This window comes from Hypanus sabinus, chromosome 29 (genome assembly GCF_030144855.1).
Source record: "Hypanus sabinus isolate sHypSab1 chromosome 29, sHypSab1.hap1, whole genome shotgun sequence".
In the NCBI taxonomy this organism is placed as follows: domain Eukaryota; kingdom Metazoa; phylum Chordata; class Chondrichthyes; order Myliobatiformes; family Dasyatidae; genus Hypanus; species Hypanus sabinus.
In genome coordinates, this window is record NC_082734.1 from 27,324,689 (window position 1) to 27,581,951 (window position 257,263).

At 43.1% G+C, this 257,263-nt stretch overlaps 2 protein-coding genes and 1 non-coding gene across 10 annotated transcripts; 2 read left to right on the forward strand and 1 right to left on the reverse strand.

Moving 5' to 3' along the window:
- Nucleotides 1-38,776: 38,776 nt before the first annotated feature.
- Nucleotides 38,777-161,764, forward strand: LOC132383157 (transcription intermediary factor 1-beta-like). 8 transcript variants are annotated; one of them, XM_059954025.1, is made up of 21 exons: nt 48,273-48,951; nt 92,486-92,579; nt 99,877-99,992; nt 121,813-121,960; nt 123,846-123,978; nt 127,734-127,850; nt 129,377-129,491; nt 132,634-132,780; nt 133,364-133,481; nt 133,924-134,447; nt 139,021-139,365; nt 143,012-143,179; nt 145,050-145,241; nt 146,218-146,290; nt 150,685-150,733; nt 151,769-151,955; nt 153,557-153,888; nt 156,838-156,961; nt 158,382-158,459; nt 159,012-159,146; nt 161,203-161,764. In XM_059954025.1, exons 1-21 carry the CDS (start codon nt 48,853-48,855, stop codon nt 161,431-161,433), a joined length of 3,525 nt encoding a protein of 1,174 aa, XP_059810008.1. In that variant the 5' UTR covers nt 48,273-48,852; the 3' UTR covers nt 161,434-161,764. The 8 variants fall into 8 exon arrangements, with proteins under 8 accessions (XP_059810006.1, XP_059810007.1, XP_059810008.1 ...); XM_059954026.1 differs by having other exon boundaries at nt 99,877-99,983; XM_059954023.1 differs by lacking the exons at nt 48,273-48,951; nt 92,486-92,579 and adding an exon at nt 38,777-39,175.
- A 10,281-nt stretch (nt 161,765-172,045) lies between these two features.
- Nucleotides 172,046-247,841, forward strand: ube2m (ubiquitin conjugating enzyme E2 M). The gene is made up of 6 exons (XM_059954027.1): nt 172,046-172,250; nt 211,915-212,009; nt 215,434-215,472; nt 229,342-229,445; nt 238,385-238,448; nt 245,258-247,841. The coding sequence occupies exons 1-6, from the start codon at nt 172,076-172,078 to the stop codon at nt 245,396-245,398; spliced, it is 618 nt and encodes a 205-aa protein (XP_059810010.1). The 5' UTR covers nt 172,046-172,075; the 3' UTR covers nt 245,399-247,841.
- On the reverse strand, nt 244,761-244,868 carry LOC132383299 (U6 spliceosomal RNA). The gene has a single exon (XR_009508616.1). It is a non-coding gene; the product is annotated as a U6 spliceosomal RNA (small nuclear RNA).
- Nucleotides 247,842-257,263: the final 9,422 nt, after the last annotated feature.

The following is a 257,263-nucleotide window of genomic DNA, read 5'->3' on the forward strand; positions in this document are numbered from 1 at the left end:
ATCAGTGAAGAAGCCATAATACTAAATGATGTGTGTCTCTCTCTCTTATCTGTAGCAGATGCCTCTACCTCTGTTCTTCATTCCTCTCTCTCTCTCTCTCTCTCTCTCCCTCTCTCTCTCTCTCCCTCTCTCCCTCTCTCCCTCTCTCCCTCTCTCCCTCTCTCCCTCCCTCCCTCCCTCCCTCCCTCCCTCCCTCTCCATAGTTCCCGGGGGGTCAGCCCTGGACCCCTTTTCCATCTGGTTTGTTCAGCACACATAACAGAAGTCAAAGGTAGTTTTTTTTACACAGTGTGGTAAGTGTCTAGAATGCATTGTAGAGACAGGTATATTTAAGACACACTTAGAGGCACTTGGATGTAGGAAAAATGGAAGTCTGGGCTGTGGAGGAGGCAATGGTTAGATTGATTTTGGAGGAGTTTTATATAGCTCAGCATAACTATCTGGGCTAAAGAGGCTGTACTGTGCTGTACTATGTTCTGAGTTCAATCATTAGTGGTATTTAGTTTTCTAGAATCCTACTGAAAATGAAGATATTGGAAGAACTTTTGGAAGGATTTGGGAATGGTTGAGGATACAATTGAGGATGCAGGAAAGTAGAAGCTGAAGGAGGCCATTCAGCCTCTCATGTTGGTCTGTTGGGTGTGGGTGAAGGGAGGAATGGTTACATTCAACCTGACACCCAAAAAAAAGCAGCACAGTATCAACAAACCATGCATTTGTATCTATAAAGATCATCCAAATATGAGAGCATCACTGAGCAAAGACTGATGTGACCCAGAGTTAGTAGCAGTGTTAGCTGTTGAAGTGGATTCTTAAGAGGTTTAATGTCATTTCTTTCTCCTCAGTAACTGCCCTTTGCATGTTGATGTAGAGACAGCAATGGACCTACTGCAGCCATACCTGGAGCTGATCATCTTCTTTTATCTGCCAATGATAATCTTTGACAAGGAGATCACTGACGCTTTACATTGGATGACTGGGATCTTCTCCTGTGGAATCAGGCAGCTCTACACCATGACAAACAAAAGAACTGAAATTCCCCAACGACGAGTCCATGAATCAACTGCCTGCAGGTTCAAAGGTGAAGGGTCAGCATTTTCCCAGAGACTGATGTTTGTAGCGCTTTCTACAGGAACCGTGGCGGGCCTGCCTTCAGTGCAGGGCTGGGCAGTGTGGATACTCTACCCATTCACTAAAAAGCATAGGTTCCCATCATACATTGAGAGAACTAATCTTCTAGAAGGTTCTGAATGATGCTGTGGGCTGTCCTGTTGAATGACAATAAGGATACAAGAGGCCTGGCTACCTGGGGCATTTGTATAATCCCAAGAACAAGCCTTTGTAATTGAGTAGCACAGGGACACCATTTATAGAACCACTGCCTCATAGATCCAGAGACCGGGTTCAATCCTACCTTCAGGTGCTGCCTGTGTGGAGTTTGCATGCTTTCCCTGTATGGGTTCCACGCAGGTGCACATCCATGTGGATTGGTAGAAAGTATGTTGCTCTAAATCACCTCCGGTCACAAATTCATGGAATCAAATTCCCTTCAGCCCTCCCCCACCATCTATACTCATTTCATTCACTAGCCCTTCATCTGTTCCCTTCTATCCATTGGGAGGTTGAGTACTTGCCCAGATATTTTTGAACTCCTGTGGAAGTCGCTTCCCTCCAGAGTTCCCTCCTTGCCATCCCTCCAGAGTTTGCTTCACATATCAGCATGAGGTGCCTCACCAGCACCACATATCAGCATGAGGTGCCCATTCCACACAGGAGTTGGTCATGTGAGAAATAATTAAGTAGCAAGGCTACAGGGGAAGAAGCGGGGCGCACGGTTGAATCTTATTGGGAGAAGGCAAGGACCCAGTCGGCTGAATGGCCTTCCTCTATAGTGGCAGTAATTAATTTCTTTTCCAAACAGATGTAAAGATAAAATCCCAAAGGACCTTAATGAAGCTCATTGAGTCTCCAACCCAAATCCCTTACTTCACGCTTATCCTTGTCTACTGGTTCCTCCTGGTCATCTCTAATTTCGTGCCCAAGTGGTTGTACATTCCCTGGGTCCTGCATTGCTCACTGGACCAGCTGGTGGTGCTCTTTCGCTGGTGGAGGTGCTACAGGAACTTCCATCAAGAGGGTCTACAAGATGTCGACACCTTCCAACAGACTGGCAACTACCTGGTGAGTGAAGACTTTGAGTTACCATTGTTTACACACTGTGTTGCTGCTGACAAGGACAGAATGTAATACCCAGGGTGTGATGGTGATGGTATCCCTCTTCTCTGTGAGGCCTGAAATGGAAATGCTTATTACCTCAGTCTTTTGAATGTTATCATTAACCAGGAGTGAATCCAGTTAGTAATCTTCTTGTGGTAGTTGGCAATCATTGTTAGTAATAGGTAGATATTTTATTGATCACAAAGGAAATTACAGTGTGACAGTAGCATTACAAGTGCACAGATATAAATATTAGAAGTAGAAAGAATAAAAAATAAGTTGCCTCAAACAGTTGAACTGGAGGAGGTCACCACTTCCCTGGCTATTATAGAGCCTAATGGCCGAAGTTAAGAATGACCTCATATAGTGCTCTTTGGTGCAACGTAGTTGTCTTAGTCTGTTACTAAAAGTGCTCCTCTGTTCAGCCAAGGTGGCATGCAGAGGGTGAGAAACATTGTCCAGAATTGCTAGGATTTTCCGTCGGGTCCTTTGTTCTACCGCAGCCTCCAGTGAGTCCAGTTTGACTCCTGTAACAGAGCCAGCCTTTCGAATCACATGGCAGTCACAGCCAATGGGAGATGGAATCACCTACTGTAGCTCTGATGCACTTGGATCTTTTCCAGCATCTGGTCAGTTTAATTTTTCAAAAAATAAACTTCATTGATATGTACAGGAAATGTACAGTATGTACAGGAAATCCAAAACAATTGATGTGTTCTATTGTTACATTCACAGTGCCATGTTCTATGCACAAAACACCATTGCCACTTGCGGCCCCTTTGAACAGTGCACTCACCCAGTGTCAGTGCCCAATGACAGCCAGGTCTTGGCTCGCAATCCATTTGAGCATATCACTTTTCGATTTCTGGTGTACTGGTGGTCTCGTCCACAGTGAAGACCGACACAAAATACTTATTAAGTTTGTCTGCCATTTCTTTGTCCCCCCATTACTACCTCTCCTGCCTCATTTTCCAGAAGTCCAATATCCACTTTTGCCTCTGCTGTCCTTGTTATGTATCTGAAAAAAATTTTGGGATCTTTTTTAATATTATTGGCTAGCTTACCATATTTATTTTTTTCTCTCTCCTTATTGCTTTTTTTAGTTGCCTTCTGTTGGTTCATGGGGCTGTCAAACACACTAGTTATCCAACCACAGCTGCGTCTGGGCTCACAGACGGCCCCCTCAGTCTTTAAAGTGTCTGCACCAAGTTTCAGTTCACCCCTCATTTGGCAGCATTCCCTGACGGACACCTTGCTGTACTGGAACACCAAGTTTGGGTCAGACCAATGTGTGTTTTTCCTCAAGCTGAGGATCTTAGAGCTGCTCTTGTTTGTGTTTGGTGAGTATCGCTGGGAACAGCCCGTAGATCACGGAGTCCTGCGTTGCACGGCTGTTTGAAATGAACAGGGCCTTTGCATCATTTTCTATGACTCGAGGGCATTGAGGGTGTGATTCCAACTCAGCTGGAGGAATTTGACAGGCATGCCCAGTCTCACCGTCAGCCAAGCGAGGTCTTGGTGCTTGATAGTGAGATCCTATCAGTTAATGAAGTCATCACTTACCCGGTGCCCATTTCTGTCTGTTTCAACATGAAGTACAGCCAAAAGCTCCACTTCACAGTCTGGTGGAACAGTCTCATCTGTGGACCATGACAGGAAGAGTACAGTGCCAACTTATCACTTCTCATCTTGGCTGAGAAGTGAGAAACTGATGTCAGGGACTTGACTGGACAGATTCAAGACTAACTGCACGTGACTGAAGCCTGCAAAGCCTACAAGATGACCTCAAATACTGATGCAGCCGGCGTGAGAGAGGTGAAACCAGGCTTTGAGTTCTATTACTACAAGCATCAGTGTGCCTGTAGCTGATGATTCAGGGTCAGTCAGGTCTGAGGGTAACTAGTGGAAGCCAGGCACATCAGTAAGGAACCTACTTCCCTCCCACCTGTAGCCAAATTGACCACTTCTGCAGTTATTCATTTGGATTTTTTTTTTTCATTTGCACAGTCTGACCCCCTGGGCATATCCCACAGCTTGCTTTTAGCAGCACAACACAATGCGTCATCATCCCCAAGTGACCCTATTTGACTCATCTTCATCCAGTCAAAGATGGTTGACCCGTCACTCTCCTCCCCACACGGGGTATGATCTCTGGATTCTCTCTGTGGGCTGTGCAAGCTCGATCGCTGGGGTGTTGGACAGTTCAGGGAGTTCAGCACTGTGGGCTGTGCAAGCTCGATCGCTGGGGTGTTGGACAGTTCAGGGAGTTCAGCACTGTGGGCTGTGGAAGCTCGATCGCTGGGGTGTTGGACAGTTCAGGGAGTTCAGCACTGTGGGCTGTGGAAGCTCGATCGCTGGGGTGTTGGACAGTTCAGGGAGTTCAGCACTGTGGGCTGTGCAAGCTCGATCGCTGGGGTGTTGGACAGTTCAGGGAGTTCAGCACTGTGGGCTGTGCAAGCTCGATCGCTGGGGTGTTGGACAGTTCAGGGAGTTCAGCACTGTGGGCTGTGCAAGCTCGATCGCTGGGGTGTTGGACAGTTCAGGGAGTTTAGCACTGTGGGCTGTGGAAGCTCGATCGCTGGGGTGTTGGACAGTTCAGGGAGTTTAGTACTGTGGGCTGTGGAAGCTCGATCGCTGGGGTGTTGGACAGTTCAGGGAGTTTAGCACTGTGGGCTGTGGAAGCTCGATCGCTGGGGTGTTGGACAGTTCAGGGAGTTCAGCACTGTGGGCTGTGGAAGCTCGATCGCTGGGGTGTTGGACAGTTCAGGGAGTTCAGCACTGTGGGCTGTGGAAGCTCGATCGCTGGGGTGTTGGACAGTTCAGGGAGTTCAGCACTGTGGGCTGTGGAAGCTCGATCGCTGGGGTGTTGGACAGTTCAGGGAGTTCAGCACTGTGGGCTGTGCAAGCTCGATCGCTGGGGTGTTGGACAGTTCAGGGAGTTCAGCACTGTGGGCTGTGCAAGCTCGATCGCTGGGGTGTTGGACAGTTCAGGGAGTTCAGCACTGTGGGCTGTGGAAGCTCGATCGCTGGGGTGTTGGACAGTTAAAGGGAAGATTCTAGTATGGATAGAAAATGGCAGACTACCGGGGGCAAAGGGTAGGAATAAAGGGGGTCTTTTCTAGTTGGCTGCCAGTGATGCGGTGTTCTGCAGGGGGTCGGTGTTGGGACCGTTTCTTTTCATGTTATATCTCAATGATTTGCATGACAGAATTGATGGCTTTGTGGTTACATTTGCACCTGATACAAAGATAGGTGGAGGGGCAGGTAGTGTTGAACAAACAGGACAGATTAGGAGAATGGGCAAAGAGTGGTAGATGAAATATAGTGTTGGGAAGTGTATGGTACTGCACTTTTGCAGGAGGAATAAGGGCCCGTTTTCTCAACGGGGAGAAAATTCAAAAATCAGAGGTGCAAGGGACTTTGGAGTCCTCATGCAGGATTCCCTGAAGGTTAACTTGTGATTTGAGCCGGTGTGAGGAACGTACCTGCAATGTTAACATTCATTTCGAGGGGACGAGAATATGAAAGCAAGGATGTAATGCTGAGGCTTTATAAGGTCTTTGTCAGATCGCCCTTGGTGTATTGAGAGCGGTTTTGGGCCCCGTGTTTAAGGAAATAGTCCAGATAGGTTCATAGGAATTATTCTGGGAGTGAAAGGGTTAACGTGCGAGGGGCATTTGATGGATCTGGGCCTGTACTCACAGGAATTTAGAAGCATGAGGGGAGGATCTTCTTGAAGCCTATTGAAATTTGAAAGACCTAGATAGGGTGGATGTGGAGAGGATGTTTCCTAGAATGGGGGAATCTAAAAGCAAAGGGCGCAGGCTCAGATAGAGGTCCATTTAGAAAAGAGAGAAGGAGGAGTTTTTTTAGCCACAGCATGATGAATCTGTGCAATTCATTACTACAGATGGCTGTGGAGGCCAAGTCATTGGGTATATTTAAAGCAGAGGATGATCAGTTCTTGATTCATAAGAGGGTCAAAGGTTACAGGGAGGAGCAGGAGAACAACGTTGAGAAGGATAATAAATGAGCCATGATGGAGCAGACTCCATGGCCTAACGCTGCTCCTATGTCTGACGAGTCGTAAAGACACAGTAGAGAGAGTGAGCATGTATGACATTGGCGTGGGGGCAGCTCATTGCTGACGTGCTGTGCCTTTGCTTTGTTTCCAGTTGGCTGAAGATTTTCAGTGGAAGCAGCACCTTGAGAATGACTGCCTCAGCATCAAGAAGATAATAGAAAAGGAACAAATGGTATGGATGAATGGAGCTGCTGAGGGGGGGGGGGGAATGTTTGGAAGACTGAAGCTGCTGAGGGAGGGATGTTTGGAGGACTGGAGCTGCTGAGGGAGGGATGTTTGGAGGACTGGAGCTGCTGAGGGAGGGATGTTTGGATGACTGGGGATGCTGAGGGAGGGATGTTTGGAGGACTGGGGCTGCTGAGGGAGGGATGTTTGGATGACTGGGGCTGCTGAGGGAGGGATGTTTGGAGGACTGAGGCTGCTGAGGGAGGGATGTTTGGGTGACTGGGGCTGATGAGGGAGGATGTTTGGGTGACTGACGTTGCTGAGGGAGGGATGTTTGGAGGACTGAGGCTGCTGAGGGAGGAATGTTTGGGTGACTGGGGCTGATGAGGGAGGATGTTTGGGTGACTGGGGCTGCTGAGGGAGGGATGTTTGGATGACTGGGGATGCTGAGGGAGGGATGTTTGGATGACTGGGGCTGCAGAGGGAGGGATGTTTGGGTGACTGGGGCTGATGAGGGAGGGATGTTTGGATGACTGGGGATGCTGAGGGAGGGATGTTTGGAGGACTGGGGCTGCTGAGGGAGGGATGTTTGGAGGACGGGCTGCTGAGGGAGGGATGTTTGGAGGACTGGGGCTGCTGAGGGAGGGATGTTTGGATGACTGGGGATGCTGAGGGAGGGATGTTTGAATGACTGGGGATGCTGAGAGAGGGATGTTTGGATGACTGGGGCTGCTGAGGAAGGGATGTTTGGATGACTGCAGCTGCTGAGGGAGGGATGTTTGGATGACTGGAGCTGCTGAGGGAGGGATGTTTGGAGGACTGGGGCTGTTGAGGGAGGGATGTTTGGATGACTGGGGCTGCTGAGGGAGGGATGTTTGGAGGACTGAGGCTGCTGAGGGAGGGATGTTTGGGTGACTGGGGCTGATGAGGGAGGATGTTTGGGTGACTGGGGCTGCTGAGGGAGGGATGTTTGGATGACTGGAGCTGCTGAGGGAGGGATGTTTGGATGACTGGGACTGATGAGGGAGGAATGTTTGGAGGACTGAGGCTGCTGAGGGAGGGATGTTTGGAGGACTGGGGCTGCTGAGGGAGGGATGTTTGGATGACTGGGGCTGCTGAGGGAGGGATGTTTGGAGGACTGAGGCTGCTGAGGGAGGGATGTTTGGAGGACTGGGGCTGCTGAGGGAGGGATGTTTGGATGACTGGGGCTGCTGAGGGAGGGATGTTTGGAGGACTGGGGCTGCTGAGGGAGGGATGTTTGGATGACTGGGGCTGCTGAGGGAGGGATGTTTGGAGGACAGGCTGCTGAGGGAGGGATGTTTGGGTGACGGGGGCTGATGAGGGAGGATGTTTGGGTGACTGGGGCTGCTGAGGGAGGGATGTTTGGATGACTGGAGCTGCTGAGGGAGGGATGTTTGGAGGACTGAGGCTGCTGAGGGAGGGATGTTTGGAGGACTGGGGCTGCTGAGGGAGGGATGTTTGGATGACTGGGGCTGCTGAGGGAGGGATGTTTGGAGGACTGAGGCTGCTGAGGGAGGGATGTTTGGAGGACTGGGGCTGCTGAGGGAGGGATGTTTGGATGACTGGGGCTGCTGAGGGAGGGATGTTTGGAGGACTGAGGCTGCTGAGGGAGGGATGTTTGGGTGACTGGGGCTGATGAGGGAGGATGTTTGGGTGACTGGGGCTGCTGAGGGAGGGATGTTTGGATGACTGGGGCTGCAGAGGGAGGGATGTTTGGGTGACTGGGGCTGATGAGGGAGGGATGTTTGGATGACTGGAGCTGCTGAGGGAGGGATGTTTGGAGGACTGGGACTGATGAGGGAGGGATGTTTGGAGGACTGGGGATGCTGAGGGAGGGATGTTTGGATGACTGACGTTGCTGAGGGAGGGATGTTTGGATGACTGACGTTGCTGAGGGAGGGATGTTTGGATGGTTGGGGCTGCTGAGGGAGGGATGTTTGGATGACTGACGTTGCTGAGGGAGGGATGTTTGGATGGTTGGGGCTGCTGAGGGAGGGATGTTTGGATGGTTGGGGATGCTGAGGGAGGGATGTTTGGATGACTGGGACTGATGAGGGAGGATGCTTGGAGGACTGGGGCTGCTGAGGGAGGGATGTTTGGAGGACTGGGGCTGCTGAGGGAGGGATGTTTGGAGGACTGGGGCTGCTGAGGGAGGGATGTTTGGATGACTGACGTTGCTGAGGGAGGGATGTTTGGATGACTGACGTTGCTGAGGGAGGGATGTTTGGATGGTTGGGGCTGCTGAGGGAGGGATGTTTGGATGACTGACGTTGCTGAGGGAGGGATGTTTGGATGGTTGGGGCTGCTGAGGGAGGGATGTTTGGATGGTTGGGGATGCTGAGGGAGGGATGTTTGGATGACTGGGACTGATGAGGGAGGATGCTTGGAGGACTGGGGCTGCTGAGGGAGGGATGTTTGGAGGACTGGGGCTGCTGAGGGAGGGATGTTTGGAGGACTGGGGCTGCTGAGGGAGGGATGTTTGGAGGACTGGGGCTGCTGAGGGATGGATGTTTGGAGGACTGGGGCTGCTGAGGGAGGGATGTTTGGGTGACTGGGGCTACTGAGGGAGGGATGTTTGGATGACTGGGGCTGCTGAGGGAGGGATAATTGGATGAATGAAGCTGCTGAAGGAGGGATGTTTGGAGGACTGGGGCTGCTGAAGGAAGGATGTTGGAATGACTGACGTTGCTGAGGGAGGGGTGTTTGGATTGTTGGGGCTGCTGAGGGAGGGATGTTTGGAGGACTGGGGCTGCTGAAGGAGGGATGTGCTACACACCCAATCACAGCTGAATGTGACTTAACACACATTCCTGTGCCAATACAGCTGTTCCCTACTGTGGTTTGCCAGTAGTGCTGTGGTGGATTATCTGCAATGTTTTAATATAAATCTGAATACCAGAGCTGGGATTGTGAGTGGGTTTGGAATGGGGGGTGGGGGTGGGGGGGGGAACTGAAGCGATGGTATGTGGACGTTCGTAATTTCAAAGGTTCATTATTAAAGTATGTATGCAGGAGACAACTCTGAGATTCTTCTTCTCCAAGAATTCAGTTCAAAGAGAAACTGCAAGCACACCCCCCTGCACAATAATAGAACAGCAATAAGATCATCAACCCCCCCCCTCCCCCACACAAAACACAACAAGAATGGCGGCCCCCAAACCTCCCCCAAACATGAGACGCAGCAGGAACATTGGCCTCCTAATACCCCCTCTTCGCACAAAAACTAACAGAAACGCAACGAGAACATCAGTCCCCAGTCCGCACCTCCCACACACAGAACGCCACAAGGTCATTGGCCCTCCCCTGCACAAAAAAACAACAAGAAAGGACGAGCAAAAACACAAACTATAAAAACAATTAAAAAATCCATAAACCAAATCCATAAATACAGAAATCTCAGTAACATCCTCCAAGATCATTGAAAGAGAGAGACACAGCGATAGGCCACAAAGGTTCTGTCTCCAACAGAGATCCCACCAGCAATCAGAAGGCAGGCAGTTGGCTCTGCATTCACCTCAATGCTTCAATCTTCCTCGTCACTTTAATCAGCAAATGATTGGAGCTTTAATCAGTGAAATGGAGTCAAACATCGGCTCATGCACAGAAGACAGAGGAAGTAGAGGTGACCTCTAGAGTTTGAGAGGTATATGTATATATGTCAAGTATCATCTCGTAATTTCTCCACCTCGAGGCTCACGCTCACTGTTTTCTGGAATCCTCCCTCAGACAGCAAAGTGGTGGATCACTCAATTGTAAATCTCCAAACTGTAAATCGCAGGCTCTAACAGTTCCAGAAACACATTCAAGATGAAAAGCAGACGTAAATGAAATAAAGTAAATAGTTTTGTGGTCTCTCCAGAAGATGGCAACTGAGGGAGTGTTGTACGCAGGTTCATGGAGTCACGGAGAGATATAACGCGAAATAGGCTCTTTGGGCCACTGTGTGCACCGCTCTCCGAGCATCCACTTACAATTGTCCCATCTTTTCTTCTTGCCATGTTCTCATTAACTTCCCCAGACTGTACCCCTCGGCACACATGGTGTCAGGGGGTGGGTTTGGGAGGGAGAGATAATTTACAGAGGCCAATTGACTCACCAACCTGCATGTCTTTGGGATGTGGGAAGAAATCAGAACCCCTGGGGCTCTGTATGCCTGTACACCCAGGCGGACTCCGCATAGTCAGCACTTGAGGTCAGCACTGAAGTTGGGTCACTGGTGCTGTGAGGCAATGGCTCTACAAATGTGCCACTCCACTGTCCCAGTGCTGTGTAAAAGAAATCAATATCATCATGATGGAACGCAAGTCCTTTCTCCATGGTGATCTGCAAGTCAAGTCAATTCATTATATTTTTCCCTGTTGTTGGGTGGCAGTTTTACAGCATCGAATCCCCACTCGTCATGCAGAGTTACATGGGCGTTGAGGAAGACGCCAGGAGTTTAATCAGAATCCGCAAGGCAACTATTCTACAGGAACTGAAGAAGAAGTTGACCCAACAGATGGCCAAGATACAGGCAAGCATATAGCTCATACTAAAACATAGATTTGCATCTCCGCAGTGCCTTTTACATCCCCTTTGGGATGTTCAAAATGCCTTACACCCACAGACTTGTGTGGAGATACATTCACTGTTGTGATATGGGAATTTGCACAGCTCGTTCCCACAGACAATATGATGTCATCATTGTTAGTGATACTCAGTGACTGATAAGCATCAAGCAGGTCATGCCTTGTCATGTGAAACAGAGGAATCGTTTCCCTTCAACTGGGCAAACATGAGTAGTTTTAATTTAACCTCTTCGGCCATGTAACATTCCCTCCAATGCCCTGTGGTCTTAATCCAGCGTTTTCTGTAGTCAGAAAAATATCTGATAATTTAGCACACTCACCTTTGATGACAGATCGGCAGATATTCTGGATTATTGATAAATGGCCCAACACACGGATTTTTTTTTGTTAGTCTATTAAGAAGTATTATCATAAATTTGTCAGTGAACCTGCCAGATTTAAAGGGAACATGGGAATGGGAGCTCTGCTGTGTGAAAAGGGAAGCCAACTTTTACCTGGTGATCGGATGCTGAAACTTGGGATTTCATAGAACATAGAACATAGAATAGTAAGGCACATTACAGGCCCTTCGGCCCACATTGTTGTGCCAACCCTCAAACCCTGCCTCCCATATAACCCCCCACCTTAAATTCCTCCATACACCCACCTAGTAGTCTCTTAAACTTCACTGGTGTATCTGCCTCCACCACTGACTCAGGCAGTGCATTCCACGCACCAACCACTCTCTGAGTGAAAAACCTTCCTCTAATATCCCCCTTGAACTTCCCTCCCCTTACCTTAAAGCCATGTCCTCTTGTACTGAGCAGTGGTACCCTGGGGAAGAGGCGATGGCTGTCCACTCTTAATATCTTGTACACCTCTATCATGTCTCCTCTCATCCTCACAGCCAGTTGTCCAAACAGCCGGTTAGCAGATTCGTAGAATTTAACTGGGATTATCATATAACCTGAAGAGACAAAATTACTTTTCTGTACAGATTAAAAAGTCTAGATTTGGACAAGCTCATCGTCCCCCGATCAGAGATTTCCATGCCTATGAGGACCCAGTAGAATCCAGCATCACATTGCCTCTTTATCTGTTTCAGCACTAATGCTATCATTCTAGAAATCCTGCTCCAAACCCTTCTCAGAACTTATTCAGGAATCTCTGCTAAGCACAATCCTAGAATCTTTTATCTCCAAAGTCCTGACAACGAATCTGAGAGGTTCACAGAAATGGACCCAGGAATGAAAGGGTTAACATTTGAGAAGCATTTGATTGCTCTAGGCTTGTACTCACTGGAGTTTAGAAGAATGAGGGGAGGAATCTCATTAGAACCTTTCGAATGTTGAAAGGTCTGAATAAAGTGGATATGGAGAGGACATGTCCCATAATGAGGGAGTCTAGGCCCAGAGGGCACAGCCTCATAATTGAGGGATGTCCGTCTAGAACAGAGATGAGGAGAAATTTCTTTAGCCAGAGGGTGGTGAATCGTTAGGATTCATTGCCACAGACGGCTGTGCAGGCCAAGTCATTGGGTAGATTTAAAGCAGATTAATCAGCTTTTAATCAGTTCTTGATTAATCAGAGAGTCAAAAGTTGCAGGGAAAAGGCAGGAGAATGGGGTTGAGAGGGGTAATAATGAAGCAGACTTGATGGGCTGAATGGCCTAATTTAGCTCCTATGCCTAATGGTCTAAGACGGGAAACAATATGGCCAATATGATTTTTCAGCACTCACTATTCCTCCCAACAGCTCCAACTTTGTGGTCCTTTGAGATCTGCTTGGGTATCAGATTAAAACCCAAACCCATCATGTCCAAAACCAAACTGACCAGGACTTAGGACTTCCAATTTCCACATGTTCCCAAGAATATAGCAATCTCAGACATGCTCTTCATCTGCTTGAGGTCAAAACACCAAATAACAGAGTAACTGTGCCGTTAGACCACAACTCTGCAAGGCCAGGTCTATTTGCCTGACTCTTCTCTCGGGATGTACACCCTACTGAACCCATTTCACGCATTCAGGGCCCTAGAGGCCTGGGTCAGATCAATTATATTTTTTGGACGTTAACAGCATAAAGTGAACCCGAGGTGATGTGGGTCAAGCAAACGTAATACTTTGGTTTTGGTTGCAGGAACTAATGAAACAATGTGAACAAGCTGAAGGTCAGAAACACCAATCAAGCCTTAACAGATGTTGATATTGTCAATAAAGACAAGATTATCTTGATGTCTGTGGCTGCCTCAATCCATCTTCCACCCTTTTCCCTCTCAAGCTTTCTGGCCCCCTCTCTTCCACGCTCCCTCACTCAGAGGTATTTAAATAATTGCCCTGAGTTGCATAAGGCAAATGAGCAAAAAGTTGCCCTAGTTTTTAGGAGGGAGGATGATCAGAGGGTTTAGGGAATTAATTCCAAACCACTGTCCAGGCTGCTGAAGATATACCTTAACTTGTACTCTCTGTACAGCGACAGGAAATATCAGGTGATCATATAGCTCCGGGCAAAAGTCTTAGCTAGGGAATTTAAGACTTTTGCACAGCACTGTATTTATCAAAGTGGAGCAGAGAGTGTGTTTATAAATCTGGCGGGAGCAAAGGATGGTGGGAATAGTGAGGGCGGAACGCTGCAGGAGGGCTGCAGGACAGATAGAAGAGAAGGAATGCCAGGGGCGACTGGTGGCATAGGTGCAGACATACCCAGCCCTGAGACTCCAAGCAGGGTTATTTGTTTCCAAACAACTAGTTTATTGATCATTACAGTATGCCTTTCTGGTGTTTCCCTCTCTCTTCTCCTTTTCCCAACCATTATTCCCCTCTTCCTGCCCCCTTCCCACTCTCAGTCCACAATATAGACCCATATCAGAATCAGGTTTATCAGCACTTACAGATGTCATGAAATTTGTTTCCTGCAGCAGCAGCAGCAGCAACAGCAGTGCAATAAATAAAATTACTACAGTACTGTGCAAAAAACTCTTACCCTATCTGTGCCTAAGAGTTTTGCACAGTACTGCAGTGAAGGGATGTGGGGAACTCAGGAAGACTATTGGTTTCAAAACCAATGTGAAAAGAACATGAGTGTCAATATGGTCAAGTCAAAAGAGATGACTGTGGCCATCAGGAAGGCACAGGTCAACCACTCTCCATTGCACATCAATGGCTCTGCTATGGAGAGTGTGAAGAACACAAAGTTCTTTGGTGTGCACATAATGGACAATCTAACATGGACCCACCGCACCTGTATTGAGAAGAGATGGCAATATCGATATTTTCTGAGGTGATTGGGGTGTGCAAGGCTCCATGCCCCCATTCTAACAACTTTCTACAGGAGATCTATCAACAGTGTCCTGTCTGGCTCTACTATTGTGTGGTAAGGAACTTGCATGGCATTGGATTGCAAGACCCTACAGAGGATAGTAAAAACCTTCAAGAGGATCACCAAGGTCTCTTTTGCCCCTATTTTGTGACATTTACTGGGGGTATTGTATAAAAAGGGCCCAAAGTATTGCTGAAGATCCCTACCACCCATCCTGCAATCTCTTTGGACCCACCACCATCAGGAAGAAGGTCATCAGGACCAGAACTGCCAGAGTGGGTAACAGCTTCTTCTCTCAGGCTGTGAAGACTAATGAATATCCTGGCACCACTGAGGTCTCATCACTAGGACAGCGAGCTATTTACTATTTAGGGTATTGCTTACTGTTCACCTGTGCTGTACAGTTACATGCATTTTGAATTACATTTTATTAACTTATTGGTGGTACATTTTGTTTTATATGCTGCGCATGATATAAGTTTTGTAGCCACACCATGGTCCAGAGGAATGTTGTTTTATTTTGTTGTATATGATGTACAGTCAGATGACAATAAACTGGAAGTTGACCTTGGAGGAGCTAGGAGGGATTCAGAAAGAAGGCCGTGAAATTGAAAAGTGAGCTTTGTTAATCAGGGACTTAATAAAGACTCGGGGAGATGGATGAATGGAAGAATGTTGATTTAGGATTTATGATGGGAGGCCAAACATGAGAATAGACTCATTCTAAATATATTTTTTCCTTTTATTGGTGAACCTACACTGCCATCTCACTATATCCTAGCCCAGATGATGTGACCTACTAATTCATAATGTTGGAGACAAAGACTGCCCAAGTTATTGCGAAAACAGCTAATGGGAACAAGGATATCCATAGTCTGTTGATTCGACACAATGGACTGTTACAGTGCCTGGTGTTGTTATTGTTTGATCCCAGGACAGTGGGGTGACGTAATGGTCTTGTGACAGTGGGGTGATGCGTTGTCACATCATATGGTATAAAAGAAAAGCCCGTGACTGTGACACAGTTCTTACTTGTATTTTACATTGCAACCCTGTTGATGCTGGTAGGCTGATTTGATGAGATGCCACCGGCTTTGTTTGGTGCACAAACTGTATTTTCCCATACAGTTTAGTATCAGAGAGTGAAGACATTACCAGCATTATCCAAACCCAAAGGATTGGCTAAAGTTAACGGTGTTTGGTGTTTTGGAAGTGATCTGACCTTTTTTAAATCTTCGTTTAGGAAATTGTGGCATGCACATTTGAGTTAAACCCCTGAAAGGTCAGGAAGGTTTGTGCAGTGACCACCCTCCAGCCAAAAGGTCAGTTATTTCTTTGTGATTTCTTCAGACAAGGCATCTCTCAGCTGTGATTGGCAGATTCATTATTTCTTCAAAGGAATCATTGTTTCAGGAAAGACTCTCCTTAATAACTGTATAAATCATATGGACTTTTGAATTTACCGCTTTAAGTGTGTGCTTGAATGGGAACTCATTAAGAACTATTTCTGAGTGTGAGTGTTTGTTAAATACAGCTGCATAACTGTTTACCTCTGGTTAAGTTAGTTGTTTGTTTACTTTTCTATGTTTTTGAGCAGAGGTTAATAAATTTTGTTGTTTGTTTATGAATCTGGACTCAATTTCATATCTATTGCTGCTGGTTCATAACATTCTTCTACATGAGATATTATGTCTGTGAAAATAGGAAGTGGGATTTTGGGTAAAGAATGTCTCAGCTGATGACTCCTTATAGTTACCCAGAATGTGGGTTGATTTCTGTTGATCTTAGATCTCTTGGGTTCCTGTGATCAATTGGTAAGATGGAAACTAAGATTTACAAATTAATAAATTTGGATAATAAATTTTGTTGTTTGTTTATAAATCTGGACTCGATTTCATATCTATTGCTTCTGGTTCATAACAAAAAATGGGGGCTCGTCCGGGATTTTGAACAAACAGAGCTTATTGATTGTTTACTTAGCAATCTGATTGAGAAAAGGGAAATACCAGATTCTTTTGTTTGATTGGTTTGTGTGTGGTAATCAGCAGCAATGAATGTTGGGAATTTTCTGGAATCACCAACCCCGGTGGCATTAGTGAAAGCGAGAAAGGGTGAAGTGATGGAAATTGCTAAAGCACTGAAGCTTACAGGGATATTGATGGCTGCAACATAGTCAATGATTCAGAGAAAAGTAGCTGAGCACTATGTTGTTGAAAAGTTGTGTAACCCCCTGGGTCACCTCAGGCTCGCTCAGCTCGTTCTCGTCTAGGGGGAGCAGCCTTCGGCCCCGCCAAACTGGGTAATCAGCTGGTGTGGATGCTGTGTGATGTCCCCACCTCGCCCAAAAACAGACAGTACACCATAAGCGATTAAATGAGTCCAATTTATAAAGGTTACTAAAACTAAGTGATTAATAACAATACAGTATATATGAAGAGAAAAAATAAAGACAAGGTGCCAAACTTATCAAAGTCCAAACCACTTCATGCACAACCATTGGAGCTCAATTACTGAAGTCTTCTGGCCACCATTCGATCCCCTCCGAATTCCTCGACTCGCAGCTCAGGACCCTCTGAGTGGTCAACCAAGCACATCTAGCTTCATCCCCCTTCCTCGGAGTACCTCCTGGCCTCGGACCCCTGCTTGGGGTCCGTTCCTCACCCAGCTTACAGCATTGCGTCCTCTCTCTCAACCCCCTTGCGCCGATCTGCCCAAAAGTCTGTCAACATAAGCTTACAGACTCAGAAGAAAGAACATTAATCCCCATTTGGTTTACAAAGGAATACAATTCTCGTTATCAGTAAATTAGCATTCCTGCTAGTTAACAAAACAAAGAAGCCCTTTTGATTACATACACAGTAACAAAGAAAAAAGAAGAAACCCCCTTTACAGTTGTTTGATGTAGAGGTATTAGATAAGTTTCCAGTAAGTAAACTTGAGATGCAGCTACAAATGGAACAAATAAAGTTAGAGAAACTTAAAGTGGGGGTGAAGCTAGAGAAGCAGATAAACAGAGGGAATTTGAGCTAGCAATAGTGAAGTTAAGGTCCGAGATCAGTCTAGAAAACTGTTTGTTGTTAGTCAGGAAATTAAATTGGTTCCTCCATTTAATGAGATGGAGGTTGATAAATACTTCCAGCATGTCGAGACAGTTGCTCTGATTTCAGAGTTGCCAAAAGAGAAATGGCCAATCCTTATACATTGTGTAATTAAAGGAAAACCACAACAAGTTTATATAGCTTTAACTGCTGATCAGGCACTTGATTATGATACTGTGAAGCAGTGTATACTTAAGGCTATGAACTGGTTCCAGAAGCTTTTAGAGAAAGAGTTAGAAATTTGAAGAAATCTGTGAACCAGACTTATGTGGAATTTGCCTATGATAAATCTGTGTGTTTTGAGCGATGGGTCAACTCTAAAAATGTGAATGAAGAGTATGACAACTTGAAAGTTAGTTTTAATTGAGGAATTGAAAAGGTGCATCCCTATTGACATAAGGATATACTTAAATGAGAGGGACACTGCTACATTACAGGTGTCTGCTAAATTAGTGGATGAGTATGCTTTAATCCATAAGAGTAAGTTTCCTCCAGGTAGAACCTTTAAAAAAAGGTAGCATGGTAAAGCAAAAATTAAATCAGAAGTTAGTGAGAAAGGTAAGGATGAATGGAAACAAGTGAAGGAAAGACATTTTAGTCCTATTTGTAATTATTGCAGGAAATCTGGTCATGTAATAGCTAACTGTTTCCAACTGAAGAAGGAGAAGGAGGCAGTCCCAGATGCCTGAGTACACCATATTGAAACACCTGTAAACCAGCAGGATTTGGGAAATTCAAAAGAAGATTTGTCAGGGTCTGACCAAGTTAAGAGGGGGTATGATCATTTTAGGACCGAGGGATTTGTATCCTTGAAAGAGAGGTCCACTCAAGTGCCAATAAAAATTCTTAGGGATATGGGGGCTTCTCAGTCACTTATGTTAGACAGTGTTTTAGAGTTTAGTGATGAGTCTGACACTGATGAGGTAAACTATATACGAGGTGTTGGGTGTGCTCTTATGCCTGTACATCTGCATAGAGTAATTTTAAGGTCAGGGTTAGTTTCAGGACCTGTTAAAGTAGGACTACAACCCAGCTTACCCATGAGTGATGTTTGTTTATTGTTAGGAAATGACCTAGCAGATAGACAAGTTTTTCCTGACAACTAAGCCCATCCCTGATGATCCAAAGATGGATTCTAACATGTATTCCTCCTGTGTAGTAACCCAAGCCATGGCCAAGAAGACTGCTGATGTGGATGGTCTGTGCAGGATGGGTCTGCTACCCATAACCATTCAACTTGGGATTCAAATTTTGATGATTTGTCAGTAATTTTCCTACCTTCGTTGTTTGATCAAGATCCTTGTAGTAGGTCTGATCATGAAGATTTGTCTATGTCTTGAAAGGAGATTATAGCAGAGCAAAGTAGAGACCCTGAGATTGTCAAATTAAAAGAACAAGCGCCCCCAGATAGTTAAATTGAGAAGGTGCCTGTTGTTGCAGAAACAGAACTAACAATCAGACACGGAGGGAGATTGCTTCAGAACGCCTTTATTGTAGTATGATATCATGGAGAGCTCATCCCCCTAAAAGTGGACTTCCGAGACTCTGCCTGACAATGGCTCATGCTTTTATTTATATCCCAAGCATATGAGAGAAAAACACATAAATCAGGAGGAGGAACTTCAATGGCAGTTCTGCTGAGTAGAACAAAGAAGTGCATGGTTATTTTAATCATCCTGACTGAAAGGCACATTTTCAGCAACACAGAGTACATTAGTCACAGTAGACTTTAATTTTACATTTGAAGAGCATTAACCCTTCTTTGCTCAATACAATGTCAACTCTGGATATTTTCTTCCCCTGTGCCAGTAGAGTATTATTTTAAGAGTGGAATGTTATTGAGGAAGTGGAGTGCACCTACAATTCCTGCAAGTGAGAAATAGGCAGTTGTTCACCAGGTAGTAGTTCCTAAAGTCTATAGGAATGAGATTTTAACTTTGGCTAATAGTATGCCCTTGGGTGGCCATCTAGGTGTGAATAAAACTGCGAACAAGGTTTTAAAACACTTTTACGGACCTGGTTTAAGAAAAGATGTGGGGACATTTTGCCGAACTTGTCACACTTGTTAGGTCATGGGTAAACCTAATCAAGTTACCCCAGTGGCCCCACTGCAACCTATTCCTGCACTTGATGAACCATTTTCCAAACTTATTGTGGATTGTGTAGGCCCATTGTCAAAAATTAAAACTGGCCATGAATATTTGCTGACCATAATGTGCACAGCATCCAGGTTTCCAGAGGCAATACTTCTCAGGGATATAACAGCTAAAAATGTAATAAAGGCTCTTGTAAAATTCTTTACCTATTTTGGGTTGCCTAAGGAGATCGTTGTATGGGAAATGAAAAGGATTGGGATGAGGGTGTATATTTGCTTTTATTTGCAGCACGGGTTCGGTGCAGAAACCCTTAGGTTTTAGGCCTCTTGAAGTTGTGTTTGGGCATAGAGTTCGAGGACCTCTGGCACTGGTAAAAGAACAGTGGATTAATAAAGAGGTGCATACTAATTTTCTGGATTATGTTTTAAAATTTAAGGAAAGATTACAAAAAGCTTGTAGCTTAGCAAGGGAAAAGTTAAAATCTGCTCAGGAGAGAATGAAAACTTGGTATGATAAGGAAGCTGAAATGAGGTCATTTAAGCCAGGAGATAAGGTGTTCATTCTTTTCCCAGTGCAAACAAACCCTTTACAAATGAAATTTCATGGTCCTTATGAGATTATATCTAAAATTAATGATGTAGATTATGTGGTAAAAACACCAGTTTGAAGAAGGCAAATACAGCTTTGTTATGTAAATATGATAAAACCATATTATGAGAAACAGTCTGCTACGATGACTGTTGTGGTCAATAATAATGAGTCTGATCCTTCTGGGAACCTGATGGATGATCATTTTAAACTGAACATTATTTCTGCCTGACTAACAATTTCGACAATTCTGGAGAACATTGATGAGAAATTACCTCATTTACAGCCACAGCAGAGGCAGCAGATGAAGCAATTAGTTTTGAAATGTAGGGATTTATTTCCAGATGTTCCTAAAAGAACCACAGTAGCTTCACATGATATAGATGTTAGAGATGCCAAACCCATAAAACAACATCCATATTGGATGAACATGGGAAAATGTGAACTTGCCAATCATGAAATTAAATATATGTTAGAAAGTAATATTATTAGATCTTCTATTTCGTATTGGAATTCACCTTGTGCCATGGTGCCTAAACCAGATGGTAGCAAAGTATTCGGTTTTGTACTGGTTACAGAAAGGTGAATGCCTTAACAAAAACAGATGAGAATCCAATCCCTAGAGTAGATGATTGTGTGGACAAAGTTGGAAAAGCAAAGTACCTTATAAAGATTGATTTATTAAAAGGGTATTGGTGTGTTCCACTGATGTATAGAAGTAAAGAGATTTCTGCATCTGTAACACCATCTGGGTTATATGAATATAATGTTCTACTGTTTGGAATGAAGAATGCACCAGGAATTTTCCAGATAATGATTAATTCTGTGATTCATAGGTTAAAATATAAAGATACCTATATTGATGATTTAGTTACAGGAAATGACACTTGGGAAGCACATATCACTGCAGTGGAGAAACTATTTGAAAGTCTTTCAAAGGCTACCCTAACTATTAACTTAGCTAAAAGTGAATTTGGCCATGCCACTGTGACCTACCTTGGTTATGTTGTGGGTCAAGGTAGGTTGGCTCCTGTTCAGGTAAAAGTTCAGGCAACTTTGGAGGTTCCCACTCCAACTGGTAAGAAGGCTCTCAGAAGATTCTTGGGAATGGCAGGATATTACTGCACATTCTGTAAGAATTTTGCTGACATTGCCTTTCCATTAACTAACCTCTAGAAGAAAGGTGAAAGATTTGTTTGGACAGTATTTTGTCAGGAGGCATTTGATAAATTGAAAATTGTCCTATGTCATCAAACTGTGCTGGTCACCTGACTTTGAAAAATAATTTTCATTAGCTGTGGATGCCAGTGATGAGGTTGCAGGAGCAGTGTTACTCCAAAGAGATGATGGGGATGAGGCTGATCATTCGGTAGCTTATTTTTCCAAGAAATTTAATGAGCATCAAATAAATTATTCAGCCACAGAAAAAGAATCATTATCCCTTGTTTTGGCTCTACAACATTTTCATGTGTATGTTGGTGCACCTCAGACACCACTTGTGGTTTACTCCAATCATAATCTATTAGTGTTTTTGAGTAAGATGAGAAACAAAAATAGGTTGTTAAATTGGAGTTTGATTTTACAAGATTATGATATTTTGATAACTCATATTAAAGATAATATGATAATTGTCTGTCCAGATGTTGAATTTACAATGTAATTTTTTATGGAGTGATATTTTAATATTTGTAACACTCCTACTGTATATTAGTTTGTAAGGTGCTGTATAATAATTCTATGTATATTGTGTATGTTGTATATTTTATACATTTGTATATTTTTTTTGTAAATAGTAGTTAAAATCATGATAGACCAAAATTTTCCCTTTTTGGTGGGAGGACGTGTTACATGTCCATAGTTTGTTCCCAGGACAGTGGGATGATGTAATGGTCTTGTGACAGTGGGGTGATGTGATGTCACATAATGGTATGGTATAAAAGAAAAGCCCGAGACTATGACGCAGTTCTTACTTGTATTTTACGTTGCAACCCTGTTGATGCCAGTAGGCTGTTTTGGTAAGATGCCACTGGTTTTGTTTGTTGCACGTTTGTTTTTCCCATACAGTTTAGTATCGAAGAGTGAAGATATTACCAGCATTATCCAAACCCAAAGGATTGGGTAAAGTTAACAATGATTGGTGCTTTGGAAGTGATCTGACCCTTTTGAATCTTCGTTCAGGAAATTGCGGCAAGCACATTTGAGTTAAACCTCTGTAAGGTCATGAAGGTTTGTGCAGCGACCACTCTCCAGCCAAAAGGTCAGTTACGTTAAGACATTTCACTTCTTCATGATTTCTTCGGACAAGGCATCTCTCAGCTGTGATCGGCAGATTCATCATTTCTTCAAAGGAATTGTTGTTTCGGGAAAGACTCTCCTTAATAACTGTATAAATCATGTGGACTTCTGAATTTACAACTTTAAGTGTGTGCTTGAATGGGAACTCATTAAGAACTATTTCTGAGTGTGAGTGTTTGTTAGATACAGCCGCATAACTGTTTACCTCCGGTTAAGTTAGTTGTTTGTTTACTTCTCCGTATTTTTGAGCAGAGGTTAATAGATTTTGTTGTTTGTAAATCCGGACTCAATTTCATATCTATTGCTGTTGGTTCATAACATTATTCCAAGCAAGATATTATGTCTGTGGAAATAGGAAGTGGGATTTTGGGCATTGCAAACCAGATTTATGTAGGGTGATCCTCACTGCAGATTATACCGTTCCCTTTAGCAGGACATTCTCTCCACTGAATCGTGTTGCAAATCTGAGATCAAAGCTGCAGTTGCTGGAAAAATAGTCAGCAGTTCAGGCAGCATATATGTAGAGAGAGACAAAAAGAATGTCTCAGGCTGATGACTCCTTATAGTTACCCAGAATGTGTGGGTTGATTTCTGTTGGCCTTAGATCTCCTGGGTTCCTGTGATCAATTGGTAAGATGGAAACTAAGATTTCCAAATACTATCCCTGGTCAAGAACGTCCTTCACCATTTCAACCAGCTCCAATGTAACCCACCACCAGTCATAAGCTTTCTGCTTTCAGGGGAGGATTGCTTTTCACAATAACTCAGTTAACCCCAACCGCCCCTGTCTGCTAGCATTTTTCCCTGTTACTGAAGGAGATGTAACACCAGTCCCTTCACTCCTTCCATCACCGTCCATGCAGGGACCTGAATGAGTGAGGCAGAGATTCCCTTGCCCCTTTTCTCACCTGGTTTACTGCATTCAGTGTTCACAAGAAGGCTTTCTCTCCATTGGGCAAACCAGATGTAGAGTAACCAACTGTTTTGCAGATCATCTGTGCTCTGTCACAGTGAGCATCTCAGCTTCCAGTTGCATATTTCCCACTCCCACTGTGAGCTATCTGACTTCTCCACTGCATCCAAGAGGCCAAAAGCAAATTGGGTTAACAACATCTCATATTCTGCTTGGGCAGCTGACAAACCACAAGCTTGTCAATTTACACATTTCAGGTCATCTATGTCCCTGGTGCTCTCCCCTGCACACTCACTTAATTACATGGTTTTCTTCGTTCAGTTGTCCCATCCCCATTCCATTTCTCCACCTGGATTCGCCTGTCCATTCTCCCCTTCTCACCTGGTTCAGCTATCACATGCCAGCCTCTATCCCGCCACCCCTTCGATATGCTATATACTGGCACTTTCCTCATTCCTCTCAGTCCCGATGCAGGATCCAAAACACTGACAATTCCTTCCTCCTCCACAGATGCTGCTCGGTCCAATGCATTCCTCCAGCAGATGAATTTTTGCTACATATTACATCTTCTTTTGTCATTTTCAGGGATCAATGGACTTGCACCTCAAGATCCCTCTTTATAGCAATGGTCCCAAGGATTCTGTCATTTACTGTATGCATTTCCTTTACATTTGACCTCCTAAAACACAGCACCTCACACTTAGGAAGATTAAACTCTTGTTGGTTATTTCCTGCATTTTCTGTTTTTTTTTAAATTTCAGATTTCTAGCATCTTCAGCTTTTGAAACACAGCTGGGAGCTGTTGAGGTTTGGGGTGGGCTTACCTCCTGACTCCTCACGGATCTGGCCGCAAACATGTTTGTCCTGCACTGTTCCAGGGGGGAGGCTGTAACTCTGAAACCCAAAGGGGGATGGCACACCCCAGCCAAGGTCATACACCTAGCCCACACTCTGCACCCTGGTTCCAGTACTACCTGTGCACTGGTAGTAGTCTGCAGTACCTGTGCTGTGTTGGTGGATGAATTGTGGAAGTATCCTCAGATTGCCCAGATCGCATTGCGATATCCAACCTCAGAGCCCAGATGCACAAGTATGGCGTCTCGTCCCAGTCATCCATAGAAAACTAAGTGTAATGCCCTGGTTAAGATTTCGACTGTGATGACGTAAATATTTCATTTTAACAGTTCTCTGCAAAAGCAGTGTGTCCTGCTGGTGCAATGTTTTGGTTTTGGCTAAAGAAGCCCTGCTGTTCAGATTAGGAATATTGTGTCAGCCAATCAGGATGGTGGGGTCTAGAGAAAGTTCTAGAGAGAGCAGGGAGGAGAGAGATTCATGACAGAGTAGTCTGGTTTGTGGTATTTTTGATGGGAACTGCAGAGCGGGACAGAAGGGAAGCTGTTGCATAATGCCATGCGGAGGAGAATCCCCATTGCAAGAAGTGATTTGTGCAGATTAATGGGTCCAAGGAAGAGGGCCAATATACCTGAGAGAGAGAGCCAGTTTGTTTGAGATGGACCTTGAGGGAAGTTCGGACTGTGGCGGGTGCTTTCACGCAGACTGTGTGTTCAGCACCACGAGTAAAGTTTATGTCCTGCTTTGGAAGAGACAAGCTCCAGTGGTTACGTGCACAGTTAGACTGGCTTAACTGTAATGGACCCGTTTATTTCTTTCTTTTTCTCTTTCTTTTAATAACTGTTTGGTAATGCTGAAATTGGTTAATATACTTTAGTTTTATGCTGGTGTTTGATCTGTCATTTCTGGGCTATCAACAATCGTGTATGGGCAGTATTTAAGCAGCATTCACTCAAATAGAGGTTCCTTTAATCAGAACTTTACAAAATTCCTGTTTGGTTGAACCCCAAATTATACAGAACCTCAATGTATATTGTTTATGAAAGGTGGCCTTCTCACCGCTGAGTCAGGTGGCTGTTACCAGAGCTGGCTAACTAACTGAGTTTGCGTACCATCCCTGTGAGAGGGTTACTTAAGTAAAGCTTTTAAGTAGAGCTTTGAGTAAAGCTCAAGCGGGTTCAGTCATATTCAGCAGGGATGAGCTCCTGAACACCAGGCAGCTCATGAACAACTACCTTCCAACTTTCCACTCTGACCCGAATAGTTTTTCTGAGATCTTGGTCGGCGGAGCAGCGGCTCTGTATGGATTATGGAAGAGTCGAAAACGAGGGAAGAGGGCCGGTGCGCTTGTTAAACTGAGACTGCGGGGATTCCGCACCGCGCTCCCGGCGACACACCTCGCCAACGTTCACTCTCTTCCTAATAAGTTGGACCAGCTGCTTCTTCTGACCAGAACCAGTAGAGACTTTGCGAATTCTGCGGCTCTTTGTTTCACTGAAACGTGGCTCAATGATTCCGTTCCGGATGGAGGTCTGCACGTCCCCGGCTTCCAGCTGCTGCGAGCGGACCGCGTCACGGAGTTATCGGGGAAATCAAGGGGTGGTGGAATCTGTTTTTACATCCATGAAGGCTGGTGCACTGACGTTAAGGTTCTTCACAGACACTGCGACCCGAACCTGGAGTTTCTCGTTCTGAACTGTAAGCCTTTCTATTCACTGCGAGAGTTTTCCTCATTTACCCTTGTCGGTGTTTATGTTCCACCTCAGGCCAACGTGAGCGAGGCCATTCGGCGGCTGGCTGATCATATTATGCGTTTAGAACGGGAACACACAGATTCGCTGTTGATTGTCCTAGAAGATTTCAACAGAGCTAAACTGAATCACGAACTCCCGAAATACAGACATGTTGACTGCCCCACCAGGGATAGTAACACTCTGGACCACTGTTATACTATCCTAAATAATGCTTACCATTCTATTCCCCATGCAGCCTTAGGACTCTCTGACCACTGTCTGATCTACCTCATCCCAGTCTATAGGCAGAGACTTAAATCTGCTAAGCCTGTGGTGAGGACAGTGAAGAAGTGGACCAGTGAGGTGAAACAGCAACTTCAGGACTGTTTTGACACCACTGACTGGGGTGTCTTTGAAGCTGCAGCCACCAATATACATGAACTGACAGACGCTGTGACATCCTACATCAGTTTTTGTGAGGATGCATGTGTACCCACAAAAACTTTCCGGACCTTCGCCAACAATAAGCCATGGTTTACCCCCAAACTCAGACACCTTTGCCAAGCTAAGGAGGGCGCCACAGGAGTGGGAATAGGGCTCTGTACAGGCTGGCCAGAAATGCACTGACCAGAGAAATCAGAGTGGCCAAGAGGCTTTACTCTGAAAAGTTGAGGAATAATTTCTCAGCTAACGACTCATTGTCGGTGTGGAGAGGCCTGCAGGAGGTCACTGGCTACAGGAGACGCACTGCCCCCCCTCCCCCCCCGCTGAGGTTAACAAAGCTTTGGCTGACGACCTTAATACCTTTTACTGTAGATTTGAGAGGGCCCATCTTACACCTGTCCCTCCCCCCTCTTCGGTCTCTCTTCCTGCCTTCCCTCGACCATCACTCACTGGCACTCATCCCCCAATCACCTCCCCACCATCTCTGCCCAGCCCCCCCAGATCACAGCTTAGAATCAGCGAAGGAGAAGTATGTCAACTGTTCCAGCGACTTCAGACCCGAAAATCTCCAGGCCCAGATGGGGTCTCCCCCTCCTGTCTACGAGCCTGTGCTGATCAGCTGGCTCCCATCTTCACTCAGCTCTTTAATAGATCTCTGGAGCTGAGTGAGGTTCCGACTTGCTTCAAGCGCTCTACCATCATCCCAGTCCCCAAGAAACCCACCATCACAGGACTGAATGGCTACAGACCTGTCGCACTGACATCTGTGGTCATGAAATCCTTTGAACGCTTGGTGTTGAACCACCTGAAGACCCTCACCAGCAGCCTGCTGGATCCCCTGCAGTTTGCCTACCGGGCAAATAGGTCAGTAGACGATGCAGTCAACCTGGGACTGCACTATATCCTGCAACATCTGGATCGTCCTGGGACCTATGCTCAGATGCTGTTTGTGGATTTCAGTTCGGCGTTTAACACCATCGTCCCTCATACCCTCTGCTCCAAATTGTCTCACCTCACTGTGCCACCTGACCTCTGCGATTGGATTTACAGCTTCCTGACCACCAGAAGTCAGCAGGTAAGGATGGGACAGGTCACCTCGGATACTCGAATCACCAACACCGGCGCCCCCCAGGGGTGTGTCCTCTCTCCACTGCTGTTCTCCCTCTACACCAATGACTGCACCTCCTCCAACCCCTATGTGAAGCTTTTGAAGTTTGCAGACGACACCACCGTCATCGGACTCATCCAGAACAGTGATGAGTCTGCATATCGACAGCAGGTGGACCAACTGCCGCTCTGGTGCGGTCGGAACAATCTGGAGCTGAACACGCTCAAGACAAAGGAGATGATAGTGGATTTCAGGAGACATCCCCCCGTTATGTCCCCCCTCACAGTCCTCGGCAGGCCTGTGTCCACCGTGGAGAACTTCAGGTTCCTGGGAACCACCATCTCTCAGGATCTGAAGTGGGAGCAGAACATCAGCTCCATCCTGAAGAAGGCCCAGCAGCGGATTTACTTCCTGCGGCTCTTGAGGAAATATGGTCTGCCTCAGGAATTGCTGCTGCAGTTCTACACTGCAGTCATTGAGTCTGTCCTGTGCACCTCCATCACTGTGTGGTTTGGAGCCACCACCAAGCAGGATAGAACCAGACTACAGCGCACAGTGAGGACTGCCGAGTGCATCATTGGAGCCTCCCTGCCCTCTATTGTGGACCTGTACTCTTCCAGGTTGAAGAAGAGGGCGGGGAATATCATAAAGGACTCCTCCCATCCTGCGCACAGACTGTTTGAACTGCTTCCGTCTGGTATGTGCTTCAGATCCCTCCAGACTAAGACTAATAGGCACTGGAGAAGTTTTTTCCCTACTGCGGTCACTTTGCTGAACAGTTAACTGCCGGTTAACTGTCGGCTAACTATTACTTGGATTGCACTACTTGTATGTATAATCTATATTTTCATTTATATTTATCATTATTATTGTTATGAGCAGAGAGACAACATCTGCCGGAAGTAAATTCCTTGTATGTTTACAGGTACTTGGCGATTAAAGTCTGATTCTGATTCTTTTGATTTGTTAGTTATATTTACTCTCTCTGCTCTCTCATGGCTCTGTGGCTAGACACAGCTTGTACACCATCTATATATGGTCACTGACACCAATGTGGTTGAGAATCTCAGATGGTGACAAGGGGGCATACAGAAGTGAAATAGATCAGCTGGTTGAGTGGTGTCACTCAATGTCAGCAAGACCAAGGAACAGATTGTGGATGACTTCAGGAAAGTGATATTGGGAGAACATACTCCTGTCGCTGAGGGGTCAATGTGGAAAGGGTGAGTTGCTTCAAATTCCTAGGTGCCAATATCTCTGAGGATCTCTCCTAGATCCAACACATTGGCTTGGACGTTTTTACTGTAATTGCAAGACTGTAATGTAGAATACTGCAAGTATAGTTCACTGGGTCATTGGTGAGGCCAATAGCTGGGGATTTGTTTGCCTCAGTCGTTGCATGGACAAAACCTTCATGTTGTGGTGTTGCCTGTTGCAGCCGACCAGGAGAGACTATTCCGGGGCAGTGTGGGAGGGAGCAAAGGCCTCTATAGGCATGCTAGAATATGTATTGGGTTGGGATTTGGCCCTTCCCATTGGTGCTGCCCTCTAGTGTTCACTCTGTGGAAGTCAAGCCAGACCAGGACAACATCCCATGCGCTGTCAATCTACAGGCCAAGCCATTCAAAGACTTGGGCTATGATTTTTTTGTGTATGCTTTTTTTCTGCTATTGTAACCATATATGAAATGTACTGGTGCTGTGTGCTGTTGGTTATGTGTTTTGCACCTTGGCCCTGAAGGAACCTGTTTCATTTGGCTGTATTCATGTATGGTTGAATAATAATTGAGGTGAGTATGACTCCCTGCCCCCTCCTATTTTAATGAATTTTTACTGGAGAACCATCGGGATTGTCCTGAGCAGCTGCATCACCATCTGATATGGGAATTGCAAGGCATCTGACTGCAGTCCTTGCAAAGAGTTGTGAGGACGACTGAGAGGATCACTCATCGGAGATAGTTATCAGGAGTGTTGTGTGTGCAGGACCCTTAACATTGTCAACGGTCCCTTCCATTTGGCCAACAATCTCTAATCCCTGGCCATCAGGCAGGAGATACTGTAGCATTAGGACAAGGACTGCTAGGATAGGGAAACAGTTTCTTCCCCCAGGCTATGAGATGACTGAACTTGTTGACACCAGATATGAATCTCATCATAAGACCATAAGATATAGGAACAGAATCAGGCCATTTGGCCCATCAGGTCAGCTCCACAATTACATCATGGCTGATACAATTTTCCTCTCAGCCCCAATGTCCTGCATCTTCCCGTATCCCTTCATTTCCTCACCAGTCAACAATCTATTAACCTGTGCCTTAAATACGTTTGTATACATAAAGACTTGGCCTCCACAGCTGCCTGTGGCAGAGAATTCCACAGATTCACTCCTCTCTGGCTAAAGCAATTCCTCCTCATCTCCTATCTAAAATGATGCTCCTCTATTCTGAGGCTGTGTCCTCTGGTCTTAGACTCTCCCACCATAGGAAACATCCTCTCCACATCTACTCTATCAAGGCCTTTCATCATTTGATAGGTTTCAATGAAGGCACCCCACATTCTTCTGAATTCCAATGAATACAGCCCAGAGCTATTAAATGCTCTTTACCTGACAAGCCATTCAATTCTGGAATTGTTTTCAGGAACCTCCTTTGAACCCTCCCCAGTTTCAGCACGTCCTTTCTCAGATAAGGGGCCCAAAACTGCTCACAATGCTCCAAGAGGGACCTCACCAGTGATTTATAAAGTCTCAACATGACATCCTTACTTTTATAGTCTAGTCCTCTTGAAGTGAATGCTGTTATGATACAGCAACAATGAATATAGAATTGAGACAGTTTTTTTAATAAACGAATAAACGTTTATTTAAATTCTGCTCAATAAAAATGGGAAGTAAACAAACGACTAACTTATCTGGAAGTTAACTGCTACATGGCAACTCGAACTGTTCTTAAAGCGATAAATGCGAACACAGTTCTTAAAGTGATAAATGGGAAAGTCCAAATGATTTATACAGTAAATTAGGAGAGACTTTCCTGAAGTAACAAATTCCTCAATGACATGTTACTGCTGATCCCAGTTGAAATATGCCTTGCCCGAAGGATTCACGATGAAGGAAATAAAAACGGCTTGAAGGAACTGACCTTTTCCTTTGTGAATAACACTGCACCCAACCCTTTCTGCTCTTAAAATGCAGGGGCTATCTCAGATGCAGGTTACTATTTCTGGAACGAAGATCCAATAAGGTCTATCCTGTATTAAACCGCCGACGACACCAATTTTACTTAATCCTCCGGGTTTCCGTACTTCGGTAAATCTTCACTCTCCAATACTTAGACTTTAAAATTAAATTGAAGATACATCAAACATAACTGGCAGTGATTTTCAAAACTGCCAGCACAACAATTTACCTTACAGCAAGATTTAAAACTCCACTTTAAAACAAAACTACGTCATGAAACCAAATATGCAGCATAATGGAGTAACAGATGACTTTAACGACGTCCCAACAAAAACTCCTGCATGACAGCAGGCTTTCCCCATTTCATACCCATTGGAACAGGCCATCATATGACCTCACACTGGCTGGAAAATGACTTCATGTGACCTCACACTGGCGGGAAAATACATCACTCCACCATCACAAGACCAGTACATCACACTCACCAGATACTCAATTACATCATGGTCATAAGACAATCACAAGATACCCAAGAGATATGTAACAATGCTAACATCACATTTGCCTTCTGCACCACAGATTCAACCTGCAAATTAATTGTTAGGGAATCCTGCACAAGGGTTCCCAAGATGCTTTGCACCTCAGTTTTTTGTATCTTATCTCCATTTAGAAAATAGTCAACTCTTTCATTTCTTCTACCAAAGTGCACGACCAGACACTTCCCCACACTGTATTCCATCTGTCACTTTATTGCCTATTCTTCTAATCTGTCTAAATCCTTCTGGAGCCTCTCTACTTCCTCAAAACTACCTGCCCCTCCACCTATCTTCATATCATCCACAAACTTTGCAAGAAAGCCATCAATTTCATCATTCAAATCGTTTGCATATAATGTAAAAAAAATCAGTTCCAACACAGCCCCCTTTGGAACACCACCAGTCACCGGCAGTCAACCAGAAAAGGCTCCCTTTATTCCCACTTGCTTCCTGCCACGGTCTCATCATGTATGAAGTGCCAATAGCATTGTGCTGTTTACTTTTTAACTTGTATCATATATGCAGCTTATCGTTTGTTAATTTATTTGTGGTAATATTAAGTTATGTGTTATGTGTGTACACCTTGGTCCAGAGGAAAGTTTTGTTTGGTGATATACATGTGTACAGTTGAATAACAATAAACTGAACTTGAACGTGAACTTGAATTACACTTCAACTTCAACTTGATGCAACCATGACAAAGGCACTCAGCAGCTGTACTTCATTAGGAATTTGAGGTAATTTGGTATGTCACCAAAGACTTTTGCAAATTTCTGCAGATATACATTGGAGAGCACTTTGGCAGGATGCGTAACTGCTTGGTAAGGAGCCTCCACTGGAAAGAGACCTCAGAGGGTTTTAGACTCAACCAGCTCCATCATGTTTGCAAGAACATTTTGAAGAGGCAGTGCTCCAAGACAGCAGCATCCATCATTAAGGACACTTACTAAGTGGGACATGCCCTCTTGGTTTTGCTACCGTCAGGGAGGAGACACAGGAGCTTGAAGACCCACACTCAATGCTCCTTCCTCTCCATTATCAGATCTCTGAACGGTTCATTAATCCATGATCACTAACTACCTAATTAAGCCTGATTCTGTTCTGTCCAGCTGTTTCTGATTGTTTTAGGTGTGTGTGCCTTCATGATCTTTTAGCTCTATTCTAATAAACAAATTTTAGCAATGTTGTTATTTTAACAGATCTTGCTAGGTTTCTGAAGTTTTAAAATGTCAAACTTGCTATCAAAATTAAAGCTTTGGCACCTGATTTTCGAGGATGGTGTCCCTCTGCCTCTCAAACCCATTCTGTTATTGTAGCCAGCTGACTGTCCTGAGCCGGGCTCCTGGCAGCAGATTGGACTCGGGACCGCACTGTAGTTTTTGCTGACCTTACAGGCCACCGGACCGCACATATTTAGTATTGGTCGGTAACAGATTAACATGCAGTTCTGATGGGTTTCTACCCTCCTCCCATCTTTTCTCCTCATCTCCCTCACTTGATTCCATGCTCCACCTGCCTTTCCAATCAGTTTCCATCATCTACAGACCTTTGTTGCCTCCACCTACCACTTCCAGCCACTTTTCTCCCCCTTCGCTCATCTGCCTGTCAACTCTGTCATCATCAATTAACTGGACTCTGAAGACTTGCACTAGTTCCTCAAGCAGTGTATTTCCAAGAGCAACCTGACCCCTGTCACAAAACTGTTCTAAAGTTTGAACAAAGTGGTATCAGTTTTATACAGAAATGGACTAATTGCATACAGATATTGACCAATCAATTGATCCAATCATGGATCTTCCAATTCCTTATTTGCATAATCAATCACCAATCACACAAGAATTAATAGACAACATAATCTACATGTTAAAGCCCCAGAATTTGTAAAGTAGCTGACCATTTGTAATGGATACCCTAGAATCCGTAGCTTGCATCGTTATCTTGTCTTGGTATGCCAAATGGCTCTGGGCCCCTGCTATGCAAAGGGGAGATATGCTCTTCAAAGGCCTTTCTTGTCTGTGCTGTCTGTATGCCACCTGTAAAATATCCTCTCCCATACATTATCTTAACTATTCCTTGTCACAATTTTCACACCCCTCCTCACCTGCATTCACCTATTGCTTGCTAACTCTGGTACTAACCTTTCCTCATATCTTTACACTGGCTATGCCCCCCTTCAACCTTCAGAACCCACTTGAAAGAGGTACAGGAGCCTTAGGACTCACACCTCAAGTTGAGGAACAGTCATTACCCCTCGTACATCAGGCTCATGAACCAAAGGAGCTAACTTCACTTGCCCCTTCATTGAACTGTTCCCACAACCGATGGTCTCACTTTCAAGGACTCTTCATCTCATGCTCTCAATATTTATTGCTTATTTATTATTATTTCTTCTTTTGTATTTGCAAAGTTTGCTGTATTCTACAATCTGGTTGAATGCCCCAGTTGAACAGTCTTTCATTGGTTCTGTTATGGCTATTAGTCTATTGATCTATTGAGCATGCCCACAAGAAAATGAATCTCAAGGTTGTATATATGTACTTTGACAATAAATTAATTTTGAATATTGATATAGAATCGTGATCCAAAATGTTGATTGTTCATTTTTCTCCACAGATGTTGTTTACATTTCCTCCAGGGATTTCCTTAAGTTCGGAAAAGCTCTTCAAAACTTTTGCGTGTCCATTCTTGATGTAACTCATGGATGTCATGCACATTTTCTTCCATTAGCTTTTCCCATCACTGCAAGATGTTCGAGCTTCTCTTTCAGCTGGTCCCAGAAATTCCAGCTGCCGTGTTCTGATTGATGATATTATCTCTCTTCTTATTCCAGCTTTTAAAAGACATTTGGACAAATACGTGGATAGGACAGGTTTAGAGAAATATGGGCCAAATGTAAGCAAATTGAACTAGCTTAGATCTAGTGTTTTCCTGGCATGGATGATGAATATATTCTTCTTGGCCTTTCAGCTGGTTAGAGATATCAACTTTAACTGATGTTTCGGTGACAAGCTCTGCCACCTTCATCAGGGATGATATTTGGGTACGTATATTCCAATGGTATTTATACCCCCATTGTCAATCCCTCCTGATTGGTTAATCCTCATCCAAGATGGGACAACGGAACCCTGAATGGATGATGACTAATCAATCAGGAGGATAAGACGAGGGAGGTATAAATTCAACTGGGCTAGACTAGCTCAGACATCATCCCTGATGAAGATGGCAGAGTCTGTCATTGAAACATAGGTTAACATCAATACCTGTACCTGGCTGGAAGTCTAAGAAGAGCATATTGGACTTACTTGGGTAGACAACATGGTTAGAATGAACAAGTAAAGCCAAAGGTCCTTTTTTCCCATGTTGTATAACTCAGTGAATCTATTGAAAATGTGACAAACTGCACTAGATTCCAATAAATAGTGATGCAATATTGACTAACCATGAAAAATTAAGATTGGCAAGGTGAACAGTTATTGTGCTCCACTCCAAGTTAATGCAGTGGGATTCCCTGCACTCACAAAGAGATGTGGAAATGTACTTTTCTTGTAGTAACAAAATAGAACCTGTATTGTACCAGAGTGCTTAGTTAACAGAGTTTTTGCAACATTATGCCAATGGACCTTCAGTACATGACAAACTGCAGAAAGACAAGCAGATATGTTATTAGAAGAACGCAAAGGACTCTGATTAAACAGGTGAACAGAATGAAAGAGCTGATTGTGGACTTTAGGAAGGGCAAGATGAAGGAACATATACCAATCCTCATAGAAGGATTAGAAGTGGAGAGAGTGAGCAGTTTCAAGTTCCTGGGTGTGAAGATCTCTGAGGACCTAACCTGGTCCCAACACATCAATGCAGTTATAGAGGAGGCAAGCCAGTCACTGTACTTCATTAGGAGTATGAAGAGATTTGGCAAGTCAACAAATACACTCAAAAACTGTAGGTTTAGTACTTGACCCAATGGATTGTGCACAAATGTCAAACAGAAATGGGTTCAAGCCCGACTCTGTAAACTGGGAAAATAATGTCATACTGAGGGATTGCTGGACATCAAAGATATTGCTTTCAACAGAGGCTGCTCTCTGTCACCCATCTTTTCATTACATCTTAAAACAAACAACAATTAGAGTGGATCAATTATTTTACTCGCAGCAAGGGAAGATAAGTACCACACGAGAGCTGGTGATAGTTTCAAAAAGGAAAAAAAAAACAGCATAGTCACTCCTTTGTGCACAAGTGGTAGCTACTGCATGCCAGTTCAAGGTACATTCTGTTCATCTTACTGACATTGATTGCCAGGTTGTTGCTGCGGCACCACTCCGTTAGTTAGCAAATCTCATTCCTACACGCCCTCTCGTCACCACCTGAGATCCTACCAACAATGGTTGTATCATCAGCAAGTTTATAGATGGTATTTGAGCTATGCCTAGCCACACAGTCATGGGTATAGAGAGAGTAGAGCAGTGGGCTAAGCACACACCTCTGAGGTGCACCAGTGTTGATCATCAGCGAGGAGGAGATATTATCACCAATTTGCACAGATTGTGGTCTTCCGGTTAGGAAGCGGATGATCCAATTGCAGAGGGAGGTACAGAGGCCCAGGTTCTGTAACTTCTCATTCAGGATTGTGGGAATGATGGTGTTGAATGCTGAGCTATAGTTAATGAGCAGCAGCCTGACATAGGTGTTTGTATTGTTTAGCAGTCTAAGAGCCATTTAGATTGTATCTGCCATTGACATTGTGGTGATAGGCAAATTGCAATGGGTCCAGGTCCGGGCTGAGGCAGGAGTTCAGTCTGCCAATGATGACCAATAATCTCTCAAAGCATTTCATCACTATAGATATGAGTGCTACCGGGCAATAGTCATTAAGGCAGCTGACATTCGACTGGGAGAATTCCTTACAGATGACACTGGAATTGAACTCTGATGCCCCAAGATGTAATAGCATTGCACTAATCCATACACTACCATGGTACCCAGTTAGTGTCTTTCCTGCTCCCTCCTGAAGTAGATGACAGTGACTGAAGTCACTTTCTCCTCTGTTGACTTGTGGTTTGTTGTTTCTGTAGTGTTCTCGCTCGGGTGTAATGGAACGCCAAACTAAACACCCAGTTAAACCTTTGTCAATGATGACAGGATCACAGTAAGATTAATCATTTACTGTTCACTCTTCCACATTAACGTATGGTGAAAACTGTTGATAAAACAATACAAGATTTGTACAGCATTTGTTTCTTCTTGATATTACATTTACATCGTAAATACTTGCAAGAGTAAAACTACAACAACTACATTACATTAAAGTGCAGCATACAGTCAGAATCTACCTACGCCATTGACTGCTTTAAATGCACTTCAACACAAACTATCTGCAACTCTTTAACTAATGAAAACATAAACCTTATCGACCGTCGTTACTTTTAACAGGATCGGCGTTAACATTTTAATTCAACATATCGATTATCTCATGACTTACAGCGTTGCCTTCACTATGTTCCTAGTGTGTAGAGAGAAAACTTTGCTGGCGCTTGCGCTCGCACATGTCTCGACCCCCACCTTCCCATTTCCCCAAATCGGTATTTTCCCACAGGACGCGGCGAAACCGGATGTGACGTCATCGCATGCCGTGATATCTCACAGACGATGAATTTACTTTAAACAATCCTAACTTTAACTAGAATGCTAACAAACGAATTACTAAGCGAAAATATTATAAACTAAATAACTGCCATAAAGGCAACACAGTTTCACCACAGTGTTGTATTGCGGCAGCTGCTGGTTTACACCTGAAACACCAAACCTAAGCCCAGCTACAAACATGATGGCTCCTGGAGTGTAGTTTCCAAAGTCTTACTCAATCAGCCAACCCTGACTGAAGAAGGCCCGCGTGCTAACAGCCTTCTTCACCATGTTGTCTGTCTGTGATGCCACTTTCAAGAACCATGAACCTGAACTCCAAGGTCCCTCTGTTCCACAACACTCTCCAGTGCCCTACCGTCTGAGGATTTATTGGATGTTTTTCCTGGATCACTTCCATCAATATGCTGGCAAATTTCCCATACATGGTGAAAGATCCCGCAACACACTGAAAGAATGTGAAATGCTCTACATAAATGCAATGCTCTCCCTCCAGCTTCTGACAGGCCTTGTGCCAAGCACAAAGTGCTGGAGGAACTCATCATTGGAAGTGAAGCTTCAGGCTGACACCTCAACGGCTATCACCCAGTAGCATTTACATCCAGGGTGATGAAGTGTTTTGAGAGCTTGGTGATGAAACAGACCAACTCCTGCCTGAGAAGCGACTTAGATCTGCTTCAATTTGCCTACTGGAGCAACAGGTCCACAGCACAGCTCTTTAATCAACTCTGGAACATCTGGTCAGCAAAGATGCATACATCAGGATGCTCTTTATCGACTACAGCTCAGAATTCAATAACCTTATCTCCTCAAGACTACTCAATAAGCTTCAAGACCTTGGCCTCAATACTTGCTTGTTCAATTGGATCCTGGATTTCCTCACTTGCAGACTTCAGTCAACATGAACCCCATCAGCGCAGGTGCTGCACAAGGCTGTGTGCTTAGCCCCCGCTCTACTTGCTTTATGCTTATGACTGCGTGGCTAAGCATAGCTCCAATGCCATAAACAAGTCTGCTGATGACACCACTGTTCAGGCCGATTCAAAAGTGGTGATAAATTAGCATACAGGAGGGAGATTGAAAATCTGGCTGAGTGGCGTCATAGCAACAACCTCTTACTCAATTGTCAGCAAGACCAAGGAGCTGATGATAGAACTCGGGAGAAGGAAACTGGAGGTCCATGAGCCAGTCCATGAAAGATCAGAGGTGGAGAGGATCAGCAGCTTTAAATTCTTAGGTGTTAGTATTTCGGAGGACTTGTCCTAGGCCTGGCATGTAAGTGGAATTACAAAGAAAGCACAACAACGGCTCTACTTTCTTTGGAGTTTACGGAGCATTGGCACGACATCCAACACGTTGACAAACTTCTATGGATGTGTAGTGGAGAATATATTGATTGGCTGGTACGGAACGAAAAAAACCTACAAAAAATAGTGGAAACGACGTTGACGTTTCATCTTTAGGGAAATCCGCTATTGAACATCAAAAAACTAAACACAAAGCGCGATAAAAGTCCTGTACGTAATTGCGTCATCACGTTAGATCCCCTCTTAAAGACAAACCCCAACCCAATGTCGGTGGCTGTGAATTATATTACCCAATAACCTCATTGAAACGTTCCCTCAACCAAAGGACTCACTTTCAAAGACTCGATCATATTCTCGATACTTAATGCTTATTTATTTATTATTATTGTTTCTTCGTTTTGTATTTTCATTCTGGTTAAACGTCGTAGTTTTGCGGTTTTTTTATTGATTCTATTTTGGGTATTATTCAATAGATTTATTGAGTATGCCCACAGAAAATGAATCTCAGGGTTGTATATGTACTTTGATAACTTACTTTGAACTTTGAGACCCTTCATCAGGGAGCCTGACGTAGTCTTATGTAAGATGTCACGAGTGAGGTAATGGGGGCCCCGCCTCTCGGAGTCGCCGAGCTCTCGCGAGAGTGGGCTGCGCTGCTGAGCGGAGGTGATGGCTGTCGAGTACAATGGAGCGGAGCGCTGCTGAGCGGCCGAGGGCCGGAGCGCGGGGACTGAGCAGCGGGGGAGCCGCGCCATGGACGCTGTAGCCGCGCCTGCTGACCTGCTGGCGTGCGGGGGCAGCGGGGAGTCGAGCCCCGGGAGGGGGGCGGACTGGCCGCCGCCGCCGCCGCCGGGCCCCGATGCCGATCCTGACGCAGTGAGGCTGGTAGAGCCGAGCCCGAGCCTGCTGGAGCGCTGCGGCGTGTGCAAAGGCTGGCTGCGGGAGCGCCAGCCCCGCCTGCTCCCCTGCCTGCACTCGGTGTGCAAGGGATGCCTGCATGGCGCGGTCAATGCGGGCTCTAGCCCGCAGGCTGAAGGTAAGGCCTGGGCTGGAGAGAGGAGAGCAGGGACCCGGGGAGAGTGCGATCAGATCGGGGCAGTGGACGACGTGATTTGGAGGGGGGCGCAAATGTGCTGAAGGAGAATGGTACATCTGGCCGGACGAGGACTGGGTTGATGGAATTTGAGTGGCCGTGTATGAGTGAGGAGGGTATTGCCGGAGAGTCGGGTGCGTAAGGGGAGCAGGGGTTGTGATGTGGGCTTGTTGATAGGGAGAGCGATTGCGGGGTGAGGAAGAGAAGACAGGGGCGTGGGACAGCAAGCGAGTTTGAGGGATGCCGCAAATTGTGTGGGGAGGATAAGAGGGAATGCCATGGATCTGTGAGGCAGTACTGATGGAGGAATGTTGGAAATAGGCATGAGCGACTGGATTTTTATGGTGGTAGTTAGAATAATGCGCACGTTGGAATGAGTTGACGAGAGAATAAATGGTCAGTCTGGTCCGATGGTGTGGCATTCGTACAAATGATGGAGTGAAAAGGTTGCTAGAGTTCACTGTGAGGAGGTTCTGAAGTTTGAGAGCGGGATGTTCAGCAAATTTCTGTAGTAGAAGAATGTAGATGGGTGGTCTGAAATCGAGCCCAGTATCCCATGTTACCTGCATGGGTGGAAGGGGAAATATGCGTCAGCAGCCTTGCTTTAATTTCGTGGAATACTGCAAGTTTGTATTGGGTGGACGACATGTTGAGGAGGAGTGATGATTAGAAAATAGGGTAAGTCTAAAATTGAGTATCTGTGGAAAAAGGGAATTTTTAGGATTAGGGTTCAAGAAGCAGCGTTCAGACTAGGAAGTAAGAATGAAGTTGCCGCTTTGAGGCTGCGCTGGATGCTTTGGTTATATGTTCACATGTTGGGTTCTGTAGGGAAATTTTTTGTTTGCTCACTGAATGAATTGTAGAGGGTCTTGTTTCATCATGAACAGTAACACAATTACTTTCCAAATGTGTTGTCAGAGTTAGTTGCAGTAAACTGCATGGGAAGGATCTGATTCTGTTTCTAATTCAAGTGCAGGGTAACATCCATTCAGTAACATCATCACTATTTTGGCAGATTCGGAACAGACTTGATGTACTGATTCGCCTAGTTTTGCTCTTGTGTTCTATGTTCTTACAGATTGCTGATTTGTTCTGAAAACTTGCTGTTCATTCTTGTTTGCGTTAATCCCAAATGAAATGAGTAAAATATTTCCCAGTGGTATGCTGGATATATCCTATTTCTTTATTCATTTTCTGGGATCTGGGCATTTTGGCGAAGCAAGCAGTTATTGAACGTCCTGCAGGTGGTGGTGAGCTGCTGCCTCTATCTGCAACAGTCCTTCTGGTGCCGCTATCATGTTGGGCCTGGAAATCTAGGATTCTGTTCAACTTGTTGGATGGAGCAGTTGTTTTTTGCCATCGAAATGTAAACTGCTAGGGATGGAGTGCGATAGTTTGTAAGGACCGGATGAATATGTATTATTAGATAGTTTTTGGAAAGCTCAATCAGCTTTAATTGAGCTACTTGTCGGCGGAGAATTGAAAGAATGATTTCTGTGTTTTAATTCTCTTTCCTGTCAAAAAGTGCTTTACAGCCTCTCACAGTACTTATGAAATCTTGTCAATGTTGTTATGTTGTGTGATGTAGGCAGCCAATTTATGCAGATCAACCTCTCTCAAAGAACTAAGTGATTTTGGGTAGACAACCAGAATCAGGGATAAGTGACGGTTGCTTTTCAAAATGGTGATGAGATGCCTTGCATCTACCTGAGAGGGATGACTGCCTTTCTCTGAAAGGTGGCACTTAAAGACGGCAATGCTTTTCCTCTGTTGTGTACAAGCTAAATGTCTTAGAGTAGGTCTTGACCGTACTATTTTGCCTCCAAATGTTGCCAGCCAGGCCACACTGAGAGCTTGCAGGATTGCAAATTTACTGACGGCATCATTCATTTGAAAGCTACCCTTGCTCAGTCACATTCAATGGATTGAATAGTAGGTGGCTGGGGGGAGGGAGGGAAGAACAGGCATGCAGGAACAATGCAAGCTTCTGACGCCTGGCTTTAAAGGCACTAGGAGCCGCTTCGTCCACAGTGGCTCTTGCACTGCAAAAATGCAAGTAATTTTAATACAAACTTTTCATCATGCTTCAACTTTTAGAGGAAATTTCTTTGGATGCTTACATTTTTCATTGTCCTTTCATCACATTCTCATGCTTCGTTGTACTCTGCTTGCATGAGTGATATTGATTGTACAGAGCTTTCAGTAAGTGAGTGATTGCTAACACCAGCTATTTCTGAGAGATCTGTGGATACAATGATCATCTCAAAGGACGTGAAAGTGCATTGGCACCAGTATAACTTGTGGAGATTTAGAGAACTGAGGTAATTCCAGTCAGTGGAACATGCAAGAGATATGTGGATAAAAGATATCATGTTAAGGTACCTCTGTAAGTACAAGACAGGGTTCTTATTGCTTATCACAGCAGACTTCTCGGTGAAAACAGGAGTGATTTCTGGCCAGCAGAGAAGTAGGAACTACACAAAGCAGTTTTCTGTAGGATATTTACTGAGGATGGTGAAAGCAGTTTCAGTTTCTCAGAAAGTACATCTCAAAGCATTAAAGGTTGTCGGTTGAAGTAGGATTTCTTGCCTGTTTTAATGCTTAATACAGCAAAACATCTAACTGTTGCTTACTGTCTTGTACAGTTCTTATGCATTCTCATTATAGCAGGTTGGACAAACTTGAGTGGTCTTCACTGGAGTGGCAGAGGCTGCGGGGAGATAAATAAGATTATGAGAGGCATAGATAGACAGTATATGTGAACTGTACACATTACTCCAAGTGTGATCTTACCAAAAACTTTTACAGATGTAACATGATGTCCCAGCTGTCTTCTCAATACCCTGAATACACCCTGTCTCTGTCTCCACTTTGAGGAAACTATTCACCTGAATAGTATCTCCATTCTACAACACTTTTCAGGGCCCTGCCATTTATTGTACAAGTCCTGCTGTGCTTAACTTACCGATTACAATATCTTACACATGTCTGAATTAAAATCCATCTGCTGTTCCTTGGCACTTCCCCAGATGACGTAGTTCTTGTTGTAATCGTAGTATACCCTCTTGTCTATCTACTGCACCAGCACTAATTGTGTATTTGCAAGCCTACTAATAATGTCACTTACATTCTCATCCAGATCATTAATGCTGGTGACAAGCAATAGTGGATCCCAGTCCCTACGGGACACCACTGGTCACAAGTTTTCAATTTGATAAGCAACCCTCTACTACCACGTTCTGACTTGTTTCATGTAGCCAGTTTTTTTAATCCACTTTGCTAGCTCAACCTGGATCCTGTGATCTAATCTTCTGAACTAATGCATGGAGCCATGTCAGAGTTCTTGCTAAAGTCCATGTAGACAATGTCACTGTACTGCCCTTGCATTCCTTTTCATTATTTCATCTGATTTCTCAGGAAGTCATGTTGACTAACCTGTATCAGTCCTTGCCCTTACAAGTCAAGTCACTTTTTAACGTCATTTCGACCATAACTGCTGGTACAGTACACAGTAAAAACGAGACAAAGTTTTTCAGGACCATGGTGCTACATGAAACAATACAAAAACTACACTGAACTACATAACCAACACCAAAAAAAAGCTGCACTAGACTACAGATCTACCCAGGACTGCATAAAGTGAACAAAACAGTGCAGGCATTGCAATAAATAATAAACAAGACAATAGGCATTGTAGAGGGCAGTAAGTTGGTGTCAGTCCAGACTCTAGGTATTGAGGAGTCTGATAGCTTGGGGAAGGAAACTGTTACATAGTCTGGTCGTGAGAGCCCAAATGCTTTGGTGCCTTTTCCCGGATGGCAGGAGGGAGAAGAGTTTTTATGAGGGGTGCATGGGGTCCTTCATAATGCTGTTTGCTTTGCAGATGCACTGTGTGGTGTAAAATTACTGTGATGGTGGGAAGAGAGACCCCAATGATCTTCTCAGCTGACCTCACTATCTGCTGTAGTGCCAGTAACTCCTGTTCCCTCAAATCTCCTGGAATTTACCACTGATCCTAGGTTCACTGGCCTGCAGTTTCCCATTATTTTTCAACCTTTAAATACAGGTACAACATCAGCTATCTCCGGGTTGTAAACACTGATGAAGAATAAGTAAACACGAGGAAATTTGTAGATGTTGGAATTTCAGGCAACACACAAAATGCTGGTGGAACGCAGTAGGCCAGGCAGCATCTATAGGAAGAAGTACAGTAAACGTTTCGGGTTGATACCCTTCGTCAGGGCTAACGGAAAAAAGAGGTAGTAAGAGACTTGAAAGGGGGAGGGGGGGGGACCTGAAATGATAGGCGAAGACAGGAGTGGGAGGGATAAAGCTAAGAGTTGGGAAGTTGATTGGCAAATGGCCTTCAGTATATTGGTGAGACCCGACGCAGACTGGGAGACAGTTTCGCTGAACACCTGTGCTCTGTCCGCTAGAGGAAGCAGGATCTCCTAGTGGCCGCACATTTTAATTCCATGTCCCATTCCCATGCCGATTTGTCAATCCATGGCCTCCTCTACTGTCGAGATGAAGCCACACTCGGGTTGGAGGAACAGCACTTTATATTCCATCTGGGTAGTCTCCAACCTGATGGCATGAACATTGGTTTCTCTAACTTCCGTTAATGCCCCTCTTCCCCTTCTTATCCCATCCCTATTTTTTATTTAATTCTCTCTCTTACCTTTTCACAATAACTCCTTGTCTGTTCTCCATCTTCCTCTGGTGCTCCTCTATCACTTTCTTTCTTCCAAGGCCTTCCGTCCTATGATACTCCCCCTTCTTCAGCCTCGTATACACTTTGCTAATCAACTTCAGAGCTCTTAGCTTCTTCCCTTCCCCTCCTGTCTTCTCCTGTCATTTCAGGTCTCCCCCTCCCTTTTCCACTTTCAAATCTCTTACTATCTCTTTTATCCATTAGTCCTGACTGATGAGAAATACTCAGTTCAGACCTGATGGTGAGATGCTCCTCCATTTGCAGGACACCTGGGGATATTGGTTGATTTGTGCTGAGTGTCGCAATGTTTATGTGTAATCTCAATAAATTAAAGATCAGCTTTATTTATCACATGTACATTGAAATGCCTCCATTGCATCAAGACTCAACACAGTACAAAGTTTTGCTAATTCAGCAAATACTTTTTAAATAGATGCTTCTTGGCACTATCTTTATAGATAGTGTTAGCTTTAATAACAGCTGCATTAAAGTAAGAAACAGCTCAGGTCAATTTAAAGTAAATAATTTGCAGTTAATAGCTTTGCTTTTTTAAAACAACTTATTTTTGGGTCCTTTTGAACTTCTATTTATACTATTTGCTTTCCTGTTAATACCATAAAGTATCTAAGGTCTAGTTAACCCCTCATAAAGGCTTAGTTAATCGAACTGATTTTCAGATATTTCTGATCTGGAACCAGATATGTATACTGGAACCAATTTGAAGAAGAGTACAAACACACAGGGTAAATGGTCTCCTGTGATGCATGAAAATGTGGCCAAAATGATAAGGTTAGTAGACCTTGGTAGAAATAGAGGGAATGTTAAAATGAACAGATGCATGACCATTAATTTCATACGAAGTCAAAATGAAAGTAAAGTTTGTTGACATATGCACAGTTGCATATAGGCACAGGTGCAATGAAAAAATTACTTGAAGCAGCATTCAAAGAGAAAGCAGGCAAGAACAAGGTGACAATTTTTAGAAGAAAGATCGCAGAAGTGGGAGAAATAAAAGGTCTGATCTGCGTTGCATCTCTAATTACATACATGCATATATGTGTGTGGTACATGCATACAAATTGTACAATGTTTAAAAAGATTCAAAATGGTCATCTGTGCATGGAGCCAAAAGAGTTGGGGGAGATTTTAAATGGAGTTTTTGCATCTGTATTTACTTGGGAGATGGACAGAGAAGTGAGGCAAAATAGCAGTGAAATCATGGACTATTTATAGATTATAGAGCAGGTGATGTTTGCTGTCTTGAGGCAAATTAGGGTGGATAAATCCCCAGGTTTTGACAAGATGTTCCCCTGGACCTTGTGGGAGGCTAGTGCAGAAATTTCAGGGGCCTTAGCTGATATATTAAAAAAAATATCCGTAGCTGCAAGTGAGGTGCCAGAGGATTGGAAGATAGTTAATGTTCCATGGTTTAAGAAAGGTTCTATGAGTAACCTGGGAAATTGTAGGCTGGTGAGCCTGACATCAGTAGTGGGAAAATTATTGGAAGGAATTCGAAGGATATCCTGGATATACAGGGTTTGATTAGGAATAATCATTGTGGCTAGGATTGGAAAGTTGTCTAACTGTTGTTGAGTTTTTTGAGGAAATTCTAAGGAAAGTTGATGATGACAAGATAGTGGATGTTATCTATGTGGAATTTAGCAAGGTCCATCATGGAAGGTTGGTCAAGAAGGTTCGTCACTTGGCATTCAGGATGAGGTTGGAAGTTGGAATATTCATTTTCTTCGTGGGAGAAGTCAATAGTGAATAGTTGATTCTCCTGACTTGGTGGCTTGTGATTAGTGGTGTGCCACAGGGCTCCTTTTTGGGTCCATTGCTTTTTGTCATCCATATCAACAGTCTGGATGGTAATGTGGTAAGCTGGATCAGGAAATTTGTGGATTACATCAAGATCAGGGTGCAGTGGACAACGAGGAAGGCTATCAAAGCTTACAGCAGTATCTGGGCTAGCTGGAAAAATGGCAGATGGAATTTAAAGCAGACAAGTATGAGGTGTTGCAGTTTTGGAGGGCAAACCAGGATAGGTCTTACATGGTGAAGAACTGAGGAGTCTAAGAAAACAGATCAGCAATTCCTTAAAAATGGCATCACAGGTAGGTAGGATCATCAAGAGAGAGCATTGCATGAAGTTCAAAACGGAATGTTTTTAAAAAAAAATCGCAATCTCTCACGGAATCCCGGTTGAGAAACCCAGTTCTTTACTGACTGGTATTCCATTGCCCTGATATCCCTCTCTACTAGTTGGTGTCCCGTTGTGCTGATACCTCATCATACTGCTGAATGTCAAATGGTCCTGATGTACTAGAGACTATCCTATTGCCATGAAGTCTCGCTATAATGGGAGAATTCAATTTTCCTGATGTCTCTCTTTCCTGGTAGGTGACCTGCTCTGTGTCTATACTGATGAGTATTCCACTGCCCTTGTATCTCTTTACATTGGAGAGTCTCTCATTACCCTGATATGGCTTTGTACAGGTGGGTGTCCTGTTGTCGCTCTATGCTGTGGGGTGTACCTTTGCCTTGATATCCCATTATCCTGTTGTCCTGACCTCTCTCTCTTTGGTTCGTGTCTCATTGCCCTTGTACTTCTAAACATGTGGATATCCCAGTTTGCTGATTTCTCTTATAGTGGAGAATCTTCAATTACCCTAATATCCCTCTCTACTGGACAGTATCACTGTATGGCCACTATAATTGAGTGTGGACATTGACATGATATCCCGCAATTCTGGAGAGTGTTATGTTGCTCTGTTATCTCTTTGTACTGGAGAATGCACATTGTCATGATATCCTTCTTGACTGGAAAGTGTCCCTTTGCCCTATTATCTGCCTATATAGGTGAGTGTCCCATTGCGCTGTTTGTTCTCCATGCTGGGGGTTGTCCCACAGCCCTGACATCTCTCTATACTGGTGGGTATTCCATTGCCATGATATCTCTTTCTGCTGGAGGTTGCCCCACTGCCCTTGTAATTCTGGTGGAGCATTCTGGCGAGGGCCTCTTTGTATTGATCTCTCAATTTCCCTGTTATCTCTTTATAGTGGAATGTGTCCTATTGCCATGATATGTCTCAATACTGGTGGAAAATCCACTGACTCCTGCTATCGTATTATACTAGAGAGTGTCCCATTGCTCTGATATCTCCTTAATGAAGAGTGTACTTTGCCCTGATGTGTGTCTGTACTGGTGCATTTCCCATTGCCCTGCGATATCTCTGTACTGTCCCATTGCTCAGATATCTCACTATACTGGCGGGTCTTCCATTGCTCTGTTATCTCTCTATACTGCAGATTGTACTGCTGCCCTTGCATCCCTGCTGGGGCATTATCTCTATACTGATGGGTGTACCTTTGCACTTACATCTCTCTGGAATAGACCGCACCCCATTTCCCTCTAGCTCCAAGTAGTGAATAGTGTCCTATGTCATAACATCTCACTATAATGGAGGGTGTCCCATTGCCCAGATATCCCTCCATACTGGACAGTGCCTTATTGTCTTGATATCCCTTTTTAATGTAAAGTTCCCACTACCCTGATATCTTCTATTCTGTTTGGTGTTCCATTGCCTAGATATCTATCCATAATGCATTATTCGACTGACTTGCCCTAGATCTTGAGGGGGGATTTGATAGAAGTATACAAACTTGTGAGGAATATAGTTGTGAATGCAAGCAGTTTTTTTCTGCTGATGTTGGGTGAGACTAGAATGGAATGGGCTAAGAGTTAGAGGCAAAATGTTTAATGGGAACATGAGGTGGAATTCTTCACTCAGAAGATGGTGAGGTTGTGAAACAAGCTGCCACTGAAAGTGATGGATGTGGGTTCAATTTCAAGATTTAAGAGAGGTTTGGGAGGGGTATGGAGGGCTATGGTCCGTGTGCAGGTCAGTGGACCTAGGCAGATTAATAGTTCGGCATGGACTAGTTGGGCTGAAGGCCTGTTTTTGTGCTGTAGTGTTCTATGACTAGGGGCTAACAGAGATGGGAGGCTTTGATGTACACCCTGTCCTCGTTATATACGTCTTCTGACAATGCGGACTCACAGTTATGCGAGGAACCTATTTCTGGCAACGTCTCCTTATATGCGTCCAAAACTCACAGATATGTGAGGAGCACTGTTTTCCCGCCAGTACAAGTCACGTGCGCGTGCCTCACAATCTCACTCTCGCCAGTCTCGCATTGGTTTTGGCAAGGTGTGGATGTGCGATGTTGCGCTCTTAAACTTTTGTTGGTTTTACCTATGGTGCAGTGATTTGTGCTTGAAATATTTACCTATGCCTCCTAAGTGTCCAATGTCATGTCCTGGGCCATCAGTCGAGTGGCAGAGAACCGATTTAACACTTGAAAAAACGTTGGAAATTATAAACAGCGCTGCAACAGGTGAAGGTAACACAGCTCTGGGATGCTACTGCTGGGAACAGAATCTTGCCTTTAATGTTGCTCTGTTGCTTGACAATGTGCCAGCCCATCCTAAACATTTGGACAGCATACATCCTAACAGTGCGTTTCCTGCTGCTTAACATAACGTCGCTGATTCAACCACTTGACCAAGGTGTGATCCACATTCAACACGTATTTTTTTATGGCGAACTGTCTCTCAGATGCTGCAAGCAACAGCCGATTTTGAAAATCCCGGGAGTTTACCAAGGGTGAGAGAATGGTGGAAATCAGAACACTTGACTCAAATGGCAATGGACGCAGACCCAAGTTTAGAATGGAGTCAGCATTTCAGTCGTTCCCTGCCATCAACCCTTCTTCCCTACAAGCAAATTTATGCTGAAAAAACAAAATGTTGCCAAGCAACAACCCTCACCACTTTCTTCAAACCAGTGACATCTCCTGCTGCCGGCAGTTCTAAAGAGTTCTGTGACTTCCTTCACCCCTTGATATGATCCTAACAGCCACGACCATCCACCTTGTCCATGTCAAGCTGCCCGACACCACAACAATCATTCATCTCTCTGAGCGAACACACCTGCCACTGTTGGTGAGTACTGTACACCCTAGTATGTTAACATTCTATGATTTATTACATTAAATATTACCTTAAATTGATTAAATATAATACGGATGTTGCCTTGTGGTACTGCTTTTGTGTCGTATTGGTATGAAAATGTGAAAAAATTACAGATAAAACATATTTAGGAAGCCCTCTGGAATGTATCCCTGTTTTCTCCATTTAAATAATTATTCACATTATGTGTTTTCACATTATGCATCGACTGCAAGGAACAGTCCCCGCATATAATGAGGATAGGGTGTATGTACAGTTGCAAGAAAAAGTTTGTGTTACCTTGGCAGTTACCTGGTTTTCAGAATTAATTACACATAAAATGTGGTTTAATCTTCATCTAAGTCACAATACACAAACACAATCTGCCTAAACTAATAACACATAAACAATTATACTTTTCACATCTTTATTGAATACGTTGTTTAATCATTCACAGTCCAGGCTGGGAAAAATTATGTGAACCCTCATATTTAATAACTGGTAAAACTTCCTTTAGCAGCAGTAACCTCCACCAAACATTGAGGACATGATTTGAGAGTTAGGGGGCAAAAGTTTAAGGGAAACACAAAGGGGTATTTCTTTACTCAGAGAGTGATAGCTGTGTGGAATGAGCTTCCTGTAGAAGTAGCAGAGGCCAGTTCAGTTGTGTCATTTAAGGTAAAATTGGATAGGTATATGGACAGGAAAGGAGTGGAGGGTTATGGGCTGAGTGCGGGTAGGTGGGACTAGGTGAGATTAAGAGTTCGGCACGGACTAGGAGGACCGAGATGGCCAGTTTTTGTGCTGTGATTGTTATATGGTTATATGTTATGGTAAACGTTTCCTGTAGCTGTTGACCAGACTTGCACGATGGCAAGGAGGAATTTTAGACCATTCCTCCAAAGAAAATTGTTTCAGTTTATCAATATTTCTGGGATACCCTGCATGAACAGCCTTCTTCAGGTCGTGAGGCAGCAAAGCAGCCCCAAACTACAATACTCCCTCTGCCATGCTTCACAGATGGGACAAGGTTTTGATGTTGGTGTGCAGTGCCCTATTTCTTTCAAAGTTAGCAGTGTGCATTTCTGCCAAAAAGTTTAACCTGTTTCATTTGTCCACAGAACATTGTCCCAGAAGTGTGGGACATCTAGCTGGTCCTTTGCAGACCTGAGACGCAATGTTTTCTTTTGGAGATCAGTGGTTTCCTCCATGGTGTCCATCCATGAACACCATTCTTGTTCAGTGTTTTTCTTTGAGTGGACACATGAACAGAGACTTCTAAGTTCTGGAGATTTCTGCAGTTATTTTGCTGTTACCCTTTGGTTCTTTTTCAATTCCTTCAGTATTCAATGATTAGAACATCTGACTCCAAGTAACTTTTGTAGAAGGAATTACCCCAGAGGTTCACATACTTTTTAGAACCTAGACTATGATTGTTTAAATGGTGTACTCAGTCCTAATGAAAAGATTAAGTTCCTAGCTATAATGTCCAATGATGCACATTGTATCGAACGGACTGGCAGGAAGGCAGAGGAGGCGGTGTGGCTTTGTTGGTTTAAAAAAAATGAAATCAAATCATTAGAAAGTGGTGTCATAGAATTGGAAGGTGTTGAATCGTTGTGGATGGAGCTGAGGAACTGCAAGGGTAAAAAGACCTTGGGAGTTGTATACAGACCCCCAAGCAGCAATAAGAATGTGGTTTACAAATTACAACAGGAGAGAGAAAGTGTATGCCAAAAGGGCAATGTTATAATAGTCATGGGGGATTTCAATATGCAGGTATATATGGGAAAATCAGGTTGGTGCTGGACTCACTAGGGCAGGGGTCGGCAACCTTTACCACTGAAAGAGCCAATATGGACCCGTTTCCCACAGAAAAGAAAACACTGGGAGCCGCAAAACCTGTTTGACATTTAAAATGAAATAACATTGCATACAACGTTTTTTTTTGCCTTTATGCTATGTATAAACAAACTATAATGTATTGCATTTATGAAATCGATGAATTCCTGCAGAGAAAACGAAATTACATTTCTGCATGCAACAAAAACATTTTGAACTCCGAAAAAAAGACGTTGGGTTGAAGGTTACTCCATAGTTAGCCTACCTTGGATCGAAAAATTAAAAGAAATCGTGCACTGGCAGGTGTCAGGCATTGGCAGTGGTGACGTATATTAATAGCGATATAAAAAAAACATGTAGCGATGTGCTACACGTAGCGCTAAAATAACGACACGGAGTCGGTAAACTGCAGTCAAAGATAACTTTATTCAAACTAAACAGCCTTGCTTTTAAGCCTCCCTCAACCCCCCCCCCCCGTGGGCGCGGATGCTCCAGAAGACACATACTCACAAACCCCCGTAGGCTATCTCCCTTAGCCGGAACGCTGGCTAATTGTGAGCCGGTTCGGATGTGCCAGGAAATGGGTCGCCACAACGTTTTATTTAGATTGTACAAGATCACCATAATCTTCAAATTTCGAATTACATTTCAAAAACTAACAAACTAACATAAAATACATTTTAATTAAATCATTTATTTTCCAAAGCCACAGGGAGCCGCAGCACAGAGATGAAAGAGCCGTGGGTTGCCGACCCCTGCACTAGGGGATCAGCTATTCTGAATTGAGTGTTGTGCAATAAACCAGAATTGATTAGAGAGCTTAAGGTAAAAGAACCCCGAGGGGAAAGTGATCATAATATGATCAAATTCTCCCTGAAGTTTGAGAAGGAGAAACTAAACTCAGATGTATCAGTATTACAGTGGAGAAAAGGGAATTACAGAGGCATGAGAGAGAAGTTGGCCAGAATTGATTGGAAAAGAACACCAGCAGGGATGACGGCAGAGCAGCAATGTCTGGAATTTCTGGATATATACATCCCAAAGAAGAATAAGTATTCTGAAGGAAAGATGACACAGCCATGGTGAACAAGTGAAGTCAAAGCCAATATAAAAGCCAACGAGCGACAATATAATAGACTAAAAATAGTGGGAAGTTAGAAGATTGGGAAGCTTTTAAAAACCAACAGAAAGCAACTAAAAAAATCATCAAGAAGGTAAAGATGTGATACAAATGTAAGCTAGCCAGTAATGTTAAAGAAGATACTAAAAGTTTCTTCAAATACATAAAGTGCAAAGGAGAGCTGAGTGTGTATATCAGATCACTGCAAAACAATGCTGGAGAGGTAGTAATTGGGGCAGTGAAACGGTGAATGAAGTATTTTGTATTAGTCTTCGTTGTGGAAGGTTATGAAGTGTGTGTTTACCATTAAAGGTTCTTGGGAAATTTAAAGGTCTGAAGGTAGATAAGTCACCTGGACCAGATGATTTATACCCCAGGGTTCTGAAAGAGGTGGCTGAAGAGATTGTGGAGGCATTTGTAATGAACTTTCTAGAATCACTAGATTGTGGAATGGTTCCTCGATACTGGAAAGTTGCAAGTGTCACTCCGCTCTTCAAGAACGGAGAGGAGTAGAAGAAAGGAAACTATAGGTCAGTTAGTCTGATCTCAGTTGTTGGGAGGAGTTGGAGTCGATTATTAAGGATGAGGTCTCGGGGTACTTGGAGGCACATGATAAAATAGACTATAGTCGGCATGGTTTCCTCAAGGGAAAATCTTGCTGACAAATCTATTGGAACTTTTTGAAGAAATAGCAAGCAGGATAGACAAAGGAGAGTTGTATTTGTACTTTTAGAAGGCCTTTGACAAGGTGTCGCATGTGAGGCTGCTTAACAAGTTATGTGTATTACAGGAAAGATCCTTGAATGGATAAAGCAGTGGCTTATTGGTAGGAGGCAAAGAGTGGGAATAAAGGGAACCTTTTCTGGTTGGCTGCTGGAGACTTGTGGTGTTCCACAGGGTCTGTGTTGGGACGGATTCTTTTTACATTACATGTTAATGATTTGGTTGAGGGAATTGATGGCTCTGTTATGAAGTTTGCAGATGATATGAAGAATGGTGGAAGGGCAGGTAGTTCTGAGGAACTAGAGAGGCTACAGAAGGTCGGACAGATTAGGATAATGGGCAAAGAAATGGCAGATGGAATACTTTGTCAAGAAGTGTGCAGTCATACACTTTGGTAGAAGAAGTGAAAGGATGGACTTTTTTCTAAATGGAGGGGAAAAAAACAAAAAACAGACGCAAACCGATTTGGGAGTCCTTGTGCAGAATTCCCAAAAGGTTAACTTGCATATTGAGTCTGGTACAGAAGGCACATGCAATGTTAACATTTATTTTAAGAGGGCTAGAATATAAAAGCACGGATGTAATTTTTAAAACATTGATGAGACCTCACTTGGAGTATTGTGAGCAGTTGTGGGCCCATTATCTTAGAAAAGATGTGCTGAATTCGGAGAGGTTCACGAAAATGATTCGTGTGGATCACACCTTGTCGTATGAAGAGCGCTTGTTGGCTCTGGTCCTGTATTCACTAGAGTTCAGAAGAAAGAGGGGTGACCTTATCGAAACATTGAATGATAAAAGGCCTTGATAGAGTGGATATGGAGAGGATGTTTCCTGTGATGTCAGTGTCTTGGTTGGATTGCTCTTTGTTTAGGACCTCTCTTGAATTTACTGTCATGGGTGACCCTACCAGGAGTTAAGCTGCAGGCAGCATCATTCTTGGAACTAAGGAACTCACAAGCCTCTCTACCATGACAAGGTGATGATCCTCAAGATTGTCCATGCATAAGTTAGGGAAGTGTATTTAGATTGGTCATCATTGTGGTAGTTGCAGAGATTACGGCCAGGCTGTGTTTGTTTTAAAAAAAAACACATTTAAATGTTTATTAGATAAATAAGCAGATGTTTAAGAAATAATTGGTGAGAAACGTTTGTTGCCATTGTGGTCATTGAGTAATGAGCATAGACTTCATACTATAGTACCCAATGCAAGTCTATGGAAACATTCAGTGACTGTTCAAAGTGAAGGGCTTTTTAGAGAAGTATAAAAATAAATGCAATTCATTCTCGTTAATAGTATCTCAGGAATTCTGCAATCTTAGAGAAAGTCAGCAGTAATTAGTGAATGACATATTGTGTCTCAGTGGTGACGAAGTTTTTGATAGTGAAATAGAGAATTGGAGGGACTGCCAGAAATGATCCAGACAGTGGATTCAGGTTCATTGACCCATTGGTTAATCGGGACAGTCAGATGCTTATTTGGGATAGGACACTTATGTGGTCATAAGACACTGCATCATGGTTAAATTGAACTGATATTTGTCACTGGTTGGTGAGAAATAAGCAGTAGGACAATTTAGAACTGTTTTGCTTACAGCAGTTTCAGGCATTCAGACTTGGAGATGTCAGAAATGATTTCACTGTTTCAACAAGTTAGGAACCTACAAAGGGTTTAAAGGTATTGACAGCATTTTGAATGTTACAGTGAAAACATGGATACAGTCGTTGAAAATATTGTATAAAGGCAGTCCATTATCTGCATGAGGTGTCTGCACTGAATTTGTTCATTTGCAGTCAATCAAAACAACACAGCAGCATACAGATACACTGGATGAATTCCTCCGTTGATAACAATTAGGACCGAATTTGTAGTCTGATAATAGTATCTATAGTCTTCTAACTTGTTCTGAATTAGATTTAAATCGGCCACTTACTTTTGTGCCTAAATGCACTGGTCCTAATGTGTCCCAATTAACCGGAATCCATTGTATAAGGATCTTTAGAGAGCAGTTGATGTAATTTGCTTGCTGTCAAGATTGAGGACTTTAGAATTAAATATGGTGTTCAGTCCTAGTTTCTGCATTATGGGAATGATGTGAAAGCTTCAGAGAGGGTGCAAAGGAGATTTCCCAAGGGGCTGCCTAGATTAGAGAGCATGTTTTATGAGGAAAACTGAGTGAGCTAGAGCTTTTGTCTTTTGGACCAAAGGAGAATGAGAGATGACTTGATAGAGGTGTATAAGATGATATGTAACATTGATAGAGTGGACAGCCAGGACCTTTTTTCAAAATGGAAATGGCTAATGTGAAAGGGCTTAATTTTAAGGTGATTGGAAGCAAGTATAGGGCGGATATCAAAGGTGTGTTCTTTTACGTGGAGATTGGTGGTTGTATGAAATGTGCTTCCAGCAAAGGCGGTAAAGACATGCATTAGAGACACTCATAGTCACATGAATGAAAGAGAAATGGAGGGTTATGTGGGAGGGAAGCATTAGATTGATCTTGGAGTAGGTTAAATAGTTGGCCAACGTTGTGGGCCAGATGGCCTGTACTGTGCTATACACTTAAACATCTGTTAAAAGTGGTGCAAAGGGGAAAAGAGGAAGATGCATTTGAAACGTTTGTTAATGAGCTAGGTGAGTAAAAGGAAAACATTTGTACAGATCTGGGGAGAGGGTGGAAGAATGGAATGAGCTAGAATGTTATTTTTATAACAGTCGTGGATCATGATTCAAGCATTCTGTGAATCAGTATTTTATTGAACAGTGTATTGTAAATCCAAAGAACTGCTTCACTATTGTATGAAACAGGAAATAATGCTAGATAGCGGTAAGATTACACTGTGTAATCAGTATTTACTGCAGTGAGAGAGAAAACATATCCAGTATTTAGGGAATTGAGCAAGAGTGATAATGCATACAAAGTTGCTGCATTTTATTGATTAGATTTAAACATTCAACTTCAAACAACAGATTATAGAGAAGTACTAAACAGGTGTAACCAGAAATGAGCAGTGAAATTTCAAACTTCTGGTGCTGGGCAGGAAATTATTTTTTTTGCTGAAAAGATTTATGAGGATGTTGCCAGAACCGGAGGGCTTGAGTTATATGGAGAGGTTAGCCAGGCTCTGTCTTCATTCTGTGGGCGGGATTTGAGCCCATGTCACCTGTACTGTAAAGCATTGTGCTAATCACTATGCTACCGTGCCACCCCAAAATTATGAGAGATTTCGATCAGGTGGGTGGTAATTCCCCAGGTAAGAGGACAGAGATTTTGGCTGAGGAGAGAGGTATTTAAGAGGGATCTGAGGGACAAATAAATCATGCAGAGGATGGTGTGTATTTTGAATGAGCTGCCAGAGGAAATGGTTGGGGCAATTTCAACAATATCATTTAATATTAGTGATATTGCCCATCACTTAGATAGGTACATGGCTTAGAGGGATATGGGTGCAAGGCATATACAAGGGGTGATTGATAAGTTTGTAGCCCAAGGTAGACTGAGTCAATTTCAGAAAACCTAGCCCATTTATTTTTCAACATAGTCCCCTCCTACATTTATACACTTAATCCAGCGGTCGTGGAGCATACGGATCTTGGACCTCTAGAAAGCGTCCACATCAGGGGTGATTGATAAGTTCATGGCCTAAGGTAGAAGGAAATGAGTTATTAATAAGTTCCTTGGGCACTTCTCTTTTACCAACACAGGTATATCTTTGGGATGCATCTGGTGAGTTTCAACCTGTTTTTTGACTTGCGCTGGAATTCTGCATTCCTGCAGGTGACCTTAAGTGAGGGCAGCTCTGACAAAATGCTCAACTCTCCCTCTGGGGGTGAAGGGCTTATGGATGCTTGTAATCAAGGTCAAGAGCTTGTTCAAGTCATGAGAAGTCTTGACCTGTCGTTATTTGACCTCAATAGGTGACATCCTGACAGACATATCTGAGTAGAACCTCTCCCTGAAATATCTGCACAATAATTCCCACACTACAGCATCATTTAAAGCGCACACGCTTAAAACTTCAGAGTATGTCCTTCGCAGTCTGCTGCTTGTGTGCGTCTAAACTCATGATGCCTGGTATATTCATTTGCATCTGTTACACTAAGGGACACACACTTGCAAAGCATGTATGCTAAAAATACCATTCTTGGAACCACCACATGCCTCCACTGGCATCCCGAACCTTCAGTAACCACCCTTTGCAACTGGTGGCCCCATCTCACCAAAATAACACAAAGTTTAGTCTCGAACATAAATGTATGTAATGCACACACTCACAACTTTTACATCTACCAGTCAGTTCTCCGCAGTGTTTGTGATACCTAACAATCCCATAGCTGCTGACCCTAACAGGTCCAAGTGTGAGTGTTAATTTTAAAAATACTCACTTACTTAGACTGCTGAGATCACTGGCCAGACAATGGGTTGCAAAGGCATCCTGAACAAGCCCCCAGATGTTATTGCAAAGTCACTGGAGAGAAGTACTGGTAGAAATGAAGTAGTCTCTTTAAAGGTTCAAAGGTCCAATTTAATGTCAGAGAAATGTATGCAATATACATCCTGAAATGCTTTTTCTTCACAAAACATCCATGAAGACAGAGGTGCCCCGAAGAATGGATAACAGTTAAACATGAGAACCCCGAAGTCCCCCCCCGCACGTAAGCATCAGCAAGACAATACCCCCTCCCCCCCCAGCAAAAAAAGCACTCACAGACATCTAATTGAATTTTAACCACCATTGGCTGGTCTGTGATTCAGGGCATTGTTCAGAGCTGCATTTTAAATTTAATCTACAATATCTGTTCAGATTTTAAGATTGGTGGCTGAAGATATTTGTTATAGGTGCTAAAATGCCTTAACAGGGCAACCAGAATTGAATGAATTATTGCAGATATGCCCAAACCAGAGTTTTATAAAGCTGCAATGTAGCATCCAGACTATTGAACTCAATGCCTTGACTAATAAAGGCAAGCATCTTTACCACTCTTCAATCCATGTAGCCACCTTCATATAGCTATGGTTTGGACCCCAATGTTGTTCAACATTGCTAAGGTCCTGCCATTGACTGTATATTTTCTAATGTTAATTATTTACCTTTCCAATTGACCCCAAACCTATATGCTGTAATTTTCTTTAATATGGCATATGACTCTGTATACTCAGGTTCTCAATATCCACTGATTTCCACTATTGAAATCTCAGAAAAAAATTAAGATTTGTCAAACAAGAATTCCACTCCATTAATGCATGTTGGGCATTTTTCCTGCCTCTCACATGGGCTAACTGATCTGTAATTTCTTGTTTTCCCTCTCCCTTGGTTAATTAGTAGTTTTATATTTACCGTTAATATAAATGGAAATGTTCCAGAATCTGAAATTTCGGGTGATAACAATTACAATTTCTATAGCTACAGGACATCATTATCAGAATCAGTTTAATATCACTGACATGTAGTGAAATTTGTTAACTTAGTGGCAGCACTGCAATGCAATGCATGATAAGTGTAGAAAATAAGTAAATGGATTACAGTAAGTGTGTGTATAGTTAATTTAAAAGTAGTATTTCAAAAGCTGAAATAATGAATAGCATTTATGGGTTCAATCTCCATTTAGGAATTGTGTGGCAGAGGGGAAGTAACTGTTCCTGAATTGCTGAATGTGTGCCTTCAGGCTTCTGTACTTCTTTCCTGGTGGTAACAATGCACGAGCTTTCAGTGGCATTATTTTCTCCAGTGTTATTATTTTACCGAAGCTACTTTTTTTTTTGCATCCTAAAACACTTCTGTCTTGTAGTTCTCTACTAGTGTCTGTTCCATGAAAATGGACAAGAAGGTATTTGTTTAATTTCTCTCTCACTTCTTTATTCCCCAGAATAATTTCACCTGCCACTATGTGCTAGGTACTGTTAACTTTTGCTATCAAACCCCCCCCCCCCCCCCTATCTTTGGAAGGTTACACTTTAGTTTCTTAAAAGGGTACTCTGATTTTCTGTTATTATTCCTTTCCTGATCCATTCTTTTGTTGAAATTTTCCCAGGTTTATTCCTTTTTGCTAGCACTTTTCTTCTACTATTATCATAACTAATCTTAACCACAGTAAGACCACTTTTCCTTTTTTTTATTTTGATCATGTGACATGGGCATATTTTGGCCATTCAGTTGCTCTGATATTCAATCATGGCTAATTTATATTCTCTCTCAATCTGTTTTCCTGCCATCTCCCATTAACCTTTGCCCTTATTAATCAAGAACCCAACAACCAAAAATATCCAATGATTTGGCCTCCACAGTGGCAATGAATTCCACAGATTCACCACTTTTTGGTGAAAGAAATTTCTGTTTATCTTTGTCCTTGTATTCTGTGGCTATCCCCTCTGGTCCTATAACCATATAACAATTACAGCACGGAAACAGGCCATCTCGGCCCTTCTAGTTGAACGCTTACTCTCACCTCGTCCCACCGACCTGCACTCAGCTCATAACTCTCCATTCCTTTCCTGTCCATATACCTATCCAGTTTTACTTTAAATGACAATATTGAACCTGCCTCTACCACTTTAACATTACGTCCCAATTCCTATACACAAAGCTCTGATTTATGAAGGCCAGCATACCAAAAGCTTTCTTCAACACCCTATCCATATGAGGTTCCACCTTCAGGGAACTACACACCATTATTCCTAGATCACTCTGTTCTTCTGCATTCTTCAATGCCCTACCATTTACCCTGTATGTCCTATTTGGATTAGTCCTACCAAAATGTAGCACCTCACACTTATCAGCATTAAACTCAATCTGCCATCTTTCAGCCCACTCTTCTAACTGGCCTAAATCTCTCTGCAAGCTTTGAAAACCTACTTCATTATCCACAACGCCACCTACCTTAGTATCATCTGCATATTTACTAATCCAATTTACCACCCCATCATCCAGATCATTAATGTATATGACAAACAGCATTGGACCCAGTACAGATCCCTGAGGCACACCACTAGTCACCGGCCTCCAACCTGACAGTTATCCACCACTACTCTCTGGCATCTCCCATCCAGCCACTGTTGAATCCATTTTACTACTTCAATATTAATACCTAACGATTGAACCTTCTGTATGGAACCTTGTCAAAGGCTTTACTGAAGTCCAGATAGACAACATCCACTGCTTTACCCTTGTCAACTTTCCTAGTTACCTCTTCAAAAGATTCAATAAGATTTGTCAAGCATGACCTTCCACGCACAAATCCATGTTGACTGTTCCTAATCAGACCCTGTCTATCCAAATAATTATTATACCATCTCTAAGAATGCTTTCCATTAATTTACCCACCACTGACATCAAACTGACAGGCCGATAATTGCTAGGTTTACTTTTAGAACCCTTTTTAAACAATGGAACAACATGAGCAATACACCAAGCCTCTGGCACCATCTCTGTTTCTAATGACATTTGAAATATTTCTGTCAGAGCCCCTGCTATTTCTACACTAACTTCCTAGACTCTGTCATTATTGGAAACATCCTCTCTACATCCACTCTGGCTGGGCATTTGAATATTAGGTAGGTTTCAATTAGATCCCCCTCATTCTTCTAAACTCTAGTGAATTTCAGGCCCAAAGCCATTAAAGACTAACCCTAATGATACATTAACCTTTTATTCTCAGGATCATTCATGTAAACTTCCTTTGGATCTTCTCTGATGCCAACACATCTTTTCTGAGATGAGTCCAGAACTGCTCATAAATGCAGTCTGACTAATGCCTCAGCATTACATCCCTGTTTTTACATTCCAGATGGCTCGAAATTAATACTACATTGCATTTGCCAACAACAGCAACAAAATCAAAACAGCAAAACAAGTCCCTTTCCTCTTTCACACACACAGGCAGTCCTCCAACCTCAGCACAGGTTGCCTTCGGGCCTTGAGTTCCAGACTCGCTGACTTTGGTCTTTGATCTTTGGGCTCTGATCTTTGTTATTGGCCCCAGGACTCATCTATGATGGGTCCCTGAGCTCCAGAATTGGGTAGACCTCCAACTGTGGGACTCGTGGACCTGGGGGTGTCACTGGCCCTTGATCTTCCTGCCTGCATGGACTTTCAAACTGAGGACTCACTGGCCTGATGAGTCACCAGCCCCCATTGGTGGAACCTGCTAACCTCGGTCACTGTCCACGGGGATGGCAGCCTTTAGACATGAGTATTCTGATCTGGACTTCGGCCTGACCTTTCACTCCCTCCATCCTAGAACCTAATCCCTATAATTCATCCTCCCTCCCCCCTTCAACTAACAATCCTGTTGCAGACAGGAGCATGTATAACTCTTACCACCCCCTCCACCCCAAAGTCAATGACTAGCTCTTTTGTTTTAGTTGACATTGAGGGAAAGGTTGTTGCCATGACAGCATGTCACTAACCAATCTATCTCCTTCCTGTATTCTGACTCATCGTTATTTGAGATGATCTGCAAACTTAGAGCAGAATCTAGCCACAGTCATGTGTACAGGGGGTAGATGAGAGGGCTGAGGACAAGACCTTGTGGAGCACCAGTGTTCAGAATAATTTTGGTGGAGATGTTGCTGCCTATCCTTACTGACTGCATTGTTGGTTAGGAAGTTGAAGATTCATTTGCAGAGGGAAATGATGTCTCCCAGGTCTCATGTTCAATGAATTTGCTTGGAATTCTAGTACTGAAGGTGGAGGTGGAACGTTTACTGTTCATGTCAAGTCACTTTTATCGTCATTTCGACCATAATTGCTGGTACAGTGCATAGTAAAAATGAGACAATGTTTTTCAGGACCATGGTGTTACATGACACAGTACAAAAAAACTAGACTGAACTACATAATAAAAAAACAACACAGAACTCCAGAGATGAGGTTAGGACCAGGAAGATGACATCTGCTGTACACCTGTTTTGACATTGGGTGAATTGCAATGTGTCGAGGTTGTCTACTAGCCTGGAATTTATGCATGCCATGACCACCCTCTCGAAGCACTTCATTAGGGTGGAAAGCAAGTGGCACTGGTTGGTGGTTGTTAAGGCACGTTACCTTTTTTCTGAGGTACAAGTTTGATAGTGGTCTTAAAGAAGGTGGGAACACAAATTGAACACCTCACAGGGAGAAGTTAGAAATGTATGCAAATACCCCCACCAGCTGATTTGCACAGAATCTAGGACACAGCGAAGGACACTTACTGTGTGCGTACTCTTCAGAGACTGACCTTGCACCCACAGTGGTGACTGCGCATTCGGGTGTATTGTTGGGGTGGGTGAGCACACATTTCCCTTCTGTTCCGAGATGTGCAAAGAATGTGTTAAGCTCAGCGAGAAGGAAGGTTGGCAGTGCTGCCTGGCTCAGTTTTATAGCCTGTTATAACATGGTAAGACACCTGGGACCTGATTTTGGACTGGTACTGTCTCTTGATTTCAGATTGGGTTATGGAGGATGTATCTCAGTCTCTTGCAAAGGTCAGGATTTCTTCAATCCTGCAGATCTGGACTTCAGTTGGGAGTGGAACTTCCTGTTCATCCACGATTACCAGTTTGGGAATATCCAGTTTGTCCTCTTTGGTAGACAGAGTCCTCAACACAACTTGCTATTAAAGTCCATGTTGGCAGTGACATACTCGCCTAAGCTGGCAGCTGAGTCTTTGAACACAAATCAGTGTACCAGCTCAAAGCAATCATGTAGAAGCTCATCTGCATCCTTAGGTTTCAGCTTCTTTTTGTATGCAGAGAGTAGGAGTATAGTCTGGTAGTCTGATTTACCAAAATGAAGGGGGCGGCTGGGAAGTCATCTTTGGTTAATATAGCATTGGTTGAAAAGCCACAAGGTAAAATTCTTCAAATTCACTGGAAGGTTGAGTAAGCCAACATTTTTTTTTGAAGTTTTTTAAAAACTCCAATCCTGCCACACTGGACACTCACCAATAATTTTACTATTAGATGCCATAGCATTTGTCATGTACCTGACCCTGACACACCTAGAAAAGGACACTTGTATCAGAATACTGTTTCTGTATTTCAGTTCGACATTCAACGTTATTGTCTCATAGACCTTGGCAAACAAACTCCTACTCTTCGGTCTAAATGCACCACTGTGGAGTTGGTTGTTGGAATTCCTACGGACCTCAGATGGTCAGAATGCACAACCACTCCTCCCTCCCCAACACTCTTGACACAGGCGTCCCCCCAGGGCTGTGTGCTGAGCCCATTGCTGCATACTGTGCTCACCACGGACTGCACGGCCATTAACACTCGAGTAATCACATTGTCAAGTTCACTGATGGCACAACAGTAATGGGGCTCATCAACAATGAGATGACCTACAGAGAAGAGGTGGAAGAGCTCAAGACCTGGCATGAGACAAATAACCTCTTCAATTTCATCAAGAAAAAGAAGATGGTTATTAACTTAAGAAGTACCCTCACCGCTCACAACTTTCTTTACATTGGCGGCATAGGAGTTTCAAACTCCTGGGAGGGCACATCTTGCACGTCCTCCCACGGTCCCAGAACACATCCTATACAATCAGGTATACTTTTTGAGGATGCTGAAGAGCGCTGGACTAGGCACATCTATAACCAAATTATAAGCCCAAGCTACCATTTATTGCAATGCTTCATACTCGCGTCCATCTACAGATGCACTTTAGAGAACATTTTAACATGCTGTACCACTGCGTGGTACAGAAACTGTACTATGGCACACAGAAAGGCTAGTCAAAACGGATCAACATGTCACCGGCCCAGGTGCCAGAAGAGGGCCAGTAACATAATGAAAAGTCCCACCAGACTCAAAAACTTGCTTTTCCCAAGCAGTAAGGCTAATCAACACTTCCACCCACTAACCCACCCCTCCACACTCTCCACCGCCACTACTTTATCATTTCTTGTCAGTCACCTTGTGTATCGATATGTTCAGTGTCACTTAATTGGACATACAATCAATGTATGTACTGTATATAAGATGCCTAATATATGTATTAGTTTTCTTTTAAGTCATTATGTTCCTTGTGTTTTTGTGCTGCATCAGATGTGAAGGAACAATTACTTTTTTCCTTTAAACTTGCTTAATGTCATTTCCAGTACACAATCTTGAATTCTCTCCCGTTACTCAGTTGGTTACATTGGCATTGCATCACATCATTTGCATGCCAGAAGTGGAGATATTGTCAAAGGAAGAGATTATCAGGCTGCATGCAATTAAGCTAAAATGCTCCTTAGAATCTGACGTATGGCTGCTCAAGTTGGGGAATAAACACTTAGAATGGTGTACGGAAACTTTTGTGGAAGTGGCAGAAGGAGCAGGCTACCCAATCAACCTTCCCCTCAGCCTCCACCCACTCAGTTGGAGAGTGGATTCATTGCAGTTTTAGCATGAAATTTGAAATGCTGGCCATAACTGAGAAAATATTTTCCTGAAAGTTTTAATTGTTTCAAGTGCATTTAACTTGTTGCAGAAGTGCCAAAGTTATTTCCAAAATAAGGTCCATTTTTTTGTGAGCTTTCTGGGTGTCCTGATATGAGTGAAACACAAAAGAGTAGAAAAATTTCATTTAAGTGTCTAATGAGAACTCTAGCAAAACAACCAGTTCACACTCAACCAGAATATAATAACCGAATTGGTTTCAAGTAATGGCGTAATCATCGTGCAACTGTTGGGCTGGCTGGAACATAGTACGTGTAATGTAAAAACATGTTTACCAGATTTTCTGTCTGCTCATTTGAACAACAATTAATCATTCACCTTTCCAAATAGTTACAGTAATCGTGTGTCTAGGTAAGAGTATATTGGCAAGCAATTCTGTTGTGAGTGAAGCATAATCCTCTCCATTTGATAGTGAGATGGAATTTCCAGGAGAAGCTAAACACAGGGGCCCTGAAAGATTTTTTTTTGATGCCTTGTACAGTATGTTTATTCCTGAAGTACCCAGAGGTTCCCTTCAGCCATTTGAAAGTACCAATTTTAACATAATTTGAGCATCTGCATTGACCGTTTTCACACATTTAGGCCAGTAAGTGAATATTGGTGCATACCATCCTAGGTAATTATCTGTTGGGAGAGCAGGTACAATCCAACAAAAATACCTGAAATAGAAAGATAACAGAAGACAGTAGGCACTTTCAGTGGATCCAGCAGTATCTGTAGTAAGATGAACGATTAAACTTTTGTGTCACAAATCCCGTGACTAGTTGAAAAGGACCAGCAGAAATGGAACACACCTGGAGTCTGGTTTACTATAAATTAAGACTATATTTATTACTACTACGACTTAATATCTTTAAAACCTGATAATACGATACAGGTTATAAACTATTATATACAAACGCCATTTCCAGAAAAGTTGGGATATTTTCCAAAATGCAATAAAAACAAAAATCTGTGATGTTAATTCACGTGAACCCTTATTTAACTGACAAAAGTACAAGGAAAAGATTTTAAATAGTTTTACTGACCAATTTAATTGTATTTTGTAAATATAGACTAATTTAGAATTTGATGGCTGCAACACAACAAAAGTTGGGACAGAGTTAAAATAAGATTGAAAAGTGCACAGAATATTCAAATAACACCGGTTTGGAAGACTCCGCATTAAGCAGGCTCATTGGTAGCAGGTGAGGTATCGTGACTGGGTATAAAAGTAGCGTCCATCAAAGGCTGAGTCTTGGCAAGCAAGAATGGGTTGTGGCTCACCCCTTTGTGCCAAAATTCATGAGAGAATTGTTAGTCAGTTCAAAAAGAACATTTCCCAACGCAAGATTGCAGAGAATTTAGGTCTTTCAACATCTACAGTACATAATATTGTGAAAAGATTCAGAGAATTCAGAAGCATCTCAGTGCGTAAAGGGCAAGGTCGGAAACCACTGTTGAATGCGCATGATCTTTGAGCCCTCAGGTGGCACTGTCTAAGAAACCGTCATGCTACTATGACAATTATAGCCACCTGGGCTCGGGAGTACTTCGGAAAACCATTGTCACTTAACACAGTCTGTCGCTGCATCCAGAAATGCAACTTGAAACTGTATTACGCAAGGAGATAGCCATACATCAACGCTATGCAGAAACACTGACAAGTTCTCTGGGCCCGAGCTCATCTCAGATGGACCGAAAGTCTGTGGAACCATGTGCTGTGGTCAGATGAGTCCACATTTCAGCTAGTTTTTGAAAAAAATGGGCGTCGGGTTCTCCGTGCCAAAGATGAAAACAGCTATCCTGATTGTTATCAGCAAAAGGTGCGAAAGCCACCATCTGTGATGGTATGGGGGTGCATCAGTGCCCACAGCATGGGTGAGTTGCATGTATGTGAAGGTACCATTGACTCTGAGGCATATATTAGGATTTTAAAGAGACATATGTTACCATCAAGGCGATGTCTCTTCCCGGGGTGTCTATGCTTATTTCAGCAGGACAATGCCAGACCACATTCTGCATGGGCTACAACAGTGTGGCTTTGTAGACACAGAGTGCGTGTGCTTGACTGGCCTGCTGCCAGTCCAGATCTATCTCCTATTGAAAATGTATGGCACATCATGAAGAGGAGAATCAGTCAACGGAGACCACGGACTGTTGAGCAGCTGAAGTCTTATATCAAGCAAGAATGGACAAAATTTCCAATTGCAAATCTACTACAATTAGTATCCTCAGTTCCAAAACGATTAAAAGGTGTTATTAAAAGGAAAGCTGATGTAACACAATGGTAAACATGCCTCTGTCCCAACTTTTGTTGAGTGTGTTGCAGCCATCAAATTCTAAATTTGTCTATATTTACAAAATACAATTAAGTTGGTCAGTAAAACCATTGAAAATCTTTTCTTTGTACTTTTGTCAGTTAAATAAGGGTTCGTGTGAATTAACATATCACAGATTTTTGTTTTTATTGCATTTTTGAAAATATCTCAACTTTTCTGGAAATGGGGTTTGTATATACTTCTCCGTAAATGTGTGTGTGTGTGGATACAAAGTCCCAGAGGTAGATATCAGTCTTACGGTGTCAGGTAAGTTTAAGCAGTTCAGTTCACTTTGTGTTGCGTCGAGTTGAATTGATGGAGAGAGAGAGAGAGAGAGTTAATTGAGTTGATGTTTACGTTGGCAGCTTCAGTTATTCTTGCTTCTGAAGTCTTTAGAGTCACTTCTTGTGAACCCCACACAGACACAGATGGACAGAGCTCCTTCTAGGGAACGGTCTACTAACCCAGGGCACGGGTTATTGGAGTATAAAAGTTGCATTGTTTGCTGTGTAACCAAAACTATGTAGTCATCTTTGAACTTGCTATTTGCTATGCATGTATCCAATTTAGTAGGAGAATGAAATCTTAAGAATGTAGAAGACAATGGTGTGGTAATGAGAGGTAGCTAAGAGATGTAGATCAGAACATGATTAAGTCAATTTGTAGAAACAATAGTGGCAGATGTACTTGTGATACGCAACTATAGACCGATTGGATATGCTAATACAACTAAACCAGGAGATTGCTATAAAAAATGCTATGTACAAGGATCGGTGGGCAATCAGCGACTAGCTCAATGACTGTCTCAGCTTTGATTTGCAAATTAAAGTTTAATACTTCTTGAAGAATCTTCTGCGTCTCCTGGTCCTGGAGAAACCACGAAAAAATTGGCAACCGCGGCAGGACCGGAAAGAGACCCGCGGAAAGGAAACGACAGATTGGGGATGCTTCCCAGTCCTCTAGGGACCTCCACAAGGCTAACAGAATTAAGGGTGCACCCAAACAAAAGGTAAGCACTTTTTGCGACAATTTGGACTAAGAATTCTGTTGGTTTTGGGGAGGTCTTGGAGTCCCAGAAGTGTGGAACCACTGCTGAAGGGTCTCTCCGGTCCAAAGAATCTGGCAGAACTGGGAGTTAACAGGAGGCTCAGAAGATTGATCAAGAGCACTGCAGTGAGGGTAAGTACAAATAAGTTAATAAGAAGTTAAGTGAAGAAAAATTCCACGTGGTGTTGGTAAGTCCCTGTGGATACCGCTTCATATGAACGGTGTGAAGGTCTGAATGGGCAGGGAAAGGGAAAATAGAGAAAATCCTCGTGGATACTGCCTTAAGAGATAAGGGTCTGAATAGACGAGGTGCAAAGAGAAAGTTCTGTGGATACCGCTCTGAATAGAGGTCCGTACGGGCAGAACAGAATAGGAAACAAGGACAGTCCAATATATAGTTTAAAGCGCTGGTAGGTAGACGATAGACTAGGCATAGAATTAGAGTAAATAATATTATCCAGTAAACGAACTGTGAATCTCTGAAATACCTTAAAAAGAGAGAACAACATGACAGGTAAATGAACGGCAGTAGAGATTCTGAGATAAAAAATCCCGGTAAATAAATATGAGATCACAAAAACTTCAGAAAAATGGGAAAAGAGAACCAAGAAACTTGGTCACAAAATTGCCAAGAGAAGGAACGTTTGATGTAAGCTTGTGCGAAGAAATGGAGGCACTAATTAAAAATCACAAACCAAAAGATAAATCTAAGAAAAGAGGGCAAAAAAGAGAACGAGAAATGGAAGTGCTAAAGCTCTTCAGAACGGAGGAAGAAAGGCTGAGTAGTACAGGTAGAATATTGATTACAAGTGAGGAAGACACTAAGGTGCTGGAGAAACAGCCTGTTAGAGAGAGAGGAAGGTACGGTGAGAAACTGGCTTTGGCTCCGTATCTGGATGTGAAAGAAACAGAAAGGCCCCCTCCCTATAATGAGGAAGGAACCCCTAAGCAGTGCCCCCTGCTGATGGGTGCAGTAAACATGCAGGGAGAAGTACTAGTTTGGGATAATGAGGAAAAAAGACAATATGAGAAGGAAAAAGCGGCGATATGGAAGGAGATACAGGCAGAAAGGATAAAGGTGGAACAGGCAAAGAGAGAAACGAAAGAAGAGATTGAAGGGATGAAATACTTGAGAGAGGAAAAGAAGTATGAGGAGTATCGGTTATATCATAGAAATGAACAGAATAGAAAAGAAAATGGCTCATCAGGGCAGGAAGAGATGAGGCATTCAAGAGGAAGTGGAAAAAAGATAGGAGATGAGAGTCTTGGAGAAACACAAGAGAGAAGGGAATCAAGCATGAGTAAGGATCATGAGGAGTCCCTGCCACAGGTGTACAGACACGGACAGGAAGGAAGAGAAGGTGACTCATTGGAGGAGCACGAGTTAAGTGGAGAGAGAGAGAGGATGCCAGAATTTGTGGGAAAGAGGTAGGAGGCAGAAGCCTAGAAGAGCAGAAGGAGGCGGTGGGGAAGTGACTTGCGGAAGTAGAGAGAGAGCTGGATAAGTTACTGAGAGGGGATTGCCAGAGGAGATGTGGAAAATACTCCAGGGGCCAACCAAGTATTGAATCAAGACAGAAAGGAAGGACTCCACAGGGAGTCCGAGGGAAGAAGAGGACCCCAGAGAAATTTGTGTGGAAGGCAGTAAAGACATACCCTGAGACAGATGGGGAGTCAGGCAAGGAGGAGAGCCAGGGCAGGTGGGAAGGAGGAGGAAGAATGATGCCTTTGTTAGTTAAAGGATCAGGACAAGTGCAATACATCCCTTGGGGATCCCAGGACCTAGAAGGGCTGAAAAACACTCTGCCCAATCTACATGAAGGAGCAGGGAAATGGATTGGAGCCTTTGAAGAAGAAATGGCGGGACGATCATTGGCTATGGGAGATTTGAAGGCACGATTGATAAAGTTGATGGGAACCAACAAAAATTTAACGAACTAATGGAAATGGCTGGCATAGTAAACTCGAACGACCAGAGAACTGATGGAGACAGGTTTGACAAAGTGAGGCAGAGGGTATGGCAGGCCCTCAGGAAGCTTTATCCACCCAAAGTGGACCCCAAAGCCTTAAAGGGGGAACCACTGGGAGCCACTGAAAACCCAGCAGCCTATGTAGAAAACCAGTTGAAAAGGTGGAGACTAGAAAGAGGTGGAAAATAGCTTATTTATCACCACACTGTTCCAACATAGCATTTTGGATGCAATCCCTCCGCAAGTAAAATCGAAACTGGAGGAAGTGGTTGTCTGACGTCAATGTCCCCAGAAGAATTTAGAGACCACGTAGTCCATGCGGTTGAGAAATACTGGAAAGACAAACTAAGGTTGGCTGAGCAGCAGGAAGAGGTGCAAAGAAAGTTAATACAAATGCAGCTCGAAGAACTCAAAAAGAAGGAAAAAGAGAAAAGCAAAAAGATGCTGCCAACAACCACCGGTCCGAGTACAGCCATTGAACTGGATGAAGCACCGCTATATGGAGGAACCGATCATACTGTAAGACAAGGGCCAGAAAACCCCATGCCAATAATCAATGTCTTTGGAGGAGCATTCCCACAAATGCCCTATCAGGAACAGACTAAATTCAAACAGCCCAGACAGGACTGGAAGTCCCAAGGAGGGGGACAGAGGAGCTATGGGCAGAGGGGACCAGTGAGGAAACGGGGAAAGAGAGGTAGAGAGATTGTGCTGGGGATGTATCAGCCAGGTCACATGAGAAGAGATTGTCCGTTTACACCATGGCCTGTCACACACCAGCAGGAACCGATAAGAAGGGAACTAAAGTTTAGCCAAGGACCAGCCCCCACAGGCCCAAGCGGACCTGTGAACTCCTATGCGAGGTATTAGGGGTGCCCCGAGAACTCGAGTGGGAAGGGACATTACCCAATGATAACAAGGGAGGCAGACGAGGAACCCATTGTTCAGGTTATGTTAGAAGGGCAACTGACACCAATGATGATAGATACTGGAGCCTCGTACACTTGTGTACAGCCACAGTATGCCCTTCACCTTCCCATGTCAGGAAAGTTTATTAAGACGGTAGGGTTCTCGGGGAATTCACAGTTGACACAGTGCACGGCAGTTGAGAATGGGAAATAAAGGAATTGTTTTGCCGGTGCTAGTGTTTAAAGGAACTATGATTAATTTGTTAGGCAGAGATGCCTTATTGAAACTGGAATTAAAATTAGAATGCACCAGAAATGAGCTGAGTGTGGAAAGAGCAGGGGCTCAATTGATAGTGCGAGAAGACAAGAAGGCTAATGTCTTTTGGACAGGAGACATCGCAGATCAGATTCAGGAAACCTGGGAAAAATGGAAAAAGGGCGTGCAGGCTATATTACCCAGGGCTGTAATGTCCAAATCTGAGCTACATTGTACAGTGATTTTTGACGAGACTCAGAACAGGGAGTTGAGGAGAGATGGCACCTGGAGGCATGTACCCAACAGCACCTGGAAGGGGAGGCTGTGATAATTGGAAAGCAAGGGACAGCTTTACAAGTTAAGTGGAACACCATTTTAGAAAAATGGGTACAGGATACCGGAGGCTGCGCCCCACGTAATGTTGTTGGTAAACAGGGGATTTCAGTCTAAAGACTTAGGACCCTTAGTTAAGAGTGCTGAAACCGTAACAGTGTGGAGGAAAATCAAGCCAGAGGTGTGGATATCAGAAGACAACAATTGCATTAAAATAATGGTAAGTGTAGATATGGTAGGGACAGTGAGAGAGGTCGAAATAACTTCCCAACCACACATGCTATTGCTGGGAAAGGAAAGAGGCCAGCAGAAAGATAGGTTAGATGAGTTGCCATCTGTTCTGTGGTCACAGCATACACGGACGTAGGGAAAATAAAAACAGCTAGTCCGGTGGAAATAAGGCTGAAAAGGGGAGCAATTCCACCCAGGAGACCATAATACCCTCTTAAGAGCAGAAGAGGGAATAGCATCGACAGTGCAGGGGTTGCTTGAAATAGGAGTGCTTAAGAAAACAAACAGTCCATGTAATACCCTGTTGCTGCTGGTCTTAAAAGCAGATAAATCTAAGTGGAGATTGGTGCATGATTTGCAAGCGGTAAATGATGTGGTAGAGGACTGGCCAGCGGTAGTTCCCAACCCACACACGCTTTTGACTAATGTTCCACCAGAAGCAAGTTACTTTTCAGTGATTGATTTGTGTTCGGCTTTCTTCAGCATTCCTCTAGCTGACCAGTGTCAGTATCTGTTTGCATTTACTTACAGAGGTGCTCAGTATACCAGAATGCCGCAAGGATTTAAACATTAACCACGTTTTTAATCAGGTGTTGAAGGCAGACCTAGAGGGCATACCATTGGAAAGTGCATTGTTACAGTATGTGGATGACCTGTTGATTTGCTTCCACAGTAAGAAACAGTGTGAGCAGGACACTATAACTCTGTTAGAGAAGCTGGCGCACGGAGGACATAAAGTATCTAAAAAGAAACTGCAATTTTGCACGCAGCAAGTGGAATACTTAGGCAGGGTAATATCCAAGGGTATGAAGGCGATAGCACCAGATCAGATTGAGGCAATAACTAAGGCCCCAAAACCCCAGACTGTAGGGCAGATGATGATGTTTTTGGGAATGGCAGGGTACAGCTCAGATTGGATAGGAGAATATGCTGAGATTGTGGCACCTTGGAGAAAGATAATGAAAGAAGCAGGACATACAAATTTGAAGAACGGCTTACAGTGGAAGGGAGAGGCGGAGATAGCTTTCAATACTATTAAGCAGGAATTGCAGTCAGCACCAGCATTAGCTTTGCCTGATTACGAGAAGGTTTTTTATTTGTATGTATCCAACCGACAGGAGGGTTATGTCACAGCGGTTCTAACACAAGAGACAGGCACAGGAAAAGCAAAGCAGCCGATTGCATACTACAGTACAAGACTAGATGAGGTGGCTCAGGGGTATCCACCCTGTTATCAGGGATTGGCGGCGCTGTACTATGCATATGAAAAGGCATCATCTGTAACCCTGGGCTATCCTGTGACTCACTACACACAACACAAAGTAGCAGAATTGCTGGAAAGAGGGAAATTTGTGCTGATGCTGTCGTGGTTTCTCGTGTCCCACAAACGACCAGGAGACGCAGAAGATTCTTCAAGAAGGGTTAAACTTTAATTTGCAAATCAAAGCTGAGATAGTCATTGAGCTAGTCGCTGATTGCCGACTGATCCTTGGACATAGCATGTTTTATAGCAATCTCCTGGTTTAGTTGTATTAGCATATGCATATGCATATAGTTGCTATATAGGTCTATAGTTGTGCACCACACATACATCCGCCACTATAATTATGTTCTAATCTACATCTCTTAGCTACCTCTCATTAACCCACCATTGTCTTCTACATTCTCTTAGCTACCTCTCATTAACATACCATTGTCTACTACATTCTTAAGATTTCTTTCTCCTACTAAATTGGGTACATGCATATCAAGTAGCAAGTTTCAAAGCTGACTACATAGTTTTGGTTACACAGCAAGCAATCTCAACTTTTATACTCCAATAACGCCAGCCAGGATAGCAGCGTATCAGATGCTATTGACATTTCCAGACATAACTATACAGAGATGCACTACCAGTAATATAGACGATTTTGTCCCTTTGGGCTATGAAGGAGAACCCCATGATTGTGTAGGGAAGATGATGGCATTTGCCAAATTGAGTGCAGATTTACGGTCAGAACCACTAGAGGATGCAGATAAAAAGGTTCTGTTCGTAGATGGCTCTTGTTATAGGGATTATGATGGAAATCTTGCAGGGTTCTCAGTAGTGCAGCAGGATCAGTCGAACTATAAGATTATTAGGATGGAGTCCTGTCCCCAACCGCGTTCCGCCCAACTAGTGGAAATCAAAGCCCTGACATCTGCGTGTGAAATGATGGAAGGTGAGAAAGTAGACATCTATACTGATTCGGCATATGCTCATGGAGTATGTCATTTGTTCGGGGCAGTGTGGAAACAGAGAGGTTTTAAAAAAAGTAGTGGAGATCCCATACCACATTGTCAGTGAATTCCAGACTTAATAAAAGCCATGATGAAACTTAAAGCATTGGCTGCAGTAAAATGCCAGGCCCATAAAAAGGGAAATGATGTAATAACAAAGGGAAATCAAGCTGCGGACGGGGCAGCCAGAAAAGCGTCTGGATGTACATCAGCTGTCATTGCCCCCCAGGTAAGCCTAACTCCAGAATCAGTGGTAGAGGACCTAATATGAAATACAAGGTAAGGCAACTTTGGCAGAATAGACAATGTGGAGACGAAGGGGGACCAAGCAGAATCTGGAAGGCTTGTGGAGCATGGCAGACGGTTTGTTGGTAGTGCCCACCCCTCTACTGACGATTCTGATTTCAGAAGCGCATGGGATTGACCATTGTGCAAGGGGGGAAGTGATAAAGAAAATAAAGGATGGTTTTTGGTCACCTTATTTACAGGCTTCAGTGGACTTTGTCTTGTCACAATGCGAGGTATGCGCACAGAATGCAGGGTTCGGACATCAGTTATTTGACTGGTTAGAAAGTAGACTCGGAGGATGGGGAGCATGGCTGACTAAAATGGCAATAACTGTCAGTATTGTATTTTTGAGCTGTGCGCTTGTGCTGTGCTGTTTTCTTCCTTGTCTCAAGTCTCTTGCAGTGTGTGCTACAACCAAACAATTTCCAATGCTCGTGGCAATTACTGAAGCAAGCTTAGTGGAGAAAGAAACACCGAAACTGTATCGTTACAGCCTACAACACCTGCAGGATGAACAAGAGCAGAACGACAGCGTGGGAGTAGATTGTAAGGGCTTCTGAGTTTTTTTTCCCTGTCTCAGGTACAAAAGGACAGGTTTTTGGCTCAGCGGCCAAGGGTAACAGGGAGAGAATACTTTGAGGTTTTGGCGCAGAAAATTATAGTTTAACCCGAGATTTGGGAATAAGTGCTTGAGTTTATTGGGGCTTTTGTGCGCGGACTCTTAGTCTTCTTTCTCTGTGTGAGCCCCTATGGGTCTCAAAGGGAGGATATATTGGAGTATAAAAGTTGCGTTGTTTGCTGTGTAACCAAAACTATGTAGTCAGCTTTGAACTTGCTATTTGCTATGCATGTATCCAATTTAGTAGGATATTGACATTTAGAATGAAATCTTAAGAATGTAGAAGACAATGGTGTGTTAATGAGAGGTAGCTAAGAGATGTAGATTAGAACATGATTAAGTCAATGGGTAGAAACAATAGTGGCAGATGTACTTGTGATACGCAACTATAGACCGATTGGATATGCTAATGCAACTAAACCAGGGAGATTGCTATAATAAATGCTATGTACAAGGATCGGTGGGCAATCAGCAACTAGCTCAATTACTGTCTCAGCTTTGATTTGCAAATTAAAGTTTAATACTTCTTGAAGAATCTTCTGCATCTCCTGGTCGTTTGTGGGGTACGAGAAACCATGACAGGGTTCACCACCAGCAAGCTCTTACCCGCACTGGTAATCACGGGTTGAAGTTAATCGGTCGGTGGCCTTCACCCTAGTGGTGGTCTTAAACTCCACCAGTGGTTTCTCGGGTAGCTTCCGCTCTTCTCCCGTGTCGTGTCTCCTCTGCCGTTAACAGACCAAAAACCTCAACTTTTTATAATCCGTTCATAATTCCAACCGTTCGTTAGCTCAACCGCTCTGAGCTATTACCATGGTGACTTCCGAGCTCGTGTCTCAGCTGGCGCCGTTCGTTCTCTCTCGCGCTCTCTCTCTCTCTCCCCTTCTCTCTCTTTCCCTTGTTCTTTACAGAACTGCTCAAACTTGTCAGATTGCATGCAGATCATGAGTAAACAGACCTCTTCAAGATCACTCAAATTCTCAATTGGATTGAGGCCACTCCAGGATTAACTTGCATATTTTTAAGCCATTCTTGTATAGTTTTGGCTATATGATTGGGGTCATTGTCTTGCTGGAAACAAGTCTTCTCCCAAGTCACATTCCTCTTAGAGACTGCATCAGGTTTTCCTCTAGGAATTCTCAGTATTTTGCTGCATTCATTTTACCCTGTACCTTCTCGAGCCTTCTAGGACCCGCTGCAGTGAAGCATCTGGCAGCATGATGCAACCACCACCATGCTTCACGGTACGGATGGTGTGTTTTTGATAATGTGCCAAATTATAGTTTATGCCAAATATAGCGTTTAGTCTAATGGCCAAAAAGCTCAGTTTTGGTTTCTCCAGACCATAGAACCTTGCAGCTGACTTCAGAGTCTCTTACATGCCTTCTGGCCATCTCTAGCCGAGACTTCATGTGGATTTTTTTCAACAATAACTTTCTCTTTGCCACTCTCCTATAAAGGAGATCTTGTGTCATGCAACCTGCAGGGCTGATCAATGACTTAGCAAAGATTTTTGGCAACAGAAGCCAAGCAGACTCGATCATACTCGACTTCAGCAAGGCATTTGACACTGTCCCCCACCAGAGATTGCTACATAAGCTTGAACATGTGGGCATTAACAATAGCCTTCTACATTGATTAAACATGTTCCTTAACAGACAGCAACATGTGCTTCTCGAGGGGGCAAAGTCCCCTGAATCTCCACTATCATCCAGAGTGCCCCAGGGGACCGTGTTGGGATCCTTACTTTTTCTCATTTACATCAACGACTTGCCAAATATAGTCTGGTCCAAGGTCAGACTCTGCAGATGACTGCGTTTTGAGAGATAAAAAATGACCAAAATGCTCAGCTACTGCAAAACGATATTGATTCACTATGTCAATGGGAGTCTCAATGGCAAATTGTCCTTCAATTCATCTAAATGTTATGCTAAGCATGTCAGTCACAAAATTAAACCAATCAACACGACATATAACATGAAAGGAAAGATTCTTGAACCAGTCACCCACCACCCATTTCTTGGTGTTGAAATTAGCAAGGATCTTAACTGGGCATGCCACATCAATCAGATTACAGCCAACGCAAACAAAATTCTGGGTATCCTGCGAAGAAACCTCCACTCATGTAGTAAATCCTCAAGATCAAGGCATACAAGGCACTCGTCCGTCTAAAGCTTGAGTATCGCATGGCCATATGGGATTTCCATCAAGCTAACAATAAGAAGTCCATCAAAAAAATCCAACGCCGTGCTGCTCACTTTGTGCTAAACTATTACAGCAGGAAATCCAGTGTCACCAACATGCTCTCTAACCTTCATTGGGAACCACTTGAAAACCGACATACGGTTAATCTCCGTTTTTAAAGAAGTTCACAACATCACTCCATCAATCATATGAATTCGTCACAGGGGTCGGTTCAACTCGACAGCAAACTGGACTTTACATACTGGAAACCCCCTCATTCAACAAGATTTGCTCCCAGTACTCCCTCCACCCAAGATCAACAAGAGAGTGGAATCTTCTGCCGCCCGACCTGCGCAGTATTTCTGACATTAATATTTTTAAAGATAGACTCAATCAAATCAATTTAAGGGATCTAGTCACTTTACAATTTAACTCACACTGTTCACACTGACTGCATGCTATAACAGCTGTCCGGCAGTGCTTGCGCAGTGCCAAGCAGAAGCTGTGACTGGTGAAGCACCTGGGCAACAGTACGCGCAGTCTCTCCCACCTCAGCCACTGAAGCTTGTAACTCTTCCAGAGTTGACATAGGTCTTGATGGCCTCCCTCACTAATCCCCTTGCATGGTCACTCAGTTTTTGAGGACGGCTTCAGCTATGCCATACTCTTTCCGTGTCTTGATGATTGACTTGTCTGTACTCCAAGGGATATTCTTTTGTATCCATCTCCTGACTTGTGCTTTTCAATGATCTTTTCATGGAGTTGCTTGTCTTCATTGTATAGTTTTTGTCAGGATACTGACTCACCAGCAGTAGGACCTTCCAGATACAGATACACAATCAGTTGAAACACCTTGACTACACACAGGTCTCCAAAAACAGATGACCATTTAACTAATTATGTGACTTATAAAACCACTTGTCTGCTCCAGCGATGATTTGTTGTGTCATATTAAAGTGAGTGAATACTTATGCAATCAATTATTTTGTGTTTTATACTTGTAATTAATTTAGATCTCTTTGTAGAGATCTGTTTTCACTTTGACACAAAAAAGTCTTTTTCTGTTGATCAGTCTTTAAAAAAAAGCCAAATTAAATCCACTGCAATTCAATGTTGTAAAAACAATAAAATAAGGAAACTTCCAAGGAGGGTGAATACTTTTCATAAGCGCTCCAAATTGGGGACACCAAGACTTAAATCCTTGTGTAAGTTTTAATACTTGAGCTTTGTAGAATAAGGCTGTTTAGGTTACAACTTCAAGTTTGAATTCTTGATATTGAATTGGTATTTTAAGCTGCTGTCTCCCATAAATAAAGACTGAGAATGAAATAAAAGTGCTTTTTCCTCATTGCCAGTTTTGCTTAGTCTCAGAATGGTATGACACGTTTTTTCCTGTGGAACAAAGTTTCAATTTCTGTTTTCTTTCCACCTTAATTCAATTGCTGTGTGATTGTACTTAGATTACCATATTTCTTTTTGTCAGGATCAAAGCATTTCACAATCAAGTCTGATACCACGAGCATATGTTGTGAAATTTCTCTTGCGGCAGCAGTACAGTGCAATCTGCCATAATAAAAAATACTACAAATTACAATAAGTCTCCTCAGACTCCTAATGAAATATAGATGCTGCCAGGCCTCCTTTGTAATTACATCAATATGTTGGATCCGGGATAGATCTTCAAAGATGTTGACATCCAGGAACTTGAAACTGCTCACCCTTTCCGTTGCTGATCCTTGACTTCCCCTTCCTGAAGTTTGCAAATCAGTTCCTTGGTATTACTGATGTTGAGTGAAAAGTTTTTGCGACACCATTCAACCAGCTAAATAGTAAGTTATTGAATGACTAAAGATACCAGGCTGCCACAGACATGCCACAATTGCTGGTTGTTGTCACTGCTTTAATGTGCTCAGCTCCAACAAGAGTTGCTATCAGTTTGTCATGGGAACTTGTCCTGAAAGTGAGAATTGGCTGTGAGGAGTGTTACTGCACATTAATGAGTTTTTGATGAAAGTCTTGAGCAATGTAAGTATCTGTTTTGTGTAATAGCCTGTTAGTATTCAAAACAACAGACTGTAAAGTCCAAAAGTCATTCATTTTGGTTTCCAGTTGAATTAAGTAAACTGTCATCATTATTTCACACTGCTGAGTCTGGCAATAAATCTTTACTTTGTTCTAAGCAGAACCATGGTTGCTGCTCAAAGGGAAAAGGAAGGATTTGGGAGAGATTCAGTAAAGAATATGGTGAGTGTTGGGTGAGGAATGGTGAAAAAGAAGAGGTCATTCTCAACTGAGAACTACCAATTTCACTTGTACTTTTGTGTCTTCTGTATTGTAATACATAGCAACATCACGATTAAGCTGAAAATCAACACAACTGCAGATGCTGGAAATGTGAAATAAAACCGAAAGTGCCAGAAACACTCAGCCGGTTTGTCAGCACCTGTGAAAGGTAAAATAGTCAGCGTTTCTTGTAGGCGACCATTTATCAGAACTGGAAAAGTGAGGAGAAACAAGTTTGCAATATTATGTTTGAACGAGATTGGGAGGAAGGAACAGGATAAAATGAATTGAAGATAACTTTTCTTAAACAGTGTTGGCATTCAGCTTGTCTCTATAATTGCGAGTTGTTTTAGTATTAAAGCAATCTAATACAAATACCAGTACACTTCAAGGATGTGTGCTTAGAAACTGCTCTCCTCTCTCCACACCCATGACTGTGTAGCTAGGCACAGCTCAAATGCCATCTATAAATTTGCTGATGACAGAACTATTGTTAGCAGAATTTCAGATGCTGATGAAAAGGGTATACAGGAGTGAGATATATCAGCTTGTGTGGTGTTGCAGCAACAGCCTTGCACTCAATGTTAGTAAGAACAAAGAACTGATTGTGGACTTCAGAAGAGGTAAACATAACTAATATACAGTTGCAAGAATACATTTGTGAACCCTTTGCACTTAGCTGGATTTCTGCATTAATTACTCATAAAATGTGGTCTGATCTCCTAAGTCACAATAATGGACACAATCTACCTAAACAAATAACACACAAACAATTGTCTTTATTATACACATTGATTAATAATCATTCACAGTCTAGGCTGGAAAAAGTATGTGAGCCCTTGTATTTAATAACTGGTCGAACCTCCCTTAGCAGCAATAACCTCCACCAAACATTTCCTGTTGCTGCTGATAAAACTTGCACAACAGCAAGGAGGAATTTTAGACTGCTCCTCCATACAAAACTGTTTAAGTTCATCAATGTTTCTGTGATACCTTACATGAACAGCTCTCTTCAGGTCATGCTACAGCATCTCAATTGAGTTAATGTCTGGGCTCTGACTTGACCATTCCAAAACACTAATGCTCTTCTTTTTAAACTATTCTGTTGTTGATTTACTCTTGTATTTTGGATCATTGTCTTTCTCCTTTAAAATATCTTGATACAATTTTGAATTTATTGTTCCTTCAACATTTGCAATCTGTCCAGCCCCTGAGGCAACAAAGCAGCCCTCCAAGCAATGATGCTCCTTCTGCCATGCTTACTGTTGGGATGAGGTTTTGGTGTTGGTGTACAGTGCCATTTTTCCTCCAAATATAGTGATGTGCATTTCTGCCAAGAAGTTCAACTTTTGTCTCATCTGTCTCATAGAATGTTGTCTCAGAAGTGTAGTGGAACATCCAGGTGGTCTTTTGTAACCTTGAGAGGTGCAGCAATGTGTCTTTTTGTTTTTGGAGAGCAGTGGTTTCCTCTGTGGTGTTCTTCCATGAATACCATTATTATTCAGTGTTTTTCTTACAGTGGACACATGAACAGAGACTTTAGCAAGTTCTTGAGATTTCTGCAGGTCTTTTGTTGTTACCCTTGGGCTCTTTTTTGCTATGTTGTGCTATTGGTGTGATCTTTGCAGGACACCCACTCCTAGGGAGAGTAGCAACAGTTCTGAATTTCCTCCATTTGTAGACATTTTCTCTTACTGTGGACTGATGAACACCCAGATGTTTAAAAATGTTTTTGTTGCCTTTTCCAGAAAACTAGGAAATTGCAAAGGGTTCAAGTTTCTTGCAACTGTATATGTACTTTAATTCACGTTTTTTCTCTACTATGTATTGCATTGTACTGCTGCTGCAAAGACAGGAAATTTGACAACATATGCCAATGAAAATAAACCTGACTCTGATTCTATTAAATCATTCAAATATCTTTCACATTTCTCCCCTAGAGGTTTCCCCCGCTAACCGAAGGTAGAGCGTTCCCATGAAGCTATTTGTAAGCTGAAATGTCATAAAGTGAAGAAGCAATTACCATTAATTTATATGGGGAAATTTTCTGAGTGTTCCCAGACCCAAAAAATAACCTACCAAATCATACCAAATAACAAACAAAACCTAAAATAACATAAACATATAGTAAAAACAGGAATGATATGATAAATATACAGCCTATATAAAGTAGAAATATTTTATGTATGGTGTAGTTTCACTTATTAGCAAATTTGCTGATGACACAAAGGTTGGAGGTGTTATGGATAGTATGGAGGGCTGTTAGAGGTTACAGTGGGACATTGATAGGATGCAAAAACTGGGCTGAGAAGTGGCAGATGGAGTTCAACCCAGATAACTTCATTTTGGTAGGTCAAATATGTTGACACAATATAGTATTAATGGTAAGACTTCTGGCAGTGTGGAGGATTCAGAGGGATCTTGGGATCCGAGTCCATAGGACACTCAAAGCTGCTGCGCAGGTTGACTCTGTGGTTAAGAAGGCTTACAGTGCATTGGGCTTTATCCATCGTGGGATTGAGATTAGGAGCCGAGAGATAATGTTGCAGCTATATGGGACCCTGGTCAGACCCCACCTGAGGTACTGTGCTCAGTTCTGGTCACCTTACTATAGGAAGGATGTGGAAATCATAGAAAGGCTGCAGAGGAGATTTACAAGGATGTTGCCTGGATTGGGGAGCATGCCTTATGAGAATAGGCTGAGTGAACTCTGCCTTTTTGCCTTGGAGTGACAGAAGATAAGAGGTGACCTGAGAGAGGTTAGTTTCCCCTGCTATTCAAAGGTATTACCTATGAAATGGTTCGTAAGCTGGAATGTCGTAAAGTAAAGAAGCAATTACCATTTATTTATATGGGAAAAATTTGTGAGCGTTCGCAGACCCAAAGCATAACCTACCAAATCATGCCAAATAACACATAAAACCTAAAATAACAGTAATGTAGAGTAAAAACAGGAAAGATCTGATAAATACACAGCCTGTATAATGGAATACTTTTCTACAATTATTGCAGCACTGTCCACGGCAGTGAAAATTTCACGCAAACGCTCTCAGCAGCACTTGTGGCAAAAACACACGGTGCAAGCGCTCCCGGCAGAAACACATGGCGCACGTGCTCCCGGCAGAAATACTTTTTCCAGTAACCTTTAAGCTATGAAGTTACCGAATAACACATAAAAATACACAGCCTATATAAAGTAGAAATAATATACGCCCAATGTAGTTTCACTTACTGGAATCGGGAAGACAGTTAGCACACTGATGATGGTGTGTTAGGCTCAGTCATCAGAGGTTGGGGTGGTGGGACACTGGGGTGTCATCTCATCGTTGTCTGTTTCCATCAGGGCAGGCAGGTCACCTTCTTCTACGTCTGCCTGCCTCATTGTTGAAGGTTGAGTTTTGTCGTCTGCTGTGGCTGATGTGGAAGGCTTGAAAAACGACAGTATGCTTGACTGCTTAGCCTCGCGCATTTTTCTATCATGCAGTTCTTTGTAAGCACTCAAACCATCCTGCAAACCTGCCCTAAACCTATGTACCCTTTCAAAATTGAAGTCATATTTTTCTGCAATCGTTGTCAATCGCAGTGAAAATCTCACACAATTGCTTCATGTTCAGTTCCTGGACGTCTTTCCACTTCATCAGCTCTTCGTCTGTCAGTTTTCGGTCATGGAATGCCAAAACCTCTTCAACATCATCTTCGTCAACTTCCACAAACCCTTAGCCAAACTCGCTATATCCTTACTTTGTTCACTACGATCGAAACTCTTAATTATGTCTAGTTTTACACTAAGTGTAATACCCTTGCGCGATCTTTTAGGCTTTTCTGATACCTTAGAACTCGTCTTGCTAATGGATGCACAAAATAAATCGACATAAAGCACAGGTGCTCACAGGCAGGTGTTTAAGCAATGCCGTCTAGAATGCAGTTCCGAGGGAGGAGCTAGTCTGCCCGGCGCGCGCTGCCTTTCTTCACACGCTGCCTTTTTTGTGTGCTGCTTTTTTTCGTAACAGTGAAAACACCTTCTGTTAGTGAAAACAGGTAACTAATGTAGGTCTTTCGTAACAGCGAATTGACGTAAAGCGAACGTTCGAAAAATGGGGGACACCTGTATAAGATGATGAGAGGCATTGATCATGTGGATAGCCAGAGGCTTTTTCCCAGGGCTGAAATGGCTATCACAAGAGGTCACAGTTTTTAAGGTGCTTAGAAGTAGGTACAGAGGAGATGTCGGAGTAAATTTTTTTTACACAGGGTGGTGAGTGCGTGGAATGGACTGCTGGCGACAGTGGTGGAGGTGGATATGATAAGGTCTTTTAAGAGACTTTTGGACAGGTACATAGAGCTCAGAAAAATAGAGGGCTATAGGTAACCCTAGGTAATTTCTAAGGTAAGGACATGTTCGGAGCAGCTTTGTGGGCCAAAGGGCCTCTATTGTGCTGTAGGTTCTCTGTTTCTGTCACAATCTGGAGGGTTGTCAGAGGTTACAGCGGGACATCAATAGGGTGCAGAATTGAGCAGAGAAGTGGCAGATGGACTTCAACCCAGATAAGTGTGAAGTGGTTCATTTTGATAGGTCAAATTTGAAGACAAAATTTAGTATTAATGGTAAGACCCTTGGCAGTGTGGAGGATCAGAGAGATCTTAGGATCCGTGTCCATAGGACACTCAAAGCTGCTGCGCCATTTGACGGTATTGTTAAGAAGGAGTATGGTGTGTTGGCCTTCATCAACCATGAGATTGAGCTGAGGAGCTGTGAGGTAATGTTACAGCTGTATAAGACCTTGGTCAGACCCAACTTGGAGTGCTATGCTCAGTTCTGGTCACCTAACGACAAGAAGGATGTGGATACTATAAGAGATAGTGCAGAGGAGATTTACAAGGATGTGGCCTGGATTGGAGAGCATGCCTTATGAATATAGATTGAGTGAACTTGGCCTTTTCTCCTTTGAGCAACGGAGGATGAGAGATGACCAGATAGAGGCATACAAGATGATGAGAGTCATTGATTATGTGACTAGCCAGAGGCTTTTTTCCCAAGGTTGAAATGGTTAACATAAGGGGGCATAGTTTTAAGGTGCTTAGAAGTAGATACAGAGGGGATGTTTCTCACACAGAGAGTGGTGGGTGTGTGAAATGCACTGCTGGTGACGGTGGTGGAGGTGGTTACAATAGGGTATTTTAAGAGCCTGTTAGATAAGTTTAAGAGACTGTTAGTACAAGATGGCGGCGCGACACAGCGTGCAGCGGCCACTCCAGGAATGAATACCTGTTATCTGTAAGTAGGGGCTGTGTACAATCCTGATTTGATGGAGACGGATGTGTGAAGCACGGAGGAACATCTGGTGGAACTTTTGAAACGCCTGTTTCGCTGCCGCTGCTACTATGCGATCGGAGAAACCTCCGTGAGGAAGGCCCCGAGTCCTTGGCTTTGCCTGTTGCTTGGTGGCCGGTGGCCGGTGCCGGGGTCGAAGTACTCGGCAGAGATGGTGCTCGGTGTCGGAGGGCTGGTCGGAGGCTCGAAGTTTTTGGACGGACTCGGAGTTGTCTGAGGTCGGAGCTCCCAAAGTGCTGTATCGGCAAACTGCAGCTCTGGAGGTTCATGGCAGGAAGAGTTTTTCTTCCTTCTACCGTCTGCGTGAGATGATGCTGTCGGGACTTTGAGACTTACTTTTAAACTGTGCAGTGGACTGCTGTTTGTCAGATTACGGTATTCCTTTGCACTTTTGAAACTGTGTTATAATTATGTGGTCTTTGTCAGTTAGTTTTTTATCAATTATGGTATTGTCTGCACTGTTGAAACTATATGTTAACTATAACTATATGTAACTATGTGGTTTTGTGTTGGTCTTGTAGCTTTAGTTTTGTCTGATGGTTTTGTAGTTCCTTTCCAGGGAATGTGCTAAGATGGTAGCGCGATATCGATACGCAGCAGCCTCTCCGGACTCTGGATTGGGGATTACCAAACGTTATGTGGTTTTTCTTGTGTGGTCTGTTTTGTGCTTTTTCGTGATATCATTCTGGAGAACGTCGTCTCATTTTTTTAAACTGCATTGTATTTGTGGTTTATAAATGACAATAAACTGAATCTGAATAAGTACATGGATTTTAGAAAATAGAGGGCTATGCGGTAGGGTAATCCAAACAGATTATAGAATAGGATACATGGTGGGCCAAAGGGCCTGTAATAGGCAGTTAATTTCTGTGTTCTAAGCTACTATCAAACTACCTGACAGACGTTTGCATTTAACAGCACCTTAGACTAAGAAAGAATCCAGCCACTATTGGCAAGCATTTTACAGACATTAACACTGTTTTCTCTGCACAGGTACTGCTCACTAACAGACCCAACTTCAACAAGATTAGTAAGAGTTGAGTGGTCACTGACGTTTCAGACGTTCATCCAATGTTTTACAAAATCTGGTACAACACAAACTTCTGTCACCAGCCTTGTCTCATTCTGTAATAGGAGAGCTAAGATTGCACTCTGTCTAACTCGGGGGTCGGCAACCCGCGGCTCCGGAGCCACATGTGGCTCTTTTACGTCTGTGCTGCGGCTCCCTGTTGCTTTGGGAAATAATTGGTTGTGGCGACCCTTTTCCTGGCACATCCGAACCGACTCACAATTAGATAGCCTACGGGGATTTGCGAGCACAGAGCTTTGGAGCCTCTGCGCCATGGGGAGGGGGGGGGGCAGGTTGAGGGAGGCTTAAAAGTGAGGCTGAAGATTTCGAATAAAGTACAGCCCTGCACATGTTGGAGGATGTTTTGGCATTCGAGCGCAAGTTGACAGTGTTTGCCAGAGATTTACAGAAAGGCACATTGTCTCACTTCCCCAATTTGAGAGAGTTCAAACAAGGTCACGACATGATAAATTCGGTGTATTTACATTCTGCAATCATCGCAATGCAAACATCGTTTGGGAAACGCTTCTGTGAGTTCAGAGAGGAAAAAAACACATTATCCTTCCCGGTCAGTCCCCTAAGCATCGATCCATCCCTACTGAATACGACTGCATTGTCAGGTGTGAGTCAACCTGAACAAGTATGATAAATATTTTAATTGCCTATTATTTTACGTATATTCATATGTTTTCATTGTTCAGTGAAATAGTCCTTTTATTTTTCAGGTTGACAGCTGGCTGACGATATTTTTGGTTTGCTGCTGGCAGCAAATTTAAGTTTGGCGTTTTTCATAAATACAAGAAGGACTCAAATAGACGTTGAGTATTTTACTTCAAAGTAACCTTCAACCCAACGTCTTTTTTTCGGAGTTCAAAATGTTTTTGTTGCATGCAGAAATGTAATTTCGTTTTCTCTGCAGGAGTTCATCAATTTCATAAATTCAACACATTATAGTTTGTTTATACATAGCATAAAGGCAAAACAAAACGTTGTATGCAGTGTTATTTCATTTTAAATGTCAAACGGGTTTTGCGGCTCCCAGTGTTTTCTTTTCTGTGGGAAACGGGTCCAAGTGGCTCTTTCAGTGGTAAACGTTGCTGACCCCTGGTCTAACTGAAACTTCTGTGTGATGATTAAGGAAGTTTTCGTGAACAGATTTGACAAACTTTCCTATCTAGCTCTTTTACAATATGGGAGACCCAATTAATAGGTGGAAATTTAAAATTACCTACTTTCACAACCTTACGTTTCTTGCAGCAGTCTGCAGTCTCTCTACAAATTTGCTCCTCTAAATCTTGCAGTCTGTTGGGTTGTCTATAATATAATCCTGTTAACATGGTCATGCCTTTCTTATTCCTCAATTCTACCCATAAAGTCTGACTGGATGAGCTCTTCAGTTTGTCCTGGTTGCACACTGCCATGTTATTCTCTTCTTCCCCCTCCTCCCCCACCCTCCTGCATTCAGTTGCTCCATTCTATCATATCGAAAACAATGGAACCCCAGAGTATTGAGCTGCCAGTCCTGCTTTCCTACAAACAATGTCAGAATTGCACTTGCTGATCAATGCCCTAAACTCATCCACCTTTCATACAATACTTGTGTTTTGAAATAGATGCAGCTCTGAGCATTAGTTCTCCATGCTCAACTTTTGGATTTCAGGCCTTGTATGAAGGCTTAATGACATCTTTCTCCATAACCACTCCACTGTCTGTTCTGGCACTCTTGTTCCCATCCCTCTGCAATTCTAGTTTAAACATCCTTCCGCTGCCCCTCTAAGGATATATTAATCCTCCTCCAGGTGCAAACCATCCCTTCTGTGCAGTTCGCTCCCCTTTCCTGAAAGAGGCCCAATGATCCATGAATTTTCCCTCTTGCTCCCAACTCCTTAGCCATGTGTTAAAAGGTATGATCTTTCTATTTCTGGCCTCACTAGCACATGGGATTGATAGCAATCCTGAGATAACAACCCTGGAGGTCCTTTCCTTTAATTTAGCACCTAACTCCCTGAACTCACTTTGCAGAAACTCATCATCCATCCTACCAATGTGGATCGTGACCTCCGATTACTTACCTTCCCACTTAAAAATGCTGTGAACTCATCCTGACCCTGACTCTGGTATCAAGGAGGCAACAAACCATCTGGGAATCTTGTTCTTATCCAGAGAACCTCCTTTCTGCCTCTTTAACCAACATATCCACTATCATTTCTGCTTCCTTACCTTTCTGAGCCACTGACCTGATTGCTATGGCTTCACCCTGTTAAGTTGTTCCCACCACCCTTCCCCCCCCAATACAGCCATACTTAACATTGAAGGGAACAGCCACAGGAGTACTCTGCACTACCTATCTATTTCCTTTCCTCCTCCTGATGGTCACCTACCTCTTGGAATTTAGGAGTGGCTACCTTCTTGTAGCTCCTGTCACCAGACAATTGATACTAGAGCGTACAATCATCACAGCAATATTTGACTCTGCGCTTCGCGCTCCCTGAAGTACAAATCAAATTAAATATAATAAAAATTTAAATTATAAATCATGATTAAAAAATAGAAAAGGGAAAGTAAGGTAGTGCAACTCAGGTCCGGATATTTGGAAGGTATGGCCCAGATCCAGGTCAGGATCCATTCAGCAGTCTTATCACAGTTGGAAAGGAGCTGTTCCCAAATCTAGCCGTACGAATCTTCAAGCTACTGAACCCTCCCTCTTATTCTCCTATCTGAGCTGAATATCATCAAGCTGCAGTTCCAATTCCTTGACATGGTCTTTAAGGAGCTGCAGCTCAGTGCAGTGTGTACAGATGTAGTTATTAAGGATTCTGGAAATCTCTCAAAATTCTTGTATCTCACAGAAGGAACATGCCTCTAACTCTAGACCCGTTCTCAGCACATCAGCTATGTACACAGCAGGAAAAAAAGGCTTACTGAAAATTCTCTTCGAGCTTGTGTCTGTGCTGTTCAAGCCTGTTCTTGCCCAAGCCTGTTGAACCACTCTAATTCTGCCCCTTTCCCCAAATTGTTTTTCTGTTAACTCTTCTTTTTATTGACTCAAACAGTGACTTCCGAGGGGATTTGCAGTTCTCAAATGTCTCCTGCCCTGCAGAATTAGATCCATTGAGTCTGTTTCGCCATTTCATTGTGGCTGATCCATTTTCCCCCTCAATCCCATTCTCCTCCCTTCTTCCTGTAACCTTTCATGCCCTGACTAGTCAGGAATCTATCAACTTCTGCCTTAAAAACACTCAATGACCTGGCTTTCATAGCCACCTGTAGCAACAAATTCCATAGATTCACCACCCTCTGGCTTAAAAAAAATTCTTTCACTTCCACTCTGGACCTTTATATGTTTCAATGAAATTCCTCTGTGTTCTTCTAAATTTCTTTCTTTCTCCCTCCTTCCCTCCCATCTTAAAGAATGGAGTGCCATTCGCAATTTTATAGTCTTCCAGAACCTAGTGATTTTTTTGAAAGATCATTAATGCTTCTGCAGTTTCTTTAGCTACCTCTTTCAGAACCCTAGGGTCTAGTCCAGGGGTCAGCAACCTTTACCACTGAAAGAGCCACTTGGACCCGTTTCCCACAGAAAAGAAAACACTGGGAGCCGCAAAACCCGTTTGACATTTAAAATGAAATAACACTGCATACAACGTTTTGTTTTGCCTTTATGCTATGTATAAACAAACTATAATGTGTTGCATTTATGAAATTGATGAACTCCTGCAGAGGAAACGAAATTACATTTCTGCATGCAACAAAAACATTTTGAACTCCGAAAAAAAGACGTTGGGTTGAAGGTTACTTTTAAGTAAAATACTCAACGTCTATTTGAGTCCTTCTTGTATTTATGAAAAACGCCAAACTTAAATTTGCCACCAGCAGCAAACCAAAAATAACGTCAGCCAGCTGTCAACCTGAAAAATAAAAGGACTATTTCACTGAACAATGAAAACATATGAATATACGTAAAATAATAGGCAATTAAAATATTTATCATACTTGTTCAGGTTGACTCACACCTGACAATGCAGTCGTATTCAGTAGGGATGGATCGATGCTTAGGGGACTGACCGGGAAGGATAATGTGTTTTTTTCCTCTCTGAACTCACAGAAGCGTTTCCCAAACGATGTTTGCATTGCGATGATTGCAGAATGTAAATACTCCGAATTTATCATGTCGTGACCTTGTTTGAACTCTCTCAAATTGGGGAAGTGAGACAATGTGCCTTTCTGTAAATCTCTGGCAAGCAACGTCAACTTGCGCTCGAATGCCAATACATCCTCCAACATGTGCAGGGCTGTACGTCCTTACCCCGTTGAAGAGCTGTGTTCAGCGTGTTCAGGTGCGCTGTCATGTCTACCATGAAGTGTAGCTTTTCCAGCCACTCTGGCTGTTCCAGCTCAGGAAAGTTGAGCCCTTTGCTGCCCAGGAAAGTTTTCACTTCTTCCAGACACGCGACAAAGCGTTTCAGCACCTCCCCTCTGGACAGCCAGCGATAAAAACACGTTGTAGCGGTGTGCTACATGCAGTCAGTAAACTGCAGTCAAAGATAGCTTTATTCGAACTAAACAGCCTTGCTTTTAAGCCTCCCTCAACCCGCCCCCCATGGGCGCGGATGCTGCAAAAGACACGTACTCACAAACCCCCGTAGGCTATCTCCCTTAGCCTGAACGCTGGCTAATTGTGAGCCGGTTCGGATGTGTCTGGAAATGGGTCGCCACAACGTCTTATTTAGATTGTACAAGATCACCATAATCTTCAAATTTAGATTTACATTTCAAAAACTAACAAACTAACATAAAATACATTTTAATTAAATACTGACCATGTAGCGGTGTGCTACACGCAGCGCTAAAATTACGACACGGAGTCGGTAACTGCAGTCGAAGGAAAAAACTTTATTCGAAATCTTCAGCCTCACTTTTAAGCCTCCCTCAACCTGCCCCCCCACCCCCCCCCCCCATGGCGCAGAGGCTCCAAAGCTCTATGCTCGCAAACCCCCGTAGGCTATCTAATTGTGAGCCGGTTCGGATGTGCCAGGAAAAGGGTCGCCACAACCAATTATTTCCCAAAGCAACAGGGAGCCGCAGCACAGACGTAAAAGAGCCACATGTGGGTTCGGAGCCGCGGGTTGCCGACCCCCGGTCTAGTCCATCTGATCCAGGGACTTGTCAGCTTCCCAAGCACCTACTGTTTAGTAATAGCAACAACGCTTGCTTCTGCCTCGTGATACTTGAGCATCTGGCATACTGTGAGTATCTTCCACAATGAAGATGGGTGTTAAACACTTCTTCAATTAGTTAGGAATTTCATTGTCTCCCCATTACTACTTACCTGGCATAATTTTCCAGCAGTCCAATATCTGCTCTCGACTCTTTTTATTCTTTATATATCCGGGGAAGAAACCTCTGGTATATTGTTTGACATTATTACCTAGCTTACCTTCATATTTCATCATCATTTCCCTGCTTATGGCTTTTTAGTTGCTCTCTGTCACTCTCACTTACTACCTCAAACCATGACTCATGACCAATGAGACTTGTGGCTTTTAAATAGCTCCCACCCTACAAGATGTCACTCTTTCACTTGTTACTTCAAATAACAATAGACAATAGGTGCAGAGGTAGACCATTCGGCCCCTCAAGTCTGCACCGCCATTCTGAGATCATGGCTGATCATTCACTATCAATACCCAGTCCCTGCCTTGTCCCCATATCCCTTGATTCCCCTATCCATCAGATATCTATCTAGCTCCTTCTTGAAAGCATCCAGAGAATTGGTCTCCACCGTCTTCCGAGGCAGTGCATTCCACACCTCCATAACTCTCTGGGAGAAGAAGCTCTTCCTCAACTCTGTTTTAAATAACTGACCTCTTATTCTCAATCCATACCCTCTGGTACTGGACTCTCCCAACATCTGGAACATATTTCCTGCCTCAATCCTATCAAATCCTTTAATTATCTTAAACGTTTCAATCAGATCCCCTCTGAATCTCCTCAATTCCAGCATGTACAAGCCCAATCTCTCCAATCTCTCTGCGTAAGACAGCCCTGCCATCCCAGGAATCAACCTAGTGAATCTACGCTGCACTTCCTCAATTGCCAGAATGTCCTTCCTTAAACCTGGAGACCAAAACTGTACACAATATTCCAGGTGTGGTCTCACCAGGGCCCTGTACAAATGCAAAAGGACATCCTTGCTCTTGTACTCAACTCCCCTTGTAACAAAGGCCAACATTCCATTTGCCCTCTTCACTGCCTGTTGCACTTGCTCATTCACCTTCATTGACTGGTGAACTGGGACTCCTAGGTCTCTTTGCATTTCTCCCTTAACTAACTCTACACCGTTCAGACAATACTCTGCTCTCTTGTTCCTGCTTCCAAAGTGGTTAACTTCACATTTATTCACATTGAATGACATCTGCCAAGTATCTGCCCACTCACCCAGCCTATCCAAATCTCCCTGTATTCTCCTGACGTCCTCTTCGCATGTCACACTGCCACCCAGTTTAGTATCGTCAGCAAACTTGCTGATATAGTTTTCAATGCCCTCATCTAAATCATTGACATAAATCGTAAAGAGCTGTGGTCCCAATACAGAGCCCTGTGGTACCCCACTAGTCACCTCCAGCCAGTCCGAGAAACACCCATTCACTGCTACCCTTTGCTTTCTATCTGCCAAACAGTTTTCTGTCCATGTTGAAACCCTGCCCCCAATGCCATGAGCTCTGATTTTACTCACCAATCTCCTATGTGGCACCTTATCGAATGCCTTCTGAAAATCTAGGTACACAACATCCACTGGCTTACCCTCGTCTAACATCCTTGTTACACCCTCAAAAAACTCCCAACAGATTAGTCAAGCATGATTTGCCCTTGGTAAATCCATGCTGACTCAGCCTAATCCTATTTCTGCCATCAAGATGTGCCACTATTTCGTCCTTAATAATGGACTCAAGCATCTTCCCCACGACTGACGTTAGGCTAACAGGGCGATAGTTCTCCATTTTCTCCTTCCCTCCCTTCTTGAAAAGTGGGATAACATTAGCCACTCTCCAATCTTCAGAAACTGATCCTGAATCTAAGGAACATTGGAAAATGATTACCAATGCATCCGCAATTTCCTGAGCCACCTCTTTTAGAACCCTCGGATGCAGACCATCAACGAATCAAGTTACTACTTCATAATAGTCCATACTCTAGGAATGGATTTTGTAATCAGTAGCAATTGCAAAGCTGCATCTGTTCATCCGAACTTCACAAAAGGAGGAAAACATTGCATTGGGTTTTGTTTGAACTTCTGTTTTGAGTACTTAAGTATTTTAATACTTATTTCTTTCTTGTCAGGATGATCCTGTCTCCTGGCAAAGACTTATTGATCTTTATACTTTAATACTTGGCTTCATCGGGAGGTGCCCACCATCGCAAGTAGCAACCGCCGGTTGGTTGATTCTATATGTTATCGAGAAATGCTGAGTACTTCAGCTGCAGAAACTGCTGTGGGATCAAATAGCCTAGTTGTCATACTGAAGGCTCAGAACTAGTTGCGCTTGTTGTAACTGTTCAGGTACGGTGTGGGAAAATATGGTTATGGTGTTACCACCCATTCAGCCTTGTCTCAATCATAAGAAAATTGATAGAAGCTGTTATGCTTAATTACCAGTGTCTGATTATTCTAATTGGTTATGCTATCAGAGGAAAACTGAAATCAATGGGGTTCAAAGGAAGAAGTTCCAATAATTGGATTTGTAATTTGTGCAAAGATAGATTATCCTGGTTTTTGATGACCAGGCACAGACATCACTCAGGAAATCATAAGCATGAGAAATTCTTCCGATGCTGGAAATCCAAAGCAATGCACACATCAGAATGATGGAGGAACTCAGCAGGTCAGGCAGCATCTATGGAGATGAATAAATAGTTGACATTTTGGGCCGAGACCCTTCTTCATGACTGGAAAGGAAGGGGAAAGACACCAGAATAAAACTGTGGGGGGCAGGGGAAGGGAGATAGCTAGAAAGTGATAGTTGAAGCCAGGTGGGTAGGAAAAGTAAAGGGCTGGAGAGGATGGAATTTGATGGAGGAGAGTGGACCATCGGAGAAAGAGAAGATAGATGGTCACTGGGGGAGGTGATAGGCAGGTGAGAAAAGGTAAGAGGTTAGAGTGGGGAATAGAAGGAATGGGTGGGAAATTTTTTTTATTGCAGGAGTTACTTAGGAGAAGTGTCGTGGGCTCAGCTATCTTCAGCTGCCTTCTAATCTTCCTTCCATCGTAAGGTCTGATGTGACGACGTTTGCTGATTATTATAAGTTTCTATTTCATTTGTAACTCTTCAATAAATGAAGTGCAGTGCCTTCATGCTGCAATGTTACGTTCAAGCCACAGAAGTGCAAGGCAGTAACTATCTCCATTAAGAGAGAGTCTAACCACCTATCTTTAGAACTGAGTATCTGTGTCCACGAGCATCAATATCCCGGGGATTGCCACTGAGTAGAAACTCAACTGGACTAACCACACACAGGACCCGAGACAGTAGACTGTAGATGCTGAAAGACAGAGAAGCAATCTACTGGAGGAATTCAGCCAAGCAGCATCTGCTTGAGCCACAAAGTATTTGCAGCTAATTGTCATTGCTATCTGCAGAAACAGGTTAGAAACGGTTTACTCTTTGTGGAGAAACTTCATGATCTACAAAGCATGTCAGAACCTGATGAAATCTCCACTTAACTGGATGAGTGCAGTGCAAACAGGTCTCAAGCAGCTCAGGGCCATCAAGGTCAAAGCAGCCTGCTGGATTGGGACCATATCATCTGTCGTAAACATTCAATCTCTCCACCATGATTACAGCATGTACACCGTATAACACTGTTCCAACAACCTCTCCCAGCCCAGTGTCTTCCAACCAAAGACAAAGGCATCATGTGTTAAGGGGAGTTAGGGGGATGTGAGGAATTAGAGATCAGACCAGTACCTTACTCTTCACTCGGCATTCAAAGACCAGCGATGCAGATGATATTGGCTTTCTGACCTCGGACCGGGTCCCTCACCCTTCCCTCCAGCTCAGTGAGGTCCAGCAGGTTCCAGAGTTGAAGTTCTGCGCTGGGAGGAAGATTGAGTTTCAGTGACCCCCAGGTTCATAAATTAATGAGACCGGAGATTGAGGCCTAGTGTTTGGGTTCCTGCCATCATTAATTCTATACCTTCTCCCTGTAACAACCAATTCAGAACCTATCGATTTCTGCCTTAACTACACCCAATAACTTGGCTTTAATGACCCCGCCCATCTAACTTCTGTCACCCTCACAACCCTCCCAAATCTGTTTTCTTATTGCAGCCATCTGCGGATTTCTGATACCACTGTACAAAGGCACCCTATTTCAACATTTAAAAGTTTGGATAAATACATGGAATACAGGGTTATGGATGCGTGTTGATGGGACTAGGTATCTGGTCGTGGGCTGAAGGGCCTGTTCTTGTGCTGTAGTGCTCTGACTCTGGTAGTGAATTCTACAAATTCACCTCTCTAGCTGAAAGAATTCCTCCTCATTTTCAGTTTTAAACAGATATTTGAGGCTGTACCCTTGGATCCTAGACTCTCCTTTTCAGAATGGGAGATCACTGAGTGAGTTGGACAGTTCCTTGTGGGCTTTGTGTGCCAGTTTTAAAAAGTGAGCTGGGCTTGTCGGGACTTGCCTGTGGAGCAAGAGATTGCTTGGGTTCACCATAACTTCAAACCCCATTTCCAGAAAAGTTGGGATATTTTCCAAAATGCAATAAAAACAAAAATCTGTGATATGTTAATTCACGTAAACCTTTATTTAACTGACAAAAGTACAAAGAAAAGATTTACAATAGTTTTACTGACCAACTTAATTGTATTTTGTAAATATACACAAATTTAGAATTTGATGGCTGCAACACACTCAACAAAAGTTGGGACAAAGGCATATTTACCATTGTGTTACATCACCTTTCCTTTTAATAACATTTTTTAATTGTTTTGGAACTGAGGATACTAATTGTAGCAGATTTGCAATTGGAAATTTTGTCAACTTAAGGTAAAGGAACCCTTAGGAAGCAGTGATCATAATATGATAGAATCCACCCTGCAGTTTGACAGAGAGAAGATGAAGTCAGATGTATCAGTATTACAGTGGAGTAAAGTGAATTACAGAGGCATGAGGGAGGAGCTGCCCAAAATTGATGAGAAGGGGATTCTGGTGGGGATGATGGTAGAACTGCAATGGCTAGAGTTTCTGGGAGCAGTTTGGAAGACATAGGATAGATATATCCCAAAGATGTGAAAGGGAGAATGAGGCAACTATGGCTGGCAAGGGAAGTCAAAGATGGGATAAAAGCAAAAGAGAGGTCAGATAACAGAGCAAAAATTAGTGGGAAGTTGATGATGAGGAAGCATTTATAAACCAACAAAAGGCAACTTAAAAAAATCCATTAGGAGGGAAAAGATGAAACATGAAGGTAAGCTACTAAAATATGAAAGATACCAAAGGTTTTTTCAAACATATAGAGGAAAAGGAAGGGGAGAGTGAATATTGGACTGTTGGAAAATAATGCTGGAGAGTTAGTTATGTACAGCCGTAAACAGGTAACGTCACGGGTTGAGGGCCAGTCCTTGCTATGATCAAGGCCATACAGCTTTCCTGCCATCTGCCCCTGCCACTCACCAGTAAACCAGTGAATCAGATTTGAAGCATTCCACATTAGCAGTGTGCAACAGGGCCTTGCAATCGCAAGAAAAGTGATGAAGACAATCGCTCGCTATTAGACTGCACACCACCTTCTTGCACTCACTCCAATGTCTCTCTGACGTAGGGAGCAGTGTGATCCATACCAAGTCCAACTCTTTCAGTTTTTCTGCCAATGAGCAACTTGCTGATGGTGTTGGCCTGCAGTATTTTAAGTTTTTAATGTCCAGCAGGATTTTGTGCTAATAAAAATGTGTTTTAAAAAGAAAATGTGGAAGCATTCATAATGATCATTCAAGAATTACTAAATTCTGGTATGGTTCTGGAGGACTGGAAAATTACAAGTGTCACTCCACTCTTTAAGAAAGAAGGGAGGCAGAAGAAAGGAAATTTTCAGGCCAATTTGCCTGACTTCGGTGTTTCTGAAGATGTTGAAGTCTGTTATTAAGGCTGATGTTTCAATGTACTTGGATAAGGTAGTCCAAAGTCAGCGTGGTTTCCTTAATTTGAAATCGGACCTGACAAATCTGTTGGAATTCTTTTGAGGAAGGAACAAGATAGACGAAGGAGAGTCAGTGGAAGTTGTTTACTTGGATTTTCAGAAGGCCTTTGACAAGGTGCTTAACAAGATAAGAGCCAGTGGTATTACAGAAAAGATACTAGCATGGATAGAGTTGGCTGACTGGCAGGAGGCAAAGAGTGGGAAAAGCAGAGGCCTTTTCTGGTTGGCTGCTGGTGACAAATGGTGTTCCACGGGGATCACCACATTATATATATCAATGATTTGGATGACGAAATTGATAGACTTGTGGCCAGTTTGCAAGGTAGAGGGCAGGTAGGGTTGAGGAAGCAAGGAGTCTGTAGAAGGTCTTGGACAGATCTTAAGAATAGTTGAAGAAGTGGCAGATGGAATATCATGTAGGGAAGTGTATGTTCATGCATTTTGATACAAGGAATAAAGGTGTAGGCTGTTTTCTAAATGGGAAGAAAATTCAAAAACCCATGATGCAAAGGGACTTAGGAGTCCTCATATAGGATTCTGTAAAGCAGGGGTTCTCAACATTTTTTATGCCATGGACCAATACCATTAATCAAGGAGTCCATGGATCCCAGTTGGAAACCTCTGCCCGAAAGGTTAGTTTGCAGGTTGAGTCAGTGCTAAGGAAGGCAAATGCCTCAGCTGCAGAACTGCTGGATTATATATAATATTCAGATTTCTTCTTGCCTGACTGTAGTAACTTCACAGCATTCAAATGACTGTTCCATTCAGACATAAGGAATGTTCTCATTTTCATTATCGTTTGTAGTAAAGAACTAGTCTTCCAAAATCAAGCAACACACACAAAATGCTGGTGGAACGCAGCAGGCCAGGCAGCATCTATAGGAGAAGCACTGTCAACGTTTCGGGCCGAGATCCTTCGTCAGGACTGGAGTGAGGTTGGAATTGGAACAGGGTGTGGTGAAGTCGAAATGGTTGATGTCCCATTGGCAATTAGCAATAAAGTGATCCAGATCAGGCAGAAGACCAGAGTGGGGTGTCCATGAAGAGGAGGAGGGTTAAAGATGGGAGAAGGGGTAATCGGTGGGGGTAGGAGAGTCCTTGCCAAAGAAGTAAGCTCAGAGATGGAGCCAGTGGAAGAAGAGTTCAACGTCATGGCGTACGCTGAACTTGCTGAGGTGTGGGCGAAGGGAGACAAAGGTGCGGCCCTTACTGAGTACTGAGTGTTCTGCCTCAGAGAGTTGAAGGTTGGAGGGAATGGTAAAGACCTGACACGGATGAGAGATGGGATCAGAGGGGGGAGGGAGGCTGGTAGTGTCAGTGGAGAGGGAAGGGTTGGGGTGAGAGGAAGATGGAGCCTCTGAGGGCCCAGGAATATCAACATATCAGCTTCTTAGAGCCTTGTGTATTCCTGCATGTAACAGAACCACTTCAACTTGAAGCAGCTTGTAAAGTGACATTAGAATTGGGTCACGTTCATTTCAGTGGATTGAGGATACTTTTATAAATGGAAAATGTTTTTTTTGGAAGAATTGCACATTTTTAAGAACATCTGTAAGATTTGCTCTTTTTGTTGAAGTCACAAATAGTGTTCAGTGGGGAATGAAACAGTCACCCTATGGTGGACAATAGGTATTGGAGCAAGTGTGGAGATTTACTGAAATTTCTGAGTTTTACTTACCAAAGACTATAATGCTACTCTCCTGCATTCGGCTTGGTGCCTAATCCATAGTATTGAAAATAAATTATTTAATCTTGGTACTTCAGCTGTTTATTGACCATCATTAAGAGCTCCCATCTCCAGGGTATTCACTATACTGATTATCTTGCAGAGGTGCTGAGAGATCCTGAGTGCTACATCAGGTCAGCTCCTGTAATATGAATTGAATTGACTTTATATTACTTAGATCCTTCATATACATGAGTAAAAATCTTTACGTTATGTCTCCATCTAAATGTGCAATTTATAGTAATTTGTAATAAATAGTATGTTCAACAAGACAGTCAATATAATATAGAAATACAATTTTATCAGCATGAATTAATCAGTCTGGCCTGGTGGAAGAAGCTGTTGATCCTGGCTTTTATGCTGTGGTACCATTTCCTGGATGGTAGTTTGTAGTTGGGTGACTTGGGTCTCCAATGATCCTTCAGGCCCTTTTTACATATCTGTCTTTATAAACGTACTGAATAGTGGGAAGTTCACATCTACAGATGGGCTATCTGCACCACTCTGTGCAAAGTCCTGTGATTGAGGGAAGTACAGCTCCCATACCAGGCAGTGATGCAGCCAGTCAGGATACTCTCAAATGTACCCCTGTTGAAAGTTCTTAGGATTTGGGGACCCTTACAAAACTTCAACTGTCTGAGGTGAAAGGGGTGCTGTTGTCTTTTTTTCACCACACAGCCAATATCTATGGACCACATGAGATTTTCGGCAATGTGTATGCTGAGGAACTTAAACCTGTACACCTGTTCAACCCCAGATCCATTGATGTCAATAGGGGTTAGTCTGTCTCCATTCCTCCTGTAGTCCACAACCAGCTCCTTTGTTTTTGTGACATTTGAGTGAAGTTGTTTTCTTGACACCAGTATGTCGGGATGATGACTTCTCTTAATGTGGAGGGTCAGAGGGGCAGAAGTGAGGGAGCCCACTCTTACCACCTGGTGATCTGACAAGAAGTCCACGATCCATCTACACAAGGCAGAGTGAAGGCCAAGCTCCCTGAGCTTCTTGTCATGCCTGGAAGGAATTACGATGTTGAATGCTGAACTGCAGTCAAGAACAGCATTATACCCCATGTACCAGAATTTGATGTAAGGAGGGTTGACCAGAGTATGCTGTCATAAAGTGAAGTTAACAGAGTTTTGGCATCTATTTACCAGCAATAGGTTTATGTTTGGTGGAAGGAAGTTTAATCACAAGCTGTTATTCTTGTGATTTTGATGGGGACTTCCTCTTCATGACAGGCTGATGTTAGGGCCTCTGGCTTGATCCATGAGTTGGGAGAAAGTGAAATTATTAAAAAATTTTTAACAATCTGACATTTAATCAAACTCTTAAAAGACGTTGATATCTTTGGGTTGTCTTGTGGCATGGTTGCAGAGCCTTAAAATGTCATATTTCTGTTACACCTTTAATTTTGTATATATTATTTCATGAAAGATAAATTATGGTACAGAACTAACCTGCCCTCTGGTGAAGACAAGTGCTCGGATGCAGGGCTGCTTCGTGACTGGCCCCTCCCACTGGTGCTGCCCTGCAGTGCTCGCTCAGTGGAAGAATAAGCTGGACTAGGGCAACTTGGGCTATAGATTTTTTTTTCATTTTTTTGCGACTGTTTTCTGAAATTATAACCATGAATGCTATTTCTACTATGTGTAGTGTGCTGCTGTGCTGTTGATAAATAGTTTTACACCATGAACCCAGAGGACCGCTGTTTCATTTGGTTATATTGATGTATGGTTGAATGATAATTAAAATTGAAACTTTTTAAAGTAGTGTAACACTAAATTTGTTTCTCTTTTCTAGGGCTTATTTCCTGCCCTGTGTGCCGACAACAATGTAACATAAAGGATATTATTGAAAACTACTTCCTAAGGGACACTGGTGAAGTGGACACTAGCTCAAACAAGAAGGTTAGCCAGGTAGTATTTATTTTGTTGGTTTGCTTTTACCTAGGTTTTTATGCACACAACTTCAGTCATTCTGTGACTCTAGCTTCTGCTTAGAAGCTTAGTGGGTGTTGCAGACTGAAACTGAACCAATCATGGACCTTTAACCAGGCACTGACCATGGGTCTGTGGTGCAGAAGGGAAAGAGGGAAGAAGGGAGCGGTAGTGAGGGGAACAGACAGAAGATTCTGTGGACGTGAACGGGACACTGGATGGTATGTTGCCTCCTAGGTGCCAGGGTCAGAGATGTCTCAGATCACGTCCATAACATTTTGGGGAAGGAGGGTGAGCAACCAGATATCTTGGTACATATTGGTACCAATGACATAGGAAGGAAAAGCAATGAGGTCTTGAAAAGAGAATTTAAGAGCTAGATAGAAAGTTGAGAAGCAGGACCTCCAGGGTAGTCATTTCTGGATTGCTGCCTTTGCCACGCACCAGTGAGGTTAGAAACAGGATGATTTAGCAGATAAATGCGTGGCTGAGAAGCTGGAGCGGGGCTTCAGGTTCTTGGTTCTTTGGGATTTCTTCAAGGGGAAGTTTTAACCTGTTCAAAAGTGGTGGGTTGCACCTGAACCCAAGGAGGACCAATATTCTTGTGGACAGGTTTGTTAGAGCTGTTGGGAGGGTTTGAACTAATTTGGCAGGGGGTGGGAAACTGGAGTGAAGAGACTCGGGATAGGACAGATGGTAAAAAAGTAAAGATAGCATCCAATCATACTGTCAGGAAGGGCAGGTAGGTGATGGGACTTAGTTGCAGCCAGCAGGCTGAGTATCAAATCGTTAGGGATACAGAATCAGAAAGGATAGCAGATACAGTACTCAAGGTGTTGTATCTAAGTGCACGTAGTACAAGAAATAAGGTGGGTGATCATGTTGCAATATTACAGATTGCCAGGTATGATGTTGTGGCCATCACTGAATCGTGGCTGAAGGATGGCTGTAGTTGGGAGCTGAATATCCAAGGTTACATGTTATATCGGAGGGATAGGAAGGCATCGGAGGGGGCGGTGTGGCTCTACTGGTAAAGAATGGCATTAAATCAGTAGAAAGATGTGACATCTCTGACTGCTGGCTGTTGATGGAGTAGCATTGCTTTTATAGGTGCTCCTACTATTTTTAATTTACTGCTTCCAACTTGTTTTGAAAACTTACTTTTAAATGCAATATTGCTTTATCATGTCGTGCTAAAGCTACTACAAAAGAAGAGGACCCTCCTGTAACTTTGGAAGCTGTTTGGAAGCTGTAACTATGGAGACACTTCGGAAGCACAAAAATGAACTTTCAGAGGAATTCCAGCAACTCAGTGCTGAATTTAAACAAATGGATGTAAAATTGGATTCTATTCAAAAAACTTTAAGTGAACATGATAAATGAATAAAAGAGAATGAAGACATTTTAATAATGTTCGACGTGAAGATTGACGACCTGGAACAGATCTGTGATAAACAGTTAAAGGTTAATGAAACATTAACAGAAGGTTATCGACTTAGAGATTAAAAACAGAAGAAATGATTGTATTCTGGGTTTTAAAGAGTCATTGGAAGGCAATCAGCCTTCGTAATTTTTTGCAAACCTTTTGGCTAAATTATTTCTGAATATTTTAAAATCTCCACCTAAAATAGACCGAGCTCTCAGATCGCCCATACCAAGACCTCCTCCAGGAGGACGACCCTGTTCAGTGATAATTTGCCTACAGGATTTTCAAACAAAGGAGCTTTTAATTCGTGAATCTCGTCGGAAATGTATGTTTGATTATGAAGATCAGAAGTTCAGAATTGTGGAAGATTTTTCATCCGAGGTGTTGAATGAATGCTTCAAGTTAAGTCATGTTGGAGCTGTATAATAATGGTTTTAAACCCTCTCTTCATTACCCCGCTTGTCTTAGAATCATTTTGAAAAGTGGCTATCAGAGATGGTTCCGGTCGACTCGAGGTGCAGGATTTCTTGAGTGACAAATAAATTTCAGAAGTTTAGCTGTACAATAACTCGTTACACATTAGTTCTTACTCTCAATAATTTCTCCTTTGGCTCCTCCCACTTCCTCCAAACCAAGGGTGTAGCCATGGGCACCCGTATGGGTCCCAGTTATGCCTGCCTTTTTGTTGGCTTTGTGGAACAGTCCATGTTCCAAGGCTATACCGGTCATCCCTCTTTTCCTTCACTGCATCGATACTGCATTGGCGCTGCCTCTTGTACGTGTGCTGAGCTCGTCAACTTCATTAACTTTGCCTCCAACTTTCGCTCTGCCCTCAAATTTACCTGGTCCATTTCCGACACCTCCCTCCCCTTTCTTGATCTTTCTGTCTCCATCTCTGGAGATTGCTTATCTACTGATATCTACTATAAGCCTACAGACTCTCGTAGCTACCTGGACTATTCCTCTTCCCACCCTGCCTCTTGCAAAAAGGCTATCCCTTTCTCACAATTCCTCCGTCTCCGCCGCATCTGCTCTCAGGATGAGGCTTTTCATTCCAGGACGAAGGAGATGTCTTCCTTTTTTAAACAAAAGGGGCTTCCCTTCCTCCACCATCAACTCTGCTCTCAAACGCATCTCTCCCATTTCCCGCACATCTGCCCTCACCCCATCCGCCCGCCACCCCACTCAGGATATGGTTCCCGTTGTCCTTACCTACCATGCCACCAGCCTCCAGGTCCAACATATAATTCTCTATAACTTCTGCCACCTCCAACAGGATCCCACTACCAAACACATTTTTTCCTCCCCCCCACCTCTGCTTTACGCAGGGATCGCTCCCTATGCGACTCCCTTGTCCAGTCGTCCCCCCCCATCCCTTCCCACCGATCTCCCTCCCGGAACTTGTAAATGGAACAAGTGCTACACCTGCCCTTATACTTCCTCCTTCACCACCATTCAGGGCCCCAGACAGTCCTTCCAGGTGAGGCGACACTTTACCTGTGAGTCGGCTGGTGTGGTGTACTGCGTCCAGTGCTCCCGGTGTGGCCTTTTATATATTGGTGAGACCCGACGCAGACTGGGAGATCGTTTCGCTGAACACCTATGCTCGGTCTGCCAGAAAAAGCAGGATCTCCCAGTGGCCACACATTTTAATTCCACGTCCCATTCCCATTCTGATATGTCTATCCATGGCCTCCTCTACTGTCGAACTGAATCCAAACTCAAGCTGGAAGAACCTTATATACCGGCTGGGTAGCCTCTAACCTGATGGCATGAACATTGACTTCTCTAACTTCCGTTAATGCCCCTCCTCCACTTCTTACCCCATCCCTGACATATTTAGTTGTTTGCCTGTTCTCTATCTATCTCCCTCTGGTGCTCACCCCCTCCTTTCTTTCTCCTGAGGCCTCCCGTCCCATGATCCTTTCCCTTCTTCAGCTCTGTATCACTTTGGCCAATCACCTTTCCAGCTCTTGGCTTCATCCTTTTGCATTTCCCCCTCCCCCAACTACTTTCAAATCTCTTACTGTCTTTCCTCTCGGTTACTCCTGATGAAGGGTCTTCGCCCGAAACGTCGACAGCGCTTCTCCCTATAGATGCTGCCTGGCCTGCTGTGTTCTACCAGCATTTTGTGTGTACACAAGTTTATGTTGTGTTTGCTTGATGGATCCTTTTTTTTTGGAATCAGCAGTCTAACTGTTCATTACTTTCTTTTATGAACAATTGTCTTTTTTTAACTTTTGGTATCCCATCGAATCTAATTTTTTTTGGACTTTTATTCCCTTGTTTAGAAAATTTATGATTTAATGTTAGTAAGTTTTCTTTGAGTTAATACTTTCTAAGTTGATATGTTTTGAACTTTCATATTTCTTTCTGTTTTTATACTATAATTTTCTATGAGGTTTTTTAAATATGTTTAATTTTGCTCTTTTTTGTTATGCCTTTTGGAATGCAGTTTAGCCTTGACAAATTTTTTTGGAGCTCAACCAGTGGTTTGTTTTGGCAAGAAAATGATAGCTTTAGTTGTTGACTGCCCTTTGGTTGACTTTCTCTCTTTGGGCAGGGGGTAGGGGGTGGTTTTCTTTTTCTCCATCAGCTGTTTGGTTCTGTTAGCTTCATTTGTTGCTTGTTTACTCTATCTTAAAGCTCATTGTCTGGATTTAATATATACTTCTGCGGTTTTTATTCTAACTTCTTTTAAGTAATATTTAAAATGGATCGTGCAATTAATTGACTTAGTTTTAATGTGAAAAGATTAAACCATCCTGTGAAACGTAATAAGATATTTAATTATATTAAGAAATTGAATGTCTCCATTTTTTTTTACAAGAAACACATGTTCGTAAATGTGATAATTTACTTCTTTTCAGCCGTTGGAAAGGTGTATCATTCCCATTCCTCCTTTCAGGCTAAGGCAAGAGGAGTTTCGATCCTTATAGACAATTCATTTTCTATCATTCAACATAATGTAGTGTCTGATACGAATGGTCCTTTGTTATTGTGTCAGGGAAATAGATAATTAATGGTTTTTGCTCTTTTATATACCCCAAATATAGATGATCCAGGCTTTTTTGAACTTTATTTTTTGCTTTTACCATACTTAAGTTTATATTCTTTGGTGTTAGGAGGAGACTTCAACTGCTATTTAGATCCTGTTTTAGATCATTCTTCTAAGTGATTGACTTGTAGTTGATCTGCCTCCTTTATCCAATCTTTTCTAATGAAATGTGATATTGTTGATGTTTAGTGTTTTTTTGCATCCAACAGATAAAGAGTACTCATTTTTTTTCGCATGTTCATCATTCGAATTCCAGGGTTGATTTTTTTTTTCGGTTGATAGCCAATTGATTCCATTGGTTCGATCCTGTGAATATAAAGAAATTGCTGTTTCAGATCATACTCCTGTGTTTTTATCAGGGTGTCTCCCAAATAAACCGATTCTGGTGTTTTAATCCAGCTTTGTAATCAGATAAAGATTTTAAAAAAATTTTTGGAGAGACAAATTATTCTTACTTTATGGGATGCTTTTAAGGCTTATATTAGAGGTTGAATTAGCCAATCAGTTGAAACAATTAGACCAAAAATATGCTTTGGCTCCTGATCCTGTTTTATATATAAAAAAATGTGTTGAAATTAAAACTAAATACGATCTGCTTTTAACTTATCCAATTGAAATGCAACTTTTAAAAGATAAGTCAGTTCTATATTCATGGAGAAAAAACGGGTAAACTATTAGCTAACCAATTAAAGGCCTTTATAGTTTAATGTCAAATTAAAGAAGTTTGTAAAGCTCATAGTGATAAAACATCTGATCATTTACAAAAATAAATGATGCTTTTAGAAAATTTTTCTCAAAACTTTATAGTTCTGATCCTCCTAAAGTTAATACTCTAATGAATAACTTTTTAGATTGATTAAACATTCCTACACTTTCTGATGATATTTGAAAATTGTTGGATCAACCTATTTCTTATGTTCACTCGTTGCACTCGGGGAAGGCTCCGGATCCTGATGGATTTTCTGGAGAGTTTTATAAAACTTATTCCTCTTTGCTTATACCCCGTTTATATTCAGTCCTTTCTGATTCTATTTAAATTAGATAAGTTACCACAATCTTTTTATGAAGCCCCTATGTCGCTTATTCTTTAAAAAAATGACTCGATTGAATGCTCTTCGTATAGACCTATTTCCTTACTTAATGTTGGTATTAAAATTTTATCTAAACTTTTGACTCGTAGGATTGAAAATATTTTGCCATCTTATCTCTGATGATCAGACTGGATTTATCAAAAATCTATACTCCCACTTTAATATTTGTCATTTTTGGAATGTGTGATATCCTCAGATGCTGAGAAACCCTTTGATCAGGTTGAATGGAATTATCTATTTAAAACTTTAGAAAAATATAACTTTGGGCCTGATTTTATTCAATGGATTAAATTACTTTATTTATCTCCCTCCACTTAGGTTCTTAGTAACTCTTAGTACTCTAAACAATTTAAACTTCATCGTGGAACTAGAGAAGGTTGCCCTTTGAGTCCTTTGCTTTTTGATTTGGTTTTAGAACCCTTAGCTATTGCTTTCCAGGAATCTAATGATATCACTGGTATTTTAAGGAGGGTATTACCCACAAAGTTTCACATTATGCTGATAACCTTTTGCTCTACATTTCTAATGTGGAGTCTTCTTTACCTTCTTTACTCTGTAGCTTCAGTCAGTTTTCAGGATATAAATTTAACTTTCATAAGAGTGAACTTTTTCCTTTGAATAATTTGGTACTGGGTTAATGCTAACCTTCCTTTTAAAATTGTAAGAAATCATTTTACTTATTTGGGCGTAACAATCACTAGGAATTATAAATTCCTTTTTAAAGACAATTTTTGTACACTTCTAAATTATGTTAAGAAGGTATTATTAAGTTAGTCACCCCTCTCTTTATCATTGATTGGCCAAATCAATTCTATTAAAATAAATATTTTGCTTAAATTTTTATATTTATTTTGGGCCATACCTGTTTTTATTCCTAAATCCTTTTTTGATTCTTTGGATTCTATTATATTTTCTTATATATGGAATAATAAAATTTCTTGATTAAATAAAGTTCATCTTCAAAAAGCTAAAAAGAATAGAGGTTTAGCCTTACCCAATTTTAGGTTTTATAACTGGGCAGTCAATATACGGAATCTTACGATTTGGTTATATTGTAGCAGTGTGCTACACGCAGCACCGGAATAACGACACGTAGTCGGTGAGCTGCAGTAGCAAAAGAGGTTTATTCAAACTTCGCGGCCTCGCTTTTAAAGCCTTCCTGATCCCGCCCTCCCCGGGTGGGAATGCTGTAGGGGGCTCATATTCACAGTCCCGTCCCACGCGCGGGCTTTTCCCCTTGCTGGTGAAGCAGACTTGGCGCCCTTTTTGAGACTGGCCTCAGTGCCGGCGCACGCTACTTCGTGAGCCGGTTCGAGTGCGCTGGGAAGTGGGTCGCCACATAAACCTCCCCCAGAACCGGCGATACACCCCCCAATTGTCCTCAGTCTGGGTCGGACTCTGGGAAGTCTGCCTCTGCGCCGCAGTACCCGAATCTCGACCAGCTGTGCCAAGTCCACATGGGCCGGTTTGAGTTGGTCCACTGTGAAAACCTCCTCTTTCCCCCTAATGTCCAGCATGAATGTGGACCCGTTGTTTCTGATCACCGTAAACGGCCCCTCGTCAGAACTTACAGTTCTGCAGGTCTTTGGGTATGCAGGTCGGGTTCTGCCCATGCTGTGAAGTGGTTATGGGGGCCAGGTTACTAAGCCTCTCGCGTAGTCTGTCCAGGACTGTTGCGGGTTCTTCCTTTTGCCCCCTTGGGGCTGGTATGAACTCTCCTGGGACGACCAGGGGTGTGCCGTACACCAACTCAGCCAACAAGGTGTGCAGATCCTCTTTGGGCGTCGTGCGGATTCTGAGCAGGACCAAGGGAAGCTTCTCCACCCAGTTAGGCCCTTTGAGCCGGGCCTTGAGAGCCGTCTTCAGGTGACGGTGCAAACGCTCCACCAGTCCGTTCGACTGTGGGTGGTAGGCAGTTGTGTGGTGCAGCTGTGTCCCCAAAAGGCTGGCCATAGCTGACCACAGGCTGGAGGTAAACAGGGCGCCTCTTCGGAGGTAATCTGAGCCGGTACACCAAAGTAAGATACACAGGTTGCGATTAGTGCTTGGGCACAGGATTCAGAGGTGGTGTCAGTGAGCGGGACAGCCTCTGACCGTCTTGTGAACCAGTGTACGATAGTCAGGAGGTTCCGCGCTCTTCGCGACACTGGCAGGGTGGCCACAATATCCGCATGAATGTGGTTGAAACGCCGGCGGGTGGGGTGGAACTGCTGCGGTGGGGCTTTAGTGTGCCGCTGCACCTTGGCCGTCTGGCAGTGCATGCATGTTTTGGCCCGTTCACTGACCTTGCGGAGTCCGTGCCAAACGAACCAGTTGGCTACCATCCAGACGGTTGTCCTGATGGAGGGGTGAGCTAAGTTGTGAATGGAGTTGAAAACGCGCTGCTGCCGGGACGATGGGGCGGGGTTGGCCGGTGGTTACGTCACACAGTAGGGTCCTCTCACCTGGGCCTACAAGGAGGTCCTGGAGCTGCAAACCGGAGACTGCAGTCCTGTAACTAGGGATCTCCTCATCTGCCTCCTGCGCCTCCGCCAGCGCTTCATAGTCTACCCCATGGGATAGGGCTTGGATGTAAGGGCGGGAGAGAGCGTCCACCACGACATTGTCCTTTCCCGAGACATGCCGGACATCCGTCGTGTATTCGGAGATGTAGGACAGATGTCGTTGCTGGCGGGACGACCAGCGGTCGGATGCTTTCGTGATCGCAAAGGTAAATGGTTTGTGGTCCGTGAACGCGGTGAAGGGCCTACCTTCTAAGAAGTACCTGAAATGCCGGATTGTCAGGTATAGCGCCAACAGTTCCCGAAAGCTCTGTATTTGAGCTTGGGTGGTCGTAGGTGAATGCTGAAAAACACCAGGAGTCGCCAGCGACCCTCGATGAGTTGTTCTAGCACTCCACCGACTGCCGTGTTAGATGCATCCACTGTGAGGGCGGTAGGGACGTTCGTTCTGGGGTGCACTAGCATCGTGGTGTTTGCCAAGGCTTCTTTGGTTTTAACGAAAGCGGCGGCGGACTCCTCGCCCCAGGTAATGTCCTTGCCTTTACCCGACATAAGGGCGAAAAGGGGGCGCATGATTCGGGCTGCTGAGGGGAGGAAGCGGTGGTAGAAATTCACCATACCCACGAATTCCTGAAGGCCTTTGATTGTGTTGGGTAGGGGGAAATAGTGGACCGCATCTACCTTGGCGGGCAGAGGAGTTGCCCCATCTTTAGTAATCCTGTGGCCCAAGAAGTCAATTGTGTTGAGCCCGAACTGGCATTTGGCCGGGTTGATTGTTAGGCCATATTCACTCAGTCGGGCATAGAGTTGACGGAGGTGGGACAGATGCTCCTGACGACTACTGCGGGCAATAAGGATGTCGTCCAAATAGATGAAAGCGAAGTCCAGTTCGCGTCCCACCGCGTCCATTAACTGCTGGAACATCTGTGCGGCATTCTTTAGGTCGAGCGGCATGCTGAGGAATTCGAAATTCGAAAAGGCCGAACGGGGTGATGAATGCTGTTTTGGGGACGTCGTCCGGATGCATCCGGATTTGATGGTATCCCCGGACGAGGTCTACCTTGGAGAAGATCCGTGTACCGTGCAGGTTTGCTGCAAAGTCCTGAATGTGCAGCACAGGGTAGCGGTCCAGTGTTGTAGCCTCGTTCAGCCTGCGGTAGTTGCCACATGGTCTCCAGCCCCTTGTTGCTTTGGGCACCATGTGCAGGGGGTAGGCCCATGGGCTGTCGGACCGCTATATGATCCCTAATTCCTCCATCCTCTTGATCTCCTCCTTCGCCAGTTGGAGCTTGTCCGGGGGAAAGCCTCCGAGCACGGGCGTGGAGGGGTGGTCCCTGTGTCGGGATATGGTGCTGTACGCCGTGTCTGGGCATGGCTGCCGTGAACTGCAGTTCCAGAACCGATGGGAAATCCGCCAGGGCTCTGGTGTCGTCGTACAGCGTAATGGAGTCTAGTTGTGGGGCCGGCAACTGGGCTTCACCCGGGGAGAACGTTTGAAAAGTCTCGGCGTGGGCCAGTCTCCTCCCTTGCAGGTCAACTAGTAGGCTGTGAGCTTGCAAAAAATCCGCTCCCAGGAGCGGTTGGGCTACTGCAGCCAATGTGAAGTCCCACGTGAATTGGCTGGAGCCGAACTGTAGCTGAACTGTACGTGCATATGGGTGCCATAGGCTGCCGTTCGCGGCCCTCAGGGTGGGACCCAGTTCTCTGTTACGGGTGTTGTAACTCGTTGGAGGTAAGACGCTGATCTCGGCTCCGGTGTCGACCAAAAAGCGGCATCCCGACTGCTTGTCTCAGACATACCGGAGCTATCCTGATAGCCAGCCGCAGTAGCCATCAGCGGCTACTGGCCCTGGCGTTTCCCGGGAACTTGCAGGGCGGGCTACAGCAGCGGGCTTCTGTGCCCCACCGCTGGTGGTAGAAGCACCATTGTTTATTGGTCTCCTCACCCCTGCCTCTGGGGTTAGTGGGCTCTGCAGCTAGGTCTGGTCTGGTCTGCTGCCGGGAGCGTGGCCTGGTAATCTGTGCGATGGACGTCCCACTCTCCTTGGCTTTCTACAGCATGTCTGCCCGGGCCGCCACCTTCTGGTGGTCGCTGAAATCTGCGTCGGACAGCAGCAGGTGTATGTCCTCGGGCAGCTGCTCCAGGACAAACATGCTCAAACATGAGGCAGGGCTTGTGTCCTCCAGCCAGGGACAGCATCTCGTTCATCAAAGCCGATGGCGGCCTGTCTCCCAAACCAACCAGCTGCAGTAAGCGGGCAGCTTGCTCGCGCCGTGAGAGTCTGGAAGTCCTTATGAGCAGGGCTTTGAATTCTGTGTATTTGCCGTCCTCCGGGGGCGACTGTATGAACTCCTCAACCTGGGCGGCTGTCTCCTGGTCGAGGGAGCTCACCACGTAGTAGTAACGTGTGGAATCTGAGGTTATCTGCCGAATGTGGAATTGGGCTTCTGCTTGCTGGAACCATAGGTGAGGTCGCAGCGTCCAGAAGCTTGGCAGTTTTAAAGAAACTGCATGAACAGAAGTTCATGTCCGGTCCAAATATTGTTTGGGCCGTCGGGATCACCAATAGTAGCGGTGTGCTACACGCAGCGCTGAAATAATGACACGTAGTCGGTGAGCTGCAGTTGCAAAAGAGGTTTATTCAAACTTCGCGGCCTCACTTTAAAGCCTTCCTGATCCCGCCCTCCCCGGTTGGGAATGCTATGAGTGCATATTCACTGTCCTGTCCCGCGTGCTGGCTTTTCCCCTTGCTGGTGAAGCAGACTTGGCGCCCTTTTTGGGACTAGCCTCAATGCCGGCGCGTGCCACTTTGTGAGCCGGTTCGAGTGCGCTGGGAAGTGGGTCGCCACAATATTATATTAATCAAGAGGACTGTATGGTCTGGCTTTCTTTAGAAGCTAACTCTGTTAATAAATTTTCTATCATTTCTCTTCTCAGATCCTCAATTTCTTTAGGTAATTTAACTAATAATTTTGTAGTTAAACACACTTTGAGTATTTGGGTAGAATTTGGAAAATATTTTGGTTTATTGAGTTTTTCTCTTTCCAGTCCCATTTTTTTCTAATGATTTTTTTAAACCTATGTCTGATGTAGCTTTTAAAGAGTGGAATAGATTGGGTAATAAATGTTTTCATGAATTGTTTGTTGGCGATAGTCTCTCTTAATTTGAACAACTGTTAGTTAAGTGTAGTCTACCGAGAACACACTTTTTTTTTGATATTTACAGGTTAGAGACTTTTTGCGTTCTCAAGTACATACATTTCCTAAAGGTTCAGATAAAAATTTTCTTGATATAATGTTTAATTTGAAACCCTTCTATAATGCATCTATATCTAATATTCCTGGTATGTTGTTGGGAATGAGAAATATTCCTTTATATAAAATTAAAAAGCTTTGGGAACAAGATTTACAGATTTCAATTTCTGAGGCCACGGAATGATATTTTCAAGTTGATTAATACCTTGTCGTTATGTGCTCATCATTTTCTTCTACAATTTAAAGTGGTTCATAGCTCATATGTCTAAAGATGAGCTGTCTGGTTTTTATTTGGATATATCTCCCTCTTGTGATAGATGGAGAATAACGGAGAGGCTTCACTAATCCATATGTTTTGGACTTGTCTGAGTCTTGAAAAATATTGGGAGGAAGTATTTCAAACTTTTTCACTGCTTTTTAAATTAAATTTTAAACCTAATCCTTTGACTCCCTTATTTGGTATTGTTGGAGGAAATTATATTATTTTCGATTTGCATATTTTGGCCTTTATTTCTCTTATAGCCAGGAGGGCATTGTTGCTTAAGTGGAAGGATGCCACTGCCTACTCATACTCATTGGTTACATGATGTTATGTCACGTTTAAACTTAGAGAAGATTCGCTGTTCAATTTCTGAACCTAGACAAGATTTTTTAACATTGTGGGGACCTTTTTTGAATTACCTTCAAAATCTTTGATTTGCTATCAAGCACAGATGTTGGCTAGTAATATGTTTTGCAAACCCCATTTCCAGAAAATATTGGGATATTTTCCAAAATGCAATAAAAGCAAACATCTGTGCTATGTTAACTCACGTGAACCCTTATTTAACTGACAAAAGTACAAAGAAAAGATTTTCAATAGTTTTACTGACCAACTTAATTGTATTTTGTAAATATACACAAATTTAGAATTTGATGGCTGCAACACACTCAACAAAAGTTGGGACAGAGTTAAAATAAGATTGAAAAGTGCACAGGATATTCAAGTAACACCGGTTTGGACGAGTCCACATTAAGCAGGCTAATTAGTAGCAGGTGAGGTAACATGACTGGGTATAAAAGTAGCGTCCATCAAAGACTGAGTCTTGGCAAGCAAGGATGGGTTGTGGCTCACCCCTTTGTGCCAATATTCGTGAGAGAATTGTTAGTCAGTTCAAAAGGAACATTTCCCAACGCAAGGTTGCAGAGAATTTAGGTCTTTCAACATATACAGTACATAATGTGAAAAGATTCAGAGAATTCAGAGACATCTCAGTGCCTAATCGGCAAGGTCGGAAACCACTGTTGAATGAACATGATCTTCGAGCCGTCAGGCAGCTCTGCCTAAGAAGCCGTCATGCTACTGTGACAATTATAGCCACCTGGGCTCGGGAGTACTTCGGAAAACCATTGTCAATGAACACAGTCTGTTGCTGCATCCAGGAGGAAGCCATACATCAATTCTATGCAGAAACGCCGGTGAGTTCTCTGGGCCCGAGCTCATCTCAGATGGACTGAAAGACTGTGGAACCATGTGCTGTGGTCAGATGAGCCCATATTTCTGCTAGTTTTTGGAAAAAACGGGCATCGAGTTCTCTGTGCCAACGATGAAAGCAACCATCCTGATTGTTATCAGCAAAAGGTGCAAAAGCCAGCATCTGTGATAGTATGGAGGTGCATCAGTGCCCATGACATGGGTGAGTTGCATGTATGTGAAGGTATCATTGAGGCATATATTAGGATTTTGGAGAGATTCCTTCCATCCTGCGCACGGACCGTTTGAACTGCTTCCGTCTGGTAGGCGCTTCAGATCCTTCCAGACTAAGACTAATAGGCACTGGAGAAGATTTTTCCCTACTGCGGTCACTTTGCTGAACAGTTAACTGCCGGTTAACTGTAGGCTAACTATTACTTGGATTGCGTTACTTGTATGTATAATCTATATTTTCATTTATATTTATCATTATTATTGTTATGAGCAGAGAGACAACATCTGCCGGAAGTAAATTCCTTGTATGTGCACAGGTACTTGGCGATTAAAGTCTGATTCTGATTCTGATCAAGGCGACGTCTCTTCCCGGTTCGTCCATGCTTATTTCAGCAGGACAATGCCAGACCACGTTCTGCATGGGCTACAACAGAGTGGCTTTGTAGACACAGAGTGCGTGTGCTTGACGGGCCTGCTGCCAGTCCAGATCTATCTCCTATTGAAAATGTATGGTGCATCATGAAGAGGAGAATCAGACAAATGGAGACCACGTACTGTTGAGCAGCTGAAGTCTTATATCAAGCAAGAATGGACAAAATTTCCAATTGCAAATCTACTACAATTAGTATCCTCAGTTCCAAAACGATTAAAAAGTGTTATTAAAAGGAAAGGTGATGTAACACAATGGTAAACATGCCTCTGTCCCAACTTTTGTTGAGTGTGTTGTAGCCATCAAATTCTAAATTTGTGTATATTTACAAAATACAATTAAGTTGGTCAGTAAAACTATTGAAAATCTTTCTACTTTTGTTAGTTAAATAAGGGTTCACGTGAATTAACATATCAGAGATTTTTGTTTTTATTGTATTTTGGAAAATATCCCAACTTTTCTGGAAATGGGGTTTGTACTATATTTTAAGAATTTTTTTCCTTTTCTTTTTATTTAACCAAACAGCTGTTTTCTTTTCCTCTGGTAGTGGGTTTAGATTTTTTATAATAAACTTAATTATTTTAAATTTCATGTTTAAATTTAATCTATATAGATATGGGATAATTACACTTCATCTATGATTTCAATATATTGTAATCAATATTTTTTATATATCTTACTGTACCCTGAGTAGTTTTATGTAAGAAATTAATGAAGATACTGAAAAAGAAATAAAGATGTGTCATAGGATCAGAAGATATTGAATCTTTGTGAGTTGACTTAAGAAACTGCAAGGGTAAAAGGACGATGATGGCAGTTATATACAAGCATCCCAACAGTGGCTGCGAGGTGGACCACAGGTTACAACAGGAGATAGGGCATTGTTCTGGTGGTTATGGGAGATTTTAACATGCAGTTTGATTGGGGAAAAATCATGTTGGTAACAGATATCAAAAGAGTGAGTTTGTTGAATGCCTTAGAGATGAGGTTTTTAGAGCAGTTTGTAGTTGAGCCTACTAGGGGGATCAGCTATACTGGATTGGGGAAACAATTGGGGAGTTTGAGGTAAAAGTACCTTCAAAAACCAGTGATCACAATATGATTCGAGTTCAACTTGAAATTTGGCAGAGAGAAAGTAAAGGCTGGTTAGTGGAGTAAGGTAAATTACATTGGTATGAGAGAGGAGCTGGCCAAAGTAATTTGGAAGGAGCTGCCGGCAGGTGTGTGTGGGAACAATGAGGAAGGTGCAGGACACTTTTATTTCAAAAATGTAGAAATATTCAAATGGTAAATAGTACAACCATGTCTGACAAGGGAAGTTGAAGCCGTTGTAAAAACAAAAGAAAGGGCATACAACAAAGCAAAAATTAGCGAGAAGGTAGAGGATTGGGAAGCTTTTAAAAGCCTACAGAGAGCAACTTAAAACATTAGAAAGGTGAAGATGAAATATGAAAGCAAGCTAGCAAATAATATCAGGGTTGATAGTAGAAGGTTTTTCAAGTATGTTAAAAATAAAGGAGAAATGAGAGTGGGCCAGAAGAAAATGAGGCAGGAGAAATAATAAAGGGGGACAAGGAGATGGCTGATAAGTTAAATGAGTATTTTGCAGCAGTGTTAACTGTGGAAGACACTAGCACTATGCCTGACGTGTGTGAAGGAAGAGAAGTGGGTGCAAGTACTATTACAGGAGAGAATGTCAATGGTGATCAACCCGATGTAATGAAACAAGTATCATAGTTGATTCTTGAAGAATAGTTGAAGAACATCAGGCCGAGGTAATCAGAAAACAGAGTATAGATTGTTACATCCTGCAAGTGAGACAAGGAGTCAGCAGGACAAATTGATCTTTTAAAAGAACAGTCAGATCCATAGTCATTCCGGCTAGTTTAGGCTACATCCACACTAGATAATTTTGAAAACACCGGTTTCGTGTAAAAACGATAGGCGCCCACATTATGTGTTTTTGAAAATATCTCCATCCACATTGAAACAGAGATTTTGGCGAATCTCTTCCTACTGGGCATGCGCAGGACACATATACCGAAAACAAGTGACATGTTTGGTGTTGAATCTCGCCGTAACAGTGAGCGTTTGTGTAGTTTCAGACTAGAAAAACTTAAAACGACAGACAGCTGTTGGCTTTCGCGCAGGAGAACTTAAAAGTTAAAAAAAAAACACAAATACTGGAGCGTACGGAGGCAACCGACAGGGAGTTCACAGACAGATTGACGACGAACATTGAAAATCTGACTAATTCTGTAGCATTAATAAAGCACCTTGTTAAAGGTTTAAAACATGTCTGCATCAGTGTAATCTTGTATTTCCATACAACGTTAAATTAGTCCGTTACACACCTATTGTCAGAGAAGTACTTGCATAAGTAGGTAAACCACCTTCATACGAGCAAGGACAGAAAACAGGGCAAAGTGAGTATACTTATTTATTCAGTAAGTTATGGGTCAAAGTATTTGGTGAGTACATTTCTAACTCTTCTGGCTTCAGTCTCGTTGCCGTCTGTTTTGAAATTGTTAGGTTGCGTTCAAGAAAACAATGAAATAGCGCGCTGCCTTCTGATAGCGTTTTCAGAAGTCTCTGGTTACACTGTCCACACTGATCTGCCTGAGCAGCATTTTCAAAATTACACACTTTGAAGAGCGTTTCTGAAAAGCTCCAGTTTTGGGGGATGAAAACGCCATGTTAGTGTGGACAGAGGGTAAAAACGAAGAAGAGGAAAAGCTTTGGTTACGGATTTATCCGGTATAGTGTGGATGTAGCCTGAGACTTCCCAATTCCCTTAAAACTTTATCAAGAAGGTGCTCAAAAAGCTGAAAGACCTAAAGGTACATAAGTCACTGGGAGCAGATGAACTGCATCCGAGGGTTCTGAAAGAGGTAGCATTGGAGATTGTGGTGGCATTAGAAATGCATGGTGCCAGAGGTCTGGAAATTTGCAAATGTCTCTCCACTCTTTTAAAAGGAGGAAGGCAGCATAAAAGGAAATTATAGACCAGTTAGCCTCACCTCAGTGGTTGGGAAGATGTTCAGAGTCAATTGTTAAGGATGAGGTAATGGAGTACTTGGTGACACAGGACAAAATAGGACAAAGTCAGCATGGTTTCCTTCAGGGAAAATCCTGCCTGATCAACCTGTTAGAATTCTTTGAGGAGACTACAAATAGGATAGATAAAGGGGTTGTAGTGGATGCTGTATATTGGGAGTTTCAAAAGGCCTTTGACAAGGTGCCACACGTGAGGCTGCCTACCAAGTCAAGAGCTTATGGTATTTCAGGAAAGTTACTAATGTGGTTAGAGGTTTGGCTGAGTGGCAGGAAGGCAGTGAGTGGGAATAAAAGGATCCTTTTCTGGTTGGTTGTCTGTGACTAGTGGTGTTCTGCAGGGGTTGTTGTTGGGACCACTTCTTTTTATGCTGTATATAAATGATTTAGATGATGGAATAGATGGCTTTGTTGCCAAGTTTGCAAATGATATGAAGATTGGTGGACAGGCAGGTAGGATGCAGAAGAATTCGGACAGATTAGGAAAATGGCAAGAAAGTGGCAAATGAAATGCAATTATAGAAAATGCATGGTCATGCACTTTGGTAGTAGAAATAAATGTGTGGACTATTTTCTAAATGAGGAGAAAATCCAGGAATCTGAGATGCAGAGGGCCTTGGGAGTCCTTGTGCAGAACACCCTAAAGGTCAGTTTGCAGGTTGAGTTGGTGGTGAGGAAGGCAAATGCCATGTTAGCATTCATTTGAAGAGGTCTATAATGCAAGAGCAAAAATGTGATGTTAAGTCTTTTTAAGGCATTGGTGAGGCCTCACCTTGAGTATTGTGAACAGTTTTGGGCCCCTCATCTTAGAAAAGATGTGCTGGCATTAGAGTGGGTCCAGAGGAGGTTCACAAGGATGATTCCAGGAATGAAAGGGTTATCTTATGAGGAACGTTTGATGGTTCTGGGTCTGTACGCGCTGGAATTCAGAAGGATGAGGGGGGATCTCATTGAAACTTTTCGGATGTTGAAAGGCCTGGACAGAGTAATGTGGAAAGGATGTTTCCCATGGTGGCAGAGTCTAGGACTAGAGGGCACATCCTCAGGATAGAGAGGCGCCTTTTCAAAACAGATGTGGAGAAATTTCTTCCGCCAAAGTGTGGTGAATTTGTGGAATTTGTTGCTACATACAGCTGTGGAGGCCAGGTCATTGGGTGTATTTAATGCAGAGATTGATAAGTTCTTGATTGGACATGGCATCAAAAGTTTCAGGGAGAAGGCTGGGAACTGGAGTTGAAGAGAATAAAAAAGGATCAGCCGTGATTGAATGGCGGAGCAGACTTGATGGGCCAGATAGCCTAATTCTGCTCCTATGTTTTTTGCTCACGTACACAGTGATTACAAGCTGTTTTAATCCTGTATCTTTATCTCACAACCCACCCAAGATAATTCATACCTGAAATTGGTTTTTATTTAAAACAAAGCTTTATTCCACATCTGACCGACCATTGCACTTGTTCTGACAGTGACAGGTGATCAAACGGAGAGTATCCTCATTAACTTAAATCCTAATTTATTATTTCTCTTTTGTACTTTCACACTTTGTTGCCTTTTACACATTGTTTGTCCGTCCTGTTGGGTGCAATCTTTCATTGATTCTATTATGGTTCTTGGATTTATTGAGTATGTCTGCCAGAAAACGAATCTCAGGGGTTGTATATGGTGACATGTGCACTTTGATAATAAATATACTTTTTGCACATATTGGCATTTGAGAATGTAAATCATACATGAAATGTAATATATGAAAAATCATACCGGGTGACAGAACTGAGCCCATTACATCAGTACAGATTCTACACTATCTGTTACTGCTGCTAGAGTAAGTCATCCAAAATATCACTGTCATTACATCTTGAAGATTTGTTGTTCTTTATATTTTTTTCTAGGCATTCTCAAAGCCTGAATGATTTAAAAGCATTGTGGCATAAAAAATTTTCAGTTATTTATAAACTCACTTTCCTTTAGAAAGCTCAGTGCTATTAACCAATCAGATTCATATCTGACTTTAATAATAGAAATGTTAAATGTTTCTACTGGAGGTCTTTTTTTTGTTTCTCAGAAAGAAATATTCTTATCCTGAGCTTTACTTATGGATGCTTTTATAGTTTTATTGTGTCTAAACATTTATGTTAAAAATTACGTTATTCATTATTGTTTTTAAGTTATCAAGTTTTCTGTCACTATTTATTCAATTTCTTTTTTTTAATCTAGCGCTGAGTCATTATCCTAAGCCCACTGACTCAGTATGGCTTCACGCTTTAGTTGAATTTCATTAGTTGACATCCTGGAAAATGGTCTTGAGAATTTTGAGTACTTCTGAGCTAATATGCTAAATATGTTCCGGTGTCACTTTTGTACTGTTTGAAATTGTTTCTGCTTGGTAAAAGGTATCAATAATGTACTGCAGATACAAAATTACCTTTAACTCCTATTTCCTGAGGCACTAGATCCAGTGATTACTACTTAATTTCTTTATCCGTTTAGTTTGTGTATGCAGGTGACATGAGTTTAAAGCCTTGAGGAATTTGCATATTGTACTTGAATCTAATTTGATTAATTATGCCAAGGCTGTTACTTTCCCTATTTCTATATAATGCTTATCTCTTTCATCAATTAATAGGAAAGTTCACGATTTGAAAACAAACCACATTAGGTCCATTATTGTTCCTGCTTGCAAACTTTCTTACCATTCTCCCTTGTAACTCTTGTTCTAATTTATCAATTGACTTTCACAAGACTCCCAATCCTTTTATTGGGGTATCGTAAACCATGCGTTTTTATTTTCAAAGTATATCATGTGGTTATCTATTTTAAATAGTAAAAATGATATGCCAATGTTTCTAACATAACTCATTACCAGCATTTAAAAAATTTTTGGCCTAATTGTGAGAGCTAAGATGGCTTTGTGTGGGTCAAGTTTGGGCAAGTTTTTTGATGATGAAGGGTGATGGATGAAGGTAGAACTGTGGATGTTGTCTACATGGATTTTAGTGAGGTATTTGACGAGGTCCTTCATGGGAGACTTGTTCAGAAGGTTAAGATCCAGTGGATACATGGTGAGTTGGCCATTTGGATTCCGAGCTGGATTCAACATATAGGAGGGAGATTGAAAATCTAGCTGAGTATACACCCCTCAGTATACTTCTTTGGAGGCTATGGGTGAGATGGATACCGCAGAGAGCATGCCTTTGTCACTAAATCTGGCTCCGCAGCTCAGAAGTGAAGGGGGTAGAAGAGGCAACCACCTTGCTAAAGTCCATTTAGACAATATCCAGTCTTTCCTTTATCAACTTCCCTGATAACCTCCTCTCAAGTCTATAAGTTTAGGTATACACGACCTGTACGCACAAAACTATCCCTAATCAGGCTCTGTCTATCCAAGTGCTTGTATATTCATAGAATGCCTTTATTGTAGTTTACCCACTGCTGATATCAGACTCACCTGCCTATAATTTCCCAGTTTATTCAGGACGTCATTCTTGAACAACGGAACAACGTTTGCTATCCTCCACAAGCACAAGACCTGAAGGGGCACCTTACCAAGCCCTGCGTAATCTGGATAAATTCCATGCTCTCACTATGGTTTTGCTGCAGTTCTGTAGACTGTCTATCTCCTATGCAAAAGGAACCTCGTGTTCTTTTAGCCCTCTTGATTTCCCTCTTAAATGTTCTTTTACATTTCTTTTACTCCTAGAGCACCTAATTTATTCCTTGCTGCCCATACCTGCTATGTACCTCCTTCATCTTAACCAAAGCCTCAATATCCCTAAAACCATGGTTCCCTAAACCTGTTAACCTTGCATTTTACTCTAACAGGAACATACTAATACTGTACTCTCAATTTTTCACACGGGATCCGTGGACACTAGTTAGATTGGATTTAAAATTGGCTTGGCCATAGAAGACAGAGGAGAGTAGAGGTGGTAGTTTCATTACATCTGTGCTGGAACCTCTAGTGTGGGAGGTATATGTATGCATGCATATAAATGATTTGCAAGTGGACTCACAAAAAGTAGCAAGGTCACAGATAGGAAAGTTGTCAAAGGAGGAAGTGTGGGCAGATGCGGTTTGATATGCAGAAGTGTGAGAGGTTGCACTTTGCCAAAGGTTATTTGAATTAATCTGAATAGCCTTGTGGTTAAGGCAACAAAAGTGGTTTCAGCATTCTTAGGTTAGGTTCGAGAAATCTAGCCGAGGTTCCTGTTTCAGGTTGCTAACTGTAATTTTGATGTTACTATATTTAGGTGTCATTTAGGATTGTTTTGTTTCTTCTTTCCTTCATTTCTCATCCAGACAGATTAATAAACACACTTAATTCTGCTGATGCTGGAAATCCAGAGCAGCAACACACTAAATGCTGGAGGAACTCGGCAGGTCAGGCAGCATCTATGGAGAAGAATAAACAATTGGTGTTTCAGGCCAAGGCCCTTCCTCAGCATAGTTCAAATAGGAGGGAGAAGTGCTGGGGTGGGATATAGAAAGGGAAGAATGATAGAGACTGGAGGTGGATTGAAAGGAGATGGGAGCACAGGAAACAAAGCAACCTGAAACTGGCAAATCCATTGCCCATACTCTGCACTACTCCAACTGTGTACGAGGAATTGCAGATTTCTATTAAGTGCAGCTGCACCGTACAGACTTCAATCTGTATTATTGGTACCGATCTTGCTTGTGAGACTAAGATGCTCAACAGCATCCAAACATTACATTTTTAAATAAATAAATAAACAAACAGACAAATAAATAGATAGATAGATAAATACATACATACATACCTATGATAAAAACATGGAACACAAGAAACACTCAGCAGACCGGTGGGGCGGAAAAAAGCAGTTAATATTTTAGGTCCGAGATCTTCATCAGAACTGTTCAACATGGTTATCTCTAAACCAAGCCTCTTTCTATCCATTTTGTGATCAGGTACAGCAAGCCTTGCTTTGAGGAAAAATGGAAGGGATCCGTCCCAATAAAGGGTCTCAGACCTGGATCATTAACTTTGTTTTTCTTTCTGTGTTACTGCCTAACATGCTAAGTGTTCCCACATTTTTTTGGGTTTTGTTACTTCAGAGTTCTAGAACCTGCTCCTATTTGATGTTCAGTCCTACCTACAAGACGATTGCAGCTTCCATATGAGCAGTTTATATTGTGAGCAAGCTTTCAGATATTGAGTCTTCCAAATTCTGGAACTTATCTAAAATTTGTTTGTGTAGCAAGTGTATTCGTGCTGTGGAGGAGGAAGAAGTGGCGAATTAAAGGATGTTGACCCAAGTAATGATTATTTTTGTTGCAGGTATGTACCAGCTGTGAAGACAATGCTGTGTCCTCCAGCTTCTGTGTGGAGTGTGCGGAGTGGCTCTGTGATGCCTGTGTAGAGGCTCACCAGAGGGTAAAATTCACAAAGGATCACACTATGAGCAAGAAGAATCCAGGGCTTACAGGTAGAATCTTTGAATACTTTTATTTGTGTGTTTTCTAGCCAGTCCTTATGACCAAAATAAGCCAGCCTTTGATGTGATAAAGTGCCTTCGCACTTAAATAAACCGAGACTAAGAATCATAGAGTACTACAGCATAGAAATGGCCCATTCTGGCCTGGTTTTCTGCTTAGTCTCATCTGCTTGCATTCGCATAAGAGCCCTCCATACCTCTCTCATCCATGTACCTATCCATTACTTCCTCAGGCAGCTGGTTCCACACTCGCAGCACCCTCTGAATGAAGAAGTTCCCTCCCTCAGATTCCACTTAAATATTTCACCTTTCACACTAACTGACTAGTGTTCTTCCAGTTTGAGTTTGGCCTCACCGTGGCAAAGAGTGTCAGACAGGTCAATGTGGTAATGGGGAGTTGAAGTGAAGTGCAACAAGGAGCTCAAGATGGCCAGTTGCAGGTCTACTAAAAAAAAAGTTGCCTTGCTAACGCTCGCCCTACTGTATCGAGGCAGCAAATGTGATAGATTAGGGTTGGGGGTGCGTGTGAATCTCTGCCTCACCTGGAAGGACTGTTTAGGTCCTTGATAGTGAGAGAGTTGGTGTAGGGTTAAGTGTGGCACCTCATGATTGCAGAGGAGATTGCCAGTGGGCAGGGAAGAATAAGCAGACTGGGGAGTTACTGAGAGGGTGATCTCTACAGGGAGTGGGATGGAGGCTTGGGTATAATGTTTTCTAACCTCTCTACAGCGGGCAGAAACAGTAAAGGGTGGTATGCTGGGTATGGAGGCCAATTGGTATAAAATGAGGACCAGGGGTACTATCTGGTTTTTTTGCTGCTGGGGTGGAAGGTGAGAGCAGGTCTGGGAATGGAGGAACTGCTAGTGAGAGCTCCATCAACTATGGTAGAGGAGAAGCCATTTTCTGAAAAAGGAATGGAAAATCTTATCTTGAGAACAGATGTGGCAGAGATGAAACAGAGAAAGAGATGGTATTCTTGCAGAAAACTGGGCAGAAGGAGGTGTAATCAAGGTAACTCCGTTTATAGTAGATATTAGTGAATAGTTTATCTTATTCAATGAAGACAGATCCAGAAAAGAGAGCTGATCATTAGAAATGGTCCAAGTGAGTGAGGACATCTAGAATGGTAATAGCAAAGATAAAAATGAGCAGTTCCTGGCTGGTGAAGGAAGCAGCACTGATAACAAAAAAGACTTGAGTGGTTCCTGGATAGGTTTGGAGCACATGATAAACCACATAGACAACATAAAGGCAGGTGTAGCTAAGGCTCACGTGACTGTCCATGGCTACATCTTTGATTTCTAAAAAGTTGCAGAATTGAAAGAGATACTGGGGGCACAATAAATGCTCTCAGTGGTTGACCACTTATCCTGAGGCTATGCCCTTAGTTCAAGTCTTTCCCACCAGAGCAAAGAAATCTCAGAATCATGCATGCATTGATGACATCACCTCTCAGTCTCCTAAACTCCACTGAGGCTACATTTCTAGAGAATGTAAACTCCACTGATGTAGTACAGAGGGATATGAGTTGTCCACCACATGAGAAAGAAAGACAGGCACAGATGTATCAAATAATTAAAAAGGCAAATGATACCTAGCAATTTTATTTTTGAGATCATGTTAAGCGTAGAAAATTCTGATGAAATTTCATTACTCTGGAAAAAGTTAACTTAATGGCACTGTTCTGCAATGCTCCCTAGCCGTTTCCAGCACTTTTTGTTTTACTAACAAGCCATTTGCAGAAATTGCCACAAATGAAGAATTTGGTGGGTAAAGGAAAAGAGTTTGTTTTGATTTGAATATGTTCTGCACTTTTGATAATATGAGATTGATATTTTTTTCCATGTTCTTATTGTGTTTGCTTTCATTCATCCAGTTGATGGGAGGACAAACTGTGAGCGACCGATCTTCTGCTCCATTCACCGACAGGAGACTCTGAAACTGTTTTGTGAGACATGCGACACACTAACCTGCCGAGACTGCCAACTTCTCACCCACAAAGATCATAGGTAAAACCTACTGTAATTAGCAAACATTTGTTTTGCTTTTGCCTGTATTTGTCTTCTGCTGTCAGTCCTGAAGCTCACCAATGCCTCTACTTTCTGAGGAAGCTGAAGTGTCTTGGACTTTGTACATCTGTGCATACATTATTCTGCAGGTACGCAGTAGAAAGTATCCTCACAAGCTGCATTGTTGCTTTGTGTGGTAACTGCACTGTGTCAGACAGGAAGGCTGTACAATGGATAGTGGTACTGCCCAGTGTGCATCACTGGCGCCAAGGATATAAGCAGAAAGGTGTTGGAAAATAGCCTGTAGTATCATGAAAGATCCTATGCAACTATGCACTGTTAGTCTCACTCCCATCAGTAAGGAGCCACGCCAGGACTACCAGACTCAAAAACAGTTACTTTCCCCAAGCAGTAAGACTGATCAACACCTTCACCCACTAACTCCAAAATTACTTTATTATTTTCCATCAGTCACCTTGCATACAGCCTAGTCTCACCTTGTGGATATACAATCAATCTATGGAAATAAGCTATATTCCGTATTTATATTTATTGTGTTTTTAAAAATTATTATTGTATTCTCTATCTTTTGTTGGGGGGGGTGTGTTTGTGCTGCATTGGATCCAGGGTACAATTATTTCATTGTATATAGGAATTGACATTAAACAGTCTTAAATGGTGATGGTTACACACTTGAGAGTTATTCTTAATGTACACGATACATGCCCGGTTATTTCTTCCAGCTGAACAAGCGTGTATAGGTTTCTATGTATTGTCTAATTACATAGTTTATCTCATCAGCAAGACAATGCTACAATATTGTCTTGTTTCATATCACTGAAGCATGCTATTCACTGCAGGGGTCTGAATCTGTTTCAGCTATTACACCCTGAACAGAAGTTTACCGCCATTTATTCTGACTCATCACTATTTCATTGTTAAGCTGATTTTCAACCAGCCTTCACAAATCAGAGTATTTTGCTTCATTGAATGTAAATAACACTTAATTACTTAACTTTCTCCGGGAACAGAATGAGGACTGCTCTGCTTCTGACATGTTAATCCCTTTGCTCCTCAGATTTTTGTATTTTCTCTCTATTTTGTCTATGCTTTTTATTCCTTCTACCAAAGTGCATAACCATACACTGTCTTAAGTCCTTTGTGAATCTTCAGCATTAGCTGCCTCTCTACCTATCTTTTATATTGTCCTTAAGCTTGGCCAATGCCATCAATTCCGTCATCCAAGTCATTGACATAAGATGTAAAAAAAAACACGGTTGCAACACCGACCCCTGTAGAATATCACTCGTCACGGGCAGCCAACTAGACCTGGCACCTGAGAAGCAACACAGCATCCAGGTGTCACTTTCGCAACCACAGAACCTTGTCTCTGCTCCTCTGACTATGGAATCTCTTATCGCCACTGCAGTCCTCTTCACCTCTCTTCTCCTCTGAGCCACAGTGGCAGAGATCCAGTTGCTGCAGAGCCCCCCCAGTAGGTCATCACCCCCCCCCCCCCAAAGTGGTACACTTATTATTGAGGAGAACGTCCACAGAGGCACTCTGCACCGGCTCCTCATTTCCCTTCCTTCTCCTGGCAGTCACCCAGTTACCTAGCTCCTGATACCTAGGGATGGCTACCTCACTGTAGCTCCAGTTCCTTAACGTGATCTCGGTGCACCTGGTACAGATCCTGGAGTCTGGAAGTCTTTCAGAATTCCCACATCTCATACACAGAACAAAACTCAGCTCCTAGAGCCATTCTCACTGCACTAACTGTACCCTACAGAGCAGGGATTAAAAAACGTAGAGGAAGAAGAAACTTAGCGGATACTTCTACTGCTCACTGCCTTTGCAAACTCCTCTGATGCCTCTCTGATGCAGGCAGCAGCACAGTCTGCTCCTTCAGTTTCTCTGCCAACAAGCAACTCGCTGATGGGGTAGACCTGCAGTACTTTTAAGTTTCTAATGTTCAGCAGGGTCTTGTGATTGTTTAAAATGCATTTAAAACAGACAATTATACCCCATAGAAGTCGCCACAATCGACCACGCTGCCATCTTACCAGAAGGGTTTCTTTATCTTCTGGTAATTAACCCCCTCTCCATTCTCCATTCTATCTCCCCTCTCATCCCTTTCCTCCTCCTCACCTCACTCTGTGCAAGTCCTCCTTTCCTCTCTCCCATGATCCACTGACCTCTCCTATCATTTTTGTCCTTTACCCCTTTCCAGCTTCCCCCACCATTCCCTTTTATTCCCCTTACCCCATCCACCCACCTCCCCCTCACCTGTCCAAACCTATCACCAAACAGCTTTCCCGTCTAATTCTGATTTCTCACCCTTTCCTTTCCAATCCTGATGGAGGTTCTCAGTCCAAAACACTGACTGTTCTTTACTTTCCATTGATTCCACCTGACATGCTGACTTTCTCCATGTTCCTCAAGATTTCCAGCATCTTCAGAATCTCTTCTGTTTATGATAAATTTCCATCAGTGCTTGCTTCTTCCACCTACCTAGTCTGATCTTGACATTGAATGAACTTCCTCCTGGGTCACCAGCAAGTGAATTGCTAAGCCTCAGCACTCTGTTTGACTAGTTTTATCTGGTTTCTTGGCCATATACATAGTTTGAACTTTTAAGTATTATGGTTCAGGATGTTTGTTCAATTAAAGCTCTTCCTTTAATGAATCGTACACCCAATTTGACCCCTAATACACATAATTCTGTACTGAGCTTGGATTGCCATGTCATTGTTTCTGGGTATAATTAAACACTGCTCTGAAAACCCTGAGATGTTTTGCTGTATTGAAACAACAGCAAGAGGGGTACAGGAGTGAGACAGACAGCTGGTTGAGTGGTGTCACAACAAGGGCCTTGCTGTCAGCATCGGTCAGACCAAGGAATTGATTTTGAACTTCTGGAAAAGGGTCTGTCGACGGAACCTCATCAACTGGGAAGGGTGAGCACTTTACAGTTCCTGGGTGTCAATGTCTCTGAACATCTGTCCTGTTCCCAACATATTATTGCAATTACAGAGAAGGTGCAACAATAGTTGCATTTCATTCAGAGTTTGAGGAGTTTGGTATGTCACCATAATTCTTGCCAATTTCTACAGATGTACTATGAAGAGCATTCCAACTGGTTGCATCACAATCTGGTATGGAGTGACCACTGCACAGCATTGGAAGCTGTAGGCTCACCAGCTTCATCGTGGGCACTTGCCTTCTCAGCATCAAGGCGATGCCTCAAAAAGGCAGCATCTGTCATCAAGGAACCCCATCAGCCTGGGTGTACCCTCTTCTCCTTGTTTCCATCAAGTAGAAAGTACAGGAGACTGTAGACAAACACTCAATGTTTTAGGAACAGTTTTTTCCCCTGTACCATTTCTGAATGGCCAATGACCTCCATGTACATAGGTCGCTATTTCTGTTTTTGCTCTTTTTGCACTACTTATTTGATTTTCTTATTTCTTGTAATTTGGTAGTCTTTATTATTATGCATTGCAATGTACTCCTGCAAAACAACAAATTTAATGACGTCTGTCGGTGATATTAAACAACACATTTTACGGTGATGTTCTTCATCAATTTCAAACGGCAGTCATTGATAGGAGTCTTTCTGAGCAGGTTGAATGTGAGGGTTGAAAACCTCATTTCAACAAATTTTGTCCTTCACAGAATAACTACACTGTATATTGCTGCACATGCTTAAATTAAAGAAAAATCACATCTGCATTGAAGCATGTATTGCATTACAGATACCAGTTTCTCGAGGAAGCTATTAAGAACCAGAAGATGACGCTAGAAAACCTGGTGAAAAAGTTGACAGAGAAGAAAACTCAGCTGCAAGTGACCACTAAACAAGTCCGTACTAGGTGCGTTCTCTGGCTTTGTCTGGCAGTTCACCATTGTTTTTACTCAAGTGGAATAAGTCCATTGAAGAAGCTGCCGGTCCTGGTTATAAGTCCCATCAGAAGTTTTACCATGAGTTGATAAAGGCTTAGCTCTTAACTTCCTTAGCCAAGAGTAAAATAAAACAACATACAAAAGGGCTTATGCAGCCAATTACCGTTTGCTAATAACTCGTCTCAGCTGGGAGTTACGCTAGGTTCAATTTCATGTATAACAGAGCTGCAGATTAGTGATGGATTTATAGTGTCTCTGTCAAAAAGTGCAGATAACAGATGAGGCTGTAATGTGTTGCTCTTTATATAAAGTACCTGAATAACCTGTTAGCACTTGTTCTCTTAAATCGTATCTGCAGGTTGAGATAAATGGTGAGACCAATTGGTGACACAATGGCACAGCTTGTAGAGCTGCTGCCTCATCGTGCTAGGAATCTGGGTTTAATCCTGACATCTCGTGAAGTTCCCCCATTCTTCCAGTGACTGCATGGATTACCTCCAGGTGCTCTGATTTACCCTCATCCCAAAGATGTGTGATTGGCACCTGTAAATTGCCCTTCTGTGAGTTGTAGAATCGGGGGGTAGTCAATGAAATTCAGGGGAGAATTTTAAAAAATTTGATTAATGTAGGGTTAGTGTAAATGGATGGTTAGTGGTCAACATGAACTCGATGGGCCTGCTTCCATGTTGTATTACTCTGACTGAATATTTTCTGATTTCTCAGTTAACTTGTTGAATTTTAAAGTAACCCACTACTTTAGTCAAACAAGGTCTGTAGTATTGGGTGAGCAGAGAAAAAAGAAACTTCATCTTGCATTTTAATACTGTGGGGTTTTAAAGTCAGGGATGTAAACAGGTGGTGGGGTAGTAATAAATGTCTATCAAAGGAGGTATAAGGCGCTCTTTCCCTCTGCTAGCCTGTAGGCCACCCTGTGGCAAGGTGTAACACCTGCTTCGTCCCCTCCCCCATCGGGGTCATGTGAAGCCACAGGAGCAGGTGGTGAATGGTCGTACGAGCAGCTGGTGTGCATCACAAGTGCTGGTTATTTGACCACTGACACCAGGCAGGAAGTCTATGAATTGCTAAATGGCTGGGGTCACTTGTTTTGTAAGTACACTTCCTAGAAGAAGACAATGGCAAACCACTTCTATTAAAAACTTTGCCAAGAACAGTAATTTTCAAAGACCATGATCACCTGCGTCATACAACATGGCATATAATGATGATGTTGAAGCTGGTCTGTGTTGATTTTGAAGAGTATTCAAGGAGAGTTGTAAAAAAAAGAAACTTCCTTGTGATTGTATATACTTAGAACTCTTAAGTACCTCAAAGGTAGTATATTAGCATTAGCTGGCTCTTTCCTTCCCAGACCTTCTGTTGTGCACAATAGGTCAGTTTCTTACATACAACGGAAACATCCAACAGAGGGGTATTGGGTTTTGTTGCAGGAGTTTTCTGATTACAATTGGATCAATATCCTGATTTCATCCATCAGATTAAGAGATGTTCAGGACATGCAGAAGAAAGTCCAGGTGGAGATCAAGATGGCTATCCTTCAGATAATGAGAGAACTAAATAAACGTGGCAAGACCCTCATCCAGAGGGTGGAGGTAATCACACTTATCTGACTTGCTGATGTTTGTGCCGTGGTGTTAGTATAGAAACAGTTTTGGATGAGAAATCCAGTTGTCTGCTTTGAAAGAATCGTGGAGCATTTCCACATTTGCTGTGACGTGTGAGCTATTTTTGCACTGTAACTTAAATTCTGCAATTAAAAGTTCAGTATAAGTGATGGTGCGTATGAAATGTCAGGTGCCACACCACATACTAAAACGAACATGCAAGTAGGAGGATAAGGTTAATGACTGAGTGGCTGAAGAACAGGTGGGACACATCAGTTGCTTGTACAATTGGGATTTCTTCCGAGACAGAGGCAACCTGTTTAAAAGGGGCATGTTTTACCTAAACTGGAGGGGGACCATTATCCTTCTGTGGAGGTTTGCTTGTGCAACTCGAGAGTTTAAACTAGTCTGGGAGGTGAGGTAGAACCCAAACTAATGCTGTATCAAGGCATCCATCATTTCAGTGCCCAAGGAGAGCTGGGTGAACTGTGATGAAGTGCTTTGTGAAGTTGGTCATAGCTAGAATTAACTCCTAGATCTGTTGCAGTTTGCCTACTGTCACAATAGGTCTATAGTGGACACAATCCCACTGGTTTTCCACGTGGCTTTGGAACACCTGGATAACAATAATGAATACATCAGGTTGTTGTTTATTGATTGTAGCTCAGTGTTCAACACCATCATCCCTTCAGTTCTAATTAACAATCTTCAAAACCTGGGCATCTCTACCTCCCTCTACAACTGGACCCTTGACTTCCTCATCAGGAGACCACAGTCGGTGTTAATCAGAATTGACATCTCCTCCTTGCTGACAGTCAATAAGTCTGCACCTCAAGGATGTGTGCTTATCTCACTACTCTACTCTCTTTACACTCATGACTACGTAGATAAACACAGCTCAAACCCATCTATAAACTTGCCGATGTTGTTGGCAGAATCTCAGATGGTGACAAGGAGGCATGGTGAGATAGATCAGCTGATTAAGTGGTGTCGCAAGAACAACTTTGCATTCAGTGTCAGCAAGACCAAGGAATTGATTGTGGACTTCAGGAAGGGGAAGGCAGGAGAACACACAACAATCCTCATCAAGAGTCAGCAATCAAAAGGGTGAGCAGCTTTAAGTTCCTAGGGTTTAGCATCTCAAGAGGATCCATCTTGGCCCAACACATTGATGCAATCGCAAAGATGGCACACCAGGGGCCATTCTTCATTGGGAGTTTCAGGAGAATTGGTTTGGTAAGTCACCAAAGGCTCTAGCAAATTTCTGCAGGCATAACCATGGAGAGCATTCTGATTGGTTGCCTCATTGCCTGATATGGAGGCTTCAAAGCACAGGATTGAAGAGGTTGCTGAGTGTTGTAGACTCTGCCTGCTCCATCATGGGCATATCCTGCCCCACAGTCAAGGACGTCTTCAGAAGGCAGCATCCCAAGAATGTGGAAGCTATCATTAAGGTCCCTCTCCATTTGGGATATGCCCTCTTGTCATCACTACCATCAGGGAGGAGGGAGAGGAGCCTGATAATAAATCCGATTCTGAGAAGGTGTAGCAAAGAGGTTAAAGCATGCCAGCCCTCTTATGTTGGACAGGGAGAGCAGATGATCTGATATGCTAAACTGCATTAACTTTGAAATAAGAAGCTTCACATGTAAGACAGATGAGTATGGATCATCATATGAGATTATGATATTGCAGTTAGTATGTGAGGGATGGGAAGGAATGACAGCTCAGTCTTCCAGCTTGATAGAGGTTGAGCTAGCGAGGAGGGGAGTAGTACTATTGATTAGGAAGAATGTCACATCCTGGGAATTGTGCTGTGTGGTAATATGGGTGGAACAGCAGGAATTAGAGGAGCATACATGTAGGAAAATCACAGATAGGTGTGGAAATAATTGTGTAATAATAGTTGATTTCAACTTCCCTAATGTTGAACAGGACAGACGTATTGCCAAGTGATAGGATGGGTTAGAATTTGTTAAGAGTGTCCAGAAACGTTTTCTAAAGCATTCTGGCCCAACAACCCACCTATTTAACTGTAGCTTAATCCTAGAACAATTTACAATGACCAGTCAGCCTACTAACCGGTACATCTTTGGACTGTGGGAGGAAACTGGGGCATCCAGAGGAAACCCACACGCTCAAGAAAAGGATGTAGAAACAAACATTATGTAGATGGCCCAACTGGAGAATGGACAATGTTTGACCACCTCTTGGGAAATGACATGCCATAAATATGGTAGTCCAACAGGCCTTTTTCTGTGCTGTACCAAGCTGCCACACCTTCACCAGTTCCTTTACTGAAAGGAACTATTGATAGTCCTGCATAGTTTGCCCAATATGTGACCAAACTACATTGTTGTATCCTATAGTACCTTTGCAACTTGGGCAGTTAGAGATTTTTTTTAAAATGGTGGATATTTGGCTTTAAAACTGAGTCACTAATGCTTGAAAGCTTTTCCAATTACTGAGCTGGAGGAGTATGGCCTGTTATAATAGTGGGCCAAGGGAGTTAAACCCTTGCTGATGTCACAGCAGCATAGGAAGTTCGACATTTGGTGTCCATTTGTGGGAGTATAAAACTCTTCTGTGGTTTCAATTCTCAGTTTGTCTCACTGAAAAGCAGTCATGTGGTGAAGTTAGTACACCCAACAACTGCATGTCAGAATATACTGCCCCAGTGGAAGTGCCTGCCAACAGGCAATGCCTCGCTGAATAGTCAAAAATTGAGTGAAGTGCCATTGATAGTGGGAGTGGAAGCATAGAAAGGGGTCAAGATGCACCATGTCCAATTTCTGCATTTTATTTAAACTTCAGTTGGATTAGTTTTTGTCTTATTTCTCCTAACTTAAAGTGTGAGTGACTGTGTTTATTGAAAACCTAGCTTTTACATTGAGTTAAGTGCTGTGAATTTTATTGTGCTTGTGTATCACCATCCTCCTGTTATTAATTCATGTTGCTAATTGTGTTATTGATTCCCTGCTCTGTGCAGTTGATGTATGTTCATATTACTGGTTTCCTTTCCTGGGAGAGCAGTAACAAGCATCAGATCTCATGCCCATCTTGTCAAGTGACAGGCAGCTATGTGATTTCTCTGAGATGCCTAGTATATCTTCTGCTTTGATTCCTGCAGAGATTGGCCGAGGAGCAGCAGCTGAAGTTGGAGCAGCAGCACCTGTCTATGTCCAAGCTGTACCGGCAAATGGACCATGTCTTAAAGTTTGCTTCTTGGGCCGTCAGCACTGATAACAGCACAGCCCTGCTGCTCTGCAAAAAACTGGTATTGAAAGAATTCTGCTTTATGTATTTCAACTCTTGACTTATCAACATAAAATTTTTGTAGACACACTAGGCAAGACTGACCCAGAATCAGATAATGTCAATATGCAGGCAGGCTATGGAAGATTGAGATGCCTCCCTGTTTGGATTATGTTATTTAAGGGATGATGAAACTGTCCTGTGTTCATTATGATTAGGATTTAGTTTCAGGAACCCTCCATATGCATCTAAAGAATCCAGTACAAATAGTTAATTCAGAATCTGATCTCAGCTGGGGGGGCTTGATGTTGACTTTCAGGTGATGCAAAGTCAGTTTGAGGGAAGGTCAAACACTGAAATAAAATAACATTTAAATTCCTTAAAATCCTATCACATTATTGAATGCGAAGTGTGAGACCTGACACCCGTAAGTCCACTGACTCTGCTTGCACTGTTGTGGGCTCTTTTGTTTGCGCATTATTTACCTGTTAAATCTTTCCTTGCCAGAAAGCTCAGCCAGGAACTGCAGATAAAAGGATGAATCTTTTGTGCGCTGTGAGTTCACTGCACAAGGCTTCTTGCTTAAACTACCTTTGCTTTTACAGATCTTCTATCAGTTACAAAGAGGGTTGCAATCCAAGGTTAATACAGAGGAGTTGAAGAATGACATTATCACTTTTCTCTGGGACTCTGCTTTCTGGACTAAGAATGCAGCTAATTTTGGTGAGTACTTCAAACCCTGATTGCAACAGAAGACGTGCTTCCCAAATTTGTTAGCTTCCCATTTTACCTGTTCATCTAGCTTTTCATAGCTTGTACTTGTATAACACTGGACTGCCTGTACTCCTAAGTCCTCTTCTTTCATTGCCCCCGTATTCATCGATCTATGTATGTTTCATTGTCCAACAGGCTCTTGAGTTTTTAAACCTCTCATTTCTGTTCCTCCATGGTCTTGTCCATCTTAATCTATGTAGCTTCCTCCAGTCCAACAAGCCTCTTCCAATTTTGGTCTCTTCTGCATTGTTCTTTTAATACAGCTATGTCACTTCCCTGTTGATGATTGTATTTTCAACTGCCTGGATCCCAGGCTGTGAATTTCTCCTCCTAAGCTAATGCTGTCTTAAAAAGTTGAGTGCATTTTTTCAAATGGTTTCTTTCCCAACAGGCAATGTTGTGATTGAAGTCCCCCCAACGTTGTCAACGCATGTTCCAGTTCAGCATCCGTCAATGTCCAGCCATTGTCCTCAACCTGTCTCCCAGCAACATCCCATCCCTCAGCTCCAGCCTGTTTCCCAACACCAGCCTAACAATCGAATGATTGCAACACAAGGAAACTCTTGGCAAAGCCACGCACCTATGCAGTCTTCCCATCGCCTTCCGCCACCCAGTTACCAGCAGACGCAGCTCCCACCCCCACGCCAGCTTCCTCCACAGCAGAACACACAGCAGGTCCTGATTCGCCAGCCTCACTCGGCTCCCCACTGGTCACCAGTGAGCGGACACTCACGAATGCAGCAAGCGGTGCAGCTTGTGAAGCCAAAAACCACAATGCCAAGTACTAATGGCAGGTACCTTCAGCAGATGCAGGTGCAGGTGGTTCAACAAGGGAACATTGTGCAGATGCAGCAACAGCAGCAGCAGCAGCTCATGAATCAGGTGCTATTACTGCCACAGATGAATGGAGTACAAGTAAGTCTATTATTTTAATCTTTCCTCTCCCATTCCCCTTTTGATCAAGACAAAGATTAGCTTTATTTGTCACACGTGCATCGAAACATCAAAACAAATGTAGTTTGTATCAGCGACCAGAGCACTGTCCAAGGTGTACTGAGGGCAGTCCGCAAGTGTCAGCATGTTTCTGGCAGCAACGTAGCATGTCCTTTTACTAACCCTGATCTGTGTGTCTTTGGAATGTGGGAGGAAACCAGAGCACCCGGGGAAAACTCGAGGGATCACGGGGAGAACGTGCAAACTCCCATAAAGTCTGTACCAGGAGCAGTGCCAAATGAAACTAATCCTACCTTCCTGCACATGGTCCATATACCTCCATTCATGTTCACAGTAAAATAAACATAACGTCATTAGTATATATTGTAAGGAATGCAGTATGAGGTACTGTTAGGGTTTTCAGGTTGGTCAAGAAGCTGATGGTAATGGGGAAGGGCTGTCATTGAACCTTGAGGTGTGGGTCTTCAGGCTCCCGTACTTCCAGCTTGAACACAGCATTGTGAAGAGGACGTGGGCAGAACTGCATCCTGAACTGTCGATGAGTCCACCACATGCTGCAGCAATTTATGTTCCTGTGCATTGGAGTTTCCTTACCAGGCTCTGATGCAACCACTCAGATTCTTTTCACTGTAGTTCTGTAGAGTTTTATTTGAGTCTTTAATGACATGCCAAATCTCTTTAAGCTTCTAAGAAAGTAGAAAAAGCATATGCCGTTATGGTTGCATATATATGCTAGGGCTTGGTAATGTCCTCAGAGAGGTTAACACCCCAGAACTGAGCTATTTAGTTTTATTAGCCAAAGGAAGTAAGCAATATTCCATGGGTCAAATATAAGCCATAATCTAATTAAGTGGCAGAGCAGGTTTAAAGAGATAAATGATCCATTTGCTCTTTAAATGTTATAAGCTGACTTTAAATAACTTAGCAGGAAATTTACTGAATTCACCCATTTAACTTTGTTAATGACCAGATAAAATCCTTGCTCTTTTATTTTGGGATATATCCTGTGCTAGTTCCTTGGTAATCACTTGAAGGACCAGTATCATTCTGCTACCTAAGAAAAAGAAGATAACATGTTTAAGTGATTATCACCCAGCAGCTGTGACATCTACCAGCACAAAGAGCTTCAAGAGGTTGGTCACGGCATGCATCAGTTCTAGCCTTCTGGACAACCTCGTCACACTGCAGTTTCCCTGCCCCTACACCCGTCTCTGGAGCATCTGAACAGTAAAGATACAGCTCGGCTTTCAACATTAACATTCCAAGCAAGTTCATCGTCAAATTCCAGATCTTGGGAGTCAGTGCCTCCCGCTGCAACTGGATCCTTGTCTTCCTGACCACCAGACTGCAATCTGTAAAGATAGGCAGCGACACCTCAACTCCAATTACTCTAAACATATTGCACTGCAAGGTAACATCCTCAGTCCCTACTCCACTCCTTCAACACTCATGATTGTGTGCCCGGATTCTGCTCTACTTCAGTCTACGTTTTTGTAGATGACACCACCATAATGGTCGCATTTCAAATAACAGTAAGTCAGAGTACAGGAAGGAGGTAAAGAGCTTAGTAACATACTGTCATGACAACAGCCTTCCCTTGACACGGTCATTGACTTTAGAAACAGGGTGGCACTCATCCTCCCATCTACATTGATGGTCCAGGCTGAGACCTTCAAGTTCTGAAGAGTGAGCATTGTTACGTACCCCGTAACTGGGTTGTCAAACCAGCAGAAATGGAACACTCGTTGGAGTCTTAATTATTAGAAACTAATAGAGTTTATTAGTAAATTAAGTAATACAGTACACTAAATGCAAAGATATAAATGTAACAGGGTAGCAATGATAATATACACATATACACAGAAATATAGGAATCAGCCAAGCTATCAAAGTCTAGGGGTGAATGATCAGTCTTCAAGTGAAGCAGAGTTCAGTTCAGTTTAGCGTAGTTCGAGGTAGCTGTTGTGGTACCATTGGAGAGAGAGTGAGAGATGCAGCTGAAATTTCAGGCAAACCTTCCGTTGTCTTCTTGTCCCGTTGTGGTCACTGACTGTCATCCTTCCGTTCCAGATGCAACCGTACTTCCGGGGTGAACCTGTCACCTAGCCAAGGGTGGACACACAACAGGTCCCCACTGGTTGTACCTTTACACCCTGTGAGCCTCTGGCCGATTCCCGCGAATCAGTCCTTCAAACTCCCACCAATTTGTGGGGACACAATGCTCTCTCCAGGGTCTCGTGGTGTGCCTGCCTGTGTCTTAGCAAACCCGCTATTTTATCTCTTCCCACCCCCCCACCCTCCCACCCCTGGATGGGATATCACCTGTCCATCAAACTTCACCACTTCCTGTTGTCTCAGCATGAGTGTTAACGAGTAGTTCAGGTTCAAAGCAAATGTCCGTGGCAGTATCAGTCCAGACGCCAAAATACTGAATTATGTGTCTCTCTCTTGTTATCTCTCTCTTATTAGCATTTTGAATGGCTCCCCCTTCTCTCTCCCTCTCCCTCTCCCTCTCCCTCTCCCTCTCCCTCTCCTCTCCCTCTCCCTCTCCCTCTCCCTCTCCCTCTCCCTCTCCCTCTCCCTCTCCCTCTCCCTCTCCCTCTCCCTCTCCCTCTCCCTCTCCCTCTCCCTCTCCCTCTCCCTCTCCCTCTCCCTCTCCCTCTCCCTCTCCCTCTCCCTCTCCCTCTCCCTCTCCCTCTCCCTCTCCCTCTCCCTCTCCCTCTCCCTCTCCCTCTCCCTCTCCCTCTCCCTCTCCCTCTCCCTCTCCCTCTCCCTCTCCCTCTCCCTCTCCCTCTCCCTCTCCCTCTCCCTCTCCCTCTCCCTCTCCCTCTCCCTCTCCCTCTCCCTCTCCCTCTCCCTCTCCCTCTCCCTCTCCCTCTCCCTCTCCCTCTCCCTCTCCCTCTCCCTCTCCCTCTCCCTCTCCCTCTCCCTCTCCCTCTCCCTCTCCCTCTCCCTCTCCCTCTCCCTCTCCCTCTCCCTCTCCCTCTCCCTCTCCCTCTCCCTCTCCCTCTCCCTCTCCCTCTCCCTCTCCCTCTCCCTCTCCCTCTCCCTCTCCCTCTCCCTCTCCCTCTCCCTCTCCCTCTCCCTCTCCCTCTCCCTCTCCCTCTCCCTCTCCCTCTCCCTCTCCCTCTCCCTCTCCCTCTCCCTCTCCCTCTCCCTCTCCCTCTCCCTCTCCCTCTCCCTCTCCCTCTCCCTCTCCCTCTCCCTCTCCCTCTCCCTCTCCCTCTCCCTCTCCCTCTCCCTCTCCCTCTCCCTCTCCCTCTCCCTCTCCCTCTCCCTCTCCCTCTCCCTCTCCCTCTCCCTCTCCCTCTCCCTCTCCCTCTCCCTCTCCCTCTCCCTCTCCCTCTCCCTCTCCCTCTCTCTCGTTATCTTTCTCTCAGCATTTTGGATGGCTCTCTTTTATCTCTCTCTTATTAGCAGCATCCATTCTGCAGCTCTGCTTGGCTTCACACATAACAGCATCAACAATAGCCTGGGTCCAACTACATAGACAATGCGGTCAAGAAAAATCAACAAAGCCTCTACTTTCTCATGAAGCAATCAGTAAGGTTAGGAAGCAACACTTCGGCTACAATTATTTGGCATGTCCTCTTCGACCCTAACCAACTTTTACCAATGCACCACAGAAAACTTCCTATCTCCCTGGATAACGGCATGGTGTGGCAAAAGCTCTGCACGTGACCACAAAAAATTGTAGAGTTGTGGATAATACTCAGCACTGTACGGAAAGCAGCCTACTCTTTGGATTCTGACTATACTTCTTGCTGTATCAGTAAAGCAGCCAGCATAATCTATAAGACCCTGGTTATTCTCTCTTCTTCCCTTGGGGTGAAGATTCAAAAGCCTGAAAGCACACGCTACCAGGCTTATGGACAGCTTCTAACCTGCTGTTATAAGGCTAAGTAGATCCTTAGTATGATAGCTTGAGAGCTGATGTGTCAAACTTGTCTTATTATTATCTTGCTCCTTATTGTTCTTCTGCACTGCACCTTCTCTGCGGCTCTTACCCTTTATTCTGCCTGTTATTGCTTTGCCTTGTTCTACCTCAATGCATTTATGTAATGAAAAGATCTGTCTGAACAGTAAGCAAGGTTAGCATTTCACATGTGACAATAAGAAACTAATACCAGTTCCAATTAATCTAAGTCCTGCATCTACTCATTGTCTCAGATTTTTATTTTCAAATGTTTAGTCAATTATTCTTAATTCAAGTAGTGCATTCCAGTTTGACCGTCTGTATGAAATAACTTTACATCACTACTTCACCTCTACTCTCTGATTACTGGACTATCTACTACTGGAAACTATTCTATTTGAACTTATAATGATTTGAACTCCTCTGAGAACCTCTTTAACCTCTTCTATAAGAAAAAAAGTCCTTTACAGCACTCCACTAAAATATATCCCTCATCCATCATCCCACAGACTATTCTAAAAACTGGCAAGCATGGATGATGAAGTGCTTATTTTGAATAATATTTTTGTCTTCTATATACGCTTTTTTCATTGCCAGAGTTTGTTTCCTGTTTTGTAGATTCGCCAGCCTCAGGGACATACTCAGGGAGCTGTCAAGCAATCGATCATTGGGGGACAGACACTGTACCAGCAAATGTCTGTCCATCAGCCTACTGCCATTAGCAAACTGCCTTCCCCAACACAGCGGCAGCAGCTGTCCTTTGGGCCTAGTGCAGCTGGTAGTGTTCAGTCCCCACCATCGCACCACCTATCTACGTCCACCGGGCTATCGAATGTTCCTGTAAGTCGACCGTCTCCTCCAGTGCAGCAAGCACTCAGATCAAATACTTCTACCAGCAGGCAGTTGCTAACAACTGCCACACCCCAGCAAGTGCACTCTAACAATTCTGCTACCAGTCAGAGTGTAAGTATGTTGTATAATTTAATTTATTTGCATTGTCTTTATGCAGTATTTGGGAGCCTGTTTCTAACAGCAAATTGCTTTTGAGCAATATATTTTAGCATTGTGATTTTTACCGTAACTCTCAAAGCTCCCTCTATTACCATTATTGATTGGAAGCAGCAACTTGGGATTTGACAGCTTGCTTTGTTGATTTAAGTTTGAAAGAACATTGCAGATCTCAGAGCAGACTGAATAGCCAAGTGGTTTCCTCTCCAATTTACCAAAATGTTACATTCCAAGTTCTTACTCGTTGTTTGATTATTTTTTTCTTGTTAATTGTGTAAAGTTAGTAGCTTTCTATCAATTGAAGCTATGGTTAGACATTATGCTGATTGAACCACCAGCATGCCAAATGTTTTATAATGTTTTTTAATCATGTTTAGTCCCTGAGGTGGCACTGCCATAGTAGCAACAGTTTGTTTCTACTATGACCTTTAACATTTAAAATAGTCTAATATATTACCAAATGCACAGCTTGATGTCAAGCCACTGTGTGTGCTGTTAGGACAGATGACTAAAGGCATTGTCAAAGTTTAAACCAGAAGTTTAAAGCGACAGAGACTTATGTGTGGAGAATTTGCTAGCATAGTGCCAAAGCCCCAGAAAGGATCTCTGGTGCTGATTCAGATGAAGAGACCAGAATCAGAAATGGAAACGGAAGGATTGCAAGGCGAGAAGCTGTTATTGAAATCTGGTCACTCATTATCACTGAGAAGCTGGTGTCTTTAGCAGTTGAAGCTGGACAACTTGAATTGTAAATGTGCCGACTGTGGCAGCTTTGGGGCTATTATCTGAATTTTGATCAAGTATATTAGTAGCTTTCTACTGCTGTGAGGAGACGTGTGAGCTGTTCAAACTGTGTACTCATCATGCTACTGCGTCTGCAAGTCTTGAGTTTCCAAGGCTTTAATTTTGTCTTTTTGCTTGAGACATGCTACTCAGATAGACACTCTATAGCCTCCATATTGTAATAGAGAAGTATGAAAATGGAAGTTTCTGACTGCTCTTTTAGGTACTTTATAGAGACGTCTTTTCAAAGAACATTCTTTTTGTGAGTACGTTCAATCAGGACACCCATTCCTTAGAGTATTAAAGAACTGTGAAGCGAGAGTGGGGAAAAAAATAAACTGAAAAATGACAGGTGGAATTTAATGTAGACAAGTGTCCAGTGTTACCCTTTGGAAGGACCAACCAGGATAGGACTTAGTGAGTGGTGAGACACTAAGAAGTGCGGTAGAACAGAGGGATCTGGGAATACTGATCTGTAATTCCTTGAAAGTGGCATTACAGGTAGATAGAGTCATTATGAGATTTTTTGGCATAAATCAAGCTGTTGAATACAAGAGTTGGGATGTTATGTTGAAGTTGTTTAAGATGTTGGTGAGACCTAATTTGAAATAGTGTGTCAAGTTTCAGTCACCCACCTGCAGGAAAGATGGAAATAAGATTGAGAAGGGCAGGGAAAATTTACAAGGATGTTGCCAGGACTTAAGCTATCGGGAAAGGTTGAATAGGTCAGGACTTTATTCCCAAGAGCATAGAGAATGAAGTATATGAAATTGAAGGGTATAGATAGGGTAAATGAAAGCAGGGTTTTTCCACTGAGATTGGTTGAGATTAGAGCAAGAGGTCATGGGTTAAGGGTGAAATGTTTAAGGGGAACATGAAGGGAAACCAGAGGATGGTGAGAGTGTGGAATGAGCTGCCAGAAGTGGTGGATTTGGGTTTGATTTCAATATTTAAGAGAAATTTGGATAGATGCAAGGTGCTCTATGGTCTGGGTGCAGGTTGATGGGACTAGGCAGATTAATAGCTGGGCATAGACTAGAGGGCTGACAGGCATATTTCTGTATTCTACGATTCTCTAGGAGTTTCCTACAATCCTTATGGAGTATCTAATCAAATGGGAATCATTATCTTTGGAAGGAGAGAAAATAAGATTGCATCTCTTTGCTAGTGCTTACTGAAAGCTGTGCTCAACAGAACACCACCTGCACATTATGATACTCTGTGTGTAAAGCTGAGCATTAAGCTGTCCATCTGCCAATTGACATGTGATACTTTACCTGTTTTCCTTAAGGAATGCAGATCAGATACAAGCGTAACCCCTCCATGACCCAATCCACAACGTGGTTTTATGAATCTGTATTGCCTTGGAAGGTAATAGAGAGCCCATGACTCTGTCACTCTATTGATTTTCATGGCTATATAGATTTATAAAGTTGACCTGTAGTTTTTCAGTCCTGATTGAGGTACCAATGCATCTGATCTTGCACAAACTTTGAGGTCCCCATGCACATTTGCCCATAGATTGCCAAATGCTGATGCATGAGCAAAAAACTTGGTTGGTTTTCTTAAGACACTTTGCCTTGCTGTGCTTAGCTTGACAGTTAACATACAACAGTTAAGAACTCAATAGTCTTGACCAGGAAATACAGCCACCCACCACATTCTACCCTTCCACACTCCTACTTAATCATGTACTCTAGGTCTGTTGCTCCAGATTTGGAATTGGATCCTTTTTCAACTATTATTTTGGTCACCAGGTAAAGCAGAGATATACAGCAGTATAGCAAATAGGCGCTTTGGCCCAATTCATCCATGTTAACCAAGATACTCTTCTGCGCCAGCCCCTTCTGACTGCATATATCTCTAAACCTTTCTTATTCGAGTACTTGGATGTGACCAGGAGACCGAAGTTATGAGGGTAACTATTGCTTTTACTGCAATCATCTGGCTAATCACAGCTGATCTGTCTGGAGGAGTATACATAGAGAAGTGAATGAAGACATTTGGAGAGGGTAAAATAACAGCTGAAGGAGCTGTGACACATAGAATGCAGCAATTAGCAGAAATCTTGGAATTAAATGATGTATTTACTCAACGGATGAGATAACATCTGTGAAGCGAGAGTAATTGATGTTGCGAATGGATAACAGAAATGACCAGTTTTGATAAGAGGAAAGGCTTGTAATGTGAAATGCATCTTCCTCTAGTTACATTCCTCCAGACAAAACTGTTTTGATTAGCTAGAAAGTACTAAAAACAATTGTCACTTAAACCTCGCTCTCCACCCTTTCACAGATGTTCCCTTTGTTCTTTCTACCCTTTCCTCTATAAACTGAAACACACTTATTTCCTCATTTTCCCAGTACTGATGAAGGGTCTTCAACTTGGAGCATTAGCTCTGCTCCACTGTCCAATGATATTGCCTTTACCTACTAAGGTCTCCCTGCTTTCAATCCTGGACTGTCTGTCCAACTATGAATAACTACTCCAGAAAGGGACAACGTTGTGTTTATGCTACAGCTGGTTACATACCCTGCTCTGGTTCTTTATTTTCTACAAAAAGATGTTAGTCTAAACTCTGTAGGAATCACCTGACTTTCTTTCAAACAGTAAGGACTGTCACAGAAGAACCACAGTTATTTCATTGACAAAATAGATGATCCAGAAAGAAACCCAGTTGTGATGGAAGAGGGAAACCTTGTTCCCAGGCATCCATCCTCTTCCAATCCCATTCCCCAAACCATGTTAGTACCACACAGCTTCAGCAAGCTTGTGCGCCACCTCATTAAAACATTTATCTCCATTTTTTATCCTCCAGACTCAGGTTGGTGCAAATTGCCATCGTTCTCCAACGTCAAGCAATCGCCTTGGCAACAGCCCGGTTGACCAACTCAAGATGTTGGTGCAGCAGGCAACCTCGTATCCCCGTGTCATTCTGCCCCACAGAGATGGCCCGGCCAATGCCCACGATTTTGCACAGAAACAGGTAATTACTGATTGATAGGGTTCCAAAACAAAAAAAAACAAGAGTTGTGTGCAAGTGCGGCGCGACTGGCTTGTTTCACCATGGCTGACCATTGCAGGGTTTCCCACCTCTGGTCTCCCTAGGATTTTAATGCAACAGAGATTGTTGTTAGCAATCTGCAATTGTGTACAGAACTGAAAGCTGCAGCCGTGATTCATTCCATTGTCTTTGTAGGTTGGCATGTAACAGCATCTAAAGTGCCATAAACTACTTATGAAGCAGAACTTCAACATGCAACATTAAACTTAAATACTTTCATAAAAGGATGTAACACCACTTCACTCAGCTTGTCAGCTTGTACTTGTTTAGTCAGAAAGTTGTGATCCCTCAGCTTCCCGCTTTGCAATACAGCAAAGCCTGTCCATACAAATTAGCGATGACTAAAGTGAGTTCCTCTGATATTTAAATTTTTTTTATTCAGCAATACTGTGCGGAGTTGGCCTTTCTGGGCCTTTGAGCCACGCGCCCCAGCAACCCCCCAACAAACCCGATTAACCCTACCTAATCACAGGACAATTTACAATGTCCAATTAACCTACCTGGTATCTTTGGACTGTGGGAGGGAACTGGAGCACCCAGGGGAAAAAAACTCAAGCATTTCACAGGGAGGATCTAGAGACTTCTTACAGAACTGCACCAGAATGGAACTCCCCAGCAACTCTGCTGAAGCCTGGTTAATATTCTGTGTAACCTTCCTGAGTCTCTGCAAATATTCTCCATCATCAAAGGCTCCTTAGAGCTGAAACAATCTTTCCTGTAAACCGAATTGTACATAAAGCTTGTTAGGACTATATTAAATCAGGAAGAAAAAAGACAGAAGATAATCTGGGGCATTACTATTAATCTTCACCTTGTCTTCAAAATTTGCAAAAAGTGCAGTTAATCAACAGCTGTATTCTTGGCTTGGGCATCATCTCAACTGCATGGCATTCTTTTTTTTTCTGCTGCCAAATAACAAATATAATGTTTCATTCCCAGTTGGGACTGCACAGGGTGAAAATAACTTTCATTTTGCCGTGCTCCCATATAACGAATTGGATACTGTGTTCTAGCATTAGCTTCAGTATATGATTTGATTTTGAAGGAAGTGGTTCAGAAAGCTTCAGTCCCAATCTTGTAGCGTGGGAATGAAACTGTAAATATCGTGGTTAGTCTTGTGGTCGTGGGTGAAAGAGAATTAAGTAATCTGTTGCATTAACAAAGTGATGCAGATCTGCAAGCACAATCCACAGACAAGAGCTCAGGTCATTTCATAGCAGCTGGTAAATTTAATTTTAATTGCTTCTTTATTTCAAAAGGTAGTATCTGCTGTGACTGAACTCTTGGAGATTATGAATATTGTAAAAACCAATTTGATTCAGTAGTGTCTGGCAGGAAAGGATATCTGCTGTTCTCACATTTTTAAACTCTGGACACATCAGTGCAGTTAACCAAAGCGATGCAGATGGGAACTTGATGCAGAAGGATAGATAACCAATATGGTCTTGCCAATAAAACCCACATTCTGTGAAAATATGAAGTATCTCAATGTTGGGGTTGTGTTGTGGGCAATTTAGGCTCTGATGGGAACGGTTAGGCAAAGCCAGGGGGTGGTGGTGAGTTGGGATTCCCATGAGGCACAAGGCAGTAGTGATGACTGGAGGCCAACGAGAAGGAATAGTTCAGATTGTGATGTGGGCATTCCTGTTGTAGCTGGTGAAATACTTTTGTTGAGCATAGGGAGTGACGTGAGCTTCTTTTCTTCTGTAACCTTTATGTAACTCAATCCCTATTCTGAAATGATTTTTTCTTTTGCTGTTATCTCATTACCAAATGCTGTCTTGTGTTACAGTATGCATATCCGGGCCCCTCTCTAATGCCACAGCAGGTTGGTAGAGATGATAGCTTACTATACTCACTGATTCTGACCTCCGATGGAGCATTGGCCTGGTCTGATTCGGGAGCGGAAGGATTTGTTAAAGGGCATTCTACATGTCATGTTCCTCCTGCATTTTCAGAACCGAGGAGGGGTGTGTCCTTCAAGGTTAGCAAAAAACGAGCAATGCTAGATTCATGTCCTGTTCCCGTTGTAGGGCAAGTCATCCCCTATTTCATCTTCAGTTTAACTACCTTTTCTCCCATTTTTATTTTTGAGAATCAAAAAATCAATATTGGACATTAACATTTACATACCTCCTAACTCTGCTTCTTCATTATACCACAATCATATCATTGTCCTAAAAAGTCACACACTTCTTCAAAGCCACTCTTTCTCTTTTGTTTACCTTTAGACGGCTAGGGAGCATAACAACCCTGAAATGGCAACTGTTCCAGTCCCTGAAAGGAGACAGTAGAATCCATGCACCTTGGGATGGAGCAAAGAGTGGTCCCTGTGCTTTGAGAATAGATTACAGAGAATTTCCCCCTTCTTTTGTTATTTCCTGGGGTGAAGCAAGAATGGTTCCATACCCTTAGTTAGGAAAGGTCCAGCTTCGTGGGCCAAGGCAGTGGGGAGGGGTCTTGCATCCCATAAAATGGAGGTGGAGGGGTGGGGGATTTCTCCCACCTGAGGTGGTATGGGAAAGCTTCTACTTATGCAGAGGGGTGAAGGGAGGAAGGTAGAAGTTGTTTTGCTCCCTTGGGATTATATGGAGAGCAGGGAACGTGGGCTAGTCCTACTGGACTGTTGGTGTTGACTGACATAATGATAATAACTGCTGTGGGAGCTCCCAGGTTAGATGGGTGGGGATGGGGAAGGGAAAATGATTCTGGCTGCTGCATGTAATTTGAAAATGTCCAATTGGGAGTATTGCTCCTGTGCTTTCAAACCCGACCAATTTTAGTACCTTGACCTTTATTCAGATGAACATTTTATTTGTTTACATTCCCTTACACATACCATGAAACCATACTCACTTCGAACCTCCCAATCCTATCTTTCAATTATTTGCAGAGATGTCATGTCTATGTGTTTTTCAGATTTCAGTAAATAACTGCTTTATTTTCTATCTTATTAACAGCTGTCAAATGTCAGTACCACCACTGAGCAGGAGGAGCAGAGAAACAATATCAAAGAATTGCAGGAAGCTTCAGGTAATTGGTGTCAACATGAATGCTTTCGTCTGAATAAAATTTCCATGATGAGAAATCCATTCCATAAGCGACCAGGAAACCCTGTTTTTGTAGTGCATGGAAGTCTTCTGCTTACAGTGATACCTCTCACAACTTTAGCAAGGTTCCAAGGTGCTTCACAATCAGCGAAGACATTCTTAGTGGCATCATCACCAGCTATAAGTAGTGCAAAGACATCCCATGTCCTATCCTTACATCTGATCATTTGTTATTTCCTCGTCTTGCTTCCTCAAGTGGTATGCAAGGCTACTTCAACCAATAGTCTGTAATAAATCAGATGACTGTGTTCCCTGCATGGGTCTGCTACCTTTACCTCTGTCTCTACTGTTTTCCGCTGTGTCTCCTTGGGAACGTACTTTGTAGTTTTGGATACTTTGTCAGCTTCTGGGTATATTTGCATATGTCCAAACCATTTATTGTCCTTTCCAGTACTTTGGTTTAGTTTTCCATTTGTTCTCCAGAGGATGTTCTCGTCTTGAGTAGAAAATTCATAGATTGGTTTTGGGAATGCTCTGGTTTGTGAGCTATTCAAGTTTGTAAGCTTGTAGCAAAAGGATGAACGGGATGAGCATGTTGCTGTTGAAAGTCTTTAGTTTTGTCTTCATTCTGAATGTGCTTTACTGAACATTTCTTCTTCAGCAAAGGTAAAGGGCAAATTGGTTTTGCTAATCCCTAAGGTAATTTCTTGACGTCTAATTTCCCAGGTGAAATCAGTCGCTCACTCAATCTGTGTTACTCTTGTTGATGCTGGCAGCAATGGGGGCACTATCTTCTGATTTGTCGGCCTCTGTATCTTTAATTTTAACTTCATGTTTCCCCTAAATTTGTCAAATTATTAAACAAAGGATTTTTGCCCTCCATATCTTTATTTCAGCCTTTGAATTCAATTTTTTTCCTCTCCTCCTTTTTCTGCTTCATTATTTTTATCTCAAGGCTCACTCTACTGTCTCTGACTCTCCATTCCGTCATTCTCTTATCCACTCTAAAGTTCCTATCATCTACTCCAACTCTCTCCATTCTGTCACTCACTTAACCACTCTAAACTTCCTATCATCTACTCATGGTGACTTCATTCATGTCATCAACTGTTTTATACAATGTGGTTGAACTAGGTGACTCCAGGATAATACCTACACACCACACTGATATGAACACATTATCTCATTGTGGAAGTCAAATCCAGATAAAGTCACTTAGAGACCATATAAGTACAAACTTCTTTATTCAAAGCACCCAGGGCTTACTCAGTTAGTCACTCAAACCCGATCCACCCTTACAATTCCCCTTCTGGAATGGATATAGTCATTCAGATAACACATATATACACACACACACACCACTCCCCTACCCCCCACCCCACCAAGCTGCAGTCAGACTTATTTATTGCATGACAGTATTGAGAGACAAATTGCAGAATAGGTATAATGGCCTCGTACACAAGCAGGCTGGAGTGGTCCTCTCTCTGTGCTTAAGCACACAAAGAAACAAAGACCTTGGAACACTAACTATGAGAAGGAATATGGCTGAGCATGGCCTAGCACATGTATTGATCATCAGCGGTTTCTTTCAGAAAGAACAGGCTGCTATTGTTTAACTAATGTGTTAACCCTTTTACATACTTTATCATAAGCTGATGAGATCCAGACAAATATGCCTCAAACCTGACACCTGACACCTGGAAACCAGGATATCAAGAATTTAGGGAGACGTCCTGTTTGAATGTTCGAATTATCACGATTTAAGCTGGTGTCTTTTAGAGAGGAGTGCAGGAAATCACTAAAATCTTCGGTAGGTTCTTCATTCTGCATGTTTCTGGTATAGTATAAGAGTAGCTAATCATTAAGATGTAATCCATGATCCAGCTTCACATACCCTCCTTTTCCTCATGCCCCTCATGCCTCCTATTAACAGGAATTAATTTCATATTTGTCAAGAGGATAAGATTAATATAAAATAGGTGCTTGGTGGTCAGCACAAACCCTGTGGGAAATGGAAATGTTTATCGTCCCCAACGTCGAGCTGGTCCCAATTTGTAATGAAGTCCTAGACTCCACAGTGATTGAAAATGGTTTCTCTTTATCTACTTCACCATGTAATATCTTGAAAACCTCAATCACAACACTTTTAAATTTCTGCATTCCACAGTATTTGTGTATCATCTAATTTACTCTTGAAGTTAAGGTGTCATTCTAATAGATCTGTACTGAATTTTTGTCTGGTCTGTTCATTCATCCATTAGTGGGGTGTCCAGTATTAAAAATATTACTTCCAACTGTGATTTAATCACATGATCAAGATGGCAGCACAACACAGTTTGCAGCGGCCACTCTGGAGCTGATATCTGTTATCTGTTAAGCGAGGTGCTGTGCACAATCCTAATCTGATGAAAAACAGATGTGGGAGCACGGAGGAACATCTGGAAATCTCCAGGAAGGCCTTCTTCATTGCTGCTGCTGTTGTGTGGTCTGGGTCTCTGCTGAGAAGAACAGGCCCTCAGTCCTCGGGGTCGCGTTGCTGATGGCCGTTGGCGGGGGCGTCGTAGTGCGCTCGGCAGAGGATGGTGCTCGGAGAAGCTGTGCCGGAGGGATGTTCAGAGACTCAGAGGTTTGACAGACTTGGGAGTCCGCTGCGGTCAGGGCGCTTTCACTGTGTGCTGCGTCTGCGAAGGCTGGGTCTGACGGAGCTTTCATTGTGTGCTGAGTCTGGCGCTGTGGAAGCCCATGGCGGGGATATTCCCTTCTGCCGCCTGCATAGGTTGACAAGTCTTTCGGGACCCTGAGGACTTCTGGAAACTGTACTGTGGTTTCTTTTGAACTTATAGTCTTTTAACATCTTTGCTGTGCCCATGGTCTGGTCTTTTTTTATCAATTATGGTATTATCTACACTGTTGTAACTACACGTTTATATATGTTAACTGTAACTATATGTAACTGTGGTTTTGTGTAGGTCTTGTAGCTTTAGTTTTTGGTTTGTTGTGTGGTCTCTTGACTTGGTGTATCTGGGTAGTCTTGTTTTGTCTGTTGGGTTTGGAGCTCCTTTCCAGGGAACACGCTAAGATGGTAGCGCGATATTAATACGCAGCAGCCTCACTGGACTCTGGATTTGGGGATTACCAAACGTTATGTGGATTTTCTGGTGTTGTCTGTTTTGTCGTGTGCTTTTGTGATAGCATTCTGGAGAACGTTGTCTCATTTTTTAACTGCATTGCATTTGTGGTTTCAAAATGACAATAAACTGACACAAAAGCTGTAGAATTGTTGTATTCCGGTGCTCTGGGTATAAAAGTTCACATTTAATTACATTGTATGACTAGTTCCTGTGTTCCCGTTGTTACGTATTCAGGCAACAATAAATATATGAGTTAGGCAAGGGTTTTTATAACAAATAACACATTTATTAAACACTGAAAACAAACCCCCCCCAAAAGTAAACAAACACTAACGTAACCGGAAATCAGCTGCTGTGCGGCAGCTTAAACAGTTCTTAAAGCGATGCAGCTCAAACAGTTCTTAAAGCGATGTTGCAAAAACATTTAAGTAGGATTGCCACAAGTTCAAAATGCTCACGGTTCATTTAAGGGAGAGACTTTTTAAGACGATTTAATTTCTCTTTCACATCGTTTTGCTTTGATCCCCGGTGTCGAACTTTTCCCATGAAGAATTTACGAAACGAAACGGCTTAAAGGCACTGACCTTTCCTTTATCACACTGTCCTCAATCTTCTGCTATCTCGCAGAGATTAACACGAGAACAGTCAACAAATTCCTTCCGAATAAGGATTAAATAAGGTCGAACCCGTTTCACCGTCGAAATAGATTCTCCTCGATCTTTAACTCCCGAACTCTGATCTTCACTGTCCACTGATTCTCAAACTAGCAGTATTGTAAAGAACCTGCTGGCAATGACCTTTTAAACTTTAGGCATTAGATATAACTTCATCTTTCAACTAAACTGCGTCATCACATTAAATCACGCAGTGGCATGAAGTCGACTTGGCAAATCCAGCCACGAACTGCCCCCCCCGCACAGGGTGGGGTCTTCCTTTTATACCCTGTAAAAAAAACCTGTCACATGATCTCTACTGGCGGGAAAATGACATCACTCCACCATCACAAGACCATTACCTCAAGTCAAGTATAGCTTCAACCCCAGTCACGTAACAAGGGTACCACTGTCATGTCATGAGTACGTTACACTGTAAACGCTTCTGCTTTTGTAAATGCGTCTGAAATTCTTTTTAAAAAGTGAACATGTATTTAATATAGACTTGGTTTAAACTTGTTACAGCCTTTGTAGTATTGACAGATAAAATACCTTGCATATTATTTATATATTTATGTCTGCATTTACCTCAGAGTCCAGATGCATGCCTTTGCAGTGTACCATAAAGCACGCTGGTGACAGGTAAGCCTCCTTAGTTTATATTTTTACAAGATGATCCCTTGGCAGATAGAGGCATAAACAATCCTTTACAAGGATTTTCTTCCACATCCCAAAGATATGCTGGTTGTTAGATTAAATTTCCACTGTAAATTTCCCAAGTATAAGTAGTTGGTGGGAGAGTGAGTGGATATTAATGGGCATGTGTGGGAGAATGCATTACTAGGAAATACGGGGTGTTTGCAATTGATGGCATTATGTTTTTAGACCTGGCATAGATGTAGTGAGCTGAAAGGCTTCTATCTGTGGTGTAAGGAAATGACAGCCTGGAGCGAGGATTCATAGCGTGAAATTCCTTGTTTGGTATTCACTCCCTGAGACCAGATACACTATTCCTTGTACTTCACCTCATATTCCATACCCAAACCCCTTTTGCCTCCTGCGTAGGCACATACTCAAAATGGGAATGTTTACTTTTCCCTACAACTAACCAATGTGAAGGGACAAGTTCTCATGATCAGAAGTTCAAGTACATGGTCAATGGTGCAGACCTGCATGTTGCCATCACTGAGATACCAAGGACAGCACACAAGCAAACTAAAGAGTAAAAGGCAGTCATGTTGACATAGAACATAGAATAGTACAGCACATTACAGGCCCTTCGGCCCACAATGTTGTGCCAACCTTCAAACCCTGTCTCCCATATAATCCCCCAACTGTATTTCCTGTATTTAACCCTCTGTATTTCCAGAGGCGAAAGATCAGCAACTTGCTAACATCACCCGGAGAATAAACATTGCAGCAGCGGCCTTGTGTATTGGTCTCAGTTCCTCAGGTAGAAGATGCTGGGCGCACTCATGCTAGGGATAAAAGAGTTAATGTATCAAGTTAAGAACCTTTTTTAGAACATAAATCTTATTCTCTTTTCCCATATGTTACTCAGCCTACTGAGTATTTCAAGCATTTTCTTATTTCAGATTTGTAGTGTCTGTGTGATTTTTTTTTCGTATGGATTTGAACTATTGATACTAGATGACACTGTGCTTTTTCTGATCTTAGTTCGGACTCGAAAGTTAAACCTAAATTGAACAGGAAGGTCCCTTATGTGCGGTTAGAACGATTGCAGATCGACTTGTCTACTGACACTGAGCTGCCAACCTTCAAACTGTTACCAGGCAGTGGACAGGATGAGTTCAACCTGATCATCATCGAAGGAAATGGCTTGCCTATAAATCCAACCTTCACGGTATTTATGGACTTGGATTTTATCTCCTTGGATTTTAAACTAAGATGTTCCATTCCTTTCATACTGTCCCTATCAGCTTATCTATAAATGTTTGGGCAATTAGTACAGCACAGGAACAATGTGTTGTGTGGAATTAATTAAAGTTGTAACTAAATGCCTAAATAAACTAATCCCTTCTGTCTACACACAAAATGCTGGTGGGACACAGCAGGCCAGGCAGCATCTGTAGGTCTCAGCCTGAAACGTCGACAGTGCTTCTCTCCATAGATTCTGCCTGGCCTGCTGTGTTCTACTAGCATTTTGTGTGTGTTGTTTGAATTTCCAGCATCTGCAGATTTCTTCTTGTTTGCCCTTCTGTCTACAGTATGTTTATATTCCAGAATTCCCTGAAAATTTAAGTTCCTGTCGAAGAGCTTCTTAAACATCTCTATCGTATTTGCAGCTGCCATTTTGTGTTTAAAAAAGAATCTTGCTCTACACATCTCCTTTGAACTTACCGCTCTCACCTAAAATGCATACATTCTAGCATTAGACATCGTAACCCTGGAAAGAAGATACCTCATAATTGTATAAACTTCTATTGGATACCTCTGCGCAGAGAGAACAACCAAAGTTTGTCCAGCCTCTCCTTGTAGTTCTTGCCCTCTAATTGAGTAAACCTCTTCTGCACCCTCTCATCCTTCCTACAATGTGGCGACTACAGCTGGATGCAATGCACCAGATAACTTCCAGACCCTTGAACTCATTTCCTCGACTCTTAAAGCCAAGCATGACATACACTTTTTATCTCACTTGTATATTTTTTTCCCACTTTATGTTGGCTTAATTTGCATCCATTAAATGTTTTGTAGTGCTAAACACAAATGAACAGTTGCAGTTCTCTCAGGGTAAGGCTTGGAATGGTAGAACTAGTTTGTGGAGTTGAAGACAGGGCTGCTTGGGTCATGGTGGCATCTGAATGCTCAGTAAGTATTCACCTCCACCTTTGCTACCCCTGTAATGGTGTGTGGATGAAGGGTTCCTTCCTGAGGGCCTGTACCAGATCTGTGGTGCAACCCATGAGGTGCTGTGTGGGTGAAAGGGTCATGGCTGTGTACTTCTGTCTGTAGTGCCTAGTAAGACTGTATCACGTGATGGAAAACAGGTAGAGTATAAGGCCATCTGAAATAGAACAATAAAGCACAGGAATATGGCCTCTGGTCCACAATGTCTGTACTGACCATGATACCAGTTCACCTTGTTCCCACCAGACAATATCCCTCCTCCATGTTCATGTACCTTTTTAACTGCCTTGTAAACATTGCTACCACCACCTGCCCCAGCTGTGCATTCCAGGAGCCACCTGTGTCTGTGCAAAAAAAAACATCAGCTGCATAAACTCTTCTTTAAAATTTCTCCTCTTGTCTAAAATTTATGCCCTCCAATATCTGACAGTCTGGAAGTAAGGATCTGCTGTAAGACTTCCAGCTCCCTCTTCTGCTGATTCTACAAATGAAATCATGGCTGTGTAGTGCTGTACTCTTGCCTGATAAAAATCTTCTTTACCTGTGAGGTCCTGGACTTGCTCATCACAAAGTGGTAACTCTGTCTCTAACCTGCAGGCACCAACACTGGCGAGCACCTTGACGCCACCGAACTCCGTCTCTCCGGCATCAGTGACCGAAATCGAATTTGTCTTTAACGAGAGAACTGAGGTAGCAAGCAAGCGTACCCACCACGCTCTGAGCCCCACGCCCTCCCCCAGTGAAAAGTCACCCGGGAGTATAGCGGACCTCAAGGCTTCACCGCTGTGCAGTGCCAGTGAGAAAGGCGAGGAGGCGGATGAGGTGGTCTGCGTTGTTTGTGGGAAAGGAGGCGAGTTGCCGTGTTGTAGCCGTTGCCTGAAAGTGTTTCACATTGGCTGTCATGTCCCAGCTTTGCTCAGTGTGCCCAGGTAAGTCCAAGACGGAATGTGTCAAGGTGGTTAGTTAGCAGTGAGCTGATGTTCCTAGCTTGTTAAGGTAGCATTGAGGCCAAGCTTCATGTTTCTTCTTCATTGAGAATACATTGTTTGGTTTACTGAAGCAGCAATCAGAATTCCAGACCACTGACGAGTTCAAATTCCACTGCAACAGTTGGGAATTTAAGTTGAACTAATTAAAGTGTGAAAATTTAAAAAAGGTTCAAATCATTAATGGTAACCATCAAACTACTAAACCACTGGATTATTCTAAAAACTCATTAGAAATCACAATGGTGCAGCTACTAGAGGTGTTGTATCACTGCTCCTGTGACTCGTGTTCAATGCTGACCTCCCGTGAAATCTTTGAGGAGTTTACATGCTATCCCATGTCTCTGGATTTTGCCAGGTGCTCCAATTTCCCCTCATATCATAAAGACATGGGCAGGTTAATAGGTCACTGTAACTTTCTCCTCGTGCTTGGATGAATGGGAGCATTTGGAGGAATTGATGGTGAATAGATGACTGAGAAAGTCATGGGGTAATAGGATTACTCTTTGAACTGGCAGCAGTTTGATGGTCCGGAATGGCCTCCTATATGATAAGGAAATCATGTTTACTTGTGAAATCTATCGATGAAATAGCAGTGAGCAGTAAGGCTGATTGATAACCTCCATCAACTAACCCACCCCTCCACACCTGCAACCACCACTACTTTTCATTTCCTGTCAGCCTCCTTGTGTACAGACGCTCGTGTGCCTAGTGTCTACATATATATAGTGGATTCCAGTTAATTGGAACACGTAGGAACCAGTACATTTTGGCCCAATTGAGCGGCTGCCCCAATTAGTGAAGTAGGTCATTATGCAATTAATACAGTACAGAACAAGTTAGAACACTACCAATGCCACGATGGTACTATAAAACTCTGTATTGGATCCTAATAGTTATGAACAGAGGAATTCATCAAAAGTACATTGTCATACCAGTGCCCAAGAAGAGCAGACTGAGCTACCTCAATGACTCTAGTGGCACTCACGGCTACTGTGATGAAATGTTTTGAGAAGGTTGGTCATTGCTAGAATCAACTCCTGCCTAAGCAAGGACCTGGACCTACTGCAACTAATAGATCTCCAGCAGATGTAATCTCATTGGCTCTCCACTTGGATCACCTGGATATTACTAATACTTAGACTGCTGTTTATTGGTTACAGCTTAGCATTCAACACAATCATATCCTCAGTTCTAATCAACAAACTCCATGACCTGGGCCTCTGTACCTCTTTCTACAACTGGATCTTTCACTTTCTCACTGGGAGACCATACACTACGGATTAGAAATATCTCTTCCTCACTGAGAATCAAGACTGGCGCACCTCAAGGATGCATGCTTAGCCCACTGCTCTGCTTTGTACCCATGATTGTACAGTAAAACGCCATCCATAAATTAATAGTTGTTGGCAGAATTTCAGATGGTGTCAAGAAGGTGTACAGGAGCAAGATAGATCAGCTGGTTGAGTGGCGTCACAGCAGCAACCTTGCACTGAATGTAGGTAAGATCAAGGAATTGATTGTGGACTTCAGGAAGGGAAAGTCGAGGAAACACACTCCAGTCCTCATTGAGGGACCAGAAGTGGAAGGAGTAAGCAATTTCAAGTTCCTGGGAGTCAACATCTTTGAGGATATGTCCTGGGTCCAACATACAGAGAAGGCATCACAGTGGTTTTATTCTAGGAGTTTGAAGAGGATCGGTACGTCACCAAAGACGCTCGCAAATTTTTACAGATGTGCCATGGAGGCCATTCTACCTGGTTGAATCACCATCTGATACAGAGGGGCCACTGCACAGGATTGGAAAAAACTGACGAAAGTTAAAAAAAAAACTCCATGAACACTAGCCTATCAGTATCTAGGACATCTTCAAAAGGAGATGCCTCAAAAAGGCAGCATCCATCATTAAGGACTCCATCATCCAGGACGTGCCCTTTTGTCATTGCTATCATCAAGGAGGAGGTATAGGAACACACACTCAACATTTCAGGAACAGCTTCTTCCCTTCCACCATCGGATTTCTAAATGGACATTGAATCCATGAACATTACCTCAGTATTTTCCCCCCTCTTTTTGCACTAATTTTATATATACTTACTGTAATTTATAGTTTTTATTATGATGTATTGCTGCTGCAGAACAACATATTTTATGACATGCCAGTGATATTAAACCTAATTCCGATTCTGACTCACTGAAGTAGTGAATTAGTTTTATTTTCGTTTCCAGCCATTTCTGGCAACTCCAAGCCTCAATGGTTGAAACCACGGTGAGCAAAATAGTCTGAATTGCCGTACTACTTATTTCTCAACACTTATCAGTGAGAAAACAACTGCTTTTTGAACAAGAACGCACACAACTGATGCTATTTATAAACTATTTGCTCTAAGCACAGATTAGTGTTTGAAGGCACACGGTTAAAGGTAGGAGCATAATTCTGAACATTGTCACTGTTCTGGTTCCATTTTGTACAGTATCCAGAAGAATTGGGGAAAGTGAAAGCTTATTTGCGAGGATGATTAGAAACTGAAACTATCAGGAAAGGTTGAGCAGGAAAATCATCTTTATCCAGGCATTGGTTAGAATGTGGAACTCACTGGTTGAGATGAAATGCATGAATGCATCCGGGAGGCAGTTGGGTAAAGAGATGAGAGAAGGAGCAGGTGTTGTTGATATGAGGGAATGTGGCAGGATGCTTATGTTGAACGTAGATGGGACAGTCCATTTCCACTGTAAGCTCAATGGAATCTTATTGCCAGATGCTTCGGTGTGCTTTGTGTAACAGACACCAGAACAGTGGGCATAATATCATTAAATCTCATACAGCAATATGGTGGTCAAACTGCTCAGGAAGAATTATTATTGAGGTGTGAACTGTTTATTTTTCTTCAGTGTTGAATGGACATGTTCCTTATGTGTGGACTTGGCAACATCTGAGGTTGAGAGTGAAAGCTCAACAACATTGGCAGACAGCAGAAATGAGGTGAAGGAAGGCCTTGCTGCTCTCGATCAGAAGGTTTGTATTAAAACTAGCAGTGGATATTCAAGGCAATCAGAATTTGAAGGATTATTGGTAAAGGATGGCACAGTACCATAACAGATATCACAATGCTTTTGATTTTGATTCAATGAGTTTGATTCCTGCCGCTGTCTGTAAGTGATCTGTACGTTCTCTGTGTGCCCGCATGGGTTCCCTCCCGAATTCCAAAGATGTTAGGGTTAGTAAGTTGTGTGCACGGCAATACTTGCAGGCTGCTCCCAACACATCTTTAGAATTTGGGTATTGACACAAACTGTATATTTCAATGTTTCTATATACCTGTGACATAAAACTAATCTTTTCAATCTTTAAGATCATTAAATTGGACAATGCTACAACTTCCAGCCATGGCTCTACACCTCTCTCCCTCACCATTCCCATTTCCTCCTCCCACTTTATCTCCCTAGCTGCCCGTCACCTTCCTCTAGGGTTCCTCCCCCTTCCCTGTCTTCTGTGGCCTTCCGTCCTCTCCTGTCAGATCCCCCCTTCTCCAGCCCTGTATCTTTTTCACCAAATTGACTTCTCAGCTCTTTACTTCACCCCCCCACCCCTCCAGTTTCACGTACAACCTACCACTTTGTATTTCTTCCTCCCCCCCCCCCACCCCATCCATTCTTACTCTGACCTTTTTTCTCCAATTCTGATGAAGGATCTCGGCCCAAAACACCTACTGTTTACTCTTTTCCATCGATGCTGCCTAGCCTGCTGAGTTCCTCCACCATTTTGTGTGTGTTGTTTGAATTTTCAGCACCTGCAGATTTTTCTCCTAATGTTACAAGTTTACTTAGACCAGGATGTACTGAGCTGGCTTACTTCTAACTAGGGATGGGCAATAAATGCTGGCTTAGCTGGTGACACCCACATCCCGTAAATGAACAAATAAAGACCTTGGCAGAGAAAAGGGAAGATCATCAATATTCCGCAGAGCTGACAGTGGTACTGGGTAACCCTAGTGAAAAACACTGGCTGAGATGCTTGCCTTGCTGACAGGTACTGACTGAACACTGTGTCTCACTGGCACATGACCAACGGGTACAGAACGCTGTCTCTTTGTCGGGTGGCCGACAGCAGCCTCAGGTGTGTCAGCAGCTAAAGTTACTACTTATTTGTATTTGCTTACCTTTGGATAGCAGCTGTGTGAAGAATGAAAATTTACTTTAAGTTACTAATCAGCCCCTCAGCATTCATTGGCCATGATTAACTCACATTGTGGTCTCTTTGACCCAGTATCTACAAGACAGTGCCTTTCAAAGTGTGGGAATTGAGCAAGGGAGGGTTATAAACCATCCAAAGCAGTCCCTGTGATAGGGTTCACACTGTGTTTTGATTACTGTTTATAGACATGACATAGTATAAAGTGATAATATTTTTCTCTCATTGTGATGTGATTTTACAGAAATGTGAACGCTTACTGCTGTTCCTTCTATCTCATAAGATGAGCCAGGCTCTCCATAACCCTAGTGGCTCCTCCCAGGTGAGTATTTGAAGATGAGCTCTTCATAGATTCTGTTGTTTTTCAAAAATATGTATTTTATTTCCTTGTCTCTCTTGTCTCTGAGCATTCCTGAGACTTGAGCACACATTGTTGGAGTGGCCCTCTTTATCAGAGGTGCTGGTAATATATTGAGATGTTCTACTGCAACTTTTAACAGCCATAGGAAGTTCCATGCCATCATACTGGAAAGGATAAGTAAGTTCTCCCACTGGTCTGCCTGATATTTGTATCATTATTTAACTCCCCTGTTTCTGTGGGGCTGTTGCTGTGCATGAATTGCTAAATCACAATTTTTTAATAAATATGTCATGGCTTTAGAGAGCTCTGAGATATTGAAGTTGTGAAAAGTCTTGCATGAAAGCAACCTGTTAATATTTCTGTGTGTGCACTACTGCTTTATGTCACGTTTTTCCATTATGAATACAGAACATCAACCAAGTTCTCCCATTGTTTTCATCTCTTCCCACTTTGCAAGGTCATTGCTGAACCCTCTGCTGCTTTGAACTAAAGACTAATTTTGTTCTTTTGCAGTTGAAAAGTCAGCAATTAGATTTGTCTTCCATTAGAGCAAAACTCGACAGGGCAAGCTCGCCCCATTACTCCTCACCTGATGAGTTTGTGCTTGAGGCCCGACTGATGTTTAAAGCATTCAGTAAATTGAGTCAGGTAAGCAGAGAGTTTGATGATTCTTTCCTATTCTGTTTAGGGAATTTGCTGCCAAGTCAAAATGAGATCACTGCTGTCTGTGAAATCCTCTGCCTCTCACATCCCTTTCTTGTTTTAAGCAGCTTCTGATAAGTCCATTAACATCTCTGGAAAGTCATCGTGTAATTCAAAGTAACATTGGTGATCAGGGGAACATTTTTGCTCTTAAGCAATCTGAATTGAAGGAACTTGGTACCGGTGTTTAAGATGTATTATTACTTTCATTTGTTGCTTTTTTTTCATAACTTTAGGCAGTTCAGGAACACTTCTCCCATACTCACTAGGATGAGAGAGCCTTGAAAATAAACAGGCCGAAACTCCTGAAGACCGGTGGCAGATCACAGTTAACATCTTAGTCCAAGTGTATCTTCAAATCTTTTGTGCCAATCTATGTGTCTCAGCTGTTTGTCATTATGGTTAAGATCTACATCTTTTTCCTACTGTATCAGTGCTTTCATGTGGGGTTACGTTTACTGATTCCAAAGCCACTGTAGTGCAGAGGACAGAGACCATTTGTAATGGCCAAAGACATTAACAACTCAGAGAAGCCTGTGATCTTTCAGAGCCTTGATGCTGAGCTTTACTCTAACAGTGCATTGACTCCTAGTCAAACAGCGTCTTGAGTTCAACATTTTCATTGTCATTTTCAAATCCTTCCACACCTTGTATCCCTTTCATCTCTCTAGATGTTTCATCAACCAAGGTCACCACATGGCCCCATTCAAACATCTTTCATTTTATTCATTAAACCTGTTGTTAGGGAGGAAATCCTTCACACCATCGAAATGAGGACAAACAGAAATTTTACTTAGTTCAATGTCGTGCACTTACAAACAGTGAATGGTATTTTCATACCTAACTGGAGCCAATTGGATAAAATTGGAGTGGGGGGAGGATCTCATTGAAACCTTTCGAATAGTGAAAGACCTAGACAGAATAGATGTGCAAAGGATGTTTCCCGTGATGGGGGAGTCTAGGACAAGCCTCAGGATAGAGGGGCGTCTATTTAAAACAGAGATGCAGGGAAATATCTTTAGCCAGAAGGTGGTGAATTCGTGGAATTCGTTACCACAGGCAGCTGTGGAGGCCAGGTGTGGGTGTATTTAAGGCAGATTGATAGGTTCTTGATTGGACATGGCATCAAAGATTACAGGGAGTGGGGCTGAGGGGAGAGAAGGATCAGCCATGATTGAATGGTGGAGCAGACTTGATGGGCTAAATGGTCTGTTACATCTCCTATGTCTGATATGGTCTTGTAGTCAGTCATTGTTGACATCACTGACCCTGTGTTTTGTGAGCTCTACCCCTATGAGGATCTATATTGTGAGAAAGGAAGGTGATGTCCTGCTAGGATTGAGTACTTTACAAAAACACAAACACACAGAGACATCCGTGGTGTCTGTGATATTTGTTGTAGATGGGAGTTTGGTATATAGAAAGTTACCTTAGTTACTCTGTTCTGCAGCTAATTCCTGGTGTTTTTTACTCACCCTTGTGTGTGCAGCAGTCACCAACGCTTCCCATGTGGTCTAGGAAAGAGTTTGCAATAACCTCTATCTATTTCTGATTGTCATACTGTCCATTTACCTACACACTTTCTGTGACTGACTGCCAATGAATGAAAAGGCAGTGAGCACATTCTCATTGTCTTTATTGGCTCAAAAATTAACCCCCTCAGCTACTCGTGCTTGTACAAAAGGAACTGGCATTGTCCCTCCACACTGACATTGGTACAAACTGCCAGCCTTCAAGCTGCTGCAGCTCCTTCCTTAACCTCTGCCCTCAAAATCCATAACATGTATAACATGAGCAGCCTCTGGATCAGCTCTTGCAAGCCTCCTCCTGTCGTCAGATTATGTTTTGTCTGGTGCCATGTGAAGTGTCTCAGATATTTAGTAGGTATTGAATGAATGCAATTAGCAGTGCCTACTTATGTCAAATGCAGAATCATTTATTATAGTTTGTGCTCATTTTTAAAAAATATAATCTAACGATGAAAAACTGGATTCTTTTCAAGGAAAAGAAGGAGGTGGCTGAGTCTGTGCTGACACTCGAGTCATTCTTTGAAGAAAAATTAGCAGATGTCTTCAGTGGCAAAGCCTTCTCCAGCACCCCAGTAGATCAACGGGCAGTGGAGGCGGGCAGCAAACACTGTGACCAAACTGACCAGAGGGACTCCACTTGTCCTTCAGACGAGGCTGACAGTAGCCCCGTGCAGGCTAAGAGACGGCGGCTCGAGAATGACTAACCTCTGGAGTGGGAAGCTTGGATCTGGCAACTTTGAAAGGATGGTTGACAGCAGACTTGAGAGCTGGCCCTCAGAGCAACCATGTTGGAATGAGGAGACACCTCAGCAGTCATTGTTCTGTGCTGCTGAAAAGACTCGTGTACAAAACTGGACTCGGGAAAGGCCACGTAAAGGACTTCCCAGCTTTGAAAACCTCCAATATTGAGTTTAAATCCAGCTGGACAACTAGCACAGGGTTATTTTGATCCTGGGCGTAACTGCAGAGGCCAGCGCTGGAGTTGTTTTTTAATGTGTAAACTGTATGTATTAAAGAATTCCATAATGTGTAATATATATTGTCTGTATTTCATGTTGAAATTCTTACTGGATCATAGTAAAACAAAGAGTAAATAAACTCATTTTCTCTGAGGAATAATCCATAATCACTAAGTAATAAAAGCAAACCGTTTACCAATACTGGGTTGCTGAAGTAAACCAGTCATGTGTACCATGGTCTGGAAGTCCTCTGTGCTCTGCGTTGTGGAGCATGATTTCACAATAGCCTGCCTGTTTTTTTTGTGCCATGCAGAAGTTGGGTACTCCCAGGAATTCCGAACATTGAGGGCTGGCACGGGAGATTGGACTGATCCTGGAACAACAGAACCATCTGGCTAGCTACCTACCTAGCCTGAGGAGAACATTAACACTCTACAGGTTCTTTTGTAATAAGAATGATATGAGATTGTTGTACTGCCTACCAGATCACTCACTTGAGGAGAGAAGTAGTTCTCAACCCAACCTTATGCTTGCGTTGGAATAGCAAACCTTTCCTCAAACGGCATCCTATGTGACGTTAATATAAAATTATGTACGGGTGTCCCCTGCTTTACGAATGTTCGCTTTACGCCACTTTGCTTTTACAAAAGACCTACATTAGTAACCTGTTTTTGCATTACAAAGAGGATTTTCGCTTTTACGAAAATTTTTCCCATATAAATTAATGGTTCTTAGCTTTACACCATTTCGGCTTAAGAAAAGTTTCATATGAATGCCCCACTTTTGCAAAGGGGGTGGACACCTGTATCCGGTAGATTTTTATCCAGTATGTCAATTTACATTTAGGAAGGAATTCTCGCCTGGAAGTCATCATTATTCGGGCTGCAATCTGATTAGGATCAGGTAAGTGGATTGAGAGGGGAATGCAAATCCGAACAAAGGGGAAAATATACCTAAGTGACATCAGATTTTAAAATTTACTCTGCAGGCAGATAGGATGTCTGTTAAAACATGGTTTAAAAATTAAGTGTAATATTTATGGAATACCTGTTTTTATTAGTATTTAGACAAAAGACCAAACAATTCTGAGGTTGCAGTAATTTCATCTAGTAGTCTCATGGAAACCTTGCATGTTTGGGGAAAATACAACAGAAGGGTCTCGGCCTGAAATGTCGACAGTGCTTCTCCTTATAGATGCTGCCTGGCCTATTCCACCAGCATTTTGTGTATGTTGCATGAAAAAGGATCTAATACATTCCTGGTGTATATGATGTATAAACCCTTCTCGAGCTTCCAGCCGGGTACAGGTATCGATTACAAACAACATTTTGATGACAAACACAAAGTACACTGCAGGTGCTATGGTTAAATCAAGACATACAAACAAGCTGGATGAACTCAGCAGGTCGGGCAGCATTCGTTGAAAGGAGCAGTCAATGTTACGGGTCGAGACCCTTCGTCAGGATTCATTTTGATGACAAACTCTGCCATCTTCTTAAGGGATGATGCCTGGGTATGTCTAATCCAGTGGTATTTATACCCTCGTCCCTCCCTCCTGATTGGTTAGTCCTCATCCAATCAGTTTTCTGCTCTCCCACCATATTTACAATCAAATTCCAGTTCTTTCTTGGAGTGAGACCTTCGTCTTTGTTAAAATTCCTTTCTTCTAGTTTAATTTTGATGGCTTCCTGCACCAGATGGTTGGTCCCAAAAGCCATTGGCCATATTTATCAATCCTTTAACAATTCACCAGGTTTTACCAAAAGCACTTTATATGGAAAGTTACAAGTTAAGATTTTCAAGCACAGCAGTAGAGTTTGACTTCAACGCAACCTCATGGTCCCGAACGGATGCATTAGACGTTGAGAGTCTAAGCTGATGAACTACAGGAGGGGGAAATAGGCAACGTAGGAAAACAGATTAAAAACCTCTTGAATGTTTTCTTCCTCTATGTCCTTATCAGAGGGTATCTTTTTGTTTTGCTTACTGTACCTACATTTTTCTTTCTGCTTATGATATACCAGCAGTTACAAAGCCAGCGAAGCAGTTTAGGAAATCTTGAGGATCTGGACAAATTTGAAGATAATCTTGCATTTTATTCATTTTGTTTTGTAAGTTTGGATCTGGACAAATTTGAAGATAATCTTGCATTTTATTCATTTTGTTTTGTAAGTTTCACCTTAATTTTAACATGACCATTAATAGAATACTCCTTTGGCCTGACAACAGGTATTTATTGTGGACGCTGTCTCCACCCCTATGGGATTTTGCAATAATGATTTGATCTTTTCACTTGATTAATTTGGATCAAATTCTTATTCGATGAAACTTCTTCCCACATTCTAAAGAAGTGCTGGGCAGTAAGTTAATTGGTTGCTGTAAATCACCCTTCAGTGTGTCGGTAAAGGGTGGAATCTGGGCAGAGATGATGGGAATGTGGGAATAAACAGTACTGTGCAAAAGCCTGAAGTAAACATACATAGCTCGGGTGCCTAAGACTTCTGCACAGAACTGTGTTTGTCACCGTGCTGTGGAGAGCAAGTTTGTAAATCTGGTGAGAGCAAAGAATGTTGGGAATGGCGAGGGCACAACACCGCAGGAGGGGTGGCAGAGGGGGAGTGCCAGGTGCAGGGGTTGGTATGGATGCAGACACACCCAGCCTTCAGGCATTAGACAAGGACATTTGTTCCCAAACAACTGGTTTGTTGATGTCTATCAGGTTCTTCCCACATCCTCCCCTCTCCCTCTCCCTTTTCCTAACCATGATTCTCTTCATCCTGCCCCCTTTCCACTCTCTGTCCACAATAGAGACCCATATCAGAATCAGGCTTAGATTAGATACGTCATGATTTATTTTTTTGTGGCAACAGTACAGCGCAATACATAAAAATAACTGCAGTACTGTGACTACACTTTCCAATCCTGAAACCTGTGATCAAATTCCAGAATGGCAGCTATAAAATTCAGATTCAGATCAACATTCTGGTACAACATTCTTTTACACAAAAAAACAATGGATTGTCATTAAAAACACGTTGTTTGCTGAGGGAATCTGCCATCCTTGCCTGTAAAGGGTCAGAAAGGTGTGCTGTAATTGCCTACACACTGAAAAATGAGTAAGATTAAAGCGATGCTAATCACCAAATATTCAATAATGTTTTTCCTCATGTCACTGTTTGTGCTTTTTCAGATGACCTTCATTCTATCTCATGGAATTTTGACCTTGTAATGGGAATAATCAATTTTTTCTATTTTGTCTAGACATTTCATTATTTTAAATACTGCATCTCCTCTCTCAATCTTTGTCCCCATTCCACAAGAAACTATTTACATTAATCCACACTAATCGGATTTTATTCTCACCACATTCCCATCAATTGCCCAAGAATCTAGCCCTTACCTTCACACCAGAGGCTATTACAGTGCTCCATTAATCTGCCATCCACATATTTGTGGGATGTGGGAGGAAACACACACAATCAGAGGGAGAATATGCAAATCGCACAGACAGTGCCAGAAGTCATGATCAAACATAGGACACTGATATTCCACCAGTGTTCCTGCAGTGCCTCCTTGGTGATCCAAAAATGAAATGCAGCATTTTCCTGTATTAAATTTCACTAGCTGCATGGCAGCTCATTCCCCCAATCTGTTCTTTTACTATCCTCAACATTCCTCTATCCCAAGTTTTGTACCCTCACAGATTTTAAAGTGTGTCCTGGACATTAACATCATTACAGATACACAAAGTGCAATGCCTTGAAAAAGTATTCAGTCCCCACAACTATTTTCACATTTTGCTGTCTCATTTTCTAAATGTAAAATGTATTGAAGTAGTTTTTTTGAGCTAATCTACAAAAAAATTCAAAATCTTGTGAATTTACTAAAAATTAAAAACCAAAATTATGAGGCTAATGAAGTATTTATCCCCTTTGTAATTACTAACTTTCTTTAAGAGCAATGTGTTACCCTGTTGGTGTAGAAAATTTGAGGTTCACCTGATTTCAATAAATTCGTTAAGAATGGAGCAGCACAATAGCGTAGAGGTTACCACAACACTTTACAGTACCAGTGACCTGGGTGCATTTTCTGCTGCTGTCTGTAATGAGTTTTCACAATCTCGTGACTGAGGATTTTCCTCCAGGTGCTCCGGTTTCCTCCCACAGTCTGAAGGCTTAACTTATCATTGTAAATGGTCCTGTGATTAATCGAGAGTTGCTGGTCAGCCCGGCTAGAAAGCCCTATTCCACGTTACACCTCAATAAATAAATGCCGTCTCTCTTTATAAGGTCCAACAGTACAGTTGATTTTCAACAGACTAAAGAGCATTTAGGACGAGTCAGAGAATTGATAATAGTGAATCACAAATCTGGGGAAGGGTACCAGATCATCTCAAAGGTACTGAACGTATCTTGGAGCTCAGTGCAGTCCATAGTGAAAAGGGGGGGGGGGGGAATATGAAACCATAACCACACTGCCTTGATTAGGCTGTCCTCTAAACATAGTCATCAGAGAAGAATGGTACTTCTAAGAGAGGCTGCTGTGATGCAAACTCATTCTGAGTGACCTGCAGAAATCAGTGGCTGCAACTGGAGATGAGTTCATGGCTCCACAATCTCTTAAAGCCTTGACAAAGAGGGAATTTATGAAAGAGGGGCAAGGAAGAAGCCGTGGCTTTAAAAAAAAAGAAATCCTTGCCCGGAAAGTCTTTGCTAAGGTTTACTTATAAAGTACTGTAAAGATGTGGAAGAAAGTCGATGGTTGGATGAGACTAAAGTGGAACTGTTTGGCCTCAACACGTGTGGTGTAAATCTAACACTGCACATCAGCCAGGTAATACCAACCCTATTGTAAGGCATGGTGGAGGTAGCAGCATGCTATGGGGATGGTTTGCAGCGGCAGCAACTAGAAATCTGGCCTGGATTGATGGGAAGATGAATGCTGCTAAATACAGAGAGATCCTGGATAAAAATCTGCTAGCATCTGCCAGAAAGCTTAAACTGGGGAGGAAGAACCATGGAGTGACTTCAAATGAAGAAAATGGATGTCCTTGAATGGTCCAATCCGGAGTCCTGACCTTAAGCTGACTGGACACCTCTGGTAAGACCTCAAGGTTGTCCACTGCTGCTCTGTTACATTGTGCAAAGCTAATCGTGACTTATCCAGAAGGAATACTGACTAATAGCTGAGAGGGGTGGTTCAACTGCTAAGTAGTGAGCAAAAGCGGATGACATTTCAGGTTTAGAATTTTTAGTTTTTCATGCTTTATCATTTTCCCTGTTTTGGGCGTTCAACTGTAAAAAAGAGTGATTCACAAATAAAAATTCTTAGTTAAGTTGATTAGAACTCCAGGTTGTAATGCTCATTTATGTAAACAAAATGTTGGGGACTGAAGGCACTGTAAAGCAGAGATTCTAATACTGAGTCTCTGGAAGCATTTATAACTGGTGTATATAGTTTTGGTGTCTGAATTGCACAACTCACATTGGACTGCAACTCAGAAACTTTAGGTTTGCTTCCCAAAACCAAAATGTAAACTTGAAGATTTTGGGAGGGATTTGGTAAATAGGGAGAGGAGATGCATCCAGATGCCTTTCACTTCCTTGAAGGGGACTTGTATACAGCCCTGAATTTAACATCTCTTATTTACCAAATTCCTTTTGAACAGTTTCAAACGTGTCTCCCTTGTTTTTCTCTCACATCCTGAGTGTGCCTACCACATTCTGAATGTACTTATTTGGAGATACAATACGGTAACAGGCCTTCCTGGCCCAGTGAATATTCTACTGTCCAATTGTTTATCTCATATTCTAAGAATGTACATGGTACTTTGGGCTGTAACTGGTGCCAAGTTTATTGGAAGGACACCCAATCATATGTACCAAGTTACAGTGGAAAATCTTGTTTTGCATGCTGTCCATACACCATTTCACAACATCAGGAAAAGCAGAATTTAGTGTTACAAAGTAATTATGGTGCAGGTAGACAGTAAGGTACAACTTCACAAGGAGGTACAGTTCTTAGTAAGGTCAAGAGTCTGTATCGTACAAGAGATCCCTTCAGAAGTCTTGTATGAACAGAATAGAAGCTGTGTGTATGCACTTGGAGACACTCAAACTTCTACAGATGTACTGTGGAGAGCACTCATTCAGGCTGCATCAGTGTCTGGTATGGGGGGAGGGCTACTGCACAGGGCCGAAAGAAGCTACAGAAAATTGTCAAATTAGCTTCATCTGGGGTACTAGCCTCCGTAGTATCTAAGACATCTTAAAGGATCAGTGTCCTAGAAAGGCGGTGTCCATTATTAATGACCCCCATCACCCAGGACATGCCTTCTTCTCATTGTTAACAGTAGGAAGGAGATACAGAAGCCTGAAGGCAGACACTCAGCAATTCAGGGAGAGTTTCTTACCCTCTGTCAGCCAATTCCTAAATGGACATTGAACCCATGAACACTACCTCACTTTTATTATTTCTGTTTTTGCACTATTCTTAATTTAACTAATATACTGTTCATTTACATTTGCTTATTTTTTCCTATATTATCATGTATTAAGTTAACATAATTTCATGACGTTTGCCAGTGATATTATACCTGATTCTGATTCTGGTAGTACATGCCTTCAGTTGTTAGTTTCTTCTACCTGATTAAAAATTCCATTGATAAAAATTCGGGAGATCAATGCTCATGATGAATTCATTAGACCTCTAAAGTAGTAGGAAGCACCTACCTCATAGTTGTGGCACCAATGTGGTTGGACCAGGTCAAGCCATTGGTGAGGTTTACACCAAAGGATTTGAACTGGATTTGATTGGATCTCTCAGTACAAGTGCATCTTTCATATTCTGTGCTAGTTGGGATAAAAATAGCAAGATAGGACAGATGTATATGTGGCTAAAAGGGAGAATTTTATACGCTTGAATCATTAGGTTTATTTCAGGGGCAAGTGGAACACATAGAAGAAGGAAAGTTGCACCTAAACTGGAAGAAATTCAAGATCACAGTTTCCTGAAAGTAACAACACAGACTGAACAGGTAGTACAGCACAGAACTTGGCCCGCAATGTTGTTCTAAATCAATTAAATTAGGAATCAAATGGCCAACTAAACTTAATCTCTTCAGCCTACAGAAATGTCCATAGTTTTCCATTTTCCTCACATGCATTTGCCCATTTATTAATCATCTCCTAAAAGTCCATAATTACCCCCTTTCACCTTAAAGCATACCCACTGGTATTAGATATTTCAAACCTAAGAGAAAGATGCTGTCTGTCTGCTCCATCTATGCTTCTCATAATCTTATACACTTCTAACAGATCTCCCCTCAGCCTCCACCACTCCAGAGAAAACAACTCAAGTTTTTCTAACCTCTCATTATAGCACGTGCTCTCTAACCAGGTCACATCCTGGTAAACCTCTTCTGCACCCTTTCCAAAGCCTTAACATCATTTCTGTAATAGGACAACTAGAACTGTACGCCAGACTAGAGTTTTATAAAGCTGCAACATAACTTCCTGACTTTTGAACTCCATGCCTTGACTAATAAAGGCAAACATAAAGATATGACCGCTTAACCTTCCTTTCAACCTGTTCAGCCATTTTCAGGGAGCAATGAACATGGACACGAAGATCCCTTTGCTCATCAATACTGTTAAATGTACTGCCTCTTTGCATTTTACCAACCAAGGTGCAACACTTCACATTTGGCTGGGTTAAACTCCGTTTGCCATTTCTTTGTCCACAGCTGCAACTGATCTATATCCCATTGTATTCTTTGCCAGTCTTCTACGCTATCCACGGCACCACCAATCTTAGTATCATCCGCAAACTTACTAAACCACCTCTCTATATTTTCATCCAGGTCACTTATATACATCACTAACAGCAGAGTCCCAGAACAGATCCCTGTGTATCCACTAATGACAGACCTCCAGCTAGAATAAGTCCCTCCAATCACTACCCTTTGTCCTTCATGGGCAAGTCGTTTCTGAGTCATGTTTCTTCTGCATCTTAATCTTCTGGTTGAGCGTCTCCTGAAGGACCTTAACAAACTCCTTACTAAAATCCATCTAGACAACATCCACAGCTCTACTTTCATCAATCATCCTTGTTAAAAAAAACTCAAATCAGGTTGGTAAGACTGGATTTACCCCACACAAAACCAAGCTGGCTCTCCCTAATTAGGCCATCTCCCCATGTACTGAAAGATGGGGTGGTAAAGGAGACAGTGTCATTTTGGCTTGGATTATAAAAATGGGACAGAACTTTACAAAACTCTGGTTTGTCTGGATTTAGATAATTGTGTTCAGGACTGGTCATCACACTATAGGAAGGATGTGATAGTGTTGGAGAGAGTGCAGAAGAGATTCACCAGGGTGTTGCCTGGATTGAAGGACCTTATTTAAAAGGAGAGATGAGATAGCTTGAGTTTGCTATCCCTGGGGTGAAGTAAGCGGGGGAGTGACTCAATAGTCCACAAAGTTGTAAGTGGTACAGGCAGGATAGTTGGAATCCTTTGTGCCATTGTAGAGGCATCAAGTAGAAGAGTGCACAGATTTAAGGTGGGAGGAAGGCGTCTTGAAGGAAAGTTTTCTCACACAAAATGCTTCATAGGGAGAACATGCGATGTTGGGATCAGATACAATCACGAGGTTTATAAGAGGTTTAGACGAGAGCTTGAATGGGCATGGCAAAGGAGGGTGTAAGCAAATGGGATTAGCGTAGATGGACATGATGGACTGAGGGCCTGTTTCTGTGCTGTACCACTCTAGACTATATTCTTACGGTTTCTCACTCTCTGCATCTCCTATATTCAATCTCTTTCTCCGTCCAAGTGAATCCTCATGCTCTGAACAACTTCCTGAATTTTCCGACTTCCTTAATATTTATCCAAGATACCTCGAGGGCCTCTCCCAGGTGTCACGCCTGCCTTGAGCCGACTGTCTCCTACAACTTGCGCGGCTTCGAGACCCCTGTGTTATCATATCCTAACCGCCTCCCTGACACTGCTGAGGGAGCTCCCAGCCTCCAGCAGGAACAATTGCACCCAGACAGTTAAGTACACATCAGCCTCCCTGACCCAGAGGGCCCACTCCTTTATACCCATAACTGTACCCCTGCCTATGCCACCAACCCCATCATCAAATTTGCAGAAGACACCACAGTGATCGGATGAATCACAACTAACAACGGAACAGCAGGTGCGGAGAGGAGGTGCGGAAATTGAATAGTGCAACAATCATAACCTTTCACATGTTTTAAAAAACCAAAGAAATGATTATAAATGTGTGGAAATCAAGAAGTTTGAACAAGCTCCACTACGCATAAACGGTGAAGCAGTGAAAAGGGTCTCCAGTTTTAAGTTCTCGAAAGTGAACATCACAGAGGAGCTCTTTTGGACCACCAAGTCCACTGCTGGAGGCTGGGAGCTCCCTCAGCAGTGTCAGGGAGGCGGTTAGGATATGATAACACAGGGGTCTCGAAGCCGCGCAAGTTGTAAGAGACAGTCGGCTAAAGGCAGGCGTGACACCTGGGAGAGGCCCTTTTGGACCACCTTGAAAGTAGGGAAGGCACAATAGTGCCTCTGCTATGTTAGTTTAAAGAAAGCAAATCTGCGCCCCCAACCCCAGGCTTCTGGTAAACCTTTATCGATGTATAAATGAGAGTGTAACGACCCTCTGCGTGATGGTATAGTACACTATCTGCAACAAAATCGACCAAAGAGCACTTCGAGTGATCGGACTGCACAGAGCATCACTGGAACACTGATGCACCATCAATAACTCTCCCTACGACGTGAAGTCGAGATATCGCTGTTGACCACCATACTACATCCTGGAGAATGAGGGCCGGGCTCAGGCCTCAATCGCCTTTATACCGGGGCTTGTGGGGTGGGGGGAAGCCACAGGAGCAGTCAGCAGGGGGCGTGTCCAGACAGGTATATGTAGTTCACCACAAACACAACTACCTGATATGGAAAAATCCTCGATGTCTACGAAATCGTGATGGACTCACCCCACCCCACCGCAGTAATCACCTGTTCAATCTCCTGCCATCCGACAGGAGCGTCTCTGGACGGACGTTCAGACCGAAAAACTGTTTCTCCCCGGGTCTGTCGCGCAACTGAACAATGCCTCATTTAGAGCTGCTTGTTTTTAATTCAGTTGTAACTTAGGGATGTCATTCTAAGTAAATCGGGCGTTTTTAAAAATAATTTAGTGTGTTTTTATGCTGCCTTTGGACTGACTGGAGCAGCAATGTAGCCTTGTCCTAATCAATTGCTAATAAGGCTCGAACTGGGACCGAATTTGATGCAGACAGACTGTCAGCCGATGCCCCGCCCCTCCGCCGGCCTAACCCCTGACCCCGCTCCCATGCTGCTCTGCGCATGTGTCCGGCCCGAGCGGCGGCTCCGACTCTCGGTTCCCGGTTCCCGGCCCCGCTGCCCCGCATCATGATCAAGCTCTTCTCGCTCAAGCAGCAGAAGAAAGAAGAAGACGCCGCCGGAGCCACCAAGAGCGGCACCAAGAAGGCGTCAGCCGCGCAGCTCCGCATCCAGAAAGGTAAAGGTGAAGCCTGGGTAGGCCGCGCCGGCAGCCTCGGCCTCGAGTTACGGCTGGTGGGGCGGAGGGAGCTCGGGGAGGAGTCGAGGGTCCCGGGAACGACCACGAACAGGGTCCGAAACTGTCAGTTAACACCTTCCTCTCCCTCAACCGCAGCTCACATACAGCCTCCCCTAAGGGTGGGAACAGAGGGAGTGGATTGACCCCCCAACCTCTTCCCTCACCCCACCCACTCCTTCCCCACCCTACCCACACCCGCCCCAACCCTCTCCTCACCCACCTTACCCCAACCTGCTGCATTCCCACTTCCCCAAACACCACCTCTACAATGTTCCCTCTGCCCAACAACCCTCCACTCTCATTCCCCAACCCCCCTTCCCCGATATATCGTATATCGTCTACGTTTCCTGAGATCTTTCCACACCTACCCACTCGCTTCCTGTAGCCCCTTCACACAAGTGCTGCTTCACTCAGCCTTACCTCCCCACCAGAGCCTTCTGCTACTTCACACTCCCCTTGCGTCTCCCAGCACCACCCCCTCACCATCTGGCCCCACTGCCCACTCATTAATTCGTTGAATAGTTTGATGTAAATAATTTAGATATATGCATAGGAGGGGGGGGGGGTCTCGTTAATGTTTCCTTATGTGATATTGACTGCTTTGATACTCCATTATGATTAGTAAATCTCTCGCTGCCCAAATATCCATTGTTCTTATGTTTCTAACAGCTGGTCAGTTTGGATCTGTCTTGCCAATCTGTGTTTGTCATCCATCCAAACGTATGTGAGCTCACTTGATAAGCTTTATGTGTGTGATTCTCTCCTTGGTTGTTATCTGTGTGTGCATGTGCATCTTCTCAGCTGATTTCAGAGTCCTTTTATTTGAACCCTCTCCTATCCTTGCCAGCTGCTAGCACTCCTGCCTTTTGCACCTTTAAACAGTGGCTCTAAGGATGGTGGCCAGACCTCCTGAGCATATAATATCCAGGTCAGTGTCTGTGGATTGTTGGGTTGGTTATGTGAATGTCCATGACTATGAGGTTCATATTTCTCTATTAAGCTGCCGTGGTACATGAGCAATGTGTATACTCGATTTGTGTATTTAATTCATCTCAAGTGGCCTACTTCACGTCATGTGAAGTAACTATACAGAGCAGTGTCTTGTCCTAGAATCAATAATTTAAATATATTATAAATTCACTGCCGAGAATCTAATATTTCACAGGCCTGGATGAATGGTTGGCATCGTTGGGCACGCAGTAAATTGGATTACAAGGTAAAACTGAGGAATTTATAGTTTTGTAATACCCATTTGAAGGCTCAGACATTTTGATCCATTCTATGTCTGTTTTGCACAGTATATGGAGAAAGATGTTCTTGTGAAGTGGATTTTGCTGACAACCAGTATTTGTCCATTAACAAGTGTCTGAAGTTTATTAAGAATAGTATACAGAATGCACGATAGCCATCGGGAGGAAGGGAGACAGGAAATGTGAGTCATTGGTCGTAATGGAGTGGTATGCCGAGAAGATGCCTCACAGAAAAATGTTACTCAGCAGGTCAGGCAGCACCTAAAGAGGGAAATGAACAATCAGAGCTGAAAGGAGCAGGACAGAAGCGGGAATAAAAGGGTAGGGAGAGGATGAGAAACATGAGTTGGCAGGTGATGGGGAAGGGGGTAAGGGGCAACAGGAGAGGTGGTGAGGGACGCATAGCAATTAGCATATTTGCACGAATAAGTGCCAGGAGGTTGATCAGTGGGCGAGACATGTAGACGAGCAAGTCACATTGAGAACGATCCCTGCGGAAAGTGGGGGGAAAATACTTGAGGTGGGATCCTGTTGGAGATGGTGGAAATTGCAGAGAATGATGTGTTGCATGCGGAGGCTAGGGCAAGGGGAACCCTATCCCTCTTATGTCAACTTTTTAAACTACTCTAAGATCACTCTAACTCTTCCCTCCTACATTGCCTTCCATTTTTTTACATGGATTGCCTAAGAGTTTCTTAAATGTTCCTAACGTATCTGCCTCGATCACCACCTCTGGCAGGATTTTCTGTGCAACCACCACTCTCTTTGTAAAAGAACTTAACCCTGACTCCTCCCCCCCAATACTTCTCTCCAATCACCTTAAAGTTGTGCCTGCTTATATGCCTGCTCATCATCTTGTACAGCTCTGTGAAGTCAAGGTACAGTTGAAGAAAAAGTTTGTGAATTCTTTGCAATTACTTGGTTTTCTGTACAAAATACTCACAAAATGTAGTCTGGTCTTCATCTTATTCACAATAATAGACGAGCTCAATCTGCCTAATAATAACACACAAACAATTGTCTTTATTGAACACGTTGTGTAATCATTCACAGTCTAGGCTGGAGAAAGTATGTGAACCCTTGTATTTAATAACTAGTTGAACCTCCTTTAGTAGCAGTACCCTCCATCAATGTTTTTTGTTGTTCCTGATCAGACTTGCACAATGGCGAGGAGGAATTTTCAACCATTCCTCCAAATAAAACTGTTTCAGTTCATCAGTATTTCTGAGATACCTTGCATGAACAGCCCTCTTCAGGTCATGCCACAACATCTCAATTGGGCTTAGGTCTGGAGTCTGACTTAGCCATTCCAAAATACACATATTCTTCTTTAAACCATTCTGTTGTTGATTTACTCTTGTGTTTCAGATCATTTTCTTATTGCATCATCCAACTTCTATTATGCTTGGTGACGGATCGCAACCCTGACATTATCCTGTAAAGTGAATTGATACAATTTTGAATTCGTTGTTTCCTCAACAATTCCAAGTTGTCCAGGCCCTGAAGCAGCAAATCACATTGCTCCTTCCACCATGCTTCACAGTTGGGATGAAGTTCTAGTCTTTTCTCTCCAAACTTCTGCCAAGAAGTTCAACTTCTGTGTCATCTGTCCACACAGCTTGTCCCAGAAGCGTTGTGGAACATCCAGGTGGTCTTGCAAATGTGCAGTGATTTTTTTTTTGGAGAGCAGTGGTTTCCTTTGTGGTGTCCTTCCATGAACACCATTCTTGTTCAGTTTTTTTGAAGTAGTGGACACATGAACAGAGACTTCAAGTTCTAGAGATTTCTGCAGGTCTGTTACCCTTGGGTTCTTTTTCTTCACCTCCTTCAGCATTGCACATTGTGATCTTGGTGTGATCTTTGCAGGACACCCACTCCTGGGGAAAGTGGCAAGAGTACAGAGTTTCCTCCATCTGTAGAAGTTTCTCTTCCTATGGACTGAATGTCTAAAGACATTCAGGTCTTTAGAAATGTTTTTGCAGCCTCGATGCTTCTCTACAATTCTTCTTCTAAGGTCCTCTGAAAGTTGGTGGTGATCAAGGCATGGTGCACATAAACAGATCTTTCTTGAGAAGAGCAGCAGTGTCTCTGACCTTTGTCTTTTTTATAGGGCAACTCACCTCTACAACCCACACCTCCAATCTCATCTCATTGATTGGAACCTCTGACTCCAGATAGCTTTTGTAGTAGAGTTTACCCCAGAGGTTCACATACTTTTTTGAACCTGGACTGTGATTGTTTAAATGGTGTACTCAATATTGCTTTTGTGTTAATAGTTTAGGCAGATTGTGTTATTGTTATTGTATTATTGTGACGGCTGAAGATCAGACCACATTTCATTAGTAATTAATGCAGAAAACCAGATAGTTGCAAAGGGTTCACAAACTTTTTCTTGCAACTGTAGCTGTGGCATCAGTGGATAATCTTCCTTGAGAAAGGGGAGAGGGGTGTTGGAGATGGACCAAGTGAATTTGAGGATGTCGTGGTTACTTGAAATGACCAGGAGATGTAGACAATCCTTCGAGAAGTTTAAACCTTTATTTGCAAACAAAGGCTGAGGCAATCAATGAACTTGTCACCGAAAGCCCGCCAAGCTCCGGTGTACAGCATTCTTTATAGTAATTTCTTATCTCAGTTACATTTCGGTTTTATCAGCATACCCAAACATTCTTTAGTTGCATATCATCTATACATTAACTAATCAATCGCTCTTGCCTAGCTCTCGGTGCGCCACCAGTATTTCTTTCCACTTCACATCTTAGGCCTCATTCCTGGCCACGGTTGTTTCTCAGTCAGCCTCCCTTAACCTCCCTCACATTCCATTTCCTGTTCATAGCATCCTGTCTGCCACTGTTATCTCTGCATAAGCCAGTCTATTATATAATATATGGGGTACATTTCAGCTAATTAGTGCTGCTAAGGATAAACAGATGTTCTGTAACTGCCATGGCATGTAGCTAAGAGAATACAAGGTATCTAGTAAAAGAATACAGAGTAAAATGTATCTAGTAAAAGAATACAGAGTAATATTCAATACATAGGAGTGATTACGTAGTATAGTAAATAGCTAGTACATATTGATTACATTTCAGGTATATATTTCTCAATATAATCCTCCCTTTGAGACCCAGGGGGTCACACAGAAAGAGAACACAGGAAGAGTCCGTGCACAAAAGCCAAAGTAAAGTCCAGTATTTAATCCCAAATTTGGGTCAACTACAATTTCTGTACTCGGAACTCAAAATGATCTCTCTCTGTTACCCTAGACTGCTGAACCAAAAACCTGTCCCTCCGTCGCTGCGACAGGAAAAAAAAAGACTCAGACGCCTTTACAGACTAGTGTCCACATCATTAGCACCCTCCAGTCCACTTGATGCGTCGCGCAGACTGTAGCAGTACATCATTGGTTTTTCTCCTTGTCTGGGGTCAGTTTCAACAATTTCCAGGAGCATCGGGAATCGTTTTGCTGCCGCACGCACTATCAAAGAAGAAAACAACACAGTATAATCGCACAGCTTATCAACACACCTGCTGCAGCTATCGCCATTTTGGTCAGCCATGCACCCCATCCCCCTAGTCTGCTTTCTAACCAGTCAAACCACTGATGTCCAAATCCTGCATTCTGTTTTACCTCCTTCCGCAAATTCTTTAGTTTATTCATTGCTCTGGTGAAAGACCCTTCCGGGCTGCTATTATTCGGTATGAAAGTGCAGCATTGTTCTCCAAACATCACACACACACCCCCTTTTTCTGCCAAAGCCAATCCAGTACCTGTCTGTTTTGCAATGCCATCCTGCTAGTTGCATCCAGCTGTTGCCCTAAAGCCTCCAGCGCATTATCGGTGTAGTTGATGAACCTCTGTTGATTGTAGTATATATAATTTATCCATTCAACATTTTTGCTTACCCCTATCACAGGTATGAGTGCTTCCCAGCCCGCAGCAATCTCATTCCGTGCCTTTAATTCGTTAGGTATACCTCTTGGCTGTCTCATACAGTCAATTCCGGATTGTTGGGTCAGGTTCATATTTTCTCTTCTGCTGTAGCAGTGTCCGCTGCTCAGGGATATCAACGTTGGACTGTACTTCAGGGGACAGTATAACTTCCTGAAGCAGCATGACACGCGTGCATGTTCCCACCCAATCGAGGGGGAGCGTAGATCTCAGACCTCTCTCCTGTCCACACAGCCACCAGGTGTCTGCTAATGGGATAGTCTGAGTGTCCAATGCACCCTCAGGAGGAGGGGTACCCATTATGTGTTTTTTTACCTGGGGTTACATCCCACGTCTGAGCGCAGTTGCCTTGGAAGTGGCCAACTGGGCGAGTGCCCACCCGCATGAAGCATTCATGACTCAGATGGTCCTGCATTATAAGTTGTTCCTTCATAGGTGTTTGGCTTTTATTTATAGCCCAGGGTCTGCTATAATTACAGTGATAGGCAAGCTTGTCTTGGTCAAACTGCGAGGACGCCTGATATAACGTACACCAATATGGGCACATTGGTGCATTGTTCAGACAGTTTCGATAACAGGGATCCGTGTTAACATAAATTCTCATGTAACAAGCCCTAGCCCTAACTGGACCAGGACATCATAGCTCGCATCGCTCCCTGTGCTCCCTTCGCCACTGCGCACAAGTGGAAGGATTATAAGGCATGGGAACTACATGCTGCGCAAGGGTTGCCCTTGAGCACAGGTAGCAATTCTGTCTTTCCATCGTGCTTGCTGTATACATTGCCCATTGGTACCATGTGTTCTCTTGTCGTGGCACAATGGTGTGTGTGTTACTTCTCTTACTGGGATTGGTCGGATTGGTCCTTCCCCTTGGACGGTCTCCGGCTCTTTCTGTTTTTCCTGTATATAGATAGACTTATGTATCATAGTTAGTTCCCGCATGTATTGTCTTAGCTCCATTTGCTCTAAACTGGGTCCCTTATATGGTTCTCTCCATTGAGGCACTGGCATGGGTCTTCCAGTTAGCAGCTCATGTGGTATTAGGCATGTTACTCGATTAGTCTGCATGCAGTAACTCATTAATGCTAACGGTAATGCATCAACCCAGTTAAGTCTAGTCTCTGCACAAATTTTGTTCAGTTTGGCTTTCAGGGTGCTATTAATTCTTTCCACCATGCCCTCTGACTGTGGGTGGTACACACATCCAAATCTTTGCTTTATTCTTAGTACCTGTAATACCAACTTGACCACCTTTTGGATGAAGGCTGAAGCGTTGTCCGAGCTAATCTCTATAGGTACTCTAAATCTTGGGATCACTTTGTTTGTCAGGCACTTTACCACTGTTCCTGCTCCTTGATCCTTCGAGGACACTGCTTCTACCCACCTGCTGAACCTGTCAATTACAACCAGAATGTATCTTTTCCCTCTTACTGTCTTTATCATGTCTACTGTTACATACCCCGTAACTGGGTCACTTACCAGCAAAGATAGAGAGGTCCGTTGAAGTCTGATGGTATTATTTTTAACAGTATTTATTGATAAAAATATACAAAAATAATATCAATGCAAACATACAGATAATATACGTCATCAACACAATCTAAAAGCGCAGGTATAATAATAATCAATAAGAAATAGCTCTGTCGTTGTCTAGGGGATAATGTATTGTCCGATGGAAATATAAAAGTCACTTTAGTTCATTCAGGCTGCAGCCTTTGGTTGGAGAAAGACAGATTTTTAGAACTTGCCAGCTTTTCCATTTTATGATGTCGATCCTTCGAAATTTCGTTGGTGGTGATCTCTTCTTTAGCTCAGCCGTCTTCCGTGGTAAGGCCCCAATCCCAGGCAACGGGAAAGGACACATGTGGGCCCTCCACCGGCTGTCGCTATTAAACGCTGTCATGGGATTTCTAGTGTTTCTCCTGGTGCGTCTAAAGGGGTTGTTCCCCAGACCCTCTTTTATCCTTACTCACAGGGTCTTAGATGTCAATCAGGTTGGGATGGTGCCATCCCTCAACCCAGCCCACTTTGGTCATTCCCTGAGGGCTTCAAATAAATGGTACAGTACTCAGTACACAATTCCGTCTCCAAGAGACAATGGCCGTTTCCCGTGGCTTTGTATTGCTGAGGGGCCAGGACATTCCAAACCCCTTGTGGATTCTGCGTGTCTTTCTCTCATTTCCTGGGTCCCAGACCTGAATTAATAACGATCTTGTGATTCTCAAAAAGGAGGGGGCTACTTTGTACCCTTCGGCCCCTCAGAGTTGGGGCACAGTCATAACACTACATAGTCAATCACCAGATGTCGAAATGGTCCTTCAGGCACGGGTATGTGACCTATTGGGGTTGTAATCCCCGTTCAAACATTGTTCTGTGCGCAAACCTCGCACTGCGCATAGTCTACTGAAGCCTGTAAGTAAGGTGACCAAAACCCATCCTTTTTTATTCTGCTTACTACTTACCCCCTTGCACAATGGTCCACTGCATGTGTTTCTGAGATTAACATGGTCAACAAAGGAGTAGGTGCTAACCAAAAACCATCCTCCGTGCTCCACAGGCCTTCTGGGTTCTGCTTGGCCCCCCTTCACCTCCACATCGTCTGTTCCTCCGACGTTGCCCTACCTTGCATTTCAACCAGGTCCTCTATCATGTGTTCCAGCTCTAGGCTTACCTGGGGTGCAATAACAGCCGACGTATACCCAGACGCTTTCCTGGCCGCTTCGTCTGCAGCTTGATTTCCTTTGGTTATCACATCATTCCCTTTCTTATGTGCCTGGCATTTCACTATAGCCAGTGCTTTTATAAGTGCCTTTATTAAGTCTGAAATTTGCTGACAATGCTGTATGGAGTCTCCATTACTTTTCCTAAAACCTCTCTGTTTCCACACTGCCCCAAACAGATGACATACCACATGGGCATATGCCGAATCAGTGTAAATGTCTACTTTCTCACCTTCCATCATCTCACATGCTGCTGTCAAAGCTTTGAGTTCTGCTAGTTGAGCGCAGCACGGTTGTGGACAAGCTTCTATTCTGATGGTCTTGAAGCTTGACTGATCCTGCTGTACTCCTGAGAAACCTGCATGATTCCCATCATAATCCCTATAGCAAGAACCATCTACAAACAAAACCTTTTTATCCGAATCCTCTAGTGGCTCTGACCGTAAATCTGCTCTCAGTTTGGCAAATGTCATTGTTTTCCCTACACAATCATGGGGTTCTCCTTCGCAGCTCAAAGGGACATAATCGGCTATGTTGTTGGTGGTACATCTTTGTATGGTTACATCTGGAAATGTCAGCAGCATCTGGTACGCTGCTATCCTGGCTGGTGTTGGCACAAACTTCCCTCTATCCAGCAATTCTGCTATCTTGTGGTGCGTGTATAGAATCACAGGATAACCCATAGTTACAGATGATGCCTTCTCATACGCGTAGTACAGTGCTGCCGATTCCTGATAACAAGGTGGATACCCCTGGGCCACCTCGTCCAGTTTTGCACTGTAGTACGCTATTGGCTGTTTCGCATTCCCTGTACCTGTCTCTTGTGTCAACACTGCTGCTGCATAGCCTTCCTGTCGATTAGATACATACAGATGGAAAGTCTTTTCATAGTCGGGCAAAGCTAATGCCGGGGCTGACTGTAGTTCCTGTTTAATAGTGTTGAAGGCTATCTCCGCCTCCTCATTCCACTGCAGGCTAGTTCTCAAATTGGTATGGCCTGCTTCCTTCATTATCTTCCTCAGTGGTTCTACAATCTCAGCATATTCTCCAATCCAGTCTGAGCTATATCCTGTCATTCCCAGAAAAGTCATCATCTGCCCTACTGTCTGGGGCTTTGGAGCCTTCATTGTCGCCTCAATCTGACTCGGTGCTACTGCCTTCACACCTCTAGATACCATCCTCCCTAAGTATTCCACCTGCTGCTTGCAAAATTACAGCTTTTTCTTAGACACTTTATGTCCTCCATACGCCAGTTTCTCTAAAAGAGTCATAGTATCCTGTTCTCACTGCTCCTCACTTTCAGAGCAAATCAACAAATCATCCACATACTGTATCAGTGTACTTTCCAGCGAAATGCCATCCAAATCTGCTTTTAGTACTTGGTTAAAAACATGTGGTGAATGCTAAATCCTTGTGGCATTCTAGTGTAGGTGTACTGGTTGCTTTTGTATGTAAATACAAACAAATGCTGACACTGTTCGGCTAAGGGAATGCTGAAGAAAGCCGAACACAAATCAATCACTGAAAAGTAGCTCGCTTCTGGCAGGATATTAGTCAGCAGCGTGTGTGGAATTGGGACCACTGCTGCCAAATCCTCCACTAGCTCATTCACTGCTCGTAAGTCATGCACCAGTCTCCACTTAGACTTGTCAGCTTTTGGGAAAGGCAACAGCGGAGTTTTGCAGGGGCTGTTTACCCTCTTAAGTACTCCTGCCTCTAACAGTCCCTGTATTGTCGGCGCTATACCTTCTTCTGCTTCTGGTCTTAAGGGATATTGTGGTCTCCTAGGTGGAACTGCTCCTTTCTTTAATCTTACCTCTACTGGACTGGCTGTTTTTATTTTCCCCACGTCTATGTCATGTTGCGACCACAGAAAAAATGGCAACTTGTCCAACCTTTTATCTTTCTGTTGGCCCTCTACCTTCCCCAACAATGGCATGTGTGGCTGAGGAGTTACTTCGCCCTCCTTCATAGTTCCTGTCACATCTATGTTTACCCCTATCTTAACGTAATTGTTGTCTCCGGATATCCATACCTCAGGCATAACTTTTCTCCAAACCGTTACGGTGCTTACCTGCTTTACTAGGAGTCCTAGGTCTTTAGACTGGTATCCCTCATTTACCAGCAGGGTTATGTTGGGTACAGCTTCCGGTATCCTATACCATTTCTCCAAAAAGGTATTCCACCTGACTTGCAGGGCCGCCCCCGCTTCCCAATTACTATAGCTTCTCCTTTCAGGTGTCGGATATCTGTCCTCAGGTTCCATCTCTCCTCTACCTCCTTACTCTGTGAGTCTCATCAAAAATTACAGTACAATGTAGCTCAGATTTGGGTGCTACAGCCTCAGGTAATATGGCCTGCACACCCTGTTTCCACTTTTCCCAGGTATCCCAGATCTGATCTTCTATGTCCCCTATCCAAAAAACATCGGCTCTCTTAGCCTCCCTAACTACTAGCTGAGCATCTGTTCTTTCCACGCTCAGCTCGTTCCTAGTACATTCTAATTTTAATTCCAGTTTCAATAAAGCATCTCTGTCTAACAAATTAATTGGAGTTCCTTTAGATACTAGTACTGGTAAAGCAATTCCTTTATTTCCCATTGTCATATGCAGTGGAGCCGTGCACTGTGTCAACTGTGTTTTCCCTGAGAACCCTACCGTCTTAATAAACTTTCCTGACATGGGAAGGTGAAGGGCATACTGTGGCTGTACACAAGTATATGTGGCTCCAGTATCTATCATCATTGGTGTCAGTTGCCCTTCTAACATAACCTGAACCATAGGTTCCTCCTCTACCTCCCTCGTTATCTTTGGGTAATGTCCCTTCCCACTCAAGTTCTCGGGGCACCCCTAATACCTTGCATAGGGGTTTACAGGTCCGCTCGGACCCCCAGGAGCCAGCATGTGGCCAAACTGTGGCTCCCTTGCCATCGGTTCCTGCTGGTACGAAACGGGCCATGGTTTAAATGGGCAGTCTCTCCTCATGTGTCCAGGCTGGCTGCATCCCCAGCACAATCTTTCTACCTCTCTTTCCCCCTATCTCCTCACCAATCCTCTCTGCCCATAACTCCTCTGCCCCCCTCCTTGGGGACTTCCAGTCCTGTCTGGGCTGTTGCTTAAATCTCTGTCCCTGATCGGGCATCTGTGGAAATGTTCCTCTGAAGACATTCATTATTGGTATGGGGTTTTCTGGCTCTTGACTGACAGAATGACCGGTTCCTCCATCTAGCAGTGCTTCATTCACTTTAATGGCTGTACTCACACTGGTGGTGGCTGGCAGCATCTTTTTGCTTTTCTCTTTTTCCTTTTTCAATTCTTCGAGCTGCATTTGCAATAGCTTTCGTTGCACCTCTTCTTGCTGCTCAGCCAACTTTCATTTGTCTCTCCGATATTTCTCCACCGCGTGGACTACGTGATCGCTGAATGCTTGTGGGGTCAGCGACGACAGCCCAGCCACTTCCTGCAATTTAGATTTGACTTGCGGAGGCATTGCGTCCAGAATGCTTTGTCGGAACAGTGAGTTCAGAAACAAGCTATTTTCCACCTCTTGCTCAGTCTTCCATCTCCACCTTTTCAACTGGTTTTCTACATAGGCTGCTGGATTTTCAGTGTCTCCCAGTGGTTCCCCCTTTAAGGCTTTGGGGTCCACTCTGAGTGGATAAAGCTTTCTGAGGGCCTGCCATACCCCCTGCCTCACTGGATCAAAACTGACTCGGTTAGTCTTTGGATTGTCCACGTTCTGTAAGCCAGCCATTTCCATCAGCTCTTTTAGCTTGGAAGTTCCCATCAATCTTATCAGCAGTGCCTTCAAATCTCCCATAGCCAACAATCGTCCTGTTGTTTCCTCCTCGAAGGCCCTAATCCACTTTCCTGCCCCCTTGTGCAGACTAGGCAGAGTATTTTTCAGCCCTTCCAGGTCCTGGGATCCCCAAGGTATATACTGTACTTGTCCCAATCCTTTTACTAGCAGTGGCAGCATTTCCTTCTCCCCATTCCATGTAATCAAGCTTCCTTCCTCACCTGATTCTTCATCTATTGCTGGCCCTATTTCTACTGGCTGCCACTCATACCTCCCTGGGGTATACCTTCTCCCTTGCTCCTTCTCTCCTCTAGCCCCTCTTCCATCTCCAATATCTGCCTCTCCGTTCTCTCTCGAGCTTCTTCCAAACTCTTGTTTCCTACCTTCCTCCAACTTCCTCTCAACTCACTCCGTTCTTGCCTTCCAGATGATTCCCGTTCCCTTCTAGTCGGTCCGTCTCCTCATAATACTCCTCATAATCCCTCTTCTCTCTCAACTGCTGTAGCGTTTCAGCTTCTCTTTCCATCTCCCTTCTTTCCTGTTCCATCCTTATCCTTTCTTCCTCTAACTCGTTCCTCAGCACCTCTCTCATCCTCTCATATTTCCTTCTTTCCTCCTCAGGATCCCAGACCTCTACTTCCCCCGAAGGCTTACTGTTCCCGATATCATGGGGCACTGCTTAAGTTTTCCCTGTTCATAATAGGGAGGGGGTCTTTCTACTTCTTTTAAATCCGGGTATGGAGCTAAAGCCGGGTTTCTGTTAGGCTTTTCCTCTCCCTCATCTGACTGTTTTTCCTGTTTCCTTGCGTCTTTTTCGTTTATTATCAATATCCTGCCTGTCTTTCTCAATCTCTCTCCCTCCATCCTAAAAAGTTTCAATACTTCCATCTCCTGCTCTCTTTCCTCCTTTTTCTTGGACTTATCGTTTGGTTTATGATTTTTAATTAGTGCTTCCATCTCTTCACACAAACTTACATCGAATGGTCCTTCTTTTGGCCATTTCGTGCGTAGGTTTTTGGTTCTTTTTTCCCATTTCTCTGAAATTGCAGGCATCTCAACTCTACTTACCGGAAATTTCTTGCACAGTATGTCTACTGCTGTTCCTTTCTCTTCCACCATGTTATTTTCTTCTTCTCTTGGGTATTATATTTTTTTAAAAAAAAGTCTCACAGCTCAAATACTTCCCTTAACCTATCTCTATGCCTAGCCCTACAGTCTATTCTACCAGTGTTCAAGCAATTTATCAAACTCTTCTTACCTTCTATTTCGTTCTGCCCGAGCAGTCCCCAACCTAGGGCAGTATCCACAGAACTTTCTCCTCACTGTCCCTGCCCGTTCAGCCCTTCGTTTCGTATGAAGCAATATCCACAGGGACTTACCAACACCACGTGGAATTTTTCTCTACTCAACTTTTTATTACCTTATTCGTACTTACCCCCACTGCAGTGTTCTCGATCAATCCTCTGAGCCTCCTGTCAACCCCCAATTCTGCCAGATTCTTTGGATTGGAGAGACCCTTTGGCAGTTGCTACACACCTCTGAGTCCCCGAGACCCCCAAAACCAACAGAATTTTAGTCCAAGTTGTCGCAAAAAGCGCTTACCTTTTTTCTGGGTGCACCTGTAATTCTGTTTGCTCTGTGAGGGCTCCCGAGGGACGGGGAAGCGGCCTCAACTCGACGAATCCTTTTTGCGGGTCTCTTTCCAATCCTGTTCGTAATGCCAGTTTTGTCGTGGTTACTTGAAATGACCAGGAGATGCAGACGATCCTTCGAGAAGTTTAAACCTTTATTTGCAAACAAAGGCTGAGGCAATCAATGAACTTGTCACCGAAAGCCCACCGAGCTCCGGTGTAGAGCATTCTTTATAATAATTTCTTATCTCAGTTACATTTTGGTTTTATCAGCAAACCCAATCATTCTTTAGTTGCATATCATCTATACATTAACTAATCAATCGCTCTTGCCTAGCTCTCGGTGCGCCACCAGTATTTCTTTCCAGTTCACATCTTAGGCCTCATTCCTGGCCACGGTTGTTTCTCAGTCAGCCTCCCTTAACCTCCCTCACATTCCATTTCCTGTTCATAGCATCCTGTCTGCCACTGTTATCTCTGAATAAGCCAGTCTATTATATAATATATGGGGTACATTTCAGCTAATTAGTGCTGCTAAGGATAAACAGATGTTCTGTAACTGCCATGGCATGTAGCTAAGAGAATACAAGATATCTAGTAAAAGAATACAGAGTAAAATGTATCTAGTAAAAGAATACAGAGTAATATTCAGTACATAGGAGTAATTACATAGTATAGTAAATAGCTAGTACATATTGATTACATTTCAGGTATATATTTCTTAATAAGGGCAGGGTGGAAAAGCTGGAGGCATGGTCGTGAAATTGATGAGCTCAGAATGGGTGCAGGAAGCATCATCAACGCCGTGGTCAGTGTAACAGAGAAATGGTTGTGGGTGGGGGGGGGGACATTAATGGTGTAGGCTTGGAACATGGACTGTTCCACAGAGCTGGGACCCACATGAGTGCCCATGTTGACATCTTTAGAGCAGCCTATAAAATATGAACCTTGCAGGGGGGATTAGAGTAACATGGGTTAGTTGAGTTAAGGATGACAGCTTTCGTTCCCTAAGAAATATTAGGGAATTAGTTGATTTGTGACATCCATCATGTTCTTCCAGCATGGTTCAAAATGATACAGGGCTGTAGTCAAGGTAATAGCGAACATGGGACTGTAAGCTCCCAATAACTTCAGTGTGATCACAAACATTGGCCAAGTGCCATAGTAGAGGATTCTGATACCTCACCTTTTTTTCTCTAGTCCTGCTGAAGGGCCTCGGCCCAAAACATCGACTGTACTCTTTTCCATTGCTCTAATTTCCAGCATCTGCAGATTTTCTCTTGATCATAATAGAAATGCTGGGATGCTCACAAGTTGGGCCGCATCTGGGGAAAGAGGAAGTGTTAGCCTTACAGTTGCTGTACTCTTCTACATAGTTCTATCTGCTTCTGCCTTCAGACTCTGAATGGTCTATCAACTCTACCTCTTTTGCACTATTTATTTATTTTTGCCTTGACACGTAGTAATCTGTTACGTCTGTACTGCTGCCACAAAGTAACATTTTTTCACAATTTATGTCAGTGACAATAAACCTGATTCTGATCTTTACCTGAGACCATGTAGTATTTGATAGTTTTATGGTTATTTTTACCAAGATCAAACTTTTAATTCCAAAGTTATGAGAGTTGAATTGAAGTCCATAGTGGCTCCTCACAGCTCTCTTATTGGTCCCTTTAAGTAACTGTAATGCCATTGGTGTAGAAATGGTGAAATCTCATCAGCAGGAAGCCAGCACCATACCTGTGTGTTATCATGCTTGACAGGTGAACTGAGCACCAGCACCGTCCCTGTGCATTATCACGTGACAGTTTAACTGAACACTCTACCTGTGTGTTATCACATCTGACAGGTTGACCGAACGCTGTACCTGTGTTTTATCACACGTGACATGTTGACCGAGAGTTGAGCAGCAAGCATTTAGCTAGAGAAGCTTAGTGGGTTGAGCAGCTTCTGTGGGAGGAAAGGAATTGTTGACATTTCAGAGCATCGCTTGTGTCTCCAAAGCCAAAAGTTGAGATCGATCCTTATAAGTTGAGGCAATTATCCTGAGAATTGCATCCACTGATGTAAGGACTCATCCAATAAGTGTTGCGGCAGGTGTTTTAGTATAAAGTTGCCCTGTACTCGGTGAGGGGAAGGTAAGACTTCCATTGTTTAGTCAGATCAGATTGCATTTGGACTGGAGCTTGGTATGTCGCCAATGCCTTGGGCAGGTGGTTTTAAATTCTCTGATCACTTGTAAATGAGTGAGAATATATTTCAAAGTTTCTGAACAATCAGTCCATTCATTTACATTCCTGTCTTTCTATTGCTCCCCTCTAAATGATCCTTTTCCGGAGTCAGCTGGAGACGCTCATGGAGTGAGTACCGTTTTGGATTCGCTCCATAACCTTTACTTTTTTTAACCTTTGATCACCCTTATTCAGCTTATTTTTACCTATACCGAAAGTTTCTTTATTCTTTTTTTTTGGATTTACTGCCAAGAGTTTGTTGTGAACTTTTGAAGATATGCAAACAGAAATGTCTCTTAGGTCTAAGGGACGGGATCCCGGACGTAATCCGACACAACAAACACAATTAACTTTTGAATTGTTTATGGAGGTTTTGGATAAAAAATTTGCTGAACTACAACAATTTTTTAAAGAAGATATAAAGGCTTTTCAAGAGTACATGGTTAAGACGGATTTAGTAATTAAACAGCAACAAGCTCTTATTGCGTCTCTACAAGAAGAAGCTCGGAAGCGAGATTTGACTATTGGAAAACTGCAACAGGATTTAATTTCGACCATTAAGCTGATGGAAGCCCTTAAAGCCAAGAGTGACGATTTTGAGAATCGGTCCAGAAGACAGAACTTACGTATACTTGGTCTTCCAGACGGCATAGAAAAAGATGATCCATCGAAATATTTTGCTCAACTTTTAAAAGAAGCGTTTCCGACAATTTTCCCGAATAACCCCCCTTTATTGGATCGGGCACATAGAATTCGGCGTCGATCACCAAGTGCTACAGACAAACCTTCGGTGGTAATTGTCCGGTTCCATTATGTACATGACAAAGAACAAGTTATAAGAGCAGCTCGTCGGGTAGGAATGATTAAAATCAAAGATTTTTGCTTCCGCCTGATCGAAGATTTTAGTTCAGATCTTTTAAAAAGAAGGCTTCTTTTTAAACCGTTGATGGCTGAATGTTATGAGAAAAATCTGAAACCTGCGCTTCTATACCCTGCGAAGCTTCGAATTTCTCCGTCGAATGCTCCATGACAAGTTTTCCTTTCAACTTCAGAAGCGAGAAAATATCTGGAGGAGAACTTCCCTACTGCTACAGACACCAGTCTTTAATAAATGAATGATTCTGATCGTGTAAGATGGTTCTCGATCTCTTAAACCAGAATTATAATCTGGTTATTGGTGTAGGTTCATCCTACACTTTATACTCAAGTTAAAGTGTGTTTGCGTCATGTTAATTGTTTTGCCTTATACACTTTAATCATTTAACTACATACTTGTCTATTAACTTTGTTCCTTCGAAGGTATATTTTTAATTCTTTGAAGGTAAATTTTTCCTTGATTAAGATGGTGGTTTTTTGGAAAAGATTTTTGGTTTTGCTTAAGATGGCATTATGTTTATATTTTTCGCGTTTCTTCCGTACAATGCATCGCTTATCTTAGCTTAAATATTTTTTGTTTTGTCTGGGCCAGAGCCCGAGTTATAATTGTTTTTTAGTGATTATATTTTTATTCTTTTTACAACTAACTATACTTAGAAATATGGTTTTTATTATAGCGATTTTATTTTTAAAGTTGGGGTGATTCTTTTATATATATCCTTTTTATATGGAGTGTTCTTCGGCTGACATGGGGGTAGGATTAGTCTTACTTTTTCTCTTTTTAAGTCATATTTTGGCTTTTTCTCTTTTTCTCGGGGGGTGGGGGGATGGTCTGTTTTCTAATTCTATTTTTTTTGTACCAGTTTGTGTTAGTTTTTTTATTCGGGCTGTTTTTGAACTTCAAATATGTCTGTGTTGTCGTCACTTCCGGGTCTTCTCACTACTTTTGTTCCTCTTGAGTTTATAAGTTGGTTAACCCTTTCTATACCAAAGGGTTGATTATAGAATTATGGCTCAGACCATTAATTTTGTGTCTTGGAATACTAATGGTTTAAATCATCCAATTAAACGAAAGAAGATTTTCAAAGTATTCCAAAGACTTAATGTTCATATCATTTTTGTACAAGAAACTCATGTGAGGAGGGAAGACAAATTTCATTTTTTTAGATTTTGGCGGGGTCAACAGTATCACGCAAATTCGAATGCTAAAGTAAAAGGAGTTTCAATTTTTATTGACTCCTCTATTTCATTTGTTCAACATGATATTTTTTCGGATCCGAATGGCAGATTTTTGTTAATTACGGGTTTACTTTGTAATAAAAAAGGTTGCTTTGGTTAATGTTTATGCTCCAAATGTGGATTGTCCTGACTTTTTTAAGTCTTTATTTACTTCTTTACCCAATCTAAACGAATATGTTAATAATGGGTGGTGACTTTAATTGTTGTTTAAATCCTCTGATGGATAAATCTTTATCTATTCAGACTTTACCTAATAAGTCGGCCACTTGTATTAACTCTTTTTTGACTGACAATGGAGTTTTTGATATTTGGAGATTCCGGTATCCTAATGACAAAGAGTTTTCTTTTTTCTCACATGTTTATCACTCTTATTCAAGAATTGATTATTTTTTTGTAGACTCTTGTTTTATTCCATTGGTAATCGGTTGTAACTATGATATTATAGCTATCTCTGATCATGCTCCGTTATTACTTTCTATGAAATTTATGGATACAGCTTCTAATGCTAGACAATGGCGATTTGACTCTACCTTGTTGCAAGACTCTGACTTCATAAAATTTATGGAGGAGCAGATCGACTTCTTCTTCTCAACTAATTCTACAGATGATATTTCCTGCGGAACACTTTGGGACACTTTTAAAGCTTATATACGTGGACAGATTATTTCTTATTCTGTTGGTTTGAGGAAACGTATCAAGATGGAAACTCTTTTATTGGTTGATAAAATTAAAGAGATTGATAAGAAATATTCGATTGCTCCTAGTAAGGAGCTTTACAAACAAAGGGTTGAACTTCAAATGGAACATAGTTTATTACTTACATCCTCGATTGAAAATTAATTAATGAAAACTAAATCTGATTTTTATATACATAGTGATAAATCTGGTAAACTGTTAGCTAGTCAATTGAAGAATGCTCTGGTTAAACGTCAGATCACTAAGATTGGTCAGCAGAATGGGAATCTGACAGTTAATCATGATGAGATAAATAAGGCATTTCAAGATTTCTATACCTCCCTGTATCAATCTGAATTTCCTCAAGATTATAATACCATGTCTGATTTTCTTGGAAAATTAAATTTTCCAAGGTTATCATCTGATGATCTTTTGATATTGGATACTCCTATTACGGATGTAGAAATTAAGGGGGCTATTTCCTCAATGAATTCTGGGAAAGCACCGGGTCCAGATGGTTATACAGTTGAATTTTTAAAATTTTTTTCCGCTACTCTTTCCCCTTGGTTAGGTAAGGTTTTTGAGGAGGCCATTAGATTAGGGAATTTGCCACAATCTTTTTATAGAGCTTCCATTTCTCTAATATTGAAGAAAGATAAAGACCCTACTAATTGTGCTTCTTATAGACCTATATCTTTATTGAATGTAGACTCCAAGATTTTTTCTAAGTTACTGGCATCTAGATTAGAGAAGGTATTACCCAAAATTATTTCAGATGATCAAACTGGCTTTATTAAAAATCGTTATTCTTTTTTTAACATTAGGAGATTGTTGAATATTGTTTATACTCCCTCACATGATACTTCAGAATGCGTGATTTCATTAGATGCGGAGAAAGCATTTGACAGAGTTGAATGGCCTTACTTATTTAATGTGTTGGAGAAGTTTAATTTTAGTCCGATATTTATATCATGGATTAAATTGATTTATCATACTCCAGTAGCCTCAGTGGTTACCAATAATCAAAGATCTCCCTTTTTTCGCCTATTTCGGGGCACTAGACAGGGATGTCCTCTTAGTCCATTACTATTTAACATTGCCTTAGAACCTTTGGCAATTGCCATCAGACAATCACAGGATATTTTGGGTATTAATTGTGGGACAGATATTCATAAGTTATCTTTGTATGCGGATGATTTATTACTATTCATTTCTAACCTGGAGAAATCCATTCCAGCAGTTTTATCATTATTGGCTCAATTTAGTGAGTTTTCTGGGTATAAGTTAAATCTTAATAAAAGTGAATTGTTTCCATTAAATAAACGGGTCCCAATTTATGGAAATTTACCCTTTAAATTAGTTAATGACTCTTTTACTTATTTAGGGATCAAAATCACAAAAAACCATAAAGATTTATTTAGATTTAATTTTTTACCCTTAATTGATCAGATTAAAGGTTTGTTTACTAAGTGGTCACCTTTATCTCTATCCCTAATAGGTAGGATTAATGCTATTAAGATGGTTATTTTACCTAAGTTTTTATATATTTTTCAAGCGATACCAATTTTTATCCTGAAATCTTTTTTTACTAATGTTGACTCTAAAATTTCTTCATATATATGGCAGTATAAAAATCCCAGGTTAGGTAAAACATATTTACAGAAGACAAAAAAGGAAGGCGGGTTAGCATTACCTAATTTCAGATTTTACTATTGGGCAGTTAATATTAGATATTTGTTATGTTGGTTGAAAGATGGGGGTGGATCTTTTGGCCCTTGTTGGGTGAGTTTAGAAACTAAATCGGTATCAGCTTATGCTTTGGGTTCTATTTTAGGGACTTCTCTCCCTTTTGCTCTTTCTAAATTGCCGAAACGAATTGACAACCCGATAGTTAAACATACATTGCGTATATGGTTTCAATTTCGGAGATTTTTTGGGTTGACTCAATTAGTTTTAAATAGTCCTATTGTATCTAATTGTTTTTTTCACCCTTCCATTATAGATCAAGCTTATTCAGCTTGGAAGACTAAGGGATTACTAAGATTTTCTGATGTATTTTTAGATAATTGTTTCATGTCTTTTGAACAATTATCCAACAAATATAACTTGCCGAGATTTCATTTTTTTAGATATTTACAGATTAGACATTTTTTAAGTTCTGTACTCTCTACGTTTCCAAATTTTGTGCCTTCAGATACTTTGGAGAGTTTATTTGAATTAGACCCTTTTCAAAAAGGGCTTATTTCAAAACTTTATAATATAATTATGAAGATACGTTCAGAGCCTCTTTATAAGACTAAACAGGATTGGGAAAGAGAGCTTAGTTTTAGTATTTCTAGTGAGAATTGGGATAGAATTCTTCAATTAGTTAATACATCATCGTTATGTGCCAAACATTCACTAATACAATTTAAGGTCGTACATAGGGCCCATATGTCCAAGGATAAATTAGCTCATTTTTACTCTCATATAAGTCCTATTTGTGATAGATGTCATTCTGAAATTGCGTCTTTAACTCACATGTTTTGGTCGTGTTCATTTTTGGAGAAATATTGGAAAGATATTTTTGATATTATTTCTGCGGTTTTGAATATTGATTTACAACCTCTTCCTATTACCGCAATTTTTGGTTTACCAATGTTAGATTCACTGCATTTATCTTCTTCAGCCCGTCGAATGATTGCATTTCTAACTCTGATGGCTAGAAGATCTATATTGTTGAATTGGAAAGAAATTGATCCTCCCACTGTATTTAATTGGTTCTCTCAAACTATGTTATGTTTAAATTTAGAAAAAATTAGAAGTGGTACTTTTGAGACTTCTATTAAATTTGAAAAGTTATGGAGACCATTTATTCAACATTTTCATATGATGTAATATGACCCTGTGCCAAGTTCATTTGATTTCCCAGCTTTCAGCTTATGTATTTTGAGAGGACCGGAAGTGACGGCATTGATGAATACTTATTTTTGTGAGATATTATAAACAGCCCGCTTTTTTTTTTCCTTCTCTTTTGTTTTTTTTCTTTTATATTACTTAGTAGTTATAGTTATTAGATTAGATCAGCTAGTAAAAAAAAAAATCCTTTTCCAAACATTTATTTCTAAGGAGGTCCCGTGCTGTTTCCTACGCGCATGTTGCAAGCCCATCTGCCTCTGATCCATACACGCTTTCTACTGACCACCTCTGCAAACGTCTGTACATTATCCCACAGCTGCAGATCTTTCACTGGTCCGGTAAGTGGCCGTGCTGATCCAGTAGTGCCCAGAATAACATTTTGCTGAGTTTCCCATCTGTTTCCCTCAGTGAAATGTAATGTGGGGTGATGATTTCACCCAGGGTTCGCGTCTCTAATTACAACTAGAATTTTCCTGCCTGTATTTTGAGCTGGTGAACACATAATGAGAAGCAAAGGAAGAAAGCACTTCTGGGTGGTGCTTTTCAGTGTGTACACTGACGTGTAATGTTCTGGCAGTGTGCAGAATTCCAGTCAGGATCATTGTGCTGCTTGGCCAGAATTTCTGATGGCCTTCTGCTTCCTCCATAGATGCACATAACAAGCAGCCATGGTTTGGTTAAACTCTGTGATGAAGCCAATCCCATCTCAGGTGAAAGTTACAGTGTTTTAGTGCCTGACAGAGACATCATATACCAGATTCTTAGTTGCTGGTTAGACATTCTGAAATGAGACCAAGAAGTGCTGGAAGCACTCAGCAGGTCAGGAAGCATCTGTGGAAGCAGAAACAGTTAATATCTTTGTAACGTTCTCCTTCGCGTGTAAGTGATAACGTCGAATTTAACGTTGAGATAAACCACAGTCAATGAAACCAGATCGCAGTAAGATTAACCATTTACTGTTCACTCTTCACATTAACATATGGTGAAAACTGTTGATAAAACAATACAAGATTGATACAGTATTTGTTCCTTCCTTAATATCACATTTCAAGTGTAAATACTTGCAAAGGTGACTATAACTACATTACACTAAGGTGCAGTATACAGGGAGAGTTTACCTGCTCCATTGACTACTTTAAATACACTTCCATGCAAACTATCCGCGACTCTTTAACTAACGAAAGCATAAACATTATCTACCGTCGTTACTTCTAACAGGATCGGCATTAACATCTTAGTTCAATATATCGATTATCTATTAACTTACAGCGTTGCTCTCACTGTGATTTCTCATGCCTGCAAACAACTTCTGCTCCGGTGAGCCTCGTGGAAAGCCCCCACCCTCGCGCTAATTTCAAACCGGTGATTTCCCACAAGACGCGGCGAAACCGGATGTGACGTCATCGCGTGCCGATATATTTTACATGCAATGAATACATTTTAAACACTCCTAATTCTAACTAGAAAATACTATTGAATGAATTACTAAGCGAAAATATTATAAACTAAATAACTGTCGTAAAGACAGCACACTCCCCGCTTGACCTTCGTAAGGTCATAATGAACAGAGTACAAACTTAGTCTCTTAATCAGTCATTGGGTAGAAGTAGAATAACTTCCGTAACTGGCCTTTGGTAAATTTTCAGATCGCCTTGGTCGGTAGTCTTCAATTCGATCTTCCTGACATGTCCATCCTCGCTAGGGAATGTAGCAGTGATTCTGGCCATTGGCCAGCTGTTGCGGGTGATCTGCTTGTCCCTGAGCAGGACTAGGTCTCCAACTTGAAGATTCCTGCGGGGTTCTGTCCACTTTCGTCTCTGTTGCAACGAGGGTAGATATTCCTGTCTCCAGCGGGACCAGAACTGATTCGCCAGAGCCTGGACTTGTCTCCATTGCTTTGTGTACAAATCCTTGTCTGAAAAGTCTCCTGGTGGAGGAGGTGCTCCTGCCTTCTGTGTAAGGAGCATTGATGGCGAAAGGATGAAGGGGTTTTCTGGGTCAGAGGACACAGGCAGGAGTGGTCGTGAGTTCATAATGGCTGTGACCTCTGCCATTAGGGTGCACAGTACCTCGTGGGTCAATCGGGTGCGTTGCTGCAGAAACATTGAATCCAGAATTCTTCTGGCGATCCCAATCATCCGCTCCCATGCGCCTCCCATGTGGGAGGCGTGTGGTGTGTTGAACTCCCAGTTGCATCCCTGTTGACTGAGGTACCTTTGCACTGCTCTGTCCATCCCCAGCTCCTTTGATGCTCCTACAAAGTTCGTTCCGCAATCAGATCTTAACTGTTTTGCAGGGCCTCTTATCGCAAAGAATCGCCTGAGAGCATTGATGCAGCTGGAGGTATCCAAAGATTCGATGACCTCAATGTGTACCGCTCTTGAACTCATGCAGCTAAACATGATGGCCCACCGCTTGCTCTCTGCTTGTCCTCCTCTGGTGCGTCTTGTAGTGATAGACCAGGGGCCGAATACATCGAGCCCTACGTTTGTAAAGGGAGGGCAGGCTTCGAGGCGCTCAGGTGGGAGGTCCGCCATGCGTTGAACTTCTAATCTGCCTCGTAGTTTCCTGCAGGTTACACATTTATGAAGTACCGAATTGATCAGTGATTTACCTCCCAAGATCCACAGTCCCGCTGCTCTTATTGCTCCTTCGGTAAGGTGGCGGCCCTGGTGCTTTACCTGTTCATGATAATGGCGGGCGAGCAGTAAGGATACATGGCTGCCTTTGGGCAGGAGTACTGGACTCTTTTCTGCGGCCGGAAACTGGCAGTGTATTAACCGGCCTCCAATGCAGATGATATTGTTCTTCAGGATCGGGCTGAACTTCCTCAAAGGGCTGTCCTTTGGTATTGGTTTGTTGACTTGGATAGCTGAAAACTCCCTTGCAAAAGCCACTCTTTGCGTTGCTTTGAAGATGACATCCTTTGCCTGGGCTAATTCGTCCGCGGTGCGAGGCAAAGTACATTTGTGCCATCCCCTACATTTACTGTTTCGGGATGAATGTTTGTGTGATCTGGCCATATGAATGAGGAACGCAAGTCCTCTCACTAAAGAATTCAAAGTGGAGAACCGCCGAAAGCGTTCGTTGGTACCTATCGATTCCGTGAGGTTGGTGGCTCCTGTTTGTATTTGCGGCCGAATTTCCGAGTCTCTCTCGGGTTCGATCAGTTCAAATATCTCGTTCGTTTGAGTCCTTTCCGATGGTGGCTGATGAAGAAAGGGGGGTCCGGTAAGCCAGGTTGTCTGAGCCAGACGGGATGCAGGTAAGGATCTTGATGCATGGTCTGCAGGGTTATCCTCGGTACGTACATAATGCCATTGTTCGGGCTTTGATGACAGGCGAATGCGTTGAACTCTATTATGAACGTACACGTAGAAGCGTTTTGATTCGTTGTAAATATAACCAAGCACGACTTTACTGTCCGTGTAGAACTTGATATCGTCGAACCGTAGGTCCAGCTCGTCCTGGATAAGATCTGCCATTTCCACAGCCAGGACGGCTGCGCACAGTTCGAGCCTTGGAATCGTCGGCTCCGACGGAGGAGTGAGCTTCGCCTTACCCGTTACAAATCCCACTTCGACTTGGCCGTCCTTTCCGACTACTTTCAAGTAAGCCACAGCGCCGATGGCCTTGGTGGACGCATCCGAAAAAACACACAATTCTGTGAGCGCTGCCTCGGTGGGTGAGGTCACAGTGTACCTGCGTTGGATATGAAGCTGTTTTAAATCCGGGAGTGAATCTCTCCAAGCCTCCCACTTGCTTCGCTTGTCTTCAGGCAGAAGAGTATCCCAGTCAGAGGGCTCAGACGTAAGTTCTCTGAGAAGGGCTCTTCCTTGAATCGCAACTGGTGCCAGTAGGCCCAAGGGATCGAAAATACTGTTGACAGTGGAGAGGACTCCACGGTGGGTAAATGGTTTGATCACGGTCGGCACAGAGAATGTGAATGAGTCGGTCGTTATCTCCCAGAGGAGACCCAAGCTCCTTTGTGTAGGTATGGTTTCTCCATCTAAATCTAGGTCTTTGATTGCTGGAGCACAGTCATCATGTGGAAAGGCCTCCATTACTGCCTGCCGGTTTGATGCAAACTTATGCAAGCGGAGGTTTGACTCCGCGAGTGAGGCTTGTGTACGTCAGAGCAGATCGATTGCTTCCTCTTCTGTCCGTAGTGATATCAAACCATCGTCGACGTAGAAGTGCCTTTCTACAAACTTAACGGTGTCGTCACCGTGCTCCTGTGCACCCTCTCTGATGGCTCTTCGCAGCCCATAGATGGCCACGGCAGGTGACGGGCTATTGCCGAAAACGTGGACTTTCATCCGGTACTCGATAACTTCTTTGTTGATGTCGTTGTCCTTATACCATAAGAAACGGAGGAAATCGCAATAGTCCTCCTGTACCAAGAAGCAATGGAACATCTGCTGGATGTCCGCTAAGATTGCGACCTTCTCCTTCCGGAAGCGCAGCAGGACCCCGAGTAGGGTATTGATAAGGTCGGGGCCTGTGAGAAGCGCGTCATTTAGGGAGACGCCGGAACACTGGGCACTGGAGTCGAAGACCACCCTGATCTGATTGGGTTTTTGTGGATGGTAAACTCCAAATGTTGGGAGGTACCAGCACTCCCCGCCTTCTGGCAGTGGTGGTGCTACTTCGGCATGTCCGTTAGCGAAGATCTTTCCCATAAATGCTATATATTGTTGTTGCATCTCGGGTTTCCGGTTCAGGGTTTTTTGTAAGGACGTGAACCGCTTGACCGCTTGCTCTCTGTTATTTGGCAACCTCTGGCGTGGTTCTCTGAAGGGTAGTGGGGCGACCCAATTATTTGCTTCATCCCTGAAGACTTTGGTGTCCATCATTTTTAAGAAGAAGACGTCTTGAGCTGATGGAGCAAGTTTACTGTCATACTTCGTTTGAGCGAAGACTGACTGGCCCAGCGACTCGTCGCTTGCCTCGCGCTTGTTAACGCCTTGTTGTGCTTCCTTGATATACATGGAACTTGTGCAGGGTTGAAAAATCGAATGGCGGCCACTCTCTAGCACATTGGTCTTGAGTGTGTCGACCGTCAGTTTGTGTACGTCACCGAGACACACCTCTCCTATCACCACCCAGCCCAGATCCAGACGTTGCGCAAAGGGGGCGTCGAGTGGTCCATTGATCTGCTGCCTAACCTTGTGTACCTGGATAACATCTCTTCCTAATAGCAGGAGTATTTCCGCTTTCGGATCCAGTTCTGGGATGTGTTTGGCGATGTGGTGGAGATGCGGCTGGTGTAGCACCGCACTTGGTGTCGGGATCTCAGCGCGGTTATTCATGATTTCATTGCACTCTAAGAGCGGAGGGAGACAGATGACGACTTTACCATCCAGGGACTCGATCTGGATGCCTTCTGCCTTCCTTCCTTGGGTTTCCATGTTGCCTGAGCAAGTTTTGAGGTAGTATGGGAACCGCTCACTCTCAATGTTGAACAATTTAAAGAACTCTGGACTGACTAGTGAACGATTGCTCTGATCGTCCAGAATCACATAGGCTTTGATGGCCTTGTCTTTGGCTCCTTTAGGGTACACCTTAGTGAGGCAGATCTTGGAACAAGAACGACTTGACTGAGCTTGACCACAAACTTCTGTACAGTTCGTGCTGACAGCTGTTAACCTAGAGTGAGCCTCTCCCTCCCCGCCGTCCTGTTGTGGGGGTGAAGGAGCGCTCTCGGTTTGCGGTGACAGGTCGGGATGCATGGCCTCGACGTGATCTGGGCTATCACATTCCGGACACTTCACGGCGATCGTACACTCTCTGGCGAGGTGAGAGGTTGAGGAACAGCATCTAAAACATATTCTTTTCTCCTTGAGAAGAGCCGTCCTCTCTTCAAGGGGTTTTTCCCTAAACATTCTGCATGCTTTCAGGGGGTGAGGTTTGTTATGCAATGGACAATACTTGCCAGGGTCGTTGTTAGTTGTAAGGGCTTCGGTCTTGAGCACTGACACGGGTTTATCAATGTTGAAAACATTCGAAACGGATCTGCCTGGCTTGGTGTAAATCGAACTGCTTCCTGGACCTACAAGGCTAGGGTCGTTTCGCCTCTTCGCCTCCTTGCACACAAACCTAGTGAGGTGCTTAAAGGGAGGAAATCGACCATCGTGGTCTTCCTTGTACTCTGAGGCAACAGTCAGCCACTTGTCCTGCAGCCCAAATGGAAGTTTGTCCACAATTGGTCTAATCCCGGATGGAGTATCTAGGTATACTAGACCAGCTGAATAGCCATCTTCTTTGGCGCCTTGGATCTCCATGAGTAAATCTCCGAATTCTCTTAACTTTAAGTGATCTTTGGCTGACACCTTAGGAAAGTTTTCCAGACGTCGATATAGCGCCGCTTCAATAATGTCGGGGGCCCCATATCTCTCCCAAAGTCTCTCCCACGCTTCGCTTAAGGCTAGCTCGGGTTTGTTGATGTACACTGAACGCATGCGTCTCACCTGGTCGCGTGATTCTTTCCCCAGCCATTTCGCCATAAGGTCCAACCTTTGGGTTGCACTGAGCTGGACCCCGTCAATCACGTTGGTGAATGTAGAGTGCCAAGCACGGTAATTTTCGGGTTTATCGTCAAACTGGTACAGTCCCGAAGTGACGAGATCCCGTCGTGCTAAATACTGCAGCGTGGGATCGGCTGCAAGCGGCATGCGGGCTGGAGAAGTACGTTGGCGCCTATATGACTGAGAACGCACGTTTCTCATGGAATTTGCCATCCTGGATTCAACCTCCGCGTCTCTTCGCATCGAACTTTGTAACTTTGGTGTCAAAGAATATCGGTTGTCAGCTCTTTCATTCTTGACTTCATCGCGGGGCCGCGAGGGTAAATTCTCTTCCTCGTAGCTGGGGAAGTTATCGAATAGGTATGGAGAGGGGAGACGAGCCTGCCTGTCTGCTTGATATTGTACATAGTCGCTCGTGCGTTCCAGTCTGGTCCTTTCTAAAGCAGAACTTGTTTCGGTCAGATCACGCGACCCTTCAGCTTCTTCTATGTACTCTGCTTCCACCATGGCAGCTTCTCCTTCTCTTTCTAGCTGCAGCACATGCAACTCTGTCGATATTTTTGTCATTTCCAACTGGGTTTCGGCTTCTCTGGCAGCCTCTTCGGCTTCTCTGGCGGCCCTTTCTTTCTGGATTTCGGCTTCTCTGGCGGCCTGTTCTCTTTGCCTGGCGGCCCTTTCTTTCTGGATTTCGACTTCTCTGGTGGCCTGTTTCATTTTCAAAACTGCTTCTTGTTTGGCGTAATGCAGTCGCACCTTGGCGGCTTCTGCCTTGGCTCTTGCCTGTGTGGACTTACTTGATGTCGGTTTACTGCCCTTGTCGCTGGGCGCCATCGACTTGATCCCGGATCGAGCTGACATTGCAGCACTTGGAACACCTGATAACGCCCGGGTGGGCTTACTTGATGTCGGTTTACTGCCCCTGTCGCTGGGCGGCGTCGACTTGATGCTGGATTGAGCTGACATTGCAGCACTTGAAACACCTGATAATGCCGCTTTTTCACTGTAACGTTCTCCTTCGCGTGTAAGTGATAACGTCGAATTTAACGTCGAGATAAACCACAGTCAATGAAACCAGATCGCAGTAAGATTAACCATTTACTGTTCACTCTTCACATTAACATATGGTGAAAACTGTTGATAAAACAATACAAGATTGATACAGTATTTGTTCCTTCCTTAATATCACATTTCAAGTGTAAATACTTGCAAAGGTGACTATAACTACATTACACTAAGGTGCAGTATACAGGGAGAGTTTACCTGCTCCATTGACTACTTTAAATACACTTCCATGCAAACTATCCGCGACTCTTTAACTAACGAAAGCATAAACATTATCTACCGTCGTTACTTCTAACAGGATCGGCATTAACATCTTAGTTCAATATATCGATTATCTATTAACTTACAGCGTTGCTCTCACTGTGATTTCTCATGCCTGCAAACAACTTCTGCTCAGGTGTGCCTCGTGGAAAGCCCCCACCCTCGCGCTAATTTCAAACCGGTGTTTTCCCACAAGACGCGGCGAAACCGGATGTGACGTCATCGCGTGCCGATATATTTTACATGCAATGAATACATTTTAAACACTCCTAATTCTAACTAGAAAATACTATTGAATGAATTACTAAGCGAAAATATTATAAACTAAATAACTGTCGTAAAGACAGCACAATCTTGGTCAGACTTCTTCTGTATTTATTCAGAATTCCAGCAACTGCAGGTTATTTCCTAAATTTTCTGTTTTAGGTTGCATGTTCTCCAAAATCTGAGTCAGAATTAGAGGAATGCAGAGCTCAGAACAATGCTCAGGCTCCAGAGACAAAGTGACGAGCGCACAGAGAAATGAGCAAACAACTGGGAAAATAATGATTGCGGTGTCCGTCTGTAGAAGGTCCCGGTAAGGATGGGATATGGCAGCATAGTGGTTACACTTCTAGATTTGCATCCGGGACTCAAGTTCAAATGCCACCATGCAGGTATTAGAATCAGAATCAGGTTTATTATCACCGGCATGTGTCGTGAAATTTGTTAACTTTAACAGCAGAAGTTCAGTGCAATATATGATAATAGAAAGAAAAATATGTAAGTAAATCAATTACAATAAATATATATTAGATTCTGATTTTCAATACTTTTAATGTATATTTTTTTTATAAAGTGTTCATGGGTGCAATGTCCAATTAAGAACGATGTGGCAAAGGGGAAGAAGCTGTCCCTGAATCGCTGAGCGTGTGACTTCTGGCTTCTGTACCCACTACCTACAAGAGGGCATGGCCTGGGTGCCGGGAGTCCTTAATAATGGATATCACCTTCCTGAGACACCGCTTCTTGAAACTGCCTTGGATACTACGAGGCTAGTATCCAAGATGGAACTGACTAATTTTACAACTTTCTAGTTTTTGATTCTATGCAGTAGCCCCCCAAATTTTGGCTGAACAGTTAGTGGGGAAATGATAGGCTGGTTTCTTCACATCTTTGTGTTGTAATGCACGAGGGCGATTGAGTGGAGTTTGGTGTCACGATCTAGAGTGCCCCATTGTTTTGAAAGGAGAAAATTTTTGATCTTGATGATACGCACATTTCCAGAATAAGTTAACCTTTGAAGTATTTGTGTTGTTACGCCAATGCTTAGAATTAAATGAACCGTAGGAATTTTCAGCAAAAGAAATCTTCATGCTAAATGCTCAGAGAACATAACATTGTATATTGATTATTGAAAAGAACAGGAAAATATCAATAATTGATACTTCAAAGCTGCTTCTAGTAGGATGGTGGTGCGCTTGGACATTATGGCTACTCTAGGTCCAATCAAAGGTGTAGTTGTTCATGCAACACATACAAAATGCTGGTGGAACACAGCAGGCCAGGCAGCATCTATAGGGAGAAGCGCTGTCGACGTTTCGGGCTGAGACCCTTCGTCAGTTCTACCAGCATTTTGTGTTTGTTGCTTATATTTCCAGCATCTGCAGATTTCCTCATGTTTGTAATTGTTCATCCTTTTTTTTAATCAATTGCAATTCACTGCCAGATGCAGGAACATCAAGTACTACAGGGCTATCCCACCAGCGAGTTGCTTGACAGCGCTGGAGCTGGACTTATGTATCTTTGTGTCGCCATGGTGTGAGTGATTCTCTTGGAATTTTTAATTGTGATTGTGAGACTCTGTTGGTCATCGGTAGCGTGGAGTGCTCCAGTCTGCTTCACTAGTTCACTGGCAGGACTGACAGTGGGGGAGATGTGTTGCCTTGGTTGTGCAAGGACTGGGACTTCATGCCATAGGGTCACCTGTTTCTGCCAGGGGAAGAGAGACCAGAGGCAGTGTGTGAGGGAGCAGAGGACTCTGTGGGTGTGTTGCAATCTGTGCTGGGTTGAGGGTTAACCCCTCCCACGTTTGGTGTCGTCAAATGCTCTGGTTTTGTCCGCTGACCACTTAGGCATTTGATTAGGGGCATTGTTCTAAAGGCACTATACAAAGGGGGAATAATTTCAGCAGTTCACAGAAAAGAAACAGTGATAGAAATTCACCATATTGAAAAGCACTTGCAGTGATTTGGTAATGGGGACAAATGGAAAGTCCATAATATTGGCATCTTTTGAAGGCAGGGGTATCGCCTTGTGGAGATGCGGTGGCAGAGAAAATCGATAGTAGACAACCCAAACTGGCATTAGCAGAGTTAAGTGGTTGAAAGTGTGTGGAGATCTGATAAGTATTCAGCTTTAGATGCACTGGCAACAAGTATGTCATCTAGATAAACAAATGGAAAACCTAAGAATTTTAACACAGAGCCCATTAGTTGTTAGAAAGCTGCACTGCATTTTTCAGCCCAAACAATATGCACAGAAACTCAAGTAGGCCAAACGGGGTTATTACAGCAGTTTTGAGAATGTTCTCAGTACACACAGGCACCTGATGGTATCCTCTGACTTAGGCCTCTGACACTAGACCGGATAATATTGAAAACGTTGGTTTCGCGTCAAAACGATAGACATCCATACCAAGCATTTTTGAAATTACCTCCGTCCACATTAAAACAGGTATTTGGGTGAATCTCCTGAGCTTGCGCAGGACACATCTACAGAAAACAAGCGACATGTTTGGTGTCAAATCTCGCTGTGAAGTGTGCGTTTGTGCATTTACAGACTAGAAAAACTTAAAAGGAAATTGCCAAGCAATGGACAGCTGTTGGCTCTTGTACAAGAGGACTTAAAGCTAAAAAAAAACAAATACTGGAACGTATGGAGGCAACCAGCAGAGTTCATGGACAGTATGACCTGGCTGATGAATATTAAAAAACTGACTAACTCTGTAGCATTAATAAAGCACCTTGTTAAATGCATAAAACATGTCTGCATCAGTGTTATCTTGTATTTCCATACAATGTTACATTAGTCTGTTACACATCTATTGTCAGAGAAGTACTTGCATAAGTAGGTAAACCACCTTCATACAAGCAAGGACATAAAACAGGGCAAAGTGAGTTTACTTATTTATTCAGTAAGTTATGGGTCAAGGTATTTGGTGAGTACATTTCTAATTCTTCTGGCTGCAGTCTTGTTGCCATGTGTTCTGAAATTGTTAGGTTGTGTGGGGGGTTGCGTTCAAGAAAACAGTGAAATGCCGCGCTGTCGCCACCATCTGTTCCGGCACGTCATGACAGCATTTTTAGAAATCTCTGGTTACCCCATCCACACTACTCTGCCCAATCGCCATTTTCAAATTTACACACTCTGAAGGGCGTTTTAGAAAAGCTCAGTTTTCAGGGAGAAAACCAGTGTGGACAGAGGGTCAAAATGAAGAGAAAAAGCTTCAGTTACGGACTTATCTGGTCTAGCGTGGACGTAGCCTAAGTCCATTTTAGAAAAAGCATCTTTCCAGCTAAATGTACTAAAAAGTCTTGAATATGTAGGTCCAGCTAACGATCAGAGATTTGTGGCCTTGTTAATGTAGGGATAGTTGCTGCATGGATGACAACCATCATCTAGCTGAGAGACCATCCTGTGTATAACGCAAAACATTTCCATGATAGCAAACTCTGCCTTTGTGCTGGCCAGTATTTGTAAGTCTAGTCTATGTGCATGGGTGAGCCAGTTGTGGAAATATGGTGCTCATCCCCATGCTCTGTGACTTTGGTGAAAAATGTGGGCTTGGTGAGGTTTAGGAATTCATGCAGCGGGCAAGTTAATTTGCATGTGGTGGTGCATGTGTTAGACAGTCATGGGGCTCTTACTTGGGGGGTGCAGGATAATAACCCAAAATCCTTTGTGTCCACAGGCTGACAGTTCTTAGATTTCCTGTGTGCCAAAGGATTGTTAGTACATTTTTAATATCTGCTAACAATCCTTTGGCATGTAGAAAATGTAACAACTTAGCCAAGACAAAGTCGCATGTGTAGCATCATCCACTGAGGCAGAGCATCACGTGTTGTGTCTCAAGTCTGGATCCTGCTGCCACTGGTGGCCTCCAGCAAGGGTCTGTCACTCTCTGCCTTGTAATCAATGGGTGCTGCTGCAGCCCACTTGAGTGTCTGTGTCACACAGGAAGCATTGCCTTGAAAGGATGTCTATAATGAACAACAGGCAGCCCTGGCAACCAGAACCCACAGTACCCACTGACCACAGATGCTGATGTGCTGGCACTGTTGAAACTGCATGGTGGTTGGCACTTAGTGGCGTTCGTGCCAAAGCATTTGTGGTAAAAACATAGACCCAGTGTTGTCTGGTTCGGAGCCACGGGCATGAATCTGCTGACAGAAAATTATTGAGACAGAAAGGAGGAGGAATGATACACCTCTACCTTGCCGTTTTAGCAAGCTCCCTATAGTCCTTTATGGGTGTATTAGCAAGGGCTATGCGAACTGAATCAGGCAATGGTTACATAAAGAGTTCTTTAACAATAAAACAAGGATGGTGATTTTCCAGGAGAGACAGCATGTGGTCCATAAGCTCCAAGGGCTTAGCATCGCCGAGGCCAGACAAGCAGAGCTTGTTTAGCATGCTCAGTCTGAAATGAGTGAATTTTCAGAGTGCAGACGGGTCTTCCAGTAGACTCGCCACTCTGGCTGCAGTGGAACTATTTAGCGATGCCACGACATGGTAAAGCTTGGTACTGTCTGTGGAGATTTCTCACATTACGTTACCCTATGAATGGATGTTTCGGGTTTGGATGATGACCAAAAGATATAGGAGCAGCATTGGGCCCATGACAAAAGGGTTTGGGTAAGTAGAAAGAGAATTAGAGGAGATCTGAAGTGGGTGGGGGCTCCTTCACCAAGTGAACTCCTTCACTCATTTAACTTGAGCTACTTAGGCATAGAGGGTGTGGATCAAGTTCTGGCAATGCAGTTGGTGGAAGAATGTTCAATGGTTGGCTTGAGTACGTTGGGCTGAATGGCCTGTTTCCACCTTGTGCAATTTGATAATAGATTGTTGGACGTATGTCTCCATGCCAGACAAGATCTCCTTTCCAGCCTAATTCGGCTTCCCAGCTCTGTCTTATCACCTGCAGGCTATGGCTCTTCAGTTGCTCAGTCCAGCTACATTTTAAATGAGAGTTCTGCCTCCATCACTATGTGGGGGGGGGGGGGGGGGGAAGAAATTTTTGCATTTCTAATCCACTGCCTATTTTCTACCAATTACCATCATTTTTTGCCTCTGATCACCTAACTGCAAAGCTGATGAAAATGAGCATTTTTTTATTCAGCTCAGTTAAGTCACTGCCCCTTAGTAAGCAATACTAAACCTAGCTCATTTGTTCTCATAGCTATAAATTCTCCCATGCTGGAAATACCCCTGTAAATATCTCTATCTCTTTCATGTCATATGCAATCTTGCAGTGAAGAGACCAGACCTGCATGTAGTCCTCCTTTCATGGGCCGACTACACTCCGGCACTATTACTTCTGGCTGAAGGAGCTAGTGAGATGATCAAGTTTAAACACTCTATCCCGGTGTTAATTTTATTATTTCTGTTCACTCTGATTTGTATGTTGTTTGCGATGTGTTGAGAAATTACACAAGAACTCAATCTTTCATCGAGACTTTCTCTGTATCTAAAGATGTAGTTGTGCAATAACAGGATAAACTGGGTAAATCTAGACCAGCTAATCCTCAGACATCACAAATACGGGTAAGAAACTACCCAGAGGTAAAAAGGGGTGGTTTCTATCTCACACACACAGGCGGTAAACTACCCTAAACAAAAAGGGGTGGCTCTCGGAAAATCATAGAGTGAATACACTAGGCTTGGCAGCCCAGCCATTAAATAACCATATAACAATTACAGCACGGAAACAGGCCATCTCGGCCCTTCTAGTTCATGCCGAATGATTACTCTCACCTAGTCCCACCTACCTGCACTCAGCCCATAACCCTCCATTCCTTTCCTGTCCATATACCTATCCAATTTTTTTTAAATGACAAAATCGAATCTGCCTCTACCACTTCTACTGGAAGTTCATTCCACACAGCTACCACTCTCTGAGTAAAGAAGAGTGTTACCCCTAAACTTTTGCCCCTTAACTCTCAACTCATGTCCTCTTGTTTGTATCTCCCCTACTCTGAATGGAAAAAGCCTATCCACGTCAACTCTATCTATCGCCCTCATAATTTTAAATACCTTTATCAGGTCTCCCCTCAACCTTCTACGCTCCAAAGAATAAAGACCTAACTTGTCCAACCTTTCTCTGTAACTTTGGTGCTGAAACCCAGGTAACATTCTAGTAAATCTCTTATGTACTTTCTCTAAATGTCTGAAAGTACCTGATTTGAGTGTTCCTTGTTAACCCAGTTAAGTCTATTACTGAGTCTGGACAAGAGAACATATCTGTTGACAGTATGGTTCTAGCCCACAAGATAATCAGCAGAAGATGAATGTTATTGAGTAAGCCAGAGGAAAATGTCAGGATCAAATGCCAGAACAAGAAATCTACAGTGGCCGGAAATATGAAATAAAAGCAGAAAATGCTGAAAACAGTCGGTATCTTTGGCGAGAGGAACAGAGCTAATATTTCAGGTCCAGGAGCATACATCAGTTTTGATGAAGGGTCGCAGATCTGAAATGTTAAGTTTTTCTCTTTGCTGAGTTTCCCGGTATTTTCTGTTTTTATTGAATGATTTTACATTTTTTTGCTTTCTTGAAAAAGAATTGTACAACTGTACCCCAGACTATAAAACAATAACAGTTGAATGAGATCCAAATCTACAACTATTAAAATTTTAAACTAATACTTCCTCTCAGAAATCACCTGTAAGTGAAGGCAGATAAGTAACTTGGCCTATAACAGACAGGCTGAACTTGGGCTCCTTGTGTTTTAATTGTCAGGGATACACTTTAGTCCCTATCTGTCCTAAATTGACTGGTGTAATATACAATGCCAGTCGGATTCTCTACTCCTGAGTTCTCTCAGTGAACTCTAGTGAAGGAAAGCAGCTAATATGCTCTCTTACCACGTGCAACACTTTCTTCAGTCAGTCAAAATAGATGACTCTTTGGAGAGGGAACTGACTGTTTGTGGGTCTGTCTCTGGGCTAGTAACCTGACATCAAAAGAGTCTCCCATCAGTATGTCAGCCTCCTCTGTCATACCATCCTTTCATAGTTACACCATTCTTGTCACCTTCTTACCTCAAGACAGAAATCTAAGAGTGTTGTCAGCACACAAAGGAGTCAAAAGTGGTAATTTTTAACATGCTAGTAAATGGATTACCTTAGATGAGTATGTTATAATCAGCTTGGACACAGTGGGCTGAAAGGCCTGTTACTCTGCTGTATGATCCTTTGATAGGTCCTCCCATGCTGGTATTTGCTTTCCCAAAGACACCCTGACTTCACTGAGAGCTGAAAGACTTTGCTTGGATGTTGCTTCCTCTGTCTCAGTTCGGATCTGTCGAAGACTCTCTTTATACTCCTCCATTTGATTTGCATTGATCCAGCCTGAGTTCCACGTATCTTTAGAGTGAAATGTTAAAACCTGGCCTCATCTCCTTCCTCAGGAGATGATCTGGTATTTTTGCAGAGCTGTGGAGTGTTCCCCAGTGTCCTAACCAGTACTTGTATCATAATCTGCATTGCTATTAATTACCATCTTGTTCTCTTGGATCTTCCTGTGAACAAGTTTGGCGTAAGCTAGTGGTCGCCAACTCGTCGATCGCGATTGACTGGTCGATTTTTGAGACTTTCCCAGTACATCCTGAAAAAAGAAAAATTAAATACACAAATACTGTTGAGAGATTGTTTCTGTTTTAGTTCCGTTCTTTCTGCCCAGTGCGCATGCGTGTAACTCCCGCGCACTACAGTGTACTTCAGTGGTCCCTGAACACTGGTCCACGAGGAAACAATAGGAGTCAGCTACACCTTTCCTCATTCCCTGTCATGTTCACTGTTGAACTTGAACCCACGCGAGGTCATCAGCCGTCTAAACGCAGTGATACCCTAGCGCCAGGGATCACTGGTTGGCCTCGGGCGTCCGGCGGGAAGTGCCGTCGCTGCTGGCCTGGAGCGCTGCCTCTAAACCTGTTTAACACATTCCCCACGAATGTTCGTGGGGAATCCGGTGCTAAAATATTCACAGACGACCTAATTCGGGCTCAGCGTTTCGTAAGTATCAGGGCAGCTACCTTGCTGCGATCTACTGAAACAAACTTTTGTCGGCCAATAGATCTTACAAGGGATGCGGATGGGCACCCTTTTGCACTCCTTGCTCAGTCAGTCGCTCTCTCCGGACTGCGACCGCCGCGGCCCTGGTACGTGGACGTCCAGCCCTTACCGTACCCTCTCACCTGACCCACGACCAACCGCACCTGGCCAAGGCGGCAGGTGGGTGGGAAGCTGGAGTTCGTGCCCAGAGCCTGTCCCAGTGAAGCAATGAAGCACTCAAAACTGCTTCGGTACCCTGAGTCCAAGCACCCAGCACTTAAAGACAAACCCGTTGAGTTTTTTCAGCCGAAAAAATGTGAGCAGCGTTGGACAGAAGCTAAGTGCCGAGATCGGCAAAGATTAAATTGCAGACTAGAATGGACATAAGGAACCTGCTTTGAGTATCGCTGTATTCCCGTCATGTTCCCCCCCCCGGCTCGTCCGCAAGAATATTGTCAATATTAAACCGGTCCGCGTTGCAAAATAAGGGTGGGTACCCCTGGTGTTTATACATTATTTCTACTTCCAGTCTTTTCTGCCCCGGTGCGTATGCGTGTAACTAATTGATCTGGGGTTGATCTTGCCTTTTACTAAGGCCGAGGTAGGGAATCTTGGGCTTAAAAAGGTTGGTGACCACAAGTGTAAATTTATTTTTAAAGTACATATATGTCACCATATACAGTCATGAGATTCTTGTAGGCATTCACAGTAAGTTCAAGAAACAATATCAGTGAAAGACCATCCCCAACAGGATGGGCAATCAATATGCAAAAGGCAACAAAATGTGCAAATACAAAAAGAAATAATAAATAAGCAATAAATATCGAGAACATAAGATGAAGAGTCCTTGAAAGTGAATCCATGGGTTGTGGGAAGTTCAGTGATAGGGTGAGTGAAGTTATCCCTTCTAGTTCAAGAGCCTGAAGGTTGAGGTGTAATAGTTGTCCCTGAACCTGATGGTATGGGTTCTGAGGCTCCTGTACCTTCCTGATGGCAGCAGCAAGAAGAGAACATGGCCTGGATGGTGGGGTCCTTGATGGGTGGATGTTGTTGTCCATGTAGATGTGCTGAACGGTAGGGAGGATTTACCAGTAATGGACTGTGCGGTATCCACTACTTTTTATAGGCTTTTTCTGGTCAAGGGCATTGATGATATAACCAGTCAATATACTCTGTACCACACGTCTATAGAAATTTGTCAAAGTTTTAAATGACGTGCCAAATCTTCGGAAACTTATAAGAAAGTAATTGGCTACTGTGATTCCTCTACGACTATATTTCAGAGGCCTTTATCTAGCTGTGAAGTACTTTTGGCTATTGGAGTCATCCCTTCGACCCAAGTTGTCCATGCGGATTATGCTGTCCAGTGAGCTACTCCCATCTTTCTGCTTTTGGCCTGTAGCTCTTCAAACCTCTCCTATCCATGTACTTAGCTAGATATTTTCCAAATGTTGCTAACGTGCCTGTCTGCATCTTTTCTAATTTTATAACATATTTCCTATAACAGAGTGACCAAACTGTACAAAGTACTCCATGTGGCTCACCAACGGTTTGGTAAACTGCAACAAAATTCTCAATTCCTGTAGTCAGTCATTGACTGATGATATTCTGAAAAGGCTACAACGTGTGTTTAAAATCCAGGCTCTACCCTTACTGATGCTTTCACTGGTCCTGGGGTAGCTTTGTTTAATTCCCAAACTTTGACATATGGGAGTTGTATGCTAACTGTGGTTGCAGAAAGCGAGGCTCTTTACCACTGACCCCTGTGTATGCTAACTGCAGTGACAGTGCAGATGCGGGACTGCAGAAGCTAGAGTCTGGAGCAAAACAAACATTGGTTGGAAAAGCTCAGTGGCTCAAGCATCATCAGTAGAGGGAAATGGACAGTTGATGTTTCAGGTCAAGACCCTTTAATGGCAGTTCCTTCTAAAGGGTTACTGTTACCTTTCTTGTAACTTTTTTCACAGCAGTGATATTTCTTAAAAATTACCTAGATATTCTGTAACTGCAAGGCCACAAGCCAAAAATTGGGATGTTAAAGTTGGACTTAAAAGCTCTGTTTTGATATTACATTTCCCACATCTAATTCACAGCTTCACTGCCTGTCTGCTTCTGTTGTCCTCACTGTTTATATTAAGGTTCTTACTGCTTTTTTTCTTTTTGTTTCCTTAGATATAAATGAATTGAATTTACCTAAAACCTGTGAGATAGTTTTCCCAGATCCTGACGACCTCCTCAACTTCAAACTTATTATCTGTCCGGATGAGGTGAGTGATGAGAACTTGTTTTTGGCCTGTCGTCGGAGCATTACAGGCAGATTTGGTGGGATGGTGGGTTGTGCGTCTGAAGCAGGGTGGTGAGAGGAAGGAAGCATTAATTTAATCTGTCATGCTTGCTGCGTCATGTGCCATTCTGGGCAGTAAAGTCAACTTGATTGGCACTCTGTTGACAGCTGGCGTGCTTTGACAGCAGTGTGTCTACCAGATTCACAGTAACTTGTCACTGCTTCCTTTGGGACTTGGCAGCACTTGTGAATCTGTGTACAATGAAGAAAATAAGACCAGTGGGTGATGGGAACACCACTATTTGCAGGTTCCCCTCCAGGTCGCTGTAGTCGTGTCTTTAAAGGTCATTGCGGTTCCCATGTTGTTGATGTACCTAAAGCACTATGAAGCACCACTGTATCTGCACTTCAGCTAGTGTGCTTTTGAGAAGGCAGCTTGCCACAGGTTTTTCAAGGGTGATTAAGGATTAACAAATCCCGGCCTTGCCAGTGAGATTCAAACCCTATGAATGAGTAAGCAAGTAGTCTTTAGCCACCACATCACTTGGTCCTTTTGACATGAGGTAATGCTGCTGCAGTAGCTACACAGGCATTTACATTGTCTCCACTTGATACAAAATCATTCAGGCCAGGATGCAAGTTTTATCTGTCTGAAGGGTGTTATCTGAAAACAATACCAGCACTTAAAAATATCCATGCATGAAGGCCAGTGTTCTTGGACCAGAGTCTGCTTCATTATAACATTCCAGGAGGAGTGTAGCTGGAGAGTTATTCTGCAATGAAGAAAGTACACAGCAGCACTGATAATCTGGGTGAGGTGCATTCATTTTCAGACCATGTGTAATGCAGCACTGGTGAAGTCTCTGGGAAGTGGTTGAACTTGTAATATTAAAACTTGTGGATTTGAAGTACTCAGTTGTTTCTGCAATGTGATGGTGCCTTCTTTAACTCGAAAGTTGGCCCCAGCACAACAGGCCCAAGGTTCAGTTTTTCAGATGCTTGGAGGTGGCAGTTAAAGAACAGTGCAGAGCTAAAGTTGTATGGATTGTGGCAAAGTAAGGGAGAATCCTCCCCCACAGCTCATCACTCTTGTCCCATTGGCCCTGCAGGAAGCATTTGTTGTAGGTGTAGTTTGGTTCCACAAGTACAGTTGCAAGAAAAAGTTTGTGAACCTGGTTTTCTGCGTTAATTACTGAGAAAATGTGGTCTGATAATCTGTCACAATAATAAACATGAACAATTAGACTTATTATGTCTTTATTGTTTAACCATTCACAGTCCAGGCTGGAAAAAGTATGTGAACTCTTGTATTTAATAACTGCTAGAACCTCCTCTAGCAGCAATAACCTCCACCAAGTGTTTCCTGTAGCTGCTGATCAGACATGTACAATGGCGAGGAGGAATTTTAGACCATTCCTCCATACAGACTTGTTTCAGTTCATCAGTATTTCTGGGATACGTTGCATGAACAGCCCTCTTCAGGTCATACCACAGCATCTCAGTTGGGCTAAGGTCTGGACTCTGACTTGGCCATTCCAAAACACAAACTTCCTTTTTAAACTATTCTGTTGTTGTATTACTGTTGTGTTTTGGATCATCTGTCTTGTTGCATTATCCATCTTCTATAAAGCTACTGTTGACCAACTGCTACCTTGACAGTCTCCTATAAAATGTCTTGATACAATTTTGAATTAATTGTTCCTTCAACGATTGCAAGCTGTCCAGGCCCTGAGGCAGCAAAGCAGTCCCAAACCATGATACCCCTTCCACCATGCTTCACAGTTGGGATAAGGTTTTGGTGTTTTCCCTCCAAACATAGTGGTGTGTATCTCTGCCAAAAAGTTCAACTTTTGTCTCATCTGTTCACAGAACATTATCCCAGAAGTGTTGTAGAAGTCCAGGTGGTCTTTTGGAAACTTGAGACATCCAGCAATGTTTTGTTTTGGAGAGCAATGGTTTCCTCTGTGGTGTCCTTCCAAGAACACCATTCCTGTGCAACACGAGTGAATCTGCAGATGCTGGAAATAAAAACACAAAATGCTGGCAGAACTCAGCAGGCCAGACAGCATCTCTGGGAGGAGGTAGTGACAACGTTTCGGGCTGAAACCCTTCATCAGGAATCACCATTCTTGTTCAGTGTTTTTCTTAGAGTGGAGACGTGAACAGAGACTTTAGCATTTTCTAGATTTCTGCATGTCTTTTGCTGTTATCTTGGGTTCTTCATCACCTCCTTCAGCATTGCACGTTGTGCTCTTGGTGTGACCTTTTCAGGACGCCCACTCCTAGGGAGAGTAGTAACAATACTGAGTTTCCTCCATCTGTGGACAGTTTCCCTCCCTGTGGACTGATGAACAACTCAGATCTTTAGAAATGCTTTTGTAGTCTTTTCTTGCTTCATAATTCTCTACAATTCTTCTTCTAAGGACCTCTAAAAGATGTTTTGATTAAGGCATGGTGCACATAAGCAGATCTTTCTTAAGGAGAGCAGGCTCTGTCAATAAACTTAGTTTGTTCATTTTTTTAAAATAAGGCAACCCATACCTCCAACTTCATCTCATCGATTGGAACGCCTGACTCCCAAGTAGTTTTTGTAGAAGGCATTATCCCAGAGGTTTACATACTTCTTTTTAACCCAAACTGTGATTATTTAAATGGTGTACTCAGTATTAATGAGAAAAAGTAGAATTGTTTGTGTGTTACTAGTTCAGGCAGATTATGTGACTTAGAGATAAAGGTCAGACCACATTTTATGAGTAATTAATGCAGATTACCAGTTAACTGCAGAGGGTTCACAAACTTTTTCTTGCAGCTATAGCTTCAGTGTAGATTTTGCAAATAGATACGGTTCCTAATAAACCATTCTAACAGCCTCAGGGTTGCTTAGGTTGAGGAGTGAGGTTATTTATATAGGCAAAAGAGCTTCAGGTGGGAGGGATGTTTCATTATCTGTAGGTAGGGTTGTGTTGGACCCAGATTCACCACAAAGTTGTGTATTTCCCTTTTCAGTTTACGAATAAATAAAACAATTTTTAAAAATTTCAGCCCAAAATGGTATTCCCGCAAAATGCAGCTTGTAATTTTGAATACCACAAGCCCAAGAGAAACCTGCTTCATATCCTGATAAATCAGTTCTTCCCTGGAGAGCCAGTGTTTAAGAAATTTTATCCCTGTGATAAGTGGGTGTGAAAGATGTTTTGGCTTCTGCATTCCTGGAGAGGGGAGGGGGTAGGTTGATGGGATATTGGGAAGATTGTGCCCTGCAAGAGTGAATGCTAAGATGTTCACTTCATTGACCGTCTATGCAAATCATTTATTATAATTTTTAATCTTGTTTAATTATAATGTGTGATTCTTATAAATTAAGTTAGTAATTTCTAGTTTAAATGCTTTTCTCTCTTTGCTTTTAGGGTTTCTATAAAGGAGGCAAATTTGTGTTTAGTTTTAAGGTAAGTGAATCCAGATCTAAATAATTAATGACATTTTGGAATAGTTTCATTGTCTACAACAACTAGCATTGAAATTGTAGTGGCTGCCAGCCACTGCTGTGTGTCGGGTCTGGTTTCCCTATCCTGAATGCTGATGCAGGATTCGTACCTTGACCCATAGGAAACAGTAGAACTGAGCCTTTGCCTGATCACTAACAACTGATCCAGTAAGCCTCATGAATGAAGTATTTCTGCACAGTGTTATTTGTTCCGGACCCTTGGTTTCATGTGCAACGTCCCTCCCTTTTACAATGAAAATGGCCCTTTTGCCCATTATATCCATATCAGCTAAACCAGCCATTCAATGTAATCCTACTCCTTAGCTATATAGACTGTAATTATCAGGATACGTTCAATGTGGGTTTCCACCTTTTTAAGCAGTGAATTCCAGATCCTGGGCACTTCTTTGAACATTCTCCTCTGATCATCATCAGTATCTTTCAATCTATGCTCATTCTCTCCACTTGTTTCATAATTTTTCACATTTCAATTAAATCACCTCTTTTGTTCTAAGAAAAACAATTCTAGTTGAGCCAATCACCCCTCAAAAAGAATTCTCCTTCCAAATCTTCTTTCAATTGGGGTGATGTTACCATCATCATCACCGTCACCACCATCATCCCTGTACCAAAGAACTCCACACTTTCAGAACTAAACGATTACTGCTCAATGGCATTGACATCATTCGTGAAGTGCTTTGAATGACTGGTAATGCCACATATCAAAAGCTCTATTCCTGCCATTTTGGACACTCATCAATATGCTCACCAATAGAGCTGCTCTACCACAGATACCATAGCATTTCTCATGCACCTGGCACTAACAAACCTTTTTTTAAAAAAAAACAAGGACACCTATGTCAGAATTCCATTTCTGGATTTTAGTTTGGCACTCAACACTATTATTCCACGGTCAAACTCCTATTCTTCGGTCTAAATACACCATTGTGCATCGGGGTGGTGGACTTCCTAGCCAACAGTCGTCAGATAATCAGGAATTAAACTGCTCCTCCCTTCCCATTATCCTCAATGCAGGTGTCCCCCCCACCCCCCGGGTTGTGTGCTGAGTTCATTACTGTGCACTCCGTTCACACAGGACTGCATGGTCAAACTCTTGAGCAATCATATTGTCAAGTTCGCCAGTCACATGACAGTGGTGGGGCTCATCACCAGCAATGATGAGACGGCCTACAGAGAGAAGGTGGAAGAGATTGAGTCCTGGTTCCAGACAAATAACCTCCTCTTTAATGTCAATATGCCAAAGGAGATGGTTCTCAACTTAGAGAATTTGCACCACACCCACACTGGTGGCACAGCAGTGCAAATTGCAAGCAATTTGTACACATTTTACACAATCGGGAAAGCTTATCCACACCTCTGCTTTCTGGGGAGACTGAAGAGAGCTGGATTATGCATGCATCTATTCTTGCATCATTCTACATATGTGCAGCAGAGAGCCTCCTAACAGGCTGCATCACTGCATGGACAGCACTGTGGCAGGCAAGAACATCACCAGCACCAACCTACCCACCATCAAGGACGCTGGTGTACAAAGACTGTTGTAAATCTAGTCAAGGAGAAAACAAGAGCTTACGAAAGGTTCAAAAAACTAGGTAATGATAAAAATCTAGAAGATAAGGCTAGCAGGAAGGAGTTTAAGAATGAAATTAGGAGAGCCACAAGGGTCCATTGTGTACAGGATTAAGGAAAACCCCAAGGCATTCTACATGTATGTGAAGAGCAAAAGAATAAGACGTGAGAGAATAGGACCAATTGTGTGACAGTGGAAAAGTGTGCATGGAACCAGAGAAGATGGCAGAGGTACTTAATGAATACTTTGCTTCAGTATTCACTATGGAAAAGGATCTTGGTGATTGTAAGGATGACTTGCAGCGGACTGAAAAGCTTGAGCATGTAGATATTAAGGAAGAGGATGTGCTGGAGCTTTTGGAAAGCCTCAAGTTGGATAAGTAACTGGGACCGGACGGGATGTATCCCAGTCTACTGTGGGAAGTGAGGGAGGAGATTGCTGAGCCTCTGGCAATAATCTTTACATCATCAATGAGGACGGGAGAGGTTCTGGAGGATTGCGGATGTTGTTCCCTTAGTCTAGAAAGGGAGGAGGGATAGCCCAAGAAATTATAGACCAGTGGGTCTTTCTTCAGTGGTTGGTAAGTTGATGGAGAAGATCCTGAGAGGCAGGATTTATGAACATTTGGAGAGGCATAATATGATTAGGAATAGTCAGCATAGTTTGTCAAAGGCAGGTTGTGCCTTACAAGCTTGATTGAATTATTTGAGGATGTGACTAAACACATTGATGAAGGTAGAGTAGTTGATGTAGTGTATATGGATTTTAGCAAGGCATTTGATAAGGTACTTTTTGCAAGGCTTATTGAGAAAATAAGGAGGCATGGGATCTAAGGGGACATTGCTTAGTGGATCCAGAACTGGCTTGCCCACAGAAGGCAAAGCATGGTTGTTGATGGGTCATATTCTGTATGGAAGCCGGTGACCAGTGGTGTGCCTCAGGGATCTGTTCTGGGACCCCCTACTCTTTGTGATTTTTATGTGATCTGGATGAGGAATTGGAGGGATGGGTTAGTAAATCTGTTGATGACACAAAGGTTGGAGGTGCTGTGGATAGTGTGGAGCATCTGTCAGAGGTTACAGTAGGACCTTGATAGGATGTAAAACTGGGCTGAGAAGTGGCAGATGGAGTTCAATCCAGATAATGTGAGGTGGTTCATTTTGGTAGGTCAAATATGATGGCAGAATATAGCATTGATGACAAGACTCTTGGCATTTTGGAGGATCAGAAGGATCTTGGGGTCCGAGTCCATAAGACACTCAGAGCTGCTACGCAGGTTGACTCTCTGGTTAAGAAGACATATGGTGCATTGACCTTCATCAATCATGGGATTGAATTTAAGAGCCGAGAGGTAATGTTGCAACTGTATAGGACTCTGATCAGACCCCACTTAAAGTACTATGCTCAGTTCTGGTCGCCTCACTACAGGAAGGTCGTGGAAACCATAGAAAGGGTGCAGAGGAGATCTACAAGGATGTTGCCTGGATTGGGGAGCATGCCTTATGAGAATAGGTTGAGTGAACTCGGCCTTTTCTCCTTGGAGCGACGGAGGATGAAAGGTGACCTGATAGAGGTGTACAAGATAATGAGAGGCATTGAACATGTGGATAGTCAGAGGCTTTTTCCCAGGGCTGTAATGGCTAATACAAGAGGGCACAGTTTTAAGGTGCTTGGAAGTAAGTACAGAGGAGATGTCAGGGTTAAATTTTTTTACACGGAGAGTGGTGAGTGCGTGGAATAGCCTGCCGGTTAAGAGACTCCTGGATGGATACATGGAACTTAGAAAAGTAGAGGGCTATGGGTAAGCCTAGGTAGTTCTAAGGTAAGGACATGTTTGACACAGCTTTGTGGGTCGAAGGGCCTGTATTGTGCTGTAGGTTTTCTATGTCTCTATGTACAGTGGCGTGCAAATGTTTGGGCACCCCGGTCAAAATTTCTGTTACTGTGAATAGTTAAGTGAGTAGAAGATGAACTGATCTCCAGAAGTCATAAAGTTAAAGATGAAACATTCTTTTCAACATTTTAAGCAAGATTAGTGTATTATTTTTGTTTTGTACAATTTTAGAGTGAAAAAAATTATAAGAGCATCATGCAAAAGTTTGGGCACCCCAAGGTATTTGAGCTCTCAGATAACTTTTACCACAGTCTTAGATCTTAATTAGTTTGTTAGGTCAATGGCTTGTTCACAGTCATCATTGGGAAAGGCCAGGTGATACACGTTTCAAAGCTTTATAAATACCCTGGCTCTTCAAACCTTGTCCCAACAATCAGCAGCCATGGGATCCTCTAAGCCGCTGCCTAGCACTCTGAAAATTAAAATAAATGATGCCCACAAAGCAGGAGAAGGCTGTAAGAAGATAGCCAAGCGTTTTCAGGTAGCCGTTTCCTCAGTTTCTAATGTAATTAAGAAATGACAGTTAACAGGAACGGTGGAGGTCAAGTTGACGTCTGGAAGACCAAGAAAACTTACCGAGAGAACTGCTTGTAGGATTGCTAGAAAGGCAAATCAAAATGCCTGTTTGACTGCAAAAGACCTTCAGGAAGATTTAGCAGACTCTGGAGTGGTGGTGCACTGTTCTACAGTGTAGTGACACCTGCACAAATATGACCTTTATGGAAAAGTCATCAGAAGAAAACCTTTCCTGCGTCCTCACCACAAAATTCTACGTCAAAAGTTTCTAAAGGAATATCTAAACAAGTCTGATGCATTTTGGAAGCAAGTCCCATGGACTGATGAAGTTAAAATAGAACTTTTTGGCCGCAACGAGTAAAGGTATGTTTGGAAAAAAAAGGATGCAGAATTACATGAAAAGGACACCTCTCCAACTGTTAAGCACGGGGGTGGATCGATCATGCTTTGGACTTGTGTTGCAGCCAGTGGCACAGGGAACATTTCATTGGTAGAGGGAAGAATGAATTCGATTAAATACCGGCAAATTCTGGAAGCAAACATCACACCGTCTGTTTAAAAAAAAAAGCTGAAGATGAAAAAAGGATGGCTTTTACAACAGGATAATGATCCTAAAGACACCTCAAAATCCACAATGTACTACCTCAAGAGTTGCAAGCTGAAGGTTTTCCCATAGCCTTCACAGTCCCCCAACCTGAACATTGAAAATCTGTGGATAGACCTCAAAAGAGCAATGCATGCAAGACAGCCCATGAATCTCACAGAACTAGAAGCCTTTTGCAAGGAAGAATGGGCAAAAATCCCCCAAACAAGAATTGAAAGGCTCTTAGTTGGCTACAGAAAGCGTTTACAAGCTGTGATACTTGCCAAAGGGGATGTTACTAAGTTCTGACCATGCAGGGTGCCTAAACCTTTGCTTCAGGCCCTTTTCCTTTTTTGTTATTTTGAAACTGTATAAGGTGGAAATAAAAAAAAAAGTAATCTTGCTTAAAACATTAAGGAAATGTGTTATCTTTAACTTTATGCCTTTTGGAAATCAGGTCATCTTTTACTCACTTAGCTATTCACAGTAACAGAAATTTTGTCCAGGGGTGCCCAAACTTTTGCATGCCACTGTATATACAGAAAAGGGCTAGTAACATCATGAAGAATCCCACCCACCATGCTCATGGACTGTTTGTCCCACTTCCATCAGGCTATCCATGTCAGGACCCCAGACTCAAATACTTACTTTCCCCAAGCAGTAAGGCTGATCTGCACCTCCACCCACTAATCCACCCCTCCTCACCCCCACCGCCACTTTATCATTTCCTGTTCATAACTTTATGTAAAGGGGGTTTCTTCTTTTTTCTTTGTTACTGTTGGGAAAGGGTTTCTTTTTGTTAACTAGCAGGAATGCTAATTTACTGATACCGAGAATGGTATTCCTTTGTAAACCAAATGGGGATTAATGTTCTTTCTTCTGAGTCTGTAAGCTTTTGTTGACGGGCTTTTGGGGAGATCGGCGCGAGGGGGTCGAGAGAGAGGACGCAATGCTCTAAGCTGGGCGAGGATCGGACCCCAAAGGGGGGTCCGAGGCCGGGAGATTCTCCGAGGGGGGGGGGGATGAAGCTAGATGTGCTTGGTTGACCACTCGGAGGGTCCTGAGCTGTTTGGAGAGTCGAGGAGTTCGGAGGGTCCAGAGCTGCGAGTCGAGTTCGGAGGGGATCGAATGGTGGCCAGAAGACTTCAGAAACTGAGCTCCAACGGCTGTGCACGAAGTGGTTTGGACTTTGATAAGTTTGGCGCCTTTTCTTTAATTTTCTCTTCATATATACTGTATCGTTATTAATCACTTAGTTATAGTAACCTTTATAAATTGTACTCATTTAATCGCATATGGTGTACTGTCTGTTTTTGGGTGAGGCGGGGACATGACACAGCATCCACACCAGCTGATTACCCAGTTTGGCGGGGCCGAAGGCTGCTCCCCCTAGACGAAATGAGCTGAGCGAGCCTGAGGCGACCCAGGGGGTTACATTGTGGGGTGCTCGTCCGGGATTGATTTCTGTGGAAGCTGTGTGATCACCCTCTTTAAATTGTGTCTGCGGCGAAGAGCTGGTGTGCCTTTGTGGGTGTGTGATTGCTGGTTATCGCTGCGTGTGTGTTGGGTGGGGTGGTTGCTGTTGTTAGCCTCGAGGTCGTTGTTCGAGTTCCAACTAGTGCTGACGAAATGGTGATGGGACCATGGGTTGTCCGTACTGTTTGGAGAGTGAGGAGTGACAGGTTGGGATGTTTCAGCAGTGGTGGGCTCCGCCCGGTTATTGGAATAATGTCCAGCCCTAAAGGGGCGGAAGCGTGGGCGGAGCGGACCTCTCAGTTGTTGGGTGAGTGGCAGTGCTTGGCTGAGGAAAAGCGACAGGGACGGGCTGGTGACTTTGTTAGAACTATCGGGCGCAATTACCTCGAAGTGACCGCTGCCAGTTCTGGGAAAGTGTGGGAAAATGCGTGTGGTTTGACTGGAAGTCAAATGCCGCAGCTGGGGGGCTTATCATATCCGTGGCAGGAGATTGGTGGGAAGTTTTTAGGGTATCCCTTTTTGCCTAGGGGGGCAGATAAATTGCTTGTGGTGCAAAGGGGATCTGTCAAGGGGATCAGTTGTTCCGTTGATTCGAGAGGTGTCGGGAAACTTAGAGGAGGCCCAGTGGGGGAATGGCTTGGGGTCTCTGGGGGAGCACGTTCCCAGCAATGTACCAAGGAACTCCCGAAAGGAGCAGACTCTATTCCTGAAGGCTTAGAGGGGCCATGCGCACAGGTGTTGTTACGGATGGATGGAAGTCAAGTTAAAGCCATCCTCGGCACCGGGGCGCCGGTTAAGTTGCTGTACAGTTTGTTTCATAACTATTATTGGAAGCATTTACCCTTGGCGACATTGAGGACACTGGAGATTCGGGGTACCAGTGCTGGTGATTATCCAGACGACGGTTGTTGGTCAGTGAAAATGGAGTTCTTAGAGGCAAATGTGGAGGAGACTGAGGTTCAGGAATCGTTAATGCTGATGTGTCCGGACCCTGTTGAGACGGGCAGCGTTTCTGTTCTAGAGAGAACCAATATCCTGCTGTTGCGCTTGGGGGCCTGCCCGGAGGAGGTGGGTGAGCGCTGTTTGGAGGCATTGTCGATGCACCCAGGGTTTCGAGCTGCTTGTGCGGACATGTGTAGCAGCATTGGGCCGATACTGAATTCAAACAAGAGCCAGTGGTGGTACGGCCTGGGGGAAGTATCTGAGGGTGAGACCCTCTTAGTGGACGCTACAAAATACCACGAGGGAGTATTTATAGGACTGCTGAAGACACCTCGGAGAGAGAGAGGTTGCGGCGACTGGCCCCTGAAGCCGTGGAAGACGTAGGCAGCGTGTGTGTGGATTGTATTGCGTTGAAGAGGCGCACTGTCAGTGACCAGAATATGGCCCTGAGGGCCAGAGAGGCGATGGCCTGTCTGAGTGGTGTGAAGTGGTTTAAGGTGCTGGATCTGAGGAGTGGATGTTGCCAGATCCCTATGAGTGGGGCCGACAAGGACAAGACGGCCGTTATAAATTCCCTAGGAGTCTTCGGGTCCGAAAAGATGCCACAGGGTATATCTGGAGCCCTTGCAACCTTCCTGCGGGGCAGGTGGAAGACTATAGGGGATATGGAGGCGTTTGGAGTTTTGGTGTATGTGGATGATCTCTTGGTATTTGGATTTGCCTCAGGAGAATATGAAGTGAGGTCGTTGCAGGAGCAGCTGAGAACTACCGAGTTAAAGTGTTTTCTGGACACGTGCCAGGGCTGGCGAAGGTCGCAGCTCGTGAGTGACTGTCTCTACGGAATCAAGTTTGAAATGAAGACGGAGAGACTGGAGAAAGCGATCTGGAACCAGTCGGAAGACTTACAAATTGGAGAGAATGAAGAAAGTTGTCTGACTGAGGGTAATAGCAAACTGAGAACCCGGAGAGGGGAGTTTGCGGAGGTGAAGAAATTACAGACGAATCTCAGAAGAGAGAAGCGGAAGCTTGAAGGGAACCTGAAGATGACCATCGACAGTTCAAATGAAGTGCGAAACCTGAAAGTTGATCTGGAAGAAGTCATGAGGAAGAAAAAGCTGGAGAGAAGTGCAGTGAATACTGAACAGGAGGCTGAAGAGACTGCAGGAGCAGTGCAGGCCACATGTTTCCGTTTGGAGAAGATCAAACAGCAGCTACCGATCACAGGAATGAGGAAGAATACAGATTCGATGGATGATGTGCTGGATGTGTGGTACATGCTGCCTTTTGCTGACTTTCCCTCGATTGAGGAAGAGACCTTTGGCCCTTCTCCCATTGAGTCAGGTGTAGTGGGGAGGGTTAGCTGTGTGCAGTGTGGGGAATGAGTGAGAGGTTGAGAGAGGAGTTGGTAGTGGGCCCAAGGTATCCCCAGTTGTGTCCGAGCCTGAAGGGTTTAGGTGAGGGGGTACGGAGGCCTCAGAAGGGTTAGGGAACTCCCAGATAGTTGGCCTAAGTAGCGCCTGAGGAACAGGGCGTGAGGGTTACTGTGTGGGGAGGAGATGTCACTGTTTGTGCTTGGGTTACGGTGTGTTGGCAGGAAAGGTGGCGAGTTATTTAGTAGTCATGAGGACATGACTTATTTGGTGGAGGGAGAGTGTAAAGGGGGTTTATTCTTTTTTCTTTGTTACTGTTGGGAAAGGGTTTCTTTTTGTTAACTAGCAGGAATGCTAATTTACTGATACCGAGAATGGTATTCCTTTGTAAACCAAATGGGGATTAATGTTCTTTCTTCTGAGTCTGTAAGCTTTTGTTGACTGGCTTTTGGGGAGATCGGCGCGAGGGGGTCGAGAGAGAGGACGTAATGCTCTAAGCTGGGCGAGGATCGGACCCCAAAGGGGGGTCCGAGGCCGGGAGATTCTCCGAGGAGGGGGGGGGGGGGATGAAGCTAGATGTGCTTGGTTGACCACTCGGAGGGTCCTGAGCTGTTTGGAGAGTCGAGGAGTTCGGAGGATCCGGAGCTGCGAGTCGAGGAGTTCGGAGGGGATCGAATGGTGGCCAGAAGACTTCAGAAATTGAGCTCCAACGGCTGTGCACGAAGTGGTTTGGACTTTGATAAGTTTGGCGCCTTTTCTTTAATTTTCTCTTCATATATACTGTATCGTTATTAATCACTTAGTTATAGTAACCTTTATAAATTGTACTCATTTAATCACATATGGTGTACTGTCTGTTTTTGGGTGAGGCGGGAACATGACACAGCATCCACACCAGCTGATTACCCAGTTTGGCGGGGCCGAAGGCTGCTCCCCCTAGACGAAATGAGCTGAGCGAGCCTGAGGCGACCCAGGGGGTTACATTTATGTACGGACACTCATGGGCATTGCATCACTTTATGGATGTACCATCAATCTATGTATATAAGCATATGATTTATTTATATTTATTGTGTTTTTATTATTATGTTCTTATTGTGCATTTTTTTGTGCTGCATCAGATCCAAATGAACAATTATTTCATTCTCCATTATACTTGTGTACTGGAAATAACATTAAGCAATCTTTAAGTTTGACTCTTGATGTTGAAAAATTTCTTGTAATGTAATAGCAAGATCTATATGTGTTGCTCTGATGTAGCACACTAGTGCATTTGTAGATTCTGTCCCTAAATTATGTCCTGGTAATAAAGGCAAGACAAGCCTACGTGTCTGGCTGCCTTTGTGATCTGTGAATGTTTGCTTCCATCTACACCAGTGGTTCCCAACCTGAGTCCACAGACCCCTCGATTAATGGTAGGGGTCCATGGCATAATGAAGGGTGGGAACCCCTGATATATGTCCTTCAGTATCCTGCCATTTATGGTAAATCCTCTTCACCTAACCATTGTTGATAGTTTTCTGAAGCTGAAACTTTGGTCTTTACTGTCAGCCACACTGTTTTTCTGTCTCTTTGCTGTGTTGTGTAAGGTATGTAAAATTTGTTAATTTAGGTGTATGCAATTTATGTTTGTCATGCTTTTAATCTACTTTGCTGCTGTAAAAAGCTAATTTTCATGATATTTATACTCTTGGTATGTATACCCATGGCAATAAAGTTGAACTTGATAACTTGCAAGGTTTTTAATCCTACTTGTAATTCTTGATCTTGCAGGTTTGGGAAGTTTTGCTACCTGGTGAGGGAGGAAATTTTTTTGCTCACGAGCACTAACCCTCTTAATCTTCTTCTTAAATTTATGCCCTTCTGGTTTTTACCATCACCATTCTGGGGAATGGTTTCTCACTATCTGCCACTCATAATTTTGTGTACCCCTATCACTACGTGATATCTTGGGAGTTCCTCACTCTTTACTGCCAGAATTTTACAATATAGATTGGTCTTTAGCTTGATATATAGCAACATATTAGGCACATGGGCTGTGATTAATTTTATTTAAAATATAACTGGTAGTATTGTGATGCAGCCTGTAGAGTCTCTACCAATGACCTGCAATCAGTCCTGCCCTCAGATATTGTGTAGAGTTTTCACGTTCTCCCGTGACCATGTGGATTTCCTCAGTACTCCAATTTCATATCTCATCCCAAAGGTGTATGTGTTGGTATTTTAATTAGCTGCTGGAAATTGCTTGTAGTGTGTGCAGTTGCAAGAAAATGTTTGTGACCACTTTGCAATTACCATGTCTTCTGTATAAATTACTCATAAAACGTAGTCTGATCTTCGTCAATGTCACAATAATAGACAAACACATTCTGCCTAAATTAATAACTCCCAAACTTTTCATGTTTTATTGTTTAATCATTCACAGTTTAGGCTGGAAAAAGTACATGAACCCTTGTATTTAATCATTGATAGAACCCTTTTAGCAGCAATAACCACCACCACCTTTTTCCTGTAGCTGGTGATCAGACTTGCACAATGGTGAGGAGGAATTTTAGACCATACAAGACTTTCAGTTCATCAATATTTCTGGGATACCTTGCTAGAACTACCGTCTTCAAGTCATGCCACAGCATCTCAATTTGGGTTAAGATCTGGACTCTTAACTTGACTGTTCCAAAATACACATTTTCTTAATACCTGCAAGCTGTCCAGGCCCTGAGGCAGCAAAGCAGTCCCAAACCATGACACCTCTTCCACCATGCTTCACAGTTGGGATGTGGTTTTGGTGTTAGAGTGCAGTGTCCTTTTCCCTCCAAACACAGCGGTGTGCATCTCTGCCAAAAAGTTCAACTTTTGTCTCCTCTGTCCACTGGAACATCCAGGTGGTCTGTTGCAACCTTGAGATGTGCAGCAGTGTTTTTTGTGAGAGCAGTGGTTTCCTTCATGGTGTCCTTCCATGAACACCATTCTTGTTCAGTGTTTTTCTTATAGTGGACTCATTGACAGAGACTTTAGCACGTTCTAGAGATTTCTGCAGCTCTTTTGCTGTTACCCATGGGTTTTTTTTATGTCCATTCATTGGATTGGACTCTAAATAGCTTTTGTAGAAGGCTCTTGAGGAAATATGGTCTGCCTCAGGAATTGCAGCTGCAGTTCTACACTGCAGTCATTGAGTCTGTCCTGTGCACCTCCATCACTGTGTGGTTTGGAGCCGCCACGAAGCAGGTTAGAACCACATTACAGCGCACACTGAAGACTGCCGAGCGCATCATTGGAGCCTCCCTGCCCTCTATTGTGGACCTGTACTCTTCCAGGTTGAAGAAGAGGGCGGGGAACATCATAAAGGACTCCTCCCATCCTGCGCACGGACCGTTTGAACTGCTTCCGTCTGGTAGGCGCTTCAGATCCCTCCAGATTAAGACTAATAGGCACTGGAGAAGATTTTTCCCTACTGCGGTCACTTTGCTGAACAGTTAACTGCCGGTTAACTGTCGGCTAACTATTACTTGGATAGCACTACTTGTATGTATAATCTATATTTTCATTTATATTTATCATTATTATTGTTATGAGCAGAGAGACAACATCTGCCGGAAGTAAATTCCTTGTATGTGCACAGGTACTTGGCGATTAAAGTCTGATTCTGATTCTGATTACCCCAGAGGTTCACATACTTTTTTTCACCTAAACTGTGTAACTGGTACACTGTATTGATGAGAAGAAGTACAATTGTTTGTGTGTTATTAGTTTAGGCAGATTGTGTTTGTCTCCTATTGTGACTTAGATGCAGATAAAACCACATTTTATGAGTAATTAATGCAGATAACCAGGTAATTGCAAAGGATTCACAAACCTTTTCTTGCACCGTATGTGAGTTAAGGGATCGGATGGGGGTGTGTGGTTTAAGTCTGGGGGAAGCATAAAATGGGATTAATATAAATGAGCAGTCATTGGTTGGCCCAAGGTTCATGGGTTGAATGGCCTCTTTCCATGTCTTGGTATTGACTGGGGACAAGCAGTGAATGTAGGGCATTGTGAGAACAAACACGATGTAAACCCGATTAACAAGGATAATTCAATAGCAACAAGGACCATTAACTCTGTGATAATTTTCCCCCCTCCCTCCTGCCAAAGGCACTGGGCCCATGTATAAAAATCTTTGAAGTCATTTCTGAGATTGATCAGAAGTAAACCTAGTTTAGGTCAAAATTTAAGCTGCAGCTGACAGATTTTTAATAGGTTATAAAAAAGGGTTTAAACAACTAGCTTTAAAGTTAGAGAGATGTTGAAGAAACAAATATTGTTGGAGTGCACTTGAAGTTTTGCATACGGTTTTGGGCAGCCTGGGTATTCTCACTGAAATGTAGGAGACTGAGAGGTGAACTTGTAGAAGTTTATAAAGTTATGAATGGCATTGATAGGACAGAACTTTTGCCAGGCACAGGGGTCTAGAACTAGAGGATATAAGTTTAAGGTGAAAGTCTTTAAATCTGAGGGGTAAGTTTTTTCTTTACACAGAGGGTGATGAATGTCTGGAACAGACTGCAGAGGAGGTGTGGAGTAGATATAGTTACAACATTTAAAAGGTGTTTGATTGGCTTAAATATGAAACATATTGCAGAATTTCGGCCAAATGCTCACAAATGACATTAACGTAAGCATCACAGTCAGCATGGCTGAGTTGGGCTTTCTGTGCTGAATGACTATATGATTCTTTAAGGCAGGGAGTTTCAGAATCAGGTTTATTATGAAATTAATTGTTTTGTGACAGCAATGCAAAGCAAGAAAAAAAGACTATTAATATAAAAATAATTAATTAAAGTGTGCGAAAGAGGAATAGCGAGTAGCATTCTTGGTTTATGGACCGTTCAGAAATCTGGTGGCAGAGGGGAACAATCTGTTCCTAAGATCTGAGTGTAGGTCTTCCCGGCTCCTGTACCTTCTCTCCGTTGTTAAGGAGGGAGCTCAAACACCCGGAATATTAGCTGACATTGTTGGATGCAAATTGAAAAGGAAGGAGGAATAATTGTAGGATTGTAAATATTGCATTGAAGGCATTTTCCTGCCATTCTGTCAGATCTGTAAATATTTTAAACTGAGATTGCACCTAGGAGGCTGTCTCTTTGAAGGACAGTAGAATGTAATGTATTTGTAACATGAAGTCACAGTGGATATAATATGAGAGCACATACCTACAAGACTTCAGCTCTGTAACAGAGTTTGCAAGCGGCATTGATAATGCTGGCTATAATTGAGGCCAGTGTTCAAGATCTCTGTGCAGTTAGCTTTTGCTGGTCCTTTGCTCTCAGCTGAGTTTGAGGATACTACTTTTCCCAAAGTGTGCTTAAAACTGAGCTTTCCTGGCTTTTAAATGTCAGCTAATAATCTCCTTCCATTGTCATAATGGTCTTGTATACAGTTTGAAGACTGTTGTATATGCATAACTGTTTGTTTTCCAGGTTGGACAAGGGTATCCTCATGATCCTCCAAAAGTGAAATGTGAAACCATGGTGTATCATCCAAATATCGATCTAGAAGGCAACGTTTGTCTAAACATCCTCAGGTAGGCTGAGATCAGACTTCATTGATAGTTTAATTGTTTTGTTTTAGCTTCTAGTGATTTATAACTGTTGTATCCTTTGGCTGCAGGTTGCCGTGCTGTAGGCTGAGTTTCAGCTGTGACTGGCTGAGCAGTACCCTGATCTAAGTCAGGACCAGAGGCTGACCTTCCATCCTAGATCAGAGGGTGGTGCTAATAGAACTGATGCCTCACAATGCCAGGCACTTGGGTTCAACCCTGCCCTGCCTGTGTGAAGGGTGTATGTTCTCTATGTGACTGCATAGTTTTCCTCTGGGTTGGCATGGGCTGCAGGGCCAGTGCTGTGCTGCGTCTCTGAATGTTCGGTGTCTCGGCGGTGTGGTAGCATGGTGCTTTACGGTAACAGCAGCTCCAGTTCAATTCCTGCTGCTGTCTGTGAGCAGTTTGTACATTCTCTGCTTGACTGTGTTTCCTCCTGGTGCTCCGGTTTCCTCCCTCAGTCCAAAAATGTACCAATTGTTAGCTGTATCTCAACCAATAAGTAAATGTTGCTCTTTTACAAGAGATGACTTTGGATGAAATGTTAATTGATGCCTGTCTACTCTCTCAGATGAATGGTACTATTTTGAAAAAAGGACGTCAATTATTCGTGGTGGACTGACCTTTCAATCTGTGAGATTTAAAATGGGTTTTTATTATGTGGGAGATTGCTGTATGCATTTTAGCTTCGACGTAGCACCTTGCAACGGGGTCAACGGGTACTTTTTTAGTATTTCATTAGCAGTAAAGTGCCATGAGTTGCTCAGAAAGGATTCATATAGGGCCAAGTCTGTTGGGTAGAAGATGTACAGAGGCAGAAAGTCAAAGATCTATAGATGCTGACAATCTGAAATAGAAATGAAAAGTGTGTGAAATACTCAGCATTTCAGGCAGTGCCTCTGGGGACAGAGGTGGGCTGATGTTGCAGGTTGATGGTGGTTGTTTAATTGGAATAGGAAAACATAGCAATTAAACCTGTTTTATTTAGAAGAGAAGTAGGACAGGATAAAGGGGATTGTCTGTGATATGGTGACAGCAATAAGGTATGAGTGTTACATGCTGAGAAAAGTTGATGAAGCTTGATAATCGCATTGGAAGAAGTGTGAATGGACAGAAGAGGGGAAAACACTGCTGAAGGTGTGAAATGCAAATAAAGGCAATGCCCTTTATTTGGGAATATATGTGGAGAGGGAGTCTGGTTTTCTGAAATGGCTAAATTTGGAGCCTTGAAAGCGACAGGAACTTGCAATAGAGATGGTGCATTGTATATGGATAACGTGTTATAGGACACGAGATGACATATTGATACAAGACATCACTTAGCTGGATACTCCATTTCAGTCTAAACATGAGTCACTTTTGCATGCCTACAATTGTACAGTTAGAACCCAACAGGCCTCTGATTTTAGATGAAGGTGGTGGGGGGGAGCTTCACTCTGTTTGTGTTTCATCCCTTCACAGTTTAATACCAGTGGTATAAAATCTCAAGTTCAAGTCTAATTGTCACTCAATCATCTGTGAATACCCATGAATATAGAGCCAAACAAAAGCAGCGTTATACCGGGGTCAAGATGCAAAACACAGTACAAACTGCAATACACGGCACAAGGCATGTATAAGATAGCAGTAAAATACAGTTATACAAAAAGTATATATAGTTCCAGTCCCTGAGTCCATGAATGTTGCAGCAGTCTGCAGTCAAACACAATACAGTTACTACTAAGAGAACACTGGGGGCAGAACCAACTCCAGCATAGATGCCATGGCACACTGCCTCAGCATTGCGGTTGAGCACCAAACTTCGATGCCTTCACTTCGGACTGCTGCAAACAGGCGACATCATGGCTTGAGGCCTTGTCCTTTCTATGACCAAGGCCACACAGCTCCTCCACTGTTCACCAATAAGCCAACGAATTGGACTTGCAACATTCCACGCCACCACTGTCAATAACGTTAGTTGTTGAGTCACAATTCATGGGGTAGAATTTTAAAGGAGAGTTTGAATGACAAGAAACTCCGATTAGCAAGTGTCTGTTGAGGGAAAAAAAGCATGAAGTGTTAGGTGAAGCATTTTGGAACAAATATAAGATAGGTGATACATTTTAAAATGAAGGATAGCAACAATAAGTTCTGTCCAAACATTTGCAGAACTTTGTAAGCTACAAACTGGGACTGGTGTAGTGACGGAACCAAAGGCTCAAGTCCAAACAATTGGAGCTGTGATTGGAAATTAAAAGGCAAATCCGAACATTACAAGTGAGAATGGAGGCTCATTTAATAAAGTAGCTTCACAGCCGCAGTGACCAGGCTCAGTCCCAGCTTCTGGTGCTGACTGTGCTCATTCTCCCTGTGAATATGTGGGTTTTCCCTGGTTGCAGTAGATTCCTCCAACATCCAGGGACTTGCCAGTTGCTGGAGTGATTAACCTTGAGTGCAGGTGCGTGACGTTAGAGTCGGGGGGTTAATGGTCATGTGTGAGGAATGTGGAGGAATTGGACTGCTGGGTTTGCACTGGGACCTAATGTGCTCAAGGGCCATGTGGTGACCATCGATTTCAGGAGGAAATGTGAGTCAAGAAATTATCAATTTGAACAGTTCTTTAAAACCCTGAGACAATTAATAGAACAAGTGAGAAACAATATCCGCTGCCAGATACAGATTTAAATCACCCGCCAGCTCTTGCATCGCTCCCTTACTTCTTGTACTGGTTATCTCCCCTCTCTTCTAGTGTTCAACCCATCACATATACTGTCCATTGTCCTCCAAAGATGCTGCCTGACAGAGTCCCTCCAGCTTTTTGTGTGTTGCTGCAAATTTAAAGTGATTGGCTAAAGAACCAGAGCTTTATTCTTTATGCAGGGTACTGTTGCTGTCTGGAACTCTGCTCGAGCTGGTGGTACGAGCAGGATCAATAGCTGTCCTTAAAAGAGAATTGCTTTGAAGGGATTACAGAGTGACAGGCAAGAGCAAATGAGCACAGTTAGCAGGGTAGCTCTGGCTAAAGACTGGCACGTACATTGTCTTTGTCCCCTATTTTGCTGGGATCAGCTGTAGGTCAGTCATATGCCTTTGCTGTGATCTGGAGAGCTGTCATTTTTCTACAGTCTGTGTAGTAGTGTCTGTGATACTTCTGTTTTTTCAACAAGGGATTGTTGATTCCAGGTTTGCTTCTATCGATGCTGTTGCCTTACTGGGCCAAGGCAACCTGGTGAACACTGGGGAAAGGGCATTGTGCAAGTAGCATTTGCAACTAAACTGTCTATACATGAGAGTTTGTTGGAAAACTATCTTAATTTTCTCTGTACTGTCTGGATGTATTTTCTGCATGAGTTACTTGTACCTACTAAGATGTCAGTCCTCTTATGAACCAGCTCCATCAATATCATTGTGTCTGTTTGCAGGCTGCTTTGCTTGGGCAGCTCTAGCTGACAGCCTGCCATGAAATGCTGCAACATGCAAACACTACTCAGTTTTAATCTCTGGTAAGATGACAGTGCACTCGGACACAGCGGCCACTTCGGGTCCAACCAAAGGTGCAATTGTTCATCCTTTACATCTTTTTTTTTACAATTGCAAGACACTGCTGGCATCTTCAAAATCTTCAAGATGTCGGCACGACACAGCTTGCAGCGGCCACTCCGGAGCTGATATGTTATTTGTTGAGCGAGGGTGCAGTGCGCAATCCTAATCTGATGAAAAATGGATGTGGGAGCACGGAGGAACATCTGGAAATCTCTGGGAAGGCCCTCTTCGTTGCTGCTGTGAGGTCCGGGTCTCTGCTGAGAAGACAGGCCCCCAGTCCTCGGGGTCACGTTGTCTTAATACGCTCGGCAGAGAATGGTGCTCGGAGAAGCTGTGCTGGAGGGGATGGTCGGAGGCTTGGAGGTTCGACGGACTTGGAGTCTGCTGCGGTCAGGTTGCTTTCAGTGTGTGCTGTGTCTGCGAGGCTGGGTTCGACGGAGCTTTCATTGTGTGCTGCTTCTGCAAGGCTGAGTTGGGCGGCGCCGTGGAAGTCCGTAGCGGGGGTACTCTCTTCTGCCGCCGGTGTGAGATGACGAGTCTGTCGGGACCCTGAGGACTTGTGGAATCTGTGTGGTGGTTTCTTTCCAACTTATAGTCTTTTAACATCTTCGTACTATTTTTACTGTGCCTATGGTCTGTTTTTTTTTAATCAAATTATGGTATTGTTTGCACTGTTGTAACTATGTGGTTTTGTGCAGGTCTTGTAGCTTTAGTTTTCAGTCTTATTTTGTCTGGTGGGTTTGGAGCTCCTTTCCGGGAAATGCGCTAAGATAGTAGCGCAATATTAATATGCAGCAGCTTCTCCGGACTCTAGATTGGGGATTACCAAACGCTATGTGGATTTTCTGGTGTAGTCTGTTTTATCATATGCTTTGTTGATATCATTCTGGAGGAATGTTGTCTCATTTTTTAACTGCATTGTATTTGTGGTTTTTAAATGACAATAAACTGAATCTGAATCAAGTACTGCAGTTCTACCCCACCAGCAAGTCGATAGTGGAGGTACTCGACTTGCCGCCTTACTACAGGAAGGCGTCTAGAGTTCGTTTGCCCAGTCGTTGTGCAGAGCAAGTGATTGTCCTGGATGTTTTTCTTGTAATTGCAAGATCCTGTAGCGCACTGGTAATGTAGAACACCACAAGTCTGGTTCATTGAAAAGAGCAACATAGCCTTGGATGTGTGTGAATCAGGCCCTCGTGCTGCTGGGTGTCCTGTGGCAGCTGCCCGTGGGAGGAGCACCGGCGGCAGTGTAGGAGACATCAGAGCTGGAGTCCATGCTGGGTTGGGTGCTGCCCCCCAGTGTTCATTTGGTGAAAGACAAGCTGGATTGTATTCGTCTGCAGCTGCACTTATGCATGATGAATAGACTGCTGCGGGCTTGTTCTTTTCAACAACATCCTACACCGTCAGTCAATAGGACTTGATACTTGGGCAATAAATTTTTCAGTGTGACTGTATGCTTACTGCTATTTTATATGTGGCTTCTGCTTCTGTGTCTTGCACCTTGGCCCCAGAGGAACAAAGTGTTACATTTGGCTGTATTCATGTATGGTTGAATGGCAATTAAACTTGAATTTCTTTGATTAAAACCTTAAATGCAATTCAGAATTTTTCTCGGGACATTTAGATCCACAAATACCAGCCCTGATATTGGCGTTTAAGATTTGCATTTTAGAAGTCATTGTCTATGAAAGATAACTCAACATGCTGGAAATCTGAACTACGAATTTAGAACAGAGCAGTACAGCACAGGCCCTTCAGGCCATAATGTTTGTGTCAAGTCCCGAATTGCCCTTTAGCTCAGGGAGATGGTCAAGAGCCAACCCCACTGATGGGTCTAGAACAGGGGTCAGCAACCTTTACCACTGAAAGAGCCACTTGGACCCGTTTCCCACAGAAAAGAAAACACTGGGAGCCGCAAAACCCGTTTGACATTTAAAATGAAATAACACTGCATACAACGTTTTGTTTTGCCTTTATGCTATGTATAAACAAACTATAATGTGTTGCATTTATGAAATTGATGAACTCCTGCAGAGAAAACGAAATTACGTTTCTGCATGCAACAAAAACATTTTGACCTCCGAAAAAAAGATGTTGGGTTGAAGGTTACTTTTAAGTAAAATACTCAATGTCTATTTGAGTCCTTCTTGTATTTATGAAAAACGCCAAACTTAAATTTGCCGCCAGCAGCAAACCAAAAATAACGTCAGCCAGCTGTCAACCTGAAAAATAAAAGGACTATTTCACTGAACAATGAAAACATATGAATATACGTAAAATAATAGGCAATTAAAATATTTATCATACTTGGTCAGGTTGACTCACACCTGACAATGCAGTCGTATTCAGTAGGGATGGATCGATGCTTAGGGGAGTGACCGGGAAGGATAATGTGTTTTTTTCCTCTCTGAACTCACAGAAGCGTTTCCCAAACGATGTTTGCATTGCGATGATTGCAGAATGTAAATACTCCGAATTTATCATGTCGTGACCTTGTTTGAACTCTCTCAAATTGGGGAAGTGAGACAATGTGCCTTTCTGTAAATCTCTGGCAAGCAACGTCAGCTTGCGCTCGAATGCCAAAACATCCTCCAACATGTGCAGGGCTGTGCGTCCTTTCCCCTGAAGAGCTGTGTTCAGCGTGTTCAGGTGCGCTGTCATGTCTACCATGAAGTGTAGCTTTTCCAGCCACTCTGGCTGTTCCAGCTCAGGAAAGGTGAGCCCTTTGCTGCCCAGGAAAGTTTTCACTTCTTCCAGACACGCGACAAAGCGTTTCAGCACCTCCCCTCTGGACAGCCAGCGATAAAAACACGCTGTAGCGGTGTGCTACACGCAGTCAGTAAACTGCAGTCAAAGATAGCTTTATTCGAACTAAACAGCCTTGCTTTTAAGCCTCCTTCAACCCGCCCCCCATGGGCGCGGATGCTGCAAAAGACACGTACTCACAAACCCCCGTAGGCTATCTCCCTTAGCCGGAACGCTGGCTAATTGTGAGCCGGTTCGGATGTGTCAGGAAATGGGTCGCCACAACGTCTTATTTAGATTGTACAAGATCACCATAATCTTCAAATTTAGATTTACATTTCAAAAACTAACAAACTAACATAAAATACATTTTAATTAAATACTGACCATGTAGCGGTGTGCTACACGCAGCGCTAAAATTACGACACGGAGTCGGTAACTGCAGTCGAAGGAAAAAACTTTATTCGAAATCTTCAGCCTCACTTTTAAGCCTCCCTCAACCTGCCCCCCCATGGCGCAGAGGCTCCAAAGCTCTGTGCTCGCAAACCCCCGTAGGCTATCTAATTGTGAGTCGGTTCGGATGTGCCAGGAAAAGGGTCGCCACAACCAATTATTTCCCAAAGCAACAGGGAGCTGCAGCACAGACGTAAAAGAGCCACATGTGGCTCCGGAGCCGCGGGTTGCCGACCCCCGGTCTAGAAACTCTGAGATTTTATTTACAGGGACATTGAAGTTTTACAGCAATTGAGTAGTTTCATGCTACTGTTACTGTTACTGACACCTCTATTTTCCTAAACTGCAGATTTATTTAATTGCTGTAATTTTGATTCTTCAGCTGCCACAGTGGGATTTGTATCTGTCTCTAGATCAACGCTTCAGAATTCGCTGCCTGTCCAATCAAGAAAAATGCTGCAAATACTTGGCAGGGATTGGAAACAGTGATATGGATGTCCTGGTGAAATAGGCCAAGAAATGGCAGATGGAGTTTAATCCTAATTAATGTGAGGGCTTACTAATGTTGATTTTGGGATTACTAATGAAGCTAGGACACGGTATGGTCCCAGGAACAGAGGGTCTAGGTGTACAAGTCCAAATAACCTTGAAGGTAGGAACATAGGTAGATAACATGGGATACTGACCTTTATTAGTCAGTGCATTGAACACAAGGATAGTGAGATTACATTGCAGTGTGAAAAAACATTGCACGGACATAAGCTTAATTACTATGTGCGGCTCTACTCACGGCACTGGGGGAAAGATATGATGGCACTCTGAGAGGTTTCACAGGAGATTCACCAAGTTGCTGCCAGGGATGGAGAGTTTCAGTTTTGAGGAGAAATCGAGGATGGGTCTGTTTTCCTTTGAGTTGAGGAGGCTAGGAAGGTACATGATTGATGTACATGATATTGAGGGGTATGGATAGGAGAAACTCCAGGGGAGTTTCCCCCTGAGTTATTGTAGTGACTTATTTCCCCAGTATTGACTAGGGCTTCTGTAGTATCCAAGGCTTAACTGGGACAGGATTTGGATGCATCCAGGAGGAGTTTCTTGAAACAGTATGTAGGCAATCCAATCAGGGAAGGAGATAGTCTCGACCTTGTGTTGGGAAGTGAGCCTGGCCAAGTGATTGGAGATGAGGGAGAGCATTTTGAAAAGAAGAGTGATCATTACTCTCTTCAGGTAGTTATGGATAAGGATACTGGACCCCTGGGGTAAGTGTTCAATTAGGGAAAAGCAAGTTGCAACAGTATCAGGAAAAAATTAGGGAATTATATTGGGAGCTGCAGTTATTGGGTAAGTCCACATCAAAAACATAGGTTTAGGGTGGCAGGGTGGGGAGAATTCAGGATATGAGGGGGACCTTCTTCACCCTGAGATTGTTAAGTATCTGATACAAAATGGTTGTATCTGAGTCATTGATAACATGTAAGAAGTGTCCTGGTGAACATTTTAATTGCCTTGTTTTAGAAGCTAAAGGGCTCACTGGATTAATATGAAGGATGCCCACAGATCAGGATGGCCTTAGTTAGCTAAATGGCTTGGTTTCATTATGATCTTTTTTCAGCAAAGTAAATAGTTGGAGATTTCACAGTTGATTAGTATTTGCATTAAGGACAAAGGAAAGTAGCAGGAAAGAGGTAACCTGTAGTAGAGTGGAGGGCAGGAGGAATTAAATAGCAAAATCCACAATGGTACAAGGTCAGTTTGTTCACCCAAAATGCTGGAGGAACTCTGCAGGTCAAGCAGCATCTATGGAGGGGAATGATCAGTTAATGTTTCAGGCTGGAAACCCTTCATCAGATCCCTGAAATGTGGACTGTTGATTTCCCCTCCATGAGTGCTGTCCGACTTGCTGAGTTCCTTCAATATCGTGTGTGTGTGTGGCTCCACAATTCCAGCACCTGCAGAATTTCTGGTGTGTCTAGTTTGCACTGTTCACCTGAAGTAAGTTGAAACTTGGCAAGGTAAGAGTTATTACTGTCCCACTGCTCCCGTTTGAACAGCAAATGTTTCATGTCTCTAAGAGAGTTGTAATTTATTCAGTAATTGGTGCTGTATAACAGAATTACTCTGCTTCTGACTGAGACAGGTTACTTGCTGTGTGATTGTGTAAACACTACCTGACTCTTTAATTCTCATGTTTTCTTGCACAGAGAGGACTGGAAACCCGTATTAACGATAAACTCTATAATTTATGGGCTGCAGTACCTGTTTTTGGTAAGTGGACAAAGGACCACCATCGATGCTGCACCCCTCCATTTCCCACACATGTGCCCTTACCCCATCCTCCTGCTATCGTGTCATGGTGAGAACACAGAATATAGAACATTGAAATTTACAGCACATTTATATGCCCTTCAGCCCACAATGTTGTGCTAACCATATTACCTACTCTAGAGACTGCCTAGAATTTCCCTAGCGCAGAGTCCTCAATTTTTCTAAGCTCCATGTACCTAAGAAGCTCTTAAAGGACCTATTTTATCTGCTTCCATCACCGCTGCCGGCAGTGCATTCCACACATCCGCTACTCTCTGTGTAAAACTTACCCCCGGCATCCCCTCAGTACCTATTTCCAAGCACCTTAAAATTATGCCCTTCATCTTCATCATCTTCTACACCTCGATCAGGTTACCTCTTACCCTCAGTTGCTCCAAGGAGAAAAAGCCAAGTACACTCAACGTATTCTCATAAGGTACGCCCTCCAATCCAGGCAACATCCTTGTAAATCTCCTCTGCGCTCCCTGTAAGGTATCCACATCCTTCATGTAGTGAGGTGATCAGAACTGAACACAGTACTCCAAGTGGGGTCTGACCAAGGTCTTTTATAGCTGTAACATTACCCCAGGGCTCTTGAACCCAATCCCACGGCTGATGAATGCCAACACACCATACACCTTAACAACATTGTCAACCTTAGATTTCTCTTGTGATTGCCTCCCACGCCACCAGGCTCTGTAATTGTCAGATCGTTCTCCCTAACTTTCACCCTCTACAATGGGCTCCTACCACTAAGCACATCTTTCCTCCCCCCTCTCTCCACTTTCTTTCACTGTCTGTGACTCCCTTGTTCAGTCATCCCTCCCCAGTGACCTCCCTCCTGGCATGTCCTTCTGCAAGCATGGAAAGTACTACACCTGCCCCTACACCTTTCTCTTAACCATGCAGTACCCTCCTGGGTGAGGCGATCTTCTTACTTGCAGTGGAATGTCAAGGTCATTTATTGTATCCCAGGCTCCCGTCCACCAAGAAAGACAGGATCTCCCAGTGGCCACCCATTTCAGTTTTCCCTCCCATTCCCATTCCAGCATGTCTACAGCCATGATGAGGTCACACTCGGGAAGGAGGAGCAACATCTGGGTAGCCTCCGACCTGATGGCATGAACATCGATTTCTCCAATTTCCAGTAATTTCTCCCACCCGTTCCTCTTTTTCCATTCCCCATTCAGGATCCCCTCTTACCACTTCTCTTCTCAGTTTCCCCTCCTCCTTCCTTTTCTCCCATGGTCTGCTGCCCTCTCCTATCAGATTTCTTCAGTTATTTTCTCGTTCACATATCTCTTCCCGGCTTCTACATCCCCACCCACCCACCTTCTTCACCTATCACCTGCCAGCTTTTGTACTTTTTCCCTTATTCTCCAACCTTATTCAGGCCTCTGTCCCCATCCAGCATATCAGAATTGGGATTACTGTCACAGACACATTATTGAGAAACTTGTTCTGCAGGAGCAGTAGAGTTCAATACATGAAATATATAAGTTACTATGAGAAACATAAAAATATATGTTGTGGTTCAAAAAGCGAGCAAAATAGTGAGGTAGCGTCAAAGGCGGATCGACCTGATGCAATAACACAAGGTACCACGAATTCAATAAGACCATAAAACAAGTGATACTTCGTCAAACTTCACTTTTTATTCATAGCATGCTAAGGGGGAAGTTACGGGCTGATCTCCAAAAGAGCCAGTCCGGACACTGCCCTCCCCCAAACACAATTCCACACAATTTATTACATTGATCGTTACAGGAAATATTATAATTACACGAGTTAATACAGTTTTAGAATAGTTTCGATCACATGCTAAGGTACAATTAGATGTAAAATCATTATTGGTTAGTTATAATTATTTCTGCCAAGACTAGCATAGATACAACTTCGTCATATTGGCACCTCCCCCGACACTTCCCCCTTCTCTCGAACGTTCTGTCCCATATTTAGTTAAGCCATGAGATGCCCCTTCAGTCATACCATACCCATATTTAGTTATGCTTAGCACTTTTCAAGAACAATGCCTAGTGCGTCACCTGTTGCCGGGTAAAGCTTTCTGACTACTCAATAACATAAGGTACCTATAAGACAATTGATCATAAGCTAATCATACCCCTTAATCCATTCCCCCATCTACCTGTCCCTCTACTTAAGTTTACCTTTCCCTTCATCAGTAGTGCTGAAGGGTTCAAGGACCGTTTAGGTATCTGATGGTGGAGTGGAAGAAGCTACTAAAAATTTGAATCTGTGTCTTCAAGCTCCTGATTAGTAATGAGAAAAGGGCATGTCCTTGATGGTCATGGAGAATGGATGCTGCTTACTTGAGGCATCACCTACTGTAGGTCCTTGATGGTGGAGAGGGTTGTGCCCACGATGAGGCTAAACAACCTTCTGCAGCTTTTTCTTGCTTCTTCAAAACGATGATGCAACCAGTTAGGATGCTCCCTGCAGTCCATCTATAAAAATTTGGCAAATGTCTTTGTTGACATACAAAATCTCCTCAGACTCTGAGTTAGCTGTTGGAGTGCCTTCTTTGAAATTGCATCAAGGAGAGATCTTCAGAGATGTTGACAGCCAGGAGCTTGAAACTGCAGATTCTCTAGTGTTTATACTCTTTTCTAAGAATGGGGAAGTAACTTTTAAGTATTATTTGAAAGAATATTCTACATCAGCAGCAAACTAGATTGTTGTGCAGCCTCAATTGTCTCAAAATTGCTGGAGAGTTTTAGCAGTCTTAGAATGGCACTGGATGTCAGTACACGAGTTTTCAAATGTGTACTGAAGAGATGTTTGTTAGCCAAGGTATATAGAATTAGTTCACAAGCTGGCTGTGATCTCGGGGAGTGGAGTGGCTGGACAGAACAGACCAGAGCTGAAAGCCCTTCTCCTGTTTATATGATCTTTCTGTTCCCATTCATTGCATGTACAGAGCAGAGCATGTCCTTAGTGGTCTGATTTGGGACCTATGCTGAACAACACCAAATTACCTCTGGGATTGAACAACAGCATTGAATGCCAATGGAGTGGTGTTGGGTTTTCATAGATTGGATGGGTAAAACTTCAGTTCTGTATAGTGACACTGGAGCTAAATTAACCAAGGCTAATTAAGCTAGCCCATGGCCAAAGACTTTCCATATCTGATCCTACCCAACCAGTGGTATGAACCCTCTTGTCTGGAGAATTCTAAGGGAAAGTGCTGGCTGAAATGTTCAGCAGATGACTGACTTGCCCAAGCCACAGCACTTCCAATCTCCTATCAAGCCTGGCCTGACCCAAATTTCTCTCCCATATTTCGGGTTGAGCCTGGTCATCAGGCCAGCGCTGGTGAACATAATTTGGTTACAGTTTTTTCTTTCTTTCTTCCTTCCTTTCTCTGCAAAATGTGTATTAAATTTTCCACATTTTGTCAATCGTAACTGCTCACGTGACACGATTCCACTAGCAGCTGAGGTCTCCCAGTGGTAGATGGAGCTTCCTGAGCTCTCAAGTTGTTCTGATGTAAAACTCTTGCTAGTAACTAGCTATGAGTTTCTACATATGGGTCTGTTTCAGATTCACTAGTTACTGCAAAATATATCAACTGCATCCAGAACTGAAATAGCCAATGTGTCAGTTGTAGCCCAGCAGACATGTCTGGTTATTGTGAGACACTTCAGGATGATTTACTTTGGCTATAGTTATTTGCCTAGTTTCCCCCAGCCTTTCCCTCATCTGGTAGGGATATTGGAAGTACTCTATGATTACCTGGATGAGTATAGCTCAGCAAAACTTGGGAAGCTCAACCTCATCTAGGCCATATCTGCCCACATTATTGACACCCTAAACATTCATCATTTTGCTGCTCCAAACACAACTGATAGGACATCAGAGGGATTGTGGGAAAGTATCAAGAATGCTGTACACGAAGTGTGTGAAAGACTCTGTATAAGGGGCAAACGCAGAAGAGACCAAAATGGATGAGTGAAAAAACTCTGAAAATTGCACAGGAAAGAAGAGAAGGGTACGGGGAAAGGGTAGCAGTCGCAGTTCTCAATTGAGCTTTCCAGTGTTCCGCTAGGCGAGACAAAACTACAATAATAATGTTAAGAAGTAGAAATGGAAAATAAAAAAAGGACAAGGTCAGTCTTAAAGCTACGAGATCTGAAGAGAAAATTCCAGCCTCTCACGGGAATGCTGAAAGATGCACAGGATGCTATGCTCAATGAATCTGAGAAGATCAAACAGCAATGGAAAGATTCCTGAGAGTCATTATGTCAGAAAGATCAACTGGATCGGGAGTATCATCTTAGATCTTACAATCAGGAGCAACGGTGATGAAGGATGAAATTAAAGTGGCATTAAAAGCCCCACCAAAGAACCAAGTACTGGGCGTTGATGGAATTCCAATTGGAATACCACAACAAAGAGATGCGGCTGTTTCAATACTGACGATGCTCTGTCAGCTGATCTGGAAGGCAATGTCATGGCCAAGTGAATGGAGGAAATCAGTGTTTTTACTAATGTTGAAGAAAGGTGATCCAGCAGAGTGTGGAAATGATTGTACAACTGCCTCCATTCTGCACATCGGCAACATTTTACTAAAGATCATTCAGAAAAGACCTGAAACCTATTTAGAGCGGGAGCTTCCTGAAGTGCAAGCAGATTTCAGGAAAGGAAGGTGAACAAGAGACATCATTGCAGATGTGAGATGGATTCTCAAGGAGACAAAAGAACACTAGATGGACATCTATATGTGCTTGATTGACAAAAGCAAGGCCTTAGACTGCGTCGATCTTGTCTAACTGTGGATCACATTAAGACGTGGCTGTACCGGAACTTTTGATCATCCTCATGTGCAATCTTTATATCAATCAAGAAGCAGCAATTCAAACGGAACAAGGAGAAACAGAGTGGTTCAGCATCTGCTAAGGGGTACATCAAAGCTGTATTCGCTCCCCCTGCCCATTTAATTTCTACACTGAACAAATCTCCAGAGAAGCAGTATACGCGGAGACTCGGGGGTGAGAATTGGTGGCAGAATCATCAATAACCTTTGTTATGCTGATGACACGACAATACTGGCTGAAAACAAAGAAGACCTTGAAGCAACTGCCAAGCAAATCAACATAGGCTCAAGATGGGTCTGCACCTTAATCTGAAGAAGGCTAAGATTTTGACTACTGGCAGCACAACCGTTTTCAATCTCGATGGAGACATATTGAAGTGGTTGACGGTTACAATTTACTTGGATCAGTCTTTAACACCGAAGCAGTACGCAGTCAAGAAATCCAGTGAAGAAGCGTCCTTAGTAAAGCAGTCATGGAGGATTTAGAGAAGATCCTTGGAAACAGGAATCTGTCTCCATGTACAAAGATTCAACTTGGCAGGTGATGGTGTTCTCAACAACATTATATGGATGTGAAAGTTGGATGGTAAAGAAGGATGATAGGAAGCATATAGATGTCTTTGAACTATGGTGCTGGAGAAAAATACTATGCATCTCGTGGACGTCTTACAGAAGAAACAAATCTGTCCTCAACTAGATCAAACCAAAATTAAATGACGTCTCCACCTGTCGCTCTTTGGGCACATCATGCGAAGAAACAGCTCTCTGGGAAAGGATATCAGGCTTGGCAAGGTGGAAGGACAACGGAAGAGAGGAAGGCCGCCAGTCAGATGGATGGCATAATAAAAACAGCTATGAACGCAATGTTATCTATAATGAGCCACCTTTGCGAGTATCAAAACTCCTTTAGAGCAACTATCCTTAGGGTCACCAGAACTTTATGGCATTTAATGCCCACAAACATTCATTCCCTCTACCACTAGCACACAGTGGCTGCTCCAGCAGCACCTCATAATTCGACATCTATCCCCAATGAAGATGAGGGTAGCTTGGTGACAGAATTCTACAGGCTGCAGGTGCCCCTTCCAAGCCACTAACTAGCTCATCTTGGAAATATCTATCTATCTATCTACGCTGCTTACTATCTAGTACACTTCCATCAAGTCACCTTTCATCCTCCTTCACTCCAAAGGGAAAAGCCCCATCTTGCTCAACATGTCCTCACAAAACATGCCCTTCAGTCCAGGCAGCATCCTGGTAAATCTCTGCAGATTCTTCTCTAAAGCCTCCACATCCTTCCTATAATGAGATGATAGAAATTGAACACAATATTCCAAGTGTGGTCTATCCATAATTTTATGGAATTGTAGCATTACCTAGCGGTTTTTGAATTCCGTCCTCTGGCTAACGAAAGCCAATATGCCATCTGTCGTCTTAACAAAAATATGGAATACTTTGCAGATTTACTTGTCATCCTTGTACGGGGGCCGTGCTAATTTTCTCTATATCCTTCCAGTTTTAGTTATATGTGCTGCCGAAGTGAGCATTTGAAATCTGAGATTGCGTTTTTACCCAAAAGATAGTAAGGATATGGGGCAGAGATGGAGATTTTTAATGTCACAGATAATTGAGGTTCTCAGGAAATAAAAGAACCAAAAAAAGGAGCATAGCCCAGGTGTATAGGACTAGCTGAAGAAGGCACCTGATTTAGCTTGAGTGAGTTGGGCTGAAGTGTCTCTTTTCATTCTCTATAACTCTTTAACGTGACTTGGCTAGTGTTTCCAGCATCTCCTGTGTTTATTTCATCTATGATGTTGTTTAGTTTCCTATCAGACTGGGCGGGGGTTTTAATGACCTTGGAATTTCTATGGGCAAAGCTGTTGTAATATTTAAATCTCATTTCTTCCCTTCCCCTCTCTCTATCTCTTGCTCTCAGGAACCTAACCCTGAGGACCCCCTGAATAAGGAAGCAGCAGAGGTTCTTCAGAACAACAGACGCCTCTTTGAACAGAATGTGCAGCGATCCATGCGAGGCGGCTACATTGGTTCCACTTACTTCGAGCGATGCCTTAAATAGGGCTCAGAGCGCACAAACTGAAGCCACAGAGAGAGAGAGAGAATCTGACATACTTAAACATATAAACAAACATTAAAATAAACTCGACCGAAACCAGGAGGGCATAGAGTGGATGAGGAGGCATTTCTCAGCACCCCTCAGCATAATGTCACAGGAAGAAATGGAATTGGAATTTTTATTTTAAAAAAAAAGGACTGCTTGATTGTTGTCATAGCTCTAGAGCATGCCAGGAAGTTTGAACTAGATTTTGGCCCCTGACCACTGCCTCCTCCCTACCCCCACCCCCCCACAATTAAACTAATTGTAAATGTATTTCACGAGGAGTGCTGGCGTCTTTGTTAATAAACATTTCTTAAATGGCTCTAGAAAATTTTTGGCCCATTGACCCTCTCGGCCACTGCTCCCCACCCATGCCCCCACTGTTCTGTCGCCTCTGTTGACTTTTGTGTAGGTGAAAGCATATGCAGGATGCCATTGCCTCGCTCCAGCAGAGGAGGAAGGTGCCAGATGGATCCGGAGCGAAAGAGACATTTACTCTAATGCTGTGTCCCGCCTGTTTTGAATGTTTGCCTGTTCATTAAGTTGTATAGTTATTTTTTAAAATGAAACGTTCCCTCCCATTTTTATTTGTGCAGTAGGTTATTTCCTTGACCGTGTAGTACATTGTTGCTAAAGGTATAGATTCCTCTCCGTATAAGTGACCACAAGCTACGGGCTCCCAATCTTCCCAGCCAACGTGAGAGCCTTGCTTAGCTTGGTCCAGTGTGTTCTCTTGCCATTACAGCTCATGCAGTGCTGAAGCCATTACGTTCTTCTGTAAATATAACCAGCGTTGAGCCAACCCTCTCCATAGGGTGCATGTCTGTGCAGCATGATGCAGAGCAGGGGCTGCTCATCAATAACGAGTGCTGATGTAGCTGGATATTTTAGTCATGCTGGTCGTGAATGCACCTGCTTTCATATCACCGAGTTATTCTGATGTTGGTGTTTGCATCTGATCTGTTTTAAACTAGCTCATGGTTTGGTTTTAATTTAAAAGATTCTTACCTAGTCTGTGATGTTTAATTTTTACCGACCGCAGTCTTATCTTGAAAGTAATAAAAAAAACTCAGTTACATTGAATTATCCCATTAAATGTAATTGCTCCTGCCTATTATTCTGCCTATCAATTTAACTCCAACAGCCTAATCAACTAACTTGTGTGTGTCTCTTCCCCCCTACCCCCCCCCACATTTATCTCCCACTTTTGTCTGGCATTGTGCCATAACTGGACCAGGGACATCCCGTTTAGCTCGGGGGGGGGGGGGGGGCTCATGCCGTGAAAGCAGTTGGGAAGAATGCTGGATTGAAAGCCCCGGTTTCTGTTTGGAGGTGTTAGGGATGCAAGTGGAGGAGGAGAGAAATCAGTCAGGCTTCCCAAAGGACACGGAAGTGGTGTCACTCACCCACCAGGTTGAAAGGCGACGTTCAATCAGTAAATTTGGGAACTGTGCTGTAGCAAGAAGAGCAAAAGCCATTGAAGGAATGGCAGTGTTGCAACACTAGTTTTACCCTGGATCTTCTTAACAGCACTTACCACATGAACTGTATGAGTGATGTGAAGCAGGGAGACAGATTAAAACAACTTTACTCTTTGCACAATGTCTTCCTCTGCTTGAATTGCTCCATGTCCATAGTGTGACTTTAACCAGAAATTTCTGACTCCCATTACAATTCTGGGTGCTGCCTGAATCTGGAATCCATGTCACATCAGAATCGCCTTGAGTTCTTTTTGCCTTTAGCTTGGAGACCTGTTTGCTGCCAAATCTTCCTCCTGGGCTTTCTGTGTATTTGGGCCCTGTACTATTTTTCAGTGTGCTGTTGCAGGAATTCTTCCATATGCTTAGCAGAGCCCCTGCCTGTCCCGTATTTTGAGTGTTACTGACAAATCTCAAGGAAGATGTTGATGCATATTGCTGTGCATGTGACCGCTCTTGGCTATTCTGTGGTTACTAATTTAATTCTGTTGGGCGTTTGATCTGTCTCACTCAACCGGAACAGCAGGGATCTAGAACAATGTAAAATGCCCATTGATCAGCACCAAAGGAATCCACCACATTGTTTCTCTCCTCCTGAAGGAATCTTGGTTTTCTTAAGAAGAACAGGCCTGTGATCCACTCTATCATGTGTAATGCATGGGGTTATATGTTTATACTGAGGGGGAGAGAGAATATTCTGTTGTAATGATGCTACATAGGGAGTCTGGTTTATTTTCACGTAATATGAGAAAAAAAATCACAGATTCTCCAAAACAAAAAGTACAGATTTATGATTCTTTGGTAAGATTGTACCTCTTTAACTTGTGTTTTTATTCATACCACCTGCACATTGGCACACTATGTTCATGCTTGAGGAGAATGTACTGTATTTCAATTAAAAAAAATGCAGTTGACTATTCCAGGTTCACTGTTGCAATTTTTGAGGATTTTCAAATTGCTAACACAATAGATTTACAAAAGGAGTACTTGTTAATGAAAGTGCAGCTTTGATCCACATCTCTCAGATAAAGGTTAGGAGTATTTAAAATGTCTTTATTTAAGGTACAAGTTCGCCCTCATCTGCAGAAACCTTTTTTATAACCTTTTTATAACCTTTTTTATAACAGTCTGTGTCCTAACTTGCAAGAAATGGAAAAATAACTTGGAAGAGTTTCAACAGCTAATATTTGATGTTAATACTTGTATGGAGATGTTGGAACAGATAGCCAGAAGCTTGGCCAAAGTAGAACGGCTTAAAGATGAGTGATACAGTGGTTTAGGGGAGGGGGGCTGGGAGATGTTGGAAATACAGAGTAGAGCCCAGGTAGCTGGAAGTTTCATTAGATTAGATGTCAGAATTGCTGTGATACATGGGTGGAAATTAGTGTAACAGTGAGAAATGGTCTGAAGTTCTTTTTGTGATTAAGGTTTCAATGGATGCTCAGATAGGTAGGAGAAAGTAGATTTTTTGGGGAGGGTGTCTTGCTGGAGAAACAAGACAAAGGAACTCAGTAAAAGTTAAGATATTGGTCAGTGTAGGGGAACAGAGTTATCTTACTGCACACATCCACTGAGAATTGGATAGGAAGGCATATGAAATATTACTGAGGTTTGGAGCATCACCAAATTCAGTCGTGAGCTGTAGAAGATCTAGTCACAGCTATTACAGCATACAATTATGGTCCTCATATTAGGGCAAGGAAATGATGGGGTCTGGGGAAATACAGAAATGATTAATGAAAATATTGCCACACAGCTTTGCCGAGTTCTAGATTTAAAATGGTTGGAAAATTTTTTTGTTCTATTATTGTTAGATTAATTTTATTAATATTAATTAACTAAATTAGAAAGTACTGTATCACTCCTGGGATCTTGCAGGGAGAGAGTAATTTTAATTCAGTTAATGAGTTAATTTAACAGATTAATGAGTCCCAGTAAAATTCCAGGTTACTGTCATGTTCCTTGTGTCTATAAACTACGATGAGGAACCTGGGATATTGGCTACAAGGTCAGGCTGTTTGATTAGTTTGTAGGATAATTCTCCCAACAAGAGAACAGTGCATGCTTGTGTGTGAGGAGAAATTGCTGAGTGATTTTTATTCTGCTGGATTCTGGTTTTGGGGCTGATGGTGGGCAGAGTATTCTAGTGTGATTGTTATTTGAACCCTGTGCTTTAATGTGAATGTTGGCCCATTAGCACTTAAAGATGTGAGGCACACACAATTGGAAGGGGTGGGGAGAAGTTTAAAATGGTGAGACAACAAATGCAGTTCTGTTACCTCCTACCTACATAATCTATATAATCATATCCTACCTACAGGAGAGTACAGAAAAAATTTACAAGGATGTAGCTGGGACTTGAGGATCTGAATTATAGGAAAAGGTTGAATAGTTTATGACTTTATTCCCTGGAGTGTAAGAGAATGAGAGGAAATTTAATAGAGTTATACAAAATTATGAGGGATATAGATAGGGTAAATGCAAACATGTTTTTTCAGCTGAGATTGGGTGAAACTAGAAGTAGAGTCACAGGATAAGGAAGAAAGGTGAAATATTTAAGGGTACTCCTTCACTCAGGATGATGAGAGTGGTATGAGCTGTCAGCAGAAGTGGTGGATGTGGGTTTCATTCCAACATTTAAGGTAAGTACATTGATTAGAGGGATATGGAGGGTTATGGTCCACATGAGGGACGATGGGAATAGGCAGAATAACACTTCAGTGTAGGCTAGATGGGCCTGTTTCAATGCTATGAATAAATTTAATAGCTACTTTAGGATTGTTCAACTATTATCGTGGTAGGAGGGAGACCAAGACTGAGGTGGAACTTCAGGGTTTTGTGCAAGGGAGAAAAGGGAGTAGGAGAACTAGTAGGTGTGTGTGATTAGTAGATGGAGCCAAGTAGGGGATAGGAATGAAATTGGGTGAGGGGCAGAGTGGAGAGAAATGAGTGGAGTGTGGGTTATCTGAATGTCAAAAATTCAATATTCATACTATTGATTTTTTTTTGCTTCAGATTCCAGCAGCTGGATTATTTCCAATGCTCGGTTGACCAAAGATCAGATGGTGGAAAATCTGATCTTCCACTATCCTCCACACTAATCTTCCTCCTGGCATGTATCCTGTACGTGGCCAAAGTGCTACACCTGCCCATTCCCCTCCTCCCTCACCTGCATTCAGGGCCCCAAATAGTCCTTCAAGGTGAGGGAACTCCAAATCTGCTGGGGTTGTCTATTTAATCCCGTGCTCCTGATGCAGCCTCTCCATGTGGGTGAGATTCAACTTAAACCGCCAACCACTTTGTTGAGCACCTCCACTCCATCTGCTAAAAGTGGAATTTCCTAGTAGCTGAGCATTTCCATTATGATTCCTATTCACATCCTGACATGTTGGTCCATGTCCTCCTCTTGTGCCACAATGGGGCAATCCTTAGTGTAAAGGAGCAACACCTTGTATTCTGTCTGGTTATCCTCCAACCTGATGACATGAAAATTGATTTCTCCATTGGGTAAAATAAATACCCTGCTCCCCTCTTCTATTCCCTACTCAGTTGCCTATCACCTCCCCCTCTCTTTAACCTATGTTCCACTCTCCTCTCCTTTCATCTTCAGCACTTTGCCTTTTCCACCACCTGGCTTCACCTATCACTTTCCAACTACTCCCCCTTACCCCACCTTTTTATTCTGGTATCTTCTCCCTTTCTTTCCTATGCTGAAGAAGGTTTTTTCCATTCCCATTATGCTGGTTGACCAGCTGAATTCCTCCTGCATTTTATGTGTGTTGCTTTTCTCCAGTATCTGCAGAACCTCTTGTGCATAGTGGAAGATCTGCTAATTTATGCGGAGCATCATGTCCTTAGCCCTTGATGTAATTGTTGACCATGACTATTTAAAATAGCCTTATCTACCTGCACATGGCAAATGTCTGTCCAATCCCTGCCTGATCTTGTGCCTCTTCAGTGTTGCTATTGGATCTGCTTGCACCATCTCCTCTGGCACAATGTTCCACTCACCTGCTGAAAACAAACAAAACAAAAAAGCTTTGCAAATCTTTAAAATTTCTCCTCACCTTAAACCCAAGACGTCTGATAAATGTTAACTCTATGCTGACCATCTCCTCCCCCCGCCCCCCCCCCCCCCCAGTCCTGATGCAGGGCTTCGTTGTGAAAAAATAAAACAAATCAGGTTTAATATTACTGACGTGTTACGAAATCTGTTGTTTTGCAATAAATAATAAAAACCACAAATTACAATAAGTAGTGCAAAAAGAGACCAAAATCAGGCCAGTGGGGTAGTGTAGATGGGTTCATTGTCCATTCAGAAATCTGATGGTGGAGGGGAATTAGCCATTCCCGGAATGTTGAGTGTTTGTCTTCATGCTCTAGTACTGCTTCCTTGATGGTAGCAATGAGCAGTGGGCATATCCTGGTTGATGGGGGTCCTGATGATGGATTTTGTATTGAGATAGGAGGAATTCTGTTTATGGTTAGATGGACTGTTCACCTGTCTTTCACTACCGCCTTGCACCTTGTTATCTGCCTGTATCGGTTCGTTTTCTTGAGATCCTTACACACTTGATATAAATGCAATGACCAACTTCCGTGGATAGCCACGATTCTTTATTTAAGCACGTACAAGCTTTTGGAGGATCGCTTAACAAACTGCGCAGTGCTTACGGAGCCCTGTCAAGCGATGCGCTCCGAACAAGGGAAAAGTCCTCCCTTTTTAGAGGGTTTCACACCACGGTCAGTCACGTATGAAAGATACAATTTTTAGCGACCCCCACAGTCACATGCCTGGCAACAATGATAGTACGAGACAAGGAACATTTAAGCACCTAAAACAGAAGCAAAGGTCATCCACCCAAGGACAATGTGTGCGATTAGTATCTAAATTCTAGTATGTCGTCAGCACAAATTAATCCTTTAATGTCTCAATAGTACTTGACAAAGACCACTTAATCACCTAAAAGCATCTAATTTCCTGCAAGTCACAGCACAAATTAAGCTTTAACAATTCAATAGTACTTGACAAAGAGCACAATCACCTAAAGGCAGAAGTAAAGGCCAGCCACTCGAGAACAATGTGTGCGATCAGCTAGTTCCTCTAGCCTTAGTTCAGCATTTCCAGGGGGATTGCCACACCCTGCATGCAAGACAAGGAAGCCAGAAAGCCCGCGGTGCAGTTTAGCATCTAATTTCCTGCCTGTCCGCAGGACAAATTAATCTCTCAACGTCTCATTCCCTCCTTTTATCATTCCATGATAACCAACTAAATAGGGGCCTGAGAAGGGTGCTGCCAGCTTACTCGTGATTATCTTCTAGCTAGTATTTAAGCAAGTTATTAATACACAACATACAAAGATTATAACAGAATAACTAGCCCATGCAGTAGATAGGAACCCCAGGATCCTCCCGGTAGCCACCCTACCCAGTCATCCCCTTTCTTAAGACCTTGCCTGAAATCATCAATGTTTCTTAATAGACTGGATTTCATGGGTTATGTAATGATTCGTTATGTTACAATGGGTGATGCATTTGTCTCCTACTATTGTGCATAATCCGCCCCTCCCCCACCCCCGTTGGACCAATTGATGATCTACTGCATATCTGGGCTGTTGTGTGCAGAGCCTTAACTCTGCCAATTCCCGATTAATTGCTTCTAGTCTCCTCATTGTACCGTTTCCCAGGATAGTTAACCCACAAATGAGGTAATTCCGGTTCTTCGCTGCTACTACCCCCGCCAATCCTCCAAGGGACAGAGCCCTCAGGAACCTGTAGCCAATGGAAGATCCCGGAGTTACTGGGTCCTTAATCCGCACAAAATTCCTCACTAACGGCTCGGGTAACTATTCTGCGGCGGGAATGTGCTTTTTGTGGGCATGGGACAGTAAGTGGTCCTATTGTCTGTACAGCGAATAGGACGGGAAGAGTCGGGGTGGCCATAGTGAAAATCCCGTTGTGAAGAAACACAAACCCTCCTTCACTTGACCGCTTTGAAATTGGAACTCTCAAACTGCTTAGATTTCTAGCTTCTGTCCAGGCTGGAATTATCTCCCGACCCCGATCCCTTGAATTGGTAGTCGGTAAAGGGGTATGACCGGGAGTCGGAGCTGACATGTGTTCCGTTGCAGTGCCCACAGTTGAGCTGCCTTCCTGCAGTAACATTTAATCACCTTTCCTCATTACAGATACAGGAGAATATTCCATTGCCCAGCTGGCAATGTCTGTGGGCACATTGTCTTTGGGCACAAGAGGCATTCGTGAGGACCAAAGCGCAAGTGCATCCCCATCCCCGTCCTGAGAAACAGAGTGGATATCTCATGGGATCAGAGCTAATCCTGTCATTTCTTCCCTGGGTTCCTGTGCAGTTAGGGGACTGAGATCTATTGTTTATCAGCTCCTAATGTTCCGCTTCTGAACTGCCCACTCTGACCCATGCAAAGGGCATCTGAAGTATCTGTGGTGTATAGGTCGAGGGGGGTCCACCCAGGGATGGCTACAAATAAGCCTCTGCTGACTGGGCAAGCAGGTAACACACAGTTCGATTACAATGCAAATGTATATGAGTTTTATAAAACAAATTGTCCTCAAGGCCTGAAACCATGAAGGTGGCCATAATAACAGAAAGTCCAATGATAGTCATTAAGTTATTTGCGGGCCCATCATTTTCAATCACTCAGATGCATCCGGCGACTTTGTCCTTGGACTTTGACTGCAGTTGGTGTCTGAAGGAGTATCTGGAATGGCCCCTTGCACCTGGGTCCAAGCTTGGGGCGATCCCAGCCCTAGATTAGCACGAGGTCTCCCATTTGGGGGGTTCATTCTGGTCGTCTGAATCTTGATCCGTCACTTATGGTGGTGGTCCGAAGGCGTACTTTACCAGTGAATGGAGTAACTTTAAAGACAAGGTTAACTGCTGAAAGTACAGTATCTTCGCATTTCCTTTCCCATAGTATTTAGGTCTACTTGAGCAAGTGGGTCTGTGTCGGCCATAAATTACTTCTGTGGCCGATAATCCCGTTGTTGAATGGGGCAGGGTGTGATTCCCATGTGATATAGAGCTAAGGGCAGGACCTTTAGCCAATTGAGAGAGGTCTCAGACATTAATTTGGACTTAAGAGTTCCACTGGCTGTTTCTACAGTTCCTGCTGCCTGGGGGTGGTAGGCACAATGGAATTGTTGCTGAATATGCAATGCTTCACATAATTCTATGTTAATTTTCCCTACAATGTGGGGACCACTCTCTGAACTAATCTGTCGAGGCACTCCAAACCTCGGTATGATCTCTGACGGTGGTAATTTTACCACAGTTGAGGCTTTATTATTGGTGGTTGGAAAGGCTTCAACCCATCTGCTAAATACATCAATAATAACAAGACAATACTTATAGAAATGTACAAGCGGTGATTCAATACACTCAAATGGACCACTTGGCAAGGGCGTCTTCCCTGTTGCTCACTGCACTCCTTGGCCAGCGTCATTTTGCTAACATATTTGGAGTATTGTGTACAGTTCTGGTCACTGAATTATAGAAAAGATGTCAACAAAATAGAGAGAGTACAGAGGACATTTACTAGAATGTTACCTAGGTTTCAGCAGCTAAGTTACAGAGAAAGGCTGAACAAGTTAGGTCTTTATTCTTTGGAGCATAGAAGAATGAGGGGGGACTTGATAGAGCTATTTAAAATTATGAGGGGGATAGATAGAGTTGACGTGGCTAGGCTTTTTCCATTGAGAGTAGGGGAGATTCAAACAAGAGAACATGAACCATAGAACACTACAGCACAGTAAGGCCCTTCAGCCCTCCATGTTGTGCCGACCCATATAATCCTTAAAAAAAGTACTAAACCCACACTACCCCTTAACCTTCCACTTTTCTTTCATCCATGTGCCTGTCCAAGAGGCTCTTAAATACCCCTAATGTTTTAGCCTCCACCATTATCCCTGGCAAGTCATTCCAGGCATTCACAACCCTCTGCGTAAAAAACTTACCCCTGATGTCTCCCCTAAACTTCCCTCCCTTAATTTTGTACATATTCCCTCTGGTGTTTGCTATTGGTGCCCTGGGAAACAGGTACTGACTATCCACCCTATCTATGCCCCTCATAATCTTTTAGACCTCTATCAAGTCCCCTCTCATTCTTCTACATTCCAAAGAGAAAAGTCCCAGCTCTGCTAACCTTGCTTCATATGACTTGTTCTCCAAACCAGGCAAAATCCCGGTAAATCCCCTCTGCACCCTCTCCATAGCTTCCACATCCTTCCTATAATGAGGTGACCAGATTTGAACACAATACTCTAAGTGCGGTCTCACCAGAGTTTTGTAGAGTTGCAGCATGACCTCTCTACTCTTGAACTCAATCCCCCGTTAATGAAGCCTAGCATCCCATAGGCCTTCTTAACTACCCTATCAACCTGAGCAGCGACTTTGCGGGATGTATGTATGGTCGAGGAGAGGTTAAGAAGTGATTGCGTCACGGGTGGGTATCAGGATCAACTCAGGAAGGTCGCTAAGTTCACAATTGAACAGTAGGAGAAGGTCAGAAGGGGGTTATTGAGGAGAGCTACCTCATAATGACTCAGGCGTGCCTGTGTAAGATGTTGGGTCTGATGGGAAGTCAAGAGGGCTACAACAGCGTGTGAGTAATAGACAGTCAGGGGTTTTTGGAGAGTAATATCGGAAGTGGCAGTTACAAGGGAGTAGATAGTGGGGAGGATTTGTGACCAGGGTGGGAAGCCCATGACTACAGGGCCAAGTCGAGTAGTAGGCCACTGGTCTCTTGTGATCCCCATGGGCTTGGGTCCAAACAGTAGTTGCGCAGTCCTCTAGGACACTGGCATACAACTGGAAAGGACAGTCATACATAGGTCTTCCGAGTGCTGGGGCCGTTTGTAATTCAGTGAAGGCTGACTGTTGCTCATCTGATAGGGTGAAGGTCTTTGGGACCTTGCTTGAGGCAAAAAGGCCCTTGCTTGAACCAAACTGGTTGGTGAGTAATGTTACGTTAGGGAGCCACTGTCGGCAGTAGTTAACTAAGCCTAAGAATGCACGCATTTGCTTGGGGCTTGTGGGCAAAGGGGTCACCAAAATGGGTGTGATACGTTCTGGGATCAACTGTCTATCCGAAGCACTAAGCAAAATTCCCAGGAATTTGACTTGGTGCTGGGTGCGCTTAACCTTGCGGCCGGCATGACATACCCCCAAGAGTGGAGAGCGTTCAGGAGAATGTTAGCGGGTTCCGAAGGGCTAGCTAGGAGCAAGTCATCAACATTTTGGACGATGGTAGAGCCGTCCAGGAGCCAAAGCTCCCTAAGCTGCTGGTGCAATACCTGGGAGATTAAAGTGGGTGAATGGACAAATCTCTGAGGGATGCATGTCCAAGTGTACTGCTGATTCTTGAAGGTAAAGGCAAACAAATATTGCGATTCTTCTGCCAGAGGGATAGCAAAGAAAACATGCTGTAAGTCAACCAGGGTGAAAACACAGGCATTGGCAGGGATGCTGCTAAGAATCATTGCGGGATTCAGCACAACCAGGTGTAAAGGCTGGACTATTTTGTTGATCTTCCTGAGATCCTGCACTAATCTCCATTCCGGGTAGAATGGGGGTGAGGCAGGGTGATTGGCAGGGAACTAGGATGCCATGTTGGAGGAACGATTCTATCAAGTTTGGCATCCCCTCTATCGCTTCTGTTCTTAGGGGGTACTGAGGTATTGAAGGCAGTTTCGTCCCTGGTATAATCTGAATCTTTATAGGCTCTATGGTGGTGCATTCTACTTCATGCGTAGAAACCGACCAGAGATCGGGAAAGGGTTCTTCTGAGGGGTTGTGTTGGGGTTGATGGAGGCAAAGTGGGCCCGTTACGGTGAAAGGTTCAGAATAGGTTAAACTCCCATCAGTCAGTTGTTGGGATATATCTGTGACACTGGGGTCCGACTGCTGCTATAGGCGGGGTGCTAAGAATCCCAGGGCCTTTACTTTGTATCCCTTGTTCACAGACCTGAACAAGATCTGAATGGGAACGTCCACTCGGAGGGCTGATCTCTCCTAACCTTTAATACGTCCTATAATGGTAACAGTGACAGTCGACCCTAGGAAAGGAGCAAAGGTGGCTAACAGCTCAGCGGAAGCTCCAGTGGAATCATAACAAAGCGTTACATGGGGATACGAGACCTGCAGGGGAGGAGTAAAATCCTTCGGCCTCAAGTCGACAGCTCACCACTGGGGGGAGCAATAGATCCAAAATTGCCTCTTAGTGATTGTTTCTAATAGTGACGCCCTCGTTAAGGCAAAGAATTTCATCTCGAAGGGAACACAACGGATCACTTCCTGCTAGATTAACCCCTA

Bases quoted from the DNA above. Each gene is read 5' to 3' on its own strand.
- LOC132383157 (XM_059954019.1), top strand. From the start codon at position 73,675: ATGTGGAGACGAAGGGGGACCAAGCAGAATCTGGAAGGCTTGTGGAGC. The intron at 145,242-146,217 runs GTTAGCAAAAAA...TCTTATTAACAG, and splicing joins GGAGGGGTGTGTCCTTCAAG to CTGTCAAATGTCAGTACCAC. The intron at 146,291-150,684 runs GTAATTGGTGTC...CATTTACCTCAG, and splicing joins AGAATTGCAGGAAGCTTCAG to AGTCCAGATGCATGCCTTTG.
- ube2m (XM_059954027.1), top strand. From the start codon at position 172,076: ATGTGTCCGGCCCGAGCGGCGGCTCCGACTCTCGGTTCCCGGTTCCCG. The intron at 212,010-215,433 runs GTGAGTGATGAG...CTTTGCTTTTAG, and splicing joins TTATTATCTGTCCGGATGAG to GGTTTCTATAAAGGAGGCAA. The intron at 238,449-245,257 runs GTAAGTGGACAA...TCTTGCTCTCAG, and splicing joins GGCTGCAGTACCTGTTTTTG to GAACCTAACCCTGAGGACCC.